This window comes from Myotis myotis, unplaced genomic scaffold (assembly GCF_014108235.1).
Source record: "Myotis myotis isolate mMyoMyo1 unplaced genomic scaffold, mMyoMyo1.p scaffold_m19_p_1, whole genome shotgun sequence".
NCBI lineage: Eukaryota > Metazoa > Chordata > Mammalia > Chiroptera > Vespertilionidae > Myotis > Myotis myotis.
The window spans coordinates 136604034-136859740 of NW_023416313.1; the positions used below are offsets into that span (position 1 = coordinate 136604034).

The following is a 255707-nucleotide window of genomic DNA, read 5'->3' on the forward strand; positions in this document are numbered from 1 at the left end:
ACAGATGGGGTCCCCACCAGAGCTCAGCGAGGAAGATGAAACATGAGGCAGCTCATGATACATAAGGCAGGTTCCAACAAAGGACTGCAGGCGGGAAATTACCTTGGGCCATAGGGGAGGCAAGCTGCCTGCTGGAAGAAGTATATCTGAGTACAGCTTGGGAAGACAAGGACTCTGACAGAGTGGGATCAGTGTGGGTGACATCACAATACAACATGGAATAGGAGTGGCATGAACAAAGAAGGCGGGCGGGGGGAGAAGAGCCTGTGCTTAGGGTGTGGCCATGGCCTACTTTGACTAGGACACAAAATGCTCTGGATTAGGGTACAAATGCAGGGAGGAGGCCTTGGATGCCAAGCTAAGGAACTGAGGGCTCTGGTTGGAAGGCGATGGGGAGACATTTAATGTTTTCAGTAAAAGCAGCAGCGTGATTTGAATTATGTTCTGGGAAAGTGATTTTCAACCTTTTTCATTTCATGGCACACATAAACTAATTACTAAAATTCTGCAGCACCCCCACAAATATATTTTTTGCCAACCTGACCAAAAAAGAAAAAGGATGTAATTTTGATTCATTCACACCAGACAATTATTTTGTTGGCTGTTGTCATTTTTTTATTTGACAAAGAGAAAAGAGGTCAATACCTCTGGCTACTGGTAAGTAGTCAGGTATTGCATGTTTTAAAAATTCTTGCAGCACACCTGTTGAAAATTGCTGCTCTGGGAAGACAAACCTGTGGCAGTATTTATGATGAACTATAGATAGAGGTATCCATCAGGAGGCTATTGCTAAGAGTCCAAGTGAACGTTTCTGAAGGCCTGAATCCAGGCAATGGTAATGGGAATGGAAAGGAAAGAATATCTGCAAGAGATTTTTTTGGGGGCGTGTATTTTTAATTAATTTCAGAGAGGAAGGGAGAGGGAGAGATAGAAACATCAACAAACAGAGAGAGAGAATCATTGATCAGCTGCCTCTTGCATACCCCCTATAAGGATCGAGCCTGCAACCCAGGCATGTGCCCTTGACCAGAATTAAACCCTGGACCTTCAGTCTGCAGGCTGATGCTCTATCCACTGAGCCAAACTGGCTAGGCTGCAAGAGATTTTTTAATAGCTCTCCTCCAATATTAAACGTAACACATTATTCATAGTACTAGAGGCCCGAGGCACGAAATTTGTGCAAGAGTAGGCCTTCCTTCCCCCAGCTGCTGGCACCGGCTTCCCTCTGGCACTCGGAACCCGGGCTTCTCTTGCAGCCCCAGCTTTGTCCAGAAGGTCGTCCGGAAGGATGTCCAGTCTAATTAGCATATTACGCTTTTATTATTATAGATTTTTTGTAATAAGCCAAAGCTGGAAGCTGGTCCAAATGCCCATCATCAGTAGAATGGATAAAATTGTGGTATATTCACACTATAGAACATTATCTATATATATAAAAGCCCAGTGACCGAATGGTGGAACGACTGGTCGCTATGACATGCGCTGCGGCGGCCAAGTGGCCCGATTTGGCTCCACCCAGCCCCCCAACCTCCTGTGGCCCCTCCCCCTGGTGGGCACCACCCTTGATGAGCCACCCCACCCCGATTGGGGGTGGGGACGGCCAGCCAACCGCCCATGGCCCCTCCTCCTGGCCGGCCAACCTGGCTGGCCCCCCAATAGGCCTCGATCGCTGGCCAGGCCAAGAGACCCTACCCATGCACGAATTCTTGCACTGGGCCTCTAGTCTCTATATATAAAAGCCTAAGTGACCATTCGACCAGTAGCTATGATGCGCACTGACCATCAGGGGGCAGATGCTCAACGCATAGGCATGGAAACACGAAACAGACGGATGAATCTCAGAGTGAAGGGGGAAGGGTGGGAAGAGATTAACCAAAGATCTTTTTTTTTTTTTTAAGCTGAAGAGGTTTTTTTATTTGACTTGTCTGTTGAGAAACTATTAAACATTTTTAAGTAGGGAAGTGATGGACACATCAATAGTTTAAGAAAATTAATCTGTCAATCGAGTGCAGGATGAATTAGATGAGAAATTAGAGAATGCTTCAGATTACAGCAGTTCTCAACCTGTGGGTCGCGGCCCCTTTGGTGGTCAAATGACCCTTTCACAGGGGTCGCCTAAGACTATCCTGCATATCAGATATTTACATTACGATTCATAACAGTAGCAACATTAGTTATGAAGTAGCAACGAAAATAGTTTTATGGTTGGGTCACAACATGAGGAACTGTATTTAAAGGGCCAGAAGGTTGAGAACCACTGCTTCAAAAGATGGTGGTTGTGCCCTGGCTGGTGTGGCTCACGTGGTTGGGTGTTGTCCAATGTACTGAGGGGTTGCCAGTTCAATTTCAGGTTGCAGACTCGATCCCAAATAGGGCACATGCATGGGGGCAGCCTGTCAATGCCTTCTACCATCAATGCTTCTCTCTCCATCTCAGGAAAGCAGAGACAATGCCCTGCAGAGCGTCCAGCTTCTATTCCTCCTCCTGCAGAAGGATGTAGGCGCCTCCAACCATCCATCCACACAGCATACAAAGCAGCTACGCTCATGACACCATCGCCTTCGCCGAGACAGGTGCCTCCACTTCACTGGGTGCTGCCATCTTGGGGTCAGGGTCCTGCCAGCCTCCTTAACCAAAGATTTTATATGCATACTAGAGGTCCGGTGCATGGATTTGTGCACCAGTGGGGTCCCTTGGCCTTGCCTGTGGGACTGGGCCAAAACCGGCAGTACAACACCCCCCGAAGGGTCCTGGATTGCTAGAGGGTGCAGGCCAGGCCAAGGGACCCCACGGGTGTACACATCTGTGCACCTGGCCTCTAGTATAATAATAAAGCCAAATGAAATACAATTACATGCCACAATATGAATGAAACTCATATAAAATTGAATGAAAGAAGCCAGCCACAAAAGAGCACATCTTAGATGATTTCATTTACTAGTATATAAAGTACAAAGACAGGAAAAATGAATCTATATTGTTAGAAGACTAGATAGGGTTATCTTTGTTGGGGCAAGAAATGATAGAAGTAGCACCAGGGGGCATCTGGGTTCCGGTAACAAGATGATGGAGATTGTGATAAAAAGCACAATTTGATTATTTGTTCTCCCAGTCTTCCTTTAGTCTTTCTTGCTTCTAGATGAAAACTCTGGAAGGTCCCATTACTTCTCTGTTTCTTTTAGGTAACACACAGTGCTATGTCACTTTAAGTAACAAATGCAGTTTCCATTCAGAAATTAGGATAGTCTCTTCTATAACAATAAAAATTCCAAAAAGCATTGCATCATTTCTACTCTGCCAGTTTAGGCTGGTTTCAGACTAAAGCCTCCGGTGGAAAAGGGGTGGGGGCATGGTTAGCTTTTCCCCTCTCATCACTTGTAGCTCATCCCCACCTCCACCCCAGCCAGCGTGGAGGATGGGCAGTGGACAGCTAGGATAGGTAGCGGTGGTTCAACGCTTCTAGGCCTGGCAGATGTTTAAAGCTGGTGTCTCTGGCAAGCCTGGCAGACTAAAGCTGTTATTTCCCCTCTTGGCCACTTTTTCAAGCTCTTCCTGTGGCTCTCTATCTTTATATGTAGGTAGCCACTTGTAGGTCCTTCCTCAACCCCTGGGCATCAAAAAGCTCCCCTCCAGCCCAAGACAACTCTAAGGAAGCTCTCTCCTCACCTGTCTGACCCCATCTGGCAGACCAATTCCAAGGCAGCAGCCCTCTCTGGTTCCCATTCCAAGGCCCCTTATCATCTAGATTTGCAGGCAGTCAGGCCCCGTCCACAGAAGCTTCAGCTTTCTCAGGCACCTGCCTCCCCCCCCCCCCCCCCAACACCCCATGCTGCAGGAGGGGCCCAAGACCTCCTACTGAGGCATCTTTCCTGGAGTCCTGGGGTTAGAGGGACCAAGGAACTTGGAGGCTGACAATGGCTCTCTCTAAAGAAACAACTTTAGTGCTCTCTTTGGCAGCACATATACTAAAATTGGAATGATACAGAGGAGATTAGCATGGCCCCTGTGCAAGGATGACACGCAAATTCGTTAAGTGTTCCATATAAAAAAAGGGAAAAAAAAAAGAAACAACTTTATCCTTTCCTTTCCTCTGACATTTTTCTACCTTTGGCCTGACTGAGGGGCCAGGACTTATAGGCAGATTTTCCTTTATTCTTTTTGTAAATTCTGCATATGTGGTGTCTGCCTCACACTCACCTGGGAATCTTGGTATCCATTGTATCTGTGCTGCAGTGGAAACTGAGGCAGGAAGAGTTCTAGTCTAACATTCTATTACCCACATACTCTAACAATTCCAGAATGTGCAGAAGATAAAAGTAAAAATCATCTATAATTCCAACACCCTAAAACACCTATTAACATTTGGAATCAACAAAATGGTACTTCTTTCAGATACTTTTTTCCAAGTACCTCCTTCTTTCCTTCCTAATTAGAAAAATGGGATCATACTAGACATACCATTTTGTATATCCCTTTTCATTTAATCTATGCCAATACACAAAATATCATTTTAATCACTGTGACACTTAAAATTATATTTACTTCCGCATTCCTTTGTTTTGAACATTTAGTTATTTCCAATTTTATTATTATTAACAACACTATTGTGAATATCTTCATGAACAAAGCTTTAAAAACATGATTATTTCCTTTGGAAGTAGTCAAGAGTCGAACAACTAGGCTACCACAGACATTTTGCAAGTAGGTATGCAAGTAGGGGAGAAGGAGCAGGAATAATAAATTAAGGCAGGAGGTGCTTTTGTTGGGGTGAAGATGAGTTGTTTTCAAAATGGCTGAGCTTGTGAGTCCATAGTCTACTCAAATAGAAATGCTCAGCTACAAATGTGGAATTGGAAAGAAACCAGAGGTAGAGATGGCTTCTTCCTTTGAGAAGTTTGGCTACTAAACGATCCCTAGAGAAGCATGATTTCTTCAGGCTGGAAGCCTAAAGATATTTGTAGTTAGATGGAAGAGAGCCAGTAGAAAGGGATTAACGGAGAGAGCCAGGTCCCAAGTCAGCAAAAAGTGGTAGTATGGAGGAGGTAGAAAAGTAATCTAGAAAAGGGCCAGGACAGGAAAGTTATTGGAAAGGGCAAAAATTGCTGGAGAGGCTCATCACACATCGCTTTTAGTTGCTGGTTAAGTCATCTGTTAAAAGTGAGAATGACCAGGTTATGACTCAGGACTTAGAATCATGAATGTATTATCATTATTATTTTTTTATATATATTTTATTGATTTTTTTTACAGAGAGGAAAGGAGTGGGATAGAGAATTAGAAACATCGATGAGAGAGAAACATCGATCAGCTGCCTCCTGCACACCTGCTACTGGGGATGTGCCCGCAACCAAGGTACATGCCCTTGACTGGAATCGAACCTGGGACCTCTCAGTCTGCAGGCCGACACTCTATCCACTGAGCCAAACAGGTCAGGGCTATCATTATTATTATTATTAAATTTTAAAATAGCCTTGGAGCTTATTTGAGGCTACTCAAATACTGTTCAAAATATGGTCTACATAGCATTGGTATCAGCCTGCACACCAGACCTGAACCAGAATCAGTATTTTAAACAACCCAGGTGATTTGATGCCCATTAAAATTTGACAAGTACTGCTGTAGCCCATCTCCCCCACTTAATAGAAAAGGAAATGGAGGCTGCATGAGATGAGTTACTTTTCAAGTCAAAATGACAAAGGCTGGGAGAATTCCTTCAGGAAATTAATGAGAAATCAACAAAGGGGGGGGGGGCCTTCACAAGGGAGTGAAGTTCCAAGCATATAATTTCATGACTTTTCAAAAGTCATGACTTAGCAATAGTACAGTGTATAGGAGTGAAGGAAGTGGAATGGTCTGGGGCTTTCCAAAAATAGGTTTAGAATTGCTCAGATGGACACCACAGAGGTAAAAAGAATGAAATAATTTGCAATATCCCTGAGATGAATGCTTTAAGAGCGGGGTGAGGTGGGGAAGGCCAGTGAAGCCAGATGGGGATGGACAATAGAGGGCTTCAGGTGAGGAAGGGATAGTCCTAAGAGCCCGCCAAGGAACTGGTGGTTGGAATAAAAGAGTGGAGTAGGTAAGGAAGCTGTGGTCAAAATGAAGACCTTGGAAGTTTGAACTCCTGAAACTGGAGCACTTTTAAGTAATTTAAAAGGCCCAGGCTGGCCATCTCACAGAAGCCCCCAAATCATCAGTTTAAGAGGTTAAGTAACAGTGAGACTGGAATGTAGATGGTGTTGAAATCTCTGGGGATAATGGTAGTGGGAGTGGAAGGGAAAAAAAATCTATTGACATTTATAAAGCACAAACTGTTCAATACTGATTTCCTCACATAAACTTCCCTTGGTATGTCAACAAATACGAGGAGGCATGTGATTTGCTTTAAAAAATAAAAAGCTCTTTATCTGTGTAGTGACAATTCTTCCTGAGACTCTCTTCAAAAACTGGGTATGACCAGAGTTTATTTCTTTAGGAGTTCTGCAACTCAGAGGGCCTAACTTGAAAAAGATCCATTTTTCAAGGATTTGACCACTTCTGCCAAAACAGGACTAAGTGCCAAAGGACATGACCCTTAATTTGAGCCAATAGCTATTATCTGAGTGACAGCTTTCTGGAACACAAATTTCCTTCTGAACACAAGGAAACCTTGAGTAGTTTGAGTATGTGAATAATATTTTGCCCCTCTTTATGAATTTATATTATTATGATGAGAGCACACAAGGAAAAAGTGGTAGACTTTTAAGAACAAGGGGAAGTTTTCATTTTGTCAGGTTAAACAAAAAAAGTTACAGCCCAGCTGGCATGGCTCAGTGGTTGAGTGTTGACCTATGAACCAGAAGGTCACTGTTTGATTTCTCATCGGGGCACAGGCCCAGGTTTCGGGCTCCATCCCCAGTGTGGTGTGTACAAGAGGCAGCCAATCCCTGATTCTCTCTCTCCCTCTCCCTCTCTGAAATCAATAAAAATATTTTTTTAAATGTTACAAGAGTTTACTGTGATAATCCTTTAAAATATATATGACATATATAACAGGCATACAAATGCATAGAAATTTAACAGCAATAGACTGCTCAATTTTGGAGCAGAGGATACAAAAAAAAAATGCAGCTTTGGATTCTAGGACAGGGTCACTGAAAAGCAGAAGAAAATTAAAGGAATGGTTCATTTTTAAAGAATTAGTAATACAGTATATCTTAAGCAACAAGTGTGAACAAGGGGCTTACCTTCAGAAGACCTGCTGTAACCATTTCCAAAGGAACCTGTTTCGTGGGGGTAGAGGCTCCATTCTATTCTCCTAGGGCACACTCTGCCCAGAGAGCCACAGAACAGCAGAATTGCCACAGAATTCTATTGGCATCTCTTAGGAAACTGACATTCTCTGTTCTGATGCCGTCAGACAAAGCACAAGGAATCTGTTTTGAGAATGGACTTTAAGTATGTAGATGTGAACTAAACTTGATACCTGGTACTGTTCTAGTTCAGCTGAGAGTGATAGAGCAATCTCACCTGGTCTCTTTAAAATGAACTTACGTTTCTATTATACTAGAGGCCCAGTGCACGAAACTCGTGCGGGGGGGGGGGGGGGTCCCCTCAGCCCAGCCTGCATCCTCTCCAATCCGGGGCTGCTGGCACCTGACTGCTCACCTGCCTGCCTGCCTGATTGCCCCTAACTGCCCCCCCCTGCCTGGCTGATCACCCCTAATTGCCTCTGCTTGCTGGCCTGATCGCCCCTAACTGCCTCCCTTGCCAGCTTGGTAGCCCACAACTGCCCCCCTCTGCCAGTCTGGTTGCCCCTACTCCCAACTACTCCCCCCCCCCCCCCCCCCCCTGCCTGGTGGCTCCCAACTGCCCCCTCTGCCGGCCTGGTCGCCCATGCAGGCTGCTGTTCAGTCATTTGGCTGTCCCTCACTAATCCCCCTGCTGGCCTATTGCCCCATGCAGCGTGCTGTTCAGTCATGACAGCGCCTGGCTTTTTATATATTAGGATTAGAAATTAAAGCCCCCTACCAGTGATTTCTCAAATATTTGCTTCTTGGGCTGGACTTTAACAAACATCAAAGAGCTGACTGGGGTAGTCATTTTAATGTGGTTGAAATGAACTCTGTACATCAAATTTCTTGTCAGAAGCTACCAAAAAACCTTCATAGGACACTGCTATTCATAACGAATTATCATGGTTATCTTAATAACATAATCTACTTGATAATAGTGCACTTCTGAGAATACTCTAGTAGCAAAATTATTTTTAGCTGCCATCAGTGACTAGATAATTATCTTCCTGTTTATTTCAATTCCTAGTTGAAAGCCAGTTGTGTATGTTGAGTCTCTGGAAGCATCTGTCAGATCAAATATTGTCAACAAAGAACAAACTTGGGGAGAGAGGGCTTCAAGGGAATCCCGAAACACCGTAAAATAGACATGGTACGAGAAAATTAAAGATCCTTTCTCAAGACTTCCTACACTTACTCTTTGGTGTCCCTGTCTCATATTTTCTTTCACCCCACTGTTTTCTATGGTTTCCTCTAAGTAGATCTCTTAGTGGAACGTTCTTTGTTTACATAGCATAGAAGCAAGCAGACGGCTTATCATTGACTAGGACAAGGCAGGAAAAAGCTCGTCTTCTCTCCTTTCTTCCTCCTCCCTTCTTTTCTTATCCTTGCTCCCCTCCTGCCTCCTGCAGAACTGCTGGGCTATATAGATGCTCCATTTCCATTCCCCTTCCATATAATTCCCACCTAGGGTTGCTAGAATTGGCAAATAAAAAGATACAGGATGCCCAGTTAAATGTGAATTTCAGAGAGACAATTCATATTTTTAGTACATATCCTTGCAATACTTGGGACCTATCTATACTAAAAAATGGTTATTTATCTGAAATTCAAATTTAACTGGGAGTACTATATATTATCTGGCAACCCTGCTCTCCCCCTGGGCCACAGGAGGCTCCAGCAGCTGCCTGGTCCCTATTGCTGAGAACTCTATCTGTGTAAGTGCCATTCTGGAAAGAATACCCAGATCTAAATACCACCATCTCATCACAGTGGTCCATGTTCCTATACACCCAGTCATTCCACCAAGGGTTTCCCTTAGAAGTGTTTCACTCTGTGAATTCCAAATTGCTGAAGGATGGGCAAAACACCAGACCTGGACCCTATTTTGCTTTGCCCTCAATTACCCCAATAGTTTTGATTTTTAGCAAATGAAGATAAGACTCACCATGATGGACCAGAATTAAGGTGCCTACACAACACACCCAGCCTTTCCACACCTGCTTTAGAATGAAACTATCAAGGAAAGAGAAACCTAATGTGAACACATATGATACATTTCATAGTACCTTAGGACAGTTTTGAAAAATAGTTAAAGGGTGTCCCAAAATTCACGCAAGAAGTAATTTTGATAGAAAACACAGGTTTATAATTAAAAATTGTAAATTTTTTATTGATTCATAAAGTATACAGTACAGGGTTATGCATGGAATAGCATATCAGGTAAATGGCCTCCACGGCTTTGCTGGCACATATGCACTCTTTTGTTATTGCCTGAACAGCCGCGTTTTTGAAGAAGAATGGTCCGATGATGTCTCCAGCTCCAAATCTGCACCAAACAGTGACATGTTGTGGATGCATTTGTTTCTCAACAATCACTCGTGGATTTTCTGAACCCCAAATGTGACAATTTTGTCGATTAACCAAGCCATCAAGATGAAAATGAGCCTCATCAAAATTCAGCCACATTTATACAAAATGGTCATGGAAAATTTCAACAAAAGAGTGTGTATGTGCCAGCAAAGCCGTGGAGGCCATTTACCCGATATGCTATTCCATTCATAACCCTATACTGTATACTTTATGAATTCATAAAAAAATTTACAATTTTATTATAAACCTGTGTTTTCTATCAAAATTACTTTTGCGTGAATTTTGGGACACCCTTTAGAAACCTGCTAGAGGACCAAGGAAGCACTAATTATACTTCAGTGCAAACTCGAAAAGTTAATTTCAAGTGAAGAACAAGGCAGCTGAGGTAAGGTAGTCCTGAAGGTCCCCTAAGAGAATAAACTCAGTCTTCTCCTTTGAGATTTCCTCTTTTTTGGGTCTGAGAACAGCAGGAGGAAAGAACAGTATAAATTCAGAAGCATGCCAGAGCGAAGCACAGTGCCTTTTCAAAACCTTTGTTTATGGCTGACTTTAAAGACACTTTCAATTCCCAGGACCGCATTTTAAAAAAACTTAATCTTTGCATTGTGTCTTGGACCTTGCGTGACAGGTAGCCTGTTTGACTCAGGTGACCAGAATACATAAAGGCAGCTTATGTGTTTGTTGCCAGTCACCTTTGTTCAGAGAACCCCTGCACTCCCCAGGTTCCTGTGTTAGATTTAGTTTGTGGTCCTAGGATGGTTCCTCCACCGCTGGACAAAGAACAGATGCACCTTAATTTACCTCAAGCAGAAATTAGGGTTTTCTTTTTCTTTTTAAATATATTTTATTGATTCTTTACAGAGAGGAAGGGAGAGGGATAGAGAGTTAGAAACATTGATGAGAGAGAAACATTGATCAGCTGCATCCTGCACGCCCCCCAATGGGGATGTGCCCGCAACCAAGGTACATGTCCTTGATCAGAATCGAACCCAGGACCCTTCAGTCCACAGGCCGACGCTCTATCCACTGAGCCACACCGGTTAGGGCAAGGGTTTTATTTCTCAATGTTATTAAAGAGTTAAAAAATAATGCAATTTCTCTATCACAATTGTCTACACTGCCAGCCATTCTGGAAATGAGGGGCCTTAAAGAGGTACTTCCGGTTGCCTTCCTCTCATTCTCCCTTACTCTTAAGTGGCTAACAAAGTTTCTAATATAAATACTGGATGCTCTACCATTCAGTCTGTTTTTATGAACCACTCTAGCCTAAATCAGTGCAAAGAAGGAAGAATAGTTAGCTAGGAATCAAAGGAGGTGGGTTATGGTTGAAATAGCTTCACGAACTAGCTGTGGGACCCAAGGAAGACTTTCCATCTTTCTGGGTCTGTTCTTCCTTTATAAAATGAGCTTAATGTTCTTCAAGGTTCACTCCTGCTCTAAAGTTCTAGCTTCTTTTTGTATCCTCTCCCATCTCTGTGTTCCTTGTGAGACATTTGATTAGGCTTTCAGACAAGCTTATTTAACAAATGCTTTAAAAAATATCAATTATGAGAGAGAATCATTGGTTGGGTGCTTCCTGCATGCCCCACACTGGGGATGGAGCACTCAACCTGGGCACTCGCCCTTGATCAGAATTGAAGCCTGAACTCCAATCTGCAGGCTGATATCCAAACCAGCGAGAGCTGCCTTTTTTTTTTTTTTTTTAATTTTTCTTAAGATTAGGATAGTTCCTTAAAAAAGGTTTAGCTCACTGAAAGCACAGTTTTCTAAGTATGTAGTTTATGAAATTTAGAAAATAAACATTGGATTTATGAGAGCTTTCTGTTCTCAGAATCTTTCAATGCTCTTATTTATCAAATACTTTCATGGAGAGTTCTTTAGTCTAGGTGTGCAGCAGTGCTGAATCCAGTAAATAGTTAAGGAAATGAAACATCCCCTCCTCTGTTTTTCCTGATTGATTGTCTTTCTGTCCATAATATACATCCTACTTATATCCATGTATATTGTTTTATGTAAACAAGGTCATTTTTTCATGTAATAGTTATTTTCTTATGCTAACATATTTTTCTGAGGCACATTGTTGTAAATGCATCAATTTTAAGTGTTTACTGTAATGAATTTTGACATATATATTCATATATTCATATATATATATATATATTCCTGTGACAGCATCACCGAGAACTTCCCATCACCCCTAGAAAGTTTTCTTGTGCCCCTTTCCTCAGGCAACTACTATTCTGATTTTTCAAAAATGTTTTTATTGATTTTTTGTTTTGAGAGAGAGAGAGAGAGAAACATCCATTGGCTGCCTCCTACCCACATCCCCTACTGGGGAAATCTGCCCTGACCAGGAATGGAACCAGTGATCTCTTCCTGCATGGGACGACCGTCAACGGAGTCACACCAGCCAGGGCCTACTATTCTGATTTTTACCATAGATTGGTTTTGCCTGTTCTTAAATATTAAATCATATGGTATGTAGGAATAAGGAAAAAACTAAAATAAAGTGCTGCAGACATGATTATTTCCAGCTAAAATCAAGGCCCAGTGTGGTATCAACTGGCTAGCAAAGGGATAAAACAGAGAGGCAACTACTAAACGTAATCACTTAGTTAAACTAAGTCAAACTTAATTAAATGAAGAGAAGCCCTCAAAGCAAGTGATGGAATTAACAGTGTTCACAGAAGTTTGAACAGATTTGGAAAAGGCATGTTCTGCTATTGGTGGAGGTGAGGTCAGGAGCAGCGAAATACCAGAAGCACCTGCTTCCTAAGCAAGGGAAACAGATGGCCCAGTAAGACAAACATAGGCTTCACTCCTCACTAAGTTCCCTAACTCTAGTTAAGAATGAATGAATGAATGCATGAATGAATGAATGAATGAATATATGAATATATGGCCAGTGTGACTCAGTCAGTTGAGCATCCCAGAGGTTGCTGGTTCAATTTCGGTTGGGGGTTTCAGGCTCAACCTCCAGTGGGGGACATGAGGGAGGCAGCTGGTCTACGTTTCTCTCTCATCGATGTTTCTCTTCCTCTTTCTCTAAAATCAATAAAAATATATTTTAAAAAAGCAATGGATTGTGAAAAGATATAATTTATTTAATTAAAAAATCAATTTGTTGACATACAAACCAACTGGAACAAACAGAGCAGGAGAGAAGCAATGGTCTAAACAAGCATCAACTTAAGAGCTCTGATGCCAACCAGGAGGGCACCCAATACAAATTTAGCATGGGGACAAAAGTCATTATGTCTTTCGGTGAAGGCAAAGCCATTTGGTTGGCACTTCATAGGAATATCTTTCCACCAGGTCTTCATCATACGGTATGTGCCACGAGTCTCCAGTTGTTTGCACCACCGTGTCATAGCTGGGAATATGCTGTTGAATTAAAAAGGGAACCAAACATTAAGAACAACACTAAAGGGATACCTAGCTATTTCCCTTTCCTTTTAAAAAAATATATTTTTTTATTGATTTAACAGAGGAAGGAAGAGGGAGATAGAAACATCAATGATGAGAATTATTGATTGGCTGCCTCCTGCATGCCCCACACTGGGGATCGAGACCCCAGCGTGGGCATGTGCCCTGATCAGGAATCGAACCATGACCTCCTGGTTCATAGGTCTGATTCTCAACCACTGAGCCTCGCTGGCTGGGCTATTTCCCTTTCTTCTCTGACTACTTCTAACTTTGCTTCAGGGACATATTCCTTGTCTTAACAATGGATTTTCAAAGAGCAGCTAGCTCTGTAAAAATGAACCCAGGTATTAGGAGTTTCTTTTTTGGGGTGCTTCATTTTTAAGGTTAAGGACCCTCTACACCAGTGATGGCGAACCTATGATACGAGGTGACAGAGGTGACATGTGAACTCATTTTTTTGGTTGATTTTTCTTTGTTAAAGGGCATTTAAATATATAAAATAAATATCAAAAATATAAATCTTTGTTTTACTATGGTTGCAAATATCAAAAAATTTCTATATGTGACACGGCACCAGAGTTAAGTTTGGGTTTTTCAAAATGCTGACACGCGGAGCTCAAAGGTTCGCCATCACTGCTCTATACACACACACACACACACACACACACACACACACACACACACACACAATACAGTATTCCCTTTGTTGCCTTTACCAGTTTTATATGTGACAGAGAAAAAGTCAAATATACAAAAATAGAGAAATAGTATCACGAACTCCCATGTACCCATCACCCAACTTCAACCATTATCAACCCAAGGCTAATTTTATTTCATCCATACTCCACCCACTTCCTTTCCTCTGCCTCTATCCTCACCCAAGATTATTTTGAAGCAAACTGCAGATATATAATTTCTTCTGTAATTCAAGATAAGGACTTATTTTGTAAATATAAGATTAAAGCCATTTTTACACTTAAGAATTAATAATTCCTTAACAATATCAAATTTCTGTTTAGATTTCCAATTATTATGTGTATACCTATGTTTTACAGTTTGTTTGATCAAGGATTGAAATAAGGCTATTACATTGTGACTGGCTGAATTGCCTCTCAGCTCTCTTTTAATCTACAGCTTCCCTTCCCATCTCCATTATTTTGGTAATTTTTTGTTGTTGAGGAAATTAGGTCAGCTGTTCTATTATTTCCTACAGTCTTGATTATGCTGATTGCATCTCTGTGGTATCACTTGATACTCTACTTCCTATAAATTTGTTTAGTATATTTTTTGACCATTAAAGCACATTTACCACTGGCTATTGTATTTTTCTGTAATAACTCGCCTTTGGATTTTCTCCCTTTGTTTTCACACAAGAGACATTCTTGTGTTTACAGGCATCTAAACTAGAATCAAAAGAGAATTCAATTGAAACCAACCTGTAGGAGTGGATTAACCAGGAAAATGGAGTTACTTAGCAAAAGTAGAAGTATGAAGAACCATAGGGATAAACAACTTTGAGTTATTACAAATAAATAAGAAAATAAAAACCATGTATGAATATTTGTATTTGATAACATAATTAGAGCCTAATTGATGATATCCCAGGTGTTTTCAATATGTCAATTAATGTGGGGTTGGCCTATAAGAACTTTTGCTCTAGCAGACTTTCTGTTTCCAGGAACTGGCTAATTCCAAATATCAAACTAAACTGAGAAAAATAAAGCACTTAGGATTGCAACATTCTTTGCTTATGTCACATTCTTACTATGTACTTGACTCTGTTGACATTATGTAAAGAACAGATGACATACCTGAAAAGTTATTTTTGATCCTGGAAACCTATTAATAATTGCCAGCTGATGTCCCTGCTGCCACTTAAAGAACAGGCGCTGGGTCTTGGCATCAGGTAGACAGGCCTTATGGTCCCGCAGCAGATCTTTTGTGATAAACTTGCAGTGATTCCCTGAGTGCAGTGTGGCATACAGAAGGAACGGATCATCCTCTGAGCTGAGTCAGACAAAAGAGGAGACACAATCAAGCACACCACTGAGGAGGCACAGGATAGCATTCTTCACCATGTTTTTTATTTCTTTTTTCTTTTTAAAAAATTATTATTATTTTTATTATCTAAAGTTTTACATAAGTCTCCTTTTTCCCCAATTGACCCCCCGCCCCCGCCAGCCATTCCCACCCCAGGCAAGTCCCCACAGCCCCAGTGTCTGTGTCCATTGGTTACGCTAATATGCATGCATACAAGTCCTTTGGTTGCTCTCTAACCACCCCCCCTCCCCTGCCATTTGTCTCTGGATCTATTCTTGTTCATCGAATTTTGTTGATCATTATATCCCACATATGAGTGAGATCATGTGATATTTATCTTTCTCTGACTGGCTTATTTTTCTTAGCATAATGCTCTCCAGTTCCATCCATGCTGTTTGGTTTTTATTTCTTACTAGAGGCCTGGTGCACAAAAATTTGTGCACTGGCGGGGGGGGGGGGGGCGGTATCCCTCAGCCCCATTTGTGCCCTCTCACAGTCTGGGACCCCTCGGGAGATAATGACCTGCTGGCTTAGGCCTGCTCCCGGGTGGCAGAGGGCAGGCCCAATCCCTAGGTGCAGCCCCTGGTCGGGCTTAGAGCAGGGCAGATTGGGAGGTTGCAATGCCACCCCCAGTCACGCTCAGGGTAGGGTTGATTGGGGGGTTGGGGCGCCGCCCCCTGTCACACTCAAGGCAGGGTTGATGGGGAGGTTGCGGCCCCACCCCCATCACATACAGAGCCGGCTGATCAGGCGGTTGGGGCGCTGCCCCCTATCACGCAAAGAGCAGGGCCGATCAGGGGGTTGGGGAGCTCCCCCGTCACACACAGAGCAAGGCCGATCAGGGGGTTGGGGAGCTCCCCCCTGTCATGCACAGAGTAGGGCCGATAGGGAAGTTGGGGCAGCACCCCCTGTCACACACAGAGCAGGGCGGATCAGGGGATTGGGGCACTCCCCCTGTCACACTCAGGGCAGGACCGATGGGGAGGTTGTGGCTCCACCCCGTCACACACAGAGCAGGGCCCATGGGGAGGTTGTGGCTCCACACCGTCACACACAGAGCAGGGCCCATGGGGGGTTGGGGCGCCGCACCCTGTCACACGCAGAGCAGGGCCGATCAGGGGGTTGGGGAGCTCCCCCCTATCAGGCACAGAGCAGGGCCGATCAGGGGGTTGGGGCACCTTCCCTTGTCAGGAACAGAGCAGGGCGGATAGGGAGGTTTTGGCCCCGCCCACTGTTACACACAGAGCCGCAGGGCGATCAGGGGGTTTGGGCGCTGCCCCCTGTCACGCTGCTCCAGGGGCCAGGAGGCCTCGCTGCTCCTCTGATCCTGGTGCTGGAGGCCTCGTGGCTCCGCTTGACACAGGGGCAGTGAGCCCTTGCTGCTCCGCTGATCCTGGTGCTGGGAGGCCTCGCGGCTCTGCTGATCCCAGTGCTGGGAGGCACATTACCCTTTTACTATATAGGATAGAGGCCTAGTGCATGGGTGGGGGCCGGCTGGTTTGCCCTGAAGGGTGTCCTGGATCAGGGTGGGGGTCCCACTTGGGTGCCTGGCCAGTTTGGGTGAGGGGCTGAGGGCCGTTTTCAGGCTGGCGGGTGACTGAAGCTCCCAACCTCTCCTTTTTTTCTTTTTTTTAATTCTGGGATTTATTTATCTTCTATGGCTGTCACTGGAACTGAGAGCCAGCTTTAGCTCTGAGGCTCCGCTCCAGCTCTGAGACCTTGGCTGCTGAAAGCAGGTATTTGGTTTGTTTGGGTTCTATAATTGAAACACTGTTGCAACTCCAGCTCAGCCGGCTGGCTGAAAGCATGGGGTTTGTTTAGCTTCTATAATTGCAACATTGTTTCTTAGACTGCAAGCTCAGAGGCCGGCAGTAGCAGATGGGGAACCTTGGCTTCCTCCTTCACTGGAGCAAGCAAGCCTCCTGTTCGCCTCAGCTGCCTGGCTGCTGGCCGCCATCTTGGTTGGCAGTTAATTTGCATATCACCCTGATTAGCCAATGGGAAGCATGTCGGAGGTACGGTTAATTACCATGTTTGCCTATTATTAGATAGGACTGTACTTTCCTCAGAGGTCCTCTGCATTCGTAACCAACATAATCTCAGTGATACTTAGGAATGATCTTAGCTGATAGGCAACACTATCTAGAACACAGCTGAGAAGTAAGGGGAAGGAAATGCTGCTTGGGACTCTTAATTGCTCAACTGGACTCTCCCACTAGCAGCAGGTTGCCAAGGTTCACAGATTGGCCTCTCCTGGGCACCTCCTAGCCCAACACAAGTAGCAGTCACCTGTAGATCGATCACTCTGTAGCTCATACCAGGTGGCCCCCGGCAGGGAACAGGTAGTGGCTGACTCTGCACTTCTCAGGAGGCACCAGAGCCAGTGCATCCGGTGGACAGCTTCAGACCATATCAGATTATAACTCGTACCAAATCCACAAGCGACACACTCAAGGGCAGACTCAGTGAGCACCAAAGCCCCACTAAAGCAAGTCCTACTCCACAGGGATGTCTCCTAAACAGCAGCTTTTACACTGTAGTCACAGCTGATCTTCACAGCCAATGGGCCTGGAGGTCAATTCCTCCTGGTGATGGCAACTGCAATCAAGGCTCAACTACAACAAGACTGTGCCCACAGACCACACAGGGGCACACCCTGTGAGTGGGGAAACTGAGCAGCTGGGCCCTAAAGGACACCTACTACACAAAGCCACTCTACCAATTCCAGAAGACACAGTAGCTCTACCTAATACATAGAAACAAACACAGGGAAACAGCCAAAATGCAGAGACAAAGAAACATGTCACAGATGAAAGAACAGAAGAAATCTCCAGAAAAAGAACTAAATGAAATGGAAGCAAGCAAACTACTAGATACAGAGTTCAAAACAATGGTCATAAGGAGGCTCAAGGAACTTAATGAGAGCTTCAAGGATATTAGTGAGACTGTCAAGGAACTTGGTGAGAATTTCAAGGATCTTAGAACATCAAAGGACCAGTCAGAAATGAAGGCTACACTAGCTGAAATGAAGACTAATTTACAGAGAATCAACAGTAGAGACACAAAGAATCAAATCAGCGATTTGGAAATATGAGGAAGCAAAAAAAAACACCTAATCAGAAGAGCAAAAAGAATCCAAAAATATGAAGATAGTGTAAGGAGCCTCTGGGACAACTTCAAGCACACCAATATTCACATTATGGGGGTGTTGGAAGGTGAAGAGAGATAGCAAGATATTGAAAACCTATTGGAAGAAATAATGACAGAAAACTTCCCCTACCTGGTGAAAGAAATAGACATACAAGTCCAGGAAATACAGAGTCCCAAACAAGATGAACCCAAAGAGGTCTACACCAAGACACATAATTAAAATGGCAAAGGTTAAAGACAGAGAGAATCTTAAGAGCAGCAAAAAAAAAAAAAAAAAAAAAAAAAAGGCAGTCAGTTACCTATAAGGGTGTGCTCATACGACTATCAGGTGATTTCTCAACAGAAACTGCAGGTCAGAAGGAAGTGGCATGAAATATTTAAGTCAGGGGTCCTCAAACTTTTTAAACAGGAGGCCAGTTCACTGTCCCTCAGACCGTTGGAGGGCCGGGCTATAGTTTAAAAAAAAAAACTATGAACAAATTCCTATGCACACAGCGACGGCAAAAACACCCGGTGGGCCGGATAAATGTTTTCGGCAGGCTGTAGTTTAAGGACCCCTCATTAAGTGATGAAAAGCAAGGACCTACAATTAAGATTACTCTACCCAGCAAAGCTATCATTTAGAATTGAAGGTCAGATAAAGAGCTTCCCAGAAAAGAAAAAGCTAAAGGAGTTCATCATCACCAAACCAGTATTACAAGAAATGTTAAAGTGTCTTCCTTAAGAAAAAGAAGAAAAAAGACATACAATATGAACAATAAAATGGCAATAAATACGTATCTATCAACAATTGAATCTAAAAACCAAAATAAATGAACAAATAATCTAATGAACAAAATAAATTGGTGAATAACATAGAATCATGGGCATGGAAACGTGAAACAGATTGAGAATCAGAGGGAAGGGGGGGTGGGAAGAGAGTAACTAAAGAACTTATATGCATTACCCATGAACATAGACAATAGTGTGGTGAAGGCCTGAGGCGGCATGGGATTGAGTGGAGGAGGGCAATGGGGGGAAATTTAAGAGGAGGCAGGGACATCTGTAATACTCTCAATAATAAAGATATTTAAAAAAAGAAAAAAGATCAGGCAGCACATTTAAAAAATATTTCTAATAAAAGTTATAAAAATAAGAACAGAATAAATGGTTTGAGGAATACTGACATATCTTGAAGTTATCACATTCAACCTAATGAAACCTAGACTTGGGCTGCGGCACACACATTATCCATGCAAAGTTGGAAACAGACTTTGTCAGCATATAGTATGAAAAATTAAATGCATGTTAAAGTTCATTTATGCTGCTGAGGATCTGTCTCCTTCTGATTAGCTTCATTCTCCTCACTTTATGGATACTGTTCATATTGTTGTTGACCATGTTTTCCATACTCCTTTGGCTTCCTAAGAAGCTGTAGCCCATAATAACATTCCTTTGATATTTAGAATAATATCCAGGCCCTTTGCTTGTTTATCAGAGCCCATGAGTTCCTTTGTAATGTGGTCTCTGCCTTCTCTCTGACCTCAGAACTTACCACTTTCTCTCTTGCTGCTACAGCCCATCTATACTGGCCTGCTTGCCTTCCTCATGCCAAACTCATTCCTGCTTTTTGAACACTTGATGTTCCCTCTACCTGGTATGTTCTTCCCACCACCCCTTCCCTTTTCTCAAATGACTCACTGATTTCCTTCAGACTTGCCCCCTCCCAAAGGCCTTTCCTGACTATTGCAGCCACTCCCTGCTGACCTACCCTTAACTAATTCCTTGCTATCTACTTATTCTGCTTTAGTCTTCATAGCATTGAGCCTGGAATTATATAACTTGTTTACCTGTTTACTATAAGTCATACAACATCAGAGACTTGTTAGTCTTGTTCTCTTCTCCAAGAACACAGAAAGTGCTCATGTTTGTACAGTATTTGTTAAATGATCTATTTAGGACCTTATAGCATTCTGTGTAATAATGTCACTTCTGACTATATCTTTCTTCCATTCTTCCTTCATCCTGATTCCTTAATCTAATCTAGTTAAATTTACTCTGCTGTAGAAACTATTTTTGTAAGCTGCCTCAAATCTTTTTTTTTTTTTTTAATGAGACTGAGTATACATACGTATACACTTAAAAAAAATGGCAAAAATAGATAATTAACAAACAGATGACAGGAGCCTGGTGTAATTCAATTATTACCTTCAATACTTACATGTTGTCAGCAAAGAAACAGCTGGCTTGCTTTTGCACCTTTTCCATCTCATCCTTTCTCCACCGGGCACGCTGTACTGTCATATGCTTCCGGCCCAGGACCAACACTCGAAGATTTTGCTTGGCTAGTTGAGAGACCACATTCAAGAGCTAAAAAACACAAAACCAGACCCCAAGAGGGTCAAGGGAAGAAGAATCTCAAGTAAGTGGAGTGATTCTTCCAACTGATGATCTCAATAGTGAAACACTTTTTTGTAAGGGATAAGAAAAACAATGTCCATCTTTTTAAATCTGAGGAAAATGCTTCTTTTCTACAAATTAATGTCTAACACCTGTCCAATGATCAGTTTCCATTGGAGCCAGGCTGTTGTTGTTTTTTTTAAATAAGCATAAACTAGATTTTTTAAAAACTGTGTTCCCTAGAGTCCACTGGGATAGAGACAGGGAGGCTAAGGAAGATGGGGTTTTGTTCCTATATACTCCAAACCCTGTATCAACCAAAACAGCTCAGCTTTTGCAAATTTATATAATAGCATTCTACCTAAGTTTTCATTCAAATAAAGGGTTCTTCTTACTTTAAAAGTTTGTAAGTAGCTAGACTAGATAGTGCCGCAACCTTTTGCAGTGAGGATTCAAGATCTGGAGAAGGGGCTGCGCACAGATATACTAGACAAGAAATATAAATTTAGAAGGCATGGGGGAAGCCAGGCAGAGCTCTTACTCTCTAGTGGAGTGACTCCCTGAATCTCGGGACCCATAGCTTTTTATTTATTAGACTAGAATACACATTTGCCCTTTAGCAAAGCAAACAGTCATTTCAATGGTAAGGTTTGGTAAACAATAAAGGATTATCAGGTTAGGGCAGTGGTCAGCAAACTGCAGCTCGTGAGCCACAGCGGCTCTTTGGCCCCTTGAGTGTGACTCTTCCACAAAATATCACGTGCGAGCGCACATGTACAGTGCAATTGAAACTTCGTGGCCGATGCGCAGAAAGCCACACTCAAGGGGCCAAAGAGCCGCATGTGGCTCGTGAGCCACAGTTTGCTGACCAATGGGTTAGGGGATTGCCTTCAGTCATTTAGCCAGTAGGAGGTAATATTATGCTGATTCTCAGCCCTTGCTGAATATCAAAGTCCATCAGCCTTCTGATGGACTTCTCGCATTTATATGTTAACCACTTGTTGGTCTTTGACTCCGCCAACCTTTCCATGTCATGCTTCTGCTGAGACTGCTACCTTTCATTGGAATTTTCTTTCTCCCAAAGGAATGTAAATGTCATCTTCCATCTTCTAGCCCACTTTCCAGTCAATGAATTTACCCCCATTCTTTTCATTCCCCACATGTCTTGTGTGCATATGAACTCCTCTTAAAAGTCTAGACTTGGATTTTTAGTAAATCTAGTACTTTGGTGAGCTTGCCTATAGTCAGTCCTTCATAAGGAAAAGTCTGAAAATTACTTTCTTTTTTAAAAAAATATATTTTAGGCGCGGCGGTTTGCCGCATCACGGAAGATGGCAGCTGCAGCGTTGAACGCCGGGGTGGGCTCCTCTACCACGGGGCCTTCGGCGGCCTCGAGCGCGGTCTTGCAGGCTGCGGCCGGCATGTACGAGCAGCTCAAGGGCGAGTGGAACCGTAAAAGCCCCAACCTCAGCAAGTGTGGGGAAGAGCTGGGCCGTCTCAAGCTGGTTCTGCTGGAGCTCAACTTCCTGCCAACCACAGGGACCAAACTGACCAAACAGCAGCTCATTATGGCCCGTGATAAACTGGAGATTGGCGCCCAGTGGAGTATCCTATGCAAGGATATCCCCTCCTTCGAGCGCTACATGGCCCAGCTCAAATGTTACTACTTCGATTACAAAACCGGGTGGTTGAGTTCCACACGGAGTTGGAGCGGCTGCCTGTCAAGGACATCTAGACCAACGTATACATTAAGCATCCTGTGTCCCTTGAGCAGTACCTAATGGAGGGCAGCTACAACAAGGTGTTCCTGGCCAAAGGCAACATCCCTGCCGAGAGTTATACCTTCTTCATCGACATCCTGCTTGGCACTATCAGAGATGAGATTGCTGGATGCATCGAGAAGGCCTACGAGAAAATCCTCTTTACTGAGGCCACTCGGATCCTCTTCTTCAACACACCCAAAAAGATGACAGACTATGCCAAAAAGCGAGGGTGGGTCCTGGGCCTCAACAACTACTACAGCTTTGCCAGCCAGCCCCAGAAACCAGAAGATACCACCATCCCCTCCACGGAGCTGGCCAAACAGGTCATCGAGTATGCCCAGCAGCTGGAAATGATCGTCTGAGCCCAGCAGGCACTGAGTGGGACAGAGCTTACATTATTGAAAGCAGTTGCAGTGCAGGGTTTCCTCTAATAAAGGTGAATGGACATTCAAAATATATATATATATATATATATATATATATATATATATATATATATATATATTTTATTGATTTTTTACAGAGAGGAAGGGAGAGGGATAGAGAGTTAGAAACATCAATGAGAGAGAAACATCCATCAGCTGCCTCCTGCACACCCCCTATTGGGTATGTGCCCACAACCAAAGTACATGCCCTTGACTGGAATCGAACCTGGGACCCTTCAGTCTGCAGGCCGACGCTCTATCCACGAGCCAAACCAGTCAGGGCTGAAAATTACTTTCATGTAAAACCTATTAAACTAAGTTACTATATTAAATAAAATAAAAGCTACTGAAAAATTATAATTTATGTTATATAATAGTGTGTTAGAAATATAAAAGTTCTTTAATTTATAAGAGTTGCTGGGCCTTCGAAAATCACAAATTCAAAGTCATTGAAGAAATCCTTAATTTATTGGGTCTTGGTTAGAAAAGGCACTGATTTTAGTCTAGCTTCCATTTACTCATAATTTCTTCCCATGTAGATTTTCAAGATATTACTTAAAATTCTTTAATCAATAACATTTCTTTCATTTGTTGCCAAATATTGCTTTAGTACCTGTTATGTCTAATATACATTTAGACTGTCTGACAATCAAATAGTGAATTAGCAAGGGCTGAATTTTTAAATTACTGTTTAGTGCTTTGATTTATATTGTGTGTTTTTTGTCCATTCTACTTTTCTTATTATTTTAGGAAACATAATTGGTTTTACTATTATTAATTCTAGAATCACTGATAGTAAATTACTAATTCTAGATTTAAGAGACAGAATAGATACAACTTGCCCATTGAATGTGAGTTAATAAACAAGCAGAGAAGTGTACCAAGACCAGTGTGAGGACTCTAAACCCAAAGCTTTACAACCAATAAAATATAATTATTTTCTTCCAAGCTAGGAATAATGGCTTCTGTGTTCATTCAACAGTTATTTTCTTGGCCTCTCTATGTATAAGGCACATGGTAGGTATCATAGCCTACACAATTTTAAAAGACATGGTCCCTGCCTTTAGTGACAAAGTACGTAATAATTTTCTTACCCAACAACCAAGCCTAGGAAAATATATATGCTGACTCCACATATATGGAAAGTTTACTAAACATTTTCTGATTAACTGAAGAATATGTACATATCTATTTTTATCCAGCATAAAAGTAGCTCAATTTGAAAACTTGAAAAATATAGACTAGAAGGAAGACGAAAGAGAACACTTGTATCTCACTACCCAAAGAGTATTAACGTGTACAGGGTGGGGGCAAAAGTACATTTACAGTTGTGAGTACATGAAGCACAGGATTTACTCGTGTACTATTATTTATTAATTATTGTATTATTTTCCATACAAATTAGTGTAAACCTACATTTGTCCATTCCTGTATATATATATGTATATATATATATCAAGTGTATATATTACTATATTTATGTTAGGGCATTAAATATACTCTCATAGTGACAGAAAACAAAATTATATATAGATATATATTTTTAAATCCTCACCTGAGGATATGTTTTTATTGATTTTTTAGGGAGAGAAAGAGAGAAAGAAAAAGAGAGATAAGTTGCCTCTCATACATGCCCCAACCAGATTGAGCCAGCAACCTAGGTATGTGCCCCAAGATTGGGAATCGAACATGTAATCTTTTGGTGTGTGAGATGATGCTGCAACCAACTGAGCCACATGGCCAAGGCCATTCTTCATAATATAAACTAAGAGGTATAACAAAGAAAATAGCTACTGGCAAGTAATAATCACTTAATTCTAGGTAATAAGTATTAATTCAAAATTAATTCACTAGAATCCTAGGTTTCAAGGGGTATGGGTTGGAGAGAGAAAATATGAACACAAACTGTCTTCAATTTCTATTTGAAAACAGCTTTATCAAGATACAATTCATCTTTCCTATATAATAAAAGGCTAATATGCAAATTGTACCCATGGGAAGGAGTTCAACCAACCGGGAGTTAGTTAGACCTGTGTTGACCACCAGGGGACGGTGCAGAACATGGCGGGTGTTCGCGATGCAGCGCTGGCAGCGGAGGCGCTGTCGGCCCCAATGAGAGCAGGACCATGGCGGATGGTGGAGCAGGTGAGTGGGTGGTGCCAGACCAAGGCAGGTGCGAAGGGAGGCCCCAGCCGGTGGTGGCTGCAGGCAGTTGGGGGAAGGGGGGTCCCGGCCAGGAGCCAGCAGCTGGCAGCCGCTAGGGACCCTACTGATACACAAATTTTGTGCACTGGGCCTCTAGTATATAATAAAATTCACTCATTTAAAGTATATAGTTCAATTATTTTTAGTATATTCACAGATAAGTGTGTTCACCACCAGCCAATTTTAGAACATTTAATCACCTCAAAAGGAGAGCTTGTACCTTTTAGCTGTCATTCTGCACCTCCCACTTCCCTATCCCAAGCAACCACGAATCTTTGTCTTTTATAGACTTTACTATTTTAGGCTTTCATGTGAATGGAATAATACTGTATTTACTAGTCTTTTTATTCTATGCATTTAATATAACTTTATAAGCTATTATTCTATTAAAAGTTAGGCTATTAATCAAAAGCAAACATCTATACTAAGAAAAGTGTAGTTCATGAATTCAAACACCTCAAGACATCGAGGGTGCATGTCCTTCAGAATATACTTATAACATTCCTTTCTTAAAGCTATGTTGAGATTACAGATAACTTTCAATGATCCCAGATATAAAATGGCAACTGGCTTCATTAAGAGAAATGACAATTTTTTTTAAAGTTTCTATATGAATTCCCACAAAGTTATTGTAAAGGCACACAAAAATATTCAAACAAACACAATTTTTGATACTGATTGTTTAAGTTTTCATGCAACTGAGAAAACATGGCTTAAAGAAAAACACAATTGGGTCTTCACATTTATACTGAGGTGTAGAAAAAAATAGCCTTGAGTTTACTAATAGTAAGTTAAAGATAGAGGCTCCAGGAAGAGCAGTAAAGACAGTTTGAACTACTTTGGGGCACCATCTTGTGGCTGAGAAATATCTGCCAGAAAAGCTCTTTGAAAATGATGCAAACAAAGGAGAATAAAGGAAAGACACAGGAAGGAAGGATGAGTGTACAGATTAAAGGCACTGGACTAAAACTCTGTGACAGTCTAGCTATGAGCCTACTTCCTCTGGGGTAAATTCCAAGGCTTGATCAGGTGGGCTAGATCAGAGCGATATTACTCAGAATAGTAAAGAAAAAGAAAATTCACCTTAATTATATGTTAGATCAAAAATAAAACTAGGAGAAATGTTCACTTCTGGGAAAATGGAGTCGATGTATTTTTCTCTGTTTTCCCCACTAATTACAACTAAGAAGCTCAGACATTATATATAAAACAAACACAAGACTTTGAAAGGTAGAGTGGAAAAGGAAGATTGGTTAGGTACCTCAGGACATGAGGAATGACATGGTGGTGAGTTCCTTGGATTTTCTTTTTGTCTTATATATCCTAGACTTGAAGTTGAAGAAGCCAGCAACCTGAAAACGCCAATGAAAGCAGACCAAAAAAAAGACCAACAAAGGCATGTTCTCTCTAGCCAATGAACTAGGAAAGAGACAGTCTAGCAAGATATAACATGTATTACCTAAAGCAACCATTAAATATGCAATGCAAAGAGATACACTAAAAACCACTATGCTAAAAACAAAACAAAACACTATAGATAGATAAAAATGGAATTCTTAAAAAAAAGTTCAAATAGCCCACAGGAAGGTAGGAAAAATAAAACAGAAAAATTAAAAACAGAGATGTCAGAAAACAATAAATAAAATGGCAGGCATAAGCCTTAGCATATCAAAATTAGCATGAAATATAAAGGGTTTAAATACATTAATTAAAAGACAGAGGCTGGCAGAGTGGATTGAAAAACATGACCCAGCAGTATGCTATCTAAAAAAACTTGCTTCTAATATAACAGTATAGGCTAGTGGAAGGTAAAAAGATGGAAAAAAATATATAATGTAAACACAAAGGAAAGCTGGAGTAACTATATTAATATAAAATAAAGTAGAGAGAAACCAAGATGGCGGCATAGGTTAACGCCGGAGATTGCTGCCTCGAACAACCACTTCAAAAAACAACTAAAAGATGGAACGGACATCATCCAGAACCACAGGAAGGCTGGCTGAGTGCAAATTCTACAACTAGGAGGAAAGAGAATATCATACCCAGACTCAGAGGAGGCACAGTGCTGAAGTGAAATACTAAGGTGCGGAGTGCACGTGGAGCGGGCTGGAGGCGGAGGGCGCGGTTGTTGTTTTCAATCGGGAGGGAGTTTCAGACTCTGAGCTCCAGATCTGGGTGAGTCTCTAGGGACCCAGACTCAAACGGGAGAAGCGGGACTGTCTGGCTTCGGTCGGAACTCGAAGGCAGCTTTCTCTCCGAGGTTTGCAGCGGTCGCCTCTAGGGACGGAACTGAGAGCAGCCATAACTGCTCGCTCTGGCCCGCCCTGTAGATCCCCGGGGACCCGCCCCGCCCAAGCCTTACACAGAGCCATTTGCCGGATAGCCTCAGGCAAAGGCTAGATTAGCACCGCCCTAGAGATCCAGCACAGAAGCTCTCCCATTGCACACACAGCGGACTCTCATAGCCAGTTAGCCTGGAGGTCAAATCACCCCCGGTATTGCCGACAACAATCAAGGCTTAACTACAACAAGACTGCGCACAAAGACCACTAGGGGGTGCACCAAGAAAGCATAAAAAATGTGGAGACAAAGAAACAGGACAAAACTGTCAATGGAGGATATTGAGTTCAGAACCACACTTTTAAGGTCTCTTAAGAACTGTCTAGAAGCCGTCGATAAATGTAGTGAGATCCTCAAGAAATCTAATGAGACCCTCGATGTTATGATAAAGAACCAACTAGAAATTAAGCATATAGGGACTGAAATAATGAATACTATACAGACTCCCAACAGCAGACCAGAGGAGCACAAGAATCAAGGCAAAGATTTGAAATGCAAAGAAGCAAAAAACACCCAACCAGAAAAGCAAAATGAAAAAAGAATCCAAAAATACGAAGATAGTGTAAGGAGCCTCTGGGACAGCTTCAAGTGTACCAACATCAGAATTATAGGGGTGCCAGAAGATGAGAGAGAGCAAGATATTGAAAACCTATTTGAAGAAATAATGACAGAAAACTTCCCCCACCTGGTGAAAGAAATAGACTTACAGGTCCAGGAAGTGCAGAGAACCCCAAACAAAAGGAACCCAAAGAGGACCACACCAAGACACATCATAATTAAAATGCCAAGAGCAAAAGACAAAGAGAGAATCTTAAAAGCAGCAAGAGAAAGAAACTCAGTTACCTACAAGGGAATACCCATACGACTGTCAGCTGATTTCTCAACAGAAACTTTGCAGGCCAGAAGGGAATGGCAAGAAATATTCAAAGTGATGAATGCCAAGAATCTACAACCAAGATTACTTTATCCAGCAAAGCTATCATTCAGAACTGAAGGTCAGATAAAGAGCTTCACAGATAAGGAAAAGCTAAAGGAGTTCATCACCACCAAACCAGTATTATATGAAATGCTGAAAGGTATCCTTTAAGAAGAGGAAGAAGAAGAAAAAGGTAAAGATACAAATTATGAACAACAAACATGCATCTATCAACAAGTGAATCTAAGAATCAAGTGAATAAATAATCTGGTGATCATAATAGAATCAGGGACATAGAAAGGGAATGGACTGACTATTCTTGGGGGGGAAAGGGGTGTGGGAGATGCGGGAAGAGACTGGACAAATATCGTGCACCTATGGATGAGGACAGTGGGTGGGGAGTGAGGGCGGAGGGTGGGGCGGGAGCTGGGAAGAGGGGAGTTATGGGGGGAAAAAGAGGAACAAATGTAATAATCTGAACAATAAAGATTTAATTAAAAAAAATAAACTCTTAAAAAAAAATAAATAAAGTAGACTTCAGAGCAAAGAAAATTACCATAGACACAGAGGGACAATATATGACAAAAGGGTTACTCCACCAAGGAGACATAAGATCCTAAACAGAGATGCAAAATAGGTGAAGTAAAAGCTGATAAAAAATAAAGGAGAAATAGACAAATCCACTATTATAGTTGTAGACTTTAACACTCATCTGTCAATAATCGAGAAAACTAGACAGATAATCAGCAAGTAAATAGAAGTATTCAATACCGTGTCCATCTTCAAGGATTGGAAGACTCAATATAGCATATAGGTGTCAATTCTCCCCAAATTGATAGATGGGTCTAATGCATTACTATTAAAATCCCAGCAAAATTTTAAGTGGATAAAAAAGCTGTGGTACATTTATACCATGGATACTATTCAGCAGTGAAAAAGAAGAATTTCTTACCCTTTGAGACAGCATGGAGGGACCTGGAGAGTATCATGCTAAGTGAAATAAGTCAGTTAGAGAAAGATAAGCATCACGTTATCGCAATTATATGTGGAATCTATTGAACAAAATAAACTGATGAACAAAATAGATCCAGAGACATGGAAGCATGGGACAGAGTGCAGAATCTTAGAGGGAAGGCAGGGAGAGTGGATAGGAGGCAGGTAATCAGCCAAAGACCTTGTATGCATATATGCATAATCCATGGACATAGACAATAGGATGCTGAAGGCCTGGGCGGGGGGCGGGGGGGAGGGACAACAGGGGTGGGCTGGAGGGAATCAAGGGGGGGAATAGGGGACATATGTAATACTTTCAACAATGAAGATTTAAAAAAAAGATTAACTAAATAAATAAAGTATGTGATATTGCTTGAAGATAGTCATGTATAGATTAACAGAACATAATATATGACCCAGAAATAGGCCTACACAAATATGCCAAGAAAAAATAGCCTTTTCAACAAATGGTGCTAGAGTAATTGGACATGCATAAGTAAAATATGAGCCTCTATCTAAATCTCATACCTTATAGAAAAAAAAAATCAAAATGGATCAATGACTTAAATGTAAACCATAAACTATAAAGTTTTAGAAAAAACCTAGGAGGAAAAAAATCATCATGACGTAGAGCTAGGCAGACACCTAAGACTTGACACCGAAAACATAGTCCATAAAAGAAAAATTAATAAACTGGATTTCATCAAAATTAAAAATGTTTGCTCTGTGAAAGGTCCTGTTAAAAGGATGAAAAGACAAGTTACAGACTGGCAGAAAATATTAGCAAACCACACATCTAACAAAAAACTACTATCTAGAACATATAAAAAAAAAGTTTTAAAAAAGTTAGTCAGTTTTTTAAAAAAGCAAATAATCCAAATAGGACATGAGCAAAGAACTTTCACTGAAGAAGATATATAGATAAGTACATGAAAATGTCTAACATTATTAGCCATCAAAGAAATGCAAATTATAACCCAAAGAGGTATCACTACACACCTATCAGAATGGCTAAAATAAAAAATAGTAGTAACACCAAATGATGGTGAGGATATGGAGAAACTGAATCACTCATATATTGCTGGTAGAAATTTAAAGTAGTACAGCCACTCTGGAAAACAGTTTGGCAGTTTCTTATAAAACTAAGCATGTAACTACCACATAACTGAATTATTGTACTTCTGGGCATTTATCCCAGAAAAATGAAGACTTATGTTCACATAAAAACTTGTACACAATATTTACCTACTTAGGTTTATTTGTAACTAGAGGCCCAGTGCACGAATTTGTGCATGGGTAGAGTCCCTTGGCCTGACAAGCGAATGGGGTCAATCGGGGCCATCTTGCCCAGTCCTGATCAGGGCTGATCAGGGGGAAGGACCATGGGACGTTGGCTGGCCGGCAGCAGGGAGGGACCATAGGAGGTTGGCCAACTGTGGAAGGTTGGCTGTGGGAGCGCACTGACCACCAGGGAGCAGCTCCTGCTTTGAGCGTCTGCCCCCTGGTTTTCAGTGCACATCATAGCAACCGGTCATTTGGTCGACCGGTCGTAACAGCCGCTTAGGCTTTTATATATATACTAGGAACCCAGCGCGCAATTTGAAATCGCGTGGCGCCGCCCACCCTCGAGTCGCCGGTCCAGCTCTGCCTCCCTCCCTGGGCCCTGCAGCAGCTGCTGGTCTGGCCCTGCCTCGCTCCCCAGGCCACACAGTAGCCACGGCTGCTGCCGGTCTGGCCCTGCCTCCCTCTCTGGCCCTTGAAGCAGCCGTGGCGCTGCTGATCAGGCCCTCCCCCAGCACAGGCACGCAGAGGCCCCTGCCGCCCCACCCCCAATGCTGTGTGCACAACCTCCTCCTGTCCGGTAGATCCATTACGGCATCCCGGTTAAATAGCATATTTCTCTATTATATATAGACTAGGGGCCTGGTGCATGAAATTCATGCACTGGGGCGCGGGGGGGTGTCCCTCAGCCCAGCCTGCCCCCTCTCACATACTGGGAGCCCTCAGGGGATGTCTTAGTGATGGCTTAGGCCCGCTCCCTGCTCCCCTTGGGGATAGGGCCTAAGCCGCAGTCAGGCCTCCCTTTGTGGGAGGTGAGCGGGCTGATCAGGGGAAGGCACCAGCCCCATCACCCCACTGCTGCAGCCACTGCCAGTCACCGCAGCCAGCAAGGTTTTTTCATCAACACGGACACCAGTCCCTTCACCATGAAAAAATGACAACTTTCTTTAGGCATTTTCAAGATGTGTCTTTCATATAATAATGATTTCTTTCTTTTTTTTTTTTTTTATCCTCACCTGAGGGTATGTTTCCATTGATTTTTAGAGAATGTGGAAGAGAAAGGGAAAGACAGAGAGAAACATCAAAGTGAGAAGAAAACTTTGATTGGTTGCCTCCTGCATGAGCCCTGACCTGGGCCCTGGCCGGGGAGGAGCCTGCAACCTAGGTACATGCCCTTGGTCAGAATTGAACTCAGACCCTGCCATCGGCAGGCCAAGGCATTATCCACTGAGCCAAACCGGATAGGGCAGGATATGACATTTCTTAGCCCTCCAGCAGTGGACCTTCGTTTTTTTCGCCAGGAGTGAGGTGAAAAACCATAGATCATCTTATTGGATTCTTATTACTCAAGTTACTAGGAATATTACCAGTGGCATACAGGGAGTTTAACCAATGAGTGGTCAGAAAAGGTGTTTCCTCTGTAGTTCACACCAATCGCGGGCTTGGCACCCCCTCCCCCAGGCCTGACGCCTCTGGGCCAGGCTTCAGGCCTGGGCAGGGGACCCCCAACTCCCCTCGATCACCGGCTCCACCCTCGCCCAGGCCTGACGCCTTGGCCAGAGACGTCGACCCCCATCACCCTCCGATTGCCAGATTGGCCCCTTGCCCAGGCCTGACGCCTCCACCAGAGGTGTCAGGCCTGGGCAGGGGACCCCCATCTCTTTCTGATTGCTGGCTCCGGCCTCGCCCAGGCCTGACGCCTCAACCCCCATCACCCTTCGATCACCAGATTGGCCCCTTGCCCAGGTCTGATGCCTCGGCCAGAGGCGTCAGGCCTGGGCAGGGGACCCCCATCTCTTTCCAATCGCCGGCTCCGCCCTCGCCCAGGCCTGACGCCTCGGCCAGAGGCGTCAACCCCCATCACCCTCCGATCACAGGATCGGCCCCTTGCCCAGGCCTGATGCCTCCGCCAGAGGTGTCAGGCCTGGGCAGGGGACCCCCATCTCTCTCTGATCACCAAATCGGCCCCTCGCCCAGGCCTGACGCCTTGGCCAGAGGCATTAGGCCTGGGCAGGGGACCCCCAGACCCCTCCAATTGCCGGCTCTGCCCCCCGCCTAGGCCTGACGCCTCTGACCCAGGCTTCAGGCCTGGGCAGGGACCCCTATATCCCCCCATAACTGGCTCCTACCCCCACCCAGGCCTGATGCCTCTGGCCCAGGCATCAGGCCTGGGCAGGGGACCCCCATTTCCCCCGATCACCGGCTCCGCCCTCGCCCAGGCCTGACACCTCGGCAAGAGGCATCCACCCCCATCACCCTCCAATCGCAGGATCAGCCCCTTGCTCAGGCCTGACGCCTCCGCCAGAGGCGTGAGGCCTGGGCAGGGGACCCCCATCTCCCCCCGATCACCGGCTTCTGGGGCTTCTGGGGCCGACCTGCGGCCCGGGATGGGCAGCTCCCGCTGGCGGCTGCGCTGTCCTGCCCTGCCTGCAGTATGCAAATTAGCCGCCATCTTGTTGGCAGTTAATTTGCATATCGTGATGATTAGCCAATGGGAGGCATAGCAAAGGTACGGTCAATTACCATGTTTGTCTATTATTAGATAGAATAGATAGTCAAAAGACCGGAAACAATCCAGATTGTTAAACTTTGTATATCTAAACCATGGAATACTCATCCTATCTAATAAAAGAGAAACATGATAATTAGCATACGTCCGTTACCCTTCCCATTGGCTAATCAGCGAGATATGCAAATTAACTGCCAGCCAAGATGGTGGCCGGCAGCCAGGCAGCTGGAAGCTAACATGAGGCTTGCTTGCTTCAGTGACGGAGGAAACCAATGCTCCCCGCCTGCCTTGCCGGCCTCTGAGCCTGCAGTTTGAAACATTGTTACAAATATAGAAGCTAAACAAAACCCCATAAACCTGCTTTCAGCCCACCGGGATCTCAGAGCTGGAGTTGATACAGTGTTTCGATTATAGAACCCAAACAAACCTGATACCTGCTTTTAGCAGCAGAGGCCTCAGAGCTGGAGCCAGAGCTAAACCTGGCCCAGAATAAAAAGAAAAAGAAAAAAAGGAGCAGATGGGAGCTTCAGTCACCCGCCAGCCTGAAAACAGCCCTCAGCCCCTCACCCAGACTGGCCAGGCACCCCAGTGGGGACCCCCACCCTGAAGGGTGTGTGACCAGCTGCAAACAGCCATCATCCCCTCATCCAGGCTGGCCAGGCACCCCAGTGGGGACCCCCACCCTGATCCAGGACACCCTTCAGGGCAAACCAGCAAGCCCCCACCCATGCACCAGGGCTCTATCCTATATAGTAAAAGGGTAATATGCCTCCCAGCACCGGGATCAGCGGAGCTGAGAGGCCTCCAGGCACCGGGATCAGTGTGACAGGGGGTAGCACCCAAACCCCCTGATCGCCCTGTGGCTCTGAATGTGACAGGGGGCGGGGCCACAACCTCCCTATCCGCCCTGCTCTGTTCATGACAGGGGAAGGTGCCCCAACCCCCTGATCAGCCCTGCTCTGTGCCTGATAGGGGGGAGCTCCCCAACCCCCTGATCGCCCTGCAGCTCTGTGTGTGACAGGGTGCAGCACCCCAACACCCCCACCCACGGGCCCTGCTCTGTGTGTGACAGGGGGCAGCACCCCAACCCCCTGATTGGCCCTGCTCTCTGTGTGACAGGTTGTGGTGCCACAACCTCCCCATCGACCCTGCCTTGAGTGTGACAGGGGGTGGTGCCCCAACCCCCCAATCAGCCCTACCCTGAGTGTGACTGAGGGTGGCATCGCAACATCCGATCTGCCCTGCTCTGTGCATGACAGGGGAAGGCGCCCTAACTCCCCAATCAGCCCTGCTCTGAGCCAGACCACGGGCTGCACCTAGGGATTGGGCCTGCCCTCTGCCACCCGGGAGCAGGCCCAAGCCAGCAGGTCGTTATCTCCCGTGGGGTCCCAGACTGTGAGAGGGCACAGGCTGGGCTGAGGGAACCCCCCCCGCCCCAGTGCACAAATTTTTGTGCACCGGGCCTCTAGTCCTATATAATAAAAGCCTAATATGCAAATTGTCCCCTCAGGTGGTTGTTCAACCAGGAGAGTGGGTGTTCAACTGCTCGCTATGACATGCGCTGACCACCAGGGGGCGGTGCGGAACATGGCAGGCATTGGCGATGCGGCACTGGCAGTGGGTGGCAGTGGAGGTGCTGCCCGCCCTGATGGGCCCTGACTAGAGTGAGACCATGGTGGGATGGTGGAGCAGGTGAGTGGGTGGCACCAGGCAAACGCGGGTGTGAGCGAGGGCCCAATCACCCTGCAGATAGCGACCAGCAGTGGAGGCGGGTGTGGCCACTGCCCAGCTCCCAGGTGCTGAGGGAGCTAGGTGGGGGGCCTGGCCCCGACCAATCGCCCTGCAGGTGGAATGGTGGAGTAGGTGATGGGGCAGCGCCAGGCCATGGTGGGGTGCCAGATGGGGCTGTGGGGCTGCAAGGCTGGAGGCACGAGCTGGGGTTGCAAAGCTGGGGATGCGAGCTGGGGCTCGATCCCTGCAGGCCACCCCAAGGAACCCCACCCATGCATGAATTCGTGCACCAGGCCTCTAGTCTATCCTATATAATAAACGGGGGCAAATTGACCCTAATGACAGAATGACCAGAATGACTGCTCGACCAGTCACTATGAGGCACACTGACCACCTCTCGGTCCCTTTCCCCAGCTGGCAGGCTCCCATCACGCGACTGCAAACAGGGAACCAGGGGTAGGTGCCGGGGGACATGGGTGGCACCAGGCCAAGGCCCCTGCTCCACCTGTTGCCCCCACACAGACGGTGACCCGTGGCGGGGGTGGGGCCGGCAAGCAGGCGGGAATGTCTGACCTCTCAGTGCCTCCCCTGGCTAGCAGGCTCTGATTGCCCAATGGCAAACAGGGATCCAGGGGTGTCTGGCAGCGGGCAACTGGGGAAGATGGCCCTGATCATAGCCCAGGCCTAGGGACGATACCTGTGTGCAAATTTTGTGTGCTGGGCCTCTAGTATATATATATATATAAAAACCAAGCGACTGGAACAACCAGTCACTATGATGCGTACAGCGGCTGGGCAACTGGCCTGATGGGGGCGGGGCTGGGTGGCCAACCTCCCATGGCCCCTCCCCCTGACCGGCTGGCTCCGATCGGGGTGGGCTGGCTGGACCCCACCCATGCACTAATTTGTGCATTGGGCCTCTAGTAAAAATATATTAAACACAATAAAAGTAGTTAAAGTGATAAATTTTATGTAATGTATATTTTAACATAATAGAACTTTTTATTGTAGAAATTTAAAAAATAAACAAAAGGCAGAATAGCCCAATGTGCCCATCACCCAGCTTTAGTAAGAACAATCAGCTCATGGGCAATCCAATTTATCTGTATCACCTCCCACTTCTGCCTCTTAGATTATTTGGACATAAGGCTCTAAAAAAAGAAGCATAATACCATTATCACATGTAAAAAATTAACAATAATTCCTTAACATAAAATATACAGTGTTTATATTTCTGAGTCATAACTTTTTCTAGTATTTTCTTTTTTTAATCAGGATATAAAAAGCTCCATACTCTGCAATTTCTTGATTGCAGTTAAAGAAATGTGGCTGTCTTAAGGAATTTCACATATTTAGATTTTTGCCAACAGTAACTCTATGGTATCAGGTAAAATATTCCCCAGTCCTCTCTATTTCTTTTAAAGTGGTAGTTGGATCTAGAGACTTTATGAGATTCAAGGGTTGTTTTTTTTTTTGGTTGGTGTGTGTGCATTTAAAATGTGGCCCTCATCAAAAATTAATGAGAACTGCCCTGGCCAGTGTGACTCAGTTGGTTAGAGTGTCATCCCAAGCCAAAGGATCTTGGGTTTAATCCCTGGTCATGGTGAGTACAGATGTTTATCTATCTATCATCTATCTATCTATCTATCTATCTATCTATCTATCTATCTATCTATCTACCTACCTATCTATCATTTCTGTCTGTCTGTCTCTCTCCTCCTTTTCCTCTCTCTCTCTCTCCTCCTTCTCTTTCTAGAATCAATAAAAACACATCCTAAGGTGAGGATTAAAAAAAATTAACAAGACTTGTATGCATGCATATAAGCATAAGCGATGGATGTGGACAACAGGGAGTGAGGGTGAGAGCAGGATTGGGGATGAGAGGACATTGGGGGGATAAGGACACATTTGTAATATCTTAATCAATAAAGGGAAAATAAATAAAATTAAAAAAAATTAACGAGAACCTTCTCTGTCAGTCACTATGCTGGGGTTACCGATGATACAGATGTAAAGACACATTTATCCCTAACCTCCAGTATTTAGCAATCAAATGATAGTAATATAATGTATTGTTAAGAAGGAGCACAAAGGATGGGCACTTAAATCAGACTGGGGCTGGGGAGTGTGGTTAGAGAAGTCTCCACAGAGGAAGAGATAGCTGAGCTGAGTATTCAGATGAATTATCCAGATAAGGAATGGGAGTTTCCAAGGACAAGGAGCAGCATGTTGTAGGTGGGGGCTCTTTATTAATATGCTGAATACAGGAACTGCAAGCGGTCAAATGTAGGTGTAAGAGGATGGCATGCATGAGCAATGCCAGAAATAAAGCTGGAAATGAATTCAGGGGGTCAGATCACAGGCGTCCTTATAAGCTGTAATGAGTCTTTTACCATCTGGAAGCAGTGGGGGAAAACAAAGTATTTAAAAGAGGAACATGACATGACTAACAATTTAGAGATCAAAACTGTGGATTGCAATAGGGAGATCAAGTAGGGGCTTCTGCAGTAATTCAGGTAAGAGATGAAGAGAAATGAGACATCAGCAGTAAAAATGGAGAGAAGAGAGCCCTCTGAGTAAAGCAGAGCTGAACAGACTTAGTCATTGACCGGATATGGGAAATAAGGAAAGGCATACACCAAGGAAGACTTAGAGAGCTGTACAGATGATGGCAGCAAGACAAGGTCTCTGAGAGGGAAGCTGGTGATGTCTCCAGATGGGAGATGTTCAGAGGGCAGCCAGTTATGTGACTCTACCATTTAGGAGAGAACTTTGATTCTTGTGCTCCTCTGGTCCGCTGTTGGGTGTCTGTATAATATTCTTTATTTCAGTCAGTGTATGCTTAATTTCTAGTTGGTTCTTTATCACAACATCGAGGGTCTCATTAGATTTCTTGTAGATCTCATCAAGTTTATCGGCAGTTTCCAGACAATTATTGAAAGACCTTAACAGTGTGGTTTTGAGCTCTATATCCTCCATTTCTGTCATGTTTCTTTGTCTCCGCATTTTTTATGCTTTCTTGGTGCATGCCCTTGTGGTCTTTGTGCACAGTCTTGTTGTAGTTAAGCCTTGATTGCTGTAGATAATACTGGGGGTGGGGTGGGGGGGGATTTGACCTCCAGGCCAACTGGCTATGAGAATCAGCTGTGTCTGCAGTGGGAGAACTTCTGTGCTGGATCTCTAGGGCGGTGCTAATCTAGCCTTTGCCTGAGGCTATCTGGCAAATGCCTCTGTGCAGGGCTTGGGCAGGGCGGGTGCCCGGGGATCTACAGGGCGGGCGGAGCGAGCAGTTATGGCTGCTCTTAGTCCCGTCCCCAGGGGCTCTGCCTCTCAGAGTCCCAGCAACCGCTGCAAACCTCAGAGAGAAAGCTGCCTTCGAGTTCCGGCTGAAGCCAGACAGTCCCGTTTGAGTCTGGGTCCCTAGAGACTCGCCCGGATCTGGAGCTCAGAGTCTGGGACTCCCTCCCAACTGAAACAGACAACCACGCCCTCAGCTGCCAGCCCGCTCCGCATGCATTCCGCACCTTAGTATTTTACTTCAGCACTGCGCTTCCTCTTGAGTCTCAGTATGCTTTTCTTTTTCCTCCTAGTTGTAGAGCTTCCACTCAGCCAGCCTTCCTGTGGTTCTGGATGATGTCCGTTCCGTCTTTTAGTTGTATTTTTGAAGTGGTTGTTCGAGGCAGCAAACTCTGGCGTTAACCTATGCCGCCATCTTGGTTTCTCCGATATCTCCTATTTTCTTTGCACAACAGAAGCTGAGTCATTGCCAGGATGGTGAAGGAGGGATGAGCAGAAGACTTCAGGGCAGTGGTGCAGGTCAAATATAGCTGGTGTGACATTGGGTGCGGGAGCCAAATGCAGATAGTGTAAAAGCCCAGGCGAGGGTGGAGGCTAGGAGTGACTAGTAGCAGTAGTTGGCAAAATTAGGAGATTTACAGTACTCAGTGCCCTGGCTGCAGAGTGAGAGGGCCAGTGTGGATAATGATCGCCCCTTGTTCCTTGTTAACATCTGGTGAAAGGCACTTTCAGGTGGAACCATACTTGAAATATCAGTCTTCTAATATTATTCTCCCTATCTACTATTAGAGACACCATTTCAAATTTATGTATCAGTACAGGATCTGTGGTTTTGGGTTATGGCCTGAGTCAGGAATTCCAAATTCCTATTTTATTTATTTGTTCAGATGTCTTTATTTATAAAATGTGAATAAGGCACTCTTTCACCATCCTTAACATTATTATTATTATTTTTTTTTAAATATATTTTATTGATTTTTTACAGAGAGGAAGGGAGAGAGATAGAGAGTTAGAAACATCGATGAGAGAGAAACATCGATCAGCTGCCTCCTGCACATCTCCTACTGGGGATGTGCCCGCAACCCAGGTACATGCCCTTGACCGGAATCGAACCTGGGACCTTTCAGTCCGCAGGCCGACGCTCTATCCACTGAGCCAAACCGGTTTCGGCAACATTATTATTATTTATCCATAAGTCATCATCAACAAAAACGTAAAATGTCAACACTCACATACCATTTCTATATGAAATGACCTTTGGAGAAAGGATCTCAAAACCACCTGATTTCAGGGGAGACTCTCTCTAGCAGTCTCCTTCTTTTAATGGCTTTAGGAAAGAAACTAGGGCAGTGATGGTGAACCGATGACACGCGTGTCAGAGGTGACACGCGAACTCATTTTTTTTGGTTGATTTTTCTTTGTTAAATGTCATTTAAATATATAAAATAAATATCAAAAATATAAATCTTTGTTTTACTATGGTTACAAATATCAAAAAATTTCTATATGTGACATGGCACCAGAGTTAAGTTAGGGTTTTTCAAAATGCTGACACGCCGAGCTCAAAAGGTTCGCCATCACTGAACTAGGGGCTTATTTGATAAGGTGGTCCCAGGAGGCTGCATGTTATTTATAAACTTAAAATTCCATGAAAAACAGAAGAGAAACTCTTAAAATCAGCACAAATAGCCTAGATACTGTTCCAGTATAAAAGAATTTAATAATTAAATTAACTTATTTGGATGCAGTTTAATTTCCACTTTCAAAAGCTGATTAAAAAATTTCCGGATGGCGGCGGTGTAGGCAGACGCGTCCCAGGTCGTGTCCCTGAGCAAATGGAGTGAGCAGCTGAAACTAGTAACATCCACCCCGAATTGGCGAAATTCCTCAGCTGGCGAGACGGTTTACAGCCGGGAAGAGCAGAACTCCCCTGGAAAGGTAAAAAAACCAGGGATTTGGGCAGGAAAGTTTGCCAGACCTCTGAGCCCAGAGAGTCGGAGGGAGACCGCGTGGCAGACAGCCGCGTCCCTTGGGACAGGCACAGCCCCTAACAGGGGAAAGGAGAACCGCGGGATTCCTGGCGCTGCCAGGGGAATTGAGAGCTGGGTCTGTGATCACAGCGGACTGAGCCTAAAGGGGGCAGCCTGAAGAGCTGACCAGACCATGCAGTCCCGGTAAGAGAAGAAGCTTACAGAAACCAAGCCTTCCCCGTTTCCGCGGCCGGCGTTTGTTTGTTTGTTTTCACTGAACCCTGTTCATGGGACATTTCGGATACAGACACTCACCTGTGCTGAAGAGAGGGAGAGTGTGTGGAGGAGTGGAGTCTGGGGAGAGACTGAGGAGAGAAGGGGGGCCGGGAGAGGTGGCAGCGAATTGAGTGCTGAGACACCCCTGAGCCCAGGTCTGAGGCAGCCATTCTCTCCGGAGAGTGAGACTCCTCCCCCCAGCCCCCAGGCAAGGAGCACAGCCACACCCAGATTCCACCCTGTAGGAGATCAAGGATTAAAATAACCTGATCAGTCCCTGGGAGTTAACAGGGTCTGGCCTATAGAGGGATTTTCAATCCCAGCAACAACACAGCACTGGTAACTCTTACGCAGCCAGCTCTGGGCAGTGAACTTCCACTGGACAGAGAGGCCCTGTAGCCTCAGAGGCCAACCCCAGAACACTGCCACCCAGAGGCTGACCCACAAACTGACTCTTTGCTAAACACAAAATAAGGCAGTCTGGGAAACAAATGCGGCTTGCTTTAAAATAAGGACTGTGGTTTACAACACAGAGGAACAGTGTATCGCAGGGAAACTCAACACTCTCCTGAATACCTGGCAGGTCTAAGGCGAGCCACACTGAAGAATAGAAGAACCGAAGGACCTTCACTACTGCAATATTTTTTTTTTTCTTTTTTCACCTTTTAACTAAGAAACCAATTTTTTTTTTTTTTTTTTATTTTTTTTTTTCTTTTCCTCTTGTTCTTTTTTTTTTTCTTCTTTTTTCCATCACCTGATTTTACCCTTTTAATTACTACCTTCTTATTTTTAACCAGTATTATTACTGCTACCATTTTACCATTTTTTTTTAAAGTGCCATTTTATTTTCTCTTTATTTTATTTTGGGATTAGTGTTCTCCATTCTATTTTCATCGTTATATTATTGGTTGTTTCTAGTTTGCATTCATCTCCAGGGAGCTGTTGCTGGAATTTGTTGGGATTAATGGCTGTTCTATAGGAGTATTCTCCTCATATAAAAGTCTCTTCCCCTCTTCCACTTCATTCTCTCTTTTCGCTCTTTTTTTTTTCTTTTCCTTTCTTTTCTCGCTTTTACTTTCCCCCCTCCTTTTTCCCAATTTCATTTTTGCACTCCTTTTTTTGGTCCCTAATTTTCGTTTCTTTTTTCTCTTTTCTCTTTTTCTCTTCCTTCTTCCTTATCCCCTAATTCTCTTAATTCAGGTGGTCACCTTTATTTGGGGTTATTAATATCGTGAATATATTTGTGTATAGTGCCTGGTACGTGGTGCCTTGTTGTGTTGTATTTTGTGCCTTTAAATCAACACAGCAGATCCAAGCAACAGCAACCTCCTGAGCACCACACCCTCTGCTGAGGAACAGCAGCTGTACATGAAACCTCGCCCCACCAGCCAGAAGAGCCACCACAGCTGTGAACAGCACCCACCAGAGGAGTTGCTGCCAACTGAAGAGCAGCTGCTACCGCAACCGCCCGAAGAGGAACCGCAGACCAAGGAGTCACTGCCACCAAGGGAGCAGCCACTGAACGACTCAACGTCTAGATATGTCAGTGAGATCAAACATGGGTAGACAAAGAAACCCCCAAAGGAAAGAGAAGGAGGACTCTCCAGAAAAGCAGCTAAGTAATACAGAGGCATGCAACATGACAGAAAAAGAATTCAGAATAAGGGTCCTAGAGTGCATAAACCGGATGGAGGAAAAAATCGACAACCTCAGCAAGAAGCAAGAAGAAACAGATGAAAAAATCGATAACATATGGAAGAAGCTAGAAGAAACAGATGAAAAAATCGATAACATATGGAAGAAGCTAGAAGAAACAGATGAAAAAATCAACAACTTAAGTAAGACCCAAGAAGATATGAAGAGTGATATAGCTGCAATGAAAAACTCCATTGAAAGTATCAACAGTAGACTAGGAGAAGCGGAGGACCGAATTAGTGATTTAGAAGACAAGGAAGCAAAACACACCCAAAATGTACTGCAATTGGAGAAAAAAATGAAAAGACAGGAGGAGAGCCTAAGGGAGCTTTGGGACAACATGAAACGAAACAACATACGAATAATAGGGGTACCAGAACAACAGAAGGATGAACAAGGATTAGAAAACCTATTAGAAGAAATAATATCAGAAAACTTCCCTGAGATGGGGAAGAAAAAAGTCACACAAGCCCAGAGAGTCCCAAACAAGGTGAACCCAAAAAGACCCACACCAAGACACATCATAATTACCATGGCAAATGTTCAGGACAAAGAGAGAATCTTACAGGCTGCAAGAGAGAGACGGAAAGTTACATACAAGGGATCTCCCATTAGATTGTCAAATGATTTCTCAACAGAAACACATCAGGCCAGAAAAGAATGGACGGAAATTTACAAAGTGATGCAAAGCAAAGGACTGAATCCAAGAATACTCTATCCAGCAAGGCTATCATTCAAACTTGAAGGGGAAATAAGAAGCTTCACAGACAAAAAAAGGCTAAGGGAGTTTATCACCACCAAGCCAGCAATGCAAGGAATGCTAAAGGGACTGGTATAAAAATAAGAAATAAAAAGCTCAGAAAGAAAACAGCCACACAAAAACAGAAATGCCTACAAACAAGTACCTTTCAATAATAACTTTAAACGTAAACGGACTAAATGCTCCAAACAAAAGACATCGAGTGGCTGAATGGATAAAAAAACATGACCCATACATCTGCTGTCTACAAGAAACCCACCTCATTAGAAGGGACTCACACAGACTGAAAGTGAAAGGATGGAAAAATATCTTTCAGGCAAATGGAAAGGAAAAGAAAGCTGGGGTAGCAATACTTATATCGGACAAAATAGACCTCAAAGTGAAGGCCATAACAAGAGATAAGGAAGGCCACTTCATAATACTAAAGGGATCAATACAAAAAATTTCCCCCAGGGTTCTAGATCCAGTCCATGTACAGCAACAATTTCTAATACCAGTTACACACCTGTCTGGGGAAACTAAAACCAGGAAATACCTATTGGCTTTTTATAGTACTGCTTCACTGAAGACAACCTCATAAGTTGGGGCTTGAACTGGGATGGAGGGTGGGGGTTTTTCTATTTGAGTCTGGCTGAATTTCAGGATATGAAGGATTAAGTCAAAGGCAGACAGAAAGCAAGAAAAGTAAACAAAGATTCTATGGATCCTTTTCTTTCACGTGCATTAAATAATTTTGAAAATTATTTCCCACAAACTAAGTGAACATAAAACCACTTCAGGACACACACAATGACTGATGAACTGTATGGAGGCAGTGTTCTCGGACTGAGAAGACCACAAACACAATGTTTATAATTGATGCACTGTGTTCTCCACAGCAGAAAAAAAACAAGGTAAGTCATAACTTACACTAGACCAATGGAGTTTTCTTCTTGTTTCTATGTTCCTACTGTCTGCAGGTAGCCTAATATCAAGTTCCATTTCCTTCCTTGTCTTTGTTCCTCTCATTTCCCTCTTAAGCTAAGTTTTGTGAAGAGAATCCCTGTCCCAGAGATAGTCCTTAAGTGACTGCTATATTCAACATTTTCTGTGTACTTCTAAAAATGCCACTAAGGAAGAGGCGTGGGAAACCCAGTAAAGTTGTGGCTTGAAGCTGCTCATCATGTTTTCGTTTGCCTGCTACTCACTGGTGCTGTCTCAGCCTCAATTCTACCTTTGGTAGTAGTTGTTGCTTGCAGACAGAGATAATATATCACTGTTTTTTGAAAGGAAGATTAGTGACGTTTCATTGCTGGTACTGTTAAATAGTCAAAAACCATGTAAGACGCAGATTAGCACTTGAGAAAATTAGAAGACAAGGAAAGGAAGTGTTTTAGAGAAGTAGCAGCAGCTTGGTGAGGAGGGACAAAAAAGCTTTCACTGGGTGGTATTCAAGGAGAGGAAGCTTCATAAGGCTGGTGGTGTAATTCCAGAGAGGAGAAGCTGAGACTGAGCTGGAGTCTTGCTCCCATCTTTGGGACCATGGGCTTTGAGCACAAGAAAATTTAAAACTCTGATGACTAACTGACTACTAGTATAAAGCTATTTGAATCTCTTCAAAGAAAGTACACAAAACAGTATTACTTTATTATGATGTCATAAATGATCCCACTGATTTACATTAGACTCACCATGTCCTATATCCTGCTTTCGTCAGTCTTTGGTATTTTAGGGAGATTTCAATGATATCATGTTGTCCTTAGTCAATGAAACAATTCTACCAAGGAAGAGAAATGCCCTTCCTGTCGTGGGAACATCCTGCCAAGTGTGGGATGTGTTTCCTGCGTACCATGTCCTCTTCTATGTGATTAGCACCCACACAATTATCCAGCTTTTTAAAAAACGATTAAATTGTTGGCCTGGATGGATTTCCCCAGCTAACTGAGAGTCAGAGCTATCTAAAAGACTGAAGATTTGGCTCCTGACTCATAGTGTGACTTTTCTCCAAACATTTACATGCATTCTTTGGTCTTTTTAGTTTCTTTATGACATTTCTGTTTCCTTTATCACTGAGAGGCAGGAATATTTTGAAGACTCAAAATGAATTGTAGAAAGACTAAATTAACTTATTTGGATGCAGTTTAATTTCCACATTCAAAAGCTTATTAAAAAATTTCCCCTAGGGTTCTAGATCCAGTCCATGTAGAGCGACTAACTTGTTCACACTGGGAAAGTATACAAACACTTTCAGGCTCATAAGACACCATTTAGTGATTAGAGGGGAAAGAATATGATGAGCAGGGCTCTGGACGCTTAAGAATTTGTGCAGCCTCTCCATGGCCGCCCTGATCCACATATCTTTCGTCTTGGCACAGAGCCACACACAATTGTACACTATGGCTATTGATTTTGTTTTCTGGAATAATCCTGTCAGTTTAATATATATAAAAGACCTACATATATAAAAGATACCTTGAACATTTCCAGTTAATGTCCCAAGTCATTTATACAGCCCTGCAGTGGAAGGCCTCATACAGTATAGAGACATAAAAGAGACTTTTCCAATTTATATTTATTATGTAATAGTATAGTATTAGTAATTGAGCACAAGCTTTGGCATCAGGCTGCCTGTGTTCAAGTTCTGGTTCCTATATGTCAGACTGTGTGACCTTGGGAAAGTTACATTTCCTCTTTGGGCCTCTGTTTCATCATTGCTAAACTGAGATACAGTACAAACTAGGTTATTATGAGGGTTAATTTAAATGAACATGAATGCAAAGCACATGGAAAAGTACTCAATAAAAATGGGCTATTACTAGACAGTACAGCCTTGACTAAGTCATTTAAATCTTCCAAGCCCCACTGTATTTTCACCACCACCTCAAAAGAAAAAGAGATTCTTTTGGCAATATCACAGACTTGAGCGATTTTTATGTTAATCTTTCTGTCAACACTTGTGAAAAGTAAAACACAAACTTTCAGATTAAAAGACAAAAGGAACACATGCATCTAATCCCACTGAAATCCCACTAAAACTATAATACAGAGTCTTTCTAAAATGATAAACCCATAAAAACTTGGAGAACAAGATGGGAGACAATAGCAACAATATGGACGCTCGAAAGGCAGATAGACAAGTTGGTACTTGACTTTGCAGATCCAACAGTCAGATTTGGAGAGGAATAAGCTACGAACCAACCCAATTTCTCAAAAGACTCTAGAACTGGAAGCAAAGGTGTGAGGCTAAATTGGAGGAGTTTGGCTTAAATTAGGAGAACTGACAGGATTCAGTTGAAGCTATTGAAAGCTGCTGAAGAAGCATTTGATTCCTAGATTTGTGGCTCCCACTCCCATCCATATTGTTTCTGCTAGGGTGCTAGAGAGAAGTCTAAAAGTTCATTACTTGGATGTGGTAAATCAGAGGGTCTCTAGACTGAAGTATCAAGCACATTTGACAGTGTGAATATCATACTGAAAATAGGAAGTACATGAATGTAAGGATATTGAATGCAGAATGCAGAGAAACCCAGACCTCTTTCTTCCCTTACTTGGCTCTTAGACACTGGCAGTAGGGCCTTTACCCTGCAGCCAAGAGACTGAAAACTTTCCTTTGGGGAATCTGATCAGCGAAAGAGAAAAAAATCCTAAAGATTCTGAATATTGGGAATTCCCCAACAAATGGCCCATCCACATCACCCACTTAAAGCTTCCAATGAGCTCTTCAAATCATGTTTAATCAGAAGCAGACAGCAAAGAATTACCAGACAGCGGTGGAGAGTGTAAAAAAAATAAGGAAAAACAAAAAAGTGGAAAAACAAAGACTGTAAAGGAGAAGGCAAAAACCCCACAAAAACCTCACATTAAAATCCTATGAGATACATAATGCATCCATGAACAGATTTTCTTAAATGGAGAGAATAAAGAAGAGCTCTTGATATTAAAACATGCTTGCAACCATGAATAAAAAGAATCAATTGAACGGTAGGAAGAGAACACTGAGGAAGCCTCCCAGGAAAGGAGCAAAGAGGTAAAAAAAAAATAAGAAATTTAGAGGACCAATCTAGAAGATCTGACATCTGAATGAAACAGAAAGATAGAACAGGGAAAACAGAGAAGGAGTCATTAATGAAATAACCAAAGAACATTTCTTCAAACAGAGATATATGAGTTTCTAGAATGAAACAGTCCATTTCATATCCAACTCAATGGATGGCAAATAGACCATACCAACCACACTACTGTAACCTTTAAAAAAACTGGAAACAGATAATTCAAAAAAACTTCCAGAGAGAGGGGGGAAAAAAAAAGCAGGTAATACAGAAAATATTAGGAGTCAGAATGTCCTCAGACTTCAAGGATAACACTGGAAACATGAAGCATTGTCGTCAAAAAATTTGAAAAAGCAGCCCTAACCAGTTGCCTGCAGAGTCCCAGGCTTGATTCCAGTCAAGGGGACATTCTTTGATTGCAGGTTCTTGCAGGCTCGATCCCGGCCCTGATTTGGGTTTGTGTGGGAGGCAACCAATCAATGTTTCTCTCTCTTTCTCTCGCTCTCCCTTCCACTCTCTCTAAAAATCAATGGAAAAATATCCTTGGGTGAGGATTAACAAAAAATTTTTTTTGAAAGAATATTATTTCTAACCTAGAGATCTATTTTTAGCCACTATATCATGTATAAGAATAATATAAAGGCATTTTTAGACATGAAAACTCTAAAAAAATTTATTTCCCATCCACCCTTCAAGTAGCACTTGGTAAATGTTTTCCACTATTGAAACTAATTCAAGAAAAAGGAAGATAGGAAACAGGAGATCTAACACAGGAAAGAGGCAATGGGAATTACAGGAGGATGGTGAAGGGCAATCCCAGGATGAGAGCTGTATAACAGATACAGAGCAATTAGTTCAAATTGGAGAGTGTCTGCAGAGATAGCCACACTGGGAACAGTCATAACCATGATGCCCACTGCCATTTTATCCTGAGCATAGCACAGAATGCCTGTGTGAGCTTGTACTTGGCTTGTCTTAACTACAGGCTGGAGTTAATATACTCCCCTCCATGCCCTGCTGCCTGGATCAGTGAAGACTTGCGTTTTACTGAAAATGCAAGAAATTTTTTCTTTGGCTTATTCCTGAAAGCTGGAGAAAATCCATGGGGAGTTTAAAGGCAGTAAACAGAACCTATTCTGTTTGACCACATTTCTGTCAAATGTCATGCACCTGGTCCAAACTATAGTTCTGTCATATGCCTTCACTATGGTAAACCCTCTGATTCCTAAGAGTCATTCATGACCTTGATCCTGACTGCACAAGAAGCTCTTATATACTCTCAGAGAAGCCAACGCCAGATCATGAGCCAAAGACTCTTCACCTTTGTGAGGGAGCTGTCATCTAATACCTGCCCTTCCTCACACAGCTAGGACTGAGCTCACTGCTCAGTTTTTCAAACCTAAACAATGAAAAGCAGAAAAAATTATTTATACTATAGTCAGGGTGATATTACCTGGCTGGGGGTTAGGGGGAGTGAGGTTAAAGGTTAGACAGGGCACATAGGGAGTTTCTTAACATGACTAGTAGGTAGAGGGGTGTTAATTTTCTTACTGCTCTTTACATTATACATTTAAAGTCTGTATAAAATGTGATGCATTTTACACACACACACGCACGCACACGGGTTTTGTAATTACAAACCACATGAAGTTACTAATGTTCTACCTTTTTTAAGGTACAAAAAATAGCAAGTTCATATTTTTAAACTTGATACTTCAGGCTCAGCAACGTACTTTGTACCCTTGAGGCAAGTTAAGAGCCCAAGTTTCCCCATATGCAAAAATGTAGAGTGGAAAAAACACAGGATTTCTTAAATGTAAAGAACTCTCATAACTGTGTAACTCTCATATGTCTATGCTCAATACAATAATAATTCCTGTCCTATAAAAAGTTAAAATGTAAGTAAGACTCTACTGGGGAAATTCCTTTGTGCTTCCCAGGAAAAGATCTGGGAAATATTATATTCACATAACTATAGTTCACTATAATGTAACAGTGAGAAATTAGGAACAGCTTTCAGAAATCCCCAAGCCTTCACATTTCCCTCACTTCTGCTTTTCTTAGCAACAATGGGGACACAGAACTGGAAATGACAGGAAGCAATAATGGGGATGTGATTTGAGAGAGAAGTGTGACAGGAGGCATTAGATATGAAATGAGACAAATGTATTCACTTTTTTTTCTAATCAAGGTGGAGACGGGTAGACTGAGCTGGTTTTCGATAGAAGAGCTGTTTAGAGCTCTTATTTTCAGTCTTACAAGGTAAAAGAAACATCCATCGGTTGCCTCCAGTGGGTGCCCCGACTGGGGACTGAACCTGCAACATAGGTATGTGTCCTGACCATAGGTATGTGCACAACCTTTTTTGGTGTACAGGATGACGCTCCACTCAACCGAACCACCTGGCCAGGGCTGCACTTTTTTTTTTTAAATTGTTTTATTGCTTAAAGTATTACAAAGAGTATTACATATGTCTCCTTTTTTCCCCCTGCCCTTGACAATCCCCTGGCCTCCCCTACCCCATAGTGTCTTATGTCCATTGGTTATGCTGATATGCATGCATACAAGTCCTTCGGTTGATCTCTTACCACCACCCCCAACCCTCCCCGGCCTTCCCACTGTAGTTTGACAGTTTGTTCAAGGCAGCTCTGCCTCTGTATCTATTTTTGTTCATAAGTTTATAATGGTCTTTATTATCCAGAAATGAGTGAGATCATGTGGTATTTTTCCTTCATTGACTGGCTTATTTCACTTAGCATAATGTTCTCCAGTTCCATCCATGCTGTTGCAAATGGTAAGAGTTCCTTCTTTTTTTACAGCAGCATAGTATTCCATCGTGTAGATCAGGGGTCCTCAAATTACGGCCCGCGGGCCACATGCGGCCCGCTGAAAACATTTATCCGGCCCACCGTGTGTTTTTGCCGCCACTGCCTGTTGCTTACCAGCCGACCAGTTTTTTTTTAAACTATAGTCCGGCCCTCCAACGGTCTGAGGGACAGTGAACTGGCCCCCTGTTTAAAAAGTTTGAGGACCCCTGGTAGATGTACCACAGTTTTCTAATCCATTCATCTACTGATGGGCACTTAGGCTGTTTCCAGATCTTAGCTATGGTGAATTGTGCTGCTATGAACATAGGGGTGCATATATCCTTTCTGATTGGTGTTTCTGGTTTCTTGGGATATATTCCTAGAAGTGGGATCACAGGGCCAAATGGGAGTTCCATTTGTAGTTTTTTGAGGAAACTCCATACTGTCTTCCATAGTGGCTGCACCAGTCTGCATTCCCACCAGCAGTGCACAAGTGTTCCTTTTTCTCCACATCCTCTCCAGCACTTGTCGTTTGTTGATTTGTTGATGATAGCCAGTCTGACAGGTGTGAGATGGTACCTCATTGTTGTTTTATGCACTAACTTTTAAGATTAAAAACTCACAAAGAAGAATCTTCTACTTTCCTCCCTTTAGCTATGATTTCCTGAGCAATTATGATGTTTTAGAATAATTTTAAATGTTTTTATAAACATCATCACACTTCATCTTCATAGACACCCTATGAATTTGGTACCATTATCACCACCCTGTTCCTAATGCCCTTTTACATATAAGGTAACTGAGGCTGAGTAAGGTTTAGGAACTAGTTCAAGGTCACAGACCAGTAAATAGTAGAGCTAGGTTTAAAACCAAGGCAGTTATAACCTTAAATCCATGCTCTTAATCAATAATCTTCTTATACTGGTACTATACAACTCTCAATCCCACCTCTTTTCTTTTAAAAAATTTCCCTTCTTAATCCTGCGCCTTATTCTACAGCTAAATGTTACTATGATTTCCCCAGTAGCATTTACTGCTCCATCCTTCCTAAGTGAGTTGTGGGAAATCCCTAGGTACTTTTGTTTGAAAGCCTAACACTGTATTTCTCACACTGGGATACACACAAGAGTACTTGGCAATTATGTTGGGGGTACTTGGAAGCTATAAAAATAGCAAGACACATCCGCCTGGAGTGACAGTTTTTACTTCAGGTTTTATTTTGGGAGAAAACTCCTTGTTTTTCACTTTGAAATCAAAAACAAAGATGCGTAATCTTCAAATACAAGATCTGCATTAACTTCTTTTAAAAAAATCCTCACCAAGGATATTTTTTTATTATTATTAATTTTAGAGAGACAGGAAGGGAGAGAAAGAGAAATATCAAGGTAAAAGAAACATCCATCGGTTGCTTCCAGTGCGTGCCCCGACTGGGGGCTGAACCTGCAACATAGGTATGTGCCCTGACCATAGGTATGTGCAGAAACTTTTCTGGTGTACAGGATGATGCTCCAACCAACCAAACCACCTGGCCAGGGCTGCACTAACTTTTAAGATAAAACTAATAAGCCGGGCTGGAGTGGCTCCGTGATTGAGCATCGACCTATGAACCAGGAAGTCACTGTTCAATTCCTGGTCAGGGCACATGCCCAGGGTGCAGGCTCAATCCCCAGTGGGGACCTGCAGGAGGCAGCCAATCAATGATTCTCATCACTGATATTTCTATCACTCTCTCTCCCTTCCTCTCTGAAATTAATACAAAAATATTTAAGAAAAGATAAAACAAATTAGGACTCCAAAGACATTTTGTATTTGCAGCAAGTTCATAACTTTCAGTTTCTGGGGGATAAGAGGTCTTCCTCCTCTGGAAGTAGTATAAGGACCACCAACTTGTAAAGATAAAGTCAGCTGAGCACAGTATTGCACCCAGGTCAGGAACAAAGTCACAATATGAAACATGGCCTTAATCTGACTGTTCAAAGACACTTTTAAAACTTTGCATTTGAAAATATATATATTAAGGAAAATGTAAATTTTAGGGCAATATGTTTAATAATGGCAATTTTTGTACAAAATAATTATGTATACATGTGTGAAAATAGTCTTGAAAGACATACATTAAACTGATACCAGTGGTTTCCTCTGAAGAACAAAACTGATAGAATTTTCAATTTCTATTACTTGATATTATTAGACTTTTCCCCCCCAGTAAACATGTTTACTACTACCTTTGTAAAGGAGAAAAACATCTGAAGGTTAAAAAACAGAAACAACAGGGAGGGGGGAAAAATGAAGGTGGTCAAAAGGTACAAACTTACAGTAATAAGATAAACAGGTTGCAGGGATATAATGTATAGCCTGGTGACTACAGTTAAATACTGTAGTTAAATACTGTATTGTATATTCAAAAATTGCTGAGAATAGATCTTAAAAGTTCTCAACAGAAGAAAAAAATTGTAACTATTTGAGGTGATGGATGTGTTAATTAAACTTAGTGTTAATCATTTCACAATATGACATATATAAAATCATTATGTTGTACACCTCAAACTTGTACAATATTATATGTCAATTATATCACAGTAAAACTGGAGAAAACCTCAGCAGCAATAGCACACAAAGTAATCCCCAAAACCAAAGATAAAAAAGGATTTCTAGAGATTTTCCCACTATATCCCACTGAAGGATTAAGCCTTAAGATCAATATGAAAGCCAGCAGATCCATGCAAAGTAGGTTCTGCGTAAATTTATTCAACTCATCTCAACAAATATTTACTTTGGTGTCCACTCTATGACAGGTACAATTTGAGGTTCTGGGAGATATATACATCTTTATATCAATAAGATTCACTTCTCTTCTTCTTCTTTTTTTTAAAGATGGTATTTTTAAAATATATTTTATTGATTTTTTACAGAGAGGAAGGGAGAGGGATAGAGAGTTAGAAACATCGATGAGAAAGAAACATCGATCAGCTGCCTCCTGCACACCCCCCACTGGGGATGTGCCTGCAACCAAGGTATATGCCCTTGACTGGAATCGAACCTGGGACCCTTGAGTTCGCAGGCTGACGCTCTATCCACTGAGCCAAACCAGTCAGGGCTCACTTCTCTTCTTCAAAAAATTCATTCCATAGTAGAAAGACAGACATATAAATAAATCACTGTGGTATATATGATTCTAATACAACTAATACAAATATTTATCAAATGAATGTACCTGCTCTAATCCAGTATTGCTCTAAGCAGAGCTAGACACAAGGAAGAACAAAACATAACCTCTGCCCTCAAGGAGCTTGCAGCCTAATGAAGTAAATACAAGGTGTTTGTAGGACCTCTACAAGGGAGGGAGAAAAGAGGCTCCTATGCAAAGTTTTGAAAGCTAAAATGGAACTTCCCAGTCAGATGGGGAGGATGAAGGGGAGAGCATTCTACATTAAAGAATCAGCAAATGCAAAGGCACAGATGAATGAAGCAACATATGTTTAGGAGAACACAGGAATTTGAGGATCAGTAGAGTATATACTGCACGGTGGGAGGAAGAAGGAGCAGACATAGGCATACACAGGGGTCAAATAATCAAGACTGTGCACTGCATACAGGACCTCAGGCTTATGTGAAAAGAAGTCTCTGCAGGGCTCTAGCAGAGTAATAATACTTTTCAGAAAGAGCATTCTTTCTGAGGCTTGGAACGACGGAGGTCAAATATTAGACCAGCACAGTTAGAGATGAAGAATCTGAGTAAGATAGAAAATAGAGAGGACAAGACAGACTAGAGCAGTGCTGTCCAAAAGAAATAAAACACAACATAAATGTAATTATAAGTTTGGTAGCCAGAATTTAAAAAAAAAGATCACGCTGACCAATGTCACCCCAATAAATTTAATAAAAAATAAACACATGAGATAAATGTTTTACTCAAACCACCATATCAAAAATATTATTTCAACATGAAATTAATACAAAAATTACTCATGTGATAGTTCTTATTCCTTTTTTATACTAATTCTTTAAGAGTTGGTATGTATCTCATACACAGCACATCTCCATTTGGTTAGCTACATATCAAGTACTCAATAGCCCCACTGACTAGTGACTACTATGTTAGACAATGAAGGATTAGAGGGATTGACTTAGAAAGCAATATTGGCAGGATTTGTCACCTTAGTGAATGTAGAGAATAAGGAGGTAAATATATCTGGAACTGCTGGCTTGGATAACAGGATAGAGAGTGGTACCATCAAACCAAGAAGAGGAAACAGAAAGAACAGGCCTGAGTAAGGAGGAGATAGAAATTTTGTTTTAGAGTGTTAACTGAAATGTCTGATCATGAAGTTATTTGACCAAGGTGATCTAGCTAGTAAGTGACAGTCAGAATTTTTATCCAGATCTCTTTGATGTCAACCCCTTCCTAAGGATTCCTCTGAGTCAGGATGAGGCATGGAAGGTCAAAGTTTGCTTTTATTTTCATTCAATATAAAACTGACATGTGTCAAAAACAAACAAAAAATAAAAAATTAAAAAACTCGAGACCACATGCGAGATCTCCAAATTAACAATTTCTTGCATTAATAGTGCAGCCATAATTTTCAATATTTTTTAAGAGATTTGCCCTAGCCGGTTTGACTCAGTAGATAGAGCATCGACCTGCAGACTAAAGGGTCCCAGGTTCGATTCCGGTCAAGGGCACATGCCCAGGTTGCAGGCTCAATCCCCAGTGGGGAACGTGCAGGAGGCAGCCGATCAATGATTCTCTCGCATCGTTGATGTTTCTATCGCTCTCTCTTCCTTTTCCTTCCTTTCTGAAATTAATAAAAATATATTTAAAAAATAAATAAACAATAAAATGCCCAATGCCTTAAAAAAGAAAATAAGAGAATTTTTTAAATGTTCCTAATTTTAAAATCTAATGTAAAAATATACTTCCTAAGGCACTTTATCCTATTTTGTAAATATACACCTAGCTTGGAAGAAGTGGTATTTTCAGATTTCATCAAAATTGTGTCTATACCTGGGGTGGGCAAACTTTTTGACTCGAGGGCCACAATGGGTTCTTAAACTGGACCGAAGGGCCGGAACAAAAGCATGGATGGAGTGTTTGTGTGAACTAATATAAATTCAAAGTAAACATCATTACATAAAAGGGTATGGTCTTTTTTTTTTTTTTTTTTTAGTTTTATTCATTTTAAACGGGCCGTAGTTTGCCCACGGCTGGTCTATACCATAAGGTGAAGACATTAATTTCTAATTAACCTAATAGTCCCCAAATTACTAAGACCTCTGGATATGTTGAAGAGTAAAAAAAGCAAGGGGAGCCCTAATTGGTTTGGCTCCAGTCCGCCTAATTGGTTTGGCGGACTGGAGGGTCCCAGGTTCGATTCCAGTCAAGGGCACATGTCTGGGTTACGGGCTTGATCCCCAGTAGGGGTCGTGTAGGAAGCAGCCAATCAATGATTCTCTCTCATCATTGATGTTTCTATCTCTCTTTCCCTCTCCCTTCCTCTCTGAAATCAATAAGGATATATGTTTTTTAAAAAAAGCAAGGGGTTCCAGTCTATTCATTATATGCTAGGTCAAGGACATTTATTTGAACTAAATTTTGGGTTCTCCTCTAACATGTGCATATATATAATACAGCATAGAAAATGATACCCCTAAAATGTAGGTGGTACCACAGCTAACCCTAAGATTGTTTGCTGTCTCAAAATACATTGGTTGCCTAGGAAATGTCTGTGATCTCTCTCTCTCTCTCTCTCTCTCTCTCTCTCTCTCTCTCACACACACACACACACACACATACACACACACATACATCTAAGAATGGGAATAAACAAGTAAAGAAAATAACCTGTTTTTAAAGAATGATTTTCCAAAATAGAAACAGGTAAATAGAGAAAGCTCACCTGGGTAAGTTTGAAAACAAAGAAAATAATGGGTTAAAAGCTGACCACTATGCAGGAAGTAGCAGCCACAACATTTTTAAAGGATGCTAAAATTAGAATGTGCGTATGCAGAATGCAGGGAAATTGTTTGAGTAGTAACTATGGTGGTAGTGAAATGATTTATGAACCAAGAACTCTAGGCCAGTCTGCACAACAATCCTATCAAGCACTCTGTTTCAAACTCTTTTCTAATGTTTTTTTTTTTTTTAAATAGAGGCCAGCATAGAAGATCCTTGCTTTTCTTTAGTTGGACAAGGCAAGGCAATTCCTATAAGTGGGGAACTTGTTTCTACATGACATGCCACTGAGTTGTTGGCATGACTCTGCTATGGCTTTATTTACATACTTCTAATAGGCAATGTTGGAAATGCAGAAGAAATAATGTGTCATGTATCTGTCACCTATCAAAGGGACAAGAATCCTGTTTATAAGTCACAGACAAGGCACCTAATACTAGAATATATTCTAGAACAGAGGTGGAACTTCCAGCCCAAAACCACTTGGTCTGGCCCTGCCAAGGCATTAGGGGTGAGTTAATTAAATGTTTGGCCAAATATAGCAGGATAATTTTTAAGCTGATAATTTTGTATGGCCCATGAATGATGTTATAAATATCCAAATGGCCCTTAGCAGAAGAAAAGTTCCCCACCCCTGTTCTAGAATATACTGCACTTGGGGACAATAATTTCTAAATACCACCACACTGGGTTAGGGCTTCAACATAAGTATTGGGGAGAGGAGGGGGCTTACGCACAATTCAGTCCATAGCATAAATTACTAGTATATAGTCTGTTCTTGTTCTTCATTCACTCATTGCCCAATCTGACCAACACATAATATGCTGCCAAGCTGGCATTAAAATGCTGAGAAGAAAAGGGGCGCCAATTTGATAATTTGCTTTGAAAAAATACTGTTTGTTTTCAAGGAAGTAGAACATCTCTGAAAAAAAGCACAGGATATGGGTTTAGTGTATTAATAGAGAGCTGTTACCTCTGGGCAAATCACTTAGCTTCTAAGCTAGTTTCTTCATATGTAAAATGACAAAAATAGAACTATTTACTCCATAGGGATATATGAGGATAAAATCAGGTACTATCTATGAAAGGGCTCAGTAAGCTATAAAAGACTACATAGTTAGGCTACGAAAGCACAAAAAATACAGCACATTTATATACAGTTTTGATATACCCTAAAAGATTAAGATTCAGAGAATTAAGATTTCTTCATGAAAAGAGTTGGGATATCTATCTATCTATCTATCTATATAAAAACAGGTAATATGCAAATTAGGCCAGGACACCATAATGGGTCACAACCAAAAAGGAGGAGGTTGTGCGTGCAGGTGAAGCCCGGAGTGGAGACGGAGACAGACACAGGGGGGCCTGCCTGAGCTGGCGCAGCGGCTCTGGCAGCTGGAGCAGACACAGGCAGCGGGGCAGGAGGGGCCTGGGGCGGAAGTCAGGTGCGGGTCCCAGCCGCCTGTGGCATGGGTCCGCCTGACCCCCGCGGCGTCCCTCCGGGCGCCTCCTCACACGGTGGGAGGTGGGGCGCCTCCTCGCGCGATTTCAATCATGTGCTGAGCCTCTAGTATTTTATAAAACCCTTTACTTTAACTCCTTGCCTTAAACACATTCATTTCTTCTTTCTTAGTTCCATTGTCATCACTTTAGTTCACGATGACATTAGGTCTGCTGATTGGTTTTTCCAACCAGTTTTTTCTCCTGGATCAGGGGTGGCCAAACTTTTTGATTCGAGGGCCACAATGGGTTCTTAAACTGGACCGGAGGGCTGGAACAAAAGCATGGATGGAGTGTTTGTGTGAACTAATATAAATTCAAAGTAAACATCATTACATAAAAGGGTACGGTCTTTTTTTTCAATAGTTTTATTCATTTCAAACGGCCGGATCCGGCCCATGGGCCATAGTTTGCCCACGGCTGTCCTGGATCATTGTCAGGTTATTTTTCCTACAACACCACTTTCTTCACATCATTTTCATAGTCACCTTAATTTCGGAATTGGCAGACTGTCTTAACCTGCAGGTGTGAAGAAACCCAGAGAACTACCTGGTGAGAGGAAGACAGATATGTGGATTTGGGATTACAATTGTATACTACAGAGCATAGTAGTGTGGCATAGAGGGAAGACCACACATTTGGGCGTCAGATTGCCATTTGAATTCTGGAACTGTTACTTGTTTCAATGATCATTGAGAAGTGACCTAATTGCAATTCAATTCACTCATTTGTAAACAAGAATTTAATTGCCGAAACCGGTTTGGCTCAGTGGATAGAGCGTCGGCCTGCGGACTGAAAGGTCCCAGGTTCGATTCCGGTCAAGGGCATGTACCTGGGTTGCGGGCACATCCCCAGTGGGAGATGTGCAGGAGGCGGCTGATCGATGTTTCTCTCCCATCAATGTTTCTAACTCTCTATCTCTCTCCCTTCCTCTCTGTAAAAAATCAATAAAATATATTTAAAAAAAAAAAAAGAATTTAATTACTTACTTCTTGGGATTGCTTAAGCATGGTGTCCAACTTTAAAAGTGCACAGTAAGTTTTAGTTTCTGTCCCTTCACATAATACAGACAGAAAAATAAGATGTGCTAAAAATAAAATGGTTACATTTGTAGAGTTTTATCTGCTCTAATAATGAGCAGATATTATATTTAATTTTAAAGTTAAAGAAGATAAAAAGACTACATTGGAAAGGGAAACAAACAAAAAACATCAGTTACCAAAATAATCGTTTAATAGATTCAGATATTTCCCTGGTCAAAACATGAACTGTAAATCTATTGAATTTGCAGAGTTATGTGGTTGTTGTTGTTTTTTTTTTTTTTAATTTTATTGATTTCAGAGAGGAAGGAAGAGGGAGAGAAACATCAATGATAAGAGAGGGTCATTGACCAGCTGCCTCATGCACGCCCCCTACTGGGGTTCGAGCCCGCAACCCGGGCATGTGCCCTTGACTGGAATCGAACCTGGGACCCTTCAGTCTGCAGGCTGATGCTGTATTCACTGAGCCAAACCAGCTAAGGCGTTATTTTTATTTTTGCCTGTGAAATAGAATAGATTTGAAAGAAACAAAACTGGAGATGAAAATACCAGTTGAGAGGGTATTGTATGTACAGGGTGGAGCAAGAGGTTTACAGTTGTTCATATGGAAAATAAAACAATAATAAAAAAATAATATAAGAATAAATTGTATTTCACATACAACTGTAAACCTATTTTTGCCCCATCCTATATTTAAGCAGATGCTAATAAGGATCTGATGACAAGACAATGGAATTGAGGAAGAGAAGATAATTGATTGAGAAATAATTAGGAGGAAAAACTGGGAAGACTCAGTGAATGATTGGATGTGGGGGTTATGGCGATCACAGATCATTCCCAGGTTTCCAGGTTGGCTGGCTGGACGAATGGTGGTGGTACTATCTGTAGTATAGAGGTCTGGGAGAAAAGTGCTGAGTTCAGTTTTGGACATCCTTAGTTTCAAGTATTTGTCAATGTAGAGATGTAGATTTGGAATTTGACAGCATATAAAGAGAGGCCTAAGACAGAGCCTCAGGGAATACGAACATTTAAGTAGGAAGAGGAGGAAGGGGGCTAAAAAATAAGTCAGAGATAACAAGGAATCATCAGAGTATAATGAAAAGGATAAGAGTACAGACTCACAGAAATCAAAGACAGATTTTCAAGAAGAAAATAATAATACATTATTAAATGCAGAGAAAGGGTCTGAATGTTTACATGTGTCACTCCCCCTCCCCCGGCATTCATATGTTAAAACCTGTGGTATTTGATAGTATCTGGAAGTGGGGACTCTGCAAGGTCACCACTTCCCATCCCCAGGAATAAAATTAGTGCCCTTAGTAGGCCCCAGAAACTTTCTCACCCATTCTGCCAGGTGAGGTAACAGTGAAGAGATGGCTATTTATGAATGAAGAATCAAGCCCTCATCAGATGCTGAATCTGTGGTGCCATGATCTTGGACTTCCCAGACTCCAGAACTGTGAGAATAAATGTTTGTTGTTTATAAGCCACCAGGCTATGGTATTTTTGGTATCGTAACCCAAAGAGACTAAGGCACAAAAATAAGTCCATCAGAGTTGGAAATTAAGAAATTACTGATAGTCTTAGAAAGATGGGTTTCAATGCAAGTGATGGGGGCTAAGCCAGACCTTCAGTAGGTTCAGGGGTTAGGAGTAAATAGGTAGCAAGAAAGAAAGTGTATCCCAGCTATTTGGGAAGTTTAGATGAGGAGGAGAGAGACTAGAGCAAACGAGCTGCTTATGAGTTAATGATTTAAAGCAATGGAAGTCCTGAAAATCATGTCACAAAAAGCCTAGAGTGATATTTCAAAAAAGAGGGGGTAGATTAATAGGTTGAAATATAAAGATAGAACAGTGTTTTACAGAAGGAAGAACATGGATTTTGGAATGAGGTATGTTAAGCCTGTGGCTTTGCCATCTATTAGCTATGAGACAAGTTACTTTACTCTTTCTTTTTTTTTTTTTTTTAATATATTTTATTGAGTTTTTACAGAGAGGAAAGGAGAGAGATAGAGAGTTAGAAACATCGACCAGCTGCCTCCTGCACACTCCCCACTGGGGATGTGCCCGCAACCCAGGTACATGCCCTTGACCGGAATCGAACCCGGGACCTTTCAGTCCGCAGGCCGACACTCTATCCACTGAGCCAAACCGGTTTCGGCTACTTTACTTTTTCCGAGCTTAAGAAGGGAATATCACTAATTATATAACCATTGTGAGAATTAAATGAGACATTGTATATAAAAGTGCCTAGTATAAAAGGTACAGAAGACACTGATAATGTTGAAGACTGTCAACACAATGAAAATATGTGTTAAGTTGCCCAAAGTTACAGCATTTAGTTATGAAATATTAAAAATAGGGGACAAGAACTGAAAGAGGAAGGGTCAGGGAGAATTAACTACGTTTGAAGTCTAAGAATGATGAATCAAGTAAAGTGCCAAGAGGGAAGCAAGCTAGGGGAGAATGGGAACCCTTGTTTCTTACATATAATTAGCATATTCCAAAAAATATTTAAAACAAAGGTCCTTCATCCTATATAATAAAAGCCCAGTGACCATAATGGCAGAATGACCAGAATGACCACTTGACCAGTCACTATGAGTTGCACTGACCACCTCTTGGTCCCTTTCCCTGGCCAGCAGGCTCCGATTGCCCAATGGCGAACGGGGACCCAGGGATGGGTGGCAGGGGATGCAGGTGGTGCCAGGCCAAGGCCCCCGTTCCGCAGGTAGCCCCACACACAGAGGGCGACCTGAAGCAGGGGTGGGGCCGGTGAGTGGGTGGGAACGGCCGACCTCTCGGTCCCTCCTCCAGCTGTCAGGCTCTGATCGTCCGATGGCGGATGGGGAACTGGGGGTGGGTGGTGGGGGATGCGGGCAGCGCCAGGCCAAGGCCCCTGCCTCAGTCCCCCCCCACACCAGTCGCCCACACACAGAGGGCGACCCCCAGTGGGGGATGGGGCCACAAGTGTGCGGGACTGGCCAACCTCTTGGTCTCCCGCCCTCCCATGGCCGTTGGGCTCTGATCACCCTATGGCAAACTGGGAACCTGGGGGGTGACAGTGGGGGGCGCAGCCGGCTGCCGGCAGCCAGGGAACATGGACCTGATCACAGTCTAGGCCTAGGGACCGTACCCGCGCACAATTTCATGCTCCAGGCCTCTAGTTCTATATAATAAAAGCATAGTATGCAAATTGTCCCCTCGACCAGAGTTCTTCCCAGGAGTTTGATCAGGGAGCGGGGGCAGGGCCAGGGCCGGCTGGTGGAAGGGAGGGAGGCCCTGGCCAGCAGCAGCAGCAGGCAGCTGGGAGTAGGGAGGGAGGCCCTGGCCGGCGGTAGGCGGCCGAGGGAAGGGAGGCCCCGACGGGCAGCCAGCAGCTGCTAGGGAGCCCTACCAATGTATGAATTTTGTGCACTGGGCCTCTAGTTGGTCTATAAAAGAGGAGATTTGCAGCAGAGATAAAGTTTTAAGAGGCTGGTATGGAAAAGATTAAAGAACAAGCAAACAAGGGCCTCAGAGAGGAAAGTTGTTGGTGGAGTTGATACCTGATACTGTGATCATGTTAGTAAAGATGTAGGAAACAAAATATTTGGGAAGAATTAGTTTCCAAAGCAGATTTGAATCCAAATATTCTTGGGCCTAATTGATAATGAATGTGAAGGACATAGCTAGGGAATTTGTGGGTAGAAAACATTCCCTGATTGCACAATCTCTAAACCTTTCCATCTGATTTTAACTATAACGACGTGCAAATAAACATACTTCTCAGTTTTTCCAACCTTACATGCACAAAGAATTGCTCTCTTCAAACACACATTTCATTCAAATGAGTGTTGACATGATACCATTTTTATATAAATTCACAGAGATTTTCCAGATTGGAAGTGGGGGTATTATTAATCGATATTTTTAGCTTCATATTTTGATCATAGGAAAACCTGAGCTTTAAAGAACTTAGAACTCAATAGTGTCACAAGGCAAGATAATAGTATAATGAAATCCAATGCTATTCTTTTTCCAAATCTCTCTTCCTAATAAATACATGAAATGTAAACTTTGTCTTCAAAATATAGGGCACAGACTTCTTACAAACTACATATTTACTGACCACAAATCAAGGTGGAAACCACTGCATAGCTCAGGGGTAAAAAAAAAGATGTTGTAGTCATTGCAAAGGAAAAGAAACTAGGAAAAACACCCCATGTTTTACTATGCAAAGAAAAAAGATAAAAGAAACAATTACAGAACTCCTCAAAGGTAAAGAAAAAAAATCCTTCAATTACTACTGAAGGTAAAAAGAGAAACAATAAGTGAATATTAGAGCAGCTTAACACAGGTAGTCTAGGAAAAGACAAAGGTTGGTTTCTCTACAAAATCATCTTCCAGCCCATGGGGAGGACGGTATGTTTTCCTTAAAGGAGGGGGTTGCACTCTGGCAGTTGTTGGAACGTGACAACTGAATGACTTTATAAGAAATTCATTTTGGCAAAAATCCAAATTAAGCATAGTAGACAGGAGCACTACATGGAGCTGAGCTGGCCGTGCACTGCACAGCTGTAGGGACAATATGCACACAGACCACAACCTGAGAGGCCCCCAGCGGAGTCATGCACTGCAGCAGCCCTGATGGTCGGTACGTAGTAAGAACAAACGTAGTCAAAACAACGTGAGCTCCATGAGGGGAAGATGTTTTCTCTGTTCGGTTCACTTTTGTATCTCTGGCACCAAGAATAGGACCTAATGCTTAACACTGTCAATACATATTTGCTGAATGAGTGAATGAATTAATGAAAGGAAAAGGGAAAATAGAAGTTTGAGAGAAGAGAAAGAGATGAAGTATGTATTAGAGCAGAATTTCTTACACTTGGAAGAGATTGAGCGAATCAAAAAATCCAAACCCTTGGAATAGAATTCCTACCTGTTATGGAAGAGGAGAAGGAAAGGATGACAGAACCAATTTGGACTTGCCAGGTTTCTGGGCTCTGGCATGGACTAATTAAGGGCTGAACTAAAGTTATAAAATAAAAAGTAGTGGAAAGACCATGTTAACACTGATGGAGATTTTCTGCTTAATTAACATGCTTAGTATGTCAAGAAAAGTTCACTCAATTGCTTTTTACCTATCAAAAGCATCTACATGACAATAACCATATAGGGAAGTAGAAACCAGAGATATGATTTTCATTATAACATGAACCCCACCCCCAAAATAAATTCATGAACACATGAACAAGTGAGATAAATACTGCAGAGCTGATCTTTAAACTTTAGATGCTACTATGTTAGCTGTTTTTAATTATCTGATTAATAGAAACCGAGTTGATAAAAATTAACTATCCAGTTAATGTCTACTGATCATTTTGTGCTTTGGCCAATAGGCACGTATATAAAATAGACTAGAGGCCCAGTGCACAAAATTTGTGCACGGGTAGGGTCCCTAGAGGCTGCCAGCTCCTGGCCAGGGCCTTCCTTCATTCCACGCCACCCCCTAGTGGTCAGTGCATGTCATAATAAGTGATTGAACTCCCAGTTGGTCAAACGCCCGAGGGGACACTTTGCATATTAGGCTTTTATATATATAGATATAGATAACATACTAGTCCTATACTTGATTTTCATTCTGTTCTATTTATCAAGTTTCAACTTGACCTAAGTTCTGTTTCTTTACAACCCTCAGTATCATCTTTACGTGATTCAGAAACACATACAGAATTTCTAAGGACATGGGCTATGGCTGACTCTATAGGATTTCTTTTCACATTCCCAGTATTTTTTATTTATTTCAAGAGAGTTGAAACCTCTACATTGAGTCAAACTCCTATTATGATCCTCCAATGGTATATCACAAACAATTCATCTTGCCAAGGAAATCAGCCAAGTTGCTCTAAATTCTGAGCAATGTGAAGGGACTTACTGAACGATATTTTTTTCTGCCAGGGTTATTTGGCACACGCCATCTGTAATTTCCATTAAAACAACAAAACCAGATAAAAACCAAACACATAGCTCTTCGCTGTATTAAAAAAAAAAAATCTACATTTGGCTTCTATGGGAGGAACCACTCCCACTCCCAGCCACTTGATGTTTCTGAGGATATGCTAGTTGAGAGCTATGAAAAATAAATGGGAACTTCCCTGTAACCAAAACAAAAAATGTTACTTCAGTGATCCTTAGCAATATCCTATCCAATGTATGTTTAGTTTAGTAGGTTACACAACCTACCAAATAAAAGACAACTGGTATATATTCTCCTCAGATGTGGTAATGTGATATACCAAGGAAGTAAAGCTTTACTTTATTTTTGTGTGGGTAATAAAGTCACATGATTCAAACTGCAAAAGAAAGCAAAGAATAGCCCTAGCTGATTTGGCTCAGTGGACAGAATGTCAGCCTGTCGACTGAAGGGTCCGGGTTCGACTCTGGTCAAGGGCACATGCTCAGGTTGTGGGCCAATTCCCAGTGGGGGGTGTGCAGGAGGCATTCTCTCTCATCATTGATGCTTCTATCTCTCTGCCTCTCTCCCTTCCTCTCTGAAATCAATAAAAATGTTTAAAAAAAAAGAAAGCAAAGGGTATTCCATTTCTTGGGTAGCCTTTTAGAGACACAAGAACAAATAAGTGCGTGTGTGTTTTCTTTCCCATTCTTTACACAATTGGTGGCATAATGTACTAGTATACCACTTCTAGGCAGACTCTTAGTCACTTCTCCCAGTATGTCATGGATAGGAAATAGGCTTCTTCTTGCATGTCTTTGTTCACTGAACAATAGCAGCTTTCTCAAGTGCTGTGTTGTGAAAAAATTTGAGGCCAGCAGATTTGGAAGTAAAGTATGCTTGTTATTGATGTCTGCTACAGCCATCTATTCCTGTTTTATGTCTTACTGTATCTTCTACATGCCTCTGTTGTAGGAATTACCACACCTTTATTATACTCGGGAAGGGGTGTCTGACAGTAACATGTCCTTTCATGTACATAATGCAGGATGCCTACCCAGCTCAGTGCCTAGCATATAATTAGTACTCAATAAATATTTATAATTAATACCACAGAAAAATTCCAAGGTTTAGGGAGACGAGAGAGCTTTTGGCATTCCTAAATGAGCTACTCTCTTCTATACAAAGATAGACATGATCAAGCTTAGAAGTGTAGATTAGTACCGTAATGAAGGTGTTGTTTTTTTTGTTGTTGTTGTTAATCCTCACCCAAGGATATTTTTTTCCATTGAAAGTGAGAGGGAGGGAGGGAGGGAGGGAGAGAGAGAGGGGGGGGAGGGAGGGAGGGAGAGAGAGAGAGGGGGGGAGAGAGGGGGGGAGAGAGAGAGGGAGGGAGGGAGAGAGAGAGAGAGAGAGAGAGAGAGAGAGAGAGAGAGAGAGAGAGAGAGAGAGAGAGAGAGAAACATCAATGTGAGAGAAACACACTGATTGGATGCCTTCCACATGTGCCCCAACTGGGGCTGGGAATAGAACCCTCAACCCTTCGGTGCTCAGGCCGATGTTCTAATCACTGACCCACACCAACCACAGCAGTAATGAAGATGTTTTTAAAATGTATGACAGTGCTTTCACTGTCCCTATCAGAATTTATAACAATGCCATCTAACACTCAACCTGCTTGAGAAAAAATGCACAGAACTTTACACAGAATCCTATCATGTGCGTAATCACCTAGTTTCCAATCACTGCCATCTAAAGAGAAAATGGTTGTATAACGTGATTTCTGAAACAAAAGTGGGGTGGGGGAAGGTGGGGAGATGATGGTGTCAGAAAGTTGAACAGAAACATGAGTGAAAAAGAAAGTTTATGATTGCTTTTAAAAAATCCAGAGTATGAGAAAAAATCAGCAAAGAACATTTCGATTGAACCTTACTCATTTAAGAGTCCCATCTGCTAATCATTCTCAAATCTCTTACATAAACTTATATTTTCCACATATAAGCACTGCCATCTACAGTACATGTAAGAACCATGGTCTTAATTTTTAATGGGGGGAAATAACTGAAAAGTCTGGCATACTACAGGCTAACATCTCCATGCCCTTTTAAATACACACACTTATTAAAGCTGCAAGTTATATTTTTTCTTTATCACATAAGGAAAGGCAATAATACTCAATTGGCTTGTTATTATCTTTTAAAAATTAATATTGTAAAGCTAGGGCTTATGACTTAAAGTCGTTAAATTACACAAGCATAACTATAAACAATGAAGAAAAAAGGAATTTATAATTTTGAACGAGAATTTTCAGAAATGTTTCTAATATGCCCAATTGTCATTTATTTCATTTCGCTATAAGATACAAATTAAGACTATCCAAAGAGAAGAAAGTCCCTATAAGAAGTAAAAAGACTCTCTTATTTTTGGTGGGATTCATCTTTACTGACCAGTGGGGTTAATCTAGGAATACACAGGATGAAAGAGGAAGAACATCAAAAGCAAGCAGACTGACTCAGATTTATAGGTGCAAGGGAGGAAAGCCTGAGTAAAGGTATCCCAAGCCACATATAATTTTCATGCTCCCAAAAGGACATTATACAAATATGTTGTTTTGTCATAACATGGCTTTTAAGATAAGTAATTGGAATCCATTAAAACTATCCTATCTAATAAAGAGGGAATATGCTAATTGACACCCATGCCATCGCAAAGATGGCAGTGCCCACAGCCAATAAGGAGGGAATGTGCTAATTGACTGTCCTGCCCTCAAAGATGGTGGTGCCCACAGCCAATAAGGAGGGAATATGCTAATTGATTGTCCTGCCCTCAAAGATGGTGGTGCCCACAGCCAATAAGGAGGGAATATGCTAATGACTGCCACACCTTCAAAAATGGCAGCACCCACAGCCACAAGATAGCCAGCAGGGGAGGGCAGTTAGGGGTGACCAGACCAGCAGGGGAGGGCAGTTGGGGGCAACCGGGCTGGCAGGAGAGCAGTTAAGCGTCAATCAGGTTGGCAGGGGAGTGGTTAGGGGGAGATCAGGCTGGCAGGCAGAAGCAGTTATTGATTTTTTTTTTTCAGAGAGTAAGGAAGAGGGATAGTCAGAAACATTGATGAGAGAGAAACATCGATCAGCTGCCTCCTGCACACCCCCCACTGGGGATGTGCCCACAACCAAGGTACATGCCCTTGACCGGAATCGAACCTGGGAACCTTGAGTCCGCAGACCAACGCTCTATCCACTGAGCCAAACCGGTTACGGCAGGCAGAAGCAGTTAGGGGCAATCTAGCAGGCAGGCAGGTGAGTGGTTGGGAGCCAGCAGTCCTGGATTGTGAGAGGGATTCCAGATTGGAGAGGGTGCAGGCTGGGCTGAGGGACCCCCCCCTCCCCCACCCCCCCGCCCAGTGCATGAGTTTCATGCACTGGGCCTCTAGTTTTTTATAATTAAAAAAAGAAGTCTGACCAATGATATTAAGAGGATGATGAGAATATTTCTGGTTTGTTTAACCAACTATTCTTTTCTTTTTTAAAATGTATTTCTATTGATTTCAGAGAGAGAGAGAGAGAGAGAGAGAGAGAGAAAGAGAGAAACATCAATGATGAGAAAGAATCACTGATTGGCTGCCTCCCACATGCCCCTCAATGGGATCAAGCCCACCACCTGAGCATGTGCCCTTGACGGGAATCGAAGCTGGAACATGAGACCCTCCAGGCCACAGACCGATGCTCTATCCACTGAGCCAAACAGGCCAGGGTAACCAACTATCCTTAACTGGGTATTAAATATCTTTGGGGGGGGGGGGAGCTGGGTTCTTCTTTCATTATTATTACTAGAGTCCCAGTGCACTGATGGGGTGTGTGGCCTGTGAAGAATGGCCCACTGTGCTGTGGGAGCACAGCTCATCCTGGTCAGCCGAGCAGCTGTGGTCCCGCCCTCTGAGCGGCTACCACCACTGTGGGTGCACTGCTCATCCTGGTCAGCCAAGCGGTGTTCCTACTGTGGGAGCGCACTGACCACCAGGGGCAGCTCTTGCATTGAGCATCTACCCCCTGGTGGTCACTGTGTGTGCATCATAACGACTGGTCGACTGGTCGCTCTGGTCATTCCACTGTTCGGTCGCTGGGCTTTTATCATATAGGATTATTTTATTTTTAAAATCATTTATTTATTTTTCAATTACAGTTGACATACATTATTATATTAGTCATGTGTACACACCAGTGATTAGATATTACATAACTTACTGAGTGATCATCCGGCTAAATATCATACCCATCTGACACCATACATAGTTATTATATTATTGACTATATCCCCTATGCTGTACTTATCCCTATGACCATTCTGTAGCAACCAATTTGTACTTTTAATCCCTTCACCTTTTTTACCCATCTTCTTAACCCCCATCCCATCTGGCAACCATCAAAATGTTCTCTGTATCTATAATTCTATTTCTGTTTTGCGTGTTTATTTTTATTTTTTAGAGGCCTGGTGCACGAAACTCATGCACTGGAGGGGGGTGGGGAGGCATCCCTCAGCCCAGCCTGTACCCTCTCCAATCTGGGACATCCCTCTCACAATCCGGGACTGCTGGCTCCCAACCACTCGCCTGCCTGCCTGTCTGATTGCCCCTAACTGCTTCTGCCTGCCAGCCTGATCACCCCCTACCACTCCCCTGCCAGCCTGATCACCGCCTAGCCCAGTGATGGCGAATCTTTTGAGCTCAGCGTGTCAGCATTTTGAAAAACCCAAACTTAACTCTGGTGCCGTGTCACATATAGAAATTTTTTGATATTTGTAACCATAGTAAAACAAAGACTTATATTTTTGATATTTATTTTATACATTTAAATGCCATTTAACAAAGAAAAATCAACCAAAAAAATGAGTTCGCATGTCACCTCTGACACGCGTGTCATAGGTTCGCCATCACTGGCCTAACCACTCTCCTCCCAGCCTGATTGACGCCTAACTGCTCCCCTGCCAGCCCGATCACTTCCAACTGCCCTCTCCTGCAGGCTTGGTTGCCCCTGACTGCCCTCCTCTGCAGGCCTGGTCCCCCCTAACTGCCCTCCCCTGCTGGCCATCTTGTGGCAGCCATCTTGCGATGACATGGGCTGGCCATCTTGTGACCCCCTGGTGGCGGCCATCTTGTGCGAGGGTGTGATGGTCGATTTTCATATTACCTCTTTATTATATAGGATTTTTTAGATTCAATTGTTGATAGATATGTATTTAATGCCATTTTATTGTTCATATTTTTAATCTTTTTCTATTTTTAAAGAAGAGCCTTTAACTTTTCTTGTAATACTGGTTTGGTGGTGATGAACTCCTTTAGCTTTTTCTTATCTGAGAAGCTCTTTATCTGACCTTCAAGTCTAAATGATAGATTCGCTGGGTAATCTTGATTGTAGGGTCTTGTTTTTCATCCTGTTAAATATTTCATGCCACTTCCATCTGACCTGCAAAGTTTCTGTTGAGTAATCAGCTGACAGTCTTATGCGAGCTCCCTTGTAGGTAGCTAACTGCTTCTCTCTTGCTGCTTTAAGATTCTCTCCTTGTCTTTAACCTTTTGTATTTTAATTATGATGTGTCTTGATATGACCCTCTTTGGGTTCATCTTGTTTGGGACACTCAGTGCTTCCTGGACTTGTATGTCTATTTCCTTCACCAGGCTAGGGAAGTTTTCTTTAGTTGTTGTTGTAATTATTATTATTATCCTCACCCCAGGATGTTTTTCCTTGATTTTTAGAGAGACTGGAAGGGAGGAAGGGGGAGAGAGGAAGAGAGACACATTTATTGGTTTCCTCATGTACGTACCCTGACTGGGGCCAAGGACTGAGTCTGCTATTGAGGTAGGTGCCTTTGACCATAATCAAACCTGGGACCCTTCAGTCCATAGACTGATGCTCTATCCACTGAGCCAAACTGACTAGGACTCTGTCATTATTTCTTTTTCATTTCTTGTTCTCTCTCTTCTCCTTCTGGCACTCCAACAATGCAAATGTTGGTACACTTGAAATTGTCCCAGAGGCTTCTTACACTATCCTTTTTTCTTTTTCTTTCTTTCTTTCTTTTTTTTTTTTTTTTTTTGATTCTTGTTTCTTTTCGCTGTTCTGCTTGGATTTTTTTTTGCATTCTTGTCTTCCAAATCTCTGATTTGATCTTCTGTTCATCTACTCCACTGCTGATTCCCTGTACTATATTCTTCATTTCAGTTTATGTATTGTAATTTCTGACTGGTTCCTTTTTATGGTTTCTAGTTCCGTTTTTATGTTTCCTATCGCTTTGCTGAAATTTTCACTAAGGTCATTTACTCTTTCCCTAAGTTCATTGAGCATCCTTACAGCCAGTGTTTTAAACTCTGGTCTAGTAGATTGCTTGTCTCCCTTTTGTTTAGTTTTGGTGTGTGTTTTTTTCTGGAATTTTGTTCTGTTCTTTCATTTGGGAGATGTTTCTTTGTCTCCTCATTTTGGCAGCTTCTCTGTGTTTGTTTCTATATATTAGGTACAGCTGCTACATCTCCCAGGCTTGGTAAAGTGGCCTAATGTACTAGGTGTTCTGTAGGGTCCAGTGGCACAGCCTTCCTGATCACCCAAGCTGTGTACTTGAGGTGCACCCTCTCTGTGGGCTATGTACATCCTCCTCTTGTAGTTGAGCCTTAACTGCTGACAGCATGTCAATGGGAGGGATTAACTCCCAGGCCAGTCAGCTGTAGGACTGGCTACTGACCACTGACCTCCAACCACCATGGAGGATCAGCTGTAAGTCCCCACAGAGCAGGACATACTTCAGCTGGGCTCTGATATCCGCTAAGTCTACCTCTTGAGTGTGTTGCTTGTGGATGTAGTTTGGTGGTGGTGCTTTGACATGGTCTGAAGCTGACCACTGGGTAGGTTGGCTCTGGGGCCTCCTGGGAGATACAGGCCAATGTCAGCCACTGCCTGCATTCCGCCTGGGGCCACTTGGTATGAGCTACAAAGCCATCTGCAGATGGCTCTACTTCAGCTGGGCTTGGAAGTGCCCAGGCAAGGCCAAGCTGTGACCCAAGGCTAATTGCTGCTTGTGCCTGGCCTAGGGCCACTTAGTGAGAGGTATGGGGTTTGCTGAGGTCAGATGCTGCTTGTTTGAGAAATTTTAGGAAATTCTGAAACATGAGCCAAGACAGGCTGTTCATATGGAAAAGCCACTGGAAATAGCTTGGGTGGGCCCCAAAATTGGTGGGGTGGAGTCTCAGGGAATCACCAGGGTGGAGTAAACAGCGTGAGCCAGGTTGATGGAGTATCCTATATGGTGCCCACCTGTCAGCTCTGTGAGGGGAGGGAGGGCTCAACAAAGGAACAATGGCTTCTGCCAGCACTTCTGTCTGGGCAAAAGCTGCCCTCCCAGCTCTTGCCCTGATGCCAAACAATTCAGTTTCTTCCCATACATCTCTAGTTCTTTTCAAGCTGCTGCCCCAGTGCTGGAGCTCAGACTGAGTGAATCCATGCACAGGCCCTTTAAGAGGAACTGCCAAGGACTCCAAGAGCCCTCGGTCTCCCTTAGCCTCAATCCCCACTGGTTTCTCTGACAGAAGTTATGAGGACTTATCTTCCTGGTGCTGGGACCCTGGGCTGGGGGACTTGGCATGGGGCTGGGACCGCTTGCTCCTCAGAGGGAACCTCTGCAACCAAGATATCCCTCCTGATTTTTATCTACCACATGGGGGTGTGCGACCAGCCCATTTCACATCTGCACCCTCCTACAAAATTAAATTCTTTAATTCTGTAGCTATAGGACTTCAATTCAGCCAGAGTTCAGGTGGTTCTGAATGATAGTTGCTCTGTAGTTTAGATGTAATTTTGATGTGGTTGTGGAGGAGGCAATTACCTCGTTTACTTTGACTGGCAGATCCTTAAATATCATCTTTCTTTTCAAATCTCATCATATTAAAGTTGCCACAGGTTCGATAATAGGGAATAAGGTTAGGTGAGAGTCTTTATTTTTCTCACATCCTTCACCCCTATCTCCAAAGTATTACAGTACTACTTTGCTACGTGGTGTTATTTGGGCAGTGTTGTCTGGATATGGAATCAGCCCCTCTTCTTCCCACTCACTCCCAACTCTAGTTATCATGACCTAACCTAATCATCAAGACCCAAATTAAATGCAAATGTCTCCATACAGTAGTCTTTGATGCCTCCTTAGCTAGAAGTAGTTTTCTTAGCCTATGAATTCTTTTTTATTTTTTTTAGCTCTTTTATCAAACATTTCTAGGGGCCCTTATAAATAGTCTACATATTAAAAATGTGAGTATTTACAGGATTATAAACTCCTTGGCAAAAAAAGACCTGCATTTTATTCATCATCTTTGCATCTGCCATGGTACCTAGCACAGTGCCTGACACAGGACAGGAAATCAATCAACATTTAATGGATAATGTATGCTTACTTCTGAAAGTTTATGTGGCTCACAGTAAACCAAGCAAATAGTTCTTCTGAGAAACATTATGGCACAACGATCAAGAACAAAAGGGTGTTTGTTAAATATTTCTTGTACAAGGAAAGCTAGAATTTATGACAGTAAAATATATATACTAGTACATAAGGTCATGGTTTTTATGAGTGTAATATTTAGTGCCATTAAGTCACCAGCAGTCTAGTGACAGCTTAATGTTACAGCTTGTTAGAGCTCTGGCTAGGTTAGAGGCACATGACTTACAAGGAACTAAGCTCTTTAGTAATTGTTACTTTAAGTTATAGGTTAGACAGGTTGTATTGTTTCCAGGGAGATGTCACAACTACCAAAAAGGAAAGCATAAACAAATTTTTAAAAATATCACATGTTGAAAGGAAAGGCAAATATTCAACAGAATGCTTAGCTTTATGTTTACTGATTTAATTCCTTGGGGCTCCCTTCACTACAGTATAAAATGCTCTATGAAAGTATTCAAGTATTCAAGCCCTCCATAGATTTATTCAGAATCCCTAGCAAGTTTACATATATATTATATCATACTATATGAAATTAACTACAACAGAATTTTTATTAAAACAAGATTAATATATTTAGCCCTGGCCGGTGTGATTCAATTGGTTGAGCATTGCCAGTGCACCAAAATTTGTGGGTTTGATTCCTAGTTGGGGCGTGTACGAGGGCAATGGATCGATGTTTCTCTCTGTTTTTCTCCCTCTCTCTCCCCTTTACCTTCTCTCTAAAATCAATAAGCATGTCCTCAGATGAGGATTTAAAAAAAGATTCAGCCGTGGCCGGTTTGGCTCAGTGGATAGAGTGCCAGCCTGCGGACTGAGGGGTCCCGGGTTTGATTCTGGTCAGGGGCACATGCCTGGGTTGCAGGATCGGTCCCCGGTGGGGGGTGTGCAGGAGGCAGCCGGTCGGTGATTCTCTCTCATCATTGATGTTTCTATCTCTCTCTTCCTCTCTGAAATCAATAAAAATATATTTAAAAAAAAATTCATATATTTAGAAAAGAAGCACAGAAAATCTATACAGAGACATGGAAAAGAATTTCTGATACTAGCAAAATCTACATGGAAGGTAAGATTGGATGTCAACAAGAATAGGTAGAAATAATTAGCAGGCAAGAATTATTAAGCTAAAAAAGAAACAAATTAAAGGACATTACTGGTCTAACACTGGATACAATCAATAAACTTCTCATTATCACACAACATACCACAACCAACAAAAAGAAGCTTGTGATAAAAGATACACAAACAAGAGCTAGATACAAACCATGTAATTTGAAAGTTGAGAAATAGGTGGAAGAACCAAGCAGGCAATAATGAACAGGGAGGGAACTTACCATAATCAGGCAGCTTTGGGGAAAGTTAAAACTACAAAGTTAAATCTGACAAAATACTTAGGTTTTTTTCAACTAATGTTTCCTGCTCATTTGGTATTTTCTGGTATAATATGTAAAATTTTTCTGCATTGAAACTTCAGGAAGAAAATCAATTGGAGAAGTTACATTATGTAGTGTTCAGGGTATAGAATCAAGCTGGATTTCTTGAATTCAAATTCCAACTCTCTCACTTACTAGTTGTGACCTTAGGAATGTTATTTAACCTCTATATGTCTCAGCTTTCTTATCTGTAAAATGGGAACTAATATTAGTTCCTACCTGATAGGAGGATTTGTTATAAGGATAAAATAATTAATAATTTGGACATATATCCCATAGTAAGTGCTATGTAAATGTTTGCTAAATAAAATATTACCTCAATAGTTTAGATGCTCATCTGATATAAGAAAGAGTTTGGCTCCCATGATTGATAAGGTCGGTCCCCAGATGTATCTATTATGATGACACTAGGTAGAACTTAATTTTTTTTTCTATTTTTGAAGAAACCCTGCTTTGACTTTATTTTCTGTCTCCCCTATGATTATACCTCTATAATGCTAGTTAAATGACAGTTATCTGGGAAACAATATGCCTCTTGCTCAGGGTCCTTACATGTTCATTTCCACCAAATTTGCCATGTCCCTACAGAAATAAGAGAAGAAAAGAGGATATATATCACTTCCCTTATTAGATATGACAGTAAGCATTATAGCTGATGATAAAATCAAGAAAAGCTTCCACATAGAGGTGCTGCTATGATACCTAAAGAATAATATAGTAAAGCCTTCCAATAATTTATCAAAGAAAAATCAAGCTAATAGCTTCATTCCTAATGACAATTTCTATAAAATGAATAAGAAAAGTAGTCCAGCCGGTGTGGTTCAGTGGTTGAGCTTCGACCTATGAACCAGGAGGTCACAGTGCGATTTCCAGTCAGGACACATGCCTGGGTTATGGGCTTGATCCCCAGTAGTGGTGTGCAGGAGGCAGCTGATCAATGATTCTCTTTCATCATTAATGTTTCTATCTCTCTCTCCCTCTCCCTCTCCCTTCCTCTCTGAAATAAAATACATATAAATTAATTAATCAATTAAGAAAAAAGAAAAAACTTGAAAGGTTAACCCAAGAAGGCAAGTTTCTCTGAGACTCATGACACTAGAAATATATTCCATTTTAATAATACTGTTGTGGTTGATACACAGTGATGCTTTCCTAATACAGATTACAAAACAGATAGACACAATATAGAGCAGTAACAGGAAATGTCACCTCTCCCAGCATCAGGGAGAAGTTTTCATTCTGGTAAAAGTAGAGCACTTGATAAATTGATACCATATTGACAATTTCATTTCTCAGAAAGTAGAGGAAACAGCAAAGAGAACTGCTATTCAGGACTATAATGACTGACAAGAAGGAAACTATAGGTGATGCAAAGTGACAAGAGCTTTAAAAGTGGTGATGGTGCCTCCTAACTTGGACTTTGTAATAGCAAAAAAAGGAACCCTTTTGCATGGGAGGACCCTAGACCCTAAGAGTAAATTTCAAAATTTTCAGAGATAGGATGGGGGTAATTCCAAGCCAGAAACTCTAACAGGAAGTGCAAACTAAGAGATATGAACGGATAGGCCTTAAAAATAAAATGGTAATGTTACTGGTTCTAATGAGGAAAAAAGGGAAGCAACTAAAGAATAAAACGACAGGTGAGATGCATTTATTCAAGGATTGACACAAAGAGTGGCACAAACACACTGTAATACTATCAGGAAGTTAATGCCCAGAGTGAGGTAAATATTTTTTTTCCTACCCACATAACCTCCCCTTGCAGGTCAGAATTGCTGGTTAAGTACTATCTAGAAGTGAAGATATCAAAGAATTAGAACCTCAGTCTGGGAAAAGAACTTGGGAGTCCAAAATGGGGAATAGGCAGTATATTTTACAGTCTTGGCAGTACCCTAAATAGGCTATTTTATGGCCAACAAAGTGGTCTGAAAGGACTTAATATCAGGACATGCTAATTTGGACTGAGATTGCCAGATGATCTGTAGGGATCCAGAGACAGAGCTGGCTCCATTTGTGGATCTTGGTAGTATGCCCATATTTCTCTTGACTTTTCCCTCAGGTAACTGTTATTGTTGAGCTTCTTGTTGCTTTTACCCTGAATATGCTTGAATTTTTGTTTTTTGTTGTTTTGCTGCAAGTTTCTTAAACCAAACCTTTAATACTGTTGGATATACGCCAATTTTTGAGGCCACTTCTTCCAAAAAATGAAGTTTGGGCATGGGTTCTTATTAAAGAACTAGGGGCCTAGTGCACAAATTCATGCACCTTGAAAGGAACTGTGGACCGTAAGGCTGCAGTGGGCAGAGCGGTAGGTCTCAGCCCATCCTCTGCACCCCCGCCCAGTCCTTCCCACCGTGGCCCCAGGTCCCCTGTCTGCTGGCAGCCCCACTCCCACCACCGCCACTCCCACGTGCTGATGGTGCCAGTCCCGCTCGCACCTGCTGATGGTGTGGAAGGATTGGGGCCAGTGCCAGCAGCGAATGCAAGTGGGAGCTGCTGCCCCGATCACCCCTCAGGAGCAGGGAGAGGTGAAGAAGCCCTCAGGGGCAATCGGGGCTGGCAGCTGTCGCTCACACCTGCTGACAGCGCTGAGTGATCAGGACCGGCGCCAGGTGCCAGCAGCGGGTGTGAGCGGCGGCTCCGGCGCTGGCTGTGAACAGGGCTGGCATCGGCAGTTAGTGCGAGAGGTGGCTGTTCGCCCTGATTGCCCTTCAGGAGCAGGGGGAGGTGGAGAAGCCCTGAGAGGCAATCAGGGCTGGCAGCCACAGCTCGCACCTCCTGACGGTGCCCAAAGATCGGGGCTGGCGTCAGCAGTGGGTGCGAGTGGGGCCGGTGCCAGCAGCAGGTGTGAGTGCTGGGCGGGACTGCAGCGCATGGGAGCAAAGAATTTTCAGTAACCACCAGAGGCTCGCCCCGATGACAGTGACCGGTGCCCCGACTTGGTCTGGCGTCCCCGCTCACCTGCTCCACCATCCCAACATGGTCAACGCCCACCATGTTCCGCACACGCCTCAGGGTAGTCAGCGCACATCACAGGGACCAGTTCAGTTGTTCTGCCGTTCGGTCTATTTGCATATTACGGTTTTATATATATAAATATCTCTAAATCTTCCCACTGTTTCTTGGTGAAGTATACTGTTCATTGCTTCCATGGTGCCTCTGGTGCCTGCCTTTAGTGAGATCTCTGAGTCTGGTATCAGTTAATCTTTGCTGTTCACATATTCAGATCCAGTGACTAGTTATTATTGAGTTATGGAAAACAAAACATCCTTTTTACATGTTTGGAGCAGTTAGTGTAATATTAAGAAATGACAACTAAATGTCCAAAATTATGTTCAAGTTGGAAATGTCAGACAAAAGACAGAATGAGAAAAGAAGTGCAAGATAAGGGAAGGGACTGAAAAAAATAATTACTTCAAACAAGTTTTTTCTAGGCCTCAATGAATTTCATCTTAAGATACCCATAAAACTTACATATATAATCATGCAAACATTACTGGCTATCACTAAAGAAGGGAGAATGGAAGTACGGAGACAAACAAACATGATGTTGATTTTCAAAAAGGAAGGAAATTTAGATCCTGAATACCAGAACACCAGCTCAGAAATGGAACAAGATCAAGAGAGGCCAGAGTGGTAGCATAAAAGGTCATACCACAGTAGTGACAGACACAGACACACACACAGTCATAGTAGGGTAGGATACTGACCACTACTGTTGTTGCTGTGAAATATCTCTAACCACATCTGTGTCTTTACACCCTCCAGAGTCAAAGCTCAAAGAGGGAAAGCCCAACTGGCTGACCATGGATCTTGTGTGTATGTCTTAGTTACAGGGCTGGGACCAGAGTGAGGTGACTAAGCACCTGCCTTAGGCACAAAATTTAAAGAAGCACGAAAAAAAAACCCCTCATTTTCAAGATAAATAGAATTAATGCAGTATTTTTAAAAATCAAAATTAATGTGAAAAAATCCATGATGAACAAAATATAAAAATTTAAAGAAAGGCTCAATAAATAGTGCCATACCAAGCCATATTGGTGCCCGAGGTAAGGAAAATATCAATAATACTGATCCCATCTTTCTTCAAAACATCTCTTAATGTTTTATTCTTCACATGTTTTTTGCTTTAATTGTGACTTTTAAAAAATATTGCAGCCCTAGCCGGTTTGTGTCAGACTGTGGACTGAAGGGTCCCGGGTTCAATTCTAGTCAAGGGCACATGCGCAGGTTGTGGGCTCAATCCCCAGTAAGGGGCGTGCAGGAGGCAGCAGATCAGTGATTCTCTCTCATCATTGATGTTTCTATCTCTCTCTCCCTCTCCCTTCCACTCTGAAATCAATGAAAATATGTTTTTTAAAATATTGCATTAAAATATTTATCTTATGCAGTTTACTTCCCCTTAAATACTGCAACTGAGATGAGTGCCTTGTTTGCCTCACCCTAACCCCAGCAACAAGAGGGACTACCTAGAAGCATCTTTGATTTCACCTATGAGAGGCATGGCTCTACGACAGGAAGTGGGTATAGATGCCCATTCTGCCTGGAACACAAATCTGTCCTGCCTCCCTCCTCTCTTCTTGATCTATAGTTTTCAGGTTAGGTATCACTTCTTCACTATTGGTATTCCTCTTTGTGCTCCCTCAGCGTCCTATACTTAAGCTTATCAAAATACCGATCACAGTATTTTGCAATTTATTTGTTTACATCCTCTCCCAGACTACAATCTTAGGTGACACAGATTCTAGGATAGTCATCCATGCATCCTCTAAAACCTAAAAGAGTACCTGGCACATATTAGGCCCTGAGTAAATATTTGCTGAATAGATGGCATAGAAGCCATGTCATAGGGGAATAACTAAAATTAAAAGTGTTGATTTGGAAAAGAACAGACTCAGGAAAATATAAATAGCTGTCCTAATCTATCTGAATGGCTATCATGAGGAAGAAGGCTGAGATTGCTGTTTTGCAATCTTTTGCCCACCCCCAACCCTCCTGGAAGGGATTCATTTACAAATCCATCACAACTGGCTCATAATGGCATTGACAATACATTAAATCTGAAAAAAAAATTTTTTTTGAGGGTGGTGATGGTAGTACATATGCTGGAGAAGATCTCATACCCCCGTGAATACTGTGTCAGAACAGCAGAGAAGTAGTGCTTGTGTTATTCTCCCTTGACCTGAATCATGGAACCGGTTTTTCTTATCCCCTATAGCTTTGCAGGAGAGACCTAGAACCCACCACCAAATATTATCCCAGCACAGGTTTTGGCTCAATATAAGGAAGAATTTTTAACCTTTGGAGCTGTTCATAAACAGAATTGGTAAACATGTGAAATGAAGAATATGCCATGACCACAAACTCTGGAATTCCTTGTCAGGGTATTAAGTGAACCTGGCAGAAAGTGGAACGAGCTTAGGGTGTGGTATTAAACAGTGGACCTTATCCTAATGCCTGGAACCCATGAATATGACTTTATTTGGGAAAAGGATCTTTTGTAATCGAGTTATGTTAAGGATCTCCTAGAAGAGATCATTCTGGATTACCGAGTGAGTCCTTCCTCAATCCAATGACCTTATAAGATACAGAAAGAGTCCTGACCGGTTTGGCTTAGTGGATAGAGCGTCAGCCTGCAAACTCAGGAGTCCCAGGTTCAATTCCGGCCAAGGACATGTATCTTGGTTGCAGGCACATACCCAATAGGGAGTGTGCAGGAGGCAGCTGATCGATGTTTCTCTCTCATCAATGTTTCTAACTCTCTGTCCATCTCCCTTTCTCTCTGTAAAAAATCAATAAAATATAAAAAACAAACAAACAAACAAAAAAACCCTGAATTTCATTTAAAAAAAAAAGATACAGAAAGAGATAAGCCAAGAGACACAGAGAAAGAGGCAATGTTAAGATGACACAGGGGGGATTTAGACAAATAGACTTGTAAGAACTTCTATATCTAAGAATCTTTGTTTCTAGTCATTTCCTACCTTGTGGGGAGGAAAAGGGGTCCATGTGGCAAGTTACCACTTCAGAAAGTTTTCTGTAATGTTTCTATAAACTGTTTCCAGAAACAGACATCTCTACTCTCCGAAGGCAACAGAGATGTATCCTATATAATAAAGAGCTAATATGCAAATGGTTGTCACACCCTCATGCTGTGATGTCCTCACGCCATCACAATCCATCATCAGGAGGCTGTGTGCGCAGCAGGCGCCTGTGGGTGGGTGGGGCTGCGTGTGCGGCGAGGCACACGTGGGTGGGTGGGGACTTGACGCTGTGTGCGTGGCATGGAGGCGGGTCATGGCAGCTCCTCATGGTGATGCTGGGGGGTCCTGTGGCGCAGAGGCAGGACCCCCGGCTCCAGCCTACCTCTTTGGGGCAATCCATCAAGGAGCCTTGAATGGGTGGATGAGGCCTACCTCTTTGGGGCGATCTACTGCAGGGCTCCCATACTATGAGAGGGCACAGCCAGGCTGGGGGGCCCCTCACCCCAAGTGCACGAATTTTGTGCACCAGGCCTCTAGTTTTGATACAAGCAAGTAGGCATATAGAAATTCACCAATAAATTCACTGGTTGACATTATACAATTCACAGTACCTGCCTATCTCCAACAAAAGCAGAAAGCTGTGTCTAACATGTAGGGTGCTATTAAAATAGTTATCTTAATTACTCAGTTTTTTTGGCATCCCCTTAAATGTTGCAGCTGAGATGGATTCTATCCAAATATCATGGTAACTTAGGGAATAGCAGCTAAGCCAAATTATGCAGGTTAAGAAAGTGTGCTTACTGAGTGGCCACCAAACACTTTTGAAATCTTTAGTGTCTAAACACTGTTATATGAAGGCCACTAGCTTTCAAACTGCTGTATGTAGAAAAAATGTGTCCATAGGCCGATCTCACTCTTAACTTGATATTAATTTACCAAATGGTCTTAAAAATCTGAGTACCTCATACGTTTTTAAAGAAAATGGGAATAACAAAAAAGAATGATGTTCTAATTTCACATCCTTTTTTGGTTGTTAATTAAAAAGGAAGATAGCAAAACTAAAACAAAGAAACACAACATGACTGTATGGCACCAAATATTGTTTTTTTACAAAATTTTTTATAAGACACAACACTTTGATTAAAAAGAAAAAATTTTCTTCTTTCATTAAAATTTTATTCATTGATCACAAAACCATTTTCTTAAACATCCTTGTGTGTGATGTAGGTAGGCTGTAGACAAATAATAAGTGGTAAATCTGAACCCAGACACTTTTGTTCCTGAACTCTTAACCATACTATTTGCCAATTTATTGTTTATTCTATTAGTGTTAATAGGATACCCTGAGTGAGCTCACTGGATAAATTTATTCAGTTCAATATATTTAATAAAAGTGTACTATGTGAGAATGTTAAACTACAAACATAAAAAACACGAGAAATGTAAGGAGTAGAGTGACAAGTGGGAAAGACATGTACATAAATAGTTATAACGTAAGGTGAAGAGTGGCAAGTGCTACAAGAAAAGTAGAGACAAAGTATTATAGGAGGGAGAGACTACTTTTAGATTGAAATAAAAGTAGACTAATGGAAATGGGTAATAATTTTAGATGTGCTTATGTGGTATTTCTGAGTCAGCTCAATAGAGGAGATGAGCAATGGAGTGGTGATGATCATCATATAACATCAACTATTAATTGAGCATTTACGATGTGGTCAACATTTAAAATGGATTTTTAAATTTCATTCTCACTAGTAGGTATTTATCCTCCTTTTAGAGATGAAGTAATTAGGTCACTCAATAAATGACAGCTCATGGGTAGGGCACATAATGCTAAAATGTATGTTATGAATAATATGAAGGATGCTTCTCAAATGGCATCAAGCTACAGACCTAGGGGGTACAAAAAATTGTATTTGGTTCTAGACTGGGGAATACAGAAGACAAAAGCAGTGAAAAAAGAGGGCTGAGATGGGAATTTACGTCTTGGAACTAAAACAGTTGGTTTGTCTATCAACTTCAGTATTTTTATTTTTATTTATTTATTTATTTTCAACTTCAGTATTTTTAACAGGAAGATGACCATGCCCCCATGACATCTGCTAATATATAGAGACAATTTTGGTTTTCAAAACTGAAGAAGTCAAGGAAGGGAGTGCTACCGGCATCTAAGTGGGCAGAGGCCACTTAGATACTAAATATCTTGCAATGAACAATATAACCCAAAAAAAGGATTATCTAGCTTAAAATGTCTATTGTGCCAAGGTTAAGAACCTCTGAGCTGTTCAATCCAGAAATGTTATATACTTCAGAGAATGAGTCAGAAAAAAGAAGAAAGGGGTAAAGAATGAGAATTTAGCAAAGAAAAAGAAAAAACTCTGCAGCTCCAAGCTGGCTAGTTAAAATGAGAAACATTAAAAAGAAAAATTAAAAAGAATAGTTACTCTTCTTTTCCATGCTTCTGACACATGGAAAGAAACAAAAACAGAGCATAGGAAAGGAAAGGAAAATGTAAGGTTTTCTCAAAATTAAAACTGAAAACAGGAATCAAGACTAATTTTCCTATAGGAGGCTCAAGTAAGGAACCTGAAGTCACAGGGTTCTACTGAAAGTGACATGCATGTGAATAGAAAGGTCTTTAACACTAAGTAAATCAAGCAAATTATAGCAAGGTATTTTGGTGCAGTTTGTGAAAAAATTAAAAATAAAAAGTCTAAAGATACAGAATGAGGATGGATTTCATTCTGTTCAGTTCCTTTCAGAAAATGCTAAAGCACTCAAATACCAATAGCACCCTCTTTTGGAAGAAATGCAGTTTTTCACAGGAGTCTATTGACTATATTTTTAGAGTTGAAAGAGTCTAAAGATTATGAAGCCTGGTCTCCTCATTTTGTAAGTAAAGAAGTGGGGTTCAAAAAGAAGAGACCTCCCAAGATCATAAAGAGAGACAGCAGCAGAGCTGGGAGCAGGCCCCATATCAGACAGACCATTAACCAGAGTTTATTTTTTTCTGATCTTCCCATTGTTTATTCAATAAACATTTTAAGAATTTAAAAAATACTATTCTTCCAATCTTTAGTAAGTATGAAGGCCCATATTAAAAATGACACTCCTGAGTACCCAGCCATTTAAAAGTATTATTTTAGAAAGACCTGCCTATTCTTGCCTGTTGCTTGATACAAATCAGAACAAAAATTTATAAAACCGCACAACCTCTGCACTTGTCTATTAATAATGTATCCTTCTTCTAAAAAGAAGCAACAGGAGATGAGAAAGTATAATCATTCCGTTTAATTCTAGAAAACAAAATCTTAAAATGAGAATAGACTCAATATTCATTTGGGACTTCTGAGAAAATCTGTTACTATAATTTCCTTAATGTACTAGGATATTATTCTGGAGATAAGTCCTATAATTTCATTATTTTGGCTGGTTTATAAGTGACTATTCATAAAAAAGTAATAGTATATAACTCTTTTCCAAAAACATAAATATAGGGACTGCCATTTTAGCTTTTTATCATTTTCCAATTCCTGGATCTTTGTATTCTTTGAATGAACATTGTGTGTTTTCCTTTTATTTGAAGGATAACTGACAAGAGGAAACAAATGGACATTAAACAACTGATAAGAATAATGTATGGCCATGACTGGTTTGGCTCAGTGGACAGAGCGTCGGCCTGCGGACTCAAGGGTCCCGGGTTTGATTCCGATCAAGGGCATGTACCTTGGTTGCGGGCACATCCCCAGTGGGGGGTGTGCAGGAGGCAGCTGATCGATGTTTCTCTCTCATCGATGTTTTTAACTCTCTATCCCTCTCCCTTCCTCTCTGTAAAAATCAATAAAATATATAGTTTTAAAAAGAATAATGTATGGCTTTTATCATTATCGGCATTAACGGCCTTTACAGTATGCTGAGCAGATGGACTGGGGATACAATACACATTCTTAGCTGATCTTTATTTATTTATTGATATATCTGTAAACAGAAAAAAATGCATGCCCGAACTGGTTTGGCTCAATGAATAGAGCGTTGTTTTTCGAAGTCAAGGGTCCCAGGTTCGATTCCGGTCAAGGGCATATACCTTGGTTGTGGGCACATCCCCGGTAGGGGGTGTGCAGGAGGCAGCTGATTGATGTTTCTAACTATCTCTCTCCCTTCCTCTCTGTAAAAAATCAATAAAATATATATTAAAAAAATTAAAAAATAAAATAAAAAATGCTTTTCTCTTGATAAATATTTACTGAGCAGCCATTAACTGTCAGTCATGGTTTCAGGTGCTGGGAAGATAGCAGTGAATAAAAGAGGCAAGGTTCCTATTGTTATAGAATTTACATTCTTGGGAGGTGGGTACCTGCTGGTAAACAAAAACAAATAAATGAATGAGGTGGTTGCAAAGTGTGAAGACAATGAAGCATGTACCTAAGGACAACCTTAAAATAAACTTTACAGTATTATACACCCACTGAAAAATGTTCATCAGTTCCACTGTGGCATCCAAGCCAGTCCTAAATATATCATTGTCTATTATGATGCAACTAGAGGCCCGATGCATGAAAATTTGTGCAAGAGTAGACCTTCCTTCCCCTGGCTGCCGGCACCGGCACCGGCTTCCCTCCAGCACCCGGGATCTGGGCTGGCTTCCCCCGGCGCCACCGGCAGGCACCTGGGACCCAGGCTGGCTTCCCCTGAGCCATCCGCAGGCACCCAGGACCCGGGCTGGCTTCCCCCCGGCCCTGGCTTCGTCAGGAAGGATATCCGGAATGACATCGGGAAGATGTCTGGTCTAATTAGCATATTATCCTTTTATTATTATAAACTAGAGGCCTGGTGCACAAATTCGTGTACCAGTGGGGTACCTTGGCCTGGCCTGCGGGATCGGGCCAAAACTGGCTCTCCAACATCCCCCGAGGGGTCCCAGATTGTGAGAAGTTGGCCAGCCAGGAAGAGACCGTGGGAGGGCTCCAGGGCGTCTCTAGCCTATCTTGCTCAGTCCCAATTGGCTGGACCCCAGCAGCAAGCTAACCTACTGGTCAGAGCCTCTGGCCCCTGGTGGTCAGTGCACATCATAGCGAGCAGTTGAGCAGCCTTAGCATATCATTAACATATTATGCTTTGATTGGTTGAATGGATGATGGAACGGACCAGGCACTTAGCATATTAGGCTTTTATTATATAGGATTTCAAGATCATGTTTTAATACCTAATTAAAACCAATGAACAAACACCACTGATGGCTTTCCTTCTAGTTATGAAGCCCGATTTTCTCTGTTAACAGAGCACATGTATGTAAAGCTGGCAAGGTTGACTTCTCCAACCCCTCAATTTCTACATCTGTAAAATGAAAATAATACCCATAAGACTGTTGTGAGGATTAAATGAGATAATAAATGTAAGGTACTCAGAACAGTTCCTGGCACATGTGAAATTCCTCCCCCTCCCATATTTTCATTGATTTCAGAGAAGAAGGGAGAGGGAGAGAGAGATGGAAATATCAATGATGAGAGAGAATTAATGATTGGCTGCCTCTTGCACGCCCCCTACTGGGAATGGAGCCCACAACCCGGGCATGTGCCCTTGAGTGGAATCGAACCCAGAACCCTTCAATATGCAGGCCAACACTCTATCCACTGAGCCAAACCAGCTAGGGCCATGTAAAATTCTTAATAAATGTTAGCTAAACTAAGAAGAATAAAAGATGCTGGGACCATTGTACATAAATTAATTGGAAATGCCATAAATGTTTAATATTTCTGAGCAACTGGATAGAAAAATCAGATTGAACTATAGAAAAATCTAAGAAATGTTACTTGCAGTTCCTGTGCAGCTACTGGTATAATTAGCATACTGATCCTATTCTGTCTTTGATCATAAACATTTATCTTTTTTCTTATTTCCCCTAAGAGATTACAAAATTCTTGAGAGTGTAGACTATGCTTCTTTCACTTTTGTACTTTTGATATATTTGGCCCAAAGCCTTAAAACAAGGAGGCCCTCAAAAATACATAATTAGAGGAAAAAAATTAGAACATTCTGATTAATGTAGTTGGAGCAAGTGGAAACAGACTGAATAAATTTGGTATCTTTGTATCACAGCAATATATCACAAAAATATATTAAAATCATAAAGTGATTAGAATGTGATTTATTAAAGAAACTAAATAGTATTCTTAAGAGGTAATTTCGTGATTAAGGAGGCAGGAGTCTTAACATATGCCTTTAATTTGAGCACACAAAATTAAATGTTAGATCTTGTGGTCTCATTGACCCATTTCTCTTTCAGCAGAAAATTTTTTCTCATTTCTTTCACATATTTCTCCTGACATTACTTTCCAGTAACATGACCACGTGCATGAGTATCACCTTTACCAAAAGTTTAAAGTAAAAAAAAAAAAATTTTAAAGGAGCAAAATAAGTAAACAGAATATTACCTAAAAATATAAACTGTTTCTCTGCAGGAAGTTTTTGTGGTTGCCAGATTAAAGGAGATAACAGATACCACTTATGAAATACAAAGCTTAAGATAACTACATAGGTGTACATATTTCGTGGTGCAGATTTAATGAACCAATTCAGTAAGAAAACCTTATGATGTCCTAGATTTTCAAGGCAGTTTTTCTTTTTTCTTTTGCCTTAACACAGTAACAAAATGATCAATTCTAGTCAGAGCATACCCTTATACTAAAATCTGGATGTTATTAGTGGCAAGATTAAGCAAGATAAAAATAAGGTTTAAATCTATATTAACATACAATTTCTTTGCTCTTGTAGACTAATCTTCAGAAAGTACAAAGAACATTTTACTATCTAAAATTACTTCAAATTTATTCTAAATGGAAAAAAAAGCAATTAATTTTGAGTATCTGTTATGGCTTCTCATGTAACAAGTGAATAGTAATTGATGATTTAGAATATTTAGAAGAAAAAAAAGAAAACAAAAAATAAGAAATAAAAAAAAATAGAATATTCAGAAGATAGTTGTGCTTTAAGGCAATATTTCCTCAAATGTATTTTGAAGAACTAATATGTCCTATAAAATACTCTGTAAAGAAAAGTTCTATAGTCAAATAATATATCCTCTTTAGGAAAAAATCTGCGTATCTTGTATTCTTCTTCCCTCCAGACCTCCTGTTTTGGCTAATTTGCCCTTCTATGCTTTGGACCTTATCGCTTTTCACCGTTTCAGATACTTGACACTATCATTCACTCCTTTTCTCTTATACAGTCAACTTCAACCACTCATCTAGATCTTCTCTCATTTGATCATACACTTCATTCCCCCCCTCCAGACACTGCCCTATTTCCATCCTCCCCAGTTCACTGTCTCAATTTCCTTTAGTACTTGTGAAATAGAAGGCATATATATATTGGTCTCTGCCCTTGATTCCTGAAACAGAGCTTCTAAAACGCTTGTAATTTCCCAAGTGCTAAGAGCTCTAGGGACATCTTTCCTTTTAATATTTATTCTTTGAGCCTAGTTCCTGACACAGAGCTCCTAAATCCCTTGGAATTTCCTGGGTTATAGGGGCATTTTTTGTTCTATGGAGTTGATTCTTGGTGAGTTCTGGATAGTTTCAGGATCCGAGCTGGTCACCAGAAAGACCAAACCATAATTGGAAGCTTGGAACTTTCAGTCCCGCACCCCCTACCCCATCCTCCAGGAAGGAAAGAGGGGCTGGGAATTGAGTTAATGATGGATCATATCTATGTGATGAAGCTTCCATAAAAACCCTGAAAGTATGGGGTTCAGGGAGCTTCTGAGTTGGTGAACACATTCAGTGTGCTGGGAGGGTGGCATACCCTAATTCCACAGTGACAGAAACTCCCACTGGGACCTTTCCAGACCTTGCTCTATGTATCCCCTCATTTGTATCCTTTGTCATGTCCTTTATTATATAATAAACTGGTAATCATAAGTTTTTTCCTGAGTTCTGTAAGACATTCTATAAAGGATGGAATTCAAGGTAGGTCATGGGAACCTCCAATTTATAGCTGGTCATTGAGAAGTACAGGTGACAACTGAGAGGGATGAGGAGTCTTGTGGGACTGAGCCCTTAATTTATGGGGTCTACACTAACTCCAGTTAGTACCAGAATTGAATTCAATTACAGGACACCCAGCTGGTTTTGCAGAGAATTGCTTGATGTGTGGAAAACCCACATATCTGGTGTGAGAAGTGACTAGAAAGCCAATGTTTATTTTCTATTTCCTATAACTTATTCTTATTTTCTAATACCCAATAAGCTTAAGCTTCCCATTAAGCTGTATAACTGATTTTTTAATCTTTTATTTAAATCTTTATTGTTGAAAGTATTACATATGCCCCACTAGTGTGGCTCAATGATTGAACATTGACTTATGAACCAGGAAGTCATGGTTCGATGCCTGGTCAGGGCACATGCCTGGGTTGCCAGTGTGACCCCCAGTAGGTGGTGATCAATGATTCCTTCTCATCCATTGATGTTTCTACCTCTCTCTCCCTCTTCTTTTAATATATATTACAAGAAAGTACTACATATGTCCACTTTTCCCCTCCGCTGACCTCTTCTAGCCCACCCCTGCCCCAGACCTTCACCACCCTATTGTCTTTGTCCATGGGTTATGCATATATGCATATAAGTTCTTTGATCTCTTCCAACCCACCCACCCTCCCCCACATTCCCTCTGAGATTTGACAGTCTGTTCCACGGTTCTATGTCTCTGGATCTATTTTGTTCATCCGTTTATTTTGTTCACTAGATCCCACATGAGTGAGATCATGTGATACTTGTCTTTCTCTGACTGGCTTATTTCACTTAGCATAGTATTCTCCAGGTTAACTGATTTCTTCAATTTCAAAATGTATTTTTTTTAAAAGATCCAAATCATGCCTGGCCAGTGTGGCTCAGTAGTTGAGCACTGACCTGTGAACCACAAGGTCACTGGGTCAATTCCCGGTCAGGGCACATGCCCAGGTTGCAGGCTCGATCCTAGTAGAGGGCGAGCAGAATATAGCCAATCAATGATTCTCTCTCATCATTAATGTTTCTATCTCTATCTCTCTCCCTCTCCCTTCATTCTCTATAAAAAATCAATGGGAAAAATATCCTTGGGTGAGGATTAACAAAAAGCAAAACAAAGAGATGGTTCTATAAATTCACACACTGATATAACATCTCAGCACCAAACACATATCAATGATAGGTGAGATATAGAAACAAACAAACAAAAAAACCCCAAAAAGATGCTGCCAAACTATGAAAAAAAACAAGACATAATAGAAGAAGCAAAAAGTCTTGAGTAGAGCTGAAACCACAGACTGCTTAGCTCTGAGTCCTAGAACAGGCATGGAGGCAGGGAATTCAACTCCTTTGGGGTAGTACAGACTAACCGTGTGCTACGTGAGATGGGGGCAAAGCCAGATTTATAGCAAGGGTGGGGCTCCTAAAAGGGGCAAAGGAGGCTGCAATAAGGGAAAAAACTCTTTCACTACCATTTGAAGGTATGGTCTACAACTAGCTGTAAGCTCAGGAAGGAAGATACAAACAATCTAACAGAATCTGTGATATTCCCAATCTCAAAACAGGACTCAGGAACTAGGAAGGCGAGTACTCCCAACACTTTTAGGCCTGGACAGGATCAGCAAGAGAGGAAGTTAAGAAGAAAGGGAATATGAAAGAGAAAGAACAAACAAAAACTCTTACCTTGAATAAAATGAGTTTGTAAACCCAAATTCCAAAATTTGAAAAAAGTTAATACTAAGACAACAAAACCAATGATTACGACGTAAATTTATAAATAAAATTAATTTTACGAAAGTTTCAGATATTTTAAGGTACGTTTAATATGCTCAGGTACAAATGAATATATTCCATTAATATGAACAAAAAATGTAAACTAAAATAGGCAGAAATGAAACTGGAACAGATGTTTTAAAAAATCAGTTAGAAATCTTGAATGAAAAATAGTCATTAAATCAGGAATTCAACCAACATGATAAACTCTAGCATAATAAATGAGGGAATTTATGAATTGGAAGTGGGTATTTTGAAATTCAGATAAGCCAGGATACAGCACAGAAATTCAGATTCAGAGGAGAGACTAAGCAAGAAGTGGAGGATGGAGATGAGAAATTTTAAGAGGTTTCCCTGCTATTAAAATCATAGTATGAGTAGATCTTGTTGTGGAGAAGCTCTATTATAATTGTAAAGCTTCCATTTAGATTAATTTTGTAACTTTGTATATACAAGCAAATTCTAGGCATTTATTGTTTAGACAAGACTGAGAGAAGATGGCCTACTGATTAAATTAAATGTTGTCAGATTGACATTGCACACTTCTTTTTTCACATTAAAGAAATAGTACTGGCTATAATTACTTAACAAACACCAAAGACAGTTCTGATACTCAACCCCAGCAGAGTATCTCTTCAAATCTTAGTGCGTACTATACAGGAGATATTTTAGGATTATATACTTTCTGAGCAGATTTTAAAGAACTGCAATGAAATTATAATTATAAAATTTTAAAACAAGGTCTAGTGCTGCTATTGGATTACTGTGAAACTGAAGTTAAAAAAATCAGCTTACTCATTTTCCAAAGAGGTCAAGAAACGTGAGTCCTGCTACCAAACCTTGTGACCAACTTGAAATAGCAGTTCAGTACCAGTAGAGAGAGGCCTCTCTCAAGTTCATACACTGTTCATTCTGATTCCTTTACCACTGATGCTTACACAAGCTACTTGTCTGGTCACAACAAGGATGTTCTGAAGAGCACTCAGAGAGCGCACAAGGCCCTGCACACTGAGAATCCTAGTATTTGGTTTAAATACTAGGAATAGTAATATTTTCCCTTAACAATTAATTTGTTTCCAGTTGATCTTATGAATTATGTGATTCCTACAAATCAATCAATCTTATAGTGGAAATAACTTCCTTGGAATGTATGCCAGAACTGGGAATTTTCATACTTCAATTTCTGTTCTTTCTCCACTCTTCCTGCTTCTATCCTAGCACCTTTGAGAATCTTTTTAGGTAAAGAGAGATGTTTATAATGGAAGTATAGGGGTACTTTTGAGTGATGTGCAGGCAGACAAAAGAATGAACCCCTGCTCTTGCAGTGATTATGTTTTCATCTTCAAGTTTGTTCACAGAATTTACAGCCAAATTAATAGAGCACTTCATGGTATGAATATTGCCTACTGACCTCAAGCCTCTTATTTCTCCTAAGCTTATTTTACCTTTGTGCTCTGTTTTTGTTTTGTTTTTTAACTCTTTATTTTATTTTTTTACAATATACAAAATAAATCTATCACCAGACTGTAGGTACAAAATAATTAGCCATTTATGTGCAATAAGTACTAATATTTCAAGAAAAATGATTTTAAATAATGTTACATGCAATAAACATTAATATTTCAAGAAAAAAGATTTTAAATATAATATTACCAAAACTGTACTAACATAGTATAATATCACAAAAGTTGTAGGAAATATTAAAAATCTGCAAATAACAGGATTACTTCTATTATATTCTAAAATATATATTTTTTCCTCTGGCTCTATTTTTGGTTCATCAGTTTATGTTGTTCATTATATTCCACAAATGGGTGAGATCATGTGATATTTATCTTTCTATGACTGGGTTATTTCACTTAGCATAATGCTCTCCAGGTCCATCCATGCTGTCACAAATGGTAAGAGATCCTTCTTTTTTATAGCATCGTAGTATTCCATGATGTAGATGTGCCAAAGTTTTTAATCCACTCATCTGCTGCTGGGCACTTAGGCTGCTTCCAAATCTTAGCTATTGTAAATTGTGCTGCTATGAACATAGGGGTGCATATATCTTTTCTGATTGGTTTTTCTGATTTCTTAGGATATATTCCTAAAAGTGGGGTTACTGGGTCAAATGGGAGTTCCATTTTTAATTTTTTGAGGGAACTCCATACTGTCTTCCACAGTGGCTGCACCAGTCTGCATTCCCACCAGCAGAAAATAAGGGTTCCTTTTTCTCCACATCCTCTCCAGCACTTGTCATTTGTTGATTTGTTGATGATAGCCATTCTGACATATGTGAGATGGTACCTCATTGTCATTTTGATTTGCATCTCTCAAATGATTAGTGACTTTGAGCATGTTTTCATGTGTCTCTTGGCCTTCTGTATGTCCTCTTTTGAAAAGTGTCTATTTAGGTCTTTTGTCCATTTTTTTTATTGGATTGTTTATCTTCCTTTTGTTAAGGTGTTTGAGTTCCCTGTAAATGTTGGAGATTAAACCCTTATAGGAAATAACATTAGCAAATATGGTCTTCCCTGCAGTGGGCTTTCTTGTTGTTTTGTTGATCGTTTCTTTTGCTGTGCAGAACCTTTTTATTTTGATGTAGTCCCATTTGTTTATTTTCTCCTTAGTTTCCATTGCCCTAGGAGCTATATCAGTAAAGATATTGCTACGACATATGTCTGATATTTTGCTGCCTATGGATTCTTCTAAGATTGTTATGGTTTGCCATCTTACGTTTGAGTCTTTTATCCATTTTGAGTTTATTTTTGTGTATGGTGTAAGTTGGTGGTCTAGTTTCATTTTTTTGCATGTTATCTGTCCAGTTTTCCCAGCACCATTTATTGAAGTGACTGTCTTGACTCCATTGTATGCTCTTACCTTTGTCAAATATTAAATGAGCATAATGTCTTGGGTGGATTTTTGGGTTCTCTGTTTGGTTCCATTGGTCTATATGTCTGTTCTTGTGCCAGTACCAGGCAGTTTTGAGAACAGTGGCTTTGTAATACAGCTTGATATCTGGTATTATGACCCTTCCAACATTGTTCTTCTCAGGATTGCTGCAGCTATTCAGGGTCTTTTTTCAATGCTGGCCTATGAATTTTTGGAGAGTTTGTTCTAGGTTTGTGAAATAGGCCATTGGTATCTTAATGGGGATTGCACTGAATCTATAGATTGCTTTGGGTAGTATGGACATTTTAATGATGTTGATTCTACCAATCTATGAACACGGTATATTCTTCCATTTGTTTATGTCTTCCTCTATCTCTTTTCTCAAAGTCCTAGAGTTTCCAAGTATAGGTCTTTTACCTCCTTAGTTAAGTTTATTTATAAGTATTTTAATTTTTTTGTTGCAATGGTAAATGGGATTGTTTTTTTAGTTTCTCTGTGAGTTCATTATTGGTGTATAAAAAAGCCACAGATTTCTGGGTGTTAATTTTGTATACTGCTACACTGCCAAATTCATTTATTAAGTCTAGTAGTTTTTTGATGGAGTCTTAGGGTTTTCTATGTACAGTATCATGTCATCTGCAAATAACGACAGTTTTACTTCTTCTTTTACAATTTGGATGCCTCTTATTGCTTCTTCTTGTCTGATCACTATGGCTAACAATTCTAGTACTATGTCGAAAAGGAGTGGTGAAAGTGGTCATCCCTGTCTTGTTCCTGTCCTTAAGGGAAATATGGTTTTAGTTTTTGCCCATTGAGTATGATGTTGGCTATAGGTTTGTCTTACATGGCCTTTATCAGGTTGAGATATGCTGTCTCTATTCCCACTTTGCTGGGAGTTTTTATCAAAAATGGGTGTTGGATTTTGTCAAATGCTTTTTCTGCATCAACTGATATGACCATGTGATTTTTGACTTTCAATTTGTTTACATGATGTATCATATTTATTGATTTGCGAATATTGTACCAGTCTTGCATACCTGGAATAAGTCCCATTTGATCATTGTGTGTTATCTTTTTAATATATTGCTGGATGCGATTTGCTAATATTTTGAGGATTTTAGCATCTATGTTCATCAGGGATATTGGCCTGTAATTCTCTTTCTTTGTAGTGTCTTTATCTGGTTTTGGAATTAGGATAATGCTGGTCTCATAAAAAGAGTTTGGAATTGTTCCTTCTCATGGATTTTCTGAAATAGTTTGAGGAGTATAGATGTTAATTCTTCTTTGAATGTTTGGTAAAACTCCCCTGTGAAGCCATCCGGACCTGGGCTTTTGTTTGGGGGGAGTTTTTTTTTATTTTTTATTTTTTTATCACTGTTTCTATTTCATCAGTTGTTAATGGCTTATTCAGTTTTGATTCTTCCTGATTCAGATTTGGGAGATTATAGTTTTCTAGGAATATGTCTATTTCATCCACATTGTCCAGCTTATTGGCATAAAGTTGTTCATAGTATTTTCTTACAATCCTTTGTATTTCTGTGATGTCAGTGTTTACTTCTCCACTTTCATTTCTGATTTTATTTATTTGGGTTCTCTTTGTTTCTTGATGAGTCTGGCTAATGGTTTACCAATTTCGTTTATTGTGTCAAAGAACCAGCTCTTGGTTTCATTGATTTTTCTATATTTTTCTTCTTAGTCTCTATGTTATTTCTGCTCTAATCTTTATTATTTCCTTCCTTCTACTTCCTCTGGGATTTTCTTGTTGTTCACTTTCTAGTTCTTTAAGTTGCAGGGTTAAATAGTTTATTGCTGATTTTTCTTCTTTTTTTGAGGTATGCCTGTAGTGCTATGAACTTCTCTCTCAGGACTTCTTTTGCTGTGTTCCAGAGATTTTGGGTTGTTGTGTGTTCATTTTCATTTGTTTCCAGGAAGTTTTATTTCTTTCTTGATCTTGTTGGTAACCCATTGATTTGTTTAATAACATGCTATTGCTTCCATGTCTTTGAATGTTTTTGGGTGTTGTTACTGTAGTTGATTTCTAATTTCATTTGTGCTCTTTTCTTATTTTAACTTAGTTAAAATTTTATTTTCTACATTGTGCATATTATTATAACCATCTTATATCTCTTATAGAAAAAAGGGAGGCAGAAAAAAATCTATAAATAAAAAAAATCCACTTTGGAGGAGAATACTATAAATCCTTCCCAATACTATCTAGAAAAAAGACACCCACCATGTCTAGATGGAACACTGCAATAAACACCTAAGATTTGAATCAATTAATCATAACTATTTAACTGGAAGAAAAATCAGCCTTTATAACAGTGAAAAGTCTGAAATAGAAAATATTTTAACAGAAAAAAATTATCCGGCCCTAGCTGGTTTAGCTCAGTGGACAGAGCGTCAGCCTGCGGACTGAAGAGTCCCGGGTTCGATTCTGGTCAAGGGCACATGCCTGGGTTTCAGGCTTGATCCCCAGTAGGGGGTGTGCAGGAGGCAGCCAATCAATGATTCAATCTCATCATTGATGTTTCTATCTCTCTCTACCTCTCCCTTCCTCTCTGAGATCAATAAAAATGTATTTAAAAAAAAATTATCTTAAAATAAACGTTAATAAAAACTTAATAATAAGATGTTACCATTGTAGTAAAATTAGGAAAAAATAATTTATACATCTTCAAAAACATATTTAAGTAAATTTACTATTCACTCTGGAATTGCTGCTTACCTTGTACTCTTAACAAATATTTTTTAAAGTTTTTGTTAAAATTGGTATTATATTTTCACTAGAGGCCCAGTGTATGAATTTGTGCATGGGTGAGGACCCTCGTGGTGGCCTGAGGGGATCGGGCCCCAGCTCATGCCCCCAGGCTCGCAGCCCCAGCTCCTGCCCCCAGCCTCACAGTTCCGCCTGGCACCCCACTGTGGCCTGGTGCTTCCCCTTCACCTGCTCCCCCATCCACCTGCAAGGCAATCGATGGGGGCTTGGCCCCCATCTGCAGGGTGATTGAGCCCCCACTCACCCACCTTGGCCTGGCACCATCAGCTCATCTGCTCCACCATCCAGCCACAGTCCTGCTCTTATCAGGGCCCATCAGGGCTGGCAGCATCTCCACTGCCAGCGCCACGTCGCCGACGCCCACAATGATCCACGCCGCCCCTAGTGGTCAGCACACGTCATAGCGAGCAGTTGAAGTCCCAGTCAAACAATTTGCATGTTAGGCTTTTATTATATAGGATAGGATAGGATAGGATAGGATAGGATAGGTAGACTCTACCTATCACATTCCTGAGAAGTGTGTTTTAAAATACTGTCATAGAAGCAAGGTACACACAATAATGATTCACAAAGACAATCTCACCACACCCCAAATAGTTATCACACAAACATTATCAGTGACACATCAAGAGGAGAATCAACATGCCATTAAGATTTTGCCAGAGAAAACAGGTATGGGAGCTTGGCAACGCTGTGTTCCTAACATTGCTGCTCTAAGATACCGGACACTTGACTAATGCAAATGGGGAAATCTTGTTTCAAACATTATGCAAAGTGTACCTCTGGGGGATATTTAGAAAGAAAGCTTTATGAAGCCAAATTCACTATAGCAACTTTGCCTTCATCTTTCTACTTATTCCCTTGATCACATCACTAAAAACCCACCTATCTGACAGCTGATCATTCACTGCATTAGCAGTAAGAATAATTTTAAATGGTGTAGACTTTTCCAGCAGTCACATGACAAAACAAAACTCCTACAATGTGTCATGCAGGTGGAGTAGGTAGAAAGGCACATGGATGGAAGGAAGTACCTACTCAGTCTGACACTATTTGACCTAGGGCAATGTCACTTCCCTGAATTATGTTAGGAAAAATGAATAGTGAGGACAAAAAAAGAACTATTTCTTGTGTTCTTCTGTGAATCCTTGATTGGCATCCACTAATGACTATTTATTTCCCCAAGTCTCTTAGATTACCCTTGACTAGCTAGATATAACTCTCTTTTAAAAAATATTTTATTGATCTTTTACAGAGAGGAAGGAAGAGGGATAGAGAGTTAGCAGCATCAATGAGAGAGAAACATCGACCAGCTGCCCCCTGCACATCCCCTACTAGGGATGTGCCTGCAACAAAGGTACATGCCCTTGACCAGAATCAAACCTGGGATCCTTCAGTCTGCAGGCCAATGCTCTATTCACTGAGCCAAACCAGTTAGGGCAAGATATAACTCTTTTAAATATAAAGATCAAAGATTAGATCTACTTTTGTCCCCACCATGTAATAAGTTTATAGAGAACTTGTATCAATCCTTCTTAAACCCTAATGAAATAGTACTTAAATGCTGCCTTAAGACACAGTCCAAGTGTATGATTTCCACTGATTTTTTAAAAATCTTAGGCTTATGAATACATATTAATCTTGACTTATTTGGGTGATTATTTCAGATGTTCTAGAGCAGCGGTTCTCAACCTGTGGGTCGCGACCCCTTTGGAGGTCGAACGACCCTTTCACAGGGGTCGCCTGAGACCATCGGAAAACACATATATAATTACATATTGTTTTTGTGAGTAATCACTATGCTTTAATTATGTTCAATTTGTAACTATGAAAATACATCCTGCATATCAGATATTTACATTATGATTCATAACAGTAGCAAAATTACAGTTATGAAGTAGCAACGAAAATAATGTTATGGTTGGGGGTCACCACACCATGAGGAACTGTATTAAAGGGTCGTGGCATTAGGAAGGTTGAGAACCACTGTTCTAGAGTGAAACATGCAATTGCATTCGTTTGATAATTACTTTCAGTTTCAGGTTTCCCCAGTTAGCACATTCTCTTTTGGGCAGTTAACATATTTATTATCATCATTATTATTCTCTTAATCCAAGAATATGTTTATTGGTTTTAGAGGGAGAGGGAAGGAGAGAGAGAGAAAGACATTGATATGAGAAACATTGATCAGCTGCCTCCTGTACACTCCCCAACCTGGGATAGAACCTGCAACCTAGGTATATGCCTTGACCGGGAACTGAAACTGCAACCTTTTTGGTGAATGAGATGATGCTCTAACCAATGGAACCATACTTTAAAAAGTCATACTCTAGCCTGGCCAGTGTGGCTCAGTGGTTGAGCATCGGCCTATGAATCCAGAGGTCATGGTTTGATTCCAGGTCAGGGCACATACTCGGGTTTGGGGCTCGATCTCCAATAGGGCGTGTGCAGCAGGCGAGCAATTATCTCTCTCATCATTGATGTTTCTACCCCTCTCTCCCTCTCCCTTCCTATTTGAATTCAATAAAAAGAATTTTTAAAAGAACAGTCATGCTCTATTTAACATAATGCTAATATAATTACTTGATAACTGTTGGTTATGAAAACATGATAAACTTCTATTTTGAAAGTGGAAGAGATATATTATTCTTAGGACCAAGTTTCAGTACCTTAAGATGAGTTTCATATGTTTAGTTTAACAAACAAATTCCCAATCTAAGAATACTAAGACTTCTAATAATTTTGAGTATTTGACTTCTACAATTGATTGTTTTTGCAAAGCAGTATGAGTGCACTTCTGAGAAACTGTTTTTATGTAATAGTAGTTCTCAAAATATGATCCCCAAATCAGCAATATTAGCATTAATTAGGAACTTCTTAGAAATGTAAATTTTCAGCCCCACCCCAGACCTTCTGAATCAGGAACTCTGGGTGTGGGCCAGAAATCTGGCTTAGCAAGCCCTCCGGGTAATTCTGATGCATATTCAAATTTGAGAATCAATATTCTATAACAGAAACATTAGTAGTTAAATTTATAATATTAAAAATTTATTTTAAATTTTCTTATCTTTAAAAATATGAGGTTTTAAAAAAGAAATGTAATAAGTAGCTGTAAAAATATGTAATTGTATAAAATAAAAAATGAGGTAATTTCCTGGATTAGAGTTTAATCCATAAATAATTGGGTTAATAATTGTTCTTATCCTTAAAAATACAGAAAAAACTACTCTTTAAGTTCCATTGGGAAGAAACTATTGTTAACCAGCTGACTAAAAATAAAGTGTTTGGAAGCAATCTCCAATCACTTGTCATTTCCAATCATTAGTAATCACAAAACTTATTAAAATAAACTGGGAAAAATAACAATAGATAAATATTACTCAAATACATTCTCAGAGCAGATATAGGGCAGTATGTTCTTTGAAAGCAATATAGCAGTATTGTAACCCACTCTTCTATCTATACTAATAAAAGGGTACCATTCTAATTAGATTGGGTTGACCGGGCATCCGACTTCCTTCCGGACAAAGCCATGGTGGTGGAGGCTGAGGCAGAGGTAGTTAGGGGTGATCACGCCAGCAGGGGAGGGCAGTTGGTGATCAGGCCAGCAGGGGAGGGCAGTTGGGGGCAAGATCAGGCTGGCAGGGGAGGGGAGTTGGGGGTGAACTGGCTGGCAGGGGAGGGCAGTTGGGGGTGACCAGACCAGCAGGGGAGGGCAGTTGGGGGCGACCAGGCCAGCAGGGGAGGGCAGTTAGGGGTGACCGGGCCGGCAGGAGAGGGCAGTTGGGGGCATTAGGCAGGCAGGCAGGTGAGTGGTTAGGAGTCAGTGGTCCTGGATTGCAAGGGGGATCCTGGATTGGAGAGGGTGCAGGCCAGGCTGAGGGACACCCTCCCCCACCCCCCATGCATGAATTTCGTGCACCGGGCCTCTAGTCCTTAATATTGTTTCTGTTAAAAGTGTTTTTGCAAAAGATTCATTGTTAACTAACATGTAGCCCATATATAAACAGCATACTTGTGAAAGTGTTCCAGGAACTAACTTGAAAGGGAGCTCTCTACAGCAACTGGACATCTCATCTCCAGGAGACTTGCTGAATAAAAACCAAACCTCAAGATAATCATCAGAATAGTTTTACACGTAGAGAACTTTCAACCCCTTTCCCCCTGATTTCTTTGTTCTGCTTCCCCTCTCCCTACTAATAAAAAGTCCTGTTTGCACTGAGATATTAAGATGGTCTTTAAGCCCATCTGGTGTGACTGAGTGGTTGAGCATCAATCTATGAACCAGGAGGTTACCATTCGATTCCTGGTCAGGGCACACACAAGGGTTAAGGGCTAGATTCCCAGTAGGGGGTGTGCAGGAGGCAGCCATCAATGATTCTCTCTCATCAATGTTTCTGTCTCTCTCTTCCCCTCTCTGAAATCAATTAAAAAAAAAATTGAATGGTCTTTAGGACAGGAATCCCCCATCTTCTCAGGCTGCTGACACTTGAAAAAACCGTCTTTCACTACATCAGCACCTGTCTCTCAAGTTGGCCTCCTAAGCAGCAGGCAGTTGAACTTAAGTTTGGTATTGGCATGACACTCAAGTTTTGAGATCCAATGAAAAAAACTGTCTACCTCTAAAACCTGCCCTTAAGAGAGCAGGAGGAACAATTATATGAAAAATTTAAAAATTAAGGAGGTATAATAAAAATTCCACTTCAATACTTAATCTAAAATTTGCCATTGCAAACACAATAAGGTATTCATGAGTTTCCTTGCTACTTAAACATTATCAAAACAATTTCAAACACAGTTAGTGTCAAACTCCACAACACATTTACAATTTCGGGCAAAAAACATGCCCAGAATTATACACACAAAAACACTGAGCATAGTTTATTGTACCTTAGGTTCTTTATGTTATTGGAACATTTATAAGAGGTTATGTAAATCAACAGAAAGAAATAACTTGAGTGGCAGGGAAAAATTAAAACTCACTGCCAAGTAAATGCTACTGCCAACATGATCTTTAACAGCTAATGCCTTTGCCTGCATTTTCCTCTCACTGTGGCAAAACCAACTAAAAGATGGCAATCAAAACAAATTCTGCAGTGTTTCCACCAAACTACTTTCTATTCAATGGCCCAAGCAAGCTGTAAGAAGGAAAGCATTCAGTGCTGATGTCTGGCCATAATTATTTTAAATTACATTATAAGTTTTCATTCTGTGAATCATTTTAACTTATTCTCAGTTATCTACAAAAATAGGGATCAGAGTTTTGAACAGCCAGGCAGATTAACTAAAATGATGTACTTTCCCCCTACATACCATCTACAAGATGAACTTATGAACTACTGAAAGTCCAAAATGCAAACTGGAGGAACAAAGAACAAAAACCTTAAGAATGAATCATGACATGGTAGGGTGGGGTGAGAGTGAGGAAGAGGGAGAGGCAGGGAGTGATAATGAGAGAGAAAATGCAGGATAAGTAGCTTTCCACATTATATCCTTTTGTTTTCTAGGTGAAAGGTTAGAGTATTGTCTCTGTCCCCTCAAGGCAATCTCACATCACCATTTATTAATGATGACTCGGTGGCTCAAAAGAGAAACCCATCTTAAGGAAATGAAAGTTGTGAAGGTATGTGTAAAGTATGAATCACAAAGACTTTAGAATTCCTATCTGTTAATTCTAGAAAAAATAATCAACAAAGCATCAGCTCTTTCCACATAAAACAGCAGGTAAGGAATTTCATATTGAAAAAAAGAACCCAGGCAAAGATAGTATGCATTACCATGTTGAAATTCATTTATGATCCTGGGCTAGATGTGACCATTTGTGTGGTATGTGAGAAGATGGGCCCCTTCCCAAGTTCAACTCTCCCTTCTACCCTGTGGGAATATAATAAAGGCCATCTGTACGAGTGCTGTGGCACCATGGGAGCCTGGCCAGTTCCTTGCTCAAGAAATGGTCAAACAGGAGGTAAATGCTGGTACTCAATGCCTCCCACAACCACATCAAAATACAAAACAACCATGATTTTAAACCACCTAAATGCTGGCTGAACAGAAGTCCTACAACTAGAGAAGTAAAGAAGAAAGCACACCGAGACTTGTCAGAAGGGGTGGAGTCATGGAACAGGCTGGTACAACACCCACAAGTGCTGTTATTTTAATCTGAAGGGATATCTAGGCTGCAGAGCCTCCCCACCCTCCGTAAGGAGCAAGGGGTCCCAATCCCACACCAGCCCCCCAGCTCAGGCTTCCAGAGCTGGAAAGAGAAGTTCCTGTAACTTTGGGCTGTTAAAACCAGCAGGATTATGACTGAGTGCCACAGAAGTTGCTGGAGACACAGATGTGCCTCTCAAAGGGCCAGTGCATGAACTTAGACTAGATACCTCAGACTTCAGACTTGCTAAAATCTCTCAAACAAGCAGCAACTGATGTCAGCGTGCCCCAAACCTATCAATAAAAGGCCCAACAACAGGCACTAGCACCAACCTGCCTTGCTTCAAAGCAGGGCCTCGCCTGAGCACTTCAAAAGCCCAATACAAGTAGCAGCCATCTGCAGACCTCCCTATAGTTCCTGCGGGTGTCCTCAGGGCCAGTGCAACCAGTGGACAGCTTCAGACCATACCAGGTTACAGCTCTACACATCCACAAGCAACACATTCAAGAGGAAGACTCAGAGAGCACCAAAGCCCCAATGAAGCAAGTCCTGCTCCATAGGAATGTCTTCTGCATAGCAGCTCTCCCACTGTAGTCACAGCTGATCCTTACAGCCAATTGGCCTAAAGGTCAATTCCTCCCTATGATGCCAACAGCAATCAAGGCTCAACTACAAAACTGTGTACACAGCACACACAGGGGTGCATCTAGAGTGCCCAGCTCAGGTGACTGGGGAGGCTGAGCCACTGGGACCTACAGGACACCTACACCAATTCCAGGAGACATAGCAGCTGTACCTAATACATAGAAACAAATACAGGGAAGCAGCCAAAATGTGGAGACAAAGAAACATGTCACAAATGAAAGAAATAGAAGCAAGCAAACTACTGGATACAGAGTTCAAAACCATGGTTACAAGGTTACTCAAGGATTTTAGTGAGAGCTTCAAGGGACTCAGGGAGACTTTCAAGGATCTTAGTGAGAATGTCAAATACATGAAAAAGGACCAGTCAGAAATTAAGCATACACTAACTGAAATCAAGAATAATTTATAGGGATTCAACAGTAGAGTAGAGGATTCTGAGAATCAAATCAACAATATGGAATATGAGGAAGCAAAAAACACCCAATTAGGAGAGAAAAAAAGAATCCAAAAATATGAAGATAGTATAATAAGCCTCTGGGACAAGTTCAAGCATACCAACATTTGCATTATGGGGGGTGCCAGAAGGAGAAGAAAGAGAGCAAGATATTGAAAACCTATTTGAAGAAATGACAAAAAAAATTACCCTACTTGGTGAAAGAAATACACTTAAAAGTCCAGGAAGCAAAGAGAGTACCAAACAAGAGGAACCAAAAGAGGCCCACACCAAGACATATCATCCTTAAAATGCCAAGTGTTAAAGACAAAGAGAGAATCTTAAAAGCAGCAAGAGAAAAGCAGTTAGTTACCTACAAGGGCGCACCCATATGACTCTAAGCCAGCGGTTCTCAACCTGTGGGTCGCGACCCCTTTGGCGGTCGAACGACCCTTTCACAGGGGTCACCTAAGACCATCCTGCATATCAGATATTTACATTACAATTCATAACAGTAGCAACATTACAGTTATGAAGTAGCAACGAAAATAATTTTATGGTTGGGTCACAACAAGAGGAACTGTATTTAAAGGGCCAGAAGGTTGAGAACCACTGCTCTTAGCTGATTTCTCAACAGAAACTTTGTAGGCCAGAAGGGAGTGGCAAGAAACATTCAAAGTGATGAATAGCAAGGACCTACAACCAAGATTACTCTACCCAGCAATGCCATCATTTAGAATTGAAGGTCAGATAAAGAGCTTCACAGACAAGAAAAAGCTAAAGGAGTTCATCACCACCAAACAAGTATTACATGAAATGTTGATGAGTATTCTTGAGGAGGAAGAGGCTGAGGAGGAGGAAGAATAAGAAGAAAAGTTAAAAAATATGAACATTAAGATGGCAATAAATACATTATCTATCAACTATTAAATCCATAAATCAAAACAAATGAATAAGAAATCTTATGAACAAAATAAACTGGTGAATAACATAGAATCAGAAGCATGGAAACATGGAACAGACTGACGATTCTCAGAGAAGAAGTCAGCCAAAGATCTTACATGCATAAATGCATTGCCTATGGATACAGACAATAGGGTAGTGAAGTCCTGGAGTAGGATGGGAACCAGGTGGAGAGGGGCAATGGGGGGGTGGAAAGGGGGACATCTGTAATAACCTCAACAATGAAGATTAAAAAAAGAAATGGCCAAACAGAAACTATTCTAGTACGTGAGACGGGACTGTAAGCAGCTTGCGTTTTGATCTTACACAGCTTGGGCACACATGAGCACATCCATCCTGAATGCCCTGTTTGCTTTGTTTTCTGTACTCTATATAACCCTGTAACAAAAAAGCCTATGCTGTGGAGACGTCACCCACAATTCTCCACCCCCACCCCTCCATGCCCACATAAGACCTAATAACCCATGTCTTTCATAGCCAGTCCTCCAGATTCTTTCTTTGGAATTGGCAAGCAATACACTGAGGTTTTCTTGGACCTCAGATCTTTGCATAACACCAATGTAATAAGCAAGACATTACCAACCTCAGTGTGGTAGTTAGGGATGTTCAAATATATGAATTCTCTTTCTCCTTTCAAAAACACAGTAGAATTGCATTCCCTATCCTGCTGAGTACAGGGTGGCTATGTAACTTGTATTAGCTGCTTATAAAAGATGAGCAGAAGTGATGGGTATCATATCTGAGCAGAAGCTTTATGTGTCATTGTGTGCTTTGCCACTTTCCTTTTGTCATAATGACTGACAATATTTCAGAAAGTTATTCTGGGTTCTAGACTGTAGATGATTACAACATAGATGACCAACAATGGACATGTAGCATGAATACGAAATAATTTGTTGTTTTAAGTCACTAAAATTTTGTGTTTATTACTGCAGCATAATCTAGCCTTATCCCGACCAATATAATCAGTCTTTTATTTTCTCTACTAGAGGCCCAGTGTACAAAAATTTGTGCACTCGGGGGGAAGAAGGGGTCCCTCAGTCCGGCCTGTGCCCTCTCGCAGTCTGGGACCCCTCGGGAGATAACGACCTGCTGGCTTAGGCCTGCTCCCGGGTGGCAGAGGGAAGGCCCAATCCCTAGGTGCAGCCCCTGGTCGGGCTCAGAGCAGGGCCATTTGGGGAGTTGGGGCACCACCCCCTGTCATGCACAGAGCAGGGCGGATTGGGAGGTTGCAATGCCACCCTCAGTCACGCTCAGGGTACGGCCGATTGGGGGGTTGGGGCACCGCCCCCTGTCACACTCAAGGCAGGGTCAATAGGCAAGTTGCGGCGCCACCCCTGTCATGCACAGAGCAGGGTGGGTCAGGGGGTTGGGGCGCTGGCCCCTGTCATGCACAGAGCAGGGCCCATCAGGGGGGTTGGGGCTCCGTACCCTGTCACACACAGAGCAGGGCCGATCAGGGGGTTGAGGAGCTCCCCACTGTCACTCACAGAGCAGGGCCCATCAGGGGGGTTGGGGCACCGCCCCCCGTCACACACAGAGCAGGGCGGATCAGTGGGTTGGGGCGCCGCCCTCTATCACCAACAGAGCAGGGCCAATCAGGGGGTTGGGGCACTGCCACTGTCACACTCAGGGCAGGGCCGATGGGGAGGTTATGGCTCTACCCCGTCACACACAGGGCAGGGCCCGTGTGGGTGGGGGGGTTGGGGCGCCGCCCTCTATCACCCACAGAGCAGGGCCGATCAGGGGGTTGGGGCGCTGCCCCCTGTCACACACAGAGCAGGGCCGATCAGGGGGTTAGGGCGCTGCACCCTGTCACACACAGAGCCACAGGGCGATCAGGGGGTTTGGGTGCTGCCCCCGTCACGCTGATCCCGGTGCTGGGAGGCATATTACCCTTTTATTATATAGGTAGAGGCCTGCTGCACGGGTGGGTGCTGGCTGGTTTGCCCTGAAGGGTGTCCTGGATCAGGGTGGGAGTCCCCACTGGGGTGCCTGCCCAGTCTGGCTGAGGGGCTGAGGGCCGTTTTCAGGCTGACGGGTGACTGAAGCTCCCAACCGCTCCCTTTTTTCTTTCTTTTTTTTTTTTTTATTCTGGGCCAGCTTTAGCTCTGAGGCCTCGGCTGCTGAAAACAGGTTTCTGGCCTTTGTTTACCGTCTGTATTAGATACAATGTTGCGGTCCGGCTGGCTGAAGCCCGGTTGAGTAAAGCAGGTTTCTGGGGTTTTGTTTATCTTCTACATTTGCAACATAGTTGCTTAGAGTTGCAGCTGAGAGGCCGGCAAGTCAGGTGGGGAACGTTGGAGTCCTCCGTCACTGAAGCAAGCAAGCCTCATGTTAGTTTCAAGCTGCCTGGCTGCCGGCCACCATCTTGGCTGACAGTTAATTTGCATATCTCCCTGATTAGCCAATGGGAAGGGTAGCGGTCGTACGCCAATTACCATGTTTCTCTTTTATTAGTGTAGATACTGTTGATATATTTCTCATTTAGTTAGAGAACTTAGCCTTTATTTAAACACTCAACTTTAGATTCTGAGCATCACTTCAAAAATAATAAAGACCCCAAACTGAAAAAAACTAAGAGTAAACTGTCAGTTATTTAAATTAGGAGACTAAACACATCATAAAAACTATCATGCTTTTACTTCCACAAAGTAAAGACCATGGACAACTAAATGCACTCACAAAGTTGCCAGGTTGTTTTTTTCCCTTTTAAACTTATTGGACCATGTGCCAGGTAATGCTGTAATAGCTTTTCAAGGATTAGCTCATTTAATCTTTACATAGGAACTCGGAAGTTAAAGAACTTAGACTAGGTCTCATAGCTAGCAAGTGAAGTAAGAGCAAAACTCAAGAGTTAACCTTGTAAAGGAGATTTTATTTCTAATAGCTTATAATTTACTGTATAAATATCTATTCATTCATTCACTAAGTGTTTAGTGAGAACTTATTATGTTCAAGGCTCTTTTCCCAGTGCTGAGGATATAACAGTGAGCAAGACACATAGATCTTCAATATCAGGGCATTTATAATAGAAGACAGGTAAAGAAAACAAAGAAATGTATGTAAGTCATTGTAGATACCAAGTGCTATGAAAAAATTAAACCAGTAATCTATTGCTGTGTAATAAACCACCACAAAACTTGGGAGCTTTGGTTAAAATAATCACTTATTTTCTCACAGTACTATGGACTGGATTCAGCTGGACAGTTATTCTGTTCCACATGGTATTGGCTATGCTCATTCATGTATCCACAATCAGTTGGCAGGCTGCCTGGCGGCTGCCTCGTCCTAAATGACCTTACATGTCTCACTGGGATGACTGCTTCTCTCTCTTTCTCTCTCTCCCACCCTTCACCCTCTTCATATGGCATCTCATCCTCAAAGAGATTAGGCTGGGGTTATTCACTAGGTTGGGTAGTTCCTAGAGAGTGACAGCATGGCCTCTTAAGCCCTTGCTTGGAAGTCCCACAATATCACTTTTACCACATTTCACCAATCAAAGCGCAAGTCACAAAGCAAGCCCAGATTCAAGAGATGGGAAAATAGACTATCTCCTGATGAGAGAAACTGCAAAGAATCAGAGGCCTTTATTTTTATTTATTTCACAGAGAGAGTGAGAGGGAGGGAGAGAGAGAGAGAGAAAGAATCACTGATTGGCTCTCCTGCACACCCCACCCTGAGGATCAAGCCCTGACCAGAGGTGAACCTGGCCTCCTGGTTCATAGGTCAACATTCAACCACTGAGCCACGCCAGCTGGGCTCTGAGGCCATTTTTAATCCACACAGGAGTAACTGAAAAGACAAACAGAGGTAGGTGAGCAGAGTGGGGTTACTTTAGAAAAATCAGGGAAGATATTTGAGGTGCTGATAATGATCCAGCCATTTGAAGAAGGAAGAACATTAAAGGGTGAAGGAACATGAGGCAGGAACAAATTCAGTATGTTAATCCAAGTGCCTCATAAAGGTTGGCTCAAGTGCCTACATTAAAGGGTTTATACCTAACACTTTTTAGTTTAGTCATTGTTTCTACAAAATTACAACATATTTTGGAGAACTGAATGTTACAAAATCGTTTTTGCAAGAGTTATTTTCTAAAAAATTCTTATCCAAATATTTTGGGTAAATACTCTCCATTCTAACATTCCAAATAAATTTTTAAGAAAAGAGTCATACACAAACACAAGAATACTGTTAATAGACAACAGGATACACTATACTATGAACTTCATGTTAAGATAATGTAACCATTAGTCTAAATCATGTTCCTAGCATTGCCATTATTGGCTTATAGTCATATCCTCACACTTTAAAACTGTTTCTAGAATGGAATAGGTGCTCAATAAACAGCTACTGAAATCTGCATTGTAATTCCCTGTTAAGATACTTTGTCCTTTGTCCTTTTGGAAGCAGAGGTTATATAATTAATCTGCCAGCCACTTCTTAGAAATAAAACTACAAACCTTTCTTCTGAAAAGTTGAAACCAAATAAATATTTTTTAAAGCAGGATATACTTTACACTTGAAAAACATCTACAGACTACAGAGTGAGCGGCAAGTTTTATTTTGCCCAGATTTACAGAAGATCAAACAAATGAATTAGAAAGGGCCAAAGCTAGCCCCCTCTGAATCTCACTATACTATAAATTATGTGGGCTTATCACCTACCCAAGAGTAATTGTTTTTCTAAAAATATGGATACTATAAATGTAGTAACTAAAACTCTTAGAAAAAAAAACAGGCATAAATATTCATGACCTTAGATTAAGTAATAATTATTTAAATATGACACCAACAATGCCAGGCAACAAAAGAAAAAAAAAACCACAGATAAATTGGACTTCATTAAAATTTAAAACTTTTGGCCCTGGCTGGTTTGACTCAGTGCATAGAGTGTCGACCTGCAGACTGAAGGGTCCAGGGTTCAATTCTGGTCAAAGACATGTGCCCAGGTTTCGGGCTCGATCCCCAGTAGGGGATGTGCAGGAGGCAGCCAATCAATGATTCAATCTCATCATTGATGTTTCTATCTCTCTCTCCCTCTTCCTTCCTCTCTGAAATCAAGAAAAAAATACATATAGTAAAAATACCATCAGGAAACTGAAAAGATAATTCAAATGGGAGAAAATATTTCCAAATCATATATATGTTAAAGGTCTAGTAATCAGAATATATAAAAAATTATAACTCAAAAATAAAAAGATAATGAACCCTACTAAAAGGGGCAGATTTTAATAGGCATTTCTCCAAAGAAGATATACAAATGGCCAATAAGCACACAAAAAGATGATTAACGTCCCCGTGTCATTAGGAAATGCAAATCAAAGCCACAATGAGATACCACTTCATACCCACCAGGATAGCTATAATAAAAGAGACTGATGTTAACAAATGGTGATGAGGGTGTACAGAAATTAGAACTCTTATACACTGGTGATGGGGATATAAAATGGGACAGCTGCTTTGGAAGTTTTCCAGCTCCTTTAAAGGTTAAACAGGGAGCTACCATATGACCTAATAATTCTATTCTAGGTATATATCCAAGAGAATTGAAAAGATGTCCATACAAAAACTTGTATATGAGATGTTCAGAGCAGCATTATTCTTAAAGTAGAAATACTCCAAATATACACAAACTAATGAATGGATAAATAAAATGTGGTATATCCATATAATAAAATATTACTCAGCAATAAAAAGAAACAAGGTACTGATTCATGCTACAATATAGATGAACTCTGGAAACACACTAAATGAAAACATGAAATGTCCAGAACAGGCAAATCCATAAAGACAGAAAAGATCACTGGTTGCCAAAAATTAAGGGGAAGAAGGAACTGGGAATGATTACTAATGAGTTTAGGATTACTTTGGGGGGAATGAAAATGTTCTGGAATTAGATAAATTCCAGCTGAAAAACGTTGTGAATATACTAAAAACCACTTAATTGTACACCTTAAAAGTGACTAATGGTTTATCGAAAAATAAAACTAATGTAAACACTAACGAATTGAGATATCACTTCGTCAAGACACAAAATTATGCCAAAGTGAAATCTAGTAAGGGACTTTACAATCTCCAAAATTCCACTCAGTATATTCTGTAATTGTATTAACACCAGAGATTAGAAGATTAACCACTGATTTAGTAATAATTTTTAAGCAAAATAAACAAAAGATTTTCTTTTTCAGTAATCAACAAACCATATATCAATCCATACAGCCCATACGATATTCTTTTTTCAGAATCACAAACAACATTTAAATATAAACCTTCATATGTGAGTTAAAGGCTCTTCTGAATCCCTTTTAGCCATGGCAGCTCTGTACAGACTCATGGTGACATGTTATATACCACTCTTCTTAGAACCTGTGTTCTTCGTTTTTATTTTTGTATCACTTTTAGGACCAAAAGCAAAAGCAAACTGCACATTTGATTATTATTTTTTCTTGCAATGAATTATACCATTCTGTAAATTAATCAACTCGAATGTCTATGGAAAGCTGTCAGCAGACAGACGTTTGCAGCCTAAGTGACAGCTTTTCAAAATGAAAAAATCAGTTATAACAATTTCTACTTGCCTTAAAATTCTGTACTTTAGTCTGAGAAATATGTCAATTACCACTACCTTTTAAGCATTGTTAGAAAACCTTCAGCCCCAGCAGGTTTGGCTCAGTGGATAGTGTGTCAGCCTATAGACTGAAGGGTCCTGGGTTCAATTCCAGTCAAGGGCACATACCTTGGTTGCAGGCTCAATCCCCGGCCCTGTTCAGGTCGTGTATAGGAAGCAACAAAACAATGTGTCCCTTTCACATTAATGTTTCTCTCTGTCTCTCTCCCTACCTTCCACTCTTTCTAAAAATCAATGGGAAAATATCCTCAGATGAGGATTAAAAACAACAACAAAAGAAAACCTTCAGCAAAAATTTAAAGTTCAGTGTTTGGACCTGCCAATGCAACTAACTCATCTGAAGTGACGAGTAGATGAGGAGATATATGCTGTGTTTACCTAAATATGCCCAACCCCAGGCAATGACAACCATTAATAAGTCTCAACTCTACATGGTAGCCAGTAAGTTTCTGCTGACATCAATTGTAAGACACACTCTAGATTTTTTAAAGTATCTATGTCTATCAACAAATAAATAAAAGATGCATATGAAAATTGAGAAAGTAAAATAAATTCACAACCAGAACTTATTTTTAGCACCTTAATCTCTATCACTCCTATGATGTAGGCTCTGAGATCATGGTGCTATTCTCTAAATGATGAATGTAAAAATGGTCTTTTCCATTTACGAGCTTATGGAGAACTATGTTGGATATACAATTAACCATTAAGGGGAAAGATTTAAAAAGAATTTGGAACATATTATACAGAGTTCATGGGAAGAATGAAAATGATCTGTTAGCTGTAAATCTGGAGCAGATACCTATTACAGTCACAAACCCAAACAGGCACCCAAAATGAGGAGACACAAGAAACAACCCCCAAATGAAAGAATAACAAAATTCTCCAGAAGAAGAGATAAATGAAATGGAGATAAGAAATTTATCTGAGATAGAGTTCATAACAATGATGGTAAAGATGCTCAACAGCATGAGAAAAGATATAGTAACTATGAAAACAGAAATAAAGAATGTAAATCTGGAAACTTCTTCACACAAACACAAAAAACTCAAGACACAGAATTAGGATTTCTAATCTTTCCTTTGTGTATGCTTACAGGCAACTGTAGTAAGAGAGAGACAGCCCTAGCCAGTTTGGCTCAGTGGACAGACCACCGGCCCGTGAACTGAAAAGTCCCAGGTTCAGTTCCAGCCAAGGGTATGTACCTTGGTTGCAGGTTCCCCGGCCCTGGTTGGGGTGCATGCAGGAGGCAACCAATCGATGTGTCTCTCTCACACATATGTTTCTCTCTGTCTCTCCTTTCCACTCTCTCTAAAAATCAGTGGGAAATAGCCTTGGGTGAGGATTAACAAAAAAAAAAGGGAGCGGGGGAGCAAATAAAACAGTCAAGGGTATTTCCTTTCGGACTATTTTAACATCATTAATAAATTTTTTAAATGTCTGACCTAAAAACTGGCCCAGCTCTTTTCATTAGCAAATTCATGGCACAAGTGTAACTTAAATAGTTGAAGCAATCATGTAATAAGAAATCTTGAAGAAATGTGTTCTATTTGGGCACTTTTATACACTGTTGTTAGGAGCAAATGGTTACAATAATTGGGTAAGCAATTTGGCAACATGTAGTGAAACCTTTGCAAATATCCATACCCTTTAACTCAAGAGTTCTATTTCTGGGAATCTATTCTAAAGAAATAATCTGAAACATTCACAGTAATCTTTTTCCAAGCATTATTATTTACCATAGTGAAAAATGGGAAACAATCAAATAGGCCCATGAACAGGGAAATGATTAAAAATTGTGGTACATCCCTAAGATACAGAATATTATAGTTATTTCAAAATATTTACCAAGAATGTCTTTTTACTTTTTGTAATGTGAATTTATTTCTTATTTTAAAGCAATATATACTCATTGTTAGAAAATTTAAGAAATGGATACTAGCAACTTTTAAATCTCTGCCAATCTGGAACATAAATGTCTTAAATTGCATGCCTGTAAATATGAATAAGGTTAAAATACTTTTCTACTGCCTGGCTCATCTTTTTCTTACAGGCTTATAAGAGTCTTTGGTACAGTCAGGAAATTAGCCCTTTATTATGTATGTTGTAAAAAATATTTTTCAGTTTGTTGTTTTTTAACAGTGCTTGTAGTATTTTTTTATAGTCTAGGAAATTTCTCTATTCTCTCCATTAGGGATCTTGGATTTTATGTATGTTTCGAAGGTCCTTCCCATCTCAAATATGACAGTGATTATTGCTGAATGGTATAATTATATATGATTTCCCTTCTGTAATTTCCAAATTTTCTATAATTACTTGCATTACTTTTACACATAATAACTTTATAATCAGCAATCGTGCATTAATTTTATAATCACCTCTCTCTGCCACTTGGCTTGCCGTTGTGTCGATGAGTGTGGTCAGGGAGCCGAGCTAGCTCGAATAAAGACTCTTTGCTTTTGCATCGGACTTGGCTGGCTCCCTGGTGGGCTTTTGGGGATCTTGAAATCTGGGCATAACATTTGGGGGCTCGCCCGGGACTCTAAGACCCTCGAGGGACCCCCGATCCGGAGAGTCTGACTGACCACGGTAGGTGTCTGTGTCGTTGTGTATTCTGTTCTGTGTGTTATATGTTCTGTTCTGTGCGAGCTTGTTTCTGAAATCTGTAGTTTCCAAAACGGTCTAGGTGGACGCACTGGGGGACCACAGGCGGGAGGAGTCGGGGGATGTCCCGATCCTCTATCTGGAGGGACGCGGAAACCCCTCAATCTGAGACGAGGCGGGTCGCTCCTGCCAGTTGGCGCATGGCCATCGTCTAATCTGTAGTTTTGCTTCCGCGGAGTCGGAAGGTTGTTTTGGTTTTGCTTCCATAGAGTTGGAAGACTGTATTTGTCTGTTTTTTTCTGTTTTTTGTGGACTTACTGGACGGACGTTATGGGACGGACTCAGACTGCTCCTTTGGGTATTGTGATTGATCATTTCAAGGAGATTGGCGGAGGCTTTAGAGCTCCCTCAGGAGTTGGAAAGTTGTTAGGAATTGAATGGATTGTTTAAACTCTGAAAGAATGTCTGGTGAAAGTGTGCGAGTGTGGAGGGAGGGGGCCTGCTCTCTCCCCTCCTTTGTGTGGCTCCACGAATTCAGTTGGGCGGGCATCTGAGTGAGGATCTGTGAAAACAGGTCACCCCCTCCCCAAGTAAATGCATCTGGGATTTCTGTGCACATGTAAAGAGAAAAGCTGGCTTAAAACGAATGTGCGCATAGTCTGATTTTGGATAGAGTTTTGAGCTGGAGTCTCTGCAAATGTGCAGAATGGAGCCCAAGGCTGATTATTTACCCAAAGGGGGGGGGGAAAAAAAGATGCTAGCTAGATTCTAGCAGAAAGATTGGCATTTCCATAATAAAGAACAGTTTTTAAATGCTAACGAAGGGTGTTAAGGCTGGCTTCCCAAGGCAATTTCTAATGAAGGAAAGGGCTAGTCGCTTCCCACCTGTAGCAAAATCTTAAAAGAAAGAATGTGGACAATTTACATCTGAAAAAACCAGGTAGGCCAGAACCTCTTTTGCAAGGCTCAAATGTGGTTTTCCAGAGCCTCTTGAAAGTAAAAAGTAAAGTTTACTCTAATTTGCCTCATGAGAAATCTAGAGGACAGAATTAAATCTGTTGGTTAAGTATGTATTGCATTTTTAAAGTTTATTCTTAAAGATGTTACTGATTGAGAAATGCTGAATATTTGACTTGCCAGCTAAAAGTTTAAGGTTCAGATTGAATTGGGGAAAATTGTATAATTGTGGTAACTAAATGCCTTTGCTTATTGGTCTGACTGAGAAGGAAGGATTGATTTTGTGACCTCAACTGAAGATTTTTGATGCAAGGATCAGTTTAAATTTAATTGATATTCTTTAAGATAATTATAAAAGGTATAAACAGCTAATAAGATTTCTGTTTGTCTACAATTACAGCCACATGACTTGCCGCTCCCCTGGGGGCCGCCATCTTGAAACAGCAAAAGGCCCCTCCCTCTGATTTAGCAATGTCTCACTGAGGCAGGATGGAATTTCAGGGGTGGAGCTTTAAGGCAGAGTTTTATGGGGCAGGAAGTGTGCTTGCTGCTCGGATTTATTTAATATGTCAAAGTCTTTAAAAGAGACTAATAGCAGTAATCCAATTTCTAAAGTAAAGTACAATTATTTCAGGTAGAAACTATGGTTTAGATAACATGCCTAAGTTTAACCTAGGTTACCCAAGGACTCTAGATAATGTGTTTACCCAAAACTATAATTTAGATTGCATGCTGTCTCTGCTTCTGTAAATTGCTTTTTTTGAAAACTAGGTTCCTCATTCCGAACCTTGGGGTGTGGTCAATACCTTTGTGATTTTTTGACTGCCTCTGTTCAGGGACTTGTTGTGATTCAAAGTTTTTAATGGGAAATGTTATCTGTCTTTATTGCTTAAATATATATATCTTTGTTGTTTAAAATTGTTTAGCTAGTAAAATTTCTGTTTGTGTCTCTTAAAAATATTAATGTATTGCAAATTTGAGGCTATTTGTTCATGTAAATGTGGAAATCTGCGGAAGAAAAAAATTTTATAATCAGAAGAAAATAAAATTTATTAAATTATATTTAAAAATTTTTATTTTTTAAACTTTAAAATTTTTTTTATTGATTAAGGTATTAGATATGTGTTCTTATCCCCCCATTGCCCTCCCACTCCCCCAATCATGCCTTCACCCTCACCCCCTGTTGTTTGCATCCATTGGTTATGCTTATATGCATGAACCAAGTCCTTTGGTTGTTCTCTCGCCCCCACTCCCACCCTCCCCTACCTTCCCTCTGAAGTTTGAGCACTGATCGATGCTTCTCTGTCTCTGAATCTGTTTTAGTTTATCAGTTTATGTTGTTCATTATAATCCACAAATGAGTGAGATCATGTGATATTTATCTTTCTCCAACTGACTTACTTCGCTTAGCATAATGCTCTCCAGGTCCATCCATGCTGCTGCAAATGGTAGGAGATCCTTCCTTTTTACAGCAGCATAGTATTCCATTGTGTAGATGTACCACAGTTTTTTAACCCACTCATCTGCTGATGGGCACTTAGGCTGTTTCCAAATCTTAGCTATGGTGAATTGTGCTGCTATGAACATAGGGGTACGTAGATCCTTTCTGATTGGTGTTTCTAGTTTCTTGGGATATGTTCCTAGAAGTGGAATCACTGGGTCAAATGGAAGTTACATTTTAGTTTTTTGAAGAAACTCCATACTGTCTTCCACAGTGGCTGCACCAGTCTGCATTCCCACCAGCAGAAAATAAGGGTTCCTTTTTCTCCACATCCTCTCCAGCACTTGTCATTTGTTGATTTATTGATGATAGCCATTCTGACAGGTATGAGATGGTACCTCATTGTTGTTTTGATTTGCATCTCTCGGATGATTAGTGACTTTGAGCATGTTTTCATATGTCTCTTGGCCTAATATTATCTAAAGTTTTACATATGTCTTCTTTTTCCCCAATTGACACCCCCATAAAAATTTTCTTAAGTTTTTGAGAAAACTACGTCACGCACATTAGACCTGTTTTGAGTCTAATACTAAAGCAGAGTTTTGCATTTTCTTTTAACTCTATTGATATGAATGACATGATAGAAAAAAATTTTATACTGACAAATAAGGGTCTATTGAAAGCAAGAATTATTGTTCCATTTGGGAAGTTCATTTCGGAGTAGTAATCACAATAATACTTACACTTATTAAGTACGTACTATCTGCCAAGCTTACATACATTAACTTATTTACTCTTCACAACATCTTTATAAGATGGGTACTATTATTATTTCCTTTTTACATGCTGGGAAACTAAGGCACAAAGAGGGTAACTTGCTCAAACTATGAAAGGTACTAAGTAGCAGAGTTACGATTGGAATTCAAAGGGTCTTCAGGCTCCAGAATCCCCATTCTAAACTTCTAAATGAAAATGCTATTTAAAAGGTTAACAGAAAAAGTGGGAAGCTACTTTTCATAACCTAGAAAGTGTTAAAGAATGAAACAAAGGGCCTTAGATTTATCCAAGAAATAAAAAAAGGGAGGAGCTTATGGGAAATATGATATGCCTTTATTATTGTTATTATTTACTATGATTATTATTTTGGGGGTTTTTGTTTTTGTTTTTTACAAATCTCTAGCCTTAGAGATTTGAGAAAAAACTTTACTTCCTCCTTTCTTACTCAGGTAGCGTCTCTAACCTGAGTCTGAATTAAGGTTTCCCAAATATAATGTCTGTGCACTGCTGCAAGAGAGCAGTGTTCTAAAGAGTTGGGAATAACATTACGTATTTGTCATGTAAACTGTTGCCAGCATAAAATTGTTTTTTTAAAAAACGGTTTTTTGCCGAAACCGGTTTGGCTCAGTGGACAGAGCGTCGGCCTGAGGACTGAAAGGTCCCAGGTTCGATTCCGGTCAGGGGCATGTACCTGGGTTGCGGGCACATCCCCAGTAGGAGATGTGCAGGAGGCAGCTGATCGATGTTTCTCTCTCATCGATGTTTCTGACTCTCTATCTCTCTCCCTTCCTCTCTGTAAAAAATCAATAAAATATATTTAAAAAAAAAATGCATGAAAAAAAAAATAAAATAAAATAAAAAACGGGTTTTTTTTATAGATTTTTTGAGAGGGAAAAACATCGATCAGCTGCCTCCCTTATGTACCCGGACCAGGGACAAACCCACAACCTGGGTATGGTGCCTTGACCAGGAATTGAACCCCGGCGACCTTTTGGTGCAAGGGACAATGCTCAACCAACTAAGCCAGTGATGGCGAACCTTTTGAGCTCAGTGTGTCAGCATTTTGAAAAACTCTGACTTACCTCTGGTGCAGTGTCACATATAGAAATTTTTTGATATTTGCAACCATAGTAAAACAAAGATTTATATTTTTGATATTTATTTTATATATTTAAATGCCATTTAACAAAGAAAAATCAACCAAAAAAATGAGTTCGCGTGTCACCTCTGACACGCGTGTCATAGGTTCGCCATCACTGAACTAAGCCATACTGGCCAGGGCCAGCATAAAATTCTGTTAAGAGTAAAAGCTAAAAGTAGTGGTAGGTGCCTATGATTTCCCTGGTTATTTTGTTCTTTGCCTATTTGCCACAATTTGCTAGAACAAGCATGTCAAACTCAAAGGCTAACATAGGCTAAATAAACAAGGTATAAGTTTATGTGGGCCGCAAAAAAACAAAAGCTTCAATTTTCACAGAAACGTAGGTTTATTTCAATAGAGACATGCTGAATACAAAGGGCTGAAATAAATGAGTAATTGTTACATAAAATAATAGAACATTTTAATAAAAGTTAATATTTTTCTTGAACATTAACTTACCAGACACTGAATAACTGCACAAATTAATAAGCACAATGCAAATAAACCTATTTTTCTTGTTCTCTGAAAGTGAAATATTTCCTGTTGTGCACACAAAACAAGTCAGTCCAAGGCTAATGATGTGGCAATCGGCTGCTAAAATATTTGCTGCTAGTATTAGTGGAGAGAAATGGTGCACCCGCATGTAAGGCGCGTAAGGGAAATGAATGCAACACGATTATAGTAATCAGTCATTAGCGAACATTGTAGTTCGTTATTAATAAACATGTATAACAGGATATTGTAAAAATTAAGTTATAAAATTTTTATTAAAACGTTTCTTACATACCGTTATTTGGCTGGGCCGCAAAAACATTCATTGTGGGCCGCAAGTTTGACATGCTTGTGCTAGATCTTTCAAAATGTGTACATTTTTCTTCCATAATAGGAAGAATGCCAGGGAATGTGTCAACTACATCACATTCAACATTTTACCTTCCCCCCAAAAGTTAATTCAATTCAGGCTACAGTAGGTCCTTGGGTTACATCGGAGATCCATTCCTATGGCGCAACATAACTCGATTTTCGCCGTAAATCTGAATCCACCCACATAAGCACCTATGTGTCACACACATACACAGCAGTAATGAAGTAAAAAAATTTTTAAAAGATAACAATTCCTGACCTTTACTTGTGGTAAATAAATAATAATAAACATAAAGCACATATGTACATACGTCGAAATGACAGAACTTTTTTTTTTTATAAATAAATGGGAGATGGCGACATACGAAAGGAAGTATGTCGAGTTCAACGTAACCCAAGGACTGTCTGTATATTTTTCTGGCAAGCCAATTTTTAGTGCTTTGTGTGAAGTTGAAAGTGAAACAAAAGATAAACAAATATGACACTTTCTAATTCTCCTTGGCTTACAGAACAGGACAAAGATTTTGACATTTCATTTTCATCATGACTATCGTGTCAATTTCGCAGACTAGATTAGATGATGAACCCTTTAGAATGAGCCTTTCTGATTCTAGCTCTACCAAGAATTAGTGATAATTATGTGTTTCCTTTTTTTTCGCTTTGCTTTTGTCAATGTTACTGCCTCAAAGGCCCCTTCAAGTGCCTAAGAGACGAAAATATGTTCCACTTGCTTTGTTTTTAAAAAAATAAGGATTAAAAAGTACATACTTGACCATTAAAAAGTAGGCATAAACATAAAGAAAAGGCATATAAAGAAATTTCTGTAAATCAACCTTCTTCTTTGTTAATACTTGTAAGCTTTTCTGAGTATGAATGGCAAAATATTCTAGTAGAATCTCTGAGAAACAGCTTTTAAGTTGGCAGCAATTTTTAAGAAATAAGAGTTTAACTACAGATGAATGACCATAGATTGCCAGCAGTAAGAGCCACAAGACTGAAACCTTAGAGCTCTCTACAAACTAATTTTGATGTTATGACTGCTTTTTAAGGATTTGCTGTATAAAATTAGCCTCAATTTTCTAATTTTCTGAACTGTAAAATGAGGATTAAAATAATTGCTCACAACTGCTATAAAAATCATTATATTCCTATTAGAAACTACTATGACATCTATAACCCGATTTAAAAAATGATTACCTTACAAAAAAAAAAAAAAAAGCCTGCTTAGGTTAAATTACAGACTTATTATGTTTGAAAAAAACAAATGTGAGTAATGAATGATTAATGAATCTTGATAGTATATGCTGATGATTTTCAAATAAGGGATGTATGTGACCTACAAGGAAATGATAGAGTAAATGGAGAGTAGAAAACCTAGAAGAAAGTTAGCAAAGGTTACATACAAAAAGGGCTGAACTGGCCTTTTATTACATGGACTTTTAAATCTCTCATTCTTGCTCAGCCTGTAAGAGCCATTTATTTTCCAGAGATGAAAACAACAAATCTTAGTTGAGCAGTTGGTTGCTATGGCACCTTTAAGAGCTTTATTTTTAGAGGAAGGAAAAATGAGGAGCTATGAGATCCCAGGAAGATCACAAGTGGGTACAATAAATAGTTTCTAGAGATTTGGAATAACAAAATAAAACTTGTACTTACAACTTGAGACTCACGAGCTTTAGGAAACATCTTGGCAACATTGAGCCCATCAATGACAACATCAAAAGGAGGACAGCGTCCCACAAAGTTCTGAAATCTCTTAAGTTCCTAAAAGAGAAAAATCAGACAAAACATTAATAAAGACATAGTAAGGGCTTTTTAATAAACATACTGCTATGACTTTTATTACTGTTTTAGAAATTCAAAATATTTATCTTTTAAAAAATACATAAACACAAAGATACTTTCAAAAAGAAATCTGAAAAAAGCCAGCATAACAGTTGCAACTGCATATTCTTATCTGACACACCTTATAATCTCATAGTGCTTCACACTTCACAAAGTACGTTCCCATGCTATTTCATTTTATCTGTAACCAGCCTTCTATCCAGTCTGTTAAAGTGACACACATAATAGTCATGATGAGAATAAAATGTGAAATCTCTATGTCCTGTTCTGTAAGCCAAGGAGAAGTAAACTTAAGATATGGCAGCCTACCAGTCCAATTGTGTTGAAAGAACAAAGTTCTATAATTTGTAGCTCCTCTTTTGTCATCAAGAGGTTTTTGCTTACTTATGGCTGTTTGGAGAACTGAATATTCATCCATTTATTCAACAAATATTTGGTGAGCATCTACAATGTGCCAAGCAGTGACCAAGGAGGCAAAAAACCCTAACTTAATGAAACCTGTGTTTTAGTAGGAGGAGACATAAAATGAACCAAATAAGCAAGTAAATTATATTATACTAGAGGCCCGGTGTACGAAATTCGTGCACGGGTAGGGTCCCTAAGCCTGGCTGGCGATCAGGGCTGATCTGTGGGGCGACAAGTAGGGCAATGGAGGGGAGGGGGCCCAGCTGGCACCCGCCTTGTCTGGCAGTCTGGCGCTGCCTGCTTGCCGGCCCTGCCCCCTGCCACCACTGCCAGACAGGGCCTGCAGGCTGGGGGCAGCTCCTGCGTTGAGCGTATGCCCCCTGGTAGTCAGTACACGTCATAGCGACAGTCGTTCTGCCGTTTGGTCGATTTGCATATTAGGGTTTTATTATATAGGATTCAAGTGTGATAGAGGAGAGGGAGTTTCACTTCTGGTAATGATGGAGTAGTTTGTATTGGACTAATAAATTCTATATAAAAAAACAACTATTTGAAGGAACTAAAGAATGACTACAAGCAGGCAGAAATTGGAGGACACATTTGAAAAAAGATTTGGTGATTTCAAAACATGTCTGAAATTATTTGACATTACTCCCCACTCAAGTGGAGTCTAATTCCCTTCCTGTGAATATAAGCTCACCTCTGTGGCTGGTTCGATGAAAGGAATGTGGCAGAAGTGGAGCTATCTGACTTCCAGGACTAGGTAATAAAAGGCAATGTAGCTTTCATCTGACTCTCCTAGGATACTAGTGCTTAGAACCTAGCTTTCATAAAAAGCCCATGATGGTTCAACTGAATCCCAGGCAATAGCCAGGATCAATCATCAGACCTGTGAGAGTGAGGAAAAGTTCAAGATGACCTCAGCCCCCATTTGATTACAACAGAACACTCAAGTTAGAATCATCCAGTCTCATCAAGACCTAGAACCATGAGAGAAAACAATAATAGTAACTGATAAATGTTTTTGTTTCATGCTACCACATTTGGAATGGTTTGTTACCCATCTATATAAAACCAGAAAAGAAGGAAAATGCACAAGGTAAAATTTGTCTATACATGGCTTTTTGCCAGAGTCAGCATGATTGGCAGGGCAGATAGAAATCAAACAGAAAGGTGCAGACTTACTGGTTTCAGGAATCAAAAGACAGAATTCAGGGCTGCCTGAGAGGCTAAAAAGTAAAAGAGGGATTGCTAGAAAGGAGGAAACAAGAAAATCTTTGTATAAATCTGCCCCAATCCTTGACTAACCCACCTGTACATGCATGAAGAAGACTCCAAAGAGCCCTGCAAAAACACAACAGATAAAAGACTTGAAAGACCTCAGCAGAGATTTCAGCTACTATCCACTGCAAGGGACAAAGCCTAAAGTCTAAACAAGTTTAACATTCCTCTAAAGCAAAAAAATCAATAATTTCCAGAGGAAGATGATAGAATCCAGAGCCTTTGAAATATGTCCATCACTATGTGCATATATAATTAAAAAATTAATATGAGGAAAATGTGACTCAGAGTCAAGTGAAAAGAAAGTCAATAGAAATCAATGTAAGGTCCAGATGCTGGAGTTAGCAAACAAGAACTTTAAAGTAACGATTGTGAATACATTCAAGAATTTAAAAGAAAATATAGTTATGACAAATACAAAGGGAAAACATACACAAATACAGAGTCCCTGACTCACAATTTTTCATCTTTATGATGGTGCATTCAATAGAAACCATACTCTAATTTTGAATTTTGATCTTTTCTTGGGCTAGTAATTTGTAGTATAATACTCTCTCGTGATGCTGGGCAGAGACAGTGAGCCATAGCTCCCAGTCAGGCATATGATCATGAGGGTAAACAACAGATATTCTATAGTATACTATGTTGTCAGTATTTTTTTTTTTTTTGATACTGTTTTCTGAGTACCTTTAAGGTAAATTAGGCAAGATATGATGTTAGGTAGGTTAGGTGTATTAAATGCATTTTTTACTTACAATATTTCAATTTACAATGGGTTTATCTGGAAGTAACCTCATTGTAAGTTAAGAAGCATCTGTAGAAACTATAAAAACATTCTAGAACCAAAACTCACAAATATGAAATAAAACATTCACAGGCTGGATTTAGCTGACTGGAGATGGCAGAAGTAAAAGTCAGTGAACACAAATGACAGAGCAATAGAAATGATCCAATATGAAGGGGGGGAAAGGTGGAAAGTAAAAGATGAATTGAGCCTTGGTAACCTGTGAAACAATGTGAAACAGATTAACATATGTAATTAGAGTCCTGAAAGAGAGGACAGAAAGGAGAAGGTAGGAAAAAGTGTGAATAATAGTTAAAGGAGGAAACAACAAAAATCTGTGTATAAATCTGCCCCAGATTTTTGTTTTTCCCAAATTTGATGAAAAACATAAGTTGAGCAACCCAATAAGTAGAGCAAATTAAAAGGTAGATGGCAGAGCGCAGAACATGGCGGGCATCAGCTGCAGCAAGATGGTGGAGGTGAGCAAGGACGCCAGACCAAGGGGGGGTGCCAGTCGCTGTCATCGGGGCAAGCCTCTGGTGATTACTAAAAATTCCTTGCTCCCGCGTGCCATGGTCCCGCCCAGCGCTCACATCTGCTGCCAGCGCCGGCCCCACTCACACCTGCTACCACTGCTCGAAGCCCCTGCTGGCGCCGGACCCGCTCACACCCATAGCCAGTGCCGTCGCTCGCACCCGCTGCTGGCGTTGGACCCAATCACTCCACGCCGGCAGCGGGTACGAGCGGGGCCGGTGCTGTCAGCATGTGGGAGCAGCAGTGGCGGGAGCAGGACTGCCGCAGACAGGGGACCAGGGGCCATGGCGGGAGGGGGAGCAGAGGATGGGCCGAGACCCAGCCCTGTGCCCACTGCAGCCTCGTGGCCCACAGTTCCTTTCAAGGTGCACAAATTCATGCACTGGGCCCCTAGTTACATATAAGATAACTAGAGACCCTATGCACGAAATTCGTGTAAGGGGTTCAGCGCTCACAGCCACAGCTGCCTCGGCCCCTTGCAGCTGCAGCTGCCCTGGCTTCGTCCGGAAGGTCATCTGGACAGTCGTTCTACTGTTTGGTCTAATTAGCATATTAGCTCTTTATTATATAGGACTAGAGGCCCGGTGCACAAAAATTTGTGCACTCGGCGGGGGGTAGGGGGTCCCTCAGCCCTCTTGCAGTCTGGGACCCCGCAGGGGATGACCACGTGCTGGCTTAGGCCTGCTCCCTCGAAGATTGGGCCTAAGCTGGCAATCAGACATCCCTCTGGCAGCCCGGCAGCCATCAGGGGATGTCCATTTGCCAGCGGGGAGCAGGCCTAAGCTGCAGTCGGACATCCTTAGCGCTGCTGAAGAAGCAAGAGAGGCTCCCACCATCACCTCTGTACTGGCAGCCATCAGCCTGGCTTGTGGCTGAGCAGAGCTCCCCCATGTGGGAGCGCACTGACCACCAGAGGGTAGCTCCTGCATTCAGCGTCTGCCCCCTGGTGGTCAGTGTGTGTCATAGTGACCAGTCATTCCCAGTCTTTCTGCTGTTAGGGTCAGTTTGCATATTACCCTTTTACTATATAGGATAGAGGCCTGGTGCACAGGTGGGGGCTGGCTGGTTTGCCCTGAAGGGTGTCCCGGATCAGGGTGGGGATCCCGCTTGGGTGCCTGGCCAGCCTGGGTGAGGGGCTGATGGCTATTTGCAGCTGGTCACACCCCCTTTAGGGTGAGGGTCCCCACTGGGGTGCCTGACCAGCCTGGGTGAGGGGCTGAGGGCCGTTTTCAGGCTGACCGGCGACTGAAGTTCCCAGCCTCTCCTTTTTTTTCTTTTTATTTTTTTATTCTGGGATTTATTTACCTTCTATAATTGAAACTTTGTTGCCGTCCTGCTTACTCCAGCTCTGAGGCTGCGGCTGGCTGAAAGCAGGTACCTGGGGTTTGTTTAGCTTCTATAATTGAAACATTGTTGCTTTTGGGCTCAGAGCCAGGCCGCAACAGGCGGGGAACCTTGGCTACCTCCATCACTGGAGCAAGCAAACCTCCTGCTCGCTTCAGCTGCGTGGCTGCCAGCCGCCATCTTTGTTGGCAGTTAATTTGCATATCTCGCTGATTAGCCAATGGGAAGCGTAGCGGAGTATGGTTAATTAACCTTTTTGTCTTTTATTAGATAGGATGATACAAATGACAGTTGAATTCCCATCAGACAATGGGACCAGAAGACAATGAGAGAATGTTTTAAAGTGATGACAGGACACAAACGAAAAAACCTGTCAAACTAGACTTATATGTAGCAAAAAATTTTTCAAGCTCTGAAGTAAAAAAGTAAAGTGAAATAGGCATTTTCAAGTAAATGGAAACTAAGAGAACTCATCACCAGCAAGCTTGCATTATAAGAAATGCTAATGCAATTTCTTCAGGATGAAGGGAAATAACATGAGATGGAAATTGGATGTAGAAAAAGAAATGTAAAACATCAGAAAAACCCATATAATTTTGTTAACCTGTGTCATCCCAAAAAACTCAATAAAAATGGGGAGGGGAGAGAAAAACATTAGAAATGGTAAACATATGGGTAATTATAAAAAAGAATATTTTTCTTCCTTTAATTTCTTTAAAAGACCTGACCTGTTAAAGAAAAATATTATGACACTGTACTATAAGGCTTATAACATATACAAATGTGGTATGTATGACAATAATAGCATAAAGACCACAAAGTGGTAAATAAAATTCTATTGCTATTAATATTCCTACATTTTACGTGAAATGGTAAAACCTAAACTTCAAGTGGACTGGATTAAGTTAAAGATTCATATTGTAATCCCAAATCATACATTAAAAAGCAATGCAGAAAAGGTATAGGCAAAAATCCAGCAGAAGAATTACATAAAATACTAAAAAAATTCTGACTATCTACCCTCTATCCCCTACACACACACACACACACACACACACACACACACACACACGAAAGGAGGAACAGAGGAGGCAAAAAAATAGAAAACAGAGCAAAATATTTAAATTCAACACTATCAAAAATGCTTTTTATAATAAATGTACTTTTAAATATAAAGATAGATAAATTAAAAGCAAAAAGCAGGGAGAAAATATATATTGGTAAGCTTAAGAAAGTGGAGTGGTAACAGACAAAATAGGCTTCATGAAAAGGATTATTACAAAAAGTATAAAACAGACTGCATAATGACAAGATCAATATTCCAGGAAGTATACTCATATATAAGAAGATAGCTTTGAAATACATAAAGGAAAACTTGACAGAACTAAAAAGAGAAACAAATAAATCTACAATTATAGATGGAGATTGCAACACTCTTCCCTCCATAATGATATAACAAGTAGATAAAAATCAGTAAGGGTAGACACAACATAAACTACACTAATAACTACTTAGTTGATATCTGAAGGATTTGAGACCCAACAATGGCAGAATATTTATTCTTTTCAAGTACACATGGGACACCAAGACATTCACAAGCTCTAGGCCATAAAATACTTCTCAAATATTTCAAAATATTAAAATATGAAATAGTATGTTTGCTAATCACACACACAATTAAATCCGAAACCAATAGCAGAAAAAATATCTATAAATGTCCCAACTATTTCTAAATTACACTTCTAATAACCTGTGGGTCAAAAAAAAATTACACAGGAAATTAGAAAATATTTTAACTAAGTGATAATAAAAGATTACATATCAAAATTCATTGTATGCAATAAAGCAATACTTAGAGGGAAATGTATAGCTTTAAATGTTTATACGAAAAGACGGTCTAAAATCATTGATTTAAGATTTCACCTTAAGCTAGAAAAGAAGAACAAATTAAATTTCAAAGAAAGTAGAATAAGAAAGTGCAGAATCAAAGAAATAGAAAACAGAAAAACAAGAAAGTTAACCAAAGAAAAAGTTGGGGGCAAAATGAACCTCAACCCCTATCTCAGCTCACACTAAAAAGTTATTTTGAAATAGAACTTAAGTCTAAACCAAAAAGCCAAAACTATGAAAATTCTTGAGGAAAACAGACAAATTCTTCACATTAAGATCAACAAAAATGTCTTGGACAACACATAAAGTTATCACCAATATTCATATAGCGAGCCTCTTGATATGAAGACGTTGAGAACATAAGGACATTTTTATGATATTTTTACCAAAAGTTCATAACTTGAATCTAATCATAAGGAAACAAAGATAAAGCAATATCTCAAACTGAGAGACATCCACAAAATAATAGGCCTACAGTGTGTATGTTTTTAAGTGGAGGTCCAAGAAAGACAATGGAAACTGAGCTTTTAATTGAAGATTAAAAGAAACCAAGGAAACTTGACAGCTAAACCCAAAGTGTAATCCTGGACTGGATCTGGAAAAGAAAAAGCTTACTGTGACAAGTGACAAACCTGAGTATCAACTGTGGATTAGATAATATTATATATCAATGTTACAAAGATGAACTTTCTTTAGAGTCTAAAAAAAGTATCTTGGGGCTGGGTCAATGTGGCTCAGTGGCTGAGCGCTGACCCATGAACCAGGAAGTCACTGCACATGCCCAGGTTTCAGGCTCAATCCTCAGTAGGGGCATGCAGGAGGCAGCCGATCAATGATTCTCTCTCATCATTGATGTTTCTATCCCTCCCTCCCTCTCTCCGAAATCAATAAAAACATATTTTTAAAAAAAAGAAAGAAAAAGTATCCTCAGTTAAGAATTAAAAAAACAAAACAAAAACTCACTGAGCCCTAGCTGGTTTGGCTCAATGGACTGAGTATCAACCCATGGACTAAAGGGTCACAGGTTGGATTATGGTCAAGGGCACATACCTCAGTTGTAGGCTCGATCCCTAGACACAATCCCATGGATGTTTCTCTCTTTGCCTCTCCCCCACCCTACCACTCTCTCCAAAAATCAATGGAAAAATATCCTCAGGTAAGGATTAACAACAACAAAAAACTCACTGAATTGTACACTGGCAAATTTTAATATTTATAAATTATCCTATATAATAAAAGGGTAATATGCAAATCAACTGAATGGTGGAATGACTGGTCACTATGATGCACACTAACCACCAGGGGGCAGATGTTCAACATAGGAGCTGCCCCTTGGTGGTCAGTGCGCTCCCACATGGGGAGTGCCACTCTACCAGAAGCCGTGCTCACAGCTGGCAAGCGCAGAAGCACTAAGGATGTCCGAATGACAGCTTAGGCTCACTCTCCGTGGGCCTAAGCCAGTGATGGCGAACCTATGACACGCGTGTCAGAGGTGACACGCGAACTCATTTTTTTGGTTGATTTTTCTTTGTTAAATGGCATTTAAATATATAAAATAAATATCAAAAATATAAATCTTTGTTTTACTATGGTTGCAAATATCAAAAAATTTCTATATGTGACATGGCACCAGAGTTAAGTTAGGGTTTTTCAAAATGCTGACACACTGAGCTCAAAAGGTTCGCCATCACTGGCCTAAGCCATCAGTCGGACATCCCCTGAGGGCTCCCGTACTGCGAAAGGGTGCAGGCCAGGCTGAAGGACAACCCCTTCCCTCCCCATGTGCATGAATATCATGTACCGGGCCTCTAGTAATTTAATAAAACTGATCAAAAAGCAAAAGAAAGAAAATCCTAATACTATACATAATATACTTCATCTTTAAAATAACCATTGATCCATGTGCATGCTTTCTCATTTGACTTTTCTGTCTTCTTCAACTCCAGATATCTGGGACCAACCTCTTTCCTTTCTATTCAGCAAAACACCTTGTTTTAAAATTTCTCTACCTCAAATACATTTCCTAGAAATGTTTAGAAAGTTCCAATTAATATCAAAACAAAATATTGGTTAGAGTAGGGATACTATTTTTTATAAATGAAAATAAAGCTATCAAGGAGAATTAAAACAGTTTCCATATAATATGACCGTTTTTGTTTTACTCTGAATGAATCGACCGAATGGCAAACAAGGAAACAAAACAAGTGCACTAACTTTCTAAAATTCAGGTTTCACTAATAATGAACATGAACAAGATTTCCCACTATACTTCCAATTTGTCATTTCAGGGCTGCTCTTAGTACTACATTATATTCACCTCAGGAGTAATGACAAACTAAGGTATCACAGTATTACTAGAAAAATGGACATTTGTAAAAATCAAGAGTTAAACTAGATAACTCATAAAATCCCCTTCCAGTTCTGATATTCTATGTTAACAAGACTTGGAAATCCCTTAAAATCACAGAATGGAAAAGGGTATACTTGAGATGGTTTGTTTGAAAGGTGAGTGGCAGGAGCCTTGTGTAATCACAGAATGTGTAATAAAATAAAATTAAAAATCAGATCCAAAGATCATTCTCTTGATCTATGTTTTCTAATAGACAAAAAAATCCAAGATGCCAAATTGGGCTCTTTTTCCCATTACTAAAGCTCCGCTCAGTAAGTATATTTCTAGTCTTGGATTCTTTGTAATACTTCCTTCCGGTGAGCCTCTAAAATGCTCACTTTTCCAACTACCCAAATTTATGTATGCCACTGCAGTCAAAAGCCTCTGAGTGGATCATGCTGAAAAGGCACAACAAAGAGTTGACCTAGTGAGATAGCAAACTAACTATGGCATAGGGCGTTACAAATCTGCAAGCTTAGCTATTTTAATGGAGGGTAAATTTAAACGAAGAACAAATATTTTTTTGTAGGGCTACTGCTGGAATTGTGCTTGATTAAAGATTGGTTAATGATCTAGCATATAAAAATCCACAAATCCATACCATTCAATTATTTGAAGTATATAATTCAATTCACAGGTTTTCCAACATCACAATCGATTTTTAGAACATTCTTCAAGGTTCATCCAGAAGACATGGACTACTATCTTCAAAGTGTTCAGGGAAAATACCAAAATGTATATAGTTAAACTATCATTCAAGTAAACATTTGCACACAAAGAATAAAACAGTTTACTACTCTTATCCTGTCACTGAGAGAATTTTATTCAGGAAGATGCCCAAAAGAAAGTATGGGATTCAATGTGAATGTGAGGGCTAGAGTTATATAGATATGTGTGTCACTGGCATGTACGTGGTAGTGAAAACCACAGGAGTGGGTGAAAATGGACAAGAAGAGGGGTAGAGTAGGAGGAGAGGAAGGAAGCCCGAGGAAACACCAGAAATTTAGGGGATAGGCAGTGGATATTTTTTATTACTGCCTTCTTACTATAAAAGGATAAAACTCAGTTTTATCTATTGAGAAAGAGCAATGAGCTGTAAGGACAGAACAGCAAGAGATGCAAAGGGATCTGGAAAAAAATATATAAATTTAAGAAAAAACAAAATCCAACAGCAAAATTATGTCTTCATTAGAACTAATATACTAGAACATAGATTATTGTGAAATGCAGCACAAACTTTGACAGATTATATTAGAATGCAGGGGAAAACAACAAAAAGAGAATGTTAAGAGAAAGAATGTTATAGATATCAAGGCCAAAGGATAGAGCTCCAACTGAAATTTCACAAGGATGTTTCCAAGGAATAAACCAAAACAAAAAGATGAGAACTAACCATTAAAATATCCTAAGTGAAAGAAATCAATCTCAGAAGACCATACATTTATATTATTCAGTTTATATGAAATATCCAGAATAGGTAAATCTATAGACAGAAAGTAGATTAGTAGTTGCTGTGTGGTAGGGTGTCAGAATGGAGATTGACTGCTAGTGAGTAGGTATTAGCACCACTCTCCCTTGCCTCTCTCTATTTTAGATATGGTAAAAGGAAAAGCCTTTCTAATGAGGTGACATTTGAACAGAACCTAATGAAGTGAAGGAGCATGCTCCCTTTGGGGGAAGAGCCTCCTAGGCAGAGAAAAGAACTGCCAAGGCCCTCCTTACTAAACTTTGACCACAGAACTTTTTGCATCTTTGAGGCTTAATAACTACCAGTGGTCGGCAAACTCATTAGTCAACAGAGCCAAATATCAACAGTACAACGATTGAAATTTCTTTTGAGAGCCAAATTTTTTAAACTTAAACTATATAGGTAGGTACACTATTATTAACTTAATTAGGGTACTCCTAAAGCTTAGGAAGAGCCACACTCAAGGGGCCAAAGAGCCGCATGTGGCCCACGAGCTGCAGTTTGCTGACCACGGAACTAGGCAATCTGGAAGCTAAAGAGTAAGTGTAAAGTCTTTATGAAAATCAATTCTTTATTACCATTATATGGGAAAGAGTAAATATATGTAAAAACAATCCTAAAAGTAAATCAAAAGTTTTAAATTTGCTACCTTATTCAACTTCTTAATAGAAACAACGAAGCAGATCTGATATTTGTTGTTTTGTGGTTGTTACCTAATCATAAATGAGTAGCAAAAGGATCCAAAGATGTGCACAAGAAAAAGAAATGAAAGAATGGCATAGCTGTACCCTCCTCATGACACATTGAGGTACAGAACAGAGGTGATCTAGCATCTGCCATCAAAGAGCTAGCTTCATAATTAGAAATGACTCTAATAACATACAAGACAGTAGAACTTGACTCTTCTATTTATTACTCCTCCTACATTACAGATGAGAAAACAAACAGGTTAATCAACTGATTTTTCTCAATAAACGATATGAAAAGAGTTATTAAAACTTTTTTTACCCTTTTCACTTAAAAGAGGTTAAAACACTTAAATTTTTATAGAATGATGGTCCATATGTGTATGATGGTTTACTTCTATTCTGATATATTGATACTAATCTCACCAGGAAATTCAAAATAGATCTCTCATTCATTTTATTTAGTTAATGTCATCCTCTAGAATAACAACCAAGGAGAAACAGGAGGATTAAAATAATGTATATGCAAAACGTTACATCATTAAAGAAACAGTGATCTTAACATGTTAATTATACTCAATACACTAAAAAAAAAAAAATTAGATAATACATATTTTCCAAAACAAAGGAGTATTAAAACAACTGACGTCAGTCATAGTGAATATGGAAAAATAGGGGAATACCAGTTATTTTGGTTGGAAGCACTGCTTTAACATGGGAACAACAATAAAAAATGCATCTTTGCATCTAACGGCCAAATTTCTTTGTGAGCCTTCTTCAAACCAAGGATCCAAATAAAGCCTAAGTAAAAAGAATGCTAGCATGAATACCTTAATGAAGCCAGAGAAAGATATAAGTAACATGTCTGGAAAATGTCACTACAATCTAACAACTAATAATCTAAGAAACCTTATACACATTTAATAGCAAGCTATGTTTTAGAAGATTTTTTTCATTTAGTAATTATAGCTATAATTACAATAGTGTACTATCCTATTTTAAAATACTTATAATGTGCCCTAGACAGTTTGGCTCAGTGGGTAGCACTGATTGGTCTGTGGACTGAAAAGTCCCGGGTTCAAATGCGGTCAAGGGTGCATGCCTGGGTTGAGGGCTCGATCCTTGAGGGGGCATGTAGGAAACAGCCAATCAATGATTCTTTCTCATCATTGAGGTTTCTATCTCTCTCTCCCTCACTCTTCCTCTCTGAAATCAATAAAAAATATATTTTAAAAAATACTTATAATGTTATCTAAGTTTTCTGATACCAGTGAGATGAAAAAACAAACTAAAAAACTTCCTGAAACAATTATCTAAAAAGGCTGGATAAAACATAACAAAAAAAAGACTTAATGCATGGCTGAACTTGGAAAAAAGGAAGAGAAAAAAATCTCCAAGTGCCAGAGATGAAGCCAGATCTGAAAATCAAAATGGTAAGGGTAAGAATTGATGCTAATTTTATCCAGGAGAGAAATAAACTGGAAAAATGTAATGATCATTAACAAACAGGGTCTTGGCTTTTGATACCACCATAGGAACTGGGTAACTATCAACCTGGGGCCCAAATGAGGGGAGAAATTGGAAGTGAACTCTTGAATAAACGAGGAACCTTTACAAATAAGCACATTGATGTCAGAACACAATACTCCAGTATCTAGCTCTTCTAGGGGTCTAAGTAGGAGGAAAAATCCCTTAAGAAAAGGAAACTTGCCAAAACCGGTTTGGCTCAGTGGATAGAGCGTCGGTCTGCGGGCTGAAAGATCCCAGGTTCGATTCCGGTCAAGGTCATATACCTGGGTTGCGGGCACATCCCCAGTAAGAGATGTGCAGGAGGCAGCTGATCGATGTTTCTCTCTCATTCATGTTTCTAACTTTCTATCTCTCTCCCTTCCTCTCTGTAAAAAATCAATAAAATATATTAAAAAAAAAAAAAAAAAAGAAAAGGAAACTCCAGTCTTAAGTGGGTTTGGAGTACAAATTTAGATAAACTGTGTGATACAAAATCATCACATTCCACCAAAAATTACTGAAAACTGGTTCTCTTCTAGTAATACCTCTCGGGCACTTGACAGAAGCAAACACAAAATCTCTCTAGACACTATCAACAATTCAGGCAACAAAGGGACCTGCATAGAAAGAGAAAGTCCCTCTAAAACTGTATTCACCAATTTAAAATGACAAAACACAAGAGTAAACAATCTACCATGTGTGAGAGTCCTCTAACACAAGAGAAGGACTGAAGTCCAAAGAATTCAGGATAAAAAAAATAGAAAAGTCAAAGAGATAATTTAAAATAAGTCTCTAAGAATAATTAAAAGAAGAAGAATATAAAACAAGACAGAGACCATTAAAAAACTGAAAAGGAAAATTTTAAAGAGAAGTTCTAAAATTAAAATTCTAAAATAAAACTAAATGAATGGGGGGAGGGGAATCCAAATGTTTAACATCTAGTGAATAAACAAATTGTGGCATATTCATACACTGGGACACTACTCAGCAAGAATTACTGATACACTTAACACAAATTCAAAAATATATTTGAAGCTAAATCTAATATATTGTAAAAACAAACATTATGGTAAGTGAAAGAAGACAACAATTACAGATATTATTCTATTTATATGAATTTTTTTAAGTAAAGACAACTACAGAGACAGAGAGCAGATCAACAGTTGCCATAGCGAAGGGTAGGAGCAAAAGGGCATGATGAAACTTTTTGGGGTGATATAAGTATTCTAAAACTGAACTATGGTGATGGTCACACAAGTGTATAAATTTTCTCAGAATCATTGAACTATATGCTTAAAATAGGTCACTTTCACGGCCTGTTAATTATTGAAACAATAGGGGAAATACCCCTAAATGAACGGGTAGAAAGAACAGACATATCTAAAGTGAGAAGTAGTGAACTAGAGGATAGATCTGAAGAAGTTACCCAGAATGCAATTTGGAAAGATAAAGAGATGAAATATATCAGAGAGAGAGTAAGAGACATGGAGGAGAGTGTGAAAGGGCTCAACAAAAGTCTTATAGTAATTTCAGGAGAAGCAATATTTGAAGATATATGGGCTGAGAATTATTCGGAATTAATTCAAGATATAAAACCCCAGACTCAAGAAGCTCAGTGAATCCCAAGAAGGAAAAATAATACATTCATATATACATATGATGGTGAAACAGCAAAAGTGAAAAAAATCTTAAGAGCAACAAGGAAAATAGAGGTGGTCTACAATGGAACAAAAATTGGACCAAAAGCATATTTTTCAACAGTAGCTAAAATAGAGGCCAGAAGACAATGGACTATTATCTTCAAAGTATTCAGGGAAAATACTAAAACTAATACAGTTAAACTATCATTCAAGTAAACATTTGCACATAAAGAATAAAACAGTTTACTACTCTTATCCTGTCACCGAGAGAATGTTATTCAGGAAGATGCCCAAAGGAAAGTATGGGATTCAATGAGAATGTGAGGGCTAGAGTTATATAGATATGTGTGTCACTGGCATGTACGTGGTAGAGAAAACCAAAGGAGTGAGTGAATGGACGAGAGGAGGGGTAGAGTAGGAGGAGAGGAAGGAAGCCCGAGGAAACACCAGAAATTTAGGGGATAGGCAGTGGATATTTTTTATTACTGCCTTCTTACTATAAAAGGATAAAACTCAGTTTTATCTATTGAGAAAGAGCAATGAGCTGTAAGTACAGAACAGCAAGAGATGCAAAGGGATCTGGAAAAAATATATAAGTTTAAGAAAAAACAAAATCCAACAGCAAAATTAAATCTTCATCAGAACTAATATACTAGAACATAGATTATTGTGAAATGCAGTACAAACTTTGACACATTCTATTAGAATGCAAAGGAAAAGAACAAAAAGAGAATATTAAGAGGAAGAATGTTAATCGATATAAAGGTCAGAGAACAGAGCTCCAACTGAAATCTCACAAGGATGTTTCCAAGGAATAAATCAAAACAAAAAAGATGACAACTAATCATTAAAAAAAACCTAAAAACTTTCATAGGATAAAAAAAGCTATGGACTCATGAGATTCACAGAAACTTAATGAAAAAATACACCTACTCCTCTTCCCCCAAATGTTTTAATTGTGAGGTTAAAGAAGAACAATCCTATAATAACAACAACACAGAACTTTTACAGTGTATTCCATATACGATGTAGGTCACAAAAATATGCAAAAACAAGAATTATAAGTGTTTCCATGTATTACCTCTTTTATGCAATGATACAAAGTAGATATTACCATTTCCTCCACTTTAACAGATAAAGAGACTAAAGCACAGAGAAGTCACATAACCAGAAAGTGGTAAGTTTAGAATCTGAAACCTAGAAATCTATCCTCTCATCATTCCACTATACCTCAGAACAAAAATCTCTCTGGGAAGCCCAAAGCCAGATCACAACACAACTATGTTTGAAGATGGTGGGAGCTGTCCTCACATGGGCCTGAACCTCCTAGCACCTGCCTTCTTTCTGGACAGTACATATTAAGTTGTGGCCTATACTCAGAAGCAAATCATGTCAATCAAGATTACTTTCCTTTCTTACAGGGCACTTGCATACAAGGGGAGAGAAATGCAAATGCCCTTCAGGAGGCCTTTTGTTGAGAAATCCTACTTGTTTTGATGTAGTGTCCCAGGTTATTTAGTAGGAGGTATCCCTCCTTCTTCTGCTCCCCACCCTCAAAAAAGACAAATAAGCAGTATTGGGATTTCACCTGAATAGAAGTCTAGTAAGGTATTTTTCAACTACAGGACATAAACAATTAAAATAGAGTGCAACACATGCATTAAGAGTAGTAATACTTTGCATGTAAAACATTTTTTTCAGCTATAAAAACAGGATGTTATATAAAATGTATTTTGTACTTAAGTTGTGGTCAAAACTGTTTAAAAGTCACTGGTAATGAGACTCTGCCATATATAAAAAAGATAATTTTCCTAGGAACAATATATTTTTATCATCCTAATAAAAGAGTAATATGCACCCTAACTGGTTTGGCTCAGTGGATAGAGCGTCAACCTGCGGACTCAAAGGTCCCAGGTTCGATTCCAGTCAAGGGCATGTACGTTGGTTGCAGGCACATCCCCAGTAGGGAATGTGCAGGAGGCAGCTGATCGATGTTTCTCTCTCATCGATGTTTCTAACTCTCTATCCTTCTCCTTTCCTCTCTGTAAAAAAAATCAATAAAATATCCTATTTAATAATGGACAAACATGGTAATTAACCATACCTCCGCTATGCTTCCCATTGGCTAATAATCAGCAGGATATGCAAATTAACTGCCAACCAAGATGGCGGTCGGCAGCCAGGCAGCTGAAGCGAACAGGAGGCTTGCTTGCTCCAGTGATGGAGGAAGCCAAGGTTCCCTGCCTGCCACAACCGGGCTCTGAGCTGCACTCTGAGCAACAATGTTGAAATTATAGAAGCTAAACAAACCCCAGGTACCTGCTTTCAGCCAGCCGGCCTCGGAGCTGGAGCCACAACAAAGTTCCAATTACAGAAGGTAAGTAAATCCCAGAATTAAAAAAAAAAGAAAAAAAGGAGAGATTGGGAGCTTTAGTTGCAGGCTTGGCCCGCCTGAAAACAGCCATCAGCCCCTCATCCAGGCTGGCCAGGCACCCCAGTGGGGACCCCCAACATGAAGGGGGTGCGGGCAGTCTGAAAACAGCCCTCAGCCCCTCATTCCGGCTGGCCAGACACCCCAGTGGGGACCCCCACCCTGAAGGGGGTACGGGCAGCCTGAAAACAGCCATCAGCCCCTCATCCAGGCAGGCCAGGCACCCCAGTGGGGACCCCCACCCTGAAGGGGGTGAGGGCAGCCTGAAAACAGCCATCAGCCCCTCACCCAGGCTGGCCAGGCACCCAAGCGGGACCCCCACCCTGATCCGGGACACCCTTCAGGGCAAACCAGCCGGCCCCCACCAATGCACCAGGCCTCTATCCTATATAGTAAAAGGGTAATATGCAAACTGACCCTAACAGCAGAAAGACTGGGAATGACTGGTCACTATGACACACACTGACCACCAGGGGGTAGGCGCTCAATGCAGGAGCTACCCTCTGGTGGTCAGTGAGCTCCCACATGGGAGGCTCTGTTCAGCCACAAGCCAGGCTGATGGCTGCCAGTATAGCGGTGGTGGTAGGAGCCTCTCCTGCCTCCTCAGCAGTGCTAAGGATGTCCGACTGCAGCTTAGGTCTGCTCCCCGCTGGCAAGTGGACATCCCCTGATGGCTGCAGGGCTGCCAGAGGGATGTCTGATTGCCAGCTTAGGCCCAATCCCCTGGGGAGCAGGCCTCAGCCAGCAGATGGTCGTCCCCCGAGGGGTCCCAGACTGTGAGAGGGCACAGGCCAGGCTGAGGGACCTTCCCACCCCCCTGCCCCGAGTGCACAAATTTTTGTGCACCGGGCCTCTAGTATTAAATAAGACCCTGTGTATTAGCTTTGGCTATCAGTGCACATATTAAAAAAAAAAAAAAGAAAGAAAGAAAAGAGTAATATGCAAATTAACCATCACTTCATGATAAAGATGGCAGCACCCACAGCCAATAAGGAGGGAATATGCAAATTGATGAGACAAAGATTGTGGTGCCAGCAGAAGCCACGGAGCCAGCGGGAGAGCAGGAGAGCGGGCAGGAAGGCTTGGGAATGGGGTTAGAGGAGATCAGGTCGGGAAGGGAAGGCAGTTGGGGGCAATCAGGCCAGCGTGGAGGGCAGTTGGGGGTGAGCAGGCCAGCAGGGGGTGTCACTTGGGGCCAAGCAGGCCGGCGGGAGGGGGCAGTTGGGGGCAAGCAGGCCAGCAGGGGGAGCCAGCTGGGGCAAGCAGGCCAACAGGGGGGGCAGTTGGGGGCAAGCAGGCGGCAGTGGGGGGCAGATGAGTGCAATCAGGCTAGCGGGATAGGCAGTTTGGGGCAAGCAAGCTGGTGGTGGGGGGACAGTTGGGGCTGAGCAGGCCATAAGGGTGGGGTAGCAGGGGGCAAGCAGGCTGGCAGGGGGGGCAGTAGGCAGCGAGCAGGCCAGCAGGGGGAGCCAGTTGGAGGCAAGCAGGCCAGCAGGGGGGGTGCAGTTGGGGATGAGCAGGCTGGTGGGGGGGGGGGGGCAGTTGGGGGCAATCAGGCTGGCAGGCAGAGTGGTTAGGGGCGATCAGGCAGGCAGGCAGATGAGTGGTTAGGAGCCAGTGGTCCCAATTACGAGAGGGATGTCTGACTGCTGGTTTAGGCCCGATCCCTGTGGGACTCGGGTTTGATTCCCTGTAGGACCGGGCCTAAACCAGCAGTCGGACATCCCCCAAGGAGTCCCAGATTGGAGAGGGTGCAGGCCAGGCTGAGGGATACCCTCCCCCGTGCACGAATTTCGTGCACCGGGCCACTAGTCCTATATAATAAAAGCCTAATATGCTAAGTGTTTGGTCATCCAGTCGTCCATTCAACCAATCAAAGCATAATATGCTAATGATATGCTAAGGCTGCTCAACTGCTCACTATGATGTACACTGACCAACAGGGTGCAGATGCTCCGACCAGTAGGTTATCTTGCTGCTGGGGTCTGGCTGATTGGGACTGAGCCAGACGGGCCAGATATGCCCTGGAGCCCTCCTGTGGTCCCTCCCCGGCTGGCCAAACTCCCGTGTCCCTCCCAAGCCCTGATCGTGCACCAGTAGGGTTTCTCAGCCTGATCTGCGCCCTCTTGCAATTCGGGACCCCTTGGGGGATGTCGGAGAGCCAGTTTCAGCCTAATCCTGCAGGCATAAAAGGCTAATATGCAAATCGACCAAATGGCAGAATGACTAGTCGCTAGATGTGCACTAACCACCAGGGGGGCAGACACTCAACACAGGAGCTGCCCCTTGGTGGTCAGTACACACCCACAGGGGGAGCAGCGCTCAGCCAGAAGTGGCAGTGGCGGGAGTCTCTCCCACCTCCTTGGCAGTCGGACATCCCCGAGGGCTCCTGGACTGCGAGAGGGCGCAGGCCAGGCTAAGGGACCTCCCCACCAAGTGCACAAATTTTGTGTACTGGGCCTCTTGTGGGTATATAATATTTACCATTTGAAAGTTTATTAAGGGGCCAGAACCCCAGTTCTAAGGATTAGCCCTACTACATATTAACACATTAAGCACCAAGCCTGTTTTGTCTTCCTTTCCGTTTAGCCCGCGATATCCGATTTCACCAATATGCCTGCGGTACCAGTGACTGACCGGTCCAGATGGAAAGTATAGTGTCAGTCACCAGTGACATGGTGCTTAACGTGTTAAAATATGTAATACAACTATAGCATGCAATCAAAATTGTATGGTCATGTATGCCCTGGACAGTGTGTTCAGTGGTTAGAGCATGGGCCATGCACCGAAGGGTCTTGGGTTTGATTTCCAGTCAAGGGCACATGCCTAGGTTGCAGGTTCAATCCCAGGCCCTGGCCGTGTCTCTCTCTCTCTCACATCAATGTTTCTCTCTCTCTCCCCCACTCCCTTTCTCCCTTGCACTCTCTCTCTCTAAAAAAAAAAAAAAAAAAAAGGAAAGAAAAGAAAAGAAAACCAATGGGGAAAATATCCTTAGGTGAGGATTAACAAAACAAACAAACAAAATAACATGATCATGTACAGAAGTTAATGAATGAGAATAGAAAGTTCAGAAACAGACCCCAGTATTAATGGGAATTTGATATATGCTAAAAGTGGCATCCCAATGCAGTGGGGGGAAAATATGGGTTGTTAAAAGGTATTGACATAACTGGGTAGTTATGGGAGGTCTTTTGTTTGTGAGTGTTCATCATTTAACCCTATATAATAAAAGCCTAATATGCAAATCAAACAACCAATGGAACAACCGGTCACTATGACACACAATGACCACCAACACAGGAGCTGCCTCCAGCCCACAGGCACCAGGCCAGCCAAGGCAGGTGCCAGCAGGGGGCCCCCCCGATTACCCTGCTGGTTGCCCGGCAGAGGGACGCAACCGGTGACAGCAGCATTGGGCGAGGCCAGCAAGCAGGTGGCACCAGGCTGGCCAAGGCAGGTGCTAGCAGGGGGCCCTCCGATTGCCCCACAGATTGGCCCTGATCGCCAACCAGGCCTAGGGACCCTACCCGTGTATGAATTTTGTGCACCAGGCCTCTAGTAATCTTATAATGGAAAAGACCTTTCTAAGTATGAAACTCAGGAGCCTTAAGAAAAAAGTTTGATAAATGTGCCTATTTTAAAACATGCATGGAAAACTAAATATCTTAAGTTTAAAAAAAAAAAAAAAGGCCTCAGAAGATTGTAATTCAAATCACAATTTTTCAAATAAAGAGCTCCTACAAATCAATAAAAAAATGGACAAGACAGAAGCAAGCAGTTAGCAGAAATCTAACTGGCTTTAAATCTATGAAAAGATTACTTGACCTATCAAGAAAAATGTAGGAAAACAAACAGGGAGCAGCTGGGATGAGGAAACTAGAGCAGGAGGATGGCCAGACTCACCCAGAGATATCTGAGCCCACACTTCCTCCTGGTCCCCAAGCTCCACCTGCAGCCACCTCAGTCCAGCCCTCTATGGGCCTCCAGATACTAGGGTGCTCGCGGGCTGAGGGCGGGCTTGGTAATGGCTAGGGCCACCAGGGGAGGGGTCGGCAGGGCTAGGAACGGCTGTCCAGTCTACCCAATCACTGTGGCTGGAAGGCTGGTGCCAGACCAGCAGGATGAGCAGTGCCAGGCTCCGAAGCATGGAAGAGGTCTGTACAAGTGGACCAACTATCTCATAGGTTGGCAGCCTCAATGGTTTGCTTTAAATAATGTAATCCTGTCCTACTATGATACACAAGATGATGTTTGCAACAGGAGCAAAGGAAGTATAAAGATAGCAGTTTGTAAAATTAAAATCCATTTGGCAGACGTCACAAGAATGCAATTAATCATTCCAGGAGAGCAGCATTTCTACATGAAAATGGTGAATGTAGCTGCAAGACAGAGCTGGCTGGTTGTTCTGGGGAGCTCTAAAGGCTGTTTGACTGATACTAGGACTAAAAAAGTAAATTAAGTGAAACCAGTGAATCTCCGAAAACCAAAATGTCTGAACTTCGCCTCTTCTGTGACCTAAATGCATAATTCATATAATTCAAGAATTTGTTCACCATGATGAAGATCATTCATCTCCCAGCATAGAGAACATGAATGAAGCCTCTTCTCTACTTCGTGCCACATGTAATACGTTTATCACAACGCTTGAGAAATATGTGAAGAGAGCAAATGCTAAGTTTAAACCTGAGATGTTTCAGCTATGCCATCCAGATTCCTTAGTTTCTCCTGTGTCATCCTTTCTGGTTCAAATGATGACGCTGTCTACGAGTCACCCCTGCTCTTGCAGTTCAGAGAGGAGTAGCCACTCTGTAAAAGAACTGGTGGTTATACTTCACCCACTCTCCCAGTGAGCTGAAGAACCTACTTGGATACACCTTGCAATGATATCCCTCATTTATACCCAGATAGCCTGTTCACTGTTCAAGAAATACACTTATCGGAGATTTGGCATCAGCGACCATTCCTGAAGAAAGACTTATGGCCAAAAAATTGTGAATTGGAAGATTCTCTTTCATCCTTCTCTTGCTGAGGAAACAAAAGTATGAAACTTCCTTTAAGTATTGCTATGCAAAAGCTGCTATAATTAAACTATGTGAAAGGGAGTAGTTTTTCCCTTAGAATTTCTCAGCATTTTATAGCATACTAGAGGCCTGGTGCACAAAATTCGTGCACGGGGGGGGGGGGTGCACGTCCCTCAGCCCGGCCTGCACCCTCTCGCAATCCAGGACCCCTTGGGGGATGTCCGACTGCCAGTTTAGGCCCGATACCATGGGATCGGGCCTAAACTGACAGTTGGACATCTCTCTCACAATCCAGGACTGCTGTCTCCTAACCGCTGGCCTGCCTGATTGCCCCTAACCACTCTGCCTGCCTGCCTCATCGCCCCTAACCACTCACCTGCCTGCCTGCCTGATCACCCCTAACTACCTCTGCCTCGGCCCCCACCACCACAGCTTCATCCAGAAGGACATCTAGAAGGCCATTTGGCTATCCGGTTTAATTAACATAATATGCTTTTATTATTATAGATTGTAAACAAACAAAAAACCCACATACCGTTGAAGTGTATTTTATCTTTATATAGTTTATTTGCAAGAGTGTTTTCCTAATAATTTCACAGTATGAATGTGTATCTTTTTTCTTTTTAAATAAATGATTATGTGATATTTTGACATCCATAAGGACAAATGTAGATATTTTTCTAAAAAATTGTGAGGGACTGACAGCTTAGTAAGTGTATTGTAGCTTATAAACGTGGTATCCCATAAACATACTGTTTCAGTTTGACAGAAGTATGATATATGTAACTTGGGCCATGGACCAAATAGTCACTTTACCACAGATGAAAATGAGCTACAATAGGAGCTTGATGATGATTGTACTGTATTAATTAAAGCAAAAAGGAAACATTTAATATTCTAAATATTTTAACCCAAATATCATGACAGTGAGGATATTTTATAAACCAAACTATGTTGTCCTTCATAAGTGAAGTTGACACTATTTATTTATCAATACCAAATGTTGGGTTTAAGTATTTAATTTTTATGTATTTATTTTTCTGTTGCATCAAAAAATGACCTTCCAAATTTAAGATGTGCATACATTGTTATTTACACTGTTCTAGAAAAAAGGTTAGTGTTGTAGTGACATAGCTCACTTCCACCAGAGAAATAAATGACTTTCGATGAAAAAAAAGAAAATATAAATTAACCCTATACCAAGATTCACTTTTCACTTCTGATAGGCAAAGATCAAAATGTTTGATGGCACACTGGAACACAAAGGTGTGGAGACACAGAATTCTTACACTTTGGTGATCTGTGTATATGTATACTGATAAAATTTCCATGAAGGCCAATTAAATTTGCAGGGATCTACCTTACAAGCTGTCTTAGAATATGTAAGAAATTACAGATGTATAAGATGATTCCCTGTGACATTTTTGTAATAGTAAAAGACTAAACCTAAATAACCATTAATAGAAGACTGAATAAGTAATTAAATTTTGATCATTCTATACAATGGAAAATGATACAGCTAGAAAGAGAAAAAAGAAAGAAGAAGAGGAAGAGGAGTGGGGGGAATGGGACAGAAGATAATATATTTTTTTGTCTTAAAATACAAAATGATAACCCTCAGTCAATTACTCAAAGGACAGAAAAAGTTTCACTAAAGAATTCTCAACATAGAATTACTAGTTGAAGACACATGTTCTCTACCAGCTAGGTATATTTCCAAGTAGATTTTTGAAATAAGTAATCAGACAGAGTGGAATTTACAAATATAAAGTTAGTCCTTAAATCTTGCCTGAGCTTGGGGAAAATAGATTTTATTCAGGTAAGAATAGTTTAGAGTTAATTTTATTTTAAATTAAATTTCTATATAGAACAAAAAAAAAGCTGTATTCTTTTTAATCCCTTCCCTTTCCTATCATATCCTGACAGAACTATAGAAAATAGCTAAAAAGAAAGGCAGAAAGACATTTTTCTTTGTTAAACAAAGATTGCAGAGTCTTGCTCTCAAATTAGAAAGGAATGAATCAGGAAAGCAATAATATGGCTTGGATCCTGCACCCTAGAAATGCTGCTAACTACTTTTTATTTTTAATTCTGCTCTCAGTTCAAGGAGTTCCTCCATGCTTACACACCCTAGAAAGCCCCTCTGCTTTATAACCAACCAGGAACTGGCCCTAAAGCATCAACCTAGAACCTAATGTCCCTCTTCCTTGAAAGTAAAAAGAATATTTAAGTCCTTCCACTGGGTGATTCCTGCCCAAAAGCAAAATAAAAATATTGCACAGATGCCAGAGGCTAAAGCAGGGGTGGGCAAACTTTTTGACTCGAGGGCCACAATGGGTTCTTAAACTGGACCGGAGGGCCGGAACAAAAGCATGGATGGAGTGTTTGTGTGAACTAATATAAATTCAAAGTAAACATCATTACATAAAAGGGTACGGTCTTTTTTTTCAATAGTTTTATTCATTTCAAACGGCCGGATCCGGCCCACGGGCCGTAGTTTGCCCACGGCTGGGCTAAAGCAAACAGCAGCATCAAAAAGAGATATTGGAAGGCCAATGGACTTTGATATTCAGCAGAGCTGAATATCAGCCTAAGTTTTGCTCCTACTATGATTGCAATGGCTCGAGGCTTCTTCCTGACCTGATCATCTTTACATTGTATACCAAACTTTACCTTTGATCTGCCTATATGCATTGCTAAAGGGCAAATGTGTATTCAAAGTGAATAAAAAGGAGATGGGAGCAGGCTCGGAGAGCCTCTTCATGAAAGAGGTTTCCACCTGGCCCCCCATGCCTTCCAAATTCTTATTGTATAGCATTTTCATTTGTGCATTGGCCCCTCCTTCAGATCCTGAACCTCGTTGTGCAGGTCACAGCACAGATAAAACCCATTGGAAAACTTTTCAAAAATAAATCAGAAGAGATAGAAGATGGCAAATTAGGTAAATGCCTGTACTCACCACCTCCCACAACCACATCACAATTACAACTGAAATACAGAACAACCATCATCCAGAACTGCCTAAAAACTGGCTGAATGGAAATCCTACAACTAGAGAGGTAAAGAAGAAAGAACACTGATACTGGTAGGAGGTGTGGAGGCACGGAATGGGCTGGTTTGTTAACTGGGAGGGAGATCGTCTCTACAGAGGCCGGAGGCCGCCCAGAGGAGCAAGGGATGGCAGCCCAACACCAGAACCCCAGCCCAGGGTTCCAGAGCTAGGAAAAGAAGTCCCCATAACTATGGGCTGTAAAAACCAGTGTGGATTGGTGACACAGAGGCTGCCAGAGACCCAGCTGTTCTCCTCTTAAAAGGCTGGCATCGCAAACTGAACTTATAAGGTCCTGCTTCCTCTGAGCTCCAGCACCAGGGTGAGGCTATGGAGGACACAGACACGTAAGAAGAGAAACTGGATTATCTGGCATCAGAGCAGGAACTCAGGGGCAGCTTTCTCCCAGACAGAGGTGCTGCAGGGATCATTATTCCCATATTGGGACCTCCCTGGTAGGAGGGCTGACTGACTGCCATTTCTGTTTGATCTGGCCTGGTGATTTCCTAAGACCCACACCTCATCCAATTTACAACCCCACCCAAGCTGTATGCCGTGGCTTTTGCATATGAATGACCCATCCTTGCTCAGGATAAAATGTCTCAAACAAGCTGCAGCTGGGTCAGGGAGCCCCAAATCTATCAATAAAAGGCCGAAGACCCAACACCAGCACCAGTCTGTCTTGATTCATAGCTGGGCCTCTCCTGGGCACTTCCAAACTCCATACAGAGAGGAGAAATCTGTAGATCTCTCTGTAGCTCCTGTTGAGTGGCCACAGGCAATGGCTGACTTTGCACCTCCCTGGAGACCCAAGAGCCAGTGTACCCAGTGGTCAGTGTCAGACCATACCAGATTACAACTCTACACATTCATAAGCGACACATTCAAGGGGCAGACTCAGAGAGCACCAAAGCCCCACTGAAGCAAGTCCTGCTTCATAGGGGTGTCTCCTGCACAGCAGCTCTCCCACTGTAGTTGCAGCTGGTTCTCACAGCCAATTGGCCTGGAGGTCAATTCCTCCCATTGACACCAACACCAATCAAGGCTCAACTACAACAAGACTGTGCTCAAAGCCCACAAAGGGGTGCAGCTGGAGTTACCAGGTCAGGTGAATGGGGAGGCTGAGCAACTGGGACCTATAGAACAACTACTACACAAGGCTATTCTACCATTTCATGGAGACATAGCAGCTTTACCCAATACATAGAAATAAACACAGGGAAGCAGCCAAAACGTGGAGATAAACATGTTACAAATGAAAGAAATGGAAGAAAGCAAACTACTGGATACAGAGTTCAAAATCATGGTTATAAGGTTACTCAAGAATCTTCTAGAAAGACCAATTAGAAAGAATATATACACCGCTATGTTCATAGCAGCACAATTTACAATAGCTAAGATTTGGAATCAACCTAAGTACCCATCAGCAGATGAGTGGGTTAAAAACTACGGTTCATCTACTCAATGGAATACTATGCTGCTGTAAAGAAGAAGGAACTCTTACCATTTGCAACAGCATGGATGGACCTGGAGAGCATTATGCTAAGTGAAATAAGCCAGTCGGAGAAAGATAAATATCACATGATCTCACTCATTTGTGGAATATAATGAACAACAAAAACTGATGAACAAAATTATATCCAGAGACATAGAATCATCGAACAGATCATCCAACCTCAGAGGGAAGAGAGGGAAGTCAGGGAGGTGGGGATTAGAGATCAACCAAAGGACTTGTATGCATGCATATAAGCATAACCCATGGACACAGACAGTAGTGAGGTGAGAGCATGAGCTGGAGGGGAAGGGGGAATGATGGGGAGAGGTCAATGGGGGGAAAAGGAGATATATGTGATACTTTAAACAATATAGAATCCTATCTAATAAAAGAGAACATGGTAATTAGCCATACATCCGCTACCCTTCCTATTGGCTAATCAGGGTGATATGCAAATTAACTGCCAGCCAAGATGGCGGCCAGCAGCCAGGCAGCTTGAAGCGCACATGAGGCTTGCTTGCTTCAGTGACGGAGGACTCCAACGTTCCCCGCCTGCCTTGCCGGCCTCTGAGCTTGCAGTTTAAAACATTGTTACAAATATAGAAGCTAAACAAAACCCCACAAAACTGCTTTCAGCCAGCCAGGATCTCAGAGCTGGAGCTGATACAGTGTTTCGATTATAGAACCCAAAAAAACCAGATACCTGCTTTCAGCAGCAGAGGCCTCAGAGCTGGAGCCAAGACTCAGAGCTAAAGCTGGCCCAGAATAAAAAAAAATAAAAATAAAAAAAAAAAGGAGCAATTGGGAGCTTCAGTCACCTGCCAGCCTGAAAACAGCCCTCAGCCCCTCACCCAGGCTGGCCAGGCACCCCAGTGGGGACCCCCACCCTGATCCAGGACACCCTTCAGGGCAAACCAGCCAGCCCCCACCCGTGCACCAGGCCTCTATCCTATATACTAAAAGGGTAATATGCCTCCCGGCACCGGGATCAGCGTGACAGGGGGCAGCGCCCAAACCCCCTGATCGCCCTGCGGCTCTGTGTGTGACAGGGGGCGGGGCCACAACCTCCCTATCCACCCTGCTCTATTCGTGACAGGGGGAGGCGCCCCAATCCCCTGATCAGCCCTGCTCTTTGCCTGATAGGGGGGAGCTCCCCAACTCCCTGTTCGCCCTGCGGCTCTGTGTGTGACAGGGTGTGGCGCTCCAACCCCCGCCCCCACACAGGCCCTGCTCTGTGTGTGATGGGGTAGAGCCATAACCTCCCCATCAGCCCTGCCCTGAGTGTGACAGTGGCGGCGCCCCAACCCGCTGATCGGCCCTGCTCTGTGGGTGATAGAGGGTAGCGCCCCAACCCCCTGATCCGCCCTGCTCTGTTGTGACAGGGGGCGGTGCCCCAACTCCCCTATCAGCCCTACTATGTGAGTGAGAGGAGGGAACTTCTCAACCCCCTGATCGGCCCTGCTCTGTGCGTGACAGGGGGGAGCTCCCCAAACCCCTGATTGACCCTGCTCTGTGCATGACAGGGTATGGAGCCCCAACCCCCCTGATTGGCCCTGCTCTGTGCGTGACGGGGTGGGGCCGCAACCTCCCCATCGACCCTGCCTTGAGTGTGACAGGGGGCGGTGCCCCAACCCCCCAATCGGCCCTACCCTGAGCGTGACTGAGGGTGGCATCGCAACCTCCTGATCCGCCCTGCTCTGTGCATGACAGGGGGCGGCGCCCCAACTCCCCAATCGGCCCTGCTCTGAGCCCGACCAGGGGCTGCACCTAGGGATTGGGCCTGCCCTCTGCCACCCGGGAGCAGGCCTAAGCCAGTAGGTCGTTATCTCCCGAGGGGTCCCAGACTGCGAGAGGGCACAGGCCAGGCTGAGAGCCTCTACTCCCCCCCGAGTGCACAAATTTTTGTGCACCGGGCCTCTAGTTAAAACAATAAAATCTTCTAGAAACCTCCAAGGGACTTAGTGAGGCTTTCAAGGATCTTAGTGAGAATGCCAAAAAAAAAAAAAAAAAAAAAAGAAGGAAAAAGACCAGTCAGAAATTAAGCATACACTGACTGAAATAAAGAATAATATACAGGGATTCAACAGTAGAGTAGAGGATTCCGAGAACCAAATCAATGAACTGAAATGTGAGGAAGCAAAAAACACCCAATCAGAAGAGCAAAAAGAAATAAGAATAAAAAAATATGAAGATAGTATAAGGAGCCTCTGGGACAACTTCAAGCATGCCAATATTCACATTATGGGGGTGCCGGAAGAAGAGTGAGAGCAAGATACTGAAAATCTATTTGAAGAAATAATGACAAAAAATTTCCCCTATCTGGTGAAAGAAGTAGATTTACAAGTCCAGGAAGCACAGAGTCCCAAGCAAGAAGAACCCAAAGAGACCCTCACCATGACACATCATTAAAATGCCAAGGACTAAAGACAAAGAGAGAATCTTAAAAGCAGCAAGACAAAAGCATTTAGTTACCTTCAAGGGAACCCATACGACTGTTAGCTGATTTCTCAACAAAAACTATGCAGGCCAGAAGGAAGTGGCAAGAAATATTCAAAGTGATTAACAGCAAGGACCTACAGTCAAGATTACTCTACCAAGCAAAGCTCTCATTTAGAATTGAAGGGCAGATAAAGAGCTTCACAGACAAGAAAAAGCTAAAGGAGTTCATCACCACCAAACCAATATTATATGAAATGTTGAAGGGTATTTTTAAGAAGAGGAAGAAGAAAAAAATCAAAACTATGAACAACAAAATGGCAACAAATACTAGTAAATACCTATCAACAATTGAATCCAAACATCAAAATAAACAAATAAGAAATCTAATTAATAGAATAAACTAGTGAATGGAATGGAATCAGAGGCATGGAAATGGAGCAGACAGATGATTATCAAAGGAAAGGGGGATGGGGGAGGGCACTAAACAAAGATCTTATATGCACATATGCATTACCTATGGACACAGATGATAGGGTGGCAAAGGCCTAGGTTGGGGTGGGAACTGGGTGGAGGGGAGCAATGGGGGGAAAAAAGAGGGACATATTTAATAATCTTAACAATAAAGATTAAAAATAACACTAGAAAAAAAAGAAGTAAAACAGGTCAAGAGAGAAAGTCCTTAAAATGGAAAACAGGCAGAAAAGATTTAACATATGTCTTATTAGACTCCTAAAAGGAGAAAAACAAAGCAAAGGAACAGGACTAATGTGTATAACTATAATCCAAGAACTTTGTGTAAAATCTGTTGGACATTAAGGAAAAATAATAAATTATTAAGGCCAATCTATAATAATAAAAGCATAATATGCTAATTAGACTGGACAGCCAAATGACCTTCAGGACGTCCTTCTGGACGAAGCCACAGCGGCGCGGGGCAGAGGCAGAGTGGTTAGGGGTGATCAAGCTGGCAGGCAGAGGGGTTAGGGGCGATGAAGCAGACAGGCGAGTTGTTAGGGGCAATGAAGCAGGCAGGCAGAGGTGGTTAGGGGCAATCAGGTAGGCAGGCAAGTGGTTAGGAGTGATCAGGCAGGCAGGCAAGTGGTTAGGGGCGATCAGGGAGACAGGTGAGCAGTTAGGGGTGATCAGACAGAGGGGTTAGGGGTGATCAGGCAGGCGAGCAGTTAGAAGCCAGCATTCCCAGATTGCAAGAGGGATGTCCAACTGCCAGTTTAGGCCCAATCCCTGCGGAACATCCCCCGAGTGGTCCCGGATTGTGAGAGGGTGCCGGCCGGGCTGCAAGAGGGTGCCCCCCTCCCGTGAGTGAATTTCATGCACCAGGCCTCCAGTAAGTAAGTAAGTAAATAAGTAATTAAATAAATAAGTAAATAAATCAGAAAGTAAATACTTATTTTCCAAATAGGGGGCAGAAAGTCTTGGAGAAAAATTTAACACTAACTAAAAACCCTCAAAAAGAATTCCTAGAGAAAAGCAATTACAAGAGGGTTGCCCAAGGCTCTTTTTAAGAATCTTTATAAATTATTCATTGTTTATCCCAGCGGTTCTTAACCTGTGGGTCACGACCCCTTTGGCAGTCGAACAACCCTTTCACAGGGGTCGCGTAAGACCATCCTGCATGTCAGATATTTACATTATGATTCATAACAGTAGCAACATTACAGTTATGAAGTAGCAACGAAAATAATTTTATGGTTGGGGGTCACAACATGAGGAACTGTTTTAAAGGGCCAGAAGGTTGAGAACCGCTGCTTTATCCTCAAAAGTGGCCAAACTAAAAATGTTTCCCTTAACAATAAATTTGGATACCATATTATCCTCCTCAGATACATGCACAGCCCTCAGCTGTGAGGATACTAAAGGAGCCTGGACTAACCACCGCCTATCTGTGTTTGCATCTTCTCTGCATTAGCTTATATACCTTAGATCAGTTACCTCACTTTTCTGGACCTCAGGTTCCTGAGAAATGAAGTGGAGCTACTTCAAAGGGCTGTCGCAAGGATTCAATAAAATTAAGTGCTTGACTACAATAAGACCATACCTCAAAAGTCTCTTCATGTGCTAAATTTAGGTCAATAGTAATAATGGTACAAATTTTACCAACAGTTTGTCACCATTTATAGCTCTTTGGGTTTTAAAACAGATATTAGCAAAACAACTTTCCCTGCTTCCTGTTCCTCATACAGAGGTAGAGTAGACGGATCCCTATAAGTACCAATAATCTAACTGCCTCCATATGTGTAAAAAAAGCACATCTACATTTCATTTGTTCCCAGGTTGTTCTGATTTAGGGGTCAAAAAGACTATTCAGCCCATCCCCTTCAGACGGACTCTAGATTGAACAGGTTCTCTTGCCCTTGCAGTTCACACATACAGATGATTCATAAATCAAGTGTTCTCTGCAGGAGAATCCTGTAGGACACCCTTGTAGATTACTTTCTGCCTTACAACACGCATACTAGTATATGTTCTCATTCTATCCTCAAAACAATCAGGTGAGAAAACCAAGATGCAAAGAGAAAACAGACCAAATTAATGCCTACAGAAAAAATATAGAACCTCTGTTTCTGACTCCTACTTAATTTATAACTTCACTGAGTTGAATGAGCTATCTATCTATAATAATAAAAACATAATATGCTAATTAGACTGGACATCTTTCCAGATGACCTTCCAGATGAAGCCAGGGCTGCAAGGGAAGCCCGAGTCCTGGGTGTCTGCCAGCAGTCAGAGGGAAGCCTGGGTCCTAGGTGTTAGAGGGAAGCCGGTGCCGGCAGCTGAGGGAAGGCCTACTATTGCACAAATTTCATGCACCAGGCCTCTAGTATAGATATAAAAGCCTAAGTGACCATTACAACCAGCTGACCGAACGACCAGTCGCTTGACGCACATGGACAACCAGGGGGCAGATGCTCAACGCAGGAGTTTCCCCTTGGTGGTCAGTGCGCTCCCACAGCCAACCTCCTGTGGCCAGCCAACCTCCCTCAGTCCCTCCCCTCAGCTGGCTGGATGGTCAGTGCACTCCCACAACCAACCTCCCGTGGCCGGCCAATCTCCTGAGGTCCTTCCCCAAGGCTGGCCAACCCCGATGGCCAGCCAGGCCAAAGGACCCCACCTATGCATGAATTCGTGCACCAGGCCTCTAGTTTATTTATGAAACAGAATAAATAATTTATCAGTTGTATATGCAAAAGCTATCAAAATTTACCATTTTCTCATAGCAATGAAGCAGAATTTACTGTCATCTATGCTCAATTTTATTGCTAATTTATAAAGAAAATAGTTTGGGTTGTCTTTTTGTCCTCTTTTAATGAAAAAAAATCAAGAATAGAAAAGGGAGAACAGAGATAGAAAATTTTTTAATTCTTGGAAATTCTAAGATAAGCAATACTAAATCTGACTCATGTTAAGTAAGCATATAGTTAATCTTTGTGCATCACAGTATAAGAAAGTAGCCTATGGAAGCTGTCCAGATGGAGGGCAGAAAGGAAATGGGAAGTGATTTTACTCTGAAAAAAATCCAAACGTGAAAGAGTCAAACAGTAAATAGGAGGCAAGAATACTAAGGTACAAATCTTGGGGATATCCCGGGAACAGTCATTAGCTCAAATGACGTTTCTTGTACATCTCATCAGTGATTTTCCCTCCCTTGTCTAACTTAAACAAATATTGAATAACTTAAGAACAACGCACTACTGGAAGGTGAGTCATTCCACCAGTAATCAATGAGATTAAGGGAAATTCTATTTTCCTGTGAACTCTGACACAGTTTGCAACTGTTTTATTGTTCCTGCTAGCAATTACTGCTTATTCATGTTAGCACACTTTTTCTTCTGCTGCCATTAATTAGGCAAGTAACAGCAAGCTAAATATTAAGCACTCTCCCACCCTCAAAAAACATGGTGACAGGAGAAGATTTGACTTTGGGTAATGGACACACAGTGAAATATATAAACCTTGTAACACAGAAGCCCACAACTGAAATCTATATGATATTAACCAATGTCACCCCAATAAATTTAATTAAAAAAAAGAAGAAAAATACATCAGACTAATAAGGAGGTAGAATTACTAATAAGTGTAAATAGCATCTGTAATTGAATCCAAAGATCTGGGTTTGCATACAGCCTTTATGACTTAAACTGTGTGACTCTGGCAAGTCACTGAACTTCTCTGAGCCTCAGTTTCCTCATTTGTAAAGTATATAAAATACTCCTTCCCTCAAAGTTATTGTAATGATTAAACAATATAATTAAATAAATGGTAGCTATGACATAAGAAATGTAAAATGAATGGCAATGTATAAATAACAACATTTATTGCATACCTACTGGTTGTCAAGCATTGTGGAGAATACCTACAAAGAAGGGAGCTCTGTCCCTCAATCAGTGCATAATGTAGTTGAAAAGACAAGATCCTGATGTAAAAAACTAAGCACAAAAACAAGAACACATGGTACAGATTAATAGCCAAGAGTGTGCCAGAGTTAATAAATGCTGCAAGTTCAAAGGAAGAAAAGATAAACACAGACTATAGAGGTCAGGGAAGACTTTGTGACAGAAAACGTACTTGAGAAAGCCTTGACGAAAAAACAGGATTTGAAAACAGGAGTACAGAGTAGATAAAGGGGAAAAGTAGTCCAGAGGCAGTGAATAGCTAAATCTAGCTGAAGCAGATGTGTGTAGAGCAGAGTATTAAAAGATGAGGCTTGAAAATTAGGTTGTAGAGAAACTGTGAAGGAGTTACTTTCAGGGCAGGAATGGGAAACTGCAGATTTTGGGACAAGAGAATAATGTAATTAAATCATTGTTTTGAAAAGACTGATGTGGCAATAGTGTGAAGATAAAAGATGGAAGAAGAGTGTAGATGTAACTCAACCCACCATTCTTTTGACATTGTTTCTGTAAATGCTGACTCTAATATGTAACTTGTAGATAAACAGCATGTTTGTATAAGAATTCTAGGAACTAACTTCAAAAGGTACAGACTCCAACCTTCAGTCATCCCAGCTCTGGGAGATTTGCTGACCTTCAATCGTAAAATCAGGACAAAAACCAAGATGACACACACCACACCATCACTTGACCACTTTCAAAGTCCTTATTAAAAAAGACTCGGGGAGAAACCTAGATGGCGGCATAGGTAAACACGGGAGATTGCTGCCTCGCACAACCATTTCAAAAGTACAACTAAAAGATGGAACGGACATCATCCAGAACCACAGGAAGGCTGGCTGAGTGGAAATTCTACAACTAGAAGGAAAGAGAAAAGCATACTGAGACTCAGAGGAGGTGCGGTGCGGAAGTGCAGAGGTACAGAGGCACATGTGGAAAGGGCTGGCAACTGAGGACACGGTTGTCTTTTTCAATTGGGAGGGAGTCTCAAGCTCTGAGCTCCAGTTCCTGGCAAGTCTCTGGGACCCAGACTCATACGGGAGAAACTGGACTGTCTGGCATCAGTCGGAACTCGAGGGCGGCTTTCTCTCAGAGGTGCTTGCAGCGATTGCCGGGACACTGAGAAGCGGGGCCTCTGAAGGCAGGACTGAGGAGCAGCCATAGCTGTTCGCTCCGCCCTGTTGATCTCCTGAGACCCCTCCCGCCCAAGCTGTGCACGGAGGCTTTTGCATATGAAAGGCCTGGCCCTTTGCAATCTGAAAATTATCTAACAAACTGCAGCTGGCCCAAGGCCCCACTGCAACTTGCATTGCTTCACAGCTGAGCTCCTGCTGGGTAGCCTCAGGCAGAGGCTAGATTAGCACCTCCTTAGAGTTCCAGGAGCCAGTGTACCTGGTGGTCAGAGTGGGACCATCCAGATTGCAGCTCCTCAGATCCATAAAAAGGACTTTCTTTAAAGTCCTTTTTTAAAAAATTTTTTTGTTTTTTGAGAGAGAGAAGGGGTAACATCGATGGGGTTGCCTCCTATACGCACCCAGACCTGGACCAAACCCACAATCTGGGCATGTGCCCTGACAGAGAATTCAACTGGTGACCTTTTTGTGCATGGGACAATGCTCAACTAACTGAGCCACTCCAGCCAGGACAAAATCAGTTTTAATTTCTCCAATCTGGGTGGCAAAGAGGAAAATCAAAAAAATAAACTCAATGATATGTGATCGAAGGCTAGAATTTGTTTTTGACATGTTGAATTTAAGTTCATGGCATATTCACATAGAAATGTCTTACAAGCAATTGGTTACACTGATCTGGCATTTAAAAGAGTAACCAGGATTAAAGAAAACAACTTGGGAGTCACTTGGAGAAGTGAGAACTAGAGCTGAGGAAAAAAGTCCCATTAGCAACACAGCTCTAGGTCCTCTTCCATGAGAAAAATTATACACCTTCACCACAGGAAAATGGTTCTTTCCTCTAGTGAGGAGAGGACATGGAGTCCAGGAGAGCCCAATATTCATAAAAGTCCTCTTAAAGGAGGCATGAAGATTGTGGTATAAGTCTTTGTGAACAGTAGTGTCAACCTAGATATAAAAGATCTGTGATGCAATGTGACTTAAGATGAAGAGATCCTACCTTGGATGGACACTGCCACTCACTGCTCAGTCTCACGCAGACACTCTAGGGGCCTAGGAGAACTGTGATAAAATTCACTGCACCTGCTTCTGCTCTGGCCATTTTCTAATAAATTTTGGTGTCCTGAGCTATCTAAACTTGGAATTTAATATAATTTCACCTTATATGTACATGTCATGTCTACCTACCAAGCTATAACCCACCTAAAACAAGGCTGCACATATATTTAGACAAAAATTTACCAAAACTTCTGGGAGTTCAGCATCCTATGGAACAATATCTGAAAACCAATAGGGTCAATCACAAAACAAGAAAGAGAAGAATTATGGCCCTTTCCTCTTCTCCCCAAGTCCATTATCATTGTTTTATTTATAAGGGTGTCTAATATAATAGAGGAATATGCAAATTAGCCAGGATGCCGTAACATCACGACAGATCTACAAGCGGCGGAGAGCTACAGGAAGCGGGGGGAGCGGGCAGAGAGCTACGAGTGCACGGATTCATGCGCAGGGCTACTAGTTCTACTATAAAAGTTTTATCCTAACACAATAATGATAAATTAAAGATTTAAATACTAATTTACTGGTAGCTTCACTGGTGACATAGTTGACAAGGGAACATGAATGCAGTACTTTGGAACTGATCATTCAGCTCTGCTAGTTCTGAAAGTGATTTTTCAGTTTATTTTGGTACTTAATAATCAGTTCCTTACAAATATCAAATCATTATGTTGTACACCTTAAACTGACACAATGTTATATGTCAATTCTATCTCAATAAAACTGAAAAATTGGTGTTTAAATCAGCTGTGTAGGTAACTCAATCCTTACACGTTCCATTCTTCTAATTATAATTTCCAAAAGAAAAGCCAGAAACCCAAGGGCAGGAAATCACATTCTACTTCCCTGCAGCTGCTTCACAGCTGAGAGAAATGCAAAAACAAAGAGGAAATGCGCCTGGAGATCTTATTAACAAACAGTGGAAATCCCCTTACTCCACATCTCCCAATTAGCACTGCTGAGGACATAGGCTCTCAGGTTCAAACTTCTCTTCACGGAAGGCCTGACCACACCATAATTAATCAGGGGTAGAAGCACACCGAGCCTTCCAGACTGTCACTTTAGCTATAGTTTTCATTACATAATGGATTAACAATTATAGGATTTCGTTTTCCACTCCAGAACTAATGTTAACATCCCTTTTGCAAAGGAAAAACAATGCAGTTCAGTATAAAATCTCTCTCTAGCTCTTGGTTGATATATCACAAATTGCTTTTGATCTATAGGTCTTTCCTCTCTCCCCCTTAAAATTTTTTTTATTGAAAGAAACTAGGTTTCCCATGGACTGGATTTGATGGTTGCATCCTTAAGGTGTAATATAGCCCCTATATTTCCTGCAAATTAGTACTTGGCTCTAGATGCTTAATCAGATTCAAATTTTATATTTCATGTACTAAATTCTTAACTCCTCTATTTCCTATTTCTTGAAACCTTAGGGGAGAAGTCCAGGCTAAGACATGTACGAAATTCTTAACTCCTCTATTTCCTATTTCTTGAAACCTCGGGGGAGAAGTCCAGGCTAAGTTTCAATCTATAGCTAAAAAGTAGTGCCAGATAATAAGGAGGTGTCATGTGCTCTGCTCAAGATTTAAACAACTTTGAATTTCTACCTTAAGATATTAAGGAAAGGCAGTGAGGTAGTTAAACAGTTTCACATCATCAAAACCTCAACAATGATTTGATGTACTCTTTCTTCCTTCCCAGACTGACACTTTGCCAGATACAGATTCGGCACTTACATTCATCTAAATAACAACTTCCTCTCCTACTCTGCACTATCTTCAGGGCTTCACCATCATCTCTACTCCCACTAGGAAAAGATGACCTGTCTTAATTAACACATAACTAGGTTGCCTGGCCAACAGTTAGAAAGTTTTAACATTTCAGAGCTGGAAGGGGCCTTGGAGATTATGTAGTCCAATCTTCTCTGTTTAAAAATCAAGAAACAGAGGATAAGAGAAATAAGTAACTTTCCCATTATTATTATAAAGATGACATTAAAAGAGTTGTAAAGTATTCACAATAATGCATATAATAAGCCTTATATAAATGTTTACATTTTTACAAAAAGCATAGTTAAAACCAATTAAGAAGCAAAACTAGAATTTGAAAAGATCTTTCGAACTTCTTCAAGAATACAAACACTGCCCGACCAGTGTGGCTCAGGGGTTAAGCGCTGACCTATGAACCAGGAGGTCAAGGTTCAATCCCAGTCAGGGTACATACCCGGATCACAGGCTCGATCCCCAGTAGAGGACATGCAGGAAGCAGCCAATAAGTGATTCTCTCATCACTGATGATGTTTCTATTTCTCTCTCTCTCTCTTCCTTCCTCTCTAAAATCAATAAAAATATATTTAAAAAGAAAAAAGAATACAAACACTGCCCTAACCGGTGGTCAGAGCATCAACCTTCCAACCAAAGGGTCCTGGGTTCAATTCCAGTCAGGGCACATACCTTGGTACAGGCTCAATCCCCAGCACCAGTCAGGGCATGTGCAGAAGGCAACCAATCGATGTGTTTATCTCACATAGATGTTTCTCTCTCTCTCTGCTTCTCCCCGTCTCTTCCACTCTCTCTAAAAATCAATGGAGAAAATATTCTTGGGTGAGAATGAACAACTAAATAAATAAAATTTAAATTAAAAATTTTTTTAAAGGAGTTTAAGAATACAAACACTATCTCCTTGTACCTTGCATTTTGGGGGAATGTGTTCTACATATAAGTAAACATTCCAGATAACTGAGGCATGCTCCTTTAAACACTCAATTTTATTTCTTCTTAATCTTTTAAAGTAAAAATAATCCAAAATGAAAATTGTTGTTAGAAAGGCATTGCATATGTTCTTTTATCAAATGAAGAACACCAAACGGTATCTTATTAAATTTCTTGGTGACTCAATATTTCATTGTAAACACACCTCAATTGAATGCTCAATCTCAGGCCCTGGTTGGGGCGTGTTTGGGAGGCAACCAATCGATGAGTCTCTCCCCCTCCCTTACACTCTCTCTAAAAATTGATGGAAAAATATCCTTGGGTGAAGAACTTCTATTCGAATATGGAAAAAAAAGATAGACAATGAAAGCAAATAAAATATATAGTATGTCAGATGATGGTAAGTGCTATGGAGAAAAATAAAGCAGAGACAGAAAATAGAGAGTACCTGGGTGAGAGTGAGGGTATACATGCTATTTAACTTTATTTTAATTTTATTATTGTTGTTTTTTGGTAATCCTCACCAGAGGATGTTTCCCTATTTATTTATTTATTTATTTTTAATATATTTTTATTGATTTCAGAGAGAATGGGAGATGGAGAGATAGAAACATCACTGATGAGAGAATCATCAATCGGCTGCCCCCTGCACACCCCACACTGAGTATCGAGCCTGCAACCCAGGCATGTGCCCTGACTGGGAATCAAACCTGTGACCTCATGGTTCATAGGTTGGTGCACAACCACTGAGCAACACCAGCCAGGCCCATTGACTTTTTTAGAGAGTGGGAGGAAAAGAGTAACATTGATGTGAGAGAGACACACTGATTGATTAGCTCCTGAATGTGCCCTGACTGGGCTGGGTATCAAACCTGCAGCCCAGGTATGTACCCATGACAGGGAATTGAACCCCAACCCGGTGGTGCTCGGGTCAACACTCTAACCATGGAGGCATACCGGCCAGGGCTATTAATGCTTTTTTAAACAGGGTGATCAGGAAGAACCATTCTAAGAATTTAATATTTAAGAAAAAAGTTGAAGGAGATGAACGAACAATCATAGATATCTGGAGGAAAAGGAAATAGTGAGTGTAAAGGTCCTGAGGCAGGAGTATACCTAGTGGGATCGAGAGTCACCGAGAAGTCCAGTATGAGTAGAATGAAATAAGACCAGAGAAGCTAATGCAAAGGGCTTACAGGTCCCTGTAAAGACTCTTAGTTTTAATTTGAGTGAAATGGAAAGCTACTGGAGAGTTTTAAGCAGAGAAGTAACAGGATCTGACATGGATTTAAAAGGATCACTCTCACCCTAACCGATTTGGGCTCAGTGGATAGAGTGTCAGCCTGTGGACTGAAGGGTCCCAGGTTTGATTCCGGTCAAGGGCATAAGCTCGAGTTGTGGGCTAGATCCCCCATTGTGGGGCGTGCAGGAAGCAGCTGATCAATGATTCTCTCTCATCACTGATGTTTCTCTCTCTCCCTCTCTCCTTTCCTCTCTGAAATCAATTAAAAGCCTAAGCAACCCTTTCAACCAGATGACCAGCCGGTAGCTATGACGCGACTGACCACCAGGGGGCAGATGCTCAACCCAGGAGCTGCCCCCTGGTGGTCAGTTCGCTCCCACAGCCAACCTCCCGTGTTCCCTCCCCCCGCCAGCTGGCCCTGATCAGCCCCTACTGGGACTAGGCGAGGCGGTCCTTATCGGCCCTGATTGCTGGCCAGGCCAAGAGACCCCACCCGTGCACGAATTCGTGCACCAGGCCTCTAGTTAAAAAATAAAAGGATCACTCTTACCAAATAGACATGGGCATTGGGAAACAGGGAAACCAGTTAGGAAGCTATTATAGTTGTCTAGTTTAGTGGCTTGAATCAAAAAGGGGTTATAATTGTATTTACTGAGATAAGAAAGACTGCAAGAGGGGCATCTTTATAAAAATAAGTTTGTGCTATGGAGAATGGAGGAGGCCTTTGCCCTGACTGTCAACATCTCAGGTGCTACTCTTTCAAACTGATCGTTTTCTCTTACCTCAGAAGTAGGCTATCCCTCTTCAGTACCAGTGTGTTATTTCTAATCTACTGTTATTTACATTATTCTATTCTCTAGGGAGACCAAATGAAAAGACAATAAAAACTGATACATTTAGTTATCAGCAAAAGAAAAAATGAATCCAAAATCTAAGCCAGCACTTTCTAAGTAAAAAAAAACTAAAAGAGTGGTCACTCTGGATATTGCCTCACTTCCAACATATATTTTCCAAAACTGCACTTATAAGATGGCTATTTAGAACTCAATACTTTTCCTATAAATACAAATTTATAAAAAGTGATTTGGTTTCCATGCCAAAACTACATAATAAGGCCACACTATGATAATAGTGCCAGCCTGAATCTGAGAGACAAAAAGTCACAGGGTATAAAAAAAACAACACTTTTTAAAACTATACTTTATTACGCTTGGCCTAAGAAAAATATGTTTCTCTTTTGCACACTCCCATGTTGTTCAAAACTCCTAAAGTTAAGAAGCCTTTATCCCTCTGCCTCCAGTACTGCCACGTCAAAACACCCACTCTTGCACCCTCCTAAGATCTGTCCCCCAAAATGTTCTCCATGTCTAAAAATCATCCCGAAATTTTAAAACAGCAGCAACCAAAGACCCATACCCACATCCAATTCTCATAACTTTGTAAAACAGAAGTCAGGCAGCAGGAGGTAATGTACTACTTCAAGCTAGTTCTTCTAAAAAAGACTGGGGCCCAGTTGGTAGAATTTCAGCAAGTACTTTATTAGAGAAAATAAAGAAAAATAAAGAAATTAGGGAAATATGTGATGCTGAGAAGGCACTGCATAGAGTCAGCCTGTTTCTCTTTTTATATTTTTACCCTTTCTGTACTTCGGAACTCACTGATTTTTCTAAAAGTTTCACATTTTGGCCACAATTCTTACACCAAGACACCTTGATGATCCAGAGATAATAAGCCTATTTTTCAGTTTTCAATTGTGGAGTTGAAGAGGAAATGGGGAATAGCATTACTGATTAATTAAGTATGCACTGAGTAAAATGTGCTTAAGTAGAGGACTATTTATCTTTAACGGGCTTTTATAAATAGAGAATTCAAAACACATGTTTTTAAAACTATACTTTGCCGATAATTAAATTTCTTTCTCGGTTTTTTGTTTTAACTACCAAACCCCTAAAGTTTGCCATTTACCACTCAACATTTTTTAAATCTCAGGGAAAACCTCATAGTTCATCTTAGAGATAACCAAATCTTCAAACCCAGGAGAGATGAGAGTGGAAGGTTCTGAAGACTGTGATGAAGAGCTCAGTTAGTTCACATCTTTCATAGTCTGCAGCTGCCATTCTCAAATGAAAAACAAAACAAAAACAAGCCTACATTAGATCAGATCTAATACTGACATTTCATTTGGGTCACATTTGCTATCTAAAATCTGTAATTAGAAAAACACCAGAAGGCCTCTCTTCTGTCTATTAACTGAAAATATATTACCAAGTAGAACAAATTATTTGATTTAAACCTAACCCCTAAAAACTCAATTAAATGTACTACAGGCAATTTGCCTGCCTCCAATTTCTTTTTCAGAAAACAGAATCCCTAGTCATTAAGGTTTTATTTAAGAAGTTCTAAATCACAGGATTATGGGAGCGTGCTATTGTAATTAAAGTTTCATTAAAAGTTCAAAATGAGAGGACTATGTTGGGCTATTATTTCCTTCTTTAGAGTTGTCTATTTTGACTGCAGTTTTTAAATAATTAATAAATAATTTTAACTACAGCAGGAAGGCCGGGGAGGGTTGGGGGGTGGGAGTGGGGGTAAGGGATCAACCGAAGGACTTGTATGCATACATATAAACATAACCAATGGACACAAGCCACTGGGGGGTAGGGGAGGCCGGGGGAATGTTGAGGGGGGGGGGGGAGGAGACATATGTAATACTCTTTGTAATACTTTAAGCAATAAAAATAAAAAATAAAAAAAATAATGGGTCAAAAATAAAATAAAATAAATAAATGATTTTATAATTAGAAAAAAAACACTTCTATTTTGGAAAATGAAAGATGATTAAGAAGTCTCAGTAAGAACGAAAACAGAACAGAAGAAACTAAACAGAAGATATGCTGAGTAGTAAGACTGTCTTTGGTTTGTTTTAACTTCTTTTGTTAATATGCTTTTGTAACAAAATTGGAGGAAATATATTTTACCCAAACTTTTCAAATAGAAAGAAGAGGAAACTATTTCTAAAGCATTTCTAGAGCAGTGGTTCTTTTTATTTTTATTTTTTTCCTGTGATTTGCTTTATTGCTACATTCATTTTATGGCAGAGGTCTGGAACCAAACCCACAATATCTCCTAAGTATGCCTATACAATCTGAGGTATGCACCAAGGTACTTTATTTTTATTTGTTTATTTTCTTAAAATTAAATTTATTGCGGTGACATTGGTCAATATGAACATATACGTTTCAGGTGTGGGTTTCTATGTTACAAGATCTGTATCTTTCACCATGTGCTCACCACCCAAACTCAGATCTTCTCCCTTCTTCTCCCACCCCTTGAGCAGTGGTTCTTAAACTAAGATATTACCTGTTTTTTTCACTCTCATTGCTCACAAATGTGTAGTGGAGTTTTGGCATAATATTAAAGAATAACTATAATAATCTGAAAATACCAATAAAATACTCTTACCCTTTCCAACTACATATCTCTATAAGTCTCCATTTTCCTCATATACTGCAACCAAAATAACTTACCACAACAGATTGAATACAGAAGCAGATATAAAAATTCAGCTGTCTTCTATTAAGCCATACAATTAAAGAGATTTACATGTAAAACAATGCCTATCTCTTCACATATTGTTTTTTGCTTTGGAGAACAGAGTTATTATTGAGAAAAATGTATTTTATGTCAACATGTAATAGTTTTTATATTGTTATTTTAAATAAATTAATATATATTTTTAAAGGTTTTCAGTTTTAACTTCTAATGAAGTAATTATCAGTAAATATAATCCCACATAAACAAAAGCTTTCAAGAGTCCTTAATTTTTAAGAATGTAAAAGGGTCTTGAGATCCAAAAGTTTGAGAATTGCTGTTCTAAAGTATTTCTTATTGTATAGGAAATATATGACTCTACACAAATAAGTATGTTTTAAGATAGGGGAAATAAACTTGCTTAAAAGTGAATTTATAAGTTATAGGGCAAATGATTAAGCTCAGATTTGCTTCACAAAAACCTGAGGGCCAAGGGAGGAAGAGGAAGTATAAATCAAATAAGAGTGGCCATGAGTTAATAATCACTGAGCTAGGGGTTCGTTACACTGTCTCTACTTTTGAACGTTTGAAATTTTCCCTAATAAAAAGATTAAATAAAGAATTGAATTCATATCCCAGCAACAACACAGCACTGGTAACTCTTACGCAGCCAGCTCTGGGCAGTGAACTTCCACTGGACAGAGAGGCCCTATAGCCTCAGAGGCCAACCCCAGAACACTGCCACCCAGAGGCTGACCCACAAACTGACTCTTTGCTAAACACAAAATAAGGCAGTCTGGGAAACAAATGCGGCTTGCTTTAAAATAAGGACTGTGGTTTACAACACAGAGGAACAGTGTATCGCAGGGAAACTCAACACTCTCCTGAATACCTGGCAGGTCTAAGGCGAGCCACACTGAAGAATAGAAGAACCAAAGGACCTTCACTACTGCAATATTTTTTTTTTTCTTCTTTTTTCACCTTTTAACTAGAAACCAATTTTTTTTCTTTTTTTTTTCTTTTTTTTTTTTTTTCTTTTTTTTTTTTTTTTTTCTTTCTTTCTTCTTCTTTTTTCCATCACCTGATTTTACCCTTTTAATTACTACCTTCTTATTTTTAACCAGTATTATTACTGCTACCATTTTACCATTTTTTTTTTAAAGTGCCATTTTATTTTCTGTTTATTTTATTTTGGGATTAGTGTTCTCCATTCTATTTTCATCGTTATATTATTGGTTGTTTCTAGTTTGCATTCATCTCCAGGGAGCTGTTGCTGGAAGTTGTTGGGATTAATGGCTGTTCTATAGGAGTATTCTCCTCATATAAAAAAGTCTCTTCCCCTCTTCCACTTCATTCTCTCTTTTCGCTCTTTTCTTTTCTTTTCTTTTTTTTTCTCGCTTTTATTTTCCCCCCTCCTTTTTCCCAATTTCATTTTTGCACTCCTTTTTTTGGTCCCTAATTTTCTTTTCTTTTTTCTCTTTTCTCTTTTTCTCTTCCTTCTTCCTTATCCCCTAATTCTCTTAATTCAGGTGGTCACCTTTATTTGGGGTTATTCATATCGTGAATATATTTGTGTATAGTGCCTGGTACATGGTGCCTTGTTGTGTTGTATTTTGTGCCTTTAAATCAACGCAGCAGATCCAAGCAACAGCAACCTCCTGAGCACCACATCCTCTGCTGAGGAACAGCAGCTGTACGTGAAACCTTGCCCCACCAGCCAGAAGAGCCACCACAGCTGTGAACAGCACCCACCAGAGGAGCTGCTGCCAACTGAAGAGCAGCTGCTACCGCAACCGCCAGAAGAGCAACCACAGACCAAGGAGTCACTGCCACCAAGGGAGCAGCCACTGAACGACTCAACGTCTAGATATGTCAGCGAGATCAAACATGGGTAGACAAAGAAACCCCCAAAGAAAAGAGAAGGAGGACTCTCCAGAAAAGCAGCTAAGTAATACAGAGGCATGCAACATGACAGAAAAAGAATTCAGAATAAGGGTCCTAGAGTGCATAAACCGGATGGAGGAAAAAATCGACAACCTCTGCAAGAAGCTAGAAGAAACAGATGAAAAAATCAACAACTTAAGTAAGACCCAAGAAGAAATGAAGAGTGATATAGCTGCAATGAAAAACTCCATTGAAAGTATCAACAGTAGACTAGGAGAAGCGGAGGACCGAATTAGTGATTTAGAAGACAAGGAAGCAAAACACACCCAAAACGTACTGCAATTGGAGAAAAAAATGAAAAGACAGGAGGAGAGCCTAAGGGAGCTTTGGGACAACATGAAACGAAACAACATACGAATAATAGGGGTACCAGAACAACAGAAGGATGAACAAGGATTAGAAAACCTATTAGAAGAAATAATATCAGAAAACTTCCCTGAGGTGGGGAAGAAAAAAGTCACACAAGCCCAGAGAGTCCCAAACAAGTTGAACCCAAAAAGACCCACACCAAGACACATCATAATTACCATGGCAAATGTTCAGGACAAAGAGAGAATCTTACAGGCTGCAAGAGAGAGACGGAAAGTTACATACAAGGGATCTCCCATTAGATTGTCAAATGATTTCTCAACAGAAACACATCAGGCCAGAAAAGAATGGACGGAAATTTACAAAGTGATGCAAAGCAAAGGACTAAATCCAAGAATACTCTATCCAGCAAGGCTATCATTCAAACTTGAAGGGGAAATAAGAAGCTTCACAGACAAAAAAAGGCTAAGGGAGTTTATCACCACCAAGCCAGCAATGCAAGGAATGCTAAAGGGACTGGTATAAAAATAAGAAATAAAAAGCTCAGAAAGAAAACAGCCACACAAAAACAGAAATGCCTACAAACAAGTACCTTTCAATAATAACTTTAAACGTAAACGGACTAAATGCTCCAAACAAAAGACATCGAGTGGCTGAATGGATAAAAAAACATGACCCATACATCTGCTGTCTACAAGAAACCCACCTCATTAGAAGGGACTCACACAGACTGAAAGTGAAAGGATGGAAAAATATCTTTCAGGCAAATGGAAAGGAAAAGAAAGCTGGGGTAGCAATACTTATATCGGACAAAATAGACCTCAAAGTGAAGGCCATAACAAGAGATAAGGAAGGCCACTTCATAATACTAAAGGGATCAATACAACAAGAAGATATAACCCTGGTAAACATATATGCACCCAATGCAGGAGCACCCAAATTCATAAAAAAACTCCTGGAAGATATCAAAGGAGACATCGACAACAATACAGTCATAGTAGGGGACTTTAATACACCACTAACAGCACTGGATAAGTCCTATAGACAAACAATCAGCAAAGATACAGCAATCCTAAATGACTCACTAGATCAGATGGACTTAATAGACATCTTCAGAACACTTCACCCCAAAGCCAGGGAATATACGTTCTTCTCAAGTGCTCATGGGACATACTCAAAAATAGACCATATATTGGGTCACAAGCAAAGTATCCCCAAATTCAAGAAAATTGAAATCATAAAAAGCGTCTTCGCAGACCACGATGGCATAATATTAGAAATAAACTACAATAAAAACAACCCAAAATACTCAAACACCTGGAAGCTGAATAGCATGCTATTAAATATTGATTGGGTTACCAATGAAATCAAAGAAGAAATTAAAAACATCCTGGAAACTAATGACAATGAAAACACAACAATCCAAAACCTATGGGACACAATGAAAGCAGTCCTGAGAGGGAAGTTTATAGCTCTACAGGCCTATCTCAACAAACAAGAAAAAATGGTAGTAAATCATCTAACTCTACAACTCAAAGAATTAGAAAGAGAGCAACAAGAAAACCCGAGAGTGAGCAGAAGGAAGGAGATAATAAAGATTAGAGCAGAAATAAATGACATAGAGACCAAAAAAACAATACAGAAAATCAATGAAACCAAGAGCTGGTTCTTTGAAAGGATAAACAAGATTGACAAACCTCTAGCCAGACTCACCAAGAAGCAAAGAGAGAGGACCCAAATAAACAAAATCAGAAACGATAGAGGCGAAATAACAACAGACCCCACAGAAATACAAATGATTGTTCAAAAATACTATGGACAGCTCTACTCCAACAAACTAGACAACCTGGAGGAAATGGACAAATTCCTAGAAAAATACAACATTCCAAAACTCAATCAGGAAGAATCTAAAAATCTCAACAGGCCAATAACTATGGAAGAAATTGAAGCAGTCATCAAAAAGCTTCCAGCAAACAAAAGCCCAGGACCAGACGGCTTCACAGGGGAGTTTTACCAAACATTCAAGGAAGAACTAAAACCTATCCTCCTCAGACTACTACAAAAAATTCAAGAGGAAGGAACACTTCCAAGCTCATTCTATGAAGCCAGCATCACCCTAATACCAAAACCAGGTAAAGACAACACAATGAAAGAGAATTACAGGCCAATATCCCTCATGAACATAGATGCCAAAATCCTCAACAAAATCTTAGCAAATCGGATCCAGCAGTACATCAGAAAGATCATACACCATGACCAAGTAGGATTTATCCCAGGGATGCAAGGATGGTACAATATCCGCAAATCAATAAACGTGATACATCACATAAACAAATTGAAAGAAAAAAACCACATGGTCATATCAATTGATGCAGAAAAAGCATTTGACAAAATTCAACACCCATTTTTGATAAAAGCTCTCAGCAAGGTGGGAGTAGAAGGATCATACCTCAACATAATAAAAGCCATATATGACAGGCCCACAGCCAACATCATACTCAATGGACAAAAACTAACACCATTTCCCCTAAGAACAGGAACAAGACAGGGATGCCCCCTCTCACCACTCCTGTTCAACATAGTACTGGAAGTGTTAGCCATTGCAATTCGGCAAGAAGAAGAAATAAAAGGCATCCAAATTGGAAAAGAGGAAGTAAAACTGTCCTTATTTGCAGACGACATGATATTATACATACAAAACCCTAGAGACTCCATCAAAAAGCTACTGGACTTAATACATGAATTTGGCAATGTAGCAGGATACAAAATTAACCCCAAGAAATCCGAGGCATTTCTATACACCAATAGTGAACTTTCAGAAAGAGAGATTATAAAAACAATCCCGTTTACCATCGCACCAAAAAAATTAAGCTACCTAGGAATAAACTTAACTAAAGAGGTAAAAGACCTCTACTCAGAAAACTACAGGACGTTGAAAAAAGATATAGAGGAAGACATAAACAGATGGAAGAACATACCGTGTTCATGGATTGGTAGAATCAACATCATTAAAATGTCCATACTACCCAAAGCAATCTATAAATTCAACGCACTTCCCATTAAAATACCAACGGCATACTTCAGAGATCTAGAACGAACTCTCCAAAAATTCATCTGGAATAAAAAAAGACCCCGAATAGCTGCAGCAATCCTGAAAAAGACCAAAGTAGGTGGGATCTCAATACCAGATATCAAGATGTATTACAAAGCCACTGTTCTCAAAACTGCCTGGTACTGGCACAAGAATAGGCATATAGATCAATGGAATAGAATAGAGAGCCCAGAAATCGGCCCGAACCAATATGCTCAATTAATATTTGACAAAGGAGGCAAGAACATACAATGGAGCCAAGATAGTCTCTTCAATAAATGGTGTTGGGAAAATTGGACAGATATATGCAAGAAAATGAAACTAGACCACCAACTTACACCATACACAAAAATAAACGCAAAATGGATAAAGGACTTAAATGTACGACAGGAAACCATAAAAATTCTAGAAGAATACAAAGGCAACAAAATCTCAGACATATGCCGAAGCAATTTCTTCACTGATACAGCTCCTAGGGCACTTGAAACTAAAGAGAAAATGAACAAATGGGACTACATCAAAATAAAAAGCTTCTGCACAGCAAAAGAAACCATCAACAAAACAACGAGAAAACCCACTGCGTGGGAAAACATATTTGCCAATGTCATATCTGATAAGGGCCTAATCTCCAAAATTTATAGGGAACTCATACAACTTAACAAAAGGAAGATAAACAATCCAATCAAAAAATGGGCAAAGGACCTAAATAGACACCTTTCAAAGGAGGACATTCAGAAAGCCAAGAGACATATGAAAACATGCTCAAAGTCACTAATCATCCGAGAGATGCAAATCAAAACAACAATGAGGTACCATCTCACACCTGTCAGACTGGCTATCATCAACAAATCAACAAACGACAAGTGCTGGAGAGGATGTGGAGAAAAAGGAACACTTGTGCACTGCTGGTGGGAATGCAGACTGGTGCAGCCACTATGGAAGACAGTATGGAGTTTCCTTAAAAAACTGAAAATGGAACTCCCATTTGACCCTGTGATCCCACTTCTAGGAATATATCCCAAGAAACCAGAAACACCAATCAGAAAGGATATATGCACCCCTATGTTCATAGCAGCACAATTCACCATAGCTAAGATCTGGAAACAGCCTAAGTGCCCATCAGTAGATGAATGGATTAGAAAACTGTGGTACATCTACACGATGGAATACTATGCTGCTCTAAAAAGGAAGGAACTCTTACCATTTGCAACGTCATGGATGGAACTGGAGAGCATTATGCTAAGTGAAATAAGCCAGTCAATGAAGGAAAAATACCACATGATCTCACTCATTCATGGATAATAGAGACCATTATAAACTTTTGAACAATAATAGATACAGAGGCAGAGCTGCCTCAAACAGATTGTCAAACTGCAGCAGGAAGGCCGGGGAGGGTTGCGGGGCAGGAGGTAGGGGGGTAAGAGATCAACTAAAGGACTTGTATGCATGCATATAAGCATAACCAGTGGACATAAGACATTGGGGGGTAGGGGAGGCTAGGGGACTGTCTAGGGCGGGGGGATAAAATGGACACATATGTAATACCCTTTGTAATACTTTAAGCAATAAAAAAAAAAAAACAAAACAAAAAATAAAAAAATAAATAAATAAATAAATAAATAAAATAAAATAAAAAAAAAAAAAAAAGAATTGAATTCATAACTGAGCAGTTAAATATGAAAAAATAAATCTGTAATTGTTAAGAATAAAGGAAATTAAGAAAAAATTTAATTAATATTAAACTAAAAAAAATATTAAACTAACACCATCCACATAGCTCCAAATTCACTTTTTGATCTTCACTGATGTCTTTTCAATTAGTTTCATGGAGTTAAACCAGTAGTATACATGGATATAATATGGAGTTCTCTTTTGTTCACTTAAAATTCACATATACAGCTCCCATCGTTATCTATTACTAATCTGACTTAAACAAAAATGACACAGAGATCTTTCAGTTTAGTAATAAAAGAAGCCCACCAAATCCTTCAACTTTGTTGACGTCTATAACCTAAATAATTCTTACGTTACACTATCGCCATCTGCTGGCTGTAGCATCTAATTACAGTAAACGAAGGTTTCAGAAAAGCTACTTATGATTGAGATTTTTCTCCCAAAATTATCCTAAAGAAAAGAAGTTGCTATACATAATTAGGGTTCTTCAAATTCTCACATTAGAAGCAGTGATTCTCAACCCTGGCTGCACTTTAAAATCATCTAAGCTTTTGAAAGTCCTGATACCTGGGCTTCAATTAAATCAGAATCTCTATTTGATAAAAATGAAAGGCAAGGCACAGACTGGGAGAAAATATTTGCAAAAGATATATCTGATATAGGGCTTGTACCTAGAATATATAAACAACCATTACAACTCAGTAATGGGAAAACAACCAAATTTTTTAATTGGGGAAATGATCTGAACTTCACCAAAGAAGATATATGGATGGCAATTAAGCACATAAAAATGCTCAACATTGTCAGGAAAATGTAAATTAAGACCACAATGACATACTACTTCTATCCATTAGAATGGTTAAAGGTAAAGAGATTGACTATATTAAGGTGACCAGGACGTGGAACAACTGTAACCCTCATACACTGATAGTAACAATGTAAAAAAAGACACCATTTTGGAACACAGTTTGGTGATTTCCTTACACACACACCTACCAAAAGATGCAGCTATTCCATCCCTAGATATGTACACAAGAGAAAGAAAAGTTGCAGTGGGTTGAATAGTGTCTCCTCTAAAATTCATGTTGCCACATCTAAGCAACAATATCCCCCTCCCCTCAACCAAATCTGATTTCCACTCTCACTCCCTTTATGCTCGATCTTCAACCTCCAAGACCCTCAGTCCACTGTTACCTCTAGTCTCCTAATCCATGTCCCACCCATCTTTACTTCCTATCAGCTTTGACCTCATGGTCCATTAATCTAGCCGCCTCTCACCTATACCCTCCATTCCTGTTTTCTCTTTCTCTCAACTGTACCAGACCAGCAAACTCCTGTACCGTCCCATCCAACTGCCTTCTCTGTTTGCATACTTGGATGGCTCAGGACTGCTAGAAATGGCTTAGCGAACAATGCTCTCCAGCCTTAGTTGGGATTTAGCACCACCCAGCAATACCTGGCCCAATCTCTCACAAATAATCCAAACTTGCCAGGCTTCAAACTCTCCTCAAGCTCCCTTAGACCAGTGGTTCTCAACCTTGGCTGCACATTAGAATCACCTGGGAATCTTTTTAAAATCCTGATTTTGGGCCTCATCCTCCGGAAATTCTGTTTCTTTGTTACTAATGTTGTGGCCTCACCCCATAACAAAGAAACAGAATTTCCGGAGGATGAGGCCCAGAAATCAGGATTTTAAAAAGATTCCCAGGTGATTCTAATGTGCAGCCAAGGTTGAGAACCACTGCCTTAGACTATCATGCCTTCTCTCATTTTCAAATAATCGATTTGCACTCAGAAAAATTAGAGGTCTGAATAAATGCTCCAACTCTTTGCTGCACCTATGTATTTAATGTATCCACTATCCTTAATTCCTTCCCTCTAGTCCCAGAAAAAGAGTTGGTTTTACTTCAACCCACCAGAAGTGCTCTGGATTAATCCCTGCCCCTTCTGCCTCACCAATACTACAAAACCCTGACCCAATTCACTACTCTTTAACCGTGGATACCTTTCTTAGCCTGACCTTCCTTATCTTCAAAATGGTGGTATCAATTGCTAGATTATTGTGAGTGTAAAAGGCCTAGAAGTACCTGACATATGGTAATCATTCAATAAACAGTATTGAATTGGTTACTATTATGTTAATACCTTAAAGAAGAAAGGCAGATGACAAGAAATGGAATACAGAATTGGGGAATTGCAGAGGGAAAGAAGAAGGATGCCTGAAGAGAAAAAAGAAAATAACTTCCCTTGTCATAAAATGTCTTAGTCCTTCTGTGAATATCTTCAGCTGCTTTGTGAATTACGGTTAATTAAATGTATGACTACTCTTTTTTATTTCACCATAGTCATGAGCCTGGAATTCCTCTTACAGGATAACACTCTTCAAAGAGAAGATTTGCTCTAGTTACTAGGTCTTTGTCAGCAGAAAAAAGTAACAACTTTTCCTTCTATTAATCCAGAATTAAAGTGATACTCATTTTTTAAAAAATTATGGCAATGCTTAGCCACTGAGAGTGTTAAACATATGGTGATTACCAGAGGGAAAGGGGGATGAGGAAAGGTAGAAGAGGTAAAGGGGAATAAATGATGATGGAAGGGGACCTGACTTGGGATGGTGAATACACAACACAATATATTGGATGATGTATTATAGAATTGTACACCCGAAGCCTATATAACTTTATTAACCAACTAGAGCCCGTTGCAGGAAGATTCCTGCAAGAATAGGGCTTCCCGCAGCTGGAGCGAAGCAGAGAAAGGAGCAAAGCCCGCCCTTCTCCGCTGCCTTGCTCCCTCCCGCCTCCGCTGCCTTGCTCCCTCCCGCCTCCGCTGCCTCCAGACATTCCATTGGCGGCGGAGCAGCGAGGCTGGATCAGCTGCTGGAGTGGGCGGATCATGCCTCGCTGCTCACCCCTGCCGCCCCCCGGCCGGGTGACACTCCAGCAGCGATGGGGTGGCCTCCACCCTGCCTCCCCCACCACCTGCCTGGCCAACAGGCCTGGACACTTCAGCGGCAGGGCTGAGGGGACTGGGCACCACCATCTTGTGGCTATGGGCGCCGCCATATTTGTGATGGAGTGACAGAGTGATGGTTAATTTGCATATTACTATTTTATTAGATAGAATGTCACCCCAATAAATTCAATAAAAAATAAAACACAAAAGAGAATGTAAAGAAAAGTATTCAATTAGTGATTCCACAACTGGGGCAAAAGCACTTCAAGGTAAGAGCCTAGGACAGGGGTGGGCAAACTTTTTGACTCAAGGGCCACAATGGGTTCTTAAACTGGACCGGAGGGCCGGAACAAAAGCATGGATGGAGTGTTTGTGTGAACTAATATAAATTCAAAGTAAACATCATTACATAAAAGGGTACGGTCTTTTTTTTTTTAGTTTTATTCATTTCAAATGGGCCGGATCCGGCCCGCGGGCCGTAGTTTGCCCACAGCTGGCCTAGGACATGTGCCAGAAAGCACAGAAGTGCTCAAAAACTGATTGGGAGGAAAAAATGATGAGGGGGGAGAGAGATGTAAAAGTCACAGTTGCTTGAAGGAACTCCCACAGGTCAAATTTGGACAATTTGAGCATCAAAAAGAATAATGAAGGTAATGAATTCTAACACCGTTAATTAAAAAAAAAAAAAAAAATAGAATCCTGCCCAGCCGGCATGGCTCAGTGGTTGAGAGTTGACCTATGAACCAGGAGGTCACAATTGGATTCCCAGTTAGGGTACATGCCCAGGTTGGGGTCTCGATCCCCAGTGTGAGGCATGCAGGAGGCAGCCAATCAATGATTCTCATCATTGATGTTTCTTTTTTTTTTTTTTTTTAATATATTTTATTGATTTTTTACAGAGAGGAAGGGAGAGAGATAGAGAGTTAGAAACATCGATGAGAGAGAAACATCAATCAGCTGCCTCCTGCACATCTCCTACTGGGGATGAGCCTGCAACCCAGGTACATGCCCTTGACCGGAATCGAACCTGGGACCCTTCAGTCCGCAGGCCGACGCTCTATCCACCGAGCCAAACTGGTTTCGGCCATTGATGTTTCTATCTCCCTCTTTCTTCCTCTCTGAAATCAATAAAAATATATACTTTTTAAAAATCCTCATGTCCATACAGATTAATTTTTTTTTTAAATTGGTGTGGGGGAGAAAGTCGGGAAAGGAAAACTTTTTATAGAATGATGTCAGCTAATAAATGCAAAGGAAATAAAATAGTCACCACTTTACTACCTCCAAAGGTAGAGAGCATCTCCATGATTCTAAAAACATTGAGTGAAGAGTTAATGGGTGACAAGCTATCTGCATAGTCTTTTTAAAATATATATATTTTTTTATTGATTTTAGAGAGAGAGGAATAAAGAGATAGAAACATTGATGAGAGAGAAACTTCATCAATCGGCTGCCTCCTGCATACCCCCTAGTGAGGACTGAGCCTGCAATCCAGGAATGTGCCCTGACTGGGAATTGAGCCAGCAACCTCCCAGTTCCTGGGTCGAGACTCAACCACTGAGCCACACTGGCTGGGCTAGTCTTAAAGTATTATTTCACAGATCACTTAATTTTTAATTACAAAGGGAAATTATAAAGGGAGAAAGGTACCTTTACAATGCAGACATCTTGTATAGTGATCAAATTTAACATTAGCAAAAGTGAGCACAACTTGATATTTTTTGGCTGCTGTGAGTCAGTAAGAAGAACAGAACATCATCCATGTAATCTAGTGCATTCATACTGAATTAATGAAAAGAAAATAATAAACAATTATACACAGTCTTGCTTCTCAATATGTGGTCCAAAGACCATAAACACATCACCTGGGATCTTATCAAAATACACAATCTCAGGCCCCACTTCAGACAGCTGAATCATAAGTTGCATTTTAACCAGGTCTTCAAGTGATTCGTAGGTGCAAAGTTTGAAAAGCCCTGTACAAGATAAACCTCCCAGACTTTTCAGAAAAGTCAATGTTATAAAAACAAACAAAGGCAGAGAAGACAATTATGGATTTAGAGAGACATAACAATCAAAAGCAATGAGTGAACCTTGACTGAGTCCTGGATCAGAGATGGAAAAGTTATAAAGTACAATTTGGGGTGACAATGGGGAAAATCTGAATATATACTTTTTTATTAAATGACACTGAATTAATTGTAAGGTCCTTAAATGTGATGCTATTTAATTACATAGAATTTTCTTATTCTTAGAAAATATTTGCTGAAACATTTAAAGTAACATACCTTATTTTTAAATGGTTCATAAAAACACATATATAGAGAGAAAGTGTATAAGCCATAAAAACAACTGGTTACTAGATGAAGAGTAGGTAGATGTTCAGTGTGCTATTTTTTCATTTTCCTTTAGGTTGAAAATTTTACTAAATAAAAATTTGGAGGGTGGGAAGAATATTCAATTAGTCCACAACAGAAATGGTAAGTTTTTGGTAGCAAACAGCATAATTCATACAACCTTGAATCTAAACACCTACTTCACAAGATATACATAAGTGCTCAAAAAATATTGGATAAGAGAAAGAAAATCTGTTTAATTCATATTTTAGTGGTAGGAATTCCTAAGACATTAAAGAGCTGCTACAACCAGTTGGCTGTCAGTTACAGTTGTCACTGTAACTTTTCATTCCATGAGAGGCAGTATTGTAACAACGGTTTTTAGGGTCAAACCTAGATTTTATTAGCAAGGTATCCTCTGGCAGATTTAATCTCCCAAACTCTCAATCACTTTATCTGTAAAACAGAAATAAAATAGTTCCATATAGAGTGGTTGTAAGGGTTAAGATATAAAATAATCAATGTAGCCCTAACCGGTTTGGCTCAGTGGATAGAGCATCGACCTGCGGACTGATGGGTCCCAGGTTCGATTCTGGTCAAGGGCATGTACTTTGGTTGCGGGCACATCCCCAGTAGGAGGCAGCTGATCCATGTTTCTAACTCTCTATCCCACTCCCTTCCTCGCTGTAAAAAATCAATAAAATATATTTTATAAAAAAAATAAAATAATCAATGTAAAGTACTTAGCATCACTTGATAAATGTTAACTATGATTTTATCAATAAAGTCAGCTGAAAAATATTCCATAAAATGGAGATAATGTTTTTATGGACCAGATACTGACTTTATTCTGAGGATTAAAGATTTTCATATAACCTAGGGCAGTGGTCGGCAACTCATTAGTCAACAGAGCCAAATATCAACAGTACTTCTTCAAAATAGCCTCGCCCAGGCTGAAAACCGACTTCTGCGCATGGGCCATGAAGTTTCAATCGCACTGTACGCACCCACACGTGGTATTTTGTGGAAGAGCCACAACTCAAGGGGCCAAAGAGCCGCATGTGGCTCGCGAGCCGCAGTTTGCCAACCACGGATCTAGGGGCATTATCTGACATGTTATGTCCGGCTGGTGTGGCTCAGTGGTTGAGCATCAACCTATGAACCAGGAGGTCATGGTTTGATTCCCAGTCAGGGCACATGCCTGGGTTGCAGGCTCGATCCCCGGGAGTGCAGGAGGCAGCTGATCAATGATTCATCACTGATGTTTCTATCTCTCTCTCCCTCTTCCCTCCTTTTAGAAATCAATAAAAATATATGATCTGACATTTTAAGTCAAGGTAGGAAGGTAGAATAATTTTCACTTCTTGTTTTTATTTAGTACCTTGAAGAAAAAGCATTCAATGAGATGATGGGCAGCTTTTCCCCAAAATAAAAGCATTTTACATCCACTTAATCTTGGTAAACCAGAATAAAGTACTGAAGACTAGCAAAATAAAGCTATTGAAAATAATTCAGAGAATCAAATTCAATACGAAGAAAACTTGAGAGATAATTTTGTTATCTTAAACTCTCTTGACTAAAAAAGTTGTGAGAAACCATAATACTTTCATGGGAGTTTACTGAACACAGTTTTCTGGAAACAGATAAAGAATAAGCATCGTCTTTTTGGCTTAAATGCACCTTGTGCCCAGATGAAATAGGACTGACTTCAATAGGTGGATAATAGTCTGACCCAATTGTTCCATGAAATTCTAAAGCAATCTCTCTTAAAGGCTGACAACTATGGCCAGCAAGCCAAATCCAGTCCACTGCTTCTCTTTGCATTTAAAAAAAAAAAAAATCCAGTCTACTGCTCATTTTCATAAATACAATTATTACTGAAACACAGCCATGCTCATTCATTTATGTATTGTCTATGGCTATTTTCACTACAACAGCAGAGTAGAAAAGTTGCAAAAGGGACTGTATGATCCACACAACTGAAAGTATTTACTATCTGTCCTTTTAGAGAAAAAAATGCCATCCCCTGCTCTAGACACCAAGAATGCAATAAAACCTGGTCCAGACTCACCTGAGGTGTCGTCTTTTTGTATTGGTCACCTCCATCTATCACATCACTCAGGATTTTTCTCTTGAGGAATTCATACTCTTCTGGACTCAAGTGAATAGACTCTATGGTTTTCCCACAGCCCAAACACTGACCACTGTAATTACAATTGTTTGTGTTAAGTAGTGTCCTGGAAAAGTACTTTTTAAAGAATGAATAATCCTAAGACATGAGGAAATTGAAGGATAACTTTTAAAAAAAGAATATAAGCTTAATGATCATCACATGCATTGTGATTTTTTTGTACACCTGGTAATATCACACATTAGTGTGCCAGAAAACACAAGAGAGTAGACTGCTGGGCAACCAGATAAAGTTTTAAAAGTTATTCCTAAAACACAACTAGGAGAAAATATCTGACTTTTCACACAGGCTCACAGTATCGACAGGAAAAACACTTTGAGCACCGCGTATGCAAAACATGGCTTTTGCCTTGGGTACTCTAACTCTTAATTATTTTATCTCTAAGACATTCACGAATTAAAAGGTTTTAAACAGTAGCAAAACAACCTATTAAACCTGAATCAAACAAGTTAAAAATAAAATATTGGCCTTACTTTTTCTGGATTGTGGTAAATTGTCCTTTCCATTGTTCTCCAGGAACACTAATAAAAAAAATAAAAAAAAAGATTCCGACTGAATCCAAGGTTTAGAAACTAGATAGGCAAAAGCTCTTAAAAGTTCAGACTATTTCCCTACAAAGGTTTAATTAGAAGAGTGGTTGATATACTGTAATAGGGCTAAGAAGCTTATGGTGCCCCTCCCCTACTCTGGATCTCGTTCTTCCCTTCACTTCTCTCCTACGACCCTCATCTTCAAGTCTAAATCTACCTTCACAGGACCTGTACAGAAAGCAGCTGATATTAATAGTGTAATCCAGGGGTGGGCAAACTTTTTGACTTAGGGCCACAATGGGTTCTTAAACTGGACCGGAGGGCCGGAACAAAAGCATGGATGGAGTGTTTGTGTGAACTAATATAAATCAAAGTAAACATCATTACATAAAAGGGTACGGTCTTTTTTTTTTTTTTTAGTTTTATTCATTTCAAACGGGCCGTAGTTTGCCCACGGCTAGACTGTAACCTCTTAATTAAACTCAACTCTAACCTTCTCCATAAAGTTGCCAGAGATTGTTCCTGCCCATGATTCAAGAGTAATTTCTTCTCTTATACTATCTTATACCACCATTATTTTTTTAAATCTATTTTAGAGAGAGAAGGGAGAGGGAGAGAGAAACATCGATTGGTTGCCTCAAGTACTCACCCGGACCAGGGATGGAACCCGCAATCTGGGCATGTGCCCTGACCAGGAATCAAACCAGCAACCTTTTTGGTACATGAGACAACGCTCAACCAACTGAGCCACAGGAGCCAAAGCTACTACTATTATTTAACTGACATGTATTGCATTCCCAATTGTGAATGCCATAAAAGATCTTGTGTCACAAAATATCCTCAGTGCCTACCCTAATTAGTGGCATTCAAAATACTTATTTGCTCAACTTATCATTTCTTCTTTCCTCTTACATGTATCATCATGATTCTATTAATTCCATTGCTTTCTCTTCTTCAGTTCTTAATTCAGAATCTCATAATCTCTCATTCAAACCTTAATTGCCTCCAAACATATTTGTTTTCAATTTTAATCCCTCTCCAAACTTCTTTTCTCACTGTTTTGGCAGTTACCGTTCTAAAACTCCACTCCTAGACCAACACTCTTGATAACAGAATTAAAATCTAAAATCCTTGCAAAGATTTTTCACAATCTAGTGCCCCTGTTGATATTCAATAAGTTTATTAAATAAGATAATTCAGCCCTAGTAAGTTTGGCTCAGTGGGTAGAGTGTCAGCCCTTGGACTGAAGGGTTGACGGTTTGATTATGGGACCTTGGTTGCAGGCTCGATCTGGAGCCCAATTGATTTGTCTCTCTCATATGGATGTTTCTCTCTCTATATATATACTGATGATATACAGTAGAAAAAGAGGGGGGGGGGACAAAAAATGAGAGAAAAGGAATAAAATTTGAGGAAATAGCCTGAAGCAAATTAATGGTGAAGAAATGAGAAAGTTAAAGACTGAAGCAATAAATAGGCACGGAGTCAGTAACTTAAAAAGAAAAGCAAAAGAAAGACATTGAAGAGCTTTGGAGAGCGCAGTTTAATGATAGAAAGATCTAAAATGAACTGCACAGATGAAGATTTTTCATGCCAATGCTTACATATCAGGTTTGATCAGGATCTCCCCCTCCACTCTAACCATCCAAGTTGATGAAAAGGCATAGATTAAACAGAACACATCATACCAGTCACTAGGTTTCAGAACTTCTGAAAATACTAATACGACCCAGACAGCTCGTTTTCTTGCTATAAACTCCAGCCACAAGTGCTATTCATAAGTACTTACATCTTGCCAGATCCTTCTAAACAGAAAAATACATAAAAGTACAAATTCTCTATAATTTCCCTTTTATGTGATGAGTAGAGATGAACACAATTTGTTTATGCTGCTTTTTTTAGAGAAAGAAGATTTTGTCTTAAAGGGAAACAAATCTTAATAAGAGATGGAAAAGGTACTATAATCTGAATAATCTCAGCAACCAATAAAAAAGGTGGCTATATAGGTATTAAAATAAAAACATACAGAAAAAGAAAAATCAAAATTACCTCTCAAACCATGTTTTTATACTGTGTGCAAATGATTCCCCAGGATATAGCTGATTATTTCTTAGATACAAAAGAATGTCTAGCAGTTTCTTTGAATATTGATCATCTTTTATGTCTTTTCCAAAATCAAAGAAGGCCTTTAAAGTTTCCATCAAGGGAATAAGATCATGATCTAACAATTCCTGAAACAAATTCCAAGCTGTGTTTACATCTTGATGAAGGAGGGCTCCCTGGATACAGTCACCATAATTCTTTTTTGAAGGGGTCATGACTTTTTTGATGTCCTCTAACAGCAGCAAGGCCTCTCTCCATCTGTCTGAGTGGATCAACCCTCGGATGAGAAGAGTGCTTGCCGAAGATTCTAAACTCTTGTATCTGGCTTTCAAGATTTCGTAGACATCAAAAACTTCTGATGTCTGCTTATGAAAGACACAGAGACACAGATACTTGACCAGCAAATTATAGCTTACAATACCATTGTTTTTTGCAGCTACCCAGGCCAGCAAAGATTTGGCCACATCTATAGAGCTATTGTAGGTAATCATCCGTGCAATGATCCAATCTTCAAAATTAGCTCTCCCTTTGAAATCTTCTTTAAGTTTATCCCACTGCTCTGAATTCAAAGGTAGTGTTGGGAGCTGAATACTGTTTCTCTCCGGTGGCGAGGCATGATCGTGACTCCGAGGATTCATTTGAGATCTCTTCTTAGCCGCTCCAGCTGCAAAAAGGTGAGGAAACTCAGAAGAAACTTTATTACTGCCCTCATCTTTTCTGCGATACCTGGCCTTGGCAATCAGGTTTATTGCTTTGGTATTTTGTGGAGACACCGTTTTAAGAGAAAACAACTTCTGCTGGTTCCTGATGCCATAACAGTCTTTCAGAAAGAAAAAGTTGTAAGTGTGTCCTGGGCCTACTACTCCGAGGAATGGGTTGTTTTTCCAAAGCCTCGGAAAGCTTCTAATGCCAGTGAAACAGAAAGTCATGATGCAGTGAGATCAGCAGATGGTGAAGAAAAGCCCCTACTTCTACCGCATAATTAAGGAATTAGGGGGTGGGGGGGTAAGGGGGCGAGTTGAAGCGCAACTTTTTAAAAGATGATTTTCAATTTCTCAGAAAAACCAAGGCTCTGCTTTTGAGGCTACTTAATAGCAATGAAGTCTTATGAGTTTTCTCCCTTAAAAAAAAAAAAAAATGTTGATCCGGGGGCATCCGATCTCCGTCGCAGTCCGCAGAACCGGGGCAGCAGTGTCTGGTGCCGGTTACAGTGCAGTCCGCGAACCTGAGGAAAGAGCACAAGGAGGGCCGCCCAGTTTCACTCACGGGAATCACAACCGTCCTTGAAACGGGATCGGATCCCATGGCTGCCTAGCTGAAGGGGAGGCGTAAAGTCGAGCCCAGAGGCCCAGCCCCACCAGCAGCAAGGGCAGCGGCGAGAGCAGGCTAGGGGCCCGGGCTCCGCATAACTGTCCCCATACCCCCAAACCCGCAGGCCAGGGAATGGGCTGGGGGAGGCGGGGGAGAGCGGGCCAACAGCTCAGGTAAGGGAGGGGGTCCACCAAGGGCTCCGCCTACAGCGCACAGATCCATCACAAACCCAGTTCACTTCATTCAACAACTCACCGCAGCGCGCACGCTTTGTGAACGCGACCATAACCGCGGCGGAAACTACCGGGTCCACAATGCACCGCGACGGCACCGCCGCGGGGGCGTGGCTGAGCTGGGCCAGGCCTGGCGGGGAGAGAAAGGTGGCTTTGAAGCTTTTAGTGATTTTAGTGGCAGAGGGAGCCTACGGGGGCTGATCAAGGCGTTTACTACATTTAGGGGAACCTTAGGGCCTCCATATATCCTCAAGGAACAATAAGAAGAAATTGTGGAGAAAACGCTTCCCGGAAACGCCAAAGGACTCCTGAGTCACGTGGTGCATACGCGCCAAGGCCCAAGATGAACTAAAAGTACGGGCTCCCCTACCCTGCACCTTTACAATCTGGCGCTGTGCGATTGGGAAGCTGCCTTAAGGACGTAATTTTCCACCTTTTCTCCCGCCAGCTTTCCCCGCTGTTGGTGTGACCGCCGCGTTCTCCGCAGTGACCACATTCCCCGTTTCGCCTCCTCAGCCGACTTCCGCCCGAGTCCAAGATGGCGGCTGGGCGGCCTCCGCAGCCTCTCAGAGCCTGGCGGCGGGTTGATGTCTGAGCTGGTGGCGGGGGTAGCGATTAGCAGATGCCGGAGCTGCTTCGCGGGAGTCAGTCATGGACTGGAAAGAAGTGCTTCGCCGGCGGTTAGCGACGCCCAACAACGGTCCCAACAGTGAGTCCGGGAAGGGCCGCCCGCGGAGACAGCCCGGCCCTCAACCCCTAGAGGTGGGGGCAGAATGGGAGGGGCGGCGGCGGGGGGCCGCGCTTTCCGCCGCTGTGAACACTCCCCGAGAAAGCGGGTGGAGTGGAATGGGGTTCAGAGATCTAGGAGGTTCACCCACACTTCCCCGAGGAAGGATGTGCGGGCGGGGGAGCTCCCAGATGGAGGAGGAATGAGAACCCTGGTCCAACAACTCCGGGGTCCTACCGCCGTTTTACTATCACTTTCCCTTCCCTCCTTGTCCATTTAAATGTCATACTCCATTTTTCTTTGTCCCTTTCCCCACCCTTCACTCTTGCTTGTTCACCAACCTGTTTAAACTCTTTCCTGTTTCACACCTGCACCCAGGGCAGCCGAAAGTGCCGGAGAAAAACGGAACCGGGCACATTGTCTCTCACTTTTGATTCTTGGCCACTAACGCAGCGGTTCTCAACCTGGGGGTGGAACGACCCTTTCACAGGGGTCGCCTAAGACCATCGGAAAACACATATATAATTACATACTGTTTTTGTAATTAATCACTATGCTTTAATTATGTTCAATTTGTAACAATGAAAATACATCCTGCATATCAGATATTTACATTACGATTCATAACAGTAGCAAAATTACAGTTATGAGGTAGCAACGAAAATAATTTTATGGTTGGGGGTCACCACAACATGAGGAACTGTGTTAAAGGGTTTCGGCATCAGGAAGGTTGAGAACCACTGCTCTAGACGTTCACTCTCCTGCAGTCCTCACTTCCCAACCCTCCAGCCTTCCACTGTGCCGCCTGCTCCTTACCCTCAGCCGCTGAGCTTGTCTGTGTGTTTGAGTAGAAGCAATCAAGGCTCCTCGCCTGTTCCCACCGTGTCCGTCACCGCCCCCACTTTGCTTAAAAATGGGGAACTGTCAGGCCCCTGTTTGAGAGGGTCCCTCCACTCCAGCACTAGGTCGTGTCCCCTTTCTTTTATTCTCTCTCTTATTCGTCATCAAATGTTCCTTCTCTGCTGGAGCATTTCCATCAGTTCCAACAAACATGCTGTCACATCCCTCACCTTAAAAAAAGTAATTTGGTCTCATAGCCCCCTCCAGCTTTAGCCACATTTCTCTACACGCTTTATAGGAAAACTTACTGAAAAATTACCTGTACTTGTGCTTTCTCCTCCCCTTCGTTCTTAAAACCCACTCCATTGCATGTCTGTTCCGTGCTAATTACTGTTCCAGCTACAGCAGTAAATACAACACACAAAAACCCTGGTTCTTGTAGAACTTACACTTTTGCATCGGAAGAGATGATGAAATAAGCAAATCATACGGGCTGTACAACTTCGGTTTGAGACTGTTTGCTTCCCGGGTGTGGTAGGTCCCGTTTTAGCCCACTCAAGGATATGTCCTCTCACTCCGGCATTCTTGGTTTTTCTTTCTGTCATTCACAGCAGCATCTTAAATGGTGGTATTCCTCTCACCTTAAAGAGACTCTTAACTTCCACTTCCAGCTATGCCTTATTTCTCTGTTCCCCTTATATCTTCATCCTACACATACTTTCTTTTTTTGGTTTTTAGGAGACATACACTCTTAGTTTTCCTCCTGCCTCACCAGTCATCCCTTCTCAGTCTGCTATTTCTTACTCTTCTCCCCAACAACTTAACACTGAGTGACATAGGTTTGGGACTTAGAAGTTACACTATGAAAGTTGAAATGATAGAGGAAGAAGAAATTTAAAAAAAAAGAAGAAGAAATGTCCAAAAAATAAGAGAATCAACAGCATGGTCTCATAAAAGCTAAGAAAAGGTTAGACTCAATAGTATCAAATTTAACAGAGAAACCAAGGACAGGTGTATCCACTAAACGAAGCAACAGAGTGGAGGGGTAGTGAAGGGTAAAGGGGCCCTGGGGGGTAGGGGAGGCCAGGGGATTGTCAAGGGCGGGGGGGGGGGGGGGGGGGGGGGGGAAGGAGACATATGTAATACTCTTTGTAATACTTTAAGCAATTAAAAATAAATAAATAAATAAATAAAAATTTTTTTTAGAAAGGGTAAAGGGGCCAAATACATGGGGGTGGAAGATGATTTGACTTTGGGTGCAGGGCACATAATTATACAGATTATGTATCATAGAAATGAACACTTGAAACCTCTATGATCTTATTGGACAATGTCAACCCAATAAATTTAATTTAAAAAATAAGCAATTTGGTCATTCGTTGCCCTGGCAAGAAACTCTACAGTTTCTGTAGAGTGGTATGAGTAGAAGCAGGATTGCATAAAGAAGGGATGGGAGATACGAAAGCAGAGATGGCCAATGTAGGCTTTCTTTTTGAAAAAGTGTATGAGAAAGGAAGGAGTTATGTGTGGTAGTAGGTAGAAAGGAAGGACTTTTGGGGGGTGGGGAGATGGAAGAGACCTCTGTGTGTTTGTAAATTAAAGAAAAGCCAGTAAAGATGAAGGAATTGAAGGTAACTGAATGGGTGAGGGAGGGAGAAGGAAAGAAGTGATGGGACAACCAGAGAATTAGAAAGGCTGAGATTAAGCACTCGGGTAAAATGAGAGGTTTGCCTTGGATGAGAGGAGATACCTCTTCCTTTAAAACTGGCAGGAAGAAGTAAGGTACAGATTTGATACCTTCCTGCCCTCCCACTTCATTTAGATGTTTATGGGTATCCATGTGCAGTAGACTGTTGTGATGAACTGGGAGAGATTGTCATCTGTTGATGGTGAATACAGAGGGGGTTTGAGGAATGTAATGACAGTTTGAAGCAGTCGGTCAACAAGAGGAATCAGCAAGAGAACATCAAGGGCAAATAAAATATGTCCTGGTGTTTTGAAAAGCTGACTTACTAATTAGTAACCATGAAATAAATTTGTGGGACCACAATTGTACAGTTTTCTCCAAAGGTATTAAGCCATGGTAAACAAGATGTTAAGATTGGTCCAAGGGTAAAAATTAACATGGCAGATGTGTCAGAAATGCAGGCATAAGAGGTAAAAGTTTAAGTGAAGGAAATGAGACCAGGAAGAGGAAAATAAACTTTTGAGAAAATAGATAAAAGAATTAGAGACCTCAATGAGGCTAAAGTGCAGGTATTATGGTAGTAAGGTTTTGAATAACCAGGAGAGAGAAATTATCTGAGAGTATATTAGAGTTTAAAATTTTAGAAGAAGAGCAGATAAGATCTGTGGTCTTGCCATGGAACTGAGTGACACAGTAGAGGTAAAAGCAAAAGCCTTCAAGGTTGAGTCACCCACATGTCTGCTCTTCCTTGATGATTGCAGGACATTGAGGTGAAGAGCCCTGTGCACCAGTTGTCACGATCCACAAAAATTGTGGAGGAATGGCTAAATGACAGCTCCCTGCCAGCAGCAGGCAGGTGGAAAGGTTGGAGAGTAATAGCATCTGGATGTGTGAGCTTCAGAGGAAAGGGTTTTCGGAGGAAGAGTGGTTACAAGGCTGAAACTTCATGAGGTCAAGGGCTGTGCCTGTTTTCTCAGTGCCCTAGCATCAGTGACTACTACAGGGTTCAATATGTAGTAGGTGCTCAATAAATATTTTTAATTGAATGAATTAGGAACATGCCATAGGTCTATAAGAGAGGCAGTGGCTTGAGGAGGAAACAAGTATAGTGATTAAAAAAAAAGAGAGGGAGCAGCTGAGAGTGAAGATGTAGGAGAGGCTGTTTCAGTGGAAGATAGTGAGTCTTGGTATTTCAAGAAAGTTAATATAAATGTTTAGTGTCTAAGCACAACCATGAAGACCTTTTTTGCACTGTAATTAGGCTATACTAGATGACCTGAGAAAAGTATTGTTTGATTTTAAAAGTGCTTTCCCCCTGAATCTATTTAATTAACAGAAAAAAAAAGTGAACAGGAATTAAAAGATGAAGAAATGGATTTATTTACCAAATACTACTCCAAATGGAAAGGAGGTAGGAAAAACACAAATGAATTCTACAAGACCATTCCCCGGTTTTATTATAGGGTAAGTGTTATCTAAGCAAATGTCTTGCAGAGTTTATAAATGCAATTTTAAAAATGGAATAAGAATATTTTATAAATAAATTGAGGGTTATATCCTTTTTTTTTTTCTTTTGTTAATTCGTACCCGAGGATATTTTTCCTTTGATCTTTTAGAGAGAGTGGAAGAGAGAGAAACATCGATGTGAGAGAAACACATCAATTGGTTGCCTCCTGCACGTGCCCTGACCAGGGCCTGGGCCAGGGCCAGGGAAGAGCCTTGCAACCAAGGTGCCCTTGACCAGAATTGAACTCTGGACCCTTTGGTCCACAGGCCAGTGCTGTAGCCACCAGCCAGACCGGTTAGGGCTGGTTATATCTTTTTTTAAAAATACATTTTTATTGATTTCAGACAGTAAGGGAGAAGGGAGAGGGAGAAATAGAAACATCAGTGATGATAGAGAATCATTGGTCAGCTGCCTCTTGCATGCCCCATACAGGGGATCAAGCCTGCAACCTGGGCATTTGCCCTGACCAGGAATCGAACCTTGATTTCCTGGTTCATAGGTCAATGCTCAACCACTGAGCCACGCTGGCTCTGCGGGATTATATCTTAAATTTTATATATTTATTATTTCATTTTAGTTGATCTTACCATTATTTTGGAGCTGATAAAATCCTGAGTTTTCATATAAATTAGTATAAGATCACAAAGTTGTTAATTGCCCCCTCTTTGAGTTACAGGCTTTTTCTTTCGAATTTTTATTATGGATATTAGTAATGGGTATTCTGTTGGATTATGTTGTCAGGCTTTTTGTAAGATTTAGGATTACCTGACTGATAACAATTTTTTTTTAATCCTTACCAAGAATATTTTTTCCAATGCTGTTAAGAGAGAGTAGAAGGGCAGGCGGGGGAAAGAGAGAGAAAGAAACATGGATGTGTAGAGGGACACATCTATTGGTTGTCTCCCACACTCACCCCAACGTCCTGGGGATCAAACCGGCAACCCATGTATGTGCCCTTGACCGGAATCGAACCTGTGACCCTTTGGTATGAGAGCCTACTCTAGAACCACTAGTCACTCAGGCCAGGGTTGATCACAGTTTGTTTTTTTTTATATATATATTTTATTGATTTTTTACAGAGAGGAAGGGAGAGAGATAGAGAGTTAGAAACATCAATGAGAGAGAAACATCGATCAGCTGCCTCCTGCACACTCCCTACTGGGGATGTGCCCGCAACCCAGGTACATGCCCTTGACCGGAATCGAACCTGGGACCTTTCAGTCCGCAGGCCAACGCTCTATCCACTGAGCCAAACCGGTTTCGGCTGATCACAGTTTTTAACTTTGCTTTTTACGTACCTACGTTGTAAGGTATATAATGTTTTGTTCAAGGTTAAACTGAAAAATAGATTAAGAATTGAAAGCTTGAAGAGTTATACTTATTTATGTTTCTTTGTGCCAAAATTGTAAAGAAGTGTTTGAAGAGGGTTACAGATTAAAACATACCTTAAGAAAGTGATTTACATACAGAAAACAAATTGGTGGTTGCCAGATGGGAGGAGGGTTGGGGGCTGGGTGAAAAAGATGAAGAGATTAAGAAGTACACGTTGGCACTTATAAGCCCTGGCCAGGTGGTTCAGTTGGTTGGAGGGTCATCACCTACACCAGTGGTCGGCAAACTCATTAGTCAACAGAGCCAAATATCAACAGTACAACGATTGAAATTTCTTTTGAGAGCCAAACTTTTTACACTTAAACTATGTAGGTAGGTACATTGTTATTAACTTAATTAGGGTACTCCTAAGGCTTAGGAAGAGCCACACTCAAGGGGCCAAAGAGCCCATGTGACTTGAGAGCTGCAGTTTGCTGACCACGGACCTACACCAAAAGGTTGTGGGTTTGATTCCTGGTCTTGGCACATACCTAGGTTATGGGTTCAATCCTTGGTCAGGATTCATATGGAAGGAAACTCATCTTTCTCTCTCTCTCTCTCTCTCTCTCTCTCTCTCTCTCTCTCTCTCTCTCTCTCTCCCTCTCCCCCCCTCTCTCCCCCTCTCTCCCTCTCTCCCTTTCCCTCCCTCCCACTTTCCCTCCTTCTCTCCCACTCCTCCCTCTCGATCTCCCCCCTCCCTTTCTCTCTCTAAAAAAAATCAATAAAAAAGAAAGCTATTTCCAGCTAAAATTTAAAGTGACTGAAAAGAATAAGACTTATTTAGCATTATTATGTAAAATGTAACCACTGTTGGAATTTTAAATGAATGTATTTGTAGCACATTCTTTCTCTTGTTTCTTCTCCACTGCTTCAAAGCACTTATCTTTGGTAACCATTTAACCATTGAGAGATAGAGAGAGAGAGACACACACACACACTGATTAGCTGATTGACTAGACACTGGAGCATAATCCTAGACTCAGCCTTACCTCTGAATATTTTTTCCTTCTCCACTCCTTCCTTTTAATGGAAGGGATGGTTATTTTAGTTTTGGGAAATGAAAGATGAAAACCCTAACCTCCGATTTGAACCAAGGAATACTTAGCTACATCTAATGGGCAAAGATATAGAAAAGGAAGACAAAATCTTTAAAAAAAAAAAAAAAAAAAAGTTTGAAGTTGAGTTGGAACTAGGTGTACCGGTTAATAATAGCTGATTTTGTAATCAAAGAAAACACAGTAATTTCAAGAGAAACATCAAAAGTGCTTTATTCAAAGTAATGTCCATCGATAGCTACACATTTCCCCATCTTTCAGAGAATTTGTGGATACTGTCCCAAAAGTCACAATTCGATGCAAAAAAGACTTTCTTTCGTGCCGTTGAAGCAACATTTTTACTGATGACTTTTCGGTTTTCCATTTGTCTTTTGTTCAGTTGATGTGGTACCCATTTTCCTTCCTTTAAAATCTTTCTCATTGCTTGTAAACAATCAGAAATTGTTTGCTGAGCAACATTTAGTCTTTCTGCAAGTTGTTTTTGAGTTTGACACGCATCTTCATCCAATAATGCTTGTAATTGTTGGTCTTCAAACTTTTTTGGTTGACCTGGACGTCTTTGTCTTTCACATCAAAATCATCACTTTTAAGGCATTTAAACCAGCGTTCACAAAAGTATCTTGAGATGGAGCATGTTCACCATAAGCTTTCCAAACTATTCAGCAGCACTTTTCTTCAAAATAAAGTAATGAGTTAAAACTTCCCCCAAATGCCCCTTTTTTGGCACAAAATTCGACATTTTTAAGTGTAAAAATATCTATGATGTTAACACCTTCAGCAAATTTGACATATGAAGTTTTGAAGCTTGTTGTCAATACAACAAAATAGCATACATATCAAGTCGCATATATATCAACATATGTGTAACTCCATCTATTGAAAAAAAAAATTCACATTATTAACCAGTACACCTAGTAAGTCATTATAAAGCCCTGCTTATGGAAATCACCCCAGTGGGCAGTCTGCCTTGGAGGCCAACATAATAGACACTGGCTTGATCATTTCCAAAGTGAGGTGATTCACTCTCAAAAAACATAATTTGGTAAGACTGTGGATCTTCAGATAGTCCCAATATAATTCTATGTCCACCTGTGGTTACAGTGGAAACAGTGCTCTAAGAATTGGTCATTTGTTGGTCGCTGAATTCTCTGTGGATCTCTTTTTGTTCAATGAACTTTTTAACTTTTTAAAAATATATGTTTTTATTGATTTCAGAGGGAGGAAGGGAGAGGGGGAGAGAGTTAAAAAAACATCTATAACAGATAGTCGATTGGCTGTCTGCTGCACACCCACCACTGGGGATTGAGTCACAATCCGAGCATGAGCCTTAGAATCCAACTGTCACCTCCTGGTTCATAGGTCAATGCTCAACCACTGAGCCACACCTGCCAGGTTAAATGAACTTGTTAAATGAATGATGACTTGAAATTAAGCAAAATGGAGATATAAAAAGTAATTGAGGAGTGGAATACATAATTATTTTATGAGATCATGTACATTTTACTTAATCCAATAGTCTAGAACAGTGATGGCGAACCTATGACGCGTGTCAGAGGTGACACGCGAACTCATTTTTTTGGTTGATTTTTCTTTGTTAAATGGCATTTAAATATATAAAATAAATATCAAAAATATAAGTCTTTGTTTTACTATGGTTGCAAATATCAAAAAATTTCTATATGTGACACGGCACCAGAGTTAAGTTAGGGTTTTTCAAAATGCTGACACGCCGAGCTCAAAAGGTTCGCCATCACTGGTCTAGAATGTAAGTATGGAAATTAACTACAATGTATTTTTAGCTGCCAGCTGAAGATGAAGTCTTACTACAGAAATTAAGAGAGGAATCCAGAGCTGTCTTTCTGCAAAGGAAAAGCAGAGAACTGTTAGATAATGAAGAATTACAGGTAAGAATGGAATAAAAGCTTGCTTTGGATGTTAGCCATTTCTTATTTGCACTACTTACATCATACAGGATGTCACGGCTGCCTTGATGGAGAGGTGCCTGCAGAGTGGGTGAAAGACAAGCTCTGGAGAGATGGCTTCCACTGGAAACAGCGGCAGAGCTTGCGTGGGCCCATCTCCCAAGCATAGTTTTGTTTTTTAAAGTCCCTAGGTGATTCTGATGGAAGGATAAAGTTGAGAAACCCCTACTGTAGAGTCACACTGCAGGGGTTCAAATCCCAGCCCTGCTCTGTGATCTTGGGCAATGTACTTAACATTTTTGTTCTTCAATTCTCGTCTGTAAAGTAGGCATAACAATATCTACGGTATATAGTTACGTAGATAAAAGAGGCAATGTATATGTCTATTTTTATTGTTATTAATTAATCAGAAGAATAATAAGGGATGAGATTCATCTTAATATTAACTCTACTATCAGACTATCATTTAATGCAGTGGTTCTCAACCTTGGCTGCACATTAGAATCACCTGGGAATCTTTTTAAAATCCTGATTTCCAGGCCTCATCCTCCGGAAATTCTGTTTCTTTGTAATGGGGTGGGACCACAACATTAGTAATAAAGAAACAGGATTTCCAGAGGATGAGGCCCAGAAATCAGGATTTTAAAAAGATTCCCAGGTGATTCTAATGTGCAGCCAAGGTTGAGAACCACTGATTTAATGTCAATAACATATTTAACTATGCCTTTAAGTTTTTTTCTGTTAACTATAAATCTCCATCTTTGCAATTCTTCTAAGAACTTATGGTTTTTGCTGGACAAGCACCAGACACCACCTATGATTGGAGAGGAAGCAATGATTAATTATGAAAATTTTTTGAAAGTTGGTGAGAAAGCTGGACCAAAGTGCAAGTAAGAATAATATCCTATATAATAAAAGCCTAATATGCAAATTGTCCCCTCGACCTGGAATTCGACCCCTCGGTATGACATGCGCTGACCACTAGGGGGTGTCCCAGAACATGGTGGGTGTCGGTGGCACTGGCAGTGGAGGCGCTGCTGGCCCCAATGGGCCCTGACAAGAGCGGGACCACAGTGGGATGGTGGAGCAGGTGAGCAGGTGGCACCACGCCAAGGCGGTGCAAAGCGGGGCCGAGTCACCCCACTGATCTCCCTGCAGACTGCGACCAGCAGCGGCTCCCAGGTGCTGAGGGAGCTGGGCAGGGTCCGATGACTCAGGCGGAGCGGGGTGCGCGGGGGCTCAGGGGTCCAGGTGCTGCCCAGGGCCCAGAGGTCAGCTGGGACCTGCCCTTCCACACCCGACACTTGCGCTTAGATTGCCAGCCAGGCTTAGGGACTGCACCCGTGCACAAATATTGTGCACCAGGCCTGTAGTATTTAATAAAGGGATATATTTCATTAAGCATTTTAAATACCTCAAATGTTGATGAAAATTTAAGTCAGTGGTATGACAATTTGAGTCAATTTTGAGTTATTAATGAAATTTAAAAAATTTAGTAAAGAGAATTATATTGGTATGAATTCATTAAAAGAAATATGACTTATAACACTATAGGCCTTTTTTTTTTTATTTTGTTTTATTGCTTAAAGTATTATAAAGAGTATTACATATGTCTCCTTTCCCCCACCCCCCCTTGAAATTCCCCCGGCCTCCCCTACCCCCCAGTGTCTTATGTCCATTGGTTATGCTTATATGCATGCATACAAGCCCTTCGGTTGATACCTTACCGCCCCCCAACCTTCCCCAGCCTCCCCAGCTGTAGTTTGACAGTCTATTCGATGCTGCTCTGCCTGGGCCTTCATTCTTAAGACAAGAGAATGTAAAGAAGTAGGACAATATTTTTAAACTATAATTCTCACTGGTTTTTCACCACTTTGATTTTTAATTGTTTGAATTTATGCTGTTGTTTGCTAATTTATATAGAAGTAATTTTTATGTTATGTAGCAGATGAGTTTAATCCTTATTTCCTTTCCCTAGGCAATTTTTCACAGCAAAAGTCTTTGCTAAACTCCTTCATACAGATTCTTATGGAAGAATTTCCATCATGCAGTTCTTTAATTATGTCATGAGAAAAGGTGATTTCATTTTCATTGTGCTCTCCCTACCTGGGAATCAAGTAGGGTTTTGGTCCCTGCTTTTAGAGTATCCCTCCCGTGCAAAACAGCTCTCTTAGTAAGTTTGAAAAGCAGATTTCTAGCCTTTTGAACAAGATTTTTTTTCCTAGTATGATTCTCTCCTAGAAACACTAGAGCTGAGATTTTCTGCCATAGATTTGAGTTCGTCATTATAAAAAGAGAAACAAAACAAAAACCTCACATCCTAAAGATAATAACTATCTAGATATATCAAAAGCCGAACCAAGAGTTTTAATGTGTGGTAATCTGAAATTATTTTAATTCACTGGTAATTTTATTTCACCAACATGGGTTGAGCTGCCTGAGAAGATAGCTTCAAACTCACAACAGGAGTATGAGTTTCAAAGAGTTTTTACCAAACAACTGGAGTTGTATGATTCCTGTAAGTTCCATAATGATCTGTCAAGTCTTATGTATAGCATCTTTAATTTGGTGGCAGTAGTTAACCTCCGTAGAATAAAAACAGCTTGTTAAAAGCATAACATTGCACTCGCTGTCCCTGTTTGGTGGAATGACAAGTTTAATAAGAACAATATCCTCAAGGGCATCAACTTTATTATCACTTTAGGCATTGCAGAATTGCTGATATCTGCCATTAATTCTCTGGTAGGTTTTTGTTTCATTGCGAACAATTTTAGGGTTAACAAGTAATATGTGTGAGAATAAAGATGTTCATAAAGATATTAGCTTGTCCCTCTGATAGAGCTCTTTATCTCCTTTTGTCCTTATATATGCTAAAGAATAGCACTTAGTAATTACATTTCATTTTCTTGTTTATTGTCAGTTTGGCTTCATCAAACAAGAATAGGACTCAGTTTATATGATGTTGCAGGACAAGGATACCTTCGGGAATCTGTAAGTATTAATCTACTTTAATAACTATGATAGACATGAAAATGTTAAGAGTGGTTACCACTGGGTGTTGGAATTACAGATGGTACTTTTTGTTTGTATCTCTGTTTTTGTTTGTTTTTACAAATAACATGTTACTAAAAAACCTTTTAAATGTATATTGACCACAAAAATTCATTTTTTAGATTCTTTTCTCTAGTTATTTAGAGAAAAGGCTTTTTATAGGAGAAAAAAAGAATGTAGTGTTTTAATAGGATTAAAATCATTGAAGAAACAGTGAAAAACTTGTGATTATTCATGAGTGTTATCAGTGTATGACTGTTTTAAAATGTAAAAGCTAGGAATTTTTCCTCTTATAGGAAATATATAAGAGAAAAATAATGTGACTGTCTTCCCACCAGTAGGTTTGGGTTGTAACGTCAGTTACCAAGAGGCTGTTTGGAAATTAGTACCACTAGGTATTTAAGTAGTTAGGCCAAATTACCAATAGAGAATCATAGTCTCATGATCTAAATGGCTCTGCTGCTTCTGAGTGCAGGAATCTAAATGATAAGGTCATGCTTCTTTTCAGCTCAGGCTTTTCCCACCACATACAGAGTGCTTTTTAGGGTTGTTGGGGAAAGGGGCAGGGAGTTAAGCATAAATATGAAACAGGTTAATTAATTGCTTAAATATATATTTAAATATTAGATTTTAAGACAAATTCCCTGTTATAGTTTGTTTCCTGTTATAATTTTTTAGTGTCTGTTTTATCCAGATTTCTGTAGATAGAAAGTTAGCTCATACTGAACATTTACACTTAAAAACCTTTCTGGGGCCCTGGCTAGTGTGGCTCAGTTGGTTGGGCATCATCCCATGCACTGAAAGGTTGCTGGTTCGATTCCCGGTCAGGGCACATGGCCGGGTTGCAGGCTCAATTTCTGGTTAGGGCGCGTGTGGGAGGCAGCCAGTGTTTCTCTCTCCCTCACCCTTCCTCTCTCTCTAAAAATCAATAAACGATCAAAACAAAACAAAACAAAAACCTTGCTAGGGACACAGTACAGTTCTTGAACTTTAAGATTCAGATCAACTTGACAAGAAAAGGTTCTTGCTTTGCCCTGGCTGGGTGGATCAGTTGGTTGGAGCATCGACCCATACACCAAAAGGTTGCAGATTTGATCCGCAGTTTATGACACATGCAGGAAGCAACTGAATGATGTTTCTCACATCGATGTTTTTCTCTCCCCATCTCTCTTTAAAATCAATAAAAACATATCCTCAAGTGAGGATTAAAAAATAATTATTTTTGGCCGAAACTGGTTTGGCTCAGTGGATAGAGCGTCGGCCTGCGGACTGAAGGGTCCCAGGTTCGATTCCGGTCAAGGGCATGTACCTGGGTTGCGGGCACATCCCCAGTGGGGGGTGTGCAGGAGGCAGCTGATCGATGTTTCTCTCTCATCGATGTTTCTGGCTCTCTGTCTCTCTCCCTTCCTCTCTGTAAAAAATCAATAAAACATATTTTAAAAAAATAATAATAATTATTATTATTTTTGAAAAAGGTTCTTTTATCCCTCTCTCTCTAGCAATGAAGACATATTAGCCACCTATTGATCAGATACTAGAGTAGTTCTATAGCTCTAACAATTCTTGTCAGCAGTTAGTTGGTGTACAAGACACACTTCCTTGCCCTGGCCAGTATTGCTCAGTAGTTGGTTGAGTATTGTCCCGTGCACCAAAAGGTCAAAGGTTTGATTCCCAGTCAGGGCACACCTCCAGGTTGCAAGATCAACCCCTGGTTGGATGTGACACATTGATGTTTCTCTCTCTTTCTTTCCTCTCTCCTCTCTCTCCTTACCCTCTCTCCCTCTCCCTTCCTCTTTCTCTAAAAATCAATAAGAATACATTGGGATTTTTTTTTTTTTTTAAAGACACACTTCCTTTTGCTTGCCTCTTTCCAGGAATGGAAACAAAAATTGAAACAGGGATGAAGGGAGGGGAGAGAAAACAACAGTACATCTCTGTAGTTGTGTTTAAAAGTGAGTAATTTTCCCTTCTCTCAAAGAAAAGAAATATTTCTTATGCCCTGGGCACTTTGCCTTTTGAAACCAGATCATGTATCTTCACTTAAAAGACAGTAGTTTCCAGAACCAACATCTGTAATTTGAGTAGTTTGGGCAAACTTTCATTCACTTACTAAATCCTACTAAATAAACACTTAACAAACACCTAATTTGTGCTAAGTACTATTCTTTTCTTTATCCTCACCTGAGGATATTTTTTCCATTGACTTTTAGAGAGAGTGTAAGGGAGGGAGGAGGAGGGGAGAGAAAGAGAGAGAAACATCGATGTGAGAGACAGTAACGACTGATTGCATCCTGCACACACCCCAATCAGGGATGGGGTGTGAACCCACAACCGAGGTACGTGCCCTTGACCAGGAATTGAACTTGGGACCCTTCAATCTGCGGGCTGATGCTCTAACCACTGAACAATGGACCAGAGCTGTTCTAAGTACTATTCTAAGCCTTACTCTTATGGAGCTTTTTCTAGCAGAGTAGGGAGGCAGACACTAAATTATAAGCAAGATAATTTCAAATAATGACAAGTTCTATGGTGAAAATATAGAGAATGGGAAAGAGTATGATTGAGGTTGGGTTATTTTAGATAAGATAAAAGGGGTGCTTTTTTGAAATAGTGATTGAATTTTAGCTGTGAAAGATGAGAAAGAAATCAGCCTTATGAAAATGTAATAAAGGGGAAACAGTAGGGTCAGTGTCCCCAAGGCAAAGTTAAATCTGATCTGTTTTGGAACTGAATGAAGCCAGTATGGCTAGAGCATATGAGCAATATGGTTAGAGTAATAGGAGTTGAGTTGGGAAAGTAGGCAGGGACCACATGGGCCTTTTAGGGCCATGGTAAGGAGTTAGAATTTTATTTGAGACTGATGGGATGCCATTAGAAGTTGTAAGCTGAATCTGTCAGAATATGATTTACATTTTAAAACATCACTGTGGGTGTGTGTAGAATGGGTTGTAAGGATAGAATGAAAGAAGGCATATTTAGGCTACTGCAGTAGTCCAGGTGAGAGATGGTAGTGGCCCAGACCAGTATGATGCTGTAGAAAAATCCAGTAATGAATTAATTTGCTATATATTTTGGACACACAAAATTAGACGGGTGCTAAGTCGATGCAAAACTGGGCAAAGGAGTGAGTGTATTTTGCAGAGAGCAAACTACAAATGTTTCTTTTTTTTTTTTACTTAGATTTATTTTATGCTGAATTTACTCCCGGGCCATAAGTTTTTGTTTCTTCAGTTTCTTCTGGGATATCTTTTTCTTCTGTGCAACCTCCTCTTCTGGTTTAGGAACAATCTGCTCCTTTTCAGTGAGGATCATCTCAATGTGGCAGGGAGAGCTCATGTATGGGTTAATCTGCCCATGAGCTCTGTAGGTTCTACGCCGTATCTTGGGAGCTTTGTTCACCTGAATGTGCTCAGTGACCAGAGAGTCTACATCTAAACTCTTAAGTCAGCATTGCTCTCGGCATTTTTAAGCATGTGCAGCAAAAATTCAACACTCTTTTTGGGCCACCGAGCCTGTGTCCAGCCCCACTGTTTTGCCTGGGCGCACCTACCAACGCCACCGTGGTAGCGGCGGAATGGCACGCACTGCTTCTTCAGAGTGACGTCCTTCAGGTGCTTGGTGGCCTTTCGAATGTGCATGCCCTTGATGGCCTGGGCAGTTTCACGCGTGTTCTTGAAGTGAACACGGAGGTTGGAGCTTCTTGATTTGCATGATTTCGTGGGGTTTTCTGGGACTAGCGAATAGTGAACCATCTTCAGGGGTCACCTGTGGGCGCTTTGGGGAAGAGCTACAAATGTTTCTTAATCATAGAAAAAAATCTTAAGTTCACATAATAAGATAAATGTCAAATAGATCTACATTGAAATGTCATCTTTCACCCATCAGATTAGCATAGATCAAAAGGTTTGATAATACCTTGGCTGGTGTGGCTCAGTTGGTTGAGCATTGTCTTGTGCACCCTACAGGTTGCGGGTCAAATTCCCAGTCAGGGCACATGCCCAGGTTGCAGGCTCAATCCCTGGTCAAGGGTGTGCAAGAGGCGGCCAGTTGGCTGGTGTTTTGCTCTCACATCCATGTTTTTCTCTCTTTCCCTCTACCTTCCTCTCTAAAATTCAATAAAAAAAAATGTTTAAAAAAAGAAGTTTGATAATGCTTTTAATGAAGGAATGTAAAATAGGCCATGGTTTCCCCAAACTTTTTCAATTTTCAGTACCCTTATTGTCTCAGTAGATTTTTCGTAGAACCTCTATACCAGAAGAAATACCTAAAAACTATGTTCCATTTATTAATCAGTTCTGAACAATAAAAGCATTCATTAAACTTAATTCTATTAAGTCTTTTGAAAAGAATAATACACTTAAGTTAAAAAAAATATTTTTACTTCATTATTAAAGAACAGTTCCCAGCCGAAACTGGTTTGGCTCAGTGGATAGAGCCTCGGCCTGCGGACTGAAAGGTCCCAGGTTCGATTCCGGTCAAGGGCATGTACCTGGGTTGCAGGCACATCCCCAGTAGGAGATGTGCAGAAGGCAGCTGATTGATGTTTCTCTCTCATCGATGTTTCTAACTCTCTATCTCTCTCCCTTCCTCTCTGTAAAAAATCAATAAAATATATTTAAGAAAAAAAAAAAAAAGATTTCAGATCCTTTAAAAAAAAAAAAGAACAGTTCCCAGGGAGCACTGTACAGCCACTGGACCTGGGAATTAGATTTGACACAGTCATCCTCAGTTCCTCTCTCACACTGATTTTCCTGGGGCACTTGCTTTATTACAGCAACCATCAAGAACCTAGCTTTGCTAAGATTGATGTAATCAAAAGGAATATATATTTAAAACTAATGTTGAAACTGTGAACTTCCCTGAGCCATAGCTCATGCAGTGTCTGGCAAATGTTGGTAAAATATCATATCCTGCTGCATCCCTGTGAGTTCAATGTAGCACTCCTGGGGCACGATTTGGGAACTGTTAATATAGCCTCCCATTGGTGGTGGGAGTATAAAATGGATGTAGCCTTTATGGAGGGGTGGGCAGTTTACCATATCAATATCTGTCAAAATTATAAATGTGCATATGTTTTGACACAGCAATCCACTTACATAGATTATATCGTATTATTCTTCCATATCTATGAATGAAAAATTTGCTTAGCCACTATAGTATGTTTTTAGTGTTGCAGAAGATTATAAATAACCTAAATGTCCATCAATAGAAGACTGAATAGATTATGATACATCTGAAATACTTTTTAATCCTCACCAAGTGTATATTTTTATTGATTTTTGAAAGAGAGAGGAAGGAAGAGAGAAACATCAATTGCCTCCTGTACACGCCCTGATTGGGGATTGAACCCGTGACCTACGTTTGTGCCCTGACTGGGAATTGAACTCACAACCTTTTGGTGTACAGGACAATGCTCTAACCAACTAACCCACTGGTCAGAGCACCATAGCTTTTTTTTTTTTTTTTAAATAGAAGCTCTTTGAGAGCCAATGTGGAATGACTGCAAAGTATAATGTTAAGTGATAAAAGCAAAATACAAAGGAATTTGCATGGTATGCTTCGATATTCTGTGTTAAAGAGGAAAGGAAATATACATATACACTGTATATGTATTGGCTGATATGTGCATCAGTTAGTTATCTTTGGAAAAATACATCAGAAGCTGATAATATAGGTTACTTCTGAGGAGAGGAAATAGGTGAGAAGAAAACTTTTCAACTAATACTCTTGTTCCTTTTGAATTTGGAACTATGTAGGATGCATCACCTATTCAAAAATATGTTAAAATTTAAATAAGAAATAAATGAATAAGAATAAATTTAATACAAACTACTAAGCTAGTTATGAATTAGTTTTAATGTTGAACAATTTTTAGAACTAAAATTATATTCCAGTATGTAATGAAGAAACAAGATCAGACTTTAAAGTTTTATTTTGTTTTCATCTTTCAGGATTTAGAAAACTACATATTGGAACTTATCCCTACTTTGCCACAATTAGACGGACTGGAAAAATCTTTTTATTCCTTTTATGTTTGTACAGCTGTTAGGAAATTCTTTTTCTTTTTGGACCCTCTAAGAACAGGTAAAATAAAATCTTATCTAACTTAGATATTATAAAAATATTACTTTTAAATCTCAACTAGAGAAAAGTCTTGAAATGTCATTTTTTATTTTCCCAACATGTCATTACCATCTATATATATAAAAGGCTAATATGCTAAGTGTCCCTCCGACCATCTGACTGGTTGCTATGACACGCACTGACAGCCAGGGGCAGATGTTCAACACAGGAGCTGCCATGACGTGCACTGGCCATTTACAAAGAAATGGCACTGCAGACCTGGTGCCGACAAAGCAACACTCAGCTTCCCTCAAGTAGGACACAGGCCCCACCACCACCCCAGAGAGACAGCCCACCAAATTGCAGCCAACACCGCCGAGACCCCATGGCGCAAAATGCGGCCCACAACCCAGCCCAGCCCAGAAACAGTGGCTGTGGGTGCTGGGTAATGATGTCACATAGCAATGCCTGGCTTCTTCTCCCTAGCAACTAGCCTCCTTGGAGTTTGTTCAGCTCAGTTTTATGGCCAGGTGCAAACATTTTACACTTTAACCAAATGTGAAGCGTTTTCATGTGACCATCTCATTTGATCCTCACAGAAGTCCTGGAGTAGGTAGATAGGAGACTCAGTAGAATCCTATTTTCTTTTCATCAGCCAGAAAACGGAGATTTAGAAAGCTTAGAAACTTGACCCGACTGAAAAGAAGTAAGAAATGGTGGACCTTGAAAATGACTTCAGGTTTTCTCACTGTGCAGAATGTAGTCAAACACTGCTGAAGTTACATATTTTACCCTTTGTTCTCCCTGCATGATCTACAATAATAATCTGCATCATGTTGATATTTACTGCTGTGTTGCTGACAATTACCTGAAAGAGAAGTTGGGGTGCTTCACTGGGCTGGCAAAAGTTTAGCTAAATCAGAAAGCAGATCTAATTAAGCAAGTTTATTCTATATATATAAAGCTCTTGCTAGCGCCAATCGCACACGTGTGTTTCCATCTGTCATTGTCAATCATGAATTTGGTTGACACTTCTCTTATAAAAAAAGAGCAAATTAGCGATATTAAAATATTTCTTCTAATGAATTTCCTTTCAATGTGCACAAATTCGTGCACTGGGCCTCTAGTTAATATATAAAGATCTTTTATGATTTACTTGCACTAACCATAACCAGCTGTGTGACAGTGGCATGTCACCTAACCTCATCTCAACTAACAGGGGCTGATGGCCGTTTTCAGGCTGGCCACGCCCCCCAGTGACCCAAGCTCTCTTTTTTAACATCTCTAAATGAAGTATGAACTGGGTAATTTATGACTCTCTCTAGTTCTAAGAAGCCAGTTATTCTGATACCAGAGGTCTGGTGCACAAAAATTTGTGCACTCGGGGGATCCCTCAGCCTGGCCTGTGCCCTCTCGCAGTCTGGGACCCAACAGGGGATGTCCACCTGCTGTCTTAGGCCCGCTCCCCGGGGGATCACGCCTAAGCTGGCAGTCAGACATCCCTCTGGCAGCCCAGGAGCCGTTGGAGGATGTCCACTTCCCAGTGGGAAGCAGGCCTAAGCTGCAGTCAGACACCCTTAGCGCTGCTGAGGAGGCGAGAGAGGCTCCCACCACCACCACTGTGCTGGCAGCCATCAGCCTGGCTTGTGGCTGAGCAGAGCTCCCCCTGTGGGAGCGCACTGACCACCAGGGGGCAGCTCCTGCATTGAGCGTCTGCAGCCTGGTGGTCAGTGTGTGTCATAATGACCAGTCATTCCCAGTCGTTCTGCTGTTGGGGTCAATTTGCATATTACCCTTTTATTATATAGGATAGAGGCCTGGTGCATGGGTGGGGGCCGGCTGGGTTGCCCTGAAGAGTGTCTAAGATCAGGGTGGGGGTCCTGCTGGGGTGCCTGGCCAGCCTGGGTGAGGGGCTGATGGCTGTTTGTAGGCTGGTCACACCCCCTTCACGGTGGGGATCCCCACTGGGGTGCCTGGCCAGCCTGGGTGAGGGGCTGAGAGCCGTTTTCAGGCTGGCCAAGCCTCCCAGCAATGGAAGCTCCAGCCTCTCCTTTTTTTCTCTTTTTTTCTTTTGTATTCTTGGATTTATTTACCTTCTATAATTGAAACTTTGTAGCCTTGAGAGGAGCTCAGAGCCGGCCAGGGCGGGTGGGAGGGAAGCCTCCTGCTCAATCCAGCTCCGTGGCCGCAGCCGGCTGAAAGCAGGTATCTGGAGTTTATTTACCTTCTATAATTGAAACTTTGTTGCTTTGAGTGGAGCTCAGAGCCCGACACGGCAAGCGGGAAGCTTGGCTTCCTCCATCATTGGGGCAACCAAGCCTCCTGCTTGCTTCAGCTCGGTGGCTGCCGGCCGCCATCTTGGTTGGGTTAATTTACATGTAGTCACTCTGATTGGCTGGTGGGCGTGGCTTAAAGTGTAGCAAAAGTACGGTCAATTAGCATGCTTGTCTTTTATTAGTGTAGGTAACTGAAACTTTGTAGCCTTGAGCAGAGCCCAGGGTGGGCCACGGTAGGCTGGAAGCTTGGCTTCCTCCATTGCCGGGGCCAACCCCAGCCTCCTGCTCACTCCAGCTCCATGGCTGCCGCCATCTTAGTTGGGTTAATTTGCATATTCACTCCTAATTGGCTTGTGGGCATGGCTTGTGCATGTGGCAGAGTGATGGTTAATTTGCATGTTTCTTTTTTATTAGTGTAGATAATTTGCTATTCTGATATGTAAGATAATGGAGAATTACGGTTGTTTTTTTTTTATTGCTGAAAGTATTACAAAGAGTATTACCTATGTCTCCTTTTTTTTTTCCCCCCGCCCTTGACAATCCCCTGGCCTCCCCTACCCCTCAGTGTCTTATGTCCATTGGTTATGCTTATATGCATGCATACAAGTCCTTCGGTTGATCTCTTACCCACCCCCCTCCTGCCCTCCCACCCTCCCCGGCCTTCCTGCTGTAGTTTGACAGTCTGTTCGAGGCAGCTCTGCCTCTGTATCTATTTTTGTTCATAAGTTTATAATGGTCTTTATTATCCAGTAATGAGTGAGATCATGTGATATTTTTCCTTCATTGACTGGCTTATTTCAATTAGCATAATGCTCTCCAGTTCCATCTATGCCGTTGCAAATGGTAAGAGTTCCTTCTTTTTTACAGCAGCATAGTATTCCATCGTGTAGATGTACCACAGTTTTCTAATCCATTCATCTACAGAATTACGCTTTTTGATCAAATTGGTGAATTGGGAGATAGAACCATTTAGCCAGGATGTAGTTTTCTTTTTCTCATGTGAACTATCCTGTAGATGCTCAGATTGCTGTTCTAACCTATTGAAACTTAAAAGACTTCAATATATGTATCTGGGACCGGGGAAGGGACAGAAGGCCCAAATCAAAGTCCTTAAGTCTCCTATACTTGAAAATTCAGCTATGAGTCTATCATAGTATGTCATAGCTGACAGGATTTTTTAAACATCTCCATTATAGGAACATACTAGTACATATCTTTTTCTTTAAAATTTTACAAAAGTAATAGCGAACAGATTTTTTTTTAAATTTTTTTATTAATTTCAGAGAGGGAGAGGGAGAGATAGAAACATCAATGAGGAAAGAGAACCAGTGATTGGCTACCTCCTGGGGATCAAGTCTGGAACCTGGCCATGTGCCCTTGACCGGAATTGAACCTGGGACCCTTCAGTCTGCAGGTCGATGCTCTATCTACTGAGCCAAACCAGCTAGGGCTAGCTAACAGTTTTGACTATTTATTATGTACCAGGTACTATACTAAGCATCATACATTGATTCTTTCATTTCCTTCCCATAACTCCATAAGGAAGGTATTACTATTATCCACATTTTATGTGTGAGGCCACTGAGACTTAGATTATATATCTAGAAGTGGCATTTAAATTCTGATCCTTCTACTCATAACCATGCTTCTATATTGCTTCCTATTCCAGAACCTGCCAAAGAAAAATGGAGACAGTCTCCTTGTTTGATTACTAGCTATATCATTTTCATCTCCACAGAATACTCAACATAATTTTTTAAGGAATCAGTTATCAAAGTAATTTTAGAAAGAATTTACCAATTGGATTTACATAGTTGGGGTATACAGATAGACATATGAAGTAGAGATTTTATTAAATACTAGAGGCCCCGTGCATGAAATTCGTGCACAGGTAAGGTCCCTAGGCCTGGCCAGTGATCAGGGCCGATCAGGGCCTTCCTTCCTCCGGGTGCTGGCTGCTGGCCGGGGCCTTCCTTATTCTGGCCACCAGCCGGGGCCTTCCTTCCCCTGGCTGCCGGCTGCTGGCCAGGGCTTTCCTTCGTTCTGCACTTCCCCCTCGTGGTCAGCGCACATCATAGCGGGCAGTCGAACTCCTGGTCCGTCAAACTCCCAAGGGGACAATTTGCATATTAGCCTTTTATTATATAGGACTAGAGGCCCAGTGCACAAAATTCGTGCACTGTGTTTTTTTGTGGGGGGGGTCCCCTCAGCCTGGCTTGTGCCCTCTCGCAGTCCAGGACCCCTCACTCCTTAGCACCCGCCTTCTCACTGCTCCTTACCGCTCAGCTCGCTGCTCCTTAGCGCTGCCCCAGAGGCGGGAGAGGCTACCGCCACTGTTTTCACAAGCCATGAGCCTGGCTTCTGGCTGAGCGGCGCTCCCCCTGTGGGAGCACATTGACCATCAGGGGGCAGCTCCTGCGTTGATCATCTGCCCGCTGGTGGTCGGTGTGCATCATAGTGACCGGTCATTCTGTTCATTCCGCCGTAATGGTTGCTTAGGCTTTTATTATATAGACTTCCTGCACATCTCCCCTTTCATAGCACTAAAGACTTTGGAGCATAAGAGCTAAGAAGGTTTAAAATATCAATTGTTTGATTGTTCTTATAAAATAGTACCTTTATAAAATTGCTCTTGTTTTTAAAGTGCAATTAAGTAATCGTATTTTTTTATGTTCTTTAAAGGGAAGATAAAAATTCAAGATATTTTAGCATGCAGCTTCCTAGATGATTTATTGGAGGTAAATGTTTTTTTAAACCACTTATAAATTATATCACTTGACAGTTGCTATCTTCTAATTGTCTCTGTGTTCATTTAGTTAAGGGATGAGGAACTGTCCAAGGAGAGTCAAGAAACAAATTGGTTTTCTGCTCCTTCTGCCCTAAGGGTATATGGTAGGTTCCTGTCATAATACTAAAATTTGAATTATTAATTCCTTAGTTAATTGGTGTTCAAAGGACATTTTTTAAAAATATGTATTTTTTATTGATTTCAGAGAGGAAGGGAGAGAGATAGAGATAGAAACATCAATGATGAGATTCATTGATTGGTTGCCTCCTGCATACCCTCTACTTGGGGGGATCAAGCCCACAACCCAGGCATGTGCCCTTGACCGGAATCGAAGCTGGAACTCTTTAGTCCGCAGGCCAACACTCTATCCACTGAGCCAAACTGGCTAGGGCGACAGTGGTTTTGATAGAGATTGCAGGGATTGATGATTTCACTACCTTTACTGTAAAATAATTACTTTGAAAATCAAAATATTAACCAATAAAAAGAACTTTGTGTTTATTCTTCAGTCTGCAGGCCAATGCTCTATCCACTGAGCCAAACCAGCCAGGGCCTGTGTGTTTATTCTTTTGTATTAGAATTTTATTTGGTCACAACTGTCTTTTTATCGTCTTTCTTCTCAAGGCCAGTATTTGAATCTTGATAAGGATCACAACGGTATGCTCAGTAAAGAAGAACTCTCCCGTTACGGAACAGCAACCATGACCAATGTCTTCTTAGACCGTGTTTTCCAGGAGTGTCTCACTTATGATGGAGAAATGGTATTAGTTTAAATATAACAAGTTTAAAAAATATAGGTTCCCACAGCTTTCAAAAGCCGTTTTCTTGATGTGATACAGTGTTTTTTATATCAGTGTGTAACAGTATCTTAAAATGTATTAAATGGTCAAATTATTTGAGATTCAAAGAGCCTTTAATCTTAAGGTAAATTTGTTTTACAACATGACTTGCCTATGGATTCTGGGCAAATAGGAAAAAAAAATTTTTTTTAAAGCATTTTTGTAATTCCATTCCAGACATCAGACTATTTTTTAAAAAATATATTTTATTGATTTTTTTACAGAGAGGAAGGGAGAGGGAAGGAGAGTTAGAAACATCGATGAGAGAGAAACATCGACCAGCTGCCTCCTGCACACCCCGCACTGGGGATGTGCCCGCAACCAAGGTACATGCCCTTGACCAGAATCGAACCTGGGACCCTTAAGTCCACAGGCCGATGCCCTATCCACTGAGCCAAACCGGCTAGGGCCAAATAGAAAATTTTAATAATTTGTTCATTTCATTGTCAGTGTACCGATTGTAAAGGGATGCAGACTAGGTAAAATAAAAATCTGAAACTTTGGCAAATGCTATTGACTATTTTCATAGAGATGGTTCATCCATTAAATTACCAGGTCAGATATAGTACCACATACGCCATGATTTAAATCTAAGAATCAGGTTGTATTACTCTCCATAAGTGGCTATATTAGTAGATAAAGATTGACTAACATGTACCTGTCCTTATATTGCAGAAAATTATAATAGTATTTTTAAATTACCATTCTTGCTATTAAATACATGTGTTAAGGGTGTGATAAATTTTCCAAACCCAATGATGCTTAAGAAATGGTCAGACTGTCAGAAGAGAATCAGGGTTCTAGGTTTTATCACTAAGCTTTAATAGCAGTTTTCTAAACAATACCATTGTTAGCCAACTGCAAAGGAAAAGGGGGGAAAGGCACAGAAACTTTCGTGATTCCCACAATTGTCTACAATAGACAGTGAGGAACTTTATAAATGACTTCTGGTGAATAAAGAAAATCAGAAGCTACAACTATGCTTGGAGATAAGACGATGATTAGGCTATATCTCTCTAGTTCTTTATACTGCAATTTAAGCAAAAAGGAATTCTTAATCTTAGCCTAAAAAAATCTCTTCCAAGAATAGGAACTTGTATAAAAAAAAATAGGAATTTGTGAGATTCTCCCATGTATTTTACTTCTTTTCACTATGCAGAAAAAGTAATCTATGACTAGATTTAAAACTTTTAAACAGTATACCAAATAGCTATTTGAATTTAGTTCTATTCATTCCAGATAAATTTTTTTCAAAATAACCAAACTGAAATAAAAGAAAATTATGATTTAACACAGAAAATCTCTTCTCATAAGAAATGAACTGTGTCCCAAAACCTGTCCTGTACAGATTAACTGCTATATAGAATTCCTAGAAACCAACATTAACTATACAAATAGATTTGTCATTTCATGTTTTAAAAATCTTGCCACTTTTGATTGCAAAGTAGTTTCAGATTATTAGACACTCAAAAAGTTAATTCCAAATATGGTCTCTAATGTTATTTTCTTTTCTATAGGACTATAAGACCTACCTGGACTTTGTTCTTGCATTAGAAAACCGAAAAGAACCTGCTGCTCTGCAATATATTTTCAAATTGCTTGATATCGAGAACAAGGGCTATCTGAATGTCTTTTCTCTTAATTACTTCTTTAGGGTAAGTCTCATTCATGTAAATGAGTCATTGTTCCTTAACATATATGTTACATATACCATTTGGTTTAAAATACCTACTCAGTGCCCTGGCTGGTGTGGCTCAGTTGGGCGTCATCCTGTGCACTGAAGGGTTGCTGGTTCAGTTCCTGGTCAGGGCACATTCCTGGATTGCAGGGCTTGATCCCTGGTAAAGGAAGGCAACCAGTCGATGCAGGAGGCAGCCAATTGATGTTTTGCTCTCACATCACTATTTTTCGCCCTCTCCCTTTTATTTCTAAAAATATAAAATGTTTTTTTAAAAAATGTTTAAGCTTCACATTTTCTAGTGAATGACTCAGCTAAAATGTTTGTCAAATTGAATCACAATACAGTTGACCCTTGAACAACATGATTTTGAACTGTGTGTGCGTGTCCCCCTGTATGCAGGTTTTTTCTATAAAATACATTGAAAAAATTTTTTGAGATTTCCTCACTACAGTGAAGAAGTCATATCAGTTACACCTAAGCTACCATAAAGCAATCATATTGCTACTAAGTTTTCCATACATGCATCATTATACCTGAAAATGAATATTCTTTTTCACATCTTTTCATTTTTTTTTTTTTTTTTTTTTAAATATATATTTTATTGATTTTTTACAGAGAGGAAGGGAGAGAGATAGAGAGTTAGAAACATCGATGCGAGAGAAACATCGATCAGCTGCCTCCTGCACATCTCCCACTGGGGATGTGCCCGCAACCCAGGTACATGCCCTTGACCGGAATCGAACCCGGGACCCTTCAGTCCGCAGGCCGACGCTCTATCCACTGAGCCAAACCGGTTTCGGCACATCTTTTCATTTTTGATATCTAATGTTAGTTGTCAAGTAGATGGCAAAGTGTAGGGTGGGAGGGGAGGTGGTGGATTGGGTATCTTAAAGAATAGGGAAGGTATGAACAGCGTTCGTGGGTAATGGGAAGACATAATGGAATAATTGCTAGGCCACGTGAAAGGCTCATCTAAGGTTGGAGAATATTCCTATGTTGTAGCAATAATCTGTAGTTTTGTAAACTTTCTTTCTGAAGCTCTCAATAGCTAAGGTGTAGGTCTAGAAAGGTTGATGGTTACACTGACCCAGTAATTAGGTTTTGCTGAGTAGTGATATGCAAGGTCAAGGATGTTGAGAATTTTGGCAAGAGTGGTTGAAATGATGAGGCTTATGGTTTGATAGGAAAATAACTGGAACTAGAAAGAGGCCATGGGAATTTTTTTTTGGGGGGAAGGGGCTGTTCGGTATTTCATTTTTTATTTACAGATTTATTTCTGTTAAATACAGGCCATACAGGAACTAATGAAAATCCATGGACAAGATCCTGTTTCATTTCAAGATGTGAAGGTTACTTTTTCCTTTAACTTACATAATACCAGCTAACCATTTGTATTAAATGAAATTTTATATGAAAGTAACATGAATTATAAAGTACTGAACCAAATCAAGTATTTGCTCTTATTTGTTCCAATGATATAAGTCATTAGAAGCTGAGACCACAGTTTGACTAATGATTTTTGTAGTTTGATTTTAGCATTTTCACCCTTGTGTTATCGTTGACAGCTTTCATTCATTTTGATTGAAAATTAAAAGAGAATCAATCTGGCCAGCATCCTTTGGCAAACTATAACACTGTAAACTGAATTTTTAACTTGGGAACTATTTAGGTCAGGCACATTTTTAGTCTGTTACTTTAAAGGGCTTGCTTTGGTATTACTTAAGGAGACATCAGTCCTACACTATGAAAACTGTCACTGAAACATATGCTGCTACTTAGCACTTTAGTATTGAGACTTTCTCCAGCTATGAAAAACAAGGAGTATTCAGTATTGATTCAGGTTCAAACTGAATCTGTATCTACACTAATAAAAGAGAAAGGTGCAAATTGACCATATCTTTGCGATGCCCACCAGCCAATCAGGAGTGAGTATGAAAATTAACCCAGCAAAAGCTGGCGAGTTAATTTGCATACACAGGTGTCGAGCGGCCTGGGGCAGGGTGGGACGTAGATGTTCTGCACTGCCCCAGCCGCTCCAGGCCTCTGGGCAATATGGGAAGGCGGAAAGGCGGCTCTGGCCGGAGCGAAGGCAGTGCCGGTAGCCAGGGGAAGGAAGGCCCATTCTTGCACGAATCTTCATGCATCAGGCCTCTAGTATATATATAAAAGCCTAAACGACCATCGCAACCGAAACAACCGAACAGACGACCTAACAGGCTGCATGGGGCGACAAGGCCAGCAGGGGGGTTAGTGAGGGACAACCAAACAACTGAGCAGCAGGCTGCATGGGGCAACCAGGCTGGTGGGGGGCGGGGGGGGGGGGGTGGCAGTGAGGGGCGACCAAACGACCAAACAGCAGGCTGCATGGGGTGACCAGGCCAGCAGTGGGGGCAGTTGGGGGTGACCAGGCCAGCGGGGGGGGGGGCAGTTGGGGGTGACCAGGCCAGCAGGAGGGGGGCAGTGAGGGGCAACCAGGCTGGCAGAAGGGGTGCAGTGAGGGGTGACCAGGCTGGCAGGGGGGCAGTTGGGGGTGACCAGGCCAGCAGGAGAGGGGGATAGTAAGAGGTGACCAGGCCAATGGGGGAGGCAGTTGGGGGTAACAAGGCCAGCAGTGGGGGCAGTTAGGGGCAGTCAGGCAGGCAGGTAGGTGAGCAGTTAGGAGCCAGTGGTCCTGGATTGTGAGAGGAATGTCTGACTGCCAGTTTAGGCCCGATCCCTAGGATCGGGCCTAAACCGGCAGTCGGAAATCCCTGAGGGGGTCCCAGATTGGAGAGGGTGCAGGCTGGGCTGAGGGGACCCCTGTCCCCCGTGCACCGGGCCTCTAGTAATGTAATAAATAACTCATTCAGATTTAACCAAGTATAAGATAAAGGGTTATTTTGGTTTAATATAAATGACACAAATTTTAAACCATGCAACAGGCAACTTAAGAACTAGTTAAGCCCTACCTGGTATGGCTCAGTGGATAGAGTGTTGGCCTGTGGACTGAATAGTCACGGGTTCAATTCCTGCCAAGGGCACAAGTTGGGGTTGTGGGCTTGATCCCCAGTAGGGGGCATGCAGAAGGCAGCCAATCAGTAATTCTCTCTCATTGATGCTTCTCTCCCTCTCCCTTCCTCTCTGAAATCAATAAAAAATAAATAAATAAATAGAACTAGTTAATTTTAAATGGCCACCAACCTGGAAGAGAAGTTTCTCAAACATATAAAAGTTCATTCATTTCTCTTACCTAAATTGTTCTAAACTTTTTTTAAAAAAATATATTTTATTGATTTTTTACAGAGAGGAAGGAAGAGGGATAGAGAGTTAGAAACATCGATGAGAGAGAAACATCGATCAGCTGCCTCCTACACACCCCCTCTTGGGGATGTGCCCACAACCAAGGTACATGCCCTTGACTAGAATTGAACCTGGGACCCTTCAGTCCGCAGGCCGACGCTCTATCCACTGAGCCAAACCCGTTAGGGCTGTTCTAAACTTTTGAAAATGTAATTTTCCTCCTTTAATGACACTAAATACTGAGTAATTTTATTACAAAAAGATTAGGAAACACGTACTAATTCTTTGTAAATATTCATTTAGAAGAGGTTCTTCCATCTATTCCAGTAAATTTTAGCACAATTTAGTGTTCTTCTGGATGACTAATTCTTTGATACCAACCTCCCACCCTCATCATAGGTCCAGAGTGTAAAAGGTTGACATCAATATTGGAAATGAAGCTTTGTCATAATCTTGGCTCTGAAGCCTTTAAGTTTGAGCTGGGTTTGCACTTAAATTGAATCAAGGGTTTGCTTCATCACTAACAAAAGTACAAGCAGTTAGTTAACATGCACTCAAAGAACACTACTTTCAATTGTTTAGCTATTAATTGCCTATGTAGCTTGTATCAGCTTAAACTCCGAGCCTCAGTTTCTTCCTCGTTGAGAGAGAGTTATCACATAGCTAAGGAGTATTCCAGTAAAATTCTCATTGTACATAGAAAAGGAGACTGCGTATCTGTTGGTTTTTTTCTTTTACAAAAATTTTACATAAGCTTAAGTGCTGAATTTTAGGTCACTGTGTGATAAAAATTAAGTGAATCATATATCACATTCCATTGTGTTTTTCTTTTCTCTTGCAGGATGAAATCTTTGACATGGTAAAACCAAAGGATCCTTTGAAAATCTCTCTTCAGGATTTAATCAACAGTAATCAAGGAGACACAGTCACCACCATTCTAATCGATCTGAATGGCTTCTGGACTTATGAGAACAGAGAAGCCCTTGTTGCAAATGACAATGAAAACTCTGCAGACCTTGATGATACATGATCTCAAAAACTAGACTGTATTCATTAACATAAGCTTGAATGCTGCATGTAAAACCTTTGAAGCAGAATCCTTAGAAATGGTCTAAATAAAAGACTTCAAATGCCTATAGAACACAGCAAATGTTCTCATTACTGGAATTAATAGTTTGGAAGCAATAGGACCAAATTAGGAAGCAGCAGTAAATCCTATTTCCACTTAGTTTAAGTGTGACAAGTGTGTTTTGTTGAAGGTAGAAGGAGTCCACTTTAAATCTGTGTAATATTTAGGACTATTTCTGACATTAGTCATTAAGAATTTGAATATCTGAAGGGTAGTTTAAATTTTAATGTGATCATTTAACCTTAAGTATTCCCCTAAAGTATTATGTATATCAGAGATTACAGACTTCCCCATTCATTTCATTTCTGGGATAGAAGTGTTTAGATATGATGTTTCTTTTAATAGGATATTTCAATTAAGTATTGAAGTTAATATTTTATTTTAATTAAAATCATTGGTATAAAAAAATCTGTCTAGTTTTATTAACCAGTACCAGGGTTACCTTTTATAAAACTTCAGTTTGTTAAGGATTATTGTTAGAGAATTTAACTCATTGTAAGGGTTCTCAATTATGTCTAGTTTTTATGAGATGAAAGATTAGAAAAAGATAGAATATCACAAACTATGATCCACAGGGGACAGTAAATATTAAAAGGATTGAAAGGAAGAAAAACTGAAAGGCTTAAAAATAAGACAAAACCATTTAATGCATTTATGGGAAATTTTATAGTTTGCATAAATAAAAATATAAAAATTTAAGGCACAGTGTATAACTATAAACATTACAAACTGGCCACTGTTAGACAAGTAAAGAAAATAAAATTCAAGAAGCACAAAATCTTCATAGGTCATTATCTTCCTTCTACTATAATCAGACAAGTTTCTAGTTTTTGTTAGATATATGACCTCTAAGGAGAAACAGATCACCTTTAAATATGCATGCCTTCACTGGATAACCAAATATCTGAGTTGGAAGTACTAACTCAAATTGGAAGTTAAAAAAAAATTGGAGGGAAGATGTCAGGTTAGCATTTTTTAGAGCTATTGGTGAACTGTAACTTATGGTGATATTAATTACATAAGCTGATAACTAATCCATTAATTACATAATCTGATAACTAAATTATGTAGTATAGACCCATTACTAAAAAGATTGCCATCATATGCCATGAATCACACCATAAATCCATAAAAACATTTAAAATAGAAAAAAAAGGAAACCCATCTTATTTGGTGTTACAGACTCAATCACCTTTCCATAAAATAAAGTTATTCTCAAGGAAAGAAAATTCAAAGTGCTTTTATCTTACGCCTTTTATTACTCAGTGAATGATCTTTAGTATGAAGTTAATGGTTAGATATATAAATAAGCATGAAAAAATCAGGGAAAATCCTTTTTCATTTGAGATTAGGAATATCAACTCTAGCCTTAATCAGCAACTTAACCCATTTTTTTTGTACAAACACAAATAACAGACAAGCATGATAATTAACTCTTCTTAATTGGCAGTTAGGGCTCTAAAATGTCCTTAACATTTTTATAAAGATCATTTTAAAACCAAAACACTAATTTGACACACAGTAAAAGCATAGTACAAATATCCAAATTTCAGATCTGCCTTTTGCTAGATAGAGCCCAAGAATAAAAGAGTTTTCCCTTTATAGATAATAATTTAAAATATAAATAACTATTAAATCCCACTGAATAGAGAATGTGAAAGTTCCTGGTATAAAAACCACCTTAGAGTTTGAAGTTTGAGAGTCGTTGCATTCTACGGTGGGACAGAGACTGGATTTTGTTTGTTTTCTGGAAATACTTCACAATCTCCCTCCATTTCAAAATTGAGATTCACAAATGAACTGGACACCACTGTTTCTGGTTGATCTGTCTGAACAATGGAATCAGCCTGCAGCTTATTCTGTTGGTAGTGTCTTTCTGCTTCTTCAGACATCCTGTTTTCTTCTTCTTCTTCCTCCTCCTAAAAAGAGGAAATACCAAATATCGTTCAAATATACTGTCCGAAAGGAATAATATTTGTTCCCCCAATTGTAGCTGCTTGTTGTTTTTTTCTTTTTTAACCAAAACAGTAACGTGTCCAATTCACTTTGGTCTAATTAAGATAAGACATACTTTCCTTCCCTTTCATTCCCAAATTGAAATGAAAACTATTACATGACATTTTAGAAAAGTGGTGTCATTTTTAAAAATATATCTTTATTATTAAAAGCATTACAGATGTCCCCATTTTTTCCCCCATTGACCCCTCCACCCTGCTCCTGTCCCCTCCCCAGGCCTTCATGGCACCATTGTGTCTATGGATTATGCATATAATTCTTTATTTAACCTCTTCCTGCCCACCCGTCCCCTCTGAGATGAAACCTGAACTAACTTTGACAAGAGATATATCTTCTCAGATTAAGTCTAATCTAAAACTATACCTAATACTATATCACTTCAATTGCAGGGTATCAGCCTGTTCACTGGAACAGGGTGGTCTATTCACTAAATTGACGTAGCGTGGTTAGTGTTCCCATAAGTACCTGGTAACAGATAGGGCAGTCTCTGCCCTCAGAAAGTTTACAATCTAAGAGGGAAGTTAAGACATGTAAAAACAGCATTGAGACAAAGGAATAACTATAGAGATTCAGAAATAGTAACTTCCAGTTCCAGAACTAAGTTCATGGAAGAGGTGGCATGTGTATTTGTCCCTGCAGTATGGGTACAGAATGACTAACCTGTCAAGAAGATTAATCTAGGGCTTTCTTGAGAGTGAATGAGAAAACAAAACAAAAAAAAAGAGTGAATGAGAAAGGCCATTTAGAGAGGCTATTCAATACTCCCCAGAGGTAATGGGGTTCTAAACAGTCGTTCATCAAACGTTTTTGAAACCAAATAAGTCAGTTGAGCTTTCCAGATTCATCTCCAGCCATTCCGTTGTACTCTCTGCTCCAGTGACAATAAAGTAGTATTCTTGCCATTTCCCCAAACATACAACATATTTTCATTCCTCTCTATTCTAAGTTTATCTAAATTACCCTCGAGTGCTTGAAGGAGAATAGCTAGATACTAATATTTTTTTCATTTTCACTAATATATACTAGGTGCTATTCTGTTTTACATATTAACTCATTTAATCCTTAGAACAACCCCAGCATGGATGCTGCAATTTTCATTATAAAGATGAGTAAACTGAGGCTTATAAAGGTTAAGTATTTTGCACGAGGTAACAAAGTTAGAAGTGGCAGAGCAAGAATTTGAATTCAGACTCTGTTTCTTGGGCCCATGCTCTTAAATGCTAAAGCTTTCTCATTGTTTAAGGCTAAACTCATTTCACTCCCACTCTAAGACCTCACTATAGACAGGTTGCCTTAACTACTGACACTTACACGTTCCTCGTACCTATAATTTTCTGTGCATCAAACTCACTCCAGTTCTACATGCAGTCTATGCATACTAAGTAGAAAGACTGGGTCTTGTTTCCTTATCTTAAAACTGGAAGATAATAATCCAGAGAGAGGTGTGTGAAGATGAATAACATACATAGCACCTAGCACAGTAAATCTAGCTCAATTTTACAAATAGATCCTAGGAAACTTTCAGTATTAAAAAATTCCAAAATGTATGCTAATTTGATAAAGAAACTGACTCTAAAATGAAATACCTAGCATAAGGGAGTTACCTTTTGGGCACCTAGAGAATACATGTGTTCAATATACAACCCATCAAGTCCATAGCAAAGCAAACCTAATCAAGAAAATGTAGGAGAAAACCAAGATGGCGGCATAGGTAAACACCGGAGTTGGCTGCCTCGCACAACCACTTCACAAATGCAACTAAAAGACTGAACGGACATCGCCCAGAACCACAGGAAGACTGGCTGAGGGGAAATTCTTCAACTAGAAGGAAAGAGAACAGCATACGAGACTCAGAGGAGGCGCAGTGCGGAAAATACAAAGGTGCGGAGGTGCGCGCGGAGCGGGGTGGTAGCTCAGGGCGCGGTTGTCGTTTTCAATTGGGACGGAGGCTCAGGCTCTGAGCTCCAGTTCTGGGCGAGTCTCTGGGGACCCAGACTCATACAGGAGAAGCGGGACTGTCTGGCATCAGTCGGAACGCGAGGGCAGCTTTCTCTCCAAGGTTTGCAGCGGTTGCTGGGACTCTGAGAGGCAGAGCCTCTGGGGACGGGACTGAGAGCAGCCATAACTGCTCCCTCCACCCGCCCCGCCCCACCCAAGCCCTGCGCAGAGCCATTTGCCAGATAGCCTCAGGCAAAGGCTAGATTAGCACCTCCCTAGAGGACAGAAGTTTTCCCACTGCAGACACAGCTGATTCTCACAGCCAGTTGGCCTGGAGGTCAAATCCCCCTGGTATTAACTACAACAATCAAGGCTTGACTACAACAAGTCTGCGCACAAAGACCACTAGAGGGTGCACCAAGAAAGCATAAAAAATGCGGAGACAAAGAAACAGGACAAAAGTGTCAATGGAGGATATTGAGTTCAGAACCACACTTTTAAGGTCTCTCAAGAACTGTCTAGAAGCCGCCGATAAAGTTATTGAGATCCTCAAGAAATCTAATGAGACCCTCGATGTTGTGATAAAGAACCAACTAGAAATTAAGCATACACGGACTGAAATAACGAATATTATACAGACTCCCAACAGCAGACCAGAGGAGCGCAAGAATCAAGGCAAAGATTTGAAATGCGAAGAAGCAAAAAACACCCAACCAGAAAAGCAAAATGAAAAAAGAATCCAAAAATACGAAGATAGTGTAAGGAGCCTCTGGGACAGCTTCAAGCGTACCAACATCAGAATTATAGGGGTGCCAGAAGATGAGAGAGACCAAGATATTGAAAACCTATTTGAAGAAATAATGACAGAAAACTTCCCCTACCTGGTGAAAGAAAGACTTACAAGTCCAGGAAGCGCAGAGAACCCCAAACAAAAGGAATCCAAAGAGGACCACACCAAGACACATCATAATTAAAATGCCAAGAGCAAAAGACAAAGAGAGAATCTTAAAAGCAGCAAGGGAAAGAAACTCAGTTACCTACAAGGGAATACCCATACAACTGTCAGCTGATTTCTCAACAGAAACTTTGCAGGCCAGAAGGGAGTCGCAAGGAATATTCAAAGTGATGAATGCCAAGGTTACTTTATCCAGCAAAGCTATCATTCAGAATTGAAGGTCAGATAAAGAGCTTCACAGATAAGGAAAAGCTAAAGGAGTTCATCACCACCAAACCAGTATTATATGAAATGCTGAAAGGTATCCTTTAAGAAGAGGAAGAAGAAGAAAAAGGTAAAGATACTAATTATGAGTAACAAATATGCATCTATCAACAAGTGAATTCAAGAATCAAGTGAATAAATAATCTGATTAACAGTATGAACTGGTGATTATAATAGAATCAGGGACATAGAAAGGGAATGGACTCACTATTCTTGGTGGGGAAAGGGGTGTGGGAGATGCGGGAAGAGACTGGACAAAAATTGTGCACCTAGGGATGAGGACAGTGGGGGGGTAAGGGCAGAGGGTGGGTGGGAACTGGGTGGAGGGGAGCTATGGGGGGAAAAAAAAGAGGAACAAATGTAATAATCTGAACAATAAAGATTTACTAAAAAAAAAAAAAAAAAAAAAAAGAAAATGTAAAAGGGAGACACACCTCCTTCTTCATCCGGTAATACTCATCAATGGCATACTGGTATTTTGGGGTACTGATGCCCAAAACAGATGCAATCTTCTCTCCAAGAAAGTCACACACTAAAGATACAAAAGTTAAATAGCTTACATAATTCCATAAACAGTTCTTTTTTAAAAAAATGTATTTTTTACAAACATTTCTTGAGCACTACGTGCAAAGCACTGTAGAAATACAAAAGTTATAGTTCCTGCCCTCAGAGAGGTTATGAAGATTCAATATCTCTTCTGCATATAATTCCTTGATTTCCTCAAGAAGCACTATGGCTCCTTTTAGGCACCTGTTAACACTCCCAGTAATGTCTATTTCTTTTTTAAAAAAAATGCATATTCAGAGCATCGGCCTGCGGACTCAAGGGTCCCAGGTTCGATTCCGGTCAAGGGCATGTACCTTGGTTGCAGGCGCATCCCCTGTAGGGGGCATGCAGGAGGCAGCTGATCGATGTTTCTCTCTCATTGATATTTCTAAATCTCTATCCCTCTCCCTTCTTCTCTGTAAAAAATCAATAAAATATATGTTTAAAAAAAATTCATATTCTTAGCTAGGATGCCAATGGGCTGGAGGAGAGGAATGGCTTGTATCATAAATGCCAGCCACTGCGAAAGGTTAGACTCAGAGAGGTTGAAGAACTTGCCAAGCTGACAAAGCAAATCCAAAATTTAATCAGGTCTGAATATAAAGCTAATGTTCTTTTCATTTCAACAGACTGTCCAGCATATACTGAGTGCTCAGTAAATGTTTGTTGAATGAATTACTATTCAAAATTAGATCTAATAAAAAAGCAGAAAGTGATAGAAGCTATGAAGGCGTTAAAATTAGAAGAGAAAGCTTTATGATTTAAAACCTATATTTAAAGTTAGCATGATTAAGTCATAAGCTGATAATTCATTTCTTTCAAATATGACTTAGTTATATCTCACTCTAAATATATAAAAGCATAAGCGACCGGTCGACCAGCCGACTGGCTGGTAGCTATGACGTGCACTGACCACCAGGGGGAAGATGCTTGACCCAGGAGCGGAAACCACAGCATAGAAACATGGAACAGACTGATGAATCTCAGAGGAAAGGAGGGCTGGGGGAGGGCTGGAAGAGATTAACCAAAGATCTTATACACATACTAGAGGCCTGGTGCAGAGATTGGGGTCCCTCGGCCTGGCCTGCAGGGTTCGGGCCGAAACCGGCTCTCTGACATCCCCCCAGATTGCAAGAGGATGAAGGCCAGGCAGAGGAACCCCAATAGTACACAAATCCGTGCACCAGGCCTCTAGTTTAAGAAATAAAACACTAGCCCTAGCAGTTTGGCTCAGTGGATAAAGTGTTAGCCTGCATACTGAAGGCTCACAGGTTTGATTCTGGTCAAGGGCAAATACCTCAGTAGGTGGTGTGCAGGAGGCAGCCAATCAATGATTCTCTCATCATTAATGTTTCTATCTCTTTCTCCCTCTCCCTTCCTCTCTGAAATCAATAAAAATATATTTTTAAAAAGGAAATAAAACATTGTCCATGCCTGGTAGCTCAGTTGGTTAGAGAATCATACGCCAAGGTTGTGGGTTCCATCCCTGGGCAGAGCACACACAAAAATCAGCCAGTGAATGCATAAATAAATGTAACAGCAATCAACATTTCTCTCTTTCTTTCTTTCTCTCTCTCTCTCTCTCTCAATTAAAAAATTTTAAAAATATATTAATGACATAAAATAAATGAATTATAACTACAGGCATTAGGGTACCAAATGACAAAATAAAACAGGTGCTAACAAAAAAGGTTTAAGACTGTGAAAATTGTATCTAAATTAATATAGCCATTTTCAATCCTTTAAACACACACACACAGCCAAATGCTGAAGAATGTTTTTTTAGGCGAAGTACAAGTGAAATTGATACCTTTCAATGCTAACTAGCTTGAGAGTGATTAACTCCCTATTGTTTCTCCTTCATTTCTGAAACACCCCTTTTTGGCAGAGCTCTTGGAGCAAATTACAGCAGTTATACAATATTCAAACGGAAAAGTAATACCTGAGAGAGTTGACGTGGCAGCACGAAGCATATAAAACCATAAGTAGGGACCCCAGGTAAGTTTTGTCTGCAACAAAAAGTTGGGTTAGCAATACTGAAACCTAAACTCATTCTATTTATTAAGGCCAAAATGAAGTAACCAAGACTTGGTGAGCACATAGAGTAATCTACAGACGGTACTACAAATAAACTACACTCCAATAAAAAATGTAAAACCTTTATAGCTAGAACTCCATTTTACATTTACCCATATAACTACTACCACCTTAAGTCCATGGAATAACCAAAAAAAGCAGCAGTCACTGAAATAGAGTTGGTAAGTCATAGTCTTAATTATTTAAGAGTTGATATTTCAGAGCCTTCCTTTTCTTGCCATGCTGCTTTCTGTCTTCATTGTTCACCAGCATTATCAGAGAAAGTGCCATCAATGGAAAGGGGCCTTAAGAAATCATAAGGAACACACTTGTGATATAGTGGGGAAATTAAGGTTCAGACACATTAAGCAGAACAACAGCATAGCAAATAAACTTTATTAGTGGGAAAATAAATAACCACTAAGTGGCAAGATGAGTTTCTTGTTTCTTTAAGGTCTAAAAAGTAATTAGACCATAGCTCAGTGTCTATTTCGTAGGCCAGGACCACTGGGAGAATGCAACCTCCATTGCACACCTTAATTAATTTTGGTGCTGTAAGTCCAAAGAATACTTTTGCGAATTGAAGCCTGCCACATAGATGACAGTTTGTATCTGTGGATGAAATCGGTAATGCAAGCATGCTTGCCCAGCCAGTGTGGCTCAGTGGTTGAGCGCTGACCTATGAACCAGGAGGTCAAGGTTCCATTCCCTGTCAGGGCACATGCCCGGGTTGTGGGCTCCATCCCCAGTGTGGGGCGTGCAGGAGGTAGCCAATCAATGATTCTCTCTCATCATTGATGTTTCTGTCTCTCCCTCTCCCTTCTTCTCTGAAATAAAAAATAAAATAAAATAAAATAAAATAAAGTAAAATAAAATAAAAAATACAAGCATGCTTCACTGTACCAATATTTTTGTTCACCAAAAGAAAAGATAGTGCTTGGGCCAGTGTGGCTCAGTTGGTTGAGCACTGTCCCATGCACCGAAAAGTCACTGATTTGATTCCTGGTCAGGGCACATGCCCAGGTTGCAGGCTCGATCCCCAGTGCAGAAGGCAGCCAATCAATGTTTCTCTCTCACATCAATATGTTTTCTTTCTCTCTCTCTCTCTCTCTCTCTCTCTCTCTCTCTCTCTCTCTCCCCCACCCCCCGCCTCTCTAAAATCAATAAAAACATTTTTAAAAGCCCCCACAATTTAAAAAAAATAAGAAAACATAGTATAGAGTCTGCATTCAATCAAATACATTGTTTTGATATTTGCTCCAGGGAGGGGAGAAAAGGATAAACTTGTCCATAACCTTCTTAGCTAAGACATGTTAATGATTATAAGGGCATTAAAAAAAAACAGACACAGAATATTTGTAAGACTAAAAACTGTAGGCACTAGAAACAACTCTTTCCTCTTTGTTGGTGAAATAGTATCTTCCTTTTCTGATATCTAAAGCTGACATCGTAAATTTTAATGTTATTTCCTTTTCTTCATGGTTAAGAGAGGGAGATTAATTTTTTTTTATTTTCAACTACAGTTGACATTCAATATTATTATTATTAAAGAATAATTTATTGATTTTGAGAGAAAGAGGAAGGGAGAGGGTTCTTGAGCCACCTGTCCTTTTGATTCAGCAAGATCAGTGTCTAAACCAGGAGTAGGGAAAGTCCAGCCCTGCCAAGGCATTAGGAGTGAGTTAATTAAATATTTGACCAAATATAGCAGGCTAATTTTTTTAAGATGATAATTTTATACGGTCCACAAATGATGATATAAATATCCAAATGGCCCTTGGAAGAAAAAAGGTCCCCCTCTATCTCCCCTCCCCCAGTCTAATCAAAGGACCCTATAAATTCATTGTGTAACTGTGTGATGACAGATGTTACTCAGGAATCCTTATCCATTTCCTCAGCTCTGGAACAAGTTTGGCTCTTTAGTAGTCACAGCCTGATATTAGCAGTTATTTTCTCTAGAAACAACCCCAGCATATAGAAACCTACGCTTTCTTCCAAAAGTATGCTTAATCCTTTTCTATATTTAGTCCTTTTTTATAGTTTCTTGGTCCTATCATTTACCATGTGCTATACAATTTGGTTCCATTCTCTATATTTCTGCACTGTCCATTTGCTGTAAAAATCATAAGGTAAATACCAATGTCAGAGTATCTTAAATAGTAGCTCCTAAAATAGCTTTTATCCTAACATAAGAGACACCTCCTGCTCTAAATATAGAAGATATAGCAGATTATTTTTCCTGAGGGTTTTCAAAGTCATTTTGAGTGAGCACTGACTGTTAATTTAAAAAATAAAGTTGGCCCTGGCCGGTTGCTTAGTGGTTAGAGCGTCAGCCAGTCAATTCCGGGTCAAGAGCACATACCTCGGTACAGGCTCAACCCAAGCCCTGCTTGGGGTGCAGGCCCTGCTTGGGGTGCATGCATCGATGTTTCTCTCTCCTTTTCTTTCTCTCTCTCTCTCTCTCTCTCTCTCTCTCTCTCTCTCTCTCTCTCTCTCCCCCCTCCTCCCTCCCCAAATGCCAATTTCTGAGACAGTAGTCCTGAAAGACAAGTAAGGTAGTTCCTTAGTTTTTATTTACACAAGAATGAATGGCTCAGCAAACAAATTTAACTAAGAACATACTGTTGTCTTCCCCATTTACTATCTTGAAATATATAGCATATTTCCCAAATGCTTAGATTCCTAAAGTGGAATAACTAGGCCAAAAATATAATCATTTGGAAAGCTCTTCCTTCAGACTGCAAAACTTTACACCAGGAAATTTACCAATATACTCAGAGCAATGCGTGAGATGCCCATTCCCTAGTACCCTTACCACAGTATATTGTTCTTTTACATTTTTAAAAAACTGACAAGTGAAAAATGAGCCCAGATAAATTTGAGTTCTTTATAGGATTTTTTAAAAATCTATTTTTATTGATTTCATATAGGAATGGAGTGGGAGAGATAGAAACATCAATATGAGAGAGAATCATTAATCAGCTGCCTCCTGCACACCCCCACTGGGGATTGAACCTTCAACCCAGGCATATGCCCTTTACCAGAATCGAACCCACGACCCTTCAGTCTGCAGGCCGACGCTCTATCCACTGAACCAAGCCAGCTAGGGTAATTTTGAGTTCTGGCTATATTACAAAAGGCATCAGCCCATTTATATAGGTAACAATTATGTGCATAATCATTTTTTTACATTTTTATTGAATTTATTGGGGTGACACTGGTTAATAAAATTATATAGGTTTCAGGTGTACAATTTTATAATACACGACTGGCCCAGTGCATGGATTCGTGCACACTGAAAGGAAATTAATTAGAAGAAATATTTTAATATTGCTATTTGCCTTTTCTCTATAATAGAAGTGTCAACCAAATTCATGATGGACAATGACAGATTGAAACACACATGTGCAATTGGCACCAGTGAGAGTTTTATATGTACCACACATGCACGAGTCAACGTTTATTTTTAAATTGCTGGTCGGTCACTTAGCCTTTTATATATATACTAGAGGCCCGTTGCACGAAGAGATTCGTACAATACGCCTTCCCTTCCCCTGGCTGCCGGCACTGGCTTTCTTCCGGCACCCGGGATCCAGGCCTTCGCTCTGGCGGGAGGTTTCAGTCTTCACGGCTCCAGATGGAGCCTTCAGTCTTCGCTCCACCGCTTCGCCCCTAAGTATGCAAATTAACTGCCATCTTTGTTGGGTTAATTTGCATACTCTCCTGACTGGTAAGCATAGTGGAGGGACAGTTAATTTACATGTTTGTCTATTATTAGGTAAGATAGACTAGAGGCCCAATGCACGAAATTCATGCATGGGAGTGGAGGAGTGGGTCCCTCAGCCCAGCCTGCACCCTCTGTAATCTGGGACATCCCTCTCGCAATCCAGGACTGCTGGCTCCTAACCGCTTGCCTGCCTGCTGGCCTGATCGCCCCTAATCGCTTCTGCCTGCCTTCCTGATTGCCCCTAACCTCTCTTCCTGCCTGCCTGATCGCCCCTAACTGCTCTCCCCTGCCGGCCTGATCCCCCTAACTGCTCTCCACTGCCGGCCTGATCCCCCAACAGCTCTGCCCTGCCGGCCTGATCGTCCCTAACTGCCTCTGCCTCGGGCCCGCCAGCATGGCTTTGTCTGGAAGGACATCCAGAAGCTCACCCAGAAGATGTCCAGTCTAATTAGCATATTACCCTTTTATTAGTATAGACTAGAGGCCCGGTGCACAAAACTTTGTGCACTCCGGGGGAAGGGGGGGTCCCTCAGCCCAGCCTGTGCCCTCTCCCAGTCTGGGACTCCTCAGGAGGTAATGACCTGCTGGCTTAGGCCTGCTCCCGGGTGGCAGAGGGCAGGCCCAATCCCTAGGTGCGCCCCTGGTCGGGCTCCGAGCAGGGCCGATTGGGGAGTTAGGGCGCCTCCTCCTGTCATGCACAGAGCAGGGCAGATTGGGAGGTTGTGATGCCACCCTCAATCATGTTCAGGGTAGGGCCGATTGGGGGGTTGGGGCACCACCCCGTCACACTCAAGGCAGGGTCGATGGGGAGGTTGCGGCGCCACCCCCGTCACGCACAGAGCAGGGCCAATCAGGAGGTTGGGGCGCTGCCCCCTATCACGCACAGAGCAGGGCCCATCAGGGGGGTTGGGGCTCCGTACCCTGTCACGCACAGAGCAGGGCCCATCAGGGGGTTGGGGCGCCGCACCCTGTCACACACAGAGCCGCAGGGCGATCAGGGGGTTGGGTACTCCCCCCTATCAGGCACAGAGCAGGGCTGATCAGGGGGTTGGGGCGCCTTCCCCTGTCATGAACAGAGCAGGACGGATAGGGAGGTTGTGGCCCCACCCCGTCACACAGAGCCGCAGGGCGATCGGGGTTTGGGCGCTGCCCCCTGTCACACTGATCCCAGTGCCGGGAGGCCTCGCAGCTCCGCTGATCCCGGTGCTGGGAGGCATATTACCCTTTTACTATATAGGATAGAGGCCTGGTGCACGGGTGGGTGCCAGCTGGTTTGCCCTGCAGGGTGTCCTGGATCAGGGTGGGGGTCCCCACTGGGGTGCCTGGCTAGCCTGGGTAAGGGGATGATGGCTGTTTGCAGCTGGTCACACACCCTTCAGGGTGGGGGTCCCCACTGGGGTGCCTGGCCAGTCTGGGTGAGGGGCTGAGGGCTGTTTTCAGGCTGACGGGTGACTGAAGCTCCCAACCGCTCTTTTTCTTTTTTTTTCTTTGTTATTCTGGGCCAGCTTTAGCTTTGAGGCTTGGCTCCAGCTCTTAGGCCTCTGCTGCTGAAAGCAGGTTTCTGGCCTTTGTTTACCTTCTGTATTTGAAACAATGTTGCAATGTTGCGATCCTGCTGGCTGAAGCCTTGCAGACTAAAGCAGGTTTCGGGGGGGGGGGGGGGTTGTTTAGCTTCTATATTTGTAACAGAGTTGCTTAGAGTTGCAGCTCAGAGGCCGGCAGCGGCAGGCGGGGAACGTTGGAGTTCTCCGTCACTGAAGCAAGCAAGCCTCATGTTCGCTTCAAGCTGCCTGGCTGCAGGCTGCCATCTTGGCTGGCAGTTAATTTGCATATTGCCCTGATTACCCAATGGGAAGGGTAGCGGTCGTACACTAATTACCATGTTTCTCTTTTATTAGATAGGATTATCTGTATATCGTATTGTATGTTCACCACCCTAAGTAAAGTCTCCTCCCATCACCATTTATCCTCCCTACTAGTATATCCTCTTGTACCTCCTCCACAACCCCCTTTTCCCTCTGGTAATCACCATACCGTTGTCTGTGTCTATGAGTTTGGGGCTTTGTTTTGTTGTATAAGCTTAATCCCTTCACCTTTTCACCCAGCCCTGCAACCCCCTTCCCCTATGATAGCCGCCAGTCTGTTCTCTATCAAACAACGTGCCCTTTGTCAGCAGGAAGCAGTCAGACAGACTCGGCATCCCCTGTCCCCAATGGCAGCAGGAGTTTCCCAATCAGAGGGGGAACTGAAAGAAGATTTTATGGCTGAAATAGACAGGTTTAGGAAATTTTTAAAATTTAAACGGTCCATGGAAAAAGCACAGGGCTACAGAGCTGCAAAAGGGTACATTTCCATAAGACAAGGGAGCTGGGAGTAGCAAAAGGTCTATATTTACAAAATAAAGGAGGAGGAAGAAAGGCCAAAGAGAATAGGAGAACAAAAGGGAGAAGGAAGGAACTTCACATGAGATTTAAGCTCAGGAGTAGCTATAGTGACCAAATCAAAGGGGAATGGTGACTAATCAGAGGGACTATCAAGGCACAAAGATTTGCAGCCTTTAAAAACCATAGGGAAAAGGGACTCAATGGGACTCTTTTCCCCTCCCCACGTGGGAGTCTGTACTTGTTCTTCAATAAATTTCCACCTTTACTATTAAAAAACATTTTTTAAATATATATTCTTAGAAACACACATATACACATAGTTGAGTAACCCAAATCAAAACTAAATCGAAGGTTAAACAAATGCAAAGAATGTGTTTATTCTTAGGCACATATACTAGTAAGGTAAAATCGAAGGGGAAGTATTACCATAAATAAGACTGCAAGAAAAATCTAGGTTTCCATTTCTTTTTTCTTTTTATTTAAATATATTTTATTGATTTTTTTACAGAGAGGAAGGGAGAGAGATAGAGAGTTAGAAACAACGATGAGAGAGAAACATCGATCAGCTGCCTCCTGCACAACCCCTACTGGGGATGTGCCTGCAACCAAGGTACATGCCCTTGACTGGAATCGAACCTGGGACCCTTGAGTCTGCAGGCCGACGCTCTATCCACTGAGCCAAACCGGTTAGGGCTCTTTTTTCTTTTTTAAAGTAATTATTGTTGAAAGTATTATATATTTCCCCTTCCACCCTTCCTCTCCACCCCTCCCCCCCCACTCCCCGACCCCAGGGCTTCAGCACCCTATTGCCCATGTCCATGGGTCATGCATATATGCAAATAAGGTATTTGGGTGATTACCTTCCACCCACCCACCCTTCCCCACCTTCCCTCTGAGATTCCACACTCTGTTCCATGCTTCCATGTCTCTGGATCCATTCTGTTCATCAGTTTATTTTGTTACTTAGATTCCACATATGAGTGAGATCATGTGATACTGGTCTTTCTCTGACTGACTTATTTCACTTGGCATGATACTCTCCAGGTCCCTCCATGCTGTCTCAAAGGGTAAGAAATTCTTCTTTTTTACTGCTCCATAGTATTCTGTGGTAAAAATGTACCACAGCTTTTTAACCATTCATCTACTGATGAGCACTTGGGCTGTTTCCAGATCTTAGCTATTGTAAATTGTGCTGCTATGAACACAGAGGTGCATATATTCTTTCTGATTGGTGCTTTGGATTTCTTAGGATATATTCCTACGAGATCACTGGGTCAAATGACAGTCCCATGTTTAGTTTTTTGAGGAAACTCCATACTGTTTTCCATAATGGTTGTACCAGTCTGCATTCCCACCAGCAGATACTAGGGTTCTCTTTTCTCCACATCCTCACCAGCACTTGTCATTTGTTGATTTGTTGATGTTAGCCATTCTGACAGGTGAGATGGTACCTCACTGTCATTTTGATTTGCATCTCTCAGATGATTAGAGACTTGGAACATTTTTTTCATATGTCTCTTGGCCATCTGTATGTCCTCTTTGGAGAAGTGTCTATTTAGGTCCTTTGCCCATTTTTTTTATTGGATTGTTCAACTTCCTTTTTGTTAAGTTATCTGAGTTCCTTATTAGTTTGGATATTAACTCTTTATCAGATGTATCATTGCCAAGTATGTTTTCCCGTACAGTGGGCTCTCTTTTCATTTTGGTGGTTTCTATTGCTGTGCAGAAGCTTTTTATTTTGATGTCATCCCATTTATTTATTTTCTCCTTAGTTTATTTTACCTTAGGAGATGTATCTGTAAACATATTGCTACAAGAGATGTCTGAGATTTTGCTGCCTACTGGTATAGTTTCTCCTAGGACAGCGGTTCTCAACCTGTGGGTCACAACCCCTTTGGCAGTCGAACGACCCTTCAGGGCTCGCCTAAGACCATCCTGCATATCAGATATTTACATTACAATTCATAACAGTAGCAACATTAGTTATGAAGTAGCAACAAAAATAATGTTATGGTTGGGTCATAACATGAGAAACTGTATTTAAAGGGCCAAAAGGTTGAGAACCACTGTTCTAGGATATTTATGGTTTCATGACTTACATTTAAGTCTTTTATCCATTTTGAGTTTATTCCCATGTATGGTGTAAGTTGGTGGGCTAGTTTCATTTTTTTGCATGTATCTGTCCAATTTTCCCAACACCATTTATTGAAAAGACTGTCTTGACTCCAACGTATGCTCTTTCCTCCTTTGTCAAATATTAATTAAGTGTAATAGCTTGGGTCAACTTCTGGGTTCTCTGTTCTGTCCAATGATCTATATGCCTGTTCTTGTGCCATTACCAGGCTGTTTTGATTACGGTGAGTATAACTTGAAATCTGGTATTGTGATCCCTCCAACTTTGTTTTTCTTTCTCAAAATTGCTGCAGCTATTTGGGATCTTGTTTGATTCCATATAAATTTTTGAGTGTTTGTTCTAGCTCTATGAAATTTGCCATTGGTATTTTAATAGGTATTACATTGAATCTGTAGATTGCCTTGGGTAGTATGGACATTTTAATGATGTTGATTCCATTTCTTGTTTTCTATCAAGTATACCAGGAGTATTATTAAGTCTTCATTTTAAATGTCAGGGTTTAAAAACAATATTGAGTCTGTTTTACAAATCTACTATATTAATACAAGACAGTATCTTTTCAAATTATTTTGCCTTATCAGACAAAAGTTTACTTTGCTATTATTCATCCTTTAAAAGAAGGGAATCCTGTCATATACAATCACTTGGTGAACCTTCAGGACATTGTACTAAGTAAAATAAGCCAGTCACAAAAGGACAAATACTTCTTGATTCCACTTATATGAGTTATCTAAAATAATCAAACATAGAAACAGAGAATAGAATAGTGGTTGCCAGAAACTGGGGGAAGGAGGGAATTGGGGAGTTGTTATTCCATCGGTATAACATTTCATTATACAGGATGATTACATTTTAGAGATCATGTTCTGTACCATGTTGTAACTATAGTTAACAATACCTTATTGTACACTTAACAATTTGTTAAGATGGTAGCTCTCATGTTAAGTGTTCTTATCATAATTTTTTTTAAACCAATGAATTTTGTGAAAAAGTATAAGAAAGGAAGACATTTTCATAGATAGATTTCTTAGTAGTTACAGAATAGTCATGGGGACGTAAAGTACTACATAGGGAATATAGTCAATAATATTCTAATAACTATGTATGGTGTCAGCTGGGTATGAGATTTATCAGGATAATCACTTAGTAAGTTATACTGTCTAATCACTGGGGTGTACACCTAAAACTAATACAATATTGTATGTCAACTGTAATTAAAACCTTAAAAAATGATTAAAATAAAATAACACAAAACTACTTCAGGCTTCTGAAATGCAGGAAATATTTCCATCCATATTGTATAAAAATACTATTTTTTACCAAAATCATAATGCATAATTTTATAATCAGAATATAGCTGACTGAAACCTCAGAAGTCCCCTTCCATTCAATGGGGAAACAAATCAATCTAAACAAAACCCACTGACACACAGAAAATCGCTAGTATCAAACCTACCGGATCAACAGAAGGCAAAACATCTTTCTTTTCCAGGCCATCGACTTCATCTTCATCCGTGCTATATTCTTCCATTGTTTCACCACTGACAAAGTGGATGACTCTCCTTGGGACTTTCTTCTTTTTTCCGATGATTCCCAGTTCTACATTTTCAAAGCTTCTTTCATTACTCATCTAATGTTGATAATAAATTAAGAAAACGAGAGTTTCAAGTGAGATTAATATTCATTTATATGACCAAAAAAAATTCCAGGTGGCTTTATTTTAGGGAATAAGAACATAAGCCAATTCTTAAACAGTTTTTTAAAAAATTAAACAGCCCTGACCAGTTTGGCTCAGTAGATAGAGCATCAGTCTGCGGACCAAACGGCCCCGGGTTCAGTTCCAGTCAAGGGCATGTACCTTGGTTGCAGGCTCCTCCCCAGCCCCAGCCCTGGTCAGGCCTCCTGCAGGAGGCAACCAATCGATGTGTTTCTCTTACATCAATATTTCTCTCTGTCTTTCCCTCTCTCTTCTATTCTCTCTAAAAATCAATGGAAAAATATCAAGTGAGGATTAACAAAAACAAACAAACAAAATTAAATAATTAAAGGTGGTTAAATGTTTAAAATAAAAAAATAAAACAGATCATATACGCACAAAAGCATCAATAGCATTCAAAAAGAGTTTAATGAATAATAAAGCAAACATCTGCATAGTCAATAATAAGGTGAAAAAACAGAACTTAACCAATTAAGTTTAATTTTGTTTAAGTAAACAGCTAAGAAATCAAGCACCACACTTCAAGTGATAGCAATTCCAACACTGTATAATATGTGAAGACATGCTGAACATCAATCATTTTAAAGACTAACACTGCCCTGGCCGGTTTGGCTCAGTGGATAGAGCGTTGGCCTGCAGACTGAAGGGTCCCAGGTTTGATTCCAGTCAAGGGCATGTACCTTAGTTGCAGGCACATCCCCAGTGGGAGGTATGTAGGAGGCAGCTGATCGATGTTTCTCTCTCATCGATGTTTCTAACTCTCTATCCGTCTCCCTTCCTCTCTGTAAAAAATCAATAACAAATATTTTAAAAAAATAAAGACTAACACTAATTATGGCTGAATTAATGCGTAATATCAAGAGAAAATCATATGACACACATATACATATGTTAAATACATAAAATAACAGTTTATATTAAGAAAGTCTAATTAGTATTTGAATTTGAGTTTAGCTATGTGTGAGCGAAACAAAACCAGTTCAGCTTAATTCTGAAGCTCTCCTTTTCTCAAAACAGGAGTCCTAAATTCAAATGCCTTTTAGGGCCAAACAGGTACCAAAATGAATAAAGCTACAGATGGCAGGATAGATGCGTTAGAGAAAGAATGCCTCAACTAAAGACATTAAATTGAAAATAATTTTAAAGCACTGTGCAGGTCAAATAAAACTCATTTATAAACCAGATCTGGAAAGCAGGCCATCAGTGTTTTATCTCTGAACTTCCAGATTTCTTAGTCAATAATATACAGGTGACAACAGAATTTTTCTGATAGTAAAAAATTTTACAAATTTTTAAAGTATAATGCTTAAGTCTATGGAATTCTAATTATATCCAAGTTCCACTCCTACATATATATAGCCATGTGCCAAACTCAGAGTAAGTGTAAACAATGGGGGAATATAAGTAACTTTTTTTTCCCCCTCTCACCTTGCCTCAGGTTTAAACTCCTAAGAAAACCTTCATTGAATCTTCTTACCTGAAGATTTTGAAAAGGCACAGTAGTAATAATTGTGAAAAAAAAAGTCTGGCAACAGTGAAAATGGGGGAGGAGGGAATGATCAAGGGGGCTTTTTGTTCACGTTTTAATTTTTTGTTTTTGTGATGAGGATATGTTCATGTATTACTGATACAATTTAAAAAGTAAACCAAAGCAAGATGATACAGGACTACAGGACTGTCATGATTAGAATCCATGTCTGTAGGATTCTCTAGGATAGTCCAGAGTTTAAAATTTTGTCTTCTATAAGGATTCTTAAACTTGTAAATATGACCAAACATAATTTAAATCCATGATTATTGTTCAACTACTAGTTAAGTTTTCTGAAATACATTTGCAGAGAGGGACTGTACTGATAAAAAATAGTTGACTAGAATTGCCAAGTTATGTAAGTATAAGTAACTTTACTTTTATGCATTGTTCCTCTTAATCTTCTAAGGTCCTCCTTAGAAAATAGATATGGTTCTTCTGTGTCATTCACTTGCCAAAAGTAAATTTAGTAATTAGCCAGGATTTGAATCAAGATACAGTATATCCAACCCAAAGAATTCAGGCATTCATTGTTCCATTAAGCACATGGTCATCACTGACAGAACTATCACTGCTGTATACTCTAGTAGCAAACTGAGATCATGAAAGCATTGATGGCATGAGCTATCTATGAATTAATCTTTAAAAAAAATTTCCTTAGCCTGTCCTAAGGGCTCAAACAAATCCCAGCCCTTAATAAAGAAAGACTAATCCATTTAGTGTGTTCATTAAAAAAATGGACAACATATGGCCTATCCACATCTCCTTTCTTCTATCCCTGATCCCTAGCCACAGTAAGCCCTTCCTACCCAATCTCATATTACCCCTTGATGTAAGATTTGGTTTGGATTGTCTTGACATCAAAGTCTCCTTTTGGACCATGACTTTTTGAATTCCCTTTTAGACAAGGGAAAGTCAGAAGAGCTGGTTTAGATCTCCAGTCATCATACTAACTAGATGGATCTGACACCAAAGCAACAATCCCTGTCAGTGAATAGAGCTGAGAGCATTCACAGTACATCACCATGCTCCCTTCTGCCCCCAACCCACTCCCATCAGAGCAGAAGCAGCTTCTCACGGCTCCCTAAGCAATCTCTCAGTGGCTCAACTACTGTATCTTCCTTTGACAACTTTAATAAATCAAAACACTCTGGCTGGGTCATAACATCTAGTATAAACTTAGCTACTATCTCTATTCTATGACTTTTGGTTATATTCTTTCCAAAACATTTTTAAAAAATCTGTCCAGCCGGCGTGGCTCAGTGGTTGAGCATCGACCTATGAACCAGGAGTTCAAGGTTTGATTCCTGGTCAGGGCATATGCCCAGGTTGCAGGCTCAATCAATCCCCAGCAAGGGGCATGCAGGAGGCAGCTGATTAATGATTCTCTCTCATCACTGATGTTTCTGTCTCTCCCTTCCTTTTTGAAATCAATAAAAATATACTTTTAAATAAATAAATCTACAAAAGGGCAGAGAGGTGAGTGGGGGAAGATTAACCAGGAAACCTATATGCATATATGCATAGCCCATGGACACAGACAATAGTGTGGTGAAGGCCTGGAAAGGGCGGGTATGGGGGAGGGGGGGAGGAGACAATGGAGAAAAAAAACACAAAGGGGAGCATCTACAATACTATCTATCAACAATAAAGATAAATTTCTTAAAAATCTACAAAAGAGAAGGCTGAAACACAAATTTTTTTTCCTAGGCAAAATTTTTATTTTAAAATAAAAATTCCTTCAGATCTTCACTTACACAACAAACTAGTTATAATTAAATCTTTCCTAATTCACAAGCATTATAATTTATAATTACTGAACATTTGCCCAGTTTTCCAGGAAAATATCTGCACACTACACATCAGGAAATGCTCTTAGAAATCAACACAGGATAAATGAAAAACTAAAAGTTCACAGCTTTTGCTTTCATGCACAGTAAACCTAGTTGTGTCTTCATAAATTCCAGGAACCTTATCTTTTTTTTTCTTTTTTCTTTTTTTTTTTTTACAGAGAGGAAGGGAGAGGGATAGAGAGTTAATGAGAGAGAAACATCAATCAGCTGCCTTCTGCACACTCCTACTGGGTATGTGCCCGCAACCAAAGTACATGCCCTTGACCGGAATCGAACCTGCAACCCTTGAGTCCACAGACCGATGCTCTATCCACTGAGCCAAAGCAGCCAGGGCGAACCTTATCTTTCTTACCTGTTTTAGCCAACATTCATACTAGTACATCCCTTCTGTGAAAGACATTGCTGAGTATGGTAGGAAATACAGAGGGAAATGAGCCAGTCCCCGCCCTGGGAGGATATGCAAAATACACCCACAAGGACAGAGCACAGCTAGTGAAGTAACTCAGGAGGAATGGTAACAAAAGGAAAAGGTGACCTCACCTGGGCCCTGAAAAATGAGAAAGATTGCCGGGAGCCGGTCCATCCTTGCTGTTTCAAAGGACCTGGCATATATGGCATACTGTTCTTAATATGTTTGCTCACCTTCTTGGCACTATGTGTTTTAACCAAGGTCTCTGAGAAAGGTTGTTTCCCCAGGTAGGGATTTTCCCCTGAAGTTAGGGAGGGAATAAAACCTCTTAACTAAGTGCCAGGCGGGTAATTAATCACTTTAACTATGAACAATCATGCTTAAGCTACATAATCTTTACTCCCTGGAATGGAGATAAGAAACGCCCTAACCTTTGTAATAGAGATTGATAGGATTGAATCAACTGGTATAAATACAGATGTAACAAGACAGCAAGAGTCAGAACTTAGAACACAGAACTTAGAACACAGAACTTAGAAGACAGAACCTACACAGAACCTAGAGACAGAAGAACTTCGCTGGAGAGAACATGGCAAAAGATCCTGGACTGAACCTGACTACAGAAATTGGCAAGAGAACCTGACTAGAACCTGGTGACTGAACCTGGCTGGAAAACCTGGAGAACCTAGCAAGAGAACATGGACACAGACCCTGGCAGGAGATCCTAAGCAGAACCTCTCTGGAGATCCAGACCAGAACTTGGCTGGAGATCCTGGGTGGAGATCCTGGCTAGGCTGCTGATCAACTGAACACTGTCTCTGTGTCATTCCTTCTTCGCCAACTCCGTCCATACCTTTGGGGACCCCTGGACCTGCTGGGGTTGGACCCCAGCAAAAGATACCACACCAGGAGATGGAAAGGGAGAGCACTTCTGACTGAAAGAACATAAATGTTCAGTTCAGTTGCAATAGCTAAAAGCAACCCCCAGATCAGGTTCAAAACTGAAAAGCTACATGTACAAAAAGGCAAAAGCATCTATTCTACTTGCTTTAAAAGAAAACTGTAACTCATTCTAGCTGCATGCAAAGTAGAAATGAGGAACGAGGGGTGACTCTTTGCCTAGCAGTATCAGAGACAGGCTGGAATCAGGGCTACAGGCCTTATGCTGGAGGAGTGCTCCCTGGGCTTCAGAGCTGTCAGCAAGGGGATGGGGCTCTTTTCCCTCACCTCCTTGGGGGCCTAGGCGTTGGGGGGACCAACTCCTGCAGTTGTGTCAACAAGGCAGAACTATGGCAAAACTGCTGGTTACCAAAGGCTTCTCTGTACCACACACACAGTCTGTTCCCAACCAGAGAACTGGAAGAGTCAGTTCCCCCAGGGTGAACTTTGGGGCCACTGCCACAGAACTAAGGAAATCCCTCTCCTAGAACACACCTGTGCCTGATGGATCCCAACCCAAGTTACCTTGATGCCCCAGCTCAGAATAAATGGGGTTCCTTCGGCTGGGGAACCTCAGCCCTGAGCCACAGCTCCCCCAACGGGGGGCACTGTCACCAGATCCAGGCCCAGCGGGAGCAGTAACAGCCACTCAAGCATGGCAGAGATTTCCGGTCTTCACCCCAATGAAAGGCTACGAGAGAGGTTGCGCCCAGGTTTCACACATTGAACCATCTGAGCACATCCTGGCTGGTGCCCAAGGGCCACTTCCCAAAGCCAGGCCTCCACGCCTCCACGGACCACGGGTGGGCGACTGAGGGCTCAGCGCAAGTGCTGGAGGACCGAGGCGGACTTCGCCCGCAGCTGGGAGGGAGCACGTGCCCGGGCTCCCCACTCCGAGGACAGAGTCTGTTACCTCCAGCTCCACAACTTTGGCACCCGGCACCAGGCTCGGGCTGGGGGCTCCAACCCAACTCCAGACTCCGATCTGACGCCATGACCCGTGTGCTGACTCATCATTGTGGTTGACCCAGGTCGACTTCAGGGGCAAGAGCGGGCATGCACGCCAAGGAGGCTTTCTCCCGCACCGCCCGCCCTCCCCGCCCTCCAGACGCAGCCCCACCCGTGCCCTCAGTGCCACCACGCAACCCGGGCATGTGCCCTTGACCAGAATCGAACCCGTGACCCTTCAGTCCGCAGATGCTCTATCTACTGAGCCAAACCAGCTAGGGCTCCACAGATTTTTAGAGAGTGGAAGAGAGAAAGACAGAGAGAAATAGCGATGTGAGAGAAGCACATGGATTGGTTGCCTCCTGCCCAGGGAGGAGCCTGCAACTGAGGTGCCTGCCCTTGACTGGAATCAACCCAGGAACCTTGGGTGAGCAGGCCAACGCTCTATCCACTGAGCCAAACCTGCTGGGATAATAAAAAAAATTTTTAATGGCATTTTAGCCCTAGCTGGTTTGGCTCAGTGGATAGAGCATCAACCTGTGGACTGAAGGGTCCTGGGTTCGATTCCAGTCAAGGGCACAAGTCCGGGTTGCAGGCTCGATCCCCAGCAGGGGGTGTGCAGGAGGCAGCTGATCAATGATTCTCTCTCATCATTGATGTTTCTATCTCTCTCTCTCCCTTTCCCTTCCACTCTGAGATCAATAATAATATATAAGTATTTTTATATACTTATATAAGTATTTTTATATACTGGCGTGGCTCAGTGGTTGAGTGCTGACCTATGAACCAGGAAGTCACAGTTCAATTCCTGGTCAGGGCACATACCTGGGTTGTGGGCTGGATCCCCAGTAAGGGGCGTGCAGGAGGCACCAGATCAATGATTCTCATCATTGATATTTCTATCTATCTCTCCCTTTCTCTCTAAAATCAATTTAAAAAATATATATTTTTTAAAAGGCATTTTATTTGCTCTAATAATTATATTTCATAGAAAGATTTTTACTAATGAAACTTTTAAGGAATTTTTTAAATTTAATATTAATTTTTTATAGTAAAACCCAAGTTTTATCATCTTAAGCATGAGTAAGCAAACTTTTCCTGTAAAGGCCAGAAAGTAAGTATTTTACGCTTTGCAGCTATAGTATCTACTGTCACAACTACTGACCTCTGCGAAAGCAGCCACAGACAATCCATAATGACTGGGCATAACTTTGTCCCAATAAAATTTTATATGAACTGGTGGTTGGTAGGATCTGGCCCATAGCTTATAATTTGTCAACCTCTCTTCTGAAACCAGATTGGCATATTTAAAAATCTGTGAAAGAGCTTGGCCAATGTGGCTCAGTTGGTTGAGCATCGTCCCATGACCTGGAGGTTGCCAGATGGATTCCCCTCAGGGCACATGCCTAAGTGCAGGAGGCAGCCAATAGATGTGTCTCTCTCATCAGTTTCTATCTCTCTCTCCCTCTTCCTTCTCTCTGAAATCAGTTTTTTTAAAAAAAACAACATATTTTTTTAAAAATCTGTGAATCTAGACATGTGATTCCAACCTCTTCTTGGGGTGGAGGAGTCAGTTATGGGAGGTATTTGAAAACCAACCAGAAAGTGGTTTGGTACAAAATTTCCAACAATTATAAATATAAGTTATTTTCTGAATTTTGCAAACATTTTATTTTTACAGTAAAACAGTAATCTGCAAATAAAAATGGTACTGTCAATTATACAAATTCTCTTTTAACAAACTGCAGATATCTGAAAATAGTTTTTAACACCAGGAAATTACGAGATGTCATAAAAAAAGTTATACATTTGATTATATTTTATGATCAACCAGTCTGTTATTCTGCTTTCTTGTTCCTCAGTGCCTGTTTTTAATGGCAATAGGCTTTTTATAAACTCCTATGGCAGCCAGAACTTCTTTAAAACATGTACCTTCCCAATTAGGTGGTTAGCAACATTCAGGAGTAGGAAGTGTATCCTTCATTGCTATATCCTTTAGCCTACAGCTCCTGGCACATGGTAAGTGCTTGGTAGCAGAGCTGCTAAATAATGCTAAATGTAGTAGTGAAATTTTAACTCCTTTAATTCTAAGTCTAGTCAGAGAAGCTGCTGGTTTGAGGCCTAATGCTAAACACAAACCAAAGCTCCTATCTCTTACTCCCTTCCCTACAGCTGGGACTTCTCAGTTCTGACAAACTAATAAAGGAGTGCAGGATGGCAGCCTCTCCTTCCATCCAAATCTCCACCTCGTAGATCTCTTCCCTTGCTGTGGTCAAACCCCTAGGCACAGATGTGGAGTTCCCAAAGATGTTTCTGCTTCAGGAATGTGTGAATGAGAGAGCAAAAAGAGAAAGTTAGAAAAATAATTTGTATAGTATGAACCCATGTTTGTTTAATAAGAAAGACTATTATATATGCATAGGAAATCCCAGAAAGAATATACCAGAAACTTAGTGACTTTAGGAGAATGTGAATGTGAGGAACAAGTGATGGGGGGATTCCTATGACTTTTTACTTTTTGCTCTAGGGCAGCGGTTCTCAACTTGTGGGTTGCGACCCCTTTGGGGGTCGAATGACCCTTTCACAGGGGTCGCCTAAGACCATCGGAAAACACACACATAATTACACATTGTTTTTGTGATTAATCACTATGCTTTAATTATGTTTAATTTATAACAATGAAATTGGGGGGTCACCACAACATGAGGAACTGTATTAAAGGGTCGCGGCATTAGGAAGGTTGAGAACCACTGCTCTAGGGCCTTTTTTACTGTTTAAGTATTTGTTTTATTATTTGTTAAACAAGGATATGAAAACATAATGTCACCAACCCAAAACAAAGAGCCTCGCCCTAACTGGTTTGGCTCAGTGGATAGAGCGTCAGCCTGAGGACTGAAGGGTCCCAGGTTTAATTCTAGTCAAGGGCACATGCCCAGGTTGAGGGCTCATCCCCAGTGGGGGGCGTGCAGGAAGCAGCCAATCAACGATTCTCTCTCATCATTGATATTTCTCTCTCTCTCTCCCTCTCCCTTGCTCTCTGAAATCAATGAAAAATGTATTAAAAAATAAATAAAAGTAATGAAAAAAATTATGAACAGCTTTGAGATAATAACTTAAAAAACAACAACAAAGAGCCTCTCTTCATTTATCTGGTTAGTCAGTACGGGTATGTTTACTTTGCCATTAAGTGTCAAAGCTTAAGTAATAATGAAAACAATTATAGTAACGGGAGAAAAAATTAAAATGGAAAACACATCAAGTACTGTGGACTTAAAAGTTCGATTCAACTGTGCCTGTCGAAAACAGGTCTCAAATAAAGTGAAAAGTGGCTTCCTAATCAATTACCATTACCCCCTGAATTCCTCCCAGCCTACCTTCCTCCTTAAGTAGAAGAAAAACAAGAAATTACATATAAAGAATAGTATGTAGAAAAGTTTTTGTTAATGCAAACTAACATTAACTAACATTAAGAGAGCTATACTAACATTCAGACACTGTTCTCTCAGAGTCTGTAGTTTGGGGCAAATGTTTCACTAACATTCAAGTAGTTAAGTCTCAAAAATGAAGCTACTGAAAAAGCTTCATTCTCAATGAGGGTGGGAAGTTTTCTATACAGGAGCAAAGCTAAATTTTAATAGCCAAAGTGTATACAATTGAGCTGGTTTCCAGTTAAAGCAATATTTTCATTAGTTTTATCTGGCCAAAGATCCTAAACTACCATTTTAGAGTACCAAATTCAAAACAAATTAAACCTCCAAACCTTAACTAACTCTCTAAACTTATGCTATCCAAAACAGTAATCATTTGCCACATGTGGTTAATTACCGCTCATGTGCAATGTGGCTAGTTCAACTCAAATTGCAGTAGGGTTTAAAATGCATATAGGAGGACATAGAGAAGGACAAGAGAAATATGAAAACATGCTCAAAGTCACTAATCATCTGAGAGATGCAAATCAAAGCGACAATGAGGTACCATCTCACACCTGTCAGAATGGCTATCATCAACAAATGAACAAACGACAAGTGCTGGAGAGGATGTGGAGAAAAAGGAACACTCGTGCACTGCTGGTGGGAATGCAGTCTGGTGCAGCCACTATGGAAGACAGTATGGAGTTTCCTCAAAAAGTTAAAAATGGAACTGCCATTTAACCCAGTGATCCCACTTCTAGGAATATATCCCAAGAAACCAGAAACACCAATCAGAAAGGATATATGCACCCCTATGTTCATAGCAGCACAATTCACCATAGCTAAGATCTGGAAACAGCCTAAGTGCCCATCTGTAGATGAATGGATTAGAAAACTGTGGTACATCTACACAATGGAATACTATGCTGCTCTAAAAAGGAAGGAACTCTTACCATTTGCAACAGCAAGGATGGAACTGGAGAGCATTATGCTAAGTGAAATAAGCCAATCAGAGAAGGATAAATACCACATGATCTCACTCATTTGTGGAATATAATGAACAACATAAACTGATGAACAAAAACAGATCCAGAGACGGAGAAGCATCAATCAGATGCTCAAACCTCAGAGGAAAGGTAGGGGAGGGTGGGGGGAAGGGGGAGAGACCAACCAAAGGACTTGTATGCATGCATATAGGCCTAACCAATGGGGGGGGGGGGGGCAAGGGGGGATAAGGACACATATGTAATACCTTAATCAATAAAGAAAATAAAAATAAAAAATAAAATAAAATGCATACAGGATTTCAAAGACTGGTACCAAAAAGAGAATGTAAAATATCTCATTGATAACTTTCACATTAATTACATGTTGAAATCTGTGTTCTAAAAACTGAATTAAATACACTATAATATTAAAGGTAATTTCAATTCATATTAATTACATGTTAAATTTTTTTAAATGGGTTAAATAGAATATAATATTGATTTCACGGATTTCTTTTTGCTTTTTAAAAAAAATGTTTTTATTGACTTTAGAGAAGGGAGGAGAGAGAAACATCAATGAGAGAGAATCATTAATTGGCTGCCTCCTGCCCGCCCCCTACTGGGGATCCAGCCCGCAACCCCATGACCGGGAACCCAACCGGGACCTCACGGCTCCTGGGGCCACAGCGCTCAACCACTGAGCCACACCGGCGCGGCTCTTTTTACTTTTTCGATGTGGCTCCTAGGAAATGCAGAATCTCCGATGAGGCTAGCACTGTATTTCTATTGGAGAGTGCAACTCTGGGCCTCAGTTACCTCGCTGGTGAACGGGGTAAGTCCCACCTCAGGCAGAAGCTATCGGGATTAAATGAAAACGCCTGCAAACAGGAGCCCTGATTTGCTACCAGCTCAGCCAAGGGCAGAGCCAGGTCGGGAGCTGCAAAAGGAGAAGCCGAGACGGGACCGAGCGGCGCCGCCTGCCTCCTGCCACCAGGCCGCCTGGGGACACGCCCGCATTCTCTCGCTCACAGACCCGAGGCAACACTATCTCCCCTGGAAACGGGGGCCGCCCCCCCCCCCCCGCCCCGCGCCTGAGGCGCAGCCAGCAGAGGGGTCCCTCCTCCACGCCAGTGTTTCTGAGCCGAGGCGGGGACACCGAGGGCGGCCTGCTCGGAGCAATGCCGGGCGCGCCCCAGGCAGCCGCGGACCCGGCAGAGAGGAGGCAGAGAGGAGGCCGCGCTCCCCGGGCATCGCCTCGGCCGCCCCTCCCTCGGCGCCTCGCCTACCTGCCGCGCCGGGTCGCGGAAGGCCGCGGCGGCCGCAGCTCCCGAGGCTGCCACGGCTTCTCCCGCCTCCGCTCGGCTCCCCGGCTCCCGCTCCATCGTCGTCGCCGCCACAGGGCTGCTGGCGCTGGCTAGGTAGAGCGAGATGGCCGACAAGCCCACTTCCATCCTCCGCCCGCCCAGTCGAGGACAGAGCCCGCGGTCCGCCAACCGAGCCGGAGGGCGGGGCCTGCGGGCGCCCGGCCGGCGGGGCCCAGCCGCCAGCTCCCGCGCGGCTCCCGCTTCCGGCCCGCCCGCCTCGGAGCGCCCGGGCGGCTCCTGGTGACGTCGGCCTGCTTACTGCACCTGGAGCTCAGCTTTGGGCTCTGCGCAGCCTCGCGCCTGCATCCTGCGAAATCGCCCTCCCAGACTTTGGTTTCTGCGCTTGTGAGATGAGAACAGCTGCTAATGGCCCTGAAAGGCTGGGGCTGAAATGTGGTTGCTGAAAAAAAAGACTTTTAAATGCATGGCGGCTCATGCTACATACTCCATCCCCAGCCTGGAGGACAGTCCAGCCAAAATAGCCTTGAAAGAAAAGCCCCGAGGGTGAATTTCACTTACACGCGTCTGAAATAGTGAAAGGTCACTGTAGACAAGGGAGACCTGAAGAAAAGCAAAGGGCAACAGCAAGCTTCCATTTTGACAAATGGTTTAAGTGTGTGTGTGTGTGTGTGTGTGTGTGTGTGTGTGTGTGTAGGCATCCTAGACTTTTCCCATTTTCCCAGTGTTCAACCAAATTAAAAAGTCATGATTGTAATGATTATTGCATTACTTAAACTAGTTGGGGGCATTTCCAGCTAAATGACTTTTTATTGTAATTTTAGTATGGAAGTTTTCACGAAAAGGTCAAATATAAAATACATTATTTTGGCCAAGGAGAGTGGAGTTCGTTTGGTATTTTAAGTTGCATTTTCATGCCAGTAAAAATTCAGAAATGGTCCGCAAAGGTAAGTCCTAGGTAGAATATCTGTTCTGCAGCATGGCAAGAGCAGCCAGAGGGCAGAACACCCCTAGAACCGTAAATATTACTTTCTCTCCTGTGCAAAAGTTTTTTTTTTTCTTACTCTCTGCTTAATATTGCTGTACACTTTCTATCCTGCTATAACTATGATGATCTAAAACAACAAACCAAAAACCTTAAAAATAAAGTTGGTGATTTGAAAACCATCTACATTTTAAACAATGGTTGGAAATTCATACTCTGTATTCCAGTAATAAAATCAAATTAGCTTATTGCTGGGGTAAACACATTTTATTAACATGATCTAATGCTGTCTAGTGGCATGCATCAGGGTTTGACTCAGTCTAAAATGGCAAAAACAAACTGCAATAAATTGAAAAAAAATAAAGAGCCAATTGTTAAAGACTACATGAATTGACTTTCATAAACAAGATAGCTCTACATTACATCTATTCAAAATCTCGTTCCTCATAGTGGCAAGAAGGGTAATCAACAATCATTAAAAATTTGTGGAATGTTTATAAATGCGTTATTTTATTTCACAAATTGGCAATTAAACATTGAATTACAATTTTCACTGCTGAAGCAGAACTGATTTTCATGGTTTATAAGTTTAATGGAAATTTAAAATGCAAGTCACATTCCAATATGAACTGGAAGTATTTTCTAAGAAGAGTTATCTTTAACACAAATATACAATTGAAGAGCAGTCTATTACAAACAAACAATTCATGGCAACAGAAAAGCATAGAAATTCTAATGGGTTTAGTTTGGGCATTTACATTTTTGTGATTCTTTCCAGACTGTTACAGGTCAACTAAAAGTGGACAACAGAGCAACATGCCAAATCTCTCCTTTCACTTCATGGTGTAAGTTGTATCACTATGACAAAAAATAAATTCAGGTTATCACTATAATTTATCTACTTGAAAACATAATTGTGGTCTAACTTTATATTTAATAATACATACAGAGCTAAATAGATAAACTTGTATCTATTTCTGTGAAAGGCTGGAAAACAAAGCTGAATAAAATTCAATAACCAGGACTGTCCATCAAATTTTTAAAAAAAAGACTTTCTTGTTATTTTGACACTAGAGGCCCAGTGCACAACATTCATGCACTGGGGGTTGTATAGATCCCTCAGCCTGACCTGCACCCTCTCCAATCTGGGAGCCCTCAGGGGAGCCCTCTCCAATCCGGGAGCGTCTGTCTGTCTTTGCAATCATATGAGTGAATTGTCTGAGACCCTCCCCAACCCAGTTTGGTTTGTTACTCAGAGAATAATAGAGGCTTTTTTTTTTCTTTGCTTCATTGGTGGAGATTTCCTGGAAGTTTTAGGCTATCTTCCCTTTAATTTTTCCTAGACACTCTGATTTTACTTATGTCTCTTACCTTTGCTTTCCCTCCATTCCCCACTACAACAGTAACTTGCTCCAGGCTCACTTTGCTCTAGAGCAGTGGTTCTCAACCTTCTGGCCCTTTGAATACAGTTCCTCATGTTGTGACCCAACCATAAAATTATTTTCGTTGCTACTTCATAACTGTAACGTTGCTACTGTTATGAATCGTAATGTAAATATCTGATATGCAGGATGGTCTTAGGCGACCCCTGTGTTCGACTGCCAAAGGGGTCGTGACCCACAGGTTGAGAACCACTGCTCTAGTGTCTAGGAGATCCATCTGCCACCAGAACTACGATTCCCAGCATTCCTGGTGCTCCTCTCACTCTGGGCTTCTGCTTCCGGTTCTGGGGCTGCCATCAGAACTACTATTCCCAGAATTCCTGGTGGTCCCCGTGCTTCTAGGAGGGCCCAAGGGAGCCACTCCCCCCAAGCCTCCAACTCTCCCGCTCTGCTCTCTGCCCAGTGCCTGTGTATGCAAATTAACGTGCCATCTTTGTCAGGTTAATTTACATACTCACTCCTGAGTGGCTGGTGAGCATAGCAGAGGGACGGTAAATTTACATGTTTCTCTTTTATTATATAGAATAGTTACATACATATTTTAGTAGATCTTATTTTTTTAAATACATTTTATTGATTTTTTACAGAGAAGAAGGGAGAAGGATAGAGAGTTAGAAACATCGATGAGAAAGAAACATCAATCAGCTGCCTCCTACACACCCCCTACTGGGGATGCACCCACAACCAAGGTACATGTCCTTGGACGAAATCGAACCTGGGACCCTTCAGTCCACAGGCTGACGCTCTGTCCACTGAGCCAAACCGGTTAGGGCTAGAGCTTATTTTTAAGGTAATCCCATCCCTCAAATAGGGAGATATATTTTCATCATCATTGATGCACAAAAATAAGGTGGTAAAAATGCACGTTAAGTTGATTTTAAGCATAAAGACATTGTTGACAGTAGTGGCTTCACTTATGGAGCCCAATATGCTAGGTACTATGATAAGGGCTTTCCTTATATTAACTCTTTCTCACAGCTCTGAGATCCTATCTAATAAAGAGGGAATATGCTAATTGACCCTCATGCTGTTGCAAAGATGGCAGCACCCACAGCCAATAAGGAGGGAATATGCTAATTGACTGTCCCACCCTCAAATATGATGGCGCCCACAGCCACAAGATGGCAGCGCCTAGTCCCCTCAGCCCTGCTGGGGCAGCAGGCCCCTGGCCTTGCTGTGTGTCTACCTCCCGAGTCCCCCAGTATCCTCGGCCCCCCAGCCACCCAGGGCCGGCCTGAGGCATAGGCAAACCTTGGATGGCGACTGCCCAGCCGCCCAGAGCCGCCTGAGGCTCAGGTATCCAGGGCCGGCCGAGGCTTGGGCTGCTGGCAGTGGCAGCAGCAGAGGTGTGCTGGGGTGTTGCCTTCCCCTGATCACCAGGTTGCCTCCTGCCCCTGAGGGCTCCCGGACTGTGAGAGGGGGCAGGCCAGGCTGAGGAACCTCCCCTCTAGTGCATGAATTTTCATGCACTGGGCCTCTAGTATTATTATAATCACCAATATTTTACAGATGAGCAAAGGCTTAGTAACTTGCGGAAGGACGCAGCTGATAGGTAAGCAGCAGAGCAAAGATTGAAACCCAGGCAGCCTGATTCCAGAGCTTATCCTCAGCAACACTGCCCCTTTGAGAATGAATATGTCAGAAAATAGGCTAGTAGGAAGGCAGGCAATTCTTAGACCAAAAGGAAGTGTGATATTTGGAAAGATTTGCATGGAAATTGGTAAAGTGTGTACATTTTTAAGTCTATTGTAAGTAATAGCCATTTGTACACTTTAAGTCCCTATATGTAAGAAACAAATGAAAATACCAAGTAAACTTGTTTTATTTGATGTTATGTGAATACATTTGTTTTAATTGAAACTTGGTCAGGTTTGCTGTCATGAGAATATACTATTGATATTCAACTACCAGAATTCTGTATATGGCATTAAGTCATAAAATATTAGTTTCTTTGTACACAATGCCGAAATGCAGTAATCTCAGGGTTGAAGACCTGTGCATCATAATCTGAAGTCTGTAGAAACCTAGGATCTTTTTACAATAAAAAACAAATATAAAGATTTAATAAGGATTTCCACCAGTAAGGATAACTTTCTTCTTGGGGCAAGATCATCCATTGTGTCTTTTAAAAACAATAAGGTCCTGGCCGGTTTGGCTCACTGGATAGAGCATCGGCCTAGGGACTGAAGAGTCCCAGGTTCGATTCTGGTCAAGGGCATGTACCTTGGTTGCGGACACATCCCCAGTGGGGGGTGGGCAGGAGGCAGCTGATCGATGTTTCTCTCTCATCGATGTTTCTAGCTCTCTGTCCCTCTCCCTTTCTCTCTGTAGAAAATCAATAAAATATATTTAAAAAAATAAATAAATAAAATAAAAACAATAAGAAGAAAATTGCAGAAAATCAAAGTACACATATCAATGGAAGGATTTCACACTCCCTGCATTTCCTATTAAACATAGTGTCAAGAAATAGGCTATTTCTTGCACCACTTCTGCCAGAAATGACATTCTGAACCACTCAAATGATTTCTCAGTCAAAATTATGGGCCCATGAATATATCCAATAACAACTCCTACCTCCTTTGGGCCACTGAGGAGCCAATTTCCCCAATTCTATTAGGAAATGTAAAAATCAAGCAAGCATGATTTATAAACTATGCAGATAGGCAGACATTACATGTTCTTCTCCCTTGTTGCAGATTTGGGAACTTTCTCTGGAAAGAGGCTCACAAAACTTTTACCATATGTTGCTTAAGAAAAATAGGTCTCAGTCACAGGATATTATTCCTTGTTTTCCCATAGTGGCTGTACCAGCCTACATTCCCACCAGCAGTGATTGAGGATTCCCTTTTCTCCACAGCCTCTCCAGCACTTGTCATTACCTGTCTTGTTAATAACAGCTATTCTAACAGGTGTGAAGTGATATCTCATTGTAGTTTTGATTTTCATTTTCCTAAGAGTCAGTGAAGTTGAACATCTTTTCATACTAGTGGCCTGGTGCACAGATTCGTGCACATTGAAAGGAAACCGGTAGCCCGTGTGCCTGCGGAGTTTCCACGTCCCCATGAGCTGCCGGGAAGTCATGTGGAGAGTCTGTCCTCCTCTCCGCAGCATCCTGAAAAAATATTTCCAAATGTCCCTTTTGCGGCCAGGGTCATGCCTTGCCGTCTGGGAGGTCCCCAGTGGATGCCTTGGACCATGTTGGACACTTTCCACCGCTTGGAGCCAGATAAGAGTTGCTCCAAGGTGAACAATACAAAGTTGAGGATCTTGGGGGGCAGGTGTGCTCTTTTGCCCACATCCCTTCCCTTCAGATCCATCTCTCTTTGACTTTTACCCCGATTGTCAGTCCCCACCTCGTGGCCACTGTTATATTGCTGCTTTCCTCTGTAGCTCCCGGGCAATCAGTAGGGATGTGATTTGATCTCGATGCCCGAGGCAGAGTTCCAGGAGCCCGGCTGCGATATCAGGCTCTTCCTGGTTACTCCAAATGTCTGCGCTTCAACTGTTCCCCAGAGATTGTAACTGCAGGCTTTTCAGGTATGAGGGATGTAGCAGTGCCCTAAAGAGCAGGCAGCTGGGGAGGAGCCTTAGCCTGAGCCCGGGCAGGGTGCCATGCTGCTCCGACTCATCCCAGCCCTGCTGTGCCTGCTGCCGCCGCTCCGCAGCTGCACTTGCCAGCTGTGAGCCCAGCTTCTAGCTGAGTGGTGCTCCCACTGTGGGAGCACACTAACCAATAGGGGGCAACTCTTGCATTGAGCATCAGTGCACGTCATAGCGACTAGTCGACCAGTCTTTATGGTTGTTCCGGTCATTATGGTTGTTTAGTCATAATAGTCGCTTAGGCTTTTATATATATACTAGAGGCCCGGTGCACAAAAATTTGTGCACTTGGGGGGGAGGGGGGTCCCTCAGCCCGGCCTGTGCCCTCTCCCAGTCTGGGACCCCTTGGGAGATAACCACCTGCTGGCTTAGGCCTGCTCCCGGGTGGCAGAGGGCAGGCCCAATCCCTAGGTGCAGCCTCTGGTTGGGCTCAGAGCAGGGCCGATTGGGGAGTTGGGGCGCCCACCCCTGTCACGCACAGAGCAGGGTCAATCAGGGGGTTGGGGCACTGCCCCCTGTCACGCACAGAGCAGGGCCCATCAGGGGGTTGAGGAGCTCCCCCCTGTCACTCACAGAGTAGGGCCAATAGGCGAGTTGGCACACCGCCCCCTGTCACACACAGAGCAGGGCCGATCAGGAGGTTGGGGCGCCGCCACTGTCACACTCAGGGCAGGGCCGATGGGGAGGTTATGGCTCTACCCCATCACACACAGAGCAGGGCCTGTGGGAGGGGGGGTTGGGGTGCCGCCCTCTATCACCCACAGAGCAGGGCCGATCAGGGGGTTGGGGCGCCTTCACCTGTCACGAACAGAGCAGGGCAGATAGGGAGGTTGTGGCCCTGCCCCCTGTCACACACAGAACCGCAGGGCAATCAGGGGGTTTGGACGCTGCCCCCTGTCACACTGATCCTGGTGCCGGGAGGCCTCTCAGCTCCACTGATCCCAGTGCTGGGAGGCATATTACCCTTTTACTATATAGAATAGAGGCCTGGTGCATGGGTGGGGGCCGGCTGGTTTGCCCTGAAGGGTGTCCTGGATCAGGGTGGGGGTCCCCACTGGGGTGCCTGGCCAGCCTGGGTGAGGGGATGATGGCTGTTTGCAGCTGGTCACACACCCTTCAGGGTGGGGGTCCCCACTGGGGTGCCTGGCCAGTCTGGGTGAGGGGCTAAGGGCTGTTTTCAGGCTGGGACTGAAGCTCCCAACTGCTCCTTTTTTTCTTTTTTTTTATTCTGGGCCAGCTTTAGCTCTGAGGCTCCAGCTCTTAGGCCTCCGCTCCTGAAAGCAGGTATCTGGTTTGTTTTGGTTCTCAAAACTCTGTATCAACTCTAGCTCTGAGATCCCAGCCGGCTGAAAGCTGGTTTCTGGGGTTTTGTTTAGCGTCTATATTTGTTACAATGTTTGAAACTGCAGGCTCAGAGGCCTGCAGCGGCAGGTGGGGAACGTTGGAGTCCTCCGTCACTGAAGCAAGCAAGCCTCATGTTAGTTTCAAGCTGCCTGGCTGCCGGCCGCCATCTTGGCTGACAGTTAATTTGCATATCTCGCTGATTAGCCAATGGGAATGGTAGCAGTCGTATGCCAATTACCATGTTTCTCTTTTATTAGTGTAGACTAGAGGCCTGGTGCACAAAAATTTGTGCACTCGGGGGGAAGGGGGGCCCCTCAGCCTGGCCTGTGCCCTCTCGCAGTCTGGGACCCCTTGGGAGATAACGACCTGCTGGCTTAGGCCTGCTCCCGGGTGGCAGAGGGCAGGCCCAATCCCTAGGTGCAGCCCCTGGTCGGGCTCAGAGCAGGACTGATTGGGGAGTTGGGGCGCAGCCCCTGTCATACACAGAGCAGGGCAGATCGAGAGGTTGCGATGCCACCCTCAGTCATGCTCAGGGTAGGGCTGATTGGGGGGTTGGGGCACTGCCCCCTGTCACACTCAAGGCAGGGTCGATGGGGAGGTTGCGGTGCCACCCCCTGTCACGCACAGAGCAGGGCCAATCAGGGGTTTGGGGTGCTGCCCCCTGTCACTCACAGAGCAGGAGCCATCAGGGGAGTTGGGGCTCCGTACCCTGTCATGCACAGAGCAGGGTCGATCAGGGGGTTGGGGAGCTCCCCCCTGTCACGCACAGAGCAAGGCTGATCAGGGGTTTGGGAAGCTCCCACTTGTCACTCACAGAGTAGGGCCGATAGGGGAGTTGGGGCACCGCCCCCATCACACACAGAGCAGGGTGGATCAGGGGGTTGGGGTGCCGCACCCTGTCACACTCAGGGCAGGGCCGATGGGGAGGTTATGGCTCTACCCCGTCACACACAGAGCAGGACCCGTGGGGGGCGGTTAGGGCGTAGCCGTCTATCACCCACAGAGCAGGGCCGATCAGGGGGTTGGGGCGCCGCCACTGTCACACTCAGGGCAGGGCCGATGGGGAGGTTATGGCTCTACCTCATCACACACAGAGCAGGGCCCGTGGGGGGGAGGAGGTGGGGTTGGGGCGCCGCACCCTGTCACACACAGAGCAGGGCCGATCAGGGGGTTTGGGCACCGCACCCTGTCACACACAGAGCAGGGCCGATCAGGAGGTTGGGGCAGCACAGCCTGTCACACACAGAGCCTCAGGGCGATCAGGGTGTTGGGGAGCTCCACCCTATCAGGCACAGAGCAGGGCGATCAGGGGGTTGGGGCGCCTTCCCCTGTCACGAACAGAGCAGGGCAGATAGGGAGGTTGTGGCCCCACCCCCTGTCACACACAGAGCCGCAGGGCGATCAGGGGGTTTGGGCGCTGCCCCCTGTCACGCTGATCCCGGTGCCGGGAGGCATATTACCCTTTTAGTATATAGGATAGAGGCCTGGTGCACGGGTGGGGGCTGGCTGGTTTGCCCTGCAGGGTGTCCTGGATCAGGATGGGGGTCCCCACTGGGGTGCCTGGCCAGCCTGGGTGAGGGGCTGAGGGCTGTTTTCAGGCTGGCGTGTGACTGAAGCTCCCAACCACTCCTTTTTTTCTTTTTCTTTTTTATTCTGGGCCAGCTTTAGCTCTGAGGCTCCAGCTCTTAGGCCTCCGCTGCTGAAAGCAGGTTTCTGGCCTCTGTTTACCTTCTGTATTTGAAACAATGTTGCAATCCTGCTGGCTGAAGCCCGACCACTAAAGCAGGTTTCTGGGGCTTTGTTTAGCTTCTATATTTGTAACATAGTTGCTTAGAGTTGCAGCTCAGAGGCCTGCAGCGGCAGGCAGGGAATGTTGGAGTCCTCCGTCGCTGAAGCAAGCAAGCCTCATGTTAGCTTCCAGCTGCCTGGCTGCCGGCCGCCATCTTGGCTGGCAGTTAAGTTGCATATCGCCCTGATTAGCCAATGGGAAGGGTAGTCGTCGTACGCCAATTATCATGTTTCTCTTTTATTAGATAGGACTAGAAGCCTGTTGCATGAAGAGATTCTTGCAATAGGCCTTCCCTTCTCCTGGCTTCTGGCACCGGTTTTCCTCTGGCACCCAGGACCCAGGCCTCGCTCTGGCCAGAGCTGCCTTCCGTCTTCCGTCTTCACGGCTCTGGCTCACCTTCAGTCTTCGCTCCGCCGCTTGGAGCCTATGTATGCAAATTAACCGCCGTCTTTGTTGGCGGTTAATTTGCATATCACTCTGATTAGCCAATGGGAGGCGTAGCGAAGGTACAGTCAATTACCCTGTTTGTCTATTATTAGATTAGATATACTAGAGGCCCAGTGCACAAAAATTTGTGCACTCAGGGGGAGGGGTCCCTCAGCCTGGCCTGTGCCCTCTTGCAGTCTGGGACCCCTCAGGGGATGACCACCTGCTGGCTTAGGCCCGCTCCCTGGGGGATTGGGCCTAAGCTGGCAGTCACACATCCCTCTGGCAGCCTGGGAGCCCTCAGGGGATGTCCACTTGCCTGCGGGAACCAGGCCTAAGCTGCAGTCGGACATCCTTAGTGCTGCTGAGGATGCAGGAGAGGCTCCCAACACCACCGCTGTACTGGCAGCCATCAGCCTGGCTTGTGGCTGAGAAGAGCTCCCCCTGTGGGAGTGCACTGACCACCAGGGGGCAGCTCCTGCATTGAGCGTCTGCAGCCTGGTGGTCAGTGTGTGTCATAGTGACCAGTCATTCCCAGTCATTTTGCTGTTAGGGTCAATTTGCATATTACCCTTTTACTATATAGGATAGAGGCCTGGTGCATGGGTGGGGGCCTGCTGGTTTGCCTGAAGGGTGTCCTGGATCAGGGTGGGTGTCCCGCTGGGGTGCCTGGCCAGCCTGGGTGAGGGGCTGATGGCTGTTTGCAGGCTGGCCACAGCCCCCAGCCACCCAAGCTTCCAGTGGAGGCTGGCTGGAAGCAGGTATCTGGGTTTTATTTATTTTCTATAATTGAAACTTTGTTGCCTTGAGCAGAGGCCACAGCTGGCCAGGGCAGGCAGGAAGCTTGGCTTCCTCCATCGCCGGGGCAACCAAGCCTCTTGTTTGCTCCAGCTCTGTGGCTGCCATCCTCCATGTTGGTTGGGTTAATTTGCATATAGTTGCTCTGATTGGCTGGCACGTGTGGCTTGGGGCGTAGTGGAGGTGCAGTCTATTGCATGTTTCTCTTTTATTAAATTAGATAAATTGGCCATTTCTATGTCTTCTTGTAGAGGTGTCTGTTTAGGCCTTCTTCCCATTTTTTTTAAAGAGTATATTTATATTTTTTAAAAGGGTATGTTTATTTTATTTTTTACATCTTTATTGTTGAAAATATTACATATGTCCTTTTTCCCCCCTTGACCTCTTCTCACCCACTCCCCCCCACCTCAGGCCTTCACCACCCTATTGTCTGTATCCACAGATTATGCATATATGCATACAAGTTCTTTGGTTGATCTCTTGCCACCCACCCACCCCGCCTTCCCTCTGAAGTTTGTAAGTCTGTTCCATGCTTATATGTCTCTGGATCTATTTTGTTCGTCAGTTTATTTTGTTAATTAGATTCCACATGTGAGTGAGATCATGTTATACTTATCTTGCTCTGACTGGCTTATTTCACTTAGCATAATGCTCTCCAGGTCCATCCATGCTGTTGCAAATGGTAAGAGTTCTTTTTACAGCAGCACAGTATTCCATTGTGTAGATGTACCACAGTTTTCTAATCCACTCATCTGTGATGGGCACTTGGGCTGTTTCCAAATCTTAGCAATAGTAAATTGTGCTACTATGAACATAGGGGTGCATATATTCTTTCTGATTGGTGTTTCTGATTTCTCAGGATATATTCCTAGAAGTGGGATCACAGGGTCAAATGGGAGTTCCATTTTTAGTTTTTTGAGGAAACTCCATACTGCCTTCCATAGTGGCTGCACCAGACTGCATTCCCACCAGCAGTGTATGAGGTTTCCCTTTTCTCCACATCCTCACCAACACTTGTTTGCCCATTTTTTAATTGCATTGTTTGTTTGTTTGGTGTTGAGTTTTATGAGATCTTTATATTTTGGTTATTAAACCTTTGTCAGAATGTTTGTTGGCAAATATCCTCTCCCATTAGGTGTGTTCTCTTTTTGTTTCTTTGTCAGTTTCTTTTGCTGTGCAGAAGCTTTTTAGTTTGCTATAGCCAGATTCACTTATTTTAGCCTTTACTACTCTTGCCTTTGAGGTCAAATTCATAAAATGGTCTCTGTGACCAAGGTTATAAGTTTAGTACCTATGTTTTCTTCTATGTAATTTGTTTCAGCTCTGGTATTTAGGTCTTTGATCCATTTTGAATATTGTATATGGGGGCAAACTGTAATCATTCTTTTGCATGTGGCTTTCCAGTTTTCCCAGCACCATTTAATGAAGAGGCTTTCTTTTCTCCATTGTGTGTTTCTGGCTCATTTCTCAAAAATTATCTGCCCATATACATGTGGTTTTATTTCTGGGCTCTCAATTCTGTTCCATGGATCTGTGTATCTATATTTTTTGCCAATAGCACATTGTTTTGATTATTGTAGCTCTGTAGTATAATTTAAAGTCAGGTATTGTGATACCTCCAGCTACATTTTTTTTTTTTTCAAGATTGCTTTGGCTATTTGAGGTATTTTGTGGTTCCATAATAATGATTATTTTCTTCTATTTTTTAAAAATTACATTGGGATTTTGATGAGGATTACATTGAATCTGTATGTTGGTTTGGGTAATAGCAAATTTTAGCTATGTGACATTATATTCCTATTCAACATTAATACAATATGACTGCTATCAGAACTTAGCCTCGCACATTATAAAATATTGTATTTATTTGAATAAAAATGGTTTATGTAACACTCTAAAATCACTTTTACTACATGAAGAAACTTTTTTTCCAAAAAATTATGCTATAAAACTGTAATGTATTGTGTGTATGTATATGTGTGTATATGTATATTATCACATTTGTTGTGATAATTCCAGAATATTGATATCCATCATATCACAGTGTTAATTTGCCCTTTCTTGTTATAGTTTGTTGATAATTCATTTCTAAGGGTGTTTTTGTTTTATAACTACATAAGCATTGTAAACTTAAGGAATTATATACCTAATTTTATATTTATATATATTTTAGTAAAATTTTAATAAAATTCAGGAAGAATCAAATGTTGTATGACTTTAGATCTAGCTAGTGGTCTAAATCGGGAATTTAACATATCAAAAAGTTAAAAAAATTTTTTAACAATAGCGAAAAATAAAAATGTGTTCAAATTATTAAAGAATTTGGGTATGTAGTACTTACGCTGCCAAAAATCAGTTCCTGATAAAAATTGTGAGAACAGAAGGATAGCTTTTATAACTAAAGATCCTTGGTTACAGAAGTAATAAAATCAGAATTTCAGAAAGCTTCTCTAATTCCCTCATTTTACAGAATAGGAAAGAGAAATGGAAGCTGAACAAGGTGTTTCTAGACTTTTAGTTGTCCTTTGCCACTGTTATTTTTGCATCAGAAAGAAATATATTAAAAACAATGCCTGAAGCCATAAAGTTTGGCCAAGTATATCATTTCCTTTTCTGGTCAAAATGAAAAAGTGGTACACCGAAGATAGAAATCACAAAAATGCATGCCCAGAAAAGGCAGTAGCATCAGTTTAATTAGAAACTAAGGTGGAGAACAAAATTTTCTCAATTATCAAATTTCTATAGCTGGATCTTGTGATGACATTTCTGCGGAAACAGGATTCATAATTTTCATAAGGTATATGATGTTCTTCTATAGGGCTTTCTAGTTTTTAGCTGGTGAAAGTAACTTTGTGGGATATAAAATCTTTACCAAGTAAACACGAAAAATCAGTTGCATTCTTCATGTAATTTTCTTTTTGAGTTCACAAATGACACTTAAAAATATATTTGTATTGATTTCAGAGAGGAAGGGAGAGGGAGAGAGAGATAGAAACATCAATGATGAGAAAGAATCACTGATTGGCTGCCTCCTGCACACCTCCTACTGGGGATTGGGCCTGCAACCCGGGCATGTGCCCTTGACCAGAATTAAACCCAGGACCCTTCAGTCCACAGGCCAATGCTCTATCCATTGACCCAAACAGGCTAGAGCTATGTAATTATTTGTTAAAAATACTTTGACTTATGTCTGGCCAGAATGGCTCAGTGGTTGAACATTGTCCTATGAACCAGGAGGTTATGGTTCAGTTCCCCATCAGGGCACATGCTCAGGTTGCGGGCTTGATCCCCAGTGGGGAGCATGCAGGAGGCAGCTGACCAATGACTCTCTCATCATTGATGATTCTCTCTCTCTCCCTTCCTCTCTGAAATCAATAAAAATATATTAAAAAATATATTAAAAAATACTTTGACTTATGAGACCTTAAAACACCTGAGTCATAAAAAATTAGGACTATAAAAACTAGTTATTTCTTTCACTCTCTCCTACTACCATTAATCAGTCCGTTGATCCTAGTTCAAAATACACTACTACACTACATCTACTATCTTCATGATGTCAATAATAAATAGGCATAATAATTATTCTAGCATTTTAAAACAATTCCATAACTTATTTAAAAGCCATTGTTCTAGCCCTGGCCAGGTGGCTCAATTGGTTGGAGTGTTGTGTCATACACCAAAAAGGTTTCGGGATCGATTCCTGGTCGGGGCAAATACGAGAGGCAACTGATGGATGTTTCTTTCTTTCTCTCCCTTCCTCTCTCTTTAAAATCAATAAAAACATATATACCTCAGGTGAGGGTTTAAAAACAAAACAAAACCCATGTTCTAAATGAACTGTGCGGCAATCTAAAGTAACCAGCAGCTGTATCAAACTTGTTATGGTCTCATTATTTGTAATATACAGCAGTGACAGCCTAATATTTGCAACTAGAGGCCTGGTTCACGAAATCGGGCACAGGTGGGGTCCCTCAGGGTGGCCTGTGGGGATCGGGCCGAAGCCTGTCCAACATGGCCTGCTGCTTCGGTCTGCCGCTCCCTTTCATCCTGGCCCCCACTGTGCCTGCCAAGGGCTCGCGTCCAGTCAGTCCCAATCAGGAGAGGCTTGCATCACTGTAGTAGTGCTCGCCAGCTGTGAGCCCTGCGTCTGGTGCCCATCCCCAGGGGGTTGGGGGTGGGGGTGGGGGTGCTGGAATACGATCAGCCCTCTGGGCAGGTGGGTGAGTGGTGGGATGCCCCTGCTGGCCCTGGATCCAGATTCATCCCGCTGATGTTCACGCCAGTTGTCAGGAGCCACCTGGTGGCTGTTTTTATATTGTTTCTTCCTTGCAGAGCATCTAGGGAGGGGAAGCAGCTGCAGTGCCTGAGGCCAACTTCCAGAAGGTCAGTGGTGCTGTCAGGATCGTGCTGATGGCGCTGGCCCATCAGTGCCTGGCCTGTTCTCCAGAGATTGGACCTGCAGGACTACTGAGGGAGTGAGTGGCTGCCGCCAGGCTGGTGGTCCAGGCTATGGGAGCGCACTGACTACTGGGGAGAGCTCCTGTGTTGAGTGTCTTCCCCCTGGTGGTCAGTGCACATCATAGTGATGAGTCAACTGGTTGGGTCGTTGGGTTGACCAGTTGCTTAGGCTTTTATATATAGAGACTAGCGGCCCAGTGCACAAATTTGTGCACCTTGAAAGGAACTGTGGGCCGCGAGGCTGTGGTAGTAGGCACAGGGGTGGGTCTCAGCCCATCCTCTGCTTCCCCCACTGACCCCTCCCGCTGCAGACCCTGGTCCTGTCTGCTGGCAGCCCCACTCCCGCCACTGCCGCTTCCACGCTGACAGCGCTCGCATGCTCATGCTCACACCCGCTGATGGCGTGGAGTGATTGGTGCCGGTGCCAGCAGCAGGTGCAAGCAGGGCTGGCGCTGGCAGCAGGTGCGAGTGGCAGCTGCTGTCTGATTGCCCCCAGGAGCAGGGGGAGGTGGAGAAGCCCTCAGGGGCG

General features: G+C 41.4%; 3 protein-coding genes, 1 non-coding gene and 3 pseudogenes across 7 annotated transcripts; 4 read left to right on the plus strand and 3 right to left on the minus strand.

Annotated features, from left to right (window-relative positions):
- The first annotated feature begins 3941 nt into the window (after positions 1 to 3941).
- On the plus strand, positions 3942 to 4048 carry LOC118661281. Its single transcript, XR_004969254.1, has one exon. It is a non-coding gene; the product is annotated as a U6 spliceosomal RNA (small nuclear RNA).
- Positions 4049 to 12727: 8679 nt separating this feature from the next.
- On the minus strand, positions 12728 to 181535 carry LOC118677933 (protein only RNase P catalytic subunit). Of its 2 annotated transcripts, XM_036353134.1 has the most exons (9): positions 181397 to 181535; positions 180986 to 181093; positions 179366 to 180644; positions 177260 to 177307; positions 176667 to 176799; positions 119647 to 119754; positions 20461 to 20609; positions 14882 to 15077; positions 12728 to 13028 (listed from the first exon to the last, which is right to left on the minus strand). In XM_036353134.1, exons 3-9 carry the CDS (start codon positions 180346 to 180348, stop codon positions 12897 to 12899), a joined length of 1749 nt encoding a protein of 582 aa, XP_036209027.1. In that variant the 5' UTR covers positions 180349 to 180644; positions 180986 to 181093; positions 181397 to 181535; the 3' UTR covers positions 12728 to 12896. The 2 variants fall into 2 exon arrangements, with proteins under 2 accessions (XP_036209027.1, XP_036209028.1); XM_036353135.1 differs by lacking the exon at positions 180986 to 181093 and having other exon boundaries at positions 181397 to 181508.
- LOC118678080 lies at positions 21953 to 22856 on the plus strand (annotated as a pseudogene).
- On the plus strand, positions 140221 to 141225 carry LOC118672772 (annotated as a pseudogene).
- Positions 181536 to 181539: 4 nt separating the features above from the next.
- PPP2R3C (protein phosphatase 2 regulatory subunit B''gamma) lies at positions 181540 to 211194 on the plus strand. 3 transcript variants are annotated; one of them, XM_036353138.1, is made up of 13 exons: positions 181540 to 181672; positions 185554 to 185681; positions 189950 to 190054; positions 190850 to 190962; positions 192051 to 192148; positions 192993 to 193063; positions 199075 to 199207; positions 204145 to 204200; positions 204279 to 204354; positions 204875 to 205011; positions 206607 to 206744; positions 208060 to 208119; positions 210891 to 211194. In XM_036353138.1, exons 1-13 carry the CDS (start codon positions 181615 to 181617, stop codon positions 211077 to 211079), a joined length of 1362 nt encoding a protein of 453 aa, XP_036209031.1. In that variant the 5' UTR covers positions 181540 to 181614; the 3' UTR covers positions 211080 to 211194. The 3 variants fall into 3 exon arrangements, with proteins under 3 accessions (XP_036209031.1, XP_036209033.1, XP_036209032.1); XM_036353139.1 differs by having other exon boundaries at positions 181592 to 181725; XM_036353140.1 differs by lacking the exons at positions 204145 to 204200; positions 204279 to 204354.
- LOC118678064 lies at positions 196288 to 196890 on the minus strand (annotated as a pseudogene).
- A 611-nt stretch (positions 211195 to 211805) lies between the features above and the next one.
- Positions 211806 to 240595, minus strand: FAM177A1 (family with sequence similarity 177 member A1). The gene is made up of 5 exons (XM_036353143.1): positions 240295 to 240595; positions 228675 to 228848; positions 218840 to 218906; positions 216786 to 216883; positions 211806 to 213097 (listed from the first exon to the last, which is right to left on the minus strand). Exons 1-5 carry the CDS (start codon positions 240457 to 240459, stop codon positions 212891 to 212893), a joined length of 711 nt encoding a protein of 236 aa, XP_036209036.1. The 5' UTR covers positions 240460 to 240595; the 3' UTR covers positions 211806 to 212890.
- Positions 240596 to 255707: the final 15112 nt, after the last annotated feature.

What these genes read in the sequence shown, in the direction of transcription:
- LOC118677933 (XM_036353134.1), bottom strand. Translation starts at nt 180,348, where the DNA reads ATGACTTTCTGTTTCACTGGCATTAGAAGCTTTCCGAGGCTTTGGAAA. An exon ending in ATAAAAACATGGTTTGAGAG is followed by an intron (nt 177,308 to 179,365) that starts GTAATTTTGATT and finishes TTTTTTTATTAG; the next exon opens with TGTTCCTGGAGAACAATGGA. An exon ending in TTTACCACAATCCAGAAAAA is followed by an intron (nt 176,800 to 177,259) that starts GTAAGGCCAATA and finishes TTGTAATTACAG; the next exon opens with TGGTCAGTGTTTGGGCTGTG.
- PPP2R3C (XM_036353138.1), top strand. Translation starts at nt 181,615, where the DNA reads ATGGACTGGAAAGAAGTGCTTCGCCGGCGGTTAGCGACGCCCAACAAC. An exon ending in TAATTATGTCATGAGAAAAG is followed by an intron (nt 192,149 to 192,992) that starts GTGATTTCATTT and finishes GTTTATTGTCAG; the next exon opens with TTTGGCTTCATCAAACAAGA. An exon ending in CTCTTAATTACTTCTTTAGG is followed by an intron (nt 206,745 to 208,059) that starts GTAAGTCTCATT and finishes TGTTAAATACAG; the next exon opens with GCCATACAGGAACTAATGAA.
- FAM177A1 (XM_036353143.1), bottom strand. Translation starts at nt 240,459, where the DNA reads ATGGAAGTGGGCTTGTCGGCCATCTCGCTCTACCTAGCCAGCGCCAGC. An exon ending in TCCGCGACCCGGCGCGGCAG is followed by an intron (nt 228,849 to 240,294) that starts GTAGGCGAGGCG and finishes TATCAACATTAG; the next exon opens with ATGAGTAATGAAAGAAGCTT. An exon ending in ATTACCGGATGAAGAAGGAG is followed by an intron (nt 213,098 to 216,785) that starts GTGTGTCTCCCT and finishes TCCTCTTTTTAG; the next exon opens with GAGGAGGAAGAAGAAGAAGA.